The 288,358-nt window shown below is 43.4% G+C and overlaps 12 protein-coding genes across 23 annotated transcripts in view; 6 read left to right on the forward strand and 6 right to left on the reverse strand.

The window, feature by feature from the left end:
- Window positions 1–7,565, forward strand: part of calb2a (calbindin 2a) — a 28,413-nt gene extending 20,848 nt beyond the window's left edge. Inside the window, exons 8-11 of the mRNA XM_079502110.1 lie at window positions 1,134–1,173; window positions 1,603–1,656; window positions 4,683–4,754; window positions 6,547–7,565. Of these exons, the coding sequence (XP_079358236.1) occupies window positions 1,134–1,173; window positions 1,603–1,656; window positions 4,683–4,754; window positions 6,547–6,657 (277 nt within the window). The 3' untranslated portion in view covers window positions 6,658–7,565. The remainder of the gene's footprint in view (window positions 1–1,133; window positions 1,174–1,602; window positions 1,657–4,682; window positions 4,755–6,546) is intronic.
- An 8,118-nt stretch (window positions 7,566–15,683) lies between these two features.
- On the forward strand, window positions 15,684–23,832 carry LOC306923797 (C-signal). The gene is made up of 6 exons (XM_079502111.1): window positions 15,684–15,934; window positions 16,724–16,775; window positions 17,685–17,872; window positions 19,181–19,348; window positions 21,633–21,743; window positions 23,603–23,832. The coding sequence occupies exons 1-6, from the start codon at window positions 15,776–15,778 to the stop codon at window positions 23,714–23,716; spliced, it is 792 nt and encodes a 263-aa protein (XP_079358237.1). The 5' UTR covers window positions 15,684–15,775; the 3' UTR covers window positions 23,717–23,832.
- Window positions 23,833–25,819: 1,987 nt separating this feature from the next.
- Window positions 25,820–35,252, forward strand: syt19 (synaptotagmin XIX). Its single transcript, XM_079502106.1, has 9 exons — window positions 25,820–25,957; window positions 27,727–27,952; window positions 28,533–28,597; window positions 31,474–31,617; window positions 32,473–32,655; window positions 33,063–33,215; window positions 33,836–33,958; window positions 34,161–34,272; window positions 34,404–35,252. Exons 2-9 carry the CDS (start codon window positions 27,769–27,771, stop codon window positions 34,715–34,717), a joined length of 1,278 nt encoding a protein of 425 aa, XP_079358232.1. The 5' UTR covers window positions 25,820–25,957; window positions 27,727–27,768; the 3' UTR covers window positions 34,718–35,252.
- A 1,810-nt stretch (window positions 35,253–37,062) lies between these two features.
- On the forward strand, window positions 37,063–45,927 carry dnaaf4 (dynein axonemal assembly factor 4; the record flags this gene model as incomplete). The annotated part of the gene is made up of 9 exons (XM_079502109.1): window positions 37,063–37,185; window positions 40,649–40,796; window positions 41,944–42,077; window positions 42,211–42,400; window positions 43,622–43,770; window positions 44,339–44,448; window positions 44,746–44,899; window positions 45,051–45,156; window positions 45,800–45,927. 9 exons carry the CDS (start codon window positions 37,063–37,065, stop codon window positions 45,910–45,912), a joined length of 1,227 nt encoding a protein of 408 aa, XP_079358235.1. The 3' UTR covers window positions 45,913–45,927.
- Window positions 45,928–46,235: 308 nt separating this feature from the next.
- Window positions 46,236–60,342, reverse strand: utp4 (UTP4 small subunit processome component). The gene is made up of 17 exons (XM_079502091.1): window positions 60,185–60,342; window positions 58,382–58,553; window positions 58,058–58,246; window positions 57,621–57,705; window positions 57,124–57,213; window positions 55,714–55,925; window positions 54,662–54,833; window positions 53,850–53,941; window positions 53,656–53,752; window positions 52,618–52,682; window positions 52,236–52,358; window positions 51,624–51,783; window positions 50,939–51,045; window positions 50,586–50,681; window positions 48,379–48,564; window positions 48,094–48,204; window positions 46,236–47,306 (listed from the first exon to the last, which is right to left on the reverse strand). The coding sequence occupies exons 2-17, from the start codon at window positions 58,538–58,540 to the stop codon at window positions 47,190–47,192; spliced, it is 2,061 nt and encodes a 686-aa protein (XP_079358217.1). The 5' UTR covers window positions 58,541–58,553; window positions 60,185–60,342; the 3' UTR covers window positions 46,236–47,189.
- A 326-nt stretch (window positions 60,343–60,668) lies between these two features.
- chtf8 (CTF8, chromosome transmission fidelity factor 8 homolog) lies at window positions 60,669–66,687 on the forward strand. The gene is made up of 3 exons (XM_079502113.1): window positions 60,669–60,849; window positions 63,182–63,305; window positions 63,613–66,687. The coding sequence occupies exons 1-3, from the start codon at window positions 60,830–60,832 to the stop codon at window positions 63,865–63,867; spliced, it is 399 nt and encodes a 132-aa protein (XP_079358239.1). The 5' UTR covers window positions 60,669–60,829; the 3' UTR covers window positions 63,868–66,687.
- Window positions 66,688–70,231: 3,544 nt separating this feature from the next.
- Window positions 70,232–77,121, reverse strand: has3 (hyaluronan synthase 3; the record flags this gene model as incomplete). Its single annotated transcript, XM_079502092.1, has 6 exons — window positions 70,232–71,161; window positions 71,429–71,530; window positions 73,912–74,151; window positions 75,147–75,275; window positions 76,120–76,298; window positions 77,028–77,121. The coding sequence occupies 6 exons, from the start codon at window positions 77,119–77,121 to the stop codon at window positions 70,232–70,234; spliced, it is 1,674 nt and encodes a 557-aa protein (XP_079358218.1).
- A 17,213-nt stretch (window positions 77,122–94,334) lies between these two features.
- On the reverse strand, window positions 94,335–149,460 carry tango6 (transport and golgi organization 6 homolog). Its single transcript, XM_079502083.1, has 18 exons — window positions 149,329–149,460; window positions 141,738–142,402; window positions 140,687–140,806; window positions 139,965–140,115; window positions 138,598–138,704; window positions 138,028–138,190; window positions 136,395–136,456; window positions 134,748–134,863; window positions 134,328–134,504; window positions 133,642–133,768; window positions 132,790–132,990; window positions 122,399–122,542; window positions 121,268–121,966; window positions 116,208–116,265; window positions 114,535–114,693; window positions 105,914–106,065; window positions 101,176–101,289; window positions 94,335–95,257 (listed from the first exon to the last, which is right to left on the reverse strand). Exons 1-18 carry the CDS (start codon window positions 149,375–149,377, stop codon window positions 95,081–95,083), a joined length of 3,441 nt encoding a protein of 1,146 aa, XP_079358209.1. The 5' UTR covers window positions 149,378–149,460; the 3' UTR covers window positions 94,335–95,080.
- Window positions 149,461–149,726: 266 nt separating this feature from the next.
- il17c (interleukin 17c) lies at window positions 149,727–152,444 on the reverse strand. The gene is made up of 3 exons (XM_079502112.1): window positions 152,280–152,444; window positions 151,920–152,140; window positions 149,727–150,372 (listed from the first exon to the last, which is right to left on the reverse strand). The coding sequence occupies exons 1-3, from the start codon at window positions 152,358–152,360 to the stop codon at window positions 150,123–150,125; spliced, it is 552 nt and encodes a 183-aa protein (XP_079358238.1). The 5' UTR covers window positions 152,361–152,444; the 3' UTR covers window positions 149,727–150,122.
- Window positions 152,445–155,768: 3,324 nt separating this feature from the next.
- On the reverse strand, window positions 155,769–216,173 carry zc3h18 (zinc finger CCCH-type containing 18). Of its 9 annotated transcripts, none has more exons than XM_079502075.1 (22): window positions 216,091–216,173; window positions 213,143–214,461; window positions 209,723–209,807; window positions 207,459–207,610; window positions 204,646–204,741; window positions 199,243–199,385; window positions 198,345–198,392; window positions 197,632–197,761; window positions 196,106–196,392; window positions 181,149–181,352; window positions 176,747–176,872; window positions 176,116–176,208; window positions 174,866–175,201; window positions 171,639–171,761; window positions 170,225–170,233; window positions 166,607–166,839; window positions 165,971–166,066; window positions 165,136–165,410; window positions 163,820–163,919; window positions 161,679–161,735; window positions 160,425–160,527; window positions 155,769–157,205 (listed from the first exon to the last, which is right to left on the reverse strand). In XM_079502075.1, the coding sequence occupies exons 2-22, from the start codon at window positions 214,445–214,447 to the stop codon at window positions 156,983–156,985; spliced, it is 4,224 nt and encodes a 1,407-aa protein (XP_079358201.1). In that variant the 5' UTR covers window positions 214,448–214,461; window positions 216,091–216,173; the 3' UTR covers window positions 155,769–156,982. The 9 variants fall into 9 exon arrangements, with proteins under 9 accessions (XP_079358201.1, XP_079358202.1, XP_079358205.1 ...); XM_079502076.1 differs by lacking the exon at window positions 216,091–216,173 and adding an exon at window positions 215,914–216,084 and having other exon boundaries at window positions 196,106–196,389; XM_079502079.1 differs by lacking the exon at window positions 216,091–216,173 and adding an exon at window positions 215,914–216,084 and having other exon boundaries at window positions 165,136–165,386.
- A 7,983-nt stretch (window positions 216,174–224,156) lies between these two features.
- Window positions 224,157–242,980, forward strand: trhr2 (thyrotropin releasing hormone receptor 2; the record flags this gene model as incomplete). The annotated part of the gene is made up of 6 exons (XM_079502375.1): window positions 224,157–224,542; window positions 225,734–225,866; window positions 227,364–227,515; window positions 232,513–232,654; window positions 241,898–242,195; window positions 242,961–242,980. The coding sequence occupies 6 exons, from the start codon at window positions 224,157–224,159 to the stop codon at window positions 242,978–242,980; spliced, it is 1,131 nt and encodes a 376-aa protein (XP_079358501.1).
- A 40,750-nt stretch (window positions 242,981–283,730) lies between these two features.
- Window positions 283,731–288,358, reverse strand: part of LOC306923787 (E3 ubiquitin-protein ligase TRIM35-like) — a 14,733-nt gene continuing 10,105 nt past the window's right edge. The window contains exons 2-3 of one of the 4 annotated variants that reach the window (XM_079502097.1): window positions 287,882–288,036; window positions 283,731–285,942 (exon numbers count right to left, since the gene is read on the reverse strand). In XM_079502097.1, the coding sequence (XP_079358223.1) occupies window positions 284,235–285,653 (1,419 nt within the window). In that variant the 5' untranslated portion in view covers window positions 285,654–285,942; window positions 287,882–288,036 and the 3' untranslated portion in view covers window positions 283,731–284,234. Of the gene's footprint in view, window positions 286,019–287,881; window positions 288,037–288,358 lie in introns of all 4 variants that reach the window. The other 3 variants (XM_079502095.1, XM_079502098.1, XM_079502096.1) reach the window with 3 other exon arrangements.

The raw sequence follows: 288,358 nt of genomic DNA on the forward strand, positions 1-288,358 counted from the left end.
AAAGAAGAGAGACAAGGAGATCAAAGCAGGAGGAAAATAAAGTTTGGGCAAAGCTTTTACCACAAAAGTAAAAGTAAAGGGGTTCTACCTCACATCAGATATTGAAGCCTTTGCTACAAAACGTACAACTAGACTTTTACCACAAAAAGGTTTCTTACAAGGTAAAAAAACAAGTCGTGTGGTATTTAAGTCTGGAGATGGCTGTGTATGGATCTTGTTTCCCGGGGGGCGGGTTCAAACATTTTTTCTTTGACGCAATTGGTCAGAGCTACTGTCAGTCAAAGGTCTCAAGCATTGAACGTCACTGTACCAAAGCCCGCCCATATTGCATACCGTGTCCCGATTGGCCACACCAGTTCTCTGGTGTAGGAAATGGGCGTACAATTGAGCCTCTCCAGACCGTAATCCGCCGGCAGGCAATTTATTTTTGCCAACGGCTGATTCGGTCTGGCTTATTAGCCAGGCTACGTGAGCATAGCAGCCGCTGTGTACTGCAGTGCAGTGTGCACTATATACTTAATAATGGGATGCGTCAACCGCATAATCTACATATGGAAAAGACTGACACTGATATAATCAGTTTATTCAGTTAGGTCCCTGACAGAGACGAAATTGGGGGGTGTATGTAGCCTGGTAAAACCACTCCCCCTGCTGGACAACATTTGCATTCTGCCAGCAGGGAGAGTCTGGGAACTCTCAGGCAGAGATGATGTACTCCGGTCCAATTCTGGCCGGAGCGATATGCGGCTGTATGAGGCCACTAGAGGCGGGATCAACGCGAGACTTATGACATATTGAAGCGCTGCCACAGCGCAAATGTAAACACAACCTAACAAGACTACAACTCGAAATTATTATGGAGATAATCAAATGTTTGTCCCGCTGCTTCCGGGTTCATCGTTTCTGCTTGAGAGATCCCAGATGCAGGCAGGAGGAGGGAACTGGTGAACTCAATACTGCCGCAATCTGGCGGAGTCAGGTTACGGGGGATGAGTGAGAAAAAACAAAAAATATATTTGCCGTCAATGTTCGTTCAACATTTATCATTCTGCATATAACATGACAAACATGTAGACATTATAAATCTTTTTACTGTTATTGTATGTAACTGATGAAGACTTCCATTCCCACAGGCTTCTCCCCGTTCAGGAGAACTTCTTACTCAAGTTCCAGGTAAGGTAGTGTAAAATATACTAGTGCTCATTCAATCAAATGTATACTGTAAACCAAAATAACAACAGTAAATGAGGAGGAACACGTTTAAAACAAGATACTCTTGTCTCATTTATTGTAATGCAATTCTTAATTTGGAGTTTTAACCCATTTTGGGCGGGAACCCCTTTTGGTGTTAGCATTATGTTATGCTTTAGCTATTGAAAAATAGCAGATCTACAAGCTCGTAGCGCGCCACCGAGTGGCGCGCTACGAGCTTGTAGGTCTGCTATTTTTGAAAAATCGAAGAACCACTGACATAGAAACATAGCTTTTTCAGAAAACTGTCAGGATGTAGAAGACATTTTTAGAATCTGATCTCAGGTCAAATTCTGCAGTATGCACATTTCACAACCTCCGAGTGAAACTGGAACATTTTTGTTGTTATAGGGCGTCAAGCTGACCACTGAGCAGTTCAACGCCATCTTCACATTCTATGACAAGGTAATGACCCCACCACTACTACTGGCTAATATAGGATTTCCCTGAATTACTTCACTTTCCAGCCACTCTGGTGGATGCATGTTGCTTGCATCCGATTTGCCAAAGGCAATCGTGAGTAGTGCTGCGCGATTAATCGAGAAAAGATTGCGATCTAGATTCAGCCACATATGCGATCTCAATTCTAAATTTGAGCAAGAATCGTGCAGCACTAGTTGGACGTCCAATTAATTTTATAATACTTTTTAGTGTTGTCTGTTTAAAGCCACAGTAGTTGGCTCGAGGTGCCACATTTTGAATGTAGTAATGTTCAGCAACTACAGACTAAAGAAAATACAAATTTTCATGAAAAAAGAAAATCGTGTGAGAATCGTGATCTCAATTCACGTGGAGGAAAATTCACATTCAAATTTGAGCAAGAATCGTGCAGCACTAATCGTGAGCACATAAATTGCATGAGTTTGGGTCATAAGGTCACAAGTCATACTATACCTTACGTACATCCTTTCCTCTATCCTATCATTGTATTACTTTAATTACTTGCGCTGTCAGTGGAACTTTCGAGATGGCTTGGAATAAACACTTGTTTTGTGCACTGCAGTATGGAGGACATATGGTTGGAACTTGAGATTGCTGCAGGTAAACTTTGCTGGATGACTCAGCATTTGCCTTGTAGTTTTCCCTGCTCTAGTCAAAATCATGACTATGCAAAACGTCTTAATGGTCAATCCCCTGCGTTGCCTAGGTAAATGAGATGGAACGGGTGCACATGTCCCTTTAGAGTGGCAGGAACAACTGGTGCTGTCAACCACACTTTCAACTTCAGGCGATGCTTGGAATGAATGGCTTGGCTCGGTATAGACAAGCTAATGACAGCTGACTAAAGGAGAAATGCAGAGTACAATCAATGATTGTTTAATTTAGGAAGATAGTGGCTCGATTGGAGCCACTAGAGGCGACATGTTACACAAATCCTACAAATGGTCTCCTAAGTGGGCGCCGGGGTCAGACGGCAAATCTCACAAACATCCTATGGTAACTTGTGCTAGAACCCGCGAGAGTGTGTTGCTGAACTTTCTGGGACAGAGAAAGGTCGATAATAAAGTCGATTTTCTCCTGATTTGTCTCTCTGAAAAAAGCAATTTTAATATGAAAATCGTTGGAATAGTGTGTGGCTTGTGGTGGTCAGGTCCACTATTTAGTACAGTGACCTTGGAGCTGGTTCAGAAGCTGTGTTCACGTTCACTCTTCCATTGGTATATGAATAGACTTTACGCAGATAGGGGAAGTAAATCGGAGATGGCCTGTCTTGCAGCTATTTCCATCTTGGGTACAATGGAGGAGCACAGGAAGGTTTTTCTATTGATTATGTCAGCTTGATTCTGTGGACATGAAAGATTGATTTTAACTGGTTATTTTACAACGTTGAGACAGTTCTTGAGGAAAGTTACGTACATAGGACCACAATGGAAACAAGTCCCCAGGATTTTGTGGTGTTATCCTTTTAGCCTAAATATCTTACTGTACCTCCGTACTGTTGAATAAAGTATTCAATCAATCAATGAAAAAGAAAAAACGACCCAGTTGCATGTTACTTTATACCTGCACTCTTGCCAGCTCAGATATTGTTTTTCAATGCATGTATGTCGTGCTTTTATCTTTTATTTGTAAGAGAGACCATCGGTTGGACAGGACTACGTTAGTTAGTTAGTTAGTTAGTTAGTTAGTTAGTTTAATTTATTGTCCACGTCACGTGTGGAAATTTGTCTTCGGTCTCAACAGTAAAACACAAACAGTTACAACAACAGCAACAACACTTAACACAATTATTTTCTCATGGCAAAAAAGTGCAGGACAACAGTGGCAGATACATTTGATACTCGGGCATAAAACCCGAGTATTAGTAGTATTAGTTTAGTTCATTGTTCTGAATGTCGTGGACTAACTATCTTATCTCACTTGCTAAGAATGGCAGACATGTTCAATTATACAGTAGAGTTAGATGGGCCGCTATGTTTCATTCATAGCGGCGAGTGCGCCAACATTCATGAGGGTAATTAGATTCAGTGTTTTTGTTATGAGTCTAACCCCCTACAGCTGAAACACGGGCAACTGCTGTCGTTGGTACTGAGGCATTGTGGGGTAGGCTGTGGCCAGACGGAAAAGTGTGGTGGTAGGTCAACTGTACTGTAACGTCGCTCACAGTGCCAGGGCTTCAGATTGTGCGAAGCTTTGAAAGTATCCAAGTTGCCACACAATCAAGTCTGTCAAGTCTGGTATTCCACAATTCTCTAATTCTACAAAGACCTACTTTAAATCTACTTTAAAAAATCTCATTTAATTCATACAATCAAATGATGACGTACTGTAGCCAGGGCAGTCCCGTCTAGTATTCTCCAAAAAAAACACACAAATAAGACACATGCAGGACTATGATCTGTGATGTCATGAAGACACCACCTAAATAGATACATTTCTTACAGTGCCATGGTACTTTTTGTCTGGTTCAATAATCACAAAGAAATATTATTATAACTATATTATACATTATTAAATTATATACTGTATGAAGTTCTGCAAAACACTGTATACCACCGATATAAAAATAGCATGGCCTTCACTGCTTTAATTAAGTCTATGCAAGTCCTCCTTTCATCTGGTTATTTCAAGGCTAAAATTAAAGGACCACTTCACCACTTTTCAACCTCATACAGTAATTTGTCCTCACTAATGTAATTAATGTTCATGATAAAATAGCACCACCATTTATTTTTGTCTGTGTCTCATAGGATGGCTGTGGGCAGTACATTTGTATTCTATTTTATATATTTCGATGTTTATTATCGTGAGAAAGATGGCTTCCATTATTGCATTGCAACTTTTCAGGAATATTGAAATTCCCCATCGATGATGTCACTGGTAGAGAAAACAATTGTGGTATATATTAGTGAGGACCAATTCTACGAAGATCGGTTGAAAAGTGGTGGCGTCGCCCTTTAAATGTGTGATGTTTTACTGTCTCCTATCAGGATGGGAACGGCTACATTGATGAGAACGAGTTGGATGCCCTGCTACGGGACCTTTACTCAAAGAACAAGAAGGTGAGAGTCAATAGGCTAGTCAGCACATTATATAACTGATGTGTTACTTGGGTGGACGGCCTCAAGGCTGAGGCACAAAGCATGCATTTATTTTTATGTGGCACATGTCTTTTTTCGCATCGTCACCTCTCAGTCACCACCGTCGTTTGCTTTCCTTCCACTCTCAATGTAATGAAAAGCCACAATGCCTTAAAAGTAATGTTAGACGGAACAAACATAGTACACTGTAGCACAGACAGTCAATAATGCCCTGCAGTATTACAGTATGTGAAACACAATGTGACCTTGTATACTTGTATTAGCTTTTTGTTTTAGCTTTACCCATCAACCGTCTAGTCTAGCTAGTTTTTCTGGTTTCTTTTTTATTACAGCTTTCAAATCAGGCCTTAAAGATCAGGATGATGAAACTGGAAGAGTTTACAGCAGTCTACTCCATTCATAATCTGTACTGCGGGAACCCCTTTTGGTGTTAGCATTACGTTATGCTTTAGCTATTGAAAAATAGCAGATCTACAAGCTCGTAGCGCGCCACCGAGTGGCGCGCTACGAGCTTGTAGGTCTGCTATTTTTGAAAATTCGAAGAACGACTGACATAGAAACATAGCTTTTTCAGAAAACTGTCAGGATGTAGAAGACATTTTTAGAATCTGATCTCAGGTCAAAATGGGTTAATTTGGCTCACTCTGTAGCACCGTCAGCTTTCGTACAGATATAGGCACAGGTCCAGCGCCCAGGATTGTGCCGTTGTTTGCCAGCATGAATGAATGAAGCCAGAAACATAACTTCTGCTTATAACAAAGATCTACTTAGCTAAGAGCTACAGTACTAATATATTATGGTCATAACATTGATGGCTTAAGCCATTTTGACCTGAGATCAGATTCTAAAAATGTCTTACATCCTGTCGTTCTTCGATTTTTCAAAAATAGCAGACCTACAAGCTCGTAGCGCGCCACTCGGTGGCGCACTATGAGCTTGTAGATCTGCTATTTTTCAATAGCTAAAGCATAAAATGGATTAAGCCAGGGCATGGCTGATTCAAAGCCAACAATCATGAAATGTTATGTGGATGCTGGTTGATCAGTTTCTCACTGGGATATCTTTGAACACTTATATTTCAGATTACTTCATGTATCTGTTTATTGACGGGACTACAGTGCACGTTAATGAATATTCAATACATGTACAAGAAATGTATACATTTAACATGTCACGGTTCTAACCAATGGTGTAAAGTAACTATAAGTACATTACATGCACTTAGTTACTTTACAATGTACAGTACTTAAAGGTATATTCAGTGATTTGACTTAATTCAAATATCACTTATTTTCTCTTTTTTTTGGATAATCCTCCCTACTATAGAGTGTGCTGACCATATAAGGAGTTCCTCCCTGTCCCCAGTGATCCCCTGCGGTCAAAAAACCCTAGTTTCAGTTTTGGTGGCGGGTGGCAAAACCTTCATCCAATCAGTATGAGTGGGGCCTTCCTCCAATCATAATCGAGTGGGGGCGGGCCTTGGTGCACATGCTGTTGGCCTGTTGCACTTCCCCCCACTGTAGAGCGTGCATGTGCACATTTTGTTACCGGGGCGGACTGGGTGGTTTTCCAAATCACCCAAATCACTGAATGCTCCTTTAAGTACATTTTACTTCACATATTTTCAATTCTGGACATTTACTTGACAGACTAGTATTTCTACATTGCAGTATTAATACTTTTACTTTAGGTATAAAATAAACACTTTAGTACTTTTTCCACCACTGATAACTTCCTCATTTCTCTCGGTCAGGATGTGGACGTGAAGAACCTGACCGGCTACAGGCAGAGCATCATGGCGCTGTCCGACGGAGGGAAGCTGTACCGCAGCGAACTGGAGATCGTCCTCTGCAGGGACATGTGACCTGTGTGTCCCTTTCTTAATGCCAGCCATCATTCTCTCTGCCTGTCCCCCGCGCCGCCCGCCGCCCCCGTCCCCCGAGTTCACGTACGTCGTACGCCCACTTCCAGCTGCCTGGTGGCAACAATAATTACCAGGTGCATGTGCCGGACACGCCCCCCTCATGGTATGACCTCAGAATGATTGAAAAGAGCACTAACAAACAGCACAAAAGAGCTCTTCCCTCTTTAAATCCCTGCAACCTGACTAGACCGTATAAATTATAAACGCAGCCCCATGGCTCTGTTGAAATCCTCCTATAGCTTCTCACCTTTATGATGAAAGCAGTTCAGGGCACACCTCTGCACTCCATGACCGTACACCCAAAACATCACTTACTGTATAAACCCCCAGTCATGACCAGACTCTTTATCAACCTATAGCTTGGACAAATTATCCAAACCTTAACTCTCCAAAACCCCCTGCCTCTTCATCTCCCATGACCCTTACCGGAATCCCTAGCTTTCCAGACTCAGCCCGACTCCTTTCAAACTGTGACTTATTTATTCTAGCCCTCAACCCAGACGCCTTTTTAAGAAAATGACCGTACATCCTGATGATTGATATTCCCTGGTTCTGCCTTCCCAAACAGTAAACTGAGTGATCCTTAAACCTTATTCCTGCTCGCTCTTTGACTTTGCATTAAATACAATATAAATATAGTAAAACATGACTGCAAACAACTGTGATGGATTTAACTTTTGTTATTTATAACAGCTGTGATGGAGCTGGTATGATATCTCCACCTCTTCTTTTCCTGAAGTAATCTCGTCATTCCCTTGTGTACCATTATCATGTTAGGATTTTCATTTTCAATGTTGGTTTTTGACTGATTCTGTCAATTGGAAACATTAATAAAACATATATTAAGAGATTAAGATGATGCAATTTATTGAGCTCGTCACTATAATGTGCTTTAAGTACTACAGACCGTGGTGTATGTTAATACGGGCAATCAAGAACATTGCAAATAGAAATGGAGCTTCATCATGTTCACTTCTGCGTTGCGTTGGCTAGTGTTCACTCTGACAGCTCCATTTGCACTGCAGTGCTGATTTCGTCGACTAATACCATGACAAACTAAGTTTTTTCAATGTAGAAAACTAAATGGAATCTAAATGAAAACGAAGCTGATGACGAAAACTAAGACTAAATATATTGACAATTTCGTCAACAAATAAAAACTATATAAGGGGACTAGTGGACAAGATATCCAGTATAAGTCATTTTACACTTGGTTGCATGCTGAAAATAGCAGATCTACAAGCTCACAACGCGTCGCAGCTTGTAGGTCGGCTATTTTCAGCAAGTGTAAAAACAGTCATTATGACGGCAGGTGACTATTCAAGAGACTATGACTAAAACTAAAATCAAAATGTGCTGTCAACACTGGATATGGAGATCCACAGTGCAACAGAGTGGACCAAACGTTGAACGCAATTCAACATCCAAGTGGGTTGATATTCATGTGGCAAAGATTGTGCCCCCATGTTAAATAATTGCCCCTGCTGCACACTGTCCAACTTGCATTTATATACAATTTTTCGGAGTGAAACTTTTGCAACTTTTAATCCATTCATCCCGCTCCCATACGCTTGTCTCAACAAATACTGCAGATGTACAAAGTAGGCCTACTATACTCTTCTGTTCTGAAGCAAAGGGACAGAAAGGACAGGCAAAACTGAGGGTCACACACGGCCTACATGTAAACGAGTGTTTTCCCTTACAAATGAGGACGTCCGAAAATGAAAACAAAAACGACCTGGTTCAGGAAGTTGACGTCAACTTTCATTGTGGTACAGTGTATGAGCAGCTCTGTCTGTCTGTCTGTCTGTCTGTCTGTCTGTCTGTCTGTCTGTCTGTCTGTCTGTCTGTCTGTCTGTCTGTCTGTCTGTCCCTATGTTTATGTTTAGAGTACCAACAGGTGCCAAAGTGGCGCTGTTGAGCTTCACACTGTGCACAGCAGCTGCAAGTTTTTAGCAGCCATTACGTGATTTTGGGTATGACAGTACAGTACAGTACAGTACAGTACAGTAGAGGGACCCCCTGGGGACCCCCACACAGTAACTGTCATTTCTCAACCGTTTCGGACGCGGGTGGCTCGCCGGGACAGGGCCGGCAACCTGGAAATGTATAGTGGCTAATTTAGGTATGTTTTGAATAATAATAAAATCTACAATCTCTAAGGAGTAAAAGTACAATATTTGCCTCTGAGATGTAGTGGAGTACAAGTAAAAGTGTTGGAAAGTTGACTTTAATCGTGACCTTGACCTTTGAGACCTAAAAGTTAATAATCTCTTTGGGGCAACTTTGTGGTCGTTCCTGCCAAGTTTAATAAAAGCCCATGCATCTGTTCCAGTTATTTTGTTCAGACAGACTGCTGTTACTGTGATAAAAAACCCTACACATTGCTGCGGGCAGGGTAATAATAATAAAATGAACAGCGACGTGAACAGATGGACAGACAGAGTAATTATTATGGGGCTCAATATCATGCAGAGGCCATAAAAATGTCAAACAAAGTTAACTTTTATTTGTTTTGAGTCAGTAAGAAATCTATTCATCTATAAATGCACCATGTCTCTGTACGTCTGTACGTGTGTAATCCATGTAACTCGAGAACCGTTCGCCCCACCGACTTCGAATTCGACACACGCGTTCCACACCACCACATGGAGTGCAATGCCCGGTGTCGAATCGGTCGGACCCACAGTTGTCCAGAACCAGCACAAAAGGCCTCTGCCCGGGCTCTGGACAGGCCACTGCCCAGTGCCCAGGGTCCATATATGGCCTGTTCTGACATCACACCACTCCATATTTATTTGGAGCATGCCTGACACAGAACTCCATAAGCTGGCCTGTTCTGACATCACAACACTCCATATTTGGGCATGCCTGACACAGCACTCCATATATACTGTAGGAATAAAGGGACGTGGCCGGTTAAGACACATACATGGCTGGTTAAGACACACCCGTGGCTATACGACATACGTGGCTGGTTAAGACACATACATGGCCGGTTAAGACTCAACCATGGCTCCGACATAAGTGGCCGGTTAAAGGTTCATACATAGTCTGGATTTTCGGTGGTTAGGTGACCACCGAACTACAACATGACGTCACAAGCCGCGGTGAAGAGCAAACCACCGCCACCGCTCCAGCCCTTCTCTCTGTTTTTACTCACCACCGCTCAACGTTATTTCAGCTCCGGTGGTCAGCTCACCACCGGAGCGGTGGTCACCTCACCACCGAAAATCCAGACTATGAATAGGCCTTAAGACTCAGCGGTGGCTCCAACATACGTGGCCGGTTAAGACTCAGCGGTGGCTCCGACATACGTGGCCGGTTAAGACTCAGCGGTGGCTCCAACATACGTGGCCGGTTAAGACTCAACCGTGGCTCCGACATACGTGGCCGGTTAAGACTCAGCGGTGGCTCCAACATACGTGGCCGGTTAAGACTCACACGTGTGTCATTGCTTCCAGTATCCGTCGTTTCAAAATAAAAGTTCTCCAGCATTTCAGACATGGCCATTCCGCATGATTTTGATTTGACATATTAAAAAAACCTATATAATACGCTGTGACAAATGCATAGTCATTGAAATTGTTTGAGAATGGGGTAGGCTACAACACAATAAAGAAAAATACAATTTCCATTATGGTCTTATACTAAGTTACTAGCCATGTACCATACTAGCTTTTCAGCTGGTCTTGTTTTGGTTTCTCTGGTGCTAGGTTTCTCTGACTGGGATTGTTACTTGTGAGTAAGCGAGGCAGGACATGATATTTCTGGAAATCCCTTCAATTGATCTTGACATGCTTTTAAAGCCACCTGAATAATACAGCGGGTGCACCACCAACTCCCAGCTCACTGCGGCGCATAGGCACAAATCTGCATCAATTAATCAGAAGCGTTTAAATCTTTAAATCATCAGCCACAGCTCTGAACAGGGACCCCTGCAGGGGATTCAGAGGATTTTATTCACAAATAGGACGATAATAAACCCAAACATGGGTTCGAGACCCATTTGTGGGTCACGGACCAGTTTTTATGGGTTACGACTCAATTAAAAACATCCCATTTTATTTTCCTATACAATTTTAAAAAAATCTAGCGTTTTTTGGGGTTTTTTTTGTGGCTTTCGCCTTTATTTTATATATTTTATGGAGGGACAGACAGTAGGCTGACAGGAAATGGGGAGAGAGATTGGGGGAAGACATGCAGTAAAGGCCGTCGGGATCGGGAGTCGAATCCGCGGCACACTGCCAGACTGGATTACCAGCCAAGGTGCCTGGACCACTGAGCCATGGCCCAGGCCTATTCATTTATTTTTATAAAAAATAAATAAAATACATTTAAAAATAAACAAATTTAAGAAATTAGTTTGGGGTCCCTTCCGAGTCCTGAGTAAATGTCTAGTTTGGGAAACCACTGGTCTAAAATACCTCAAGGAGTTTGAGTAAGCGATACACTTACATTAAGATTCTGAAAATAACTGAAAAAATGCACCCCATTTAAATGGTAAATGGTGCATTTATATGCACCATTTACCATTTAGTATTCATAAGCTAGTATTCATTATTATTAAATACATGAATGTGTTTTAACTTAAGCAAATCCAAATTCTAGATGTATATTACACTATCATTAGTAACTTCCTCCTGGGGGGGGTCTCGAGGCGTTCAAAGGCTCCTTTCCAAGCGAAGAAGCAGCGACTCTTCAGTCTCTCTCGTGTGACTGAAGTTCTCACCCTATCAGCCACCCGTTGAAGAAAACTCATTTCGGCCACTTGTATTCGCAACCTTATTCTTTCAGTCATAACCCACACTTCATGACCATAGGTATTGAAATTCTTTATTTGGAATACCCCTTGAGATACAATATCTCGTTTTCGAGAGGGTCCACAAGTATACAGTCGCACAGTATACAGTCAGTACAAGGTAATTACAAGTAATTACAGGTAATTACTTGTAATTACTTGTGAGAGTAATTACAAGTGTGAGAGTAGGAACGAAGATTGCTCGGTAGACAGAGAGATTTTCCTTCTGGCTCAGCTCTGTTTTCGTCACAACAGTGCGGTACAGCGACTGCAATACCACCCCTGCTGCTCCAATCTCCGGCTGATCTCCTTCACCGTCCTCCCCTCACCCGTGAACAAGACCCCGAGATACTTAAACTCCTTCACTTGGGGTAATGTCTCATTCCCTACTTGGATTGCACAATCCATCAGTTTCCTGCTGAGAACCATGGCCTCAGATTTGGAGATGCTGATCCTCCCTCATCCCAGCCGTCGTACACTCGACTGCGAACCGGGCCAGTGAGGGCTGAAGGTCTTGGACCGATGGTGCCATCAGGACCACATCTTCTGCAAAAAGCAGTGAAGCAACCCTTAGCTCACGAGCCGTATACCCTTTCCTCCACGACTTCGCCTCGAGATCCTGTCCACGAAAATCACAAACAGGATAGGTGACAATGCACAGCCCTGGGTGTACAGAGATTGGATGGCCTCCAAATACTCTGCTATCACTGCCAACCCCACTGCTTCCTAATGCGGATGTTGGGCGCACTGGGCGGGCGGAGAAGATGTGCAGTCCACATAACTTGTTTCCATTTCTTTGTTATTTATTTACATAAACCCTGCTCTGTGTGAGCATTGTTAATGTTTACTATGCTGCCACTGTCATTTATTTTCTCTGCCGGCCTCTCCACTCGTAAAAAAGGTTAGCCTAATTTATATACTCTGTATCAACAAGAACAGACTATAAGCAAGCGAAACAGTTTATTTTCAGTGACACCGTTGTGCAATGGGATCGTATAAATGAATGAGGATGTTGCAGAACACATCAGATGTTCTATTATGTGTGTTGGTGGTGAATTTATATTCCATGCATGGTGATATAATTAGATTGATCGACTGTTTAACAAAATGGCTAAAAGTGTTGTTAGTTAACTAGTGGATGTTCTAGAGGCCTATGCAGTCCACGGCGCTGCAACAAGATGTAGGTCATACCATGTTCTGCACTGGTGTTCAGCAAACCAAAATTTCCCATGAGGCAATGCATTGGTATCTTCTATTTTATTCAGCATTCACATAATTGTGAAAACCACTTGCAGCCAACTGAAAGACAGCACGCTTGCTTGAGTATAGTGAATGATGGCGTGTGTATGTTAACATTCACTCACCAGAGTAAGCTACATCTGTAAAGGCTGACGACTACAGGCAGTGTAAAAAGGTAACAACCATGATTTATTCATTGATGAAGGGAAACCATGGTATTTTATTTATGTCCTCTCTAAATTTAGCCCATGCCAATTAAATGATTGCAAATGGATTCTCCAACCTAAATTCTGATATACCTCAGTTCGAACCCGGGCTCCCCCAGAGTTAGTGTCAAAGTGTCCTTGAGCAAGACTCTGAACCCCTAAGCCTAATTGCTCCCGATGAGCAGGTTGCTTCCTTGCATGGTTTCCGCCTCCATCGGTGTATGAATGTGTGCGTGAATGGGTGAATGTAATGCACAATCTATATAAAGCACCTTGGATAAAGGCGCTATATAAATGCACAATTTAATTTACCATTTACATGAATGCAGTCAGTGCACAGATGCAAACACCACAGCTAACTCCTATAGGCCTACCTGAGACATAATTCAGTCATACTGCATGAAGACCAACTGAAGCTAAATATAGCAGAATCATTCCAGTTCATTGATCAAAATAACTAAGTATGAACTCTTGTCCTCTCTGAGGCCAAAAGTGGACATTTTAAAAGTTAGATTGAGTAAGGTTGGGGCTCATGCACCTGACTCTATTCAGCTAAGTGGAAATCCAAAACACTGGAACAGTATTTTCCCTACTTAAAGCCTGCTGTGCGTAGGGGCACGGAGGCGCAGTCGGTAGCGTTGTCGCCTCACAACTAGAAGGGCCTTTCTGTGTGGAGTTTGCATGTTCTCTCTGATGTGTCCCTATAGGGTAGGGGTACCCTCACAGAAAACATGCAGTAATCCTGGTCTCTATACTGCCTCCCCCTGGTCACCCGGGGCAGCTGGTGGAGGGGAATTGGAACTGGTTGTAATAACGTGTTCCTTCCACACGCTTTGTCCTACCAGGGGGAACTCCACCCTGTCGTGTGATAAGAAGCGGCCTGCTCACTCCTCATGCATTGAAGGAGGCATGAGCTCAGTTCGGGGCTCTCCCCAGGTAGGCAGAGGGAGAGTAGCGCCCAGGATTGAAGCTTAGGCAATTGGCATCAGGTGAAAAATGGGTTACAAAATCACGGAATAAGATTTTAGAGCTGCAAGCAGCGATAAGGCGGGACCAGGCAGGAATGCAATATTCATTGACTCATAAAACCTCATTTTAAAAAAATTACTTCCGATTTTTTCTTAAGTCCAAAGTCCAAAGTTCATGTGTAGATTAGAAGTTTTTGTGCATTATGATCAAAGATCCTGGGAGGAATGGTGGGTGATCTAAAGGTCAGAGGTCAAAAGTAAGAGCGTGAAAGTTGTTCGACATGAGGAGACGCATATGTGTATCGAAGTTTCATTGCCGGCGGACAAACGGTTCATGAGCTATCCACGTTCAAAGTTTGCATTTTCAATTGAGTGCTATAGCGCCACCCTTTGGCCAATGGTTGTGGGCTTTGCATCCTCACCGTTTGGCATGGCCCTCTACCATATTTCAGAGTTTTGCGAAAACCGACTGCACGGTTCAGCCAAAACTGCTATTTTTGGGCGGAAGAAGAAGAAGGAGAAGAAAAAAGAGGTTCTTTGTCCCTTAAAAAAAGCCTGCTGTGAGTGATTTCTGTCATTTCTCGTCTCAGTCCTGCATATAGGGCTCTCGAGACCGTTTTAATGGCCTTGTGTTCTAGCCTCTCTGAAAGCCAGGGTTAGCCTGAAATTGGTTCAGGAAATGAATATGAAAGAGGATCCTTGAGGGATTCAGGGAGAGGAAGAAATAACCACAAGGTTGATCGATAGTCAAAACTCCTGGAAAGGCTTCGGACTCTTATCTTGTTTCGTTTGAAAGATACATACCCACAGATGCCGACTGTTCACTTTGAAATTACACAAGTCTATAAACTTTCTAACTTGCCTTCCACAACACTCGTCGCTTATATAAGGTCTCATATTTGAATACTGAAAGGCACACATCCAGATAAGGTGTAGGGTAGGCTACATCTTATCTACAGTATAGCAGACATCCACTTGTCAATTTAATGTACACTACTACCAAATGTCAATTTAATGTACACTACTGTAGATGAAACACTTGCCGCACTAGCCCATTTCATCAGTATTATTATTTTTTACCATATGTGGCTCTGAAAGAGGGTATATAGGCCTACATCATTAAAAAGTAAGTGTGTGTGTGTGTGTGTGTGTGTGTGTGTGTGTGTGTGTGTGTGTGTGTGTGTGTGTGTGTGTGTGTGTGTGTGTGTGTGTGTGTGTGTGTGTGTGTGTGTGTGCGCGCGTGCGTGCGTGAGATCAGTGAGCAGTGGTTCCCAAAGTGGGGTCTGGGGACCCCCAGGGGTCTTTGAGGGAGTTCCTGCAGCTAAATGATAGTTAGGAACCAAATGGACCCTTATGGGTCTGTAACTCAGAGCGTGTACACATTTGTACACTCTCAGAGTGAAATTTACATTGGGGGTCCCAGAGATAGAAATTAAATGCCATTAAATGGGGGTCCGTATACTAATGCCAAAATGGGGGTCCTTGAAATTAAACAGGTTGAAAATTACTAATAGAGCCCTAAAAAAAATCTTCCCTTATGGGGGGTCCCTGGCACATCTCTTCAAATGGGGGGGTTCGCGGGCTAATTAGTGTCAATTTAGGGTCCTTGACATGAAACAGTTTGGGAACCACTGTGGCTACAGAAGTGTTGAAATCCTGCCACCTACTGGCAATTATTGTACATTTCAGGAGGATTATGCCTAAAACCTTTTCTGTAGTGTAGATAGAAGGACACCGTCGTCACGTGATCATTCTGAATAGAAAGCTCCTTACTAGCCAAGCTCTAAAACAAATAAAGATTATAATCACCTACTACTACTACAGATACAGTGCACACACTGACAATGAGTGGCGCAGGGAATTTCAAAAACTGCCGTTCTGTCATGGTAACCGGAGCCACTCGGGGCCTCGGTCTACAGATAGTACACAGCCTTGCGACGGGAGACTTTTCACCGGGCAAGATCATTGCCACGGCGCGGAACCCGAGTGGCGCTACTGCTCAGGTAGTTCAAACGTATTGACATAGTAATAATAATATTGTCGCTGTTTAGTCAGTGTTGTAGCCTATACAGGCTGTGACTCTGTCAATACAGTCAATTATGTGCAAGACATTATTACACACTGAATGATGATACTGGCGATTGAGTGTCTCTGCACTGAATCATGACATGGCGCAACTTCACCCCGTTTTACGCACTTGCTCCATTTACAGCGTTACGTCGTCTACTACTACATAAACGTTCAGATTTCAAATATAAAGTGCTCCGTCTGCTCACCCCGGGCACGTCCGCACGAATGTTACAACTTTTTTGGCACGCGTGCCATCCGTATTGTTCATGTTCAATAAAAATCCGACCGATGGACATTCATTTTCTTCGTCCCCCCCCCCCCCACCATTATGCTTTCAACTGCGCGACCCTATCGGCTGGGAGGTGTATTGCGCTCTGATACATTGTAACCGTTTGAGAAAATCGCCACCGATCGGATTAAAATGCGTTTTATTGGAGAATACGGAAGGCACGCGTGCCAATACCGACCCGTGCAATATTGTAACATCTGTGGCCTGGGGGTGAGCACTGTATATTTGAAATGTGAATGTACACATTAACGTTATAGAGGTAGCAAAGGTGCTGAACAGAGTCCTCCATGACGCTCACAACGAGTGTCGTTGTGAACTAATGAACCATGGGTGGCTGACTGGCTGTGAATAGAAGTAGGCATAATAAAGAGACAGGGGGTCTTGATGGTGCAATATTAATTCATGTTCTGTTGCGTGTGCTGTACATACACAGGAACTCCAGAAACTGGCACAGAACCATCCCAACGTCCATATAGTCCCCCTGGGTAAGAAGACTGAAAAGAAAGAATGATGATGGGTGTTCAATGTGTGAGTCGTGGTGTTTGAATGAATAGCTACTATACATCATGAAGAGTGGGAACCAAAACAGTGTGCAAGGGAACATGGGTGGGCAGCAGTGCGAGCAAGGTAGAATGGGCACGGGGGAATCTAGGCACACAGAAAATCGTTTTGGAAATTGGACCCCAGGCGTTTAAAGGGAAGCAGGCGGCTGCAGGCTTTTATTTAAGTACCAGGCCATTATTTGGTTACACTTCCAATTAGGCTGAAGAAAGTGCAAATAATAGTCCGGGCATACCCAAATTAGGCTGAAGAAAGTGCAAATAATAGCCTGTGGCGGACATCCAAATTAGTCTGAAGAAACCCCTCGGTGGTAATTTATCTATTTGTAACTCAGAGAGAGTACAAATGAAACCAAATGGAAATGAAGTATTTGACTGTGTAGAGTTGAACAGAAGGGTGGGCAATATGGAAAAATCGAATATCACAATAATTTTTCAAGCATTGTTTTTATGGTTATTTTCAAGTTACATAACAGTACAACCACCTACAAGGTAACACAAACTAAAAGAAAAAGGAGTAACAGACCATTTAGACTAAGTACTTATTATTTTTGGCGAACGTCATTCTACAGAAGTATAAATTAAGGTATAGAACTGCAAATCATAGAATGTGCATTCACTGTATCACGATATCGTATACTATATACGATATCTCTGTCATGGAGACATTGTATCATCTTGATGATATTTATCACAATATCGGCCACCCCTAGTTGAACACCTGCCCTCCTGTCTCAGCATGGCCCTGATGTTCAATGTCCTTCTGTCTCTCCATCAGATGTGGGCCAAGAGAAGGTGTTCAACGTGCTTCTTCTGTCTGTCTCTCTCCATCAGATGTGTTGAGCCAAGAGAGCATAGAGAAGGCAGCGGAGGAGGTGGCACATCTCGTACAGGAAGAGGGATTGAACTGCTTGATCAACAACGCAGGCATCAACGTGGTGGCTGACTTCCAGACCGTCACAGCAGAGATGATGATCGAGAACTTCCACACCAACTCTGTGGCTCCTCTCATGATAACTAAGGTACTAGCCATTGTTTTAGAAACTTGACAAGCTGTTACGTATACGTTTGTGAAATTCCAGTGTTAGTTAGTGTTGGATTCATGTCTAGACACTTCCTTAAAGTCCTATAATTCAACAAAACCTTGAAAATCAAGTAAAACCAATACCAAGTAAAAGAGCAAGTTACCTGAGCAAATGTCAAGGTATTTCCTCTGCACAGTGATGCCTGATGCAATGTGAAAAGCAGACTGCACTGACTGGAATACAAATGCAGAACCCGACCTCGAGCAGTGTTGGGGAGGAATAGTTTAAAGTTATTATTTCTTGCCACAATAAAGTTATAGAGGGTATGCGGACTATGTGCGTGACATCATACCCGGAAGTTATGCGGGAACACTTTTTCTGCCGACCTCATGCCGACCGCTCGGTGCCGCGGTTCTTGTATTCTTTATTTTGTTTTACTGAGAATAAGGTTAGAAATAAGTTTAGGGTTAGGCATAGTTTTACTGGGGTTAAGTTACGGGTTTAGGCATAGTTTTACTGGGGTTAAGTTTAGGTACGGGTTTAGGCATAGTTTTACTGAGGTTACGGTTGGGAATAAGGTTAGGTTTAACCGTTTAAGCATCATTTACTTAGGTTACTTTAGGAATACCAGGCCACGCAGTTCCGCCGGCTGTACGCCCGGGGCGAGTTGGTAAAGGGGCGACTTGTCTGGTATTCCCTACTGAGTGGCAAAAAAAACCCATACATCCAAACTGTCCGATCTGATTGCATTAAACAACGTTAATCCACGTTAAACTCACTTTGCCACTCACTTTATGCATGTGCATACCCTCTATTGGTGATAACATGCTATTCTATGATACTATAATTCATTGTCATGATGAAACACAAACAACCCGGAAGCTGCAGCACCCTCTATTGGTGCAGACAGAGTATACATTTTGAGAAAAGGTAATAAAATCTAAAAAATATTGGTTGATAGAATTTGTTACAAGCATTAATGCATTGCTTGACATAGCAGCTCTAATATCACACAATTTCTAAAATTACTGTATTTATGATGCTCACATAATATTACATAATGCGCTACTTATGTAAAAACACTGTACAACACTAACCTTGATTGACACTGACCTTGACTGGGAGGTGTTGTGAACATCATGCAGTGTGTTTCCAGTAGGGTTGGGATCCTTTAGGGTAAAAAAAATGTGATGGAACAGAATCCGGTTCTTCAATGTGGGATCCGGTTCCTTCGCTTCCAGATCCCAACCCTAGTAGGTTCCAGTCTTAATCCAAAAGTCTTTGTGTGTCCCGACTCCCTGCCAGGCTTTCCTGCCGCTGCTGAAGCGAGCGGCCTCCAGGGCAGGAACAGGCCGTAGCATGGGCATCCACAGGGCAGCCATCATCAACATGACCTCTCTGCTGGGCTCTGTGGAGCTATACTGGGGGGAAAGGGCCAACAGCTTCAAATGGTACCCTTACCGGACATCCAAGGTATTATTCACATCACTGGGACCAACTTGTCACTCGGGGTGAAACGAGAACTGTAGTTGCCTACATGGATGAACAGAGCCTCTCTTGGCCCACAGCCAGCCGCACACACGTAAACTATAGTCCGGCAGCCGGGGTTGTGGGGGTGGGACATTTAGTTTATCGTTTTTTTCTATTGGCCTAAAATATTCTAGTCTATATACTGTACACACATTCATGAATCCACTTGCTGACCGGCTGTCGGTATTGAGCACATTTTTATAGGGGTTTATATGTGACCATACCAACCATTGACATCCTATATACGGCAAAAATGTCAAAATTTCATTATGCTTTAAATAGCATGTGACATGTCAAACTAGCAGGTTTGACATGATTCCATTCCAAGCATTAGTTTTGCACAAAAAACACTCCTTGGGCTAAAAACAACCATTGCAATCATCACAAATGTGATGACATTTTGGGGAATTTGGGCACATTTGGCTATGGCTGTTTTTAGCCGAAGGAGTGTTCTTTGTGCAAAAATAATGCTTGAAATGGATTCAGAATCATGAAAACCCCCAGTCACATGCTACATAAAGCATAATGAAAATGTGAAAATCTTGCCTTATATAGGATGTTAATGGTATGGTCACATATAAACCCCTATTAAAAGAATTGCTCAATACCGACAGCCGGTCAGCAAGTGGAGTCATGAATGTATGTACCGGTATAGACAATATTTTAGGCCAATAAAAAGACTATATACCAAATTTCCCACTTTAAACAAAAGAAGCCTGCCGGCTGGCGGACTACTAGCAATTATGAATTGGTCACAGTGTGACAATAACACAGTCTCTCAACACACACAGAGTACACAACAGTAGACATACAAACCTGTCTCACTGCAACAGGGCCTGTGTGACACAATTACCTGATGAGCTGCAGGTGTGGCTGTGAGTTGGCAGAGCCACCTCTGCCTCCCCCGCTGGCAGACAGTCAGCCTGGGCACACCTGAACTTCCATGTGCGGCCAAAGGAAGCTGTCTGCCGGGGTCTCTTCCGGGTTTTTAGACAGCTGGTGGATGGAAATGAAGCTCCACCCACGCGGCAGAACGCCGCTGGGGCAAGCTTTTCCGGGAATCTGGCCGACGCGGCAATCTGGCTTCATTTACATCCACCAGCTGTCTAAAAACCCAGAAGAGACCCCGGCAGACAGCTTCTTTTGGCAGCGCATGGAATCCTAGGTCTGCTTACACCCAGTGCCTCCCAGAGTCAACCATGTCACAATGACATATATCTAAATGCTCTATAAAATAAATGTTTAGGCTTGGTGATGGGTTACAAGAAGTAAATGATTAGGATTAAAAGCAGAGTGAGCCCAATGTTAATGACAAAATACCAAATTGAATTTATCTCCATGGTGTTACTCGGTCATGCATTTCTTACATTATCTTATTTACTTTTAGTTAATGCTATGCTAATATATACACACACACACACACACACACACACACACACACACACACACACACACACACACACACACACACACACACACACACACACCAGAGTGCCCAGACTGGATGCTGTGTTGGATGAAGAGTAGTTTCCTTATGTTGTAATGTGTAAATTGTTACAACGTGTTGCCTTTGTTATTTGATTGTGTTGAAGATTATGGTCCTTGCTAGCACAATGTAGTGCAATGTTCCTTAAAAATGTGCATAAGAAGTGACCAATGGCCATGCCATGTTGTGTCTTGTCTTGTCTTGTCCTGTCTTGTCTTGTCTTGTCCTGTCTTGCCTTTTGTCTTGTCGTACATTTGTCTTGTTTTTGTTTCAAAACTTGATTCAGGTTATGTGGTTTGTATCAGTGTCACTTCCCTGTTAGCATAGGACTATACAACTTATTTTTCTTTTATGCTACCACAATATTTTGCATATGGTGGTCACAACATTTATATATGTACATGTTATCTCTTTTATATGTTCCGTATGGGTGTGTCACATATATTGTCATTATTTGATTTACTGTATACCCTGAAATCTTGAATAAACAAAACTGTGAAAAAATAAATCTGCATAAGAATATGGGTTGTTAGTTGTTACAGCCTGACCCTAACCGCACGCGGAAGCCACGTAGTCGGAATGGCGGTGCGTCAGAATGCCACTCTGTCCCCACGCAGGTGCATGTGACTGATGTGAGGATGTGGTTAACTGCAAAGACATTGGTTGAGGTTTTGTTTTGTATTGTAACCATTTGTGTTTTGCATTTCTGTCATTTGTTTTGGATGTCGCCGCCACGTACAGAGTGCCCTGAACATGGTGAGTCGCTGCATGGCAGTGGACCTGGAGCCAGACAGGATTCTCTGCATGGCGTTGCACCCAGGCTGGGTCCGCACGGACATGGGTGGGCCAGAGGTAAGAGACCGCTACACTCTGGGTCCGCACCGACATGGGTGGGCCAGAGGTAAGAGACTCTACACTCTGGGTCCGCACGGACATGGGTGGGCCAGAGGTAAGAGACCGCGACACTCTGGGTCCGCACCGACATGGGTGGGCCAGAGGTAAGAGAACGCTACACTCTGGGTCCGCACCGACATGGGTGGGCCAGAGGTAAGAGACCGCTACACTCTGGGTCCGCACCGACATGGGTGGGCCAGAGGTAAGAGACCGCTACAATATGGGTCCGCACCGACATGGGTGGGCCAGAGGTAAGAGAACGCTACACTCTGGGTCCGCACCGACATGGGTGGGCCAGAGGTAAGAGAACGCTACACTCTGGGTCCGCACCGACATGGGTGGGCCAGAGGTAAGAGACAGCTACACTCTGGGTCTGCACGGACATGGGTGGGCCAGAGGTAAGAGACAGCTACACTCTGGGTCTGCACGGACATGGGTGGGCCAGAGGTAAGAGACCGCTACACTCTGGGTCCGCACTGACATGGGTGGGCCAGAGGTAAGAGAACGCTACACTCTGGGTCGGCACCGACATGGGTGGGCCAGAGGTAAGAGACCGCGACACTCTGGGTCCGCACCGATATGGGTGGGCCAGAGGTAAGAGGCCGCTACACTCTGGGTCCGCACCGACATGGGTGGGCCAGAGGTAAGAGAACGCTACACTCTGGGTCCGCACTGACATGGGTGGGCCAGAGGTAAGAGACCGCGACACTCTGGGTCCGCACCGACATGGGTGGGCCAGAGGTAAGAGGCCGCTACACTCTGGGTCCGCACGGACATGGGTGGGCCAGAGGTAAGAGAACGCTACACTCTGGGTCCGCACTGACATGGGTGGGCCAGAGGTAAGAGACCGCGACACTCTGGGTCCGCACCGACATGGGTGGGCCAGAGGTAAGAGGCCGCTACACTCTGGGTCCGCACCGACATGGGTGGGCCAGAGGTAAGAGAAAGCTACACTCTGGGTCCGCACCGACATGGGTGGGCCAGAGGTAAGAGAACGCTACACTCTGGGTCCGCACCAACATGGGTGGGCCAGAGGTAAGAGAACACGACACTCTGGATCCGCACCAACATGGGTGGGCCAGAGGTAATAGGACACTACACTCTGGGTCCGCACCGACATGGGTGGGCCAGAGGTAAGAGAACACGACACTCTGGGTCCAAACCGACATGGGTGGGCCAGAGGTAAGAGAACACGACACTCTGGGTCCAAACGGACATGGGTGGGCCAGAGGTAAGAGAACACGACACTCTGGGTCCAAACGGACATGGGTGGGCCAGAGGTAAGAGAACACTACACTCTGGGTCCGCACCGACATGGGTGGGCCAGAGGTAAGAGACTCTACACTCCTGGGAGTATTCATACGATAGAAAATCAGTGTACATTTTTTCAGCAGATTTAGATTTAGTCTTAGTCTTTTGAAATTGTCTAGTCTTAGTCGACTAAATATCAAAAACCTTAGTCTTTTAGTCTTAGTCAACAAAATTAACACTGTAGCAAATGGATCCCGTTCCAGGCTGTTCAGACTGGCAGCCCACATCCGATTTGTGGCGCGCTATGAGCTTGTAGATCTGCTATTTTTCAATAGCTAAAGCATAACATAATGCTAACACCAAAAGGGGTTCCCGCCCAGAATGGGTTAACTCTGAGAGTGTACAAATGGAATCAAATGGACTCTAAGCTGTCATCAGTCACGTTTGGCCAAATGATGCTTTATGCAAACACAAATGACCCAATGTAGTTCTAAGATTAGAATATTTAAATGCATGCATGTGTGTAAATAGTGTTTTCTATTCCTGGTTTTGCCGTTTCCATCCAGGCTCCTCTGAGTCGTGAGGAGAGTGTGGACTCTATCCTGTCTGTGATTGGTGAGCTGACTGAAAAAGACCACGGGTCATTTCTGCACTACACAGGAGAACCGTTGCCTTGGTGACCCTGGTCAGTTTGGAGATGAGGACGGAGTGTATATCAGCACCACTAAATTATATTACCAGTATTTTTGCGTCTGTTTACAGTCAACTTCTATGAAAACATGAATGTATTATAGGCTTAGAGCAGGGGTTCTCAACGAAATGCTTTGGCAATGTGTCGGGACCCCCGCCCCGCCCCCTCCCGACCCCCAATATAAATTGACTGCTACAATAACCTTAATAATAGAGACAATACACCATAAATAAATACTGAAACCAGATATAATCATTAGGGAAGGTGTATGCATGTAGCCTGGTTAATAAACCAGACCGAATCAGCCGTTGGCAAAAAAAAGTTGCCTACCAGCGGATTACGGTCTGGCGAGGCTCAGTAGCACGCCTCTTTCCTACAGCAGAGAACAGGTCGGACCAATCGGGACACGGTATGCAATATAGGCGGGCTTTGGTACAGTGACGTTCAATGCTTGAGACCTTTGACTGACAGTAGCTCTGACCAATTGCGTCAAAGAGAAAATGTTCCCCGGGAAATGAAATCCAAGTGGAGCCAGCCCAGACTGATATACCGCGACAGTGTTGTGTGATATTAGTCTGGTTTATTAGCCAGGCTAGTATGCATGTACTATATGTAAACTCTTCATTTCCACTTTCCAGCCATTCAGTTGCAAAGAAAAAAAAAACCCTGAGGGGTCGCGACCCACGGGTTGAGAACCCCTGGCTTAGAGTATGAGGTGTTAACATTTTAAATAGAGTGTCTAGCTGACTCCTGCACATAATGCATTCTGGAAAGAAAGGACATGCTGACAGAAATGTATCTCAGCACAACTTTCCTCACACCATTGATTTACAATACCTAGAAATGCACTCTGAGAGATGCTTTGCATAGGTCTAAACCTGACCTTGACCTTTGAAAGATTTCAGGAAAAAAAAGAAAGAAGCCAAATTAAATCAATAGCACAGGGCCTTGTTTGATCCAGTTCTAATTAAAACCGTCTGCAATTATTGCTGTGACAAACTCAGAGACCTTCAATTACAATATTCACTTGGTATGGATGTCAATTGTGAAAATAATCCTATACTCTTCTACAGTATACTGTATTACTCTAAACGTTGCTGCTATGAATTTAGAATACGTTTTATTTCACTGACATCACTGCTTTACCAGAGTATTATTTATTTCTACTGCTAACTTGAAACATGATTAAAAAGGTATTGAAATCTTGAACGCATATGTGTATTTCTTTTAAGTATTGTCTCCGTTTGACAGAGACAAAGTGCGAGTGCAAGCATGCGTGCGACGTGCGTGCATGATGTACACTTGTGTTGAGGCAGAGCTTTTATGTAACTTTGAGACAAAGAACCAGGAAGCTTAGGTCTAAAGGTTTTTTTCCCCCCTTCCTCATTCTTGGAATAATGTACGTTTGGTTTGTTATACAATATTTATATTATATGCTATCCTTCCATTTCATGTAAGAGTCCAACAGGCCTTATCGCCAGCACACAAGCAGCTGATTTGGGTATACTACATGCAGCTGATTTGGGTACTAATCAGTGATAACACGGCCCACACCTGGAACAGTCCTCGCAAATGTTAACTGCAGAACCACAATTAATCTTAAAGTCCACACAGACATCAATGGCCAAATGTATAATATTATTTCATAACACAAATCAATCTAATAATTCTGAATTAATAATTTGCTCTTTGAAGTTGACCTAATTTTGTTTTTACCTGTCTTGAGGTAGGTATGTGAGGCTATTCTAAGCTATGGTTCATAAGGCTGTGTACAACAGTGATGCGACAGTGATGTCATTGTTACATCAACAAAGTATGAGTATTAAGGAAGTGGGTAGTAAGGCATCCTGAAGTATTAGTTCAATCTAATCAGACCAGTTTGCCCAGAAAAGGCGTGCACGCAGGCAAGTCAGGTGCTGTATGTGCACGCACACACACACACACACACGTGTGTGTGTGTGTCACAGTGTGTGTGTGTGGGCAGATATGTATGCGGAGTATATACAAAGACTCACAGAGTGCCTTGAAGAGACAGAGTGGTATAGAGAGTGAATGAGTTACGACAGGATAAAACACTGATGAGAGCAATGGGAGACAAGTTCTGGACCTCTGCCAGTAATTGTCTCATTTTGGAATTTTACCAGCTGAGCAGCATGGATTTATAGCACTGTATAGTATGTACAGTATCTGTATTCAAACAGAAGAGTGGAATTTTCTTCACTTACTGGAGGTAAACTGTTCCTTTATTTATATTTATATATATTATTTTATACATGAGTATATATAAGTTATATATATATATATATATATTTTTTTTTTAATATATACTATAACAAAACGCTGTGGAAATGGTTCTAAGTGTCCAGACAGTGACTGTGTGATACTATGCTATATTTTACATATAATGTAGTATCACATTCAAATTATTATAGATCCAAAGCATTGAACACTGTTATGTATCATGTGTCCATGTTATTTTATGAAGCTGCACTATACTGTATATTACTAGTAGGCAGTGGATACTATGATGTTGGATGTAAGCCATCAGGTACCCTGGTACTGCCAGCTGAGCACACCTCCCAGATCCCCTAAGCGTAACCACACCAAACCCATGCTTAACGTAACCATTACTATTAAACAGCGCTTAACTTATAACTACAATGAATTAATTAAACCCACGCCAAATGAATACCTGAACTTACTATGATTGCCCCACTCAATGAGATCAAAACGGAGACATAGTTGTGGCCTGTGTGAAGTTTCTCCGTACAGTTAACTTTGCATAACATAACAGCATAATTTCTATTTGACTAGACAGTTCCCAATGGGCCATGATGAGTATATTATATGTCCTCGTGGCAGTATCATAGTAATCTCATTTTCCACCCGTTACTGTTGAGCTCAGAAGATCGTCTATTACTGTAATTGTTCAGAGATGCACACCAATCAACATTTGGTTTAATAAAAAGTCCGGAATTCAAAATGTGCTGTGTAAAAAAAAAAAAGAAAGTGACTAGTAAAGTTGAAATAGATGTAGTGGAGTAAAAGTACAATAGTTAGATCAGAGATGTAGTGTAGTAGAAGTAAAAGTGTTGGAAATTGGAAATAGTAAAAGTACTTCAAAACCTTACTTAAGTACTGTACTTGAGTAAATGCACTTACTGTAGTTACTTTCCACCAATGGATGAGTCACATCACTGTATAATATGCCTTTGTTTTCTTGGAAAAAAAACATGATGGGAACTATGCACAAAAACACATTTCACCCACTTTTTTACTTGTAAAACTGATGTGACAATAACGCTGATTCTGATTCTGACTCCTACTTGGCCTCACCTCCCGAACCCACCTCACCCCTGCCCACTTTGACAGGCTGGAATGGCTTAGGTTGACGACAGAGTACAGCATCTTGCAATGGGTCTGGTCCACAAGATTCCATACACCACCAAGATACCCATGTACCTGTCTAGATACTTCCTTAATGTTAACGAAGTCCACACCCACAACACCAGAGGGAGTGCAACGAACCATGTACAACCCAGATTCGGCACAAACAAGGGACTAAATTCTTTTCGCTCCTATGCCACCAAAATGTGGAACGCCCTACCAACAGTCATTAAGACATGCGAATCCCTTGACTCCTTCAAAACCGCTCTCAAAGGGCACCTACGGACGGCTGCAATTCGAAACTGGCCCCCGTAAAATCTGAATCCCCCTTTTTCCCCTCACTGTATATGTTTCTTTTCCCTTTTTACCTCCTTTATGATGAATTCCTGTTCTGTTCTTTGACTATATAGAAGTGTCTATTTGTACGTCTCTAAATGTTTTGATGAATTGAACAAGGTGGACCTTCTTGTAAACAAGTGTAATGCTTAATTGGGTCGTCCACTCACAGTTAACAGTCTTTGTATTGAGTTTGTGCTTGAAATGTACTGTAATTCTGCAAACTGTTAATATACATATTTCAATCAATCAATCAATCAAAATCTGATTCTGTAGGCCTACCTGTGTTGACTATCTACCTCATGGAGGTAGATAGTCATGGCAATATTGATGGACTTCCCTGTGATTCTGCTGACTTCTGGAGAGCTGAAGATGCCCTTCTCAGACCCAGTCAAGTACTGCCTCCTGGGCCTCTCTGTGCTCCTGCTTCTGGTGGCGGTGGGGATCCTGCTGTGGCAGGTCTCCATGTGCTGCGCTCAGACACAAGCTAAGCAGGATACTGGTGAGTTCTGGAGAATCAATAGAATATAACATAACACAACAGATTCTCTGATGAATTGAAAATGGAGTACCCTTATGTAGGCTAAACAACTCTTAGTGCTTTTTCTGGTTTTATCCTCTTAGCAGATTTTGTCTGGCCCATGTACTTTCGTTGAACTGTACCCAGATTCTACAAACTGTTAATAACAATCAATCAATCAATCAATCAGTAGAGCAGTGGTTCCCATATTGTTCAGGTCGAGACCCAAAAGGGAGATTAGACGTTTGTCCGGGACCCAAAATAGTGAAAATAGCAGATCTACAAGCACACAACACGTTGCTTCGCACCACGTTGTGAGCTTGTAGATTGGCTATTTTCACTAGTTTTCTTTTTTTTTAATTCATGGAATTTCTTAGATTTGTTTGTTTGTTTTAAAATGTATAAACTTGTTTTACATTAAAAAAAAATCTTTTGAAATATGTAAGAAAACAAGAAAGAAGAACCCAATGTTTGGAAACCAGTACAGTAGACAGTAGACTAGAGGATGTGCTCATAAAATAAATTAATCATAATACCTTGCCCTAAAATGTGTTCTAAACAGCTAGCAACCTGCCTGATGACATGTCCTCAACACCTGGAAGTTGGCCAGGAATACCAAATACTAAGGTAAGACCTGACATAAAGAATGGAGCTGCATGGTGACTATTTAGTGATGTAGGATTATTAGGAGCACAGTTGGGAGTGAATTTATTTTGAACATGGTCTTACATGGCCACACATTTTGTTAAGAATTAAAGCTTTGCTTAGCAGTTTTAGGTTTTAGAATTTAGACCATCTGTCGATCTATTTGCCGGCTTGAGTCTGAAATGACAACTTACATTTTAGTTGATAATCTAATTGGTTCTCAAACCTTTTAATTGCGAGGACCCCCATAACTCTGAGTGTACACACCTTGTACATTGTACAAATGGACACTCTCCGTTCACGTAGTCTACTCACTAACACTCCCAGAGTTAGGGTCCATTTAGAACCCCCCCCCCAAGGACCCTGGAGGGTCCATGGACCCCACTTTGATAAACGATATGCACACGGCTGCCATCTTGCCAGCAAGGTACTAACTAGCTGCAACTTCCCATAGACAGCCCATTCATCCAAACAGAACAGTCCTATCTAATTGTATCAAATAACATCAAACTCACCAACATTGCAGCTGTACGGAAAGCTTGAATTATCGTCTTACTATCTGCAAAGTGTTTGTTTCATAAAAATCCACCGTATGCGACTTCCTGTCAAGAAATTCCTTGCAGATGATTACTTTTCAAAGTGTCAGTTTGGAAGCACTCGTTATCAGTAAAGCAACCTCCTGCTGCCTCCTGCATTTTATGTGCAAATTCAAAACAGGTGTTATGCATGGGCTGTTGAGTGATAGTCAACGAGCACTTCCAAACTCCAGCACTTAGAAAAAAATCATATGCAAGGAATTTCTTGACAAGGAAGGAGTAGCTCATAACATGTCTACAGTGGATTTTTGAGTGGTGCAACCACTCCAAGGAACAGCAATGTCACTATGGGACTATGTGACTATGTTACTATGGGACTACCGGTATGTTACTATGTTTAGAGTACCAGTAGGGGCAAAAGTGGCGCTGTTGTGCCAGAAACAGAGAGAGAGAGATAGTGCTGCACTGTTGCCTGCTAATGAGAGAGAAGGGGGGGGCAGGGGGAGAGGGGAGTTGCAACACTCAGTTCACACGGGTGTGATTTTATTAAACAAACACATTGCAGATAGAAAGAGGATAATTCAAGCTTTCCCTACAGCTGCAATGTTAGTGAGTTTGACGTTATTTAATACAATTAGATAGGATTTTTCTGTTTGGATGAATGGGCTGTCTATGGGAAGTTACACCTAGTTAGCACCTTGCTGGCAAGATGGCAGCCGTGTGCATATCGTCAATAGAGCTGGGGTGTCAATGTGTCCTTGTCGTTGTCTGGGGCAGTGGGACAGCAAAACAGGACACATTAAATTGCAACCAAAGCGCAATACAAACATAATTGACAGAAATAAATTAACAATCAGGCTTTGCTGATTACAAAGACATTTGAATGACATCATAAAGATGGAGGAAGGTAATAATGTATGTGCAAGAGAGAGACAATTGAGGCAACAGTGGAGATGATATATACACAACAGCTAATCACATGTACTTAAATGACTGTACAAAGAACTTGCACTGCACACAAGACTTATTATTATTATTAGGGCTTAGAACATGCCTCCTGGTGGAGATGTGCACTTTACTGAACACAGTGAACAGTGAGCACATCTTTCTAGTTAACCACTTTTTTTTTTTTTAAATAGTTTTTATTAGGCTTTTTGTATTATGACATAACTTAAGAAAATAATTGACAGATAATGAGTAATTAAGTGACATACAATACATAATAAAAAAGGTACATAAATGTGATAAAGAAAAAACAAAACAGTTAAACATTGACAAATGTGAACAGACAAACAAAATAAAGACAACAGGACAGACATTCTTGCTCTCAAACTCTCCCAACCCGACATTCTTCTTTTTAAATGAGAAAATAAAATAAGAAAAAACACTCAGTTCCTTTCTCCTTTTTTTTCTTCTTTCCAATTTTTTATTTTGTTATCTATTGTGTAGGAGGGGTTAGCGTGCACCTATTGAAATAGTCAATGAAGGGTTGCCATGTCTGGTAAAATCTATCTTCACTCCCTCTCAATTCAAACTTTATCTTTTCCAATTGCAAATAGTGCATAACCTCTTTCATAAGTGTAGTGTGAGTCGGAACATGTGCTTGCTTCCAGTTCAACAGTATCAGTCTGCGAGCCAGTAGAGTCAAATATTTTACCATGTTATATTGGAAAGTAGACAATTTGACCCCGGGGCTTTTAACTCCTAGAACTGCTGTCAGTGGATCCGGGTCAAAAGGTTTTCCTAGTTAACCACTTTAAACCCATCTACACTAATACTTGATCTGGGTCAGACCTGTACTTGTTATGCTCTTTTTCTCCTCTGCACCAAATCTCTTCAAAAATAGCCGATCTACGTTACAAGCTCGCACACGTTGCGAGTCTTGCGACAGGTTGACTTTAGGCCACAGCGTAATTCTGTATGGTTATCTATCCGTGTGTACATCAGGAGGCGTGCTTGTCTTGTACATTGTGTAAACTGTTTAAACACTGAGTGTGTGTGTGTGTGTGTGTGTGTGTGTGAGTTCTAGAATAGTTTGCTCAACTAAAAGATAGATGACACCATGCAGGCAGTCATGAGTCTGAGTATAAGAAAACAGACTGTGACTGCTGTCATGTCCAGTGGTAAAAAATAGAAAATAATACTGCCTCGTAAAGCAATATGTATTAAGAGTATTTACGTATATATTTTTTATTAGTGCTGCAATTATGAACATCTGCATTTGTGGGTATATACGCAGATTATGCACTGTAAATACACACACAGTATATATATATGTGTCTATATGCATGCTTGTGTAATGTGTACTTTGTGCGTGCGTAGCCGTGCGTGCGTGCTGACCTCCCCCAGGTAGAGGATGTATGTGTAGAGTCTCTCAGGCTGAGTCGCTATCTCTCTCTGGGTTCCTCAGAGAGCGTCCTGTCAGATGGAGATGGCTCGCTGGACGAGCAGGCCAACCAAGAAACGGTAAAGAGACCACGACATTCCTGCTGCCGCTTTACAACGTTCTCTCTCCCTCCGTTTCGTGTGGAATGGAAAGCTTGCACGACAAAATGCAAACATACTGTATATTCTCCTCGAGTCCATATCAGCTCTGCCCCAGCTTGTGCTGAGTAACATTTTTTTTTTTTAAATGTTTTTTTTTTTGGCTTTCACCTTCATTTTATATATTTTTGAGTGGTGCAACCACTCCAAGGAACAGCAATGTCTGTGTTAACCTATGTGTGTGACTATAAGTACCAGTAGGGGCAAAAGTGGCGCTGTTGTGCCAGAAACAGAGACAGAGAGATAGTGCTGCACTGTTGCTTGCTAATGAGAGAGAGGGAGGGGGGGAGGGCAGGGGGAGGGGGGAGAGGGGAGTTGCACCACTCAGTTCACACGGGTGTGATTTCTTATGGAGGGATAGAAAGTAGGCTGACAGGAAATGGGGAGAGAGATGGGGGGGGGGGGGGTGACGACAGGCCGTCGGGATCGGGAGTCGAACCCGCGGCACACTCCAGACTCCACACTGGATTACCAGCCAAGGTGCCTGGACCGCTGAGCCACGTCCCAGGCCAACAAATTGCTATACAATTTACAATTACAATTTATGGAGCATTCCTACTTTTTGCTCTTCGTAGTGTTTTTTTGTCCAGTTCTATAATATTTAATATTTTGAATGTGCAGGGTTTCACACAATCAATGTTTGTAAGAGCTCCTCACAGAAACATTCCCTCGGTCCCACATCAGAACACATCTACAAACCATTTTCACCTCAGCATTGTTCCTCCTCTAAGGAAACGTCATTTTGAAGCTAAGACACTCTGCTCTCACCTCCAGCAGGAGATCCATGGATCTCTGCGGTTCTCCCTCTACTTTGACCAGCTACAGTCTCGTCTGGTGGTCACCGTGCTGCAGGCAGAGGGGCTGCATGGGAGGAACCAGACCCGTAGTCTGCATCCCTTTGTCAAGCTACGACTGATGCAGGCAGGCTCTGAGGAAGTGGAGCATCTTGTGGATGATGAGGTAATGGACCCTTTTATAGATTTGTCTTAACAGGATATGTCTGTACAATTTAATAATGAGTATGTATGATTTAGGCGCACCAATAGCAAGTATTGACAAAACTTGACTATAGAACCATAGATCCGATCCGACCGGATCATAAACCCGGAAAGGAATGCTTCCCAGGCTAATGTATCCAAAGCTGACTTCACCCTGCTATGACACACCTAAAATAATGCCTTGACTGCCTTTATTTTTAAGTTGTGGTGGGATATTTTGTGTTCACCAGTGCCACCAATTGCTTTAACTCTGTACAAATATTCCTATTCCTTGGTTTCCCTAAAATTGTTTTCTCATTCCTCATTTAAGCCTCTCTGCTAAAGGTGTGCATTATTAAGTACGTTTACTCATTATCGTTATCTTCCTAGGGCGAGGGCATAAACCGAGATGCCTTGTGGGCGGTGGTGCAAGAGTGGCAGACGCGCATTGTGAAGAACAGCTCCAACCCTCTGTTTGGAGACAGGTTCATCTGTAGCCTGGAACAGCTGCAGGAGCTGCATCGTGTCACCCTCAGGATGGAGGTAGGCCAACTACACTCAGATTTCTAACCAACAGCAACAACATTCCTCAGAATAGTAATGAAAATTAGTCGGCCTATATCTGCTTCTTTACATACAAACGACACAGTAAATATTGATCACGTACGTATGTTAATGAACTAAACGGTGCATTTGTGTAGGGTGCGACAGTTCGAAACTAATCGATAAAAGATCTGAGACGTGGTGGAGTAGAAGTAAACATACTGGAAATTGGAAATAATCAAGTAAAGTACAAATACCTTAAAATTGTACTTAAAGGGGCATTCCACTCATCATGTAAGTATGAAAATAAATCATTAACATGGTGAAACACATCTTGATGACATCATCAAGATGTGTTTCACCATGTTAATGATTTTTTTTCAGACCTCTAGTTCTAGGAAACACAGAATGGGGGGGACTTTTTTATTATTTCCACACAACAGCTCTAAGGTATATTAATGACAGTAAAATGTTGAAAATGAGTGGAATGCCCCTTTAAGTACAGTACTTAAAAGTAAATGTACTTAGTTACTTTCCACCACTGCTGATACACCCATGTGATTCACAGTACTACCAAGCCTGTGTGTGTGTTTGTTGATTGTATCCGTGTGTGGTTTCAGGTGAGGGACTTCGATAAGTACTCCCGGCATGTCATCCTGGGAGAGGTTAGGGTTCCTCTGGGGGAGTTCAAGCGTAGTTCCTATCCTCTGGAGCTCCAAGAAGACCTCCAGACACCTCAGAAAGTAAAACGCAGACGCAGAGACATACTATGATACTAACATTACATAATGGCACATACATGTTGTACACACACAGACACAGATATGCAAACATGCATGCAGTTGTGTTTGCACAAACGTACAAACAAGGACAGGTTATCTTTAGCAGCAGCATATCAAGACGTACATACTCTGACGCCACCCTTTCCTTACTCTCTACCACTAGGATCCTGTGGGGGATGTTCTCCTCTCCCTTAAGTTTCTTCCCACTTCTCAGAGGCTGGAGGTTGGATTTCTAAAGATCAGAACTCCGCCCATTGACACACACACAGATACAGGTAAATATCACACACACACACTGAGTGTGTAATACAGACAGAGTTGTCAGTTGTCACAACATCACAATCCCTGCAAGGCACGAGAACTCCAATCGTTAACCTGTCTTATCCGTGCTTGATGCATTGTACAGCCCTGAACGCCAGGATCAGCCTTCAGTGCAACCAGTGCAAGCGACGGCACCAGAAAACCTCTGCGGTTCCCCGGCGACAAGTGACCGTCTTCAACCAGGTGCTCATGTTCTCCCTGCCAGAGCTTCCTCTTCAAGAATGCCACATCTTGGTCTCTGTGTATCAGTCGCAGCTGGCAGCTAGTAGGAAGTCACCCAAGCATCTGATTGGCCAACTGAACATACGGAAAGGGAGGAGTTCCGAGGACCAGCACTGGAGCCTGATGATGCAGTCAGTCCGCCAGCCAATAGCAAAGTGGCATCAGCTTTTGATTTAGAAATTAAAATGGTGCATTTATATAGCGCTTTTGTCCAAAGCGCTTTACATAGATTGTGCATTACATTCACCCATGCATACACAGATGGCGGAGGAAACCATACAAGGCAATTAGGGGTTCGGAGTCTTGCTCAAGGACACTTCGACACTCAAGGACACTTCGACACTAACACAGGAGGAGCCCAGGATCGAACTGGGAACCTTGCGGTTCCCACCCGGACGCTCTACCAACCACTCTACCCCTGCCGCCCGTGCATAGTGGGCAGAGCATGGATCCAGCCCAGTATTGTCAGGGTTAAGGGCCAATCATCAGGACCGCGTGTTAAAGAATATAGCTGTAACTGTATGTTATTATGAGTCATACATATTTGTTGTTGGTGGCTGTTGGTATCTTGAACCAAACACAAATTGGGAATAGCCAGGAGTAGCTTAGCATGTCAGAGTTCATATTTTAAACATTTTCTATACAGAACTTGCCAATGAAACAAAGGCATTATATCATTGTTCTCTCAAACATGGAATGCCATGATATTCTTTCTTTCTGATCATTAGGTACTATGATAGATCATAGATTATACTAGGGGGAAGATTTTTCTCAGTGTACAGAAAGTGTTAAAAATATGTTTTATGTAGCCACACCCAGCAGTTCATTAAGTATGCCTTTTTTCAGGTGGGTGCAGGTGATCCACCTGAACTGAAGCCACACCCACAGCTGTTGTAGTATGATAAAGGGGGATGGGATGATATTGTGATGTCACTAAATCTGGTGTATTTCGATTGGGCCTTTTGACAAAAGCCACAATTAGAGCTTTCAGGAAGAAACCAAAAATACACAAGGAAGACATATTTCAATATTCTAACCACACCTGGGGGTCTATTAGAGTAATGTTAACTCCATAGACACAAAACAGAAAAAGTACAAAAATCACGGCACTCCATCTTTAAAGTCAAGTGAATCTCTCATCCCCTTCCAGAAACATATCTACTATCTACCAAAGAGCATCTACTTTATTGTTACAATTATTAGTCTTATGAAGCTCTCCTGTTCCATCATGGACATTTGACTTATTGTACGTTTTGGCTCTGTTGAATTAGCTCCAAGGTGGTCTACTCTTTTAGTGAAATGTCCGACTGTCCTAATCCATATTTTAGAGCCATAATGGCCATGTATTTTCCAAAATATAATACTATCTTTGTCTCAATCACTCCTTCCTTTTTATTTTAATCTTTACTCGTGACAAAACCTTGGAAAAGCTACAAACCTAAAAAAGAAAAATAATAATACAAATAAAAAAAAGAAGAAAAGTGAAATTTGTAGAGCATTTAAACAAGGCTATCCGTCCTGGATGGATCGTACTGTAGATGGTTGACAAGATCGGCTTAAAGAGGTTGTTCACCCCAAAAATGACTTTTCTTCTATCGATTAGTACTCACCCCATACCACAAAGGAGACTCTTTGTGTCTCCATAGGGAACCACTGCTGGTCATCAAATGATTATATAGGCCTATAATAATATAGGAATGCGACAAAAAACAAACAAAATTAATTAAAGTCTCCATGGGGGGAGCAATCGATAGAAAAACTAATATTTTTTGGGATGAACTATCCCCCTTTAAACTTATCTTGCATTTTTGCCATGAAAGAACCTATTGTATTTTAAAAGTTTTACTGATTCTGTTAAACAGTATAATGATTATTTAGTGTCACTAATTGTGTGAATGTATATATACTGTAGCTTAGCTTCTACCTTTTCCTTGTTGTTCTGCAGTCTATAGGCCTATGTATTATATGTTCTATACAAGTGTCTCATGTCCAAACAGCAGTTGGGCTGTTAGATATTGTAAATATTCCAGCATGCTCAATTAATAAATATTATTTTGTTGATCATAAATCGTTCTTGTGATTTTGACTCTCAATTATGACAGTATGCTCTAAACACATACATCATCATTTAAAAAAGGCCCTTACTTAGTTATTTATGCAGATACAATCTGGGTCCCAATAACCGTTGCCAAAAAAAATGGAAAAGGAAACAGCGCCCTCTGCTGATTTTATGGAGGATGCACTTAATCAGGGAAGGTTGTAAGAACAGCTAGGAAAAACATCCGCGTGCACGCCTCTATGGTGCACGCTCACTGGTTGTTGCTATGGTAACGAGACGCAACACGAGAATTAGACTTGCCTACTTCCCGACCTTGCTTCCTGGAACTAATAGGATACAATTCTTCGACAAAAGGTCAAAGAAAGTCCTCTTGAAATATATCATAGCTTTAGAAAATTTCGACAAAGATTTGGAAACATTCCTCACTTCAATTGCGGCTGTTGCTGCCTACGCGCCTTTGGAAATGCCATTGATCATTAAAGACTACTCATGGACACAGACAGAATCGACTGTTTACATAAATGTACCTGTAAAGGGTACGAAAGCTGCGAAAGTGGACGTCATCTCTACAGACGAATATCTAAAGGTAACTTAATCCCAGGGCCATCCGTGTACTACTTCGCTGCGCACGCTATAGTCCAAGTCCAACACTTACCGGAGCCAACCAGTTGTGCTGCCTGCGTGCAGTGCTGATGTTTTGTTGTCTGTTGACCACCCCAGTCGACTTGAGTCAACGTCACATCCATTTTCACATTTTTCAGGTGGGTTGCCAATTTCAGCCATAGCCTACACATTTACTAGCTTTTACACCTGCTGCTCATTTATTTGTCTCATCATCACTCCCAATTTCACTTGTTATGTGGTCCTGTATCCTGTGTGTAAGTCCTGTGTGTCTAAGATCTCTCCCAAGTTCCAAACCTGAAAAGGCATTTTCTGTTTTACTAAAGAGCTAGATAGAGACAAACATGCAGCAATGAATATCAGGATATAGAGCTAACACATTTATTTTAAGAGAATAAATATCCCTTTAGCCTACCCTGCCTTTAAGTGAGAGTTGCTCAGTCAAAATTTGCTTTTAAAACATACATATGTATTTCAAACAATATACTTTACCTTCCTATAACTATGTTGGCATTCCATTTTCAATATGTTAAAGATAATACTTTTATTATACTGCAATCATGTTATTTGTAAATTATACAAATATATATTTTTGATGATGTTATACATAGGTCAAGGCCTCGTATAAGCCCTTTGGGCTTCTTGCCTCCTTTTAGCACTTCCTTTTAATATTTGGCGTTTCTTTTGTATTGTTTTTGTATTGTGCTAAATCAAGATTCAAGATTCAAGATTCAAGATTATTTTATTGCCATGTCAACGAGGTTGATAGGAATTTGTCTTAGGCTGAGCTCACACCTTTCATGCAATTCTCTGTGCTCGTTGGGTGTTGTGTCATGGCCGCCCAGCGGCCCAATGCATTTCCAATGGAGGTCACATGGTTTGACCCAACATTGTGTTGTGTGAGGGGGAGGGGCGCAGTCGTGCGCCCCTCCCCCTCACACAACACAATGTTGTGTGAGGGGGAGGGGAATGCATTGGAAATGCATTGGGCCGCTGGGCGGCCATGACACAACACCCAACGAGCACAGAGAATTGCATGAACCGTGTGAGTGCACCCTAAGGCTGAGCTCACACCTTTCATGCAATTCTCTGCTCGTTGGATGCTCGTTGGATGCTCGTTGGGTAGTGTCATGGCCGTCCCTCCCTAGATGCATCCATTTCCCACAAGGTTTTGCGGGAAGTGGGCGGTGCGCTAGAGCGGAATGCGGAAAACAACAGACCCACGTTTATCTGCGTGTAGTTTTTGGTGACCAATACGGCGATATGTGGAGTTGTACACTGTCATAATAAAACGGATGGCTTTTTACATACAGAATGGGGCACTGGCTTGCTAAATGAATCAAACTTTCTTCGAAAGACGTCATCCTCTTCTGAACAAGCCAACACACAGAATCAGTGCCTTTAAATCTGGTACTGATTGTTGAAATGACTGGAGACAGCCGTGCGTCATTTCATCATCATCATCATGTCCACACCCAAACGCAGAAACGCATTGAACACAGGATAAAATCACTGCAGTAGCAGGTTTCAATTGTAGGCTATATTATACTTGCTTTTATATTTACACTTATGAGGTGCCAATCATATTTTGTAATGAAGGAATAAGTACCGCATTTTAAAAGCCACCTAAATTGTGAGTGGAAGTGGAACATGTTTCTTTCATTGTCTGTCAGCATGTCACACTATGTGCAAAATCCCTACTCTCGACTTTTCTCAATTTAAAAATGATAGACACTTTACCATTGCTCTGGCGACTTGGCAAGTCCTGCACATAAATTAATAGCAGAGTCAGACCTATAGAAGTAACAAGTTGTGAGCTTGTAGAGTGGCTATATTTTCGAGCTGTATAATAAATGTCACGTTATAATGTGTAGGCTGGCTAATACAAGTTCACGCGCGCACATTGTCAGCATGTAGGCACAGTGACATGCATTCAATGGTGCGCCCTTAATTACCTAAACATGAGAGAGATGTGCCATATACGCACGATGCGATTCCATTCACACCTCTCTCTCTCTCTGCACCCTCTCTCTCTCTCTCTCTCTCCTCGCATGACCATGACCATGAAATGGAGAGCAAAATACAGCACGATATAGTTTCACATGCGGCTATGCACACACCACGCATAGACTTGTTGGTGTAGGCTACTGCGCAATGGCATTTGGCCTGGGTGCTTATTGGTAGGTTAATATCCACAGTTTATCCGTAGCGGTCCGCAATGAACCTATTGTTCAAGCTTCGCACTCCAATACAAATTAAACTATTTGAATAAAGGTTGTACACATCAGTGAAATTAACCTCTGGGAAAATCCCTAATTGAGAGAGTGTATAGGCCTGCACCACAGATCATATAGGCTGCATGGCTAACAGGACTTGGGCACTACCCATCTCTCTATATCATTTGATAAAGGCATATTAAAAACATGACTTGTACACCCAATGAAAATATAAACTTCACAGAATATATACCACTTCGAATTATAACAATCGGTTGAAGATTATCTGAATATCACACAAGTAAAATCTCAACTTTTTTGCGCAACGGGCCATTGCGCTGAGGACTGGCAGTGTTTTACATATACTTGAGGACCTCTGCTTGGAACGCGCTGCATGTGGACGCAACACTTGGAGCTTGTAGATACACGGAATGACGATAAACATTTCACAGAATATATACCACTTTGAATTAAAACAATCGGTTGTGCTTAGCACTCGGCACCAATGCAAATGAAATAGTCCGCACTGGACTAGTAGGCTGATATATTTATTATTGGATGCAGCAGAGCAGAGCCTTTGCTCACTGCAGTTGATGCAACATAATACGTTTTAAAGTTGTTAACAGTGATATATAAACATGAACACTTGGATAGATATCTGTGTAGTTTCCATGCAGGCACAAGCTGCATTTCTCACCTAATTATAGTAAAAATGATATGCGCTAATAAGCGGTGACATCATCATTTCTCAAAAGCTCTGTCACTCTAGTCGGACTTTTCTGCGGGGCTCAGGAGACTACAACTAAACTCCGCCCATTGGGATACAAAACAGCCCTTCTCTCCTATTGGTTGGTGGTTAACCCCACCCTCTGTGTTGGGTGGACGTTGGGTGGATGTTGCGCCTACAAGCTGTTGTATGCATAGATATATGGTTGGCTGTGTGTTGACTGCCCCCCCTCCCCCTCATACAACACAATGTTGGGTCAAAGCACGTGACTCCCATTGGTAATACATTGGGCGGCCATGACACTACCCAACGAGCACCCAACGAGCATCCAACGAGCACAGAATTGCATGAAAGGTGTGAGCTCAGCCTTAGTGACATTCATTGCAGTAACGGGGGATGAGACAACAAATTAACTACACAGCTGCAGCCATTATTTCGGCGCTGCCAAGTAGTGGAGTCAAAAGTTAACTTTCCTCTTTGCACAGGTCCATTTCCCACCCTTCCTGTTTGAAGCGTTCCTGTTTGAACCGGTCATTGATGATAAAAGCATTGCGAAGATCGGAAATGGCGTTGCCATTATCATCCTGCAGAAGAGGACCCACAGAATGTGGGAGCATCTGATGATATGTAACTGTAAGTATTCTACCCTTTTGGTGTTTTAACTAAGCATTGTGTTATACTTTAGCTATTGAAAAATAGCAGATCTACAAGCTCATAGCGCGCCACTCGGTGGCGCGCTACGAGCTTGTAGGTCTGCTATTTTTGAAAATTTGAAAAGACATGCCAGGGACCCCCCATAAGAGAAGACTTTTACGGCTCTAGCAGTGATTTAGTCTACGGACCTCCATTTAATGGCATTTCTATCTCTGGGACCCCCAATGTATATTGTAAAATGTTAATTTAACTCTGAGAGTGTACAAATGGAATAGTTACAGACGCATAAGGGTCCATTTGGTTCCAAACTATCATTTAGCTGGGGACCCCCCGGAACTCCCTCAAGGACCCCCTAGGGGTCCCCGGACCCCACTTTGGGAACCACTGTATTAAAGCACACCATTTTACCACATTGTACTTACTTCAGTAAAAGTATCAAATACTGCAATATAGAAATACTCTGTTACAAGTAACTTGATACAAAATAAAAGCATTGGCAATTTTGCATCAAAATATACTTAAAGTATTCATTCTGCAAAATGTCCTATTTCAAGTTTTCAAATTTATAGAAATCTTTTGACGCATTGTGAGCTTGTAGATCGGCTATTTTCAAATTGCCAAAATATATATAGGGTTGAAGTGGTTAATGTATGTTTTGTAATAATAATCCAAATCTACAAACGTTAGCTAATGTTTTCAAATAAATGTAGTGGAGTAAAAAGTACAATATTTGCCCCTGAGATGTAGTGGAGTAGAAGTAAAAGTATTGGAAATTGGAAATATTCAAGTACCTCAAAATTGTACCCAAGTACAGTAGTTAAGTAAATGTACTTTCCACCACTGATTTTACTGCATTGTTCTTGTGACCAATGGACAAAGATGGCCTATGTTAACTTTTTAACAAGGCATTTGGCCAGCTGGACCATTAGTTGCCCGTTGTGCTTTTAATCCTTTTAGCAGTATACCATGAAATGTGCTTTTTTTAGTCATTTTATTTAATCATGCATTATTTTAAGATTATTTTTCTTATTCTTCTTCTTGTTGTAGCACTTTGAGATTTGTTTCAAATGTAAAGTGCGTTATAAATAAAATTTATTATTATTATTATTATGGTAACCTGTTTCAGACAATAAAGATAAAATGAAAGAAATCAGAGAGAGGGCACTCTTGAAAGCCCAGGAGAAGCTGGGAATGGAGACCAAAGCCAAAGCTGCAAAAAGGCAAGACGAAAAGAAATATGCATTGGAAACAATGATGAGGGTATGTTTCTCACAGACTAGTCAGGGCTCTCTCTCTCTCTCTCTCTCTCTCTGTGCCTCTGCACAGTGTCAGCAATCATTTACAATATGTTTGTTTTTAATACTGTCATCATCATAATTATCATTGTGTTCAGCTTGACCAGGAAGAGAGAGACAGGATCCAGAAAATGAAAAATGATGAACGTGAGAAAGCGACAGCAGAACTGGAGGCGTGGAAGGAGAAAAAGGATACAGTCAAAGAACCCCAAGTCAAAATGCCATGTTGTCCAAGAACCAAGTTGGATAAAACAAAGGCGTCTTCAGTTGGACTCGCAGTCAAATGTGGTAAGAAATGCACTGCATGGTCATTACATTTCACTGTACGGCAGAGTATTGGACTCGAGACTCGATGACTCGACTCGAGTCCGACTCGAGTCATTGATTTGACGACTTGCAACTCGACTTGGACTTGAGGGTAAAAACTTGAGACTCGACTTGACTTGGAAGACAATGACTCCAGACTCGACTTGAGACAAGCTGACTCGGACAACTTAAGTAACCGGCCTGTCCGGCAGAGTATTGGACTCGAGACTCGATGACTCGACTCGAGTCCGACTCGAGTCATTGATTTGACGACTTGCAACTCGACTTGGACTTGAGGGTAAAAACTTGAGACTCGACTTGACTTGACTTGCCCACAACAGAAAAACTTGAGACTTGCTTGAGACTTGGACCAAATGACTTGCTACTCGACTCGGACTCGGATCGGAGAGACTCGTGCAATTGTCTGCTGTACGGTTTCTTTCAATACAATCATCATAGCCAGGGCTGGGTGATTACTATTATAGACTTCAAATCAATAGCCTAGAGCAGTGGTTCCCAAACTGTGGTGCGTGCACCCCTTGTGGTGCGCGAGTGCCTTCTAGGGGGTGCGCGACATGAAAAGGCTAATGGTGGTGCTATGTTTTTATATTAAATGTATTGACATATGATGCCAATATATATGCCATATTCAGGTTCATATGGGGCGACTGTGGCTCAGGAGGTAGAGCAGGTCGTCCAATGATCCATGGGTCGGCGGTTCGAATCCCGGCTCCTCCTGTCTACATGTCGAAGTGTCCTTGGGCAAGACACTGAACCCCAAATTGCTCCTGATGTGCTGGTTGGTACCTTGCATCGCTTCCGCCGCAATCGGTGTATGAATGTGTGTGTGAATGGGTGAATGTAATGCACAATCTATGTAAAGCACCTTGGATAAAGGCGCTATATAAATGCACCATTTTTTATTTTTTAATATATGTGCATATATGTGGATAAATAGGAAATATATGTCTCTATATAGCTTATGCAATTTATATTTCCATGTGGGGGGTGCATCAGCTAGATCGGGAGGTAACGGGGTGCATGGCCAAAAAGGTTTGGGAACCGCTGGCCTAGAGCAGGGGTTCTCAACGTTTTGGGCTGGGGACTTCTCACTTCTCGATAATCCGTTATTGGTTCTAAATATCGATATATTTCTGGCTAATTGCCCTGCCCTAATTTATTCATTTATATCTCTGCATGCAGATCAAAGAAGCAGCCATGAAGCAAGCAGCAAGAAGAAAAGACAGGTGGATTTGCCTGCTCCGAGATCCTTTGGAACTATTCAACTCAAATTTACCCCAAGAGTTTTCCCCACAGCACTCAGAGAATCCAGACTGCCAGAAGAGGAAGAGGTGAGGGATTCTTTCATTACCAGTCAGCAGATCCTTGCATGGATTTTAAAGAGGATTAAGTGATAAGGTCTTGGCTGGTTTTATGCAGAGATGGGTGTTGGAAAGCGTTGCGTTATATGAAAAAGCGAATTATGGTAGCCAATAAAGATGTCTCAAACTTGAAGACGTAACGAGAGCTTATTCACAAGCTTTATATACCTTAAGTAAAATATAAAACATCTTTACATGACTTAGATGGGGTGAGGACGTTTAACATTACTTATTTTAGTGGTTAGGTCAAGGTGAAGAATCTTCCCAGTGCTCACTAATCAGTGAAACGCAGAAAAACGAATATGATGAAATGATTAAATTAATACTGGCACAGATTTAGTCGTTCTCATTATTGCCCAGAGTTAGGTCGATGCACAGATGATTTGCTATTACTCCCCCATCTACGCACATAATTGACCATGAAAGCCGAACTGATAGCTACATTTATATACGAGACGGAAGGCATCGTCTTTGTCCAGAATGAAATTAGCATGAAGTTTATCATTCCAAATGTGAACCGATCTTTTTGTTCAAACAGTGGCTCAAAAAGCAAGCGGAAGCAAGACGTGCAGTAAGTGCAGACCTTGCAGAACTGAAGGACTTGAAGGAGGAAGAGAGGAACCCAGACTGGTTGAAGGAGAAAGGAGAGTATGTGATGATGCCTCCTCTAGATCTGGATCAGATTCTAAAAATGTCTTCTACATCCTGACAGTTTTCTGAAAAAGCTATGTTTCTATGTCAGTCGTTCTTCGATTTTTCAAAAATAGCAGACCTACAAGCTCGTAGCGCGCCACTCGCGCTACGAGCTTGTAGATCTGCTATTTTTCAATAGCTAAAGCATAACATAATGCTAACACCAAAAGGGGTTCCCGCCCAAAATGGGTTTTGAATAAGTGCAAGAGTTTTTGGATACATCCGTTATTTCACTCCATTTTTCCCCCACAGCAAATATTTTTCAACCGGCAACTATCTGGGTGCAATAAATGCCTATAACCTCGCGATCAAGCTGAACAGAAAGATCCCAGCCTTGTATTCAAACCGGGCTGCCTGTCACCTGAAACTAAGAAATCTTCACAAAGCCATCGAGGATTCCTCCCAGGTCTGTATGGCAGCTATACTGTGGATCCGTCAACCTGCTCTTTATTGCCCATCACAGAACACAACTTGCATTCTTAAAACACGAAGACGTAAGTGACCCAAATTGGAAAATAAATAACGAATACATACCCCTCACCAATCCTTTTCATCAGGCACTTGATCTACTGACTCCCCCGGTTGCTGACAACGCAGCTGCCAGAGCGAGAGCGCACGTGCGGCGTGGCACAGCTTTCTGTGAGCTGGAGCTCTACGCAGAAGGTTTGTAGGGGCTTGAGCTAAGGCTCCTACTAGACAACATGCTCGCTTTCATTTACTTTCTTTATGAACCATTCTAAATGTCTGGATGTTAGGCCCCATTTACACTGGCAGACAAATCTAGCCTGAATCAGATCTGTGCCACATCGAGATTGAAATCCCATTGGTTTAAATGAGTCCAACATGTGACATGACTCATTTAAACAAATCGGATTCCAATCTGAATGCGGCTCAGATCTGATTCAGGCTGCCAGTGTAAATGGGGCCTTTGTGTCACAGACACATACTGTATCGGAAGAAATAATCTTGACATCCAAGAAGTTGGTCATTAACCACTTTGGACCCTATGATCTTTGTCATGCAACAAATGCCCAAAATAGCCGATCTACAAGCCAACAACTCGTCACGATGTGATAAGTTGTGAGCTTGTAGATCTATTTAGCTCGATAATTCTTTAACATTTCTTAAGATTTATGACATGCCCAAAATAGCGATGCCAGTGTTAAAGTGGTTATTAAAGCAGCCTTGTAGTCTACTCTACACAGTAATAACTGAAGAATAGCCGTCCTGTACTCACCTGTTCTGCTGACCTACAGTACATACATAATACTACCAACTAATATGTTTTGGGACAATGTTTTTACAGGCCTTCTGGATTACCAAGCTGCTTTGCTGATTTCTCCTCAAAATGAATCCCTACAAGCGGACGCACAAAGAATCAGACTCATTATTCAAGGAAGTGACCGTGTTGTTCTATAGTACATTTTCGTCTCATCCACCCAAACAACTTTTTTTCTTCTCTTGCCCTCACCGGAGGCGGTCGTTGCAAGAAAGATGTATTGGCGCTGCTCTGCGGCGACATTGGCATAAGGGCTACGCTTGCATGCGGGCCCTTTGTCTAAGACAAATTTCTTCCTCGGGAAACAAATAAAGAAACTTGAACTTGAACACAGTGGCCCTTCACGGAGAACATGGGACTACACTACATTACACCTAATTGATTACTGCAACAAGCAGTAAACCTTGATTTCTTCTAGGGTTTTCCATTTCATAATGTCATCTTGTAAAATCTGTAAAAAATCCAAAATAAACAAACATTGCCAGTAAATAATTTCATTTATTCCCATTATCAAACCGTGCAAGCAAGGAAGCAGTGTGATGCCAACTGACAATGGCTCAGTACGAGTTGCCTAAAAACTATCTTCCCCTGTTAACTTATTGATTTGGAAACAGAATTATAAATGTTCGTATATAATATCAATATATAATTTAGATCATTTCACTGACACTGCCCAGTGTTTGGGGGTATTTGACACTGGGCCCCACCTATACTTCAGGTGTCATAATGATGATGATGTGCTCTGGGGGATATGAAGCTCTTCAGGTAAAATGGTCCACCAAAAGAACAGTTTCTTGGGGATGTCCAGGAATGGCATTTTTTGAGACAAACTCTCAAAAGTATATTAGCACTGCAATCATCTGCTGCAGCAAAAGCTAAACAAACAGTCTTAGGCAGTGGTCCGCAGCTGTTTCTTCGGACTATAAATTATACTTGTTGAAAGGTCTACATTACAAGCTCACAACACATCGTGCTGTAAAGGGTTGTGAGCTTGCAGATCTGCCGTTTTTGTTGCGTAAATGGTAAATGGTGCATTTATATAGCGCCTTTATCCAAGGCGCTTTACAGAGATTGTGATTTACATTCACCCATTCACACACACATTCATACACCGATGGCAGCGGAAACCATGCAAGGCACCAACTAGCACATCGGGAGCATCAAGGGGTTCAGTGTCTTGCTCAAGGACACTTCGACAGTAACTCTGGAGGAGCCCGGGTTCGAACTGGCAACCTTACGGTTACCATCCAGACACTCTACCCCTGAGCCACCGCTGCCCCACCAAGTGTGTCATGCACAACCAAGTGTGACCAAGGCTTTAGTTGTTACTCTGTCCGATAATGTCCAGTTCCAACGTCTTCTGATCCACCTCTAGTCTAGAGGACGTCTTTAAGAAACCAGGCATCGTTCTTTTCCTTTAGGTGGCAAACTTCTTCTGTCGAACCGGTGCAGGCAACCGAGTAGTAATGTCTAATAGAGGACGCTCCACCACCACCAGAGACCGGTCCTCCAGTAAGCTCACACACAGTATGTGCTACAGGGGGAAAAAAGAAAAGTTGTCAAATGTTTTTTTCTTTATTTAGATTCTTTAACACCCATTTTGACCTGAGATCAGATTCTAAAAAAAGTCTTCTACATCCTGACAGTTTTCTGAAAAAGCTATGTTTCTGTCAGTCGTTCTTCGATTTTTCAAAAATAGCAGACCTACAAGCTCCTAGCGCGCCACTCGGTGGCGCGCTATGAGCTTGTAGATCTGCTATTTTTCAATAGCTAAATTATAACATAATGTATGTAACCACCAAAAGGGGTTCCCGCCCAAAATGGGTTAAATAACCGGAGACAAAATAATAGGTTAGTTTGCTCACGTCAGAAAGGATTGGTACTAGGGGCTAATGGGTTCTAGGGGGTCCCCTGGTACCCAGCAAAACGAGGCCATTTGAAAACCAATTAAAACCTCTCAACACGCCTCAATGGGTGATGCATTTACTAATTAGGTACTGTAGATCTGCTATTTTCGAAGAATGTTGACAAATCTTCTCTTAACCCATTTTGGGCGGGAACCCCTTTTGGTGTTAGCATTATGTTATGCTTTAGCTATTTTTGAAAAATCGAAGAACCACTGACATAGAAACATAGCTTTTTCAGAAAACTGTCGGGATGTAGACGACATTTTTAGAATCTGATCTCAGGTCAAAATGGGTTAAGGGGGCCCCTGGCTAAAAATGTTTGTGACCCACTGGCCTACACCACTGTCCGTGTTGGCCCCACCATTACTTGTGGAAGTTCCAGCCTGGTCCATTTAATGATGATAATATTCCTACCTGGAAGAGCCTGGTTATCTTGAAGGCATGGCTATGTCTGCTCCTCTCCTGCTCAGGCAGAGCCTTTAGAGTCATCTGATTGGACAGTATAGTGGTCTTGTCAGGGAGAGGCTGAAGGGAAGAGGAGGAGGAGACACACAAAAGGAACGTTTAAGTCATGGCTGTCGGGTGGAAAAACATTACTTTTCAGGAAATGTTCCAATGGATCCAATGTATTTATTTTGCTCTTGTAGATACTTTTACTGATAAAATGAACAAACTCAGTAAATCGGTCTAGCTACATACCAGACTCTGGTCAATGAGGCAGAACATGTAAAGGTCATGCAGGATGACGTGGCCGGGGTTCGTGGGACTGTACGCAACGTCTGTTATGGGCGTGTCCCGCTGGAACCACAGCGGATGGAGGCCTTGTTTCTGGAGTTTTCTACTCCACTCTGTGTACTCCTTTTTCACTAGGGAGTACTCGAACAACTGGATGACAGAAAAGAAAAGAGAAAATGACCATTTTGTGATGGACATGTGAGCTACTGGGGCTTTGTTTTTGTGGGCAGCAGTGGCTCAGGAGATAAGAGACTGTCTTGGAATTCCACGTTTGATTCCTGCTTGTCGAAGTGTCCTCAAACAAGACACTGAACCCTAACTGCTCCCAATGAGCCTTGCATGGTTGCCACTGATGGGTGAATGTCTTTTTTTTTTTTCATCCTTTATTTACCCAGGGAAGTAGCTGAGCACAGGTGCTCATTTTCAGCAACGCCATGCACATAGAAACACACAGACACACACATTAAAACCTGGGAGCTGACCAGTACAACCACAGTCTTATACTGTTGGCCACTAAGCAGCTCCAGGGGGAGCAGTTGGGGGTTCAGTGCCTTGCTCAAGGGCACTTCAGCGGTGTTGGGTGAGTGATGACAATCACTTCCCCACCCAGATCTTTCATGCCCGTCCGGGGAATCGAACCGGCAACCTTTCGGCAACAAGGGCGCTCCTCTAACCCTTAGGCCACCGCTGCCCAAATGTAAGACACATTGTAAAGCGCTTTGGATAAAGGTGCTTTACAAATGCACCATTTACCATTTTGCAGCCTGCAGCAAGTGTGGCATTTAGCTTTTAGCCAGTAAAACACTTAAATGGATTCCATTTGCCATGGCTTGTCGGTTTCCCATTACATCTTTCCATTACAATATGTAGATTTACCAGTGGGCTTTTGGCCAGAGTGTCCACAGGCACCTAAAGCTCAAAAGCTGTTCTGTAGAGGTCAGCATGAATCTGATAGGCTTTTCAGTTTACCGCTGCGGGCACATTTTCCGTTGAGTTGAGAAATTGTCGTCATCTTGTGTTCATTTTACCGCCGCATTTCATGTTGCCTGGAGTGAAATAACTTTTAATTTGCGTCCTTCCATTAACTTTGCATTTGCACACTGCCTCAAAATTTCTCTTCCCCGTTTGGTGCGAATGTGCAGCAAGAATGCATGTCCCATCATGAACATCGTACATTTTGCCTTATTAATGAAATCGGCTGTAGTCTATTTAGTTAAGGACATCCAACTTAATGTTTAATGTGCCATCTGCTTAACTAATATTGTTTATTAGACTGTTGTAGTTGTTATGAATGAATTGTAATACTTATAGCGTCGCAGAGTGGCTCACAGCCTCAGAATGATGGCCTAAAGTCACAGGGATATCTTTTTGGCTTAGATGTTGGCTTATCACGCGGGAGTCCCAGGTTCAAGTCCGGGTGTTAACAATAGTATAATTAATAAATCTAAAAAACATTATGATTATCTTTGATTGCACTGTTTCAGTGGATAGGAATGGCTGTTTGAAACAGTTGAAATCCAGTCTGTTCTCAACCTCATATTTCAAACAAGACATGAGGGGGAGAGCTTGTTTAATAGAAGGCTGTGCGTGACGGGGCGTCACGCTGCGTCTGCCTTTTCTTTGGGTGTCTTACCTGCACAGGTAAGATTCTATTAAACAAGCTCTCCCCCTCACGTCTTGTTTTACGGCCTGTCAAAAAATTACAAAATGGCGGCTCGGAATATCACTTGTGGAATATTTTGGACAGAAAGTAGCTCATAACATGTCTACGGGGGATTTTTATGAAAAACAAGCTCGGCAGATTTAAAGAGGATAATTCAAGCTTGGACTACAGCTGCAATGTTGGTGAGTTTAACGTTGTTTAAGACAAGCAGATCGCAAACGCAATTGGATGAGTGGGGAGTCAATGGAGGGTATTGCAAATCTAGATTCATCCCATTGTAAAAAAATTGCAATGCGGCTAGCTAAGAACCTATGTATTTGATTTATTACCATGTGTTGTTCTTGCTTTTTGTAAATCGCTTTGGATTAAGAGTGTCTGCTAAATGCCTAAATTGTAAATTATAAACGCTACAAGACACAGGATGAAAACAATAGGCGCCACACAGTTACAGCTGGTAATAATAAACCATTAATGTTTTTCAAATGGCAGATTTTTTTAATGCACTTACCTGTTGGTCAGCGTGCACCATGAACAGGTTGCCTGTTGTGGGGTGGAGAGCCATAGCAGTGGGACAGGAGCTGTATGCTGGAACTTTACAATGAAGCTGCACGCACGCACACGCACACACACACACACACACACACACACACACACACACACACACACACACACACACACACACACACACACACACACACACACACACACACACACACACACACACACACACACACACACACACACACACACACACACACACAGTGTGAAGGGTTACTACTGTTGTATAAAAAGGCATGAACTCATGCACTTGTATTATAATGAACCCAGGTAGAGCGTAAAAACGATAAAGTCTTAACTCACCTTTTGTGTGTGTAGGTTGTAGACATGGATGTGGCAGTCGGAATTAGCGGTAGCTAGCCATTTTCCATCCTCACTGGCACACATCAGGTGAATTGCCTGTTTTGAACCTGGGGACAAAAAGAGACCCACACTAGAGCTGTCAGAACTGGCCAACAATGACTTTCGAATATTAGCCTACAACACGTTGCATCAGCGATGGTTTGTGGACTTGTAGATACGATGAGATGATGAGTAGAGCCTCTCAGACTGACGCCTCTGTGATCTCAGCCAGAGTCTGGAGAGAACCCGAGAACTCGCGCAGCAGATGTTTTATTTTAATTCAAACCTTAATTCTTCTGACATTTATTTTTTATATTAACCCATTTTGACCTGAGATCAGATTCTAAAAATGTCTTCTACATCCTGACAGTTTTCTGAAAACGCTATGTTTCTATGTCAGTGGTTCTTCGATTTTTCATAAATAGCAGACCTACAAGCTCGTAGCGCGCCACTCGGTGGCACGCTATGAGCTTGTAGATCTGCTATTTTTCAATAGCTAAAGCATAACATAATGCTAACACCAAAAGGGGTTCCCGCCCAAAATGGGTTAAAAGTAATATTCAAATATGGAATATTCGTCGACAGCCTTAGAGCACACAGTCAAGTTTAAGTCAGTCAACATTGCCTTATGCATGGAGTGTCTCACCTTGCTTTGGCTTCAGGGTGTGCACATACTTGCACTCCGACTGGCCACAGAGAGCCACAACGACCACTGAAGACTGGCTGGAGGACGCAAAGAGTTTGGAGGAGTCTGGGGAGAAGCACAGCTGCTGGGCAGAGCCAAGGACCTTAGGCAGCTTGGACACCTGGAGGCAGGAACAGAGAGAGAGAGCTCACACACTGTACCGGAGAATAGTCCTTATAGTCGGAATTCAATGAGAAACTGACATAATGCACCAAATACAGTCCAAAATCAAAACACAACTTTACTACAGCCCTATTTTCAAACGCGTTTTAATTTTGACAATATGTGATCTAGAAGGTCACGATGTGTCGCACTGCTGGACATCCTGAGCTTGTAGATATTGGATATTGGCTATTTCTGAAAATATTCATCATAATGGATATGCCCAAGGTAGGGACATCAGGGTTTAAGTGGATAATCTTTCCTTGCGAGCCTTTTATGGAATGTTCATAAAACACAAAAGCTGTTTGAATATAAACACTTGGGTGTGTATGGGTAGGTATCTTGATGAAAAGGCAAATGTAGACAAGGACTTTATAGATATGCGGCTTATTGTTTGGCAGCCAGCCTTACCTTACTGATGCTGATGTTATTGTTGTCGTAGTGTATTCTGTACAGACGAACACTGGACACAGTGGAGTACGCTACCCAGGTGCCACACGGAGACACAGAACTGCAGCAGATATGGTCATCTCCCTAAGGGGGGGGGGGGGGGTCACATGATCACATCACATGATTTATTATGGGTTTCAGTATTCGCAATGTTTCAAATATGAAGATTAAACTAAGGTATCAATAGACACCCCAACAAATACAGAAAGAGTAAAAAGAAAACAATAATAAAAACATCTGGAGAAATCTTCTGGCCATTTCTAAAGTAATTTAAGTGTGTTTTTTTTGGGAATGTAAACAAGGTTAGACTACATGGGGTTTCTAAAGTGAGCAGAGTACAGACCTTTCTCTTCAGGTGAATGAGTTTCTCTGGTTGTCTCTTCACGGGTAGACTGTCCCCAGGCTTTCCTGGAAACGCATAAACCACAATATTTAAATGCCAATGTTCACAGGAAGAAATACAGACCACGGACTAAGGGCCGATTCATACTCCTATTTTAGAGCCGAATAAAAGTCGCTTTGGCTCTGTAGAGCCTACAATGTGACGTAATTTGAGGTTCGGGGGAGGTGGGTACCGTCCTAAAGTCGGCTCTTCGGTGCTACTGAACATTTCTGACGAGCCGAAATCATTTCGGCACTACAGCGGTAAAATAGGAGTATGAATCGGCCCTTATGCAGATGAATATTTTGGATTTATGATGGCCTACACACATGGATTAGAGCAAAATAAAATCTCACAACTGAAAATTGTTCGTATGGCCATGTCCTATTATGCAGTTTATGAAACAGTGTGAAAGGAGCCTCCCACACTTGATGCTAAACAATTAACACAATATGTACCATCATGATTGTTTTAGTATTGTAATATTGTTCCTGCTGTTCTACATACAGCCAAACAGGAAAGGAAATCACAGACAGTGAGGCTTAAACCTTTGCTATTATTAACCCATTTTGTGCGGGAACCCCTTTTGGTGTTAGCATTATGTTATGCTTTAGCTATTGAAAAATAGCAGATCTACAAGCTCATAGCGCGCCACCGAGTGGCGCGCTACGAGCTTGTAGGTCTGCTATTTTTGAAAAATCGAAGAACGACTGACATAGAAACATAGCTTTTTCAGAAAACTGTCAGGATGTAGAAGACATTAAAGCACCATTAGGATTTTATGGAACATGCTTCTTCTAAACATAATGCTAGTTTGACCACTTTAAATGCTCTAACCTTTTGAAAACATTTACCGAAAATAGCCTATCTATATCGGCTATTTTCGCTGTGAAACATGCTTCCATAGACGACATACTGGCTTCTATGGGATAGAAATCGTGGCCTACTGAGAACCTGAATCCATGTGCACAGCATTCACTTCATGTGTGTTTTCCTCACCATGTCCTTCACTCTCTCCCACTCTCCATAGCTCTAGATGGCCAGGGAACTGGAAGAGAAGGATTCCTGATTTCTTCCCACAGGACACCAAGCTCCTCTACAGGGGGGGAGATTGTAAGGAAAGGGTCGAGTCGTTATGGAATCATCTCAGTTTACAGGAGATGTTGACTTGTCCTACCTACGCCGATACTCACATGGGGGAAGAGGATTTTGTGCAGCGCTGCTTCTGCAGTCTTCTTCTCCACTTTGTCCAGCAGAGGTCTCACCACCAGCTGAGTGTCCATCCCTGAGTGCAGACAGTGCAGAGTGCAGACCCACAATTTATTGGAGAAATGAAAACCTCATAATAAAGTGATTTAAATGAAAATAATAACACTCTAAAATACTTTGACAAAAATGATTGATTACACCAGGGGTTCTCAACGTTTTTTGCCGGGGACCCCCGGAAATGCTTTGGCAATGTCTCGGGACCCCCGCCCCGCCCCCTCCCGACCCAATAATAGAGACAATACACCATAAATAAATACTGAAACCAGATATAATTATTAGGGAAGGTGTATATGTGTACTATATGTAAACTCTTAATTTCCATTTTCCAGCGATTTTTTTTATTTTTATAATTTGACGACCCCCCGAGGGGTCGCGACCCACGGGTTGAGAACCCATGGATTACACAATAGTATCTCCTCCTGGCATCCATTCCAAGGAAAATGTAATGACTGGTACATTATTCGTCCCATGAACAGTCACTAGCATGACTGAAGTAAAAAGGGACAGAAGTAGCATGTGCTTAAATTCATATTTAGAAAATGTTTCAGATGTAAAAAGAAATTCTGAGATGATGGTCATGGAAGGGGAACCTTCTGTAAGCTTCATGGGCAAAGATAATCAACTTCAAAATCTCAACAAACTGTCAAAATGACCTCTCAGTCATGCTAAATACAAAAAGGCAAGTAAAGTCCATTTTCATTATAACGGCAGCACGTCATTATTGTGTGATACCGACCTCCAGAGACCACTGCGGTTTCGGTGTGAGCCAGGGCCCGGACATCATGCGTGTGGTTCTTGAAGGTCCTGGTTCTGACCCACGTTTTGTCCTGCTGGTCCATGGTGGAGGAGATGAACTGGAACTGGACCACAGTGCCCTCTGACGTCCCGGCTATTAGACTGCTCTCATCCTGTTGGTCGCACGTTTACGCAAACAAGGAATTCAATGGGAAAATAAGCCTTTACTTTTACCTTTAACCACAAGAATATTTTGTTATCAAGTCACTACAATGCAAGCTGCTGAAATGTTTAATCTCCCAGGAGAGAACCAATGAACTCAAACACCTTTCACAATGCTTTGTTTTGTATATCGTTGCTGTCGGGAGGAAACCAGCTAACTCCAACTTTTTTAGGTTTTTGATTATTTTTCATAAATCAGCGCTATCGAACACCCTTTATGTCTGTGTGTTGTTTCGAAAATAAAGCGCTTTGGACAAAACCTCTCAAATCCATTGGACCCTCAAACTGTCTGCTAAAGCAGCTAACTCTCTCCCTCTCATGGAAGTAATTGACAAAGTCACAACACCAACTTTGATGAGGCAGTATTGCTTCGTTTTCAAAATATAATATACGGTTTTCTTCATTTCCTGAAATTTTTTTTTTATTTCCTGAAAAATGTACATTTTGGAGTTAGGTGGTTTATTCCCGCCAGCAGAGATATGGGGCTCCATTTTCGTCACCGCTAAACCCCTTATCCCTAAACTTCTTTGCCTTTTTTACTATTTCGAAAAACATTTTTGAATAGTTCAACTAGCCAATCTACATTGACACGTTGTGAGCTTGTAGACTGGCCATTTTAACTATTCAAAAATGTTTTGCAAAAAAAGGCAAAGAAGTTTAGGGATAAGGGGTTTAGCGGTGACGAAAATGGAGCCCATGGTCTCTGAACAAATATAGACTGTTTGAGCTCCATAAGGCGTAGCCAGGGCAGAAAGAACCTGCTGGTTAGTCAGTCAGGGACAGGGACCAATCAGAAGGCTGCCAATGGGACAAGTATCATCACATGCTCACCTGTGAGACAGCCAGAGCCAGGACGTCCCACTTGGTCACCAGGTGGGTTTTGACCAGCGTTCCAGAGAGGCCGTCCCACAACTGGACCTTTCCTGCCGAGTCCCCGCTGACGATGGTGTGGTCGGACAGGAAGACCACGCTCCAGACCACCACCTCCACGTTCTTGGATGAACCCACAGTCCTGTCCACCAGGAGACGCTGGGTGGAGCGGCCTGAAGAACACAATTTAAAAAGAGTATTTTCAGGACCATATCAGGCAAGCAGGTGCATAGGTCCAAGGTGCAGCCAGGAGGTCATTCATTTGTACACATTCAGTAAATTGACTAGCCATGGTTCACATGACGCTCGTACTTCACGAGCGGCATGGCCTAACTTCCGCCTGTTTTACGTGATCGCTACATTTACAGTCCAAACGTGTATATAAACATTCCGATTTCAAATATAAAGTACTCGCCACATGTCCCACGGGTGTTAGAAATTTGCTGGTACAGCGATTAGCATTGCTGCATCACGCGTTGTTTAATAAAAAGCATTTTTATTCGAACTGTTTTTTTGCCATTGGCTTTCAACTACGCGCCCCTATCGGTCGGGAGGAGTGTGGCACTGAGTATAGGCACGCTGACCGCACTGTCAATACAGACTAATAGGCGAGTGTGAATTTCCCAAACGAACCCTGTTTGAGAAAAGTAGCCGGGGCGCTCAGATAAAAATGATTTTTATTAAACAACGCGGGATGCAGCAATGCTAATCGCTGTACCAGCAAATTTCTAACATCCGTGGCACATGTGGCGAGTACTTTATATTTGAAATCGGAATGTTTATATACATGTTTGGACTGTAAATGTAGCGATTGCATAAAACAGGCTGCAGTTGCGCCATGACGGTCATGATAATCATGACAGTCATGTTTCAGGGCTATAAATTGACATGCACAAGACAGTTTATATGTTTCATAAGGTGTTGCTACCACTGGGCGGCAGTGGCTCAGGAGGTATAGAGCGGCCTGCTGCTTGGGAGTTCGATCCCAGGTTCCCCCTGAGTTACTGTCGAAGTGTCCTTGAGCAAGACACTAAACCAGTGCAGAATGGCTCCTGAATGATGTGCAGGTTGGTGCCTCCCTGCATGGTTTCCTCCGCCATCGGTGTATGAGTGTGTGTGTGTGTGTGTGTGTGTGTGTGTGTGTGTGTGTGTGAGTGAATGTATAAAATCCACCATTTACCATTACCAATAGTATTTCAAAGCAGTGGCATTGATTACTTGGAAGGAAGCCAAGACAGATACAATTATAAGATCTATCTAGGTCTAGGACAACATTAAAGAATGGTTACTGAAAGTGCCAAAGTGGAAGTAGTGCCCAGCCCTGCCTAAGACCCATCCTATTCCACTGCGGTGTGTTTGTTGTTGGCTCACCTGACTGAACATCAAAGACTCTGATCATGTCCATCATGCCAGCAGCCAGCAGTGTTCCAGAAGGATGCCAAGACAGAGAGATGATACGACCTACAGGACAACATCAATCAATACTAACTCAATTAAAGATGATACGACCTACAGGACAACATCAATCAATACTAACTCAATTAAAGATGATACGACCTACAGGACAACATCAATCAATACTAACTCAATTAAAGATGATACGACCTACAGGACAACATCAATCAATACTAACTCAATTAAAGATGATTATGACCTAAGACAACATCAGTACTAATTCAATTAAAGACATTTCACAAAGTCACAACAGAACACAGCTCACATATTGTGGTATACAAGAACCAAGGAAGTGCAACGTGTCCGTTTTACTTCGCAATTTTCATTTAATGTGTGTGTACGATCATGTTGTACATGTATAATAATAACGAGCATCATGCATGCAACATGAATGACTGTAAAACAATACTTACTCTTCTGTCTGTCCAAGTTTTTTTCAAACTGAACGCCATCTTCCAGTATTTGATATAACTTCACCGTCCCATCCTCACATCCAATCTGACAAAAAAATAAAATATATATATATTTATTCATTATAGTATCAAGGCAATGATGTCATATACTGAAGTCTTCAAGATGTACACAGCACATTAGCATTACACAATGTGGTTAACCCATTTTGGGGCGGGAACCCCTTTTGGTGTTAGCATTATGTTATGTTTTAGCTATTGAAAAATAGCAGATCTACAAGCTCATAGCGCGGCACTCGGTGCCGCTCTATGAACTTGTAGGTCTGCAAATTTTTTTAAATCAAAGAACGACTGACATCGAAACATAGATTTTTCAGAATGTTAAATGAAATGTCCATGTTGAGTCACGAGTGCAGTGGACTGTACATGTGATGACTGACCGCCAAGTGTGTCCCCTGGCCGTTGCTGCTGATGGTCCAGATGGGTCCTCCGTAGGCCTCCAGCGAGTACCTTGGCTTCAGGTTCTCCAGGTCGTACTCTGTGATCTGTCCGTTCAGCCCGGCGCCGAACAGACGCTCTCCCACGTAGCACAGAGCTTCAACAGTCCTGCCCTCCTTCCCTGGGATCACCTGAACCACACACAGCACATCAAGCACAATACACACACTGGGTTGTCACAATTCATCATCATCCAAATCGCAATTATTTTGTCTAAAATGTGAAATAGTGTGTCAACTTGTTTATCTCAATCTGGTTGCTCCCACCTTCTCTTGAAAGTAGCTATCTTTGAAGTTGAAGATCTCCACCGAGCCGTCAGCTCGAGCCAGCGCCAGCCTGTGTGTGCGAGCGTTGAAAGCCATGGCTCTGATGGCACTGGGCATGTAGTCAAAGAACCTCACCCGGTGCACTTTCAATTCACCCATCCTTGTCACCTATCTAGAAAAAATACACACGTATACAAGTATAATGTACAGTCAAATCCATGTAGTAACTCAGAGAGTGTACACACATGTAATGTAACTAAATGGACCCACTGACTGAGAATGAAATGTAAGCTGCAATCCGGAACTTATTTCAATGATTATAGCACTATTGTAAACAATCTGCACATCTGTAGTTAATAGTGGTTAGGGGTGGGCTCCCTACTTTTCCAATTGATCAATTTGGACCTATGATTTGAGACCCTGGTCATGTCGGGTACTGGTTGATGACCAAATAGTACAACCTCAAGCCCATAACATAAGCCTGTGGTTCTCAAAGTCAATTCCAGAGACTCTATGGCAGGGGTGCCCAAAAGGTAGATCGCGATCTACCAGTAGATCACAAAAGCTGTGCAGGTAGATCACATGGCATGGTCCAATATATTTAATTTAAATATAAAAAAATGGCATCTGACGCTTGGAATTAACTGGTGACTTACTTGATTGACAAGTTGTTATACATGTTCAGGCACACATGTCCACCGTAAGATGAACCTAAATAGGTTTGAATGGGGTTTCTAGGTGTAAGTATGTAGGACTAGTAGCACCAAAGTTTGTGCTATTGCCATTGAGAATGCATTGGGCGTTTAAGTTAACATATTTTGACAGCAGAAACTGCCTGTCATAATTTCTCCCCCCTCCCTATTCCAAAGCCCCCCCAGGTACATTATATATTGAAACTATTTTCAGCAATGGTACACTTATTTGTGGCAGCGGTGGCCGAACGGATAGCGGATCGGTCTTGATACCGGAAGGTCGCCAGTTCGAATCAGCGGTCCGACACGTTAAAATTACCACCGCTGAAGTGCCCTTGAACAAGGCATTGAACCACTACGATGAAATGTGTTCTATGAGCAGGGCCTGGCTGGAAACAAGTTCTTGAGCTTAGCCCAGATACCCTGGGTAAATATAGTAATCATCATCATCATTTCATTTCATTTTTTCAGTGGGTAGATCTTGTTGAGCTGGTCATTTGGAAAGTAGATATCACGTCATAAATGTGTGGGCACCCCTGCTCTATGGGTACCTTTTAGGGGGGGGGGGGGGGGGGGGGGGGGGAGTCCTGACTCTGAGACTTCTGACCAATACAAGTCTGTAACTCAGACAGTATACAAATGAACCAACCGGATCCATTTGGATACTGTCAGAGAGTTTGAGAAACAGTGACATAAGCACTCTCGCCTGGCCAGACTTTCTCCTGACAAACGGGATGGAGGTTTGGTCTCACACACGAGTTCCTGGGTAGGACTTGACTTGGACTTGCATTCCATTGCAGCCTTACTTTTAACACTCAGGGTTACATAGTGCTTTCTAGACTTGGGTTATAAATCTTCTTAGCAGACCTTGTATTGAACTTGTACTTTCCTGTGCTTTTTTCTACAAACTGTTAATAAAGTATGCAATAAAGTATTCACATCACATGTGGTTTGTTCCTGCTGTTACTAAGCAGTGGTCCAGGTTACTTAATGCTGCTGCTATCGCTAGCAAATACTCTTTAAAGCTAAGCACACTTAGCAGCACAGCACGACTACATATATGAGGCTATACTAGCGGTGTTTATTTCATAAGCATATATTCTATACTCACGTATAATGAAGCCCTTCGATGTGAAATGTCTTTTACTTGTTGCAAACTTCCACTGCACGTTGACAACAAGTAGAACAACCACCACGTTGGAGCACTTTGAACCGGACGTGAATCAATCTCCCCCGGCACAAACTCGGAAATACGTCACGAACGTGAGTGACCACCATAGAGTATATATATAATAGAGACTGAACTGGCGCGAAGCTCCGCCCCCCCAGCTATTCATGTCAGTGGAAGTTGCTCAGTGGCGTTTTGAAGCACCCGGAAGACTGCCGGAAGTCCCTCCCAGGACCTCAACTTTGAGGTCCTGAGTGACGTAGGGCAACCGAGCGCTCAACGTTAAAGCCCAGCTGCACGGGGTTTCCCGGTCATGAATCCACGGGTCCGCCTGTAGTCCCTCCTCCTACCACTAGGACCCAGAGCTTCAACGTTGGAAAGTCTGCCTGCCCCCTTGGTGACCACTTACAAACTCCGCCTAGCTGGCGGGAAAGTGTCACACAGACAGACAGACAGCGACGTTACGAACGTCTGATACATGAATGAATGCTGCTGTTTGGCTTTTTCTACTGTACTTTAGCAGTACGTTAGTAACCAGTCCACCTTCAAGGGTTTCCGCTTCCATCGTCATATGTCAGGAGGAGGACTATGGTTCAAATAGTTGTACGGTAAGTTAGTAAGTGGGTCAAGAAATGTCGCTTTTGTTGTCATCTGTGACTGTATTCTAAAATATCACTTGATACATCCTGCAGCCAGGACTGTAGCTCTAGTCCATAGCTCTAATGCGTTGCATCGCATTAGAGCTATGGACCAGAGCCAGGACTCCTGCATTGTCATTTCTCCTGGAGTTGGTATAAAGTCCCCAAATTCACCAGAAGAGAACGCAGGAACTTACATCAGACATCTACTACCGATATGTCTAGTCTAAAAAGTTTGCAATCTTGTATGATGAATTCCTGTTCTGTTCTTTTTGTACGCCTCTAAATGTTTTGATGAATTGAACAAGGTGGACCCTCTTGTAAACAAGTGTAATGCTTAATTGGGTCGTCCACTCACAGTTAACAGTCTTTGTATTGAGTTGTGCTTGAAATGTACTGTAATTCTGCAAACTGTTAATACATATTTCAATCAATCAATCAAACATCATACAGAGATGTTCACTTCTATATTAAATCATGTTTTTTTAATTAAAATTCACCAGAACAAATTTCATCTACTCTGTTAAAACGTTTTTGGGGGAGGGAGGACCCCCAGAACCCCTGCTTCACCTCCCAAAAACATCTGGATTCTCATCACAACAATCCAATGTTGGCAGCCCTGTATGGCTTGTTTCCATTGTGGTCATTCATCTCAATTCATCGAATATTATATAAGTGAAGGTGAAGGACCACTTCACCCATGTTGAACCTATATTCATATATAATATATTAGTCTTAGTTTTAGATCAAGACTCTTAGATGTATTTGACCGAGGTATCGTTGTACACAAATGTCAACATGGATAAAATACATAGATCTTTCTACGAGAGTCTTGATCTATTATATCTACTCACTCTGTGTGTTGTCTTCACCTGTAGTCCTGTACAGTAGGCCTTAATAAAATCAGGCCAGAAATACTGTTCTTAGAAGTACATGGATAAAAGCATCTAGGCCAGTGGTCCGGGGACCACCAGAGGTCCTTGAGGGGTTCCAGGTGGTCCCCAGTTAAATGACAGAGAGTTATTAGATCTTTAACTCTTGAGAGCATAACATGAAACCAAATGGACCCGGCTCTCAAGAGTTAAATTATTGTTAAAGGACCACTTCACCACTTTTCAACATACCTTCATATAATTGGTATTTGGTCCTCACTAATAATAATATAAATGAATATAAAAAATGCCACATTTTTTTCCTACTCGGTCTGTGTCTCATGGGAGGGCTGTGGGCAGTTCAGAAACCTGTCCACCAGTGACATCATCAATGGGGAATCCAAGCCAATAGAAACTGCAGGCTTTCTATTCTCTAAAAATCTAAATTATTGTTTAAAAAAAAATGGTGGATGGGTTTCTGAACTGCCCACAGCCCTCCTATGGATAACCAACTCACCAGCTTACCAAGTCGCCACGGCGAAAATTCTTCATCAATGTCTTCATCGTTACGCTAACATGCTGTCTTCATCAGTGTAGTATGTCAAACTCATGTTATACAGTAGTTAATTTCCAAAGTGATAAAATTATTTTGTGCAATTAAATGGTCAGCTAGATGATAAAAAGGTGTTTCGGTACTTTGGTGTTTAAACTTTTAGCATTCCTACTTTCTCTAGTGTAACCTCTAAACAACCTCTCTCTCTCTCTCTCTCTCTCTCTCTCTCTCTCTCTCTCTCTCTCTCTCTCTCTCTCTCTCTCTCTCTCTCTCTCTCTCTCTCTCTCTCTCTCTCTCTCTCTCTCTCTCTCTCTCTCTCTCTCTCTCTCTCTCTCTCTCTCTCTCTCTCTCTCTCTCTCTCTCTCTCTCTCTCTCTCTCTCTCTCTCAATTCAATGCAATTTAAATGAAGGTGAAGTAAAACTAAAATGCACTAAATCGCGGAGTTGTTAAACTGGCGAGTTCCCCTGATACCCCTCCTATGAGACACAGACTGAGTAGAAAAAAATGGTGGTATTTTATCATGAACATTAGTGAGGACCAATTATATGAAGATAAGTGGTGAAGTGGTCCTTTAAATACCTGCATTAGGCTACTTCATTTACAAGAAGTCTACACAATTAGAGCATGTAAAACAATTGTCATTTTGATGAACGTTTGCCTGTGTTATCTCTCCTATCGTACCACATCAATACAGCATGGAATTGTGGGCAAAATATTATCCAACGACAACAGAACATTCTTTAGTTTTGGATCTCATCAAACGGTGGTCCGTGGCTTAAATGCTGAATAAATAATGGGAATGGAAATGTACTGTAATTCTCCAATCTGTTAATAAATTCATCAATCAATCATTATGTCCGTCCTTCCTTCCTGTAGGAGCAGTGTGGACGGTAAGAGCCTGCCGGAGTGGCTCCTGGTGGAACTCCAGGGAGAGGTGGTGGCCAGAGAAGACTCTGGACTAGCTGGAAACGTCATGGGAGACCTGCACTATACCAAGGAGGTAATAAACACACCACCTTCCTTATTCTCTTCTTCTTGTCCCATCATGTAGTAGTGCTGCACGAGCCTTGCTCGGAAAATGGAGAACAGGGGGCATCTATGAAACAATTCAAGGCCAACATGTATGTTGGGACAGGATTATAGGCTGATTCAGGCCAGGGTACATGTGTTTTGGTGTGGATTTCTCCTTTAAACCTCTCTTAAAGTAGAGTAACTAAAATGAATTTGTGCAGCACTATCATGTAGTAGTGCCACATGACAGTGTGTATGCTAGTATGTTCTTCACTCTGCTCTCCTCCCTCCACTAGGGGGTGCCAGTACTGATCGTGGGGCATCACATTCTTTTTGGGAAGATAGTGAAACTGGAGAAACCCTTTGCCGTCCTCAGTAAACATCCCGGCCACATGGCGAAGCACAATGACGACAACAACGAACCCATGGCCACGGAACAGCAGCAAGACTCGGCCTCCACTTCTTACTCTGTCACTGCCCTCGTCAAGAGGAAGCTCATATTTAAGACGCGACCCAAACCTATCATTACTAACGTACCCAAGAAGGTGTAGCGCCACAGTGTGGAGGCAGAAACAATTAAACGGACTGTGTGCATTTAAGAGTGTTGATAGGTTGGTATTAAGGTTTGTATTTCTGGTAGGGCCTGTCTGATCTTGTTGTGGTGTGCTGCAACTAATAGCATCTTCAGTATGTGAAGCAATGGGCTGCCCTGTCCAAGCTGGAAATGTACAGTGATGTGGAGATTCCATGGGTGCGAGTGCAGGACATTGTCACTAGGTGGCAGCAGAGTACCTTCCTACAGGCCGAGGAGGGGAAATCAAGAGCATGGATATGAAGCGTTCTCTCTCTCTAAAATAATCTGGTTACTAGTCTGTTCCCATACTAATAGTGTCTTAATATTTAGTATTTTAGCCATTTAATATTCCCCAAAGCACAATTACATCCCTGCCCAAAATATTGCTAATTTGTCAGCAGAGGTGTTAAGATTATTTATAAAGTAATACTTTTCATTTTTGGAACAGCTCTGCACATATGCATAGGCCGGGGTAAGGATAATTGAATACAAAGTAGGAATAAGAATATGACATTGTCTTTATTCAGAAAGAAAACAACATACAGGCTTCCAATGACTGTAAATGTTGAAAATAATGATGCTTTAGGTACAAAACCACATTTCTTTCATTTCTTTCTAATGTGTTATATTAATTTGTTTTGATTTGCCGTATCCTGTTGCTTGTTTTATCTGTGCAGTCTGCTGTGTGAAAGGAATGTACCTATTTTGGGAATATTATAGAGCTGCACCTCATGACATTTGAACTGTCATTTCAACATTCTCTAAGAAGTAAGTATTTACATACTCTCATCTGTTTAAACTAGAACAGTGGTTTTCAACCTTTTTCATATCAAGGCCCATTATTTATTCAGCATTTAAAGGAGAATTCAGTGATTTCACTTAATTCAAATATCACTTCTTTTTTTGTTTTGTTGTGATACTCCCTACTATAGAGTGTGCTGACCATATAAGGAGTTCCCCACTTAACCCCTGGGGGTCAAAACACCTTAGGTTTCGTTTTTGGCTAGGTGGCCAAGTCTTCATCCAATCAGGATAGAGAGGGGCCTTCCACCAATCATGATTGAGCGGGGGCGAGCCTTGGTGTGCGTGCTGTTGGCCTGTCACATCCCCCCCCCCCCCCGTAGTGCGTGCATGTGCACATCTTGTTACCGGGGTGGACCGGGGGGTTTTCCAAATCACCCAAATCACTGAATACTCCTTTAAGCCACAGATGAGATTTGATTGATCAGATTTAGCCTCGCAGACCCAAAACTTAAGAATATGTTGTTGCCGTTGGATACGATTTTGCCCACAATTCCATGCTGTATTGATGTGGAACGATAGGAGAGATAACAGGCAAACGTTGATCAGAATGACAATTATTTTACATGCTCCAAGTGTGTAGACTTCTTGAAAACTAAGTAGCCTAATGCAGGTATTTAACAATAATTTAACCCTTGAGAGCATAAAATGAAACCAAATTGTCCCCTCAAGAGATAAAGATCTAGGGCGCGTTCGGAAATGCGCACCGGGAGCGCACTCGCCTATTAGTTTGCATTGCACAGTGCGCTATTTCCGAACGCGCCCCCTAATAAGGGTCCATTTTGTTACCAACTCCATTTAGCTGGGGACCACCTGGAACCCCCTCAAGGACCACTGGTGGTCCCCAGACCACCCCAGAACCCCCTCAAGGACCACTGGTGGTCTCCACTCCCAGACCACTGGTTGAAAACCACTGAACTAGAATGGTTTGAGAACTGGCATCCAAACACTCTTGAAATGAACACTGATATACACTTGTAAGCCTAATCTAACTTTAAACTACTACCATTATTTGTGTACAGATCCTCCAAGTTTGTGCTACAATTATAGGTAACCCCCAACCCCAGAATATCTTTCATATCTACAGTACACAAAATATATTACTTTTAGAATATTTCTGAAATGTAAACCTCATAGGTACAGTAAGCTACCAAAGCTGGTTGGCTTGGCTCAACAATTCTGTGACATAAACAATGTCTTGTTCACGGTGAAATAAAAACAATATCTGAAATGAAATAAAACTTAAATATCCAAACAACCGGTATCGCGAGAGCATTTCCATTTAAGTCAGAGGCAATCACGGACACCGTGATTGACAATTGATTTTGATATAAGTCAGTTTCAATGCAAACGCCCTGAAAACACGGTGAAATGCAGGTCTGCCCCCATGCAGTCTCGCATGAGATTTGGTGTTATAAGGTGCTCGTTTTAACATGGCTAATATAGATGGACATGGATAGGACTCAAGCAAGCAGCTTTGGGAAAACTCCACTTGGACTGTGAGCGCGTCAAGGAAAGTTCTCCCTTATTGAGTATTGATATGTTGCACTTCACTTATACCAGTGAACATTATGCTTGCTAACGGAAGCATTGCTTGCACACATTCATTTCATCACGAGCATATAGCATACAATGGAATTGGATAAGGCCAGACTAGAACAGGCAGCTGTATGATTCTAAATATTAACGTTTAGCTCAGTTCTTGAGAGTTCTTTACCGTTTTCTGCAGCGTATATATTTACAGTAGTATGCGAGTGTTTGATTAAGGGTGTTTCCCTCTTTCCCCCGGCCTGCACCCATTATGACCATAGAAACCCCCACCCCCACTGCTGCACTGTGCTGACTGAAGGGAGTTATTCATTCAATTGCTGTGAAATCTCCCTTTCCACAGTGCTCACTCACTGCTCAGGTATACCTCCTCAATATACATTCACAAACACCCCACACATGTGTACCAGCACACAGTCAACATGTTTTTTTTCTGTTTTTTTTTTTTTTTTAATTCATGCCTTAAACCATTTTTGGAAAAATTCAAGGCTAAGGTTTTTTTTTTCTCCTTCACATGACTTCATGCTGGTTTGAAGGAAGATACAGAAAAATCATGTGGTCTTTATTCAGGGATTAATGAGCGGAAAATAATCCCTTAATGTAGATCTACAAAAGGCCAGATTTGCGGTTGTTTTGTAGCCTACAAAATTAAAAGCTGGGATAACTAACACCCAGTCAGTGATCACCGTATAAGGCAATCACGAATATAGAAAAGAAAATGCTTTCCATTTCAGCACTACAAAGTGTATGTTCTTAGCAAAATGCGTTATATATTGTACCGTTTCATAAAGATTCACGTCAGCTTAGAAAAGTGGATAAACCTTTATGTAGGGTTGCCTCCGACTGCATCTGACAGTTTTTAAGAGTGAAATTGGCAGTTTGAGTATTTTCCGAGGATCTACAGTCAGTTGTTCACAAATGAGACTATTACAATGTCCAGTTGTCTCAATGTGTGGAATGAACAGGACAGGTACTACAGTGTTTCTGTATAATCTCCTGGGTTCTTCCTAACGCTTTGAAACAGCATGTTAGAGGGCTTGATGCCCGTGGCTAGTTACGTTTGAGGATGCAGTTTTTTTTAGCTGCTCGTGTAGCAGAATCTGATTCACTGCCAAACCAAATGCTGCAAAGCAGAACAGTTGCTGCCAGAGGCCAACACATTATCATATACCTCCAGTGAACCCACTGACACAAGGGAAAAGGAACGATATTGACGAACAGAGAAGCCTCCATCAGCCTCAACATCTGCAGCACAAGACATCATGTCTATTACAGTATATTGTAGAGTTTTGACACAGGCATTTTTCCACACTTGCTCCCAACAGTTTCTTGAGAAACGTATTTCTTTCACAATGAAGAACGCGGAATAAATTACAAATATAAACAAGTTATTATTAACCCATTTTGACCTGAAAGAATATATATTCAAAGATGTGTGCTGCATTTTTACGATTTTTCAAAAATAGCAGACCTACAAGCTCATAGCGCGCCACTCGGTGGCGCGCTATGAGCTTGTAGATCTTTTATTTTTCAATAGCTAAAGTATAACATAATGCTTAGTTAAAACACCAAAAGGGGTCCCCGCCCAGAATGGGTTAACTTGGGAAAAGGACATGTGTGGGAAGAAACAGGGAAGTCACTTGGTAATGGATAGTTCTCTATTTGGTATGAATGGGACAATTGTGTCCCCAAAAAAAAGAAAGAATTCATAATGAATAATGAAAAGCCCCATCTCTGTGTCTGGAGATGGAAATCTTCCATCACGTTTGTAACACAACGTCCACTGTTCGGTCGACTATCAGAAAGACTAACTAATTAACTCGGTAAACAAACATTTCTCTTCTTTTGTGTCTTGTTTGCATGTTCAAGTATCAACTCACGAGGGCCCTGCTTGAAATAAAATGTATTACATATATCTAGCACAACGGTGGAAACATCCACAGACAAAAATAAGTTTCAATGTAGACACTATACTATGATATGTGACCAGATTTGACTGAGAGACTGCCATCGCGCAAATACCAGCTTTTCACCAGATGAGAAAAACGAGTTTCAAAATGAGTTAATAGCCCAGGCAGACTCTTCACATACTAGAGCATGTCTGAAATAAGTGTCAGAGCTGAAATCAACATGTAAATATGAAATAAACGCTTAAACATGTAGCTAGGTGTAATGTTAGAGACCACAGAAGTGAACCTTTCAAGCCTGTTTTCTCAACTCGCTGTTTTCTGCAAGACATTACTCTATGAGCCATATCTCCAAAACTGGTGGGTCAAACTGAACATCCAATATGTCAATTTGAAGCTATGATTCCCTGCTTTTGACATGAAAAAACGAAAATTCAAAGAAATCCAATGGCAGTCCCTCAGTCAAATTTAGTCACATATGCTCAAGCTTGATAAAACAAAATGGGAGTCAAATGGAAAAGTGTTATTACATGCCGTTTGAAACAGGCCATTTAAGACCGGAGAACCGCCTGAAATGTGAATAGAATCACATTATGTTTTTAAATTATGCAAAGTTTTAATTAAAAAGTTACAATACATTGCTAAAGCCATTGCTGTGAAAGAGGCCACGTTACTAGAAAATGTAAAGGCAGGGTTTCTAAAAATGTTCTCGCTCACTTCAGAAAGTTTCTCTTTGGTCATCAGTCTTACCAGTGTAAATTAAGGAGTGAATGAACAATGTAAAAGGACACAAACATCACCGTGTCCAGCAATGGAAATTTCAGGCGTTGTAGAAACATGATTTGGCACCTTCACAATCTATATAAAAGTGCCTGTAGAAAAATACAAACCGTGATTTGTCACAGACAGGTTCCTGTGCTGTATGTTGAATTGATGAGACTGTGACCTCATTAGTTCCTCTTTTTTTTCGTCCCAGCACCAAAAATATAACTGTATGTTATACCGTTGTGTGTAGAAATGTTAGATTGTCTATATTGATAAATGATAAACTGCGTTACAAAAATACAACTGTTGGAGGTGATTGTGCCATTTGTGGCCAACAATGACAAATACGTTGGGTAAATGTCTCGGAACATGAGTCTCATCTGGAGCCTTGAGCATAATGTATGCTTCGTCGTGTGAACACGTGGCTCGCTGAAAATGACAGATTTTCAAAAGATATTGTGTATGATCCACGTCATGTTTTCTACGTTAAAAATAAGTTATTAACAGGGTCGCATGACACAGTACAGTATATATTAGGCTCATGACCATTCAAGCTATCGCAGTCTCGTCGTGACGTCGTTACATTCAACTGCTCTATAGTTTGACGGCGTAAGAGTTTCACATTCTTTTCAAAGCTGGTTTATTGGAAACTTCCCTAGAGTCCCTTTCCGTAGGCGGTTCCATTTAGTGACGTTGTTTGTCAGTTATAGTACACTCTCTCAAGCCAGTTGTATCTCCTTATCTTCGTAATTCAGAGAGGAATAATGACAGTAAAGCACTCGTATCAGCACAGGTAACCTACGGAGACACTGTAGCACTACCGCAGGTCCAATTGAGGCCGGCGTGTCCGTTAGCTCACTTTGGTGTGATGTGTGCTTTATATTTTTTACGAGAAGCCCAATACCCAACACTGCTCTGCTGTAGTCTATTTTGTCACAGTTTGCACAGCTAACCTGTACCCATACTGTACTGCACTGTCCTTCTGAGAGCACTAGCCTTCCAGCAGCACAGGTGCATGAACAGGCCAGTACTGTGTTGCCCGACGCAGTTCACTTTGGTTTTTCCCTTGTGAAGCACCAGTGTGACATAAGAAAGGAGACGTGTAGGCCTACTTCTCCGATCGTCTCAGAGTTAAGTCGGGACAAAATATTGCTTCTCATATAGGATCAGATCGCCGTACTTTTTTTCTTTTAGCACCATTGATAAAGACATGATAAAGGCATGTGGAGTGTTGCTGGATAATGGGACCAGTGGCTGTAGCTATCAGTTCACACACAGGGTCAGCAGAACCCTATTAGAATGACACCGTCTTGCTGCCGCCTACGCCTCTGCGTAGGGAAGGTGATACTGCTCCTCTCTCTTGTTGCAGCGCTTGGCTACGATGGCCAGGTAGAGCACCAGCAGGACGACCCAGTAGCAAGCGTAGAGTATCGTCCCCGCTATCAGCAGCGCCTTCTCCGTCTCGTTGAAGGGCTCCTGCGTCTCGCAGTAGATGGTGTAGGCCACGCCGCCGAGCAGCACGATCACCCACACCGTGACGGGCACGGCGCCGATGAAGTTCACCACGATCTTCCTCCGGCCCGACGTGCCCCAGCCGGCCTTGTTGATGGTGAGCAAGGCGAAGATCTTGGCGGGCAGGAGGCTGGACATGTAGAGGAGGGAGTAGAGCGACATGAAGATCATCACCAGGCTGCCGCGGAGGAAGCAGGCGTACGTGGCCTTCACCATGCCCACCAGCTGCACCGTCAGCAGGAACAGCAGGATGTTCCACAGCCTGCCGCGGTAGAACAGGTGGATGACGGTGGCCACCAGGAAGAACGGGAAGAAGCCTGTGACCACCGACTCGTAGGTCATCCAGAGGCTGTGCTTGTGGAACCACAGGGCGTTGTAGAGCCACTCGCGGAAGTACGACTTGCTCCAGCGCGTCTGCTGGTTGAGCCAGCGCAGGTAGTGCGTGGGCGTCTCCGTCTGGCACTGCGCGCGCGCCGTGAACTTGGTCTTGAAGCCGTAGCTCAGCACGCGGTTGGTGAGGTGGCGGTCGTCGCCGAAGCTGCACTTGGAGCCCAGGAAGGTCTGGTGGTACCAGGGCTCCAGGAAGCGCTGCAGCAGGGAGTTGCGGTACATCCCCAGCGGGCCGCTGATGCACTGGACGCAGCCAAAGTACGACTGGCACGCCCGCTCGATGTTGAAGGCCATCCAGTAGCGGACGCTGCTCAGGAACGAGATCCACGAGTCGTACTTGTTGAGGATCTGGAGGAGGGGAGTGGGAGAGGAGAGGAGAGGAGAGGAGAGGAGAGGAGAAGGAAGAAGAGAAGAGAAATAATAATTTTTAGCCATCTCTATAATCACAATTTAAAGCTGCTATAAGCAATAATATGTCAAATATTATTGCTTATATTATATTATGTCAAATTTTATAAAAAATAAAAAGGTCATTAAATTTTTTACATATTATTGCTTATAGCAGCTTTAAGGCATATATAGTGTGACACAATCAATGTGATATAAACACAGTACCTGAACATCTCCACCAACCCCTCCAACCATGGCATCTTCCTCTAGGATCTTCAGCATCTCTATGGTACATGCTGGGTCCAGAACCGTGTCCGAGTCACACACCTGGAAGAGAACCATGGCATGCAGTGAGTGAGGGGACACCTGACCTGCATGGGGCTTTCTTTAGCCAGGCTGCAGGTGTTTCAGTGTATCCTGTGTTTTCGTTACGTTATTACTTATTAAGTGCAGAAAAGAAATGAGAGGCTGTTGACAGCTGCACCCAGCTGGTTATAGTTTATTGAAATCACACACCACAGGGTCAGCAACTCTTGTGACCTTTGACCTGCACACACCAAGGACACAGGAGGATGCAACAGTGGGTTGGTAACTTGGTATAGGACTATAGGTGATGTGGTTGCCATAGAGATATGCACTGTGATTTCCCAGTACAGTAAATGCCAGCATTGTGTGCAAAAAGGGACACAGTCCACAACTGAATTATATACTTCGCTGACTGGGGCTTTTCCCCCTCTAAACCAAATATCGTCTCCAAAAATAGCTGATCTACATGGTGCTAGCTTGTAGATTTGGTCCGACGTACCCGACACAAAATAGTCCCCAAACCGTAACCTAACCCTAACCACTGCACGCGGAAGCCACGGGTGAGTCTTAACCGGCCGGCCATGCATGTGTCTTAACCGGCCACACATGTCTGGAGCCACGGGTGAATCTTAACCAGCCACACATGTCTGGAGCCACGGGTGAATCTTAACCAGCCACACATGTCTGGAGCCACGGGTGAATATTAACCAGCCACACATGTCTGGAGCCACGGGTGAATCTTAACCAGCCACACATGTCGGGAGCCACGGGTGAATCTTAACCAGCCACACATGTCGGGAGCCACGGGTGAATCTTAACCAGCCACACATGTCGGGAGCCACGGGTGAATCTTAACCAGCCACACATGTCAGGAGCCACGGGTGAATCTTAACCAGCCACACATGTCGGGAGCCACGGGTGAATCTTAACCAGCCACGCATGTCTGGAGCCACGGGTGAATCTTAACCAGCCACACATGTCTGGAGCCACGGGTGAATCTTAACCAGCCACACATGCGCGCGCATCCACTTCCATTATAAACCCTGTATTCAAAGCTCTGTATCTCAGAAAGGACATTGAGGGGGCCGTTTCTGGTGAATACAAGGGTTTTCAACGGGCTGTAGCAGGCGGGCTGACACTCGCAGTCAGGTTTTTCCACCACCGACCGAGACAACACCATCCGGGCATGACACCACACACAGCAGTTTGTCATTGTAACATCCGGTTACGGATATTTGGCTCTTCAAAGTAAGTGTAACGCGCGATAAAACCTTGGCAATAAGCTAGAGGGATTAATTAATGCTGCCGCGAAATGGGTTAACTGGTCATGCATGTCGGACTGTTGCATGTTGGACTGTTAGTACGTCCGACCAATGTACAGTATTTGACCTGCTAAGGCTATCCAAATGTTCTCCTGAGAGTAGGGATTATGTGGTTAATGGGCTATAGAATGGAATATAGAATAAAGTTGATCCAAAATTGCCTTTGTCCAAATAGATATCCACATATGCAGCTAAACTAGCTTCCTTCACAGGGCATATGTCCTCCTTTATGAGTCATCAGTACAAGAGTAGTGAAGATAACAACATCAGCAATGCAGTGCAGAGTAAATCCTTGTCGTGAAAAAGTCCAGCGCAAGGCCATGTGCCAAAACCTTTATAGAAGCAATTAAAGCCACCCAGAGGATAAAACAATATCATATTGTTATCTGAGAATAATTGTTATCCCACAATTTCGTAACTCATTTTTTCACCTGGTGCTGAATTGCCTAAGCTGTAAGCCTGGGCGCTACTCTCCCTCTGCCAACCTGGGGAGAGCCCTGAACTGAGCTCATGCTCCCTTCTATGCATGAGGAGTGAGCAGGCCTCTTCTTATCACCTGACAGGGGGGGGAGTTTCCCCAGTAGGTTGTAGTGTGTGGAAGGAACATGTTATTCCAACCAGTTACTTTCCCCTCCATCAGGCCCCCCGGCTGGCCAGAGGGAGGCAGTATAGAGACCAGATGAATACTGCATTGTAGGAGACATGGGGAGAACATGCAAACTCCACACAGAAATGCCCTTTTGCCAACCCCACCTACCTAGGGTGGTATGGGTGCTGATGACGCGGCATGCTTTATCATACTTAACTAGTCATAACTTAACTTAACTAGTTTTCCATTAAATACAGAGGTACTACACTGTGGGACAAATACTCAACTGGTTTACAACTTTCTTCTCTTAACTTATATAAGAACAAATTGAAGGATGTTCTGATTGACCAGAACACTTAATTTAATTTATTACATTTTTTGTATCTTCTCTTCTCTAATCATGTCTTAGATAATCAAGGATTTTAATTTATATTTTGTGTTTTCTTTTGTATTGTTGTTATTCTGTGCTAAATCAAACCAAATGCTCTCACCTGAATATAGTCCACGGTGTCTCCCAGCGCCTTGAAGGCGGTGTACATCACCTCCCTCTTGCCTCCCCACTCCTGCATGACGCAGGCGTAGCGACACGTCCTGACCAGGCGGGCCACGCGGGACGCCTCCTCCATGTGGACCGTGGCCCGTCCTCCCAGGAGACAGCCGCCCCCGCTGCCGTCGTTGTGGAAGTTCCCCTTCCACACCACGCTGCCCGCCTGCTCCGCCCCGCCCATCACCTGCACGGCGTCCATTTGATCAAAGTTTCTTTATTATTTTTTTAAGTCACATGAGTCAAAAATTGCATACACATTTTTTGAACTTTTTTACCCCTCCCTCCCCCCAGAGTTCCCGCTCTGAAAGAGCCACAACCCTGGTATCTTGTACCATTAACAATGAAATAAAAGGCACATACAAATGTACATATACATATTCAAAAATAGAAGAAATTAATCAAATATTAGACACAATATGCAAACAAATAATAATAATAACAAAAAAAAAAACAAAAAAAAAAAACAATTACAGTAGGGTCAGTGTAACGAGTTAAGGATTGTTGATGTCAGCCGCGTTCATCCTCTCAATATATGATAAAAAAGGTTGCCAAATGGTGTAAAATTTTAAAGCACCAGCTCTCTTGTGGAGTAGCACGGCGTCCATTTGGACAAGAATTTTGATTTCGTTTTAGTCGTAGTCTTTTGAATAGAGGGTATGCACGTGACATCATCATACCCGGAAGTTTTTGCCTACTGAGTGGCAAAAAAACTACTTTCTGGCCTTGACAGCCAAGTCTGATTGCATTAAACAACGTTAAACTCACTTTGCCACTTGATTTGCCACTCACTTTATGCATATGCATACCGTATACATTTTCATCTAGTCACATTGTAGACACATCTCAAATGTCGACTAATGTCATGAGATTTTAGTCAACATGTAGTGTTGATTTAGTCTGCTAAATATATATTTTGGCACTTGGTTGCATGCTGAAAATAGCAGCTGCTATTTTCAGCATGCAACCAGGCATAAAATGACTTGTCTTTTTAGTTCTACTGGATCACTTCTCCACTAGTCCCCTGTCGACAAAATTGTCAACATAATCTCAGTTCTAGTCATCGTAGCTTAGTTTTTATTATTTAGTTTTCACATCGTCGGTGAAAAAATTATAGCCGACGGAACATTTTTCGTCATAGTTTCAGACAGTCGACGAAATCAACACCAGCGCCATCATCACCTCCTGGAAGATGTCCATCATGTAGCGGTCCTCTGGCCTGTTCCCGTCCACCACCAGCACCACCTTCAGGCCAGGGAAGGAAATGCGCCGCACGCTGCGCAAGCACTTCCTCAGGTAGTCCGGGTCCTCCTGTGGAAGCAGGGTTGATTTGGACAGCAAATGTATGATTTAGTCTTAGTCCATTCCAGTCTTTTGAATAAAGTTTTAGTCTAGTTTTAGTCGACTGAATATTATACGATTTAGTCGACTAAATCTACAGTTGATTTAGTCGACAAACAAAAACATTTGGCGGGCCTCGATGGCGTCGTAATGGCTGATTTTACATTTACTTGCATGCTGATAGTAGCCGATTTAGTAGTAGTAATAGTACTAGATACTATTTTCAGAGCGTATACCAAACCTTCTAAAATGACTATGTAGGCCTATTTTAGTTCTACTGGATCTCGTCTCCACTAGTAAGCCCTGCAATTTAAGCTCGTTTTGGTTTGTTAACGAAATTGTCAATATATTCAGTCTTAGTTTTAGTCATCATCATACTGTAGCTTAGTTTCTATTTAGTTTTCATCTGCTAAAAATCTAGTCAGCAAACAGTTTTATCAGCTTGCAGAGCTGATCAATGATTTCCATGATTGGCTGGCCTCTAAGCCAATGGGAGACCAGCCCTATATGGCCAATGGGACACTAAGGGCAGATTCACCAAGGGGCCAGTGAGGCTCTCCAACGTTGAAGCACTGGGCCCTAGTGGTAAGAGGAGGGACTGCAGGCGGACCCGTGGAAGTATGACGAGGAAACCCCGTGCAGTTCAGTCTCTATCCTTCTTTATACTCTATGAGATTCACACTATGGTCCCGGTTGCGCACTAGGGACCACTTGGCACATGCTGTGGTAGTATGAATGCTGCGAACAGACACCCGGATGTGAATCTGCACATCTAATCTCAGTCGATGAAATCAACAGTACCTATACAGTATACCTGGTAGGCGGCGATGCAGAGGGCCACGGAGCGGCGCAGGTGCTGCGGCCGGCACGGGCTCCTCATGCGCCGGTGCTCCATGAAGGCAAACAGGCTCTGGAGGAAGAGGTGGAGGGAGAGGAAGGCTCCGTACAGGCCGAAGGACAGGTGGTGCTGCTCCGTGTGGATGAACTGGTAGCCTGCAGGGGAACAATGACCATGACCATGCTCATGAGCAGTGGTGGAAAAACTACTCGCATGTTTTACTTTAGTGAAAGTATCAATATACTGCAACATAAAAAATAGCCCGGAATTTAACATTTACTTGAGTAAAAGCACAAAAGTATTGGTATCAAAATGCACTTCAATTTCCAAACGTCAAAAGTACTCATTATGCAGAATGACACATTTCACAAGTTTTCAAATGTAAAAAAAAATGTATACAAATATTTTGAAATGCGATGCATTTTGAGCTTGTAAATCTGCTACTTTCAAATAGACTGAATATATAAGGGCTGAAGTGGGTAATGTATGTTTTGTAATAATAATCATAAGCTACAAAGTAACTAGTAACTAAAGTTTTCAAAAACAAATATGCGTTCAGATTCACAGTCACACTAGATGATAATTTATGCCCGAGAATCGTTTCCGATCGAGACCCCCCCCCCCCCCCCCAACTGTCAAATATGCCCTGCTAATCGGGTAGTGTCTTGCCACCCTGGTTGAAATGCCTAATGTATTCATTCTGTGGGTTAAGTTATGTATTTATTTTAACATTTTTATGAATTTACTGCCTGTCGTGTTGCTTTTATTTTTAGCCCTTTTATGTATGTTTTTCTATGGACCCAAGTCCACTAACAGAGATTGAATTGAGTACCATGTTTGTCTGCACGCATGATGTGTTATTCTAAGACACGGTTTCTATTCACCTGTCACGTAGGCCAGCAGGATGGTAAAGAGGACCACCGCCGCGAAGGTGGTGGTGATCACGATGTTCAGAGCATTCTTGCAGCGAGAGGGCATCTGGGGGGGGGGGGGGGGGGGGGGGGGGGTGGGGGGGGGGGGGGAGTGTTGATGGGTGCAGATGTGAGAAGATGAAACGTTAAATAATAAAATCACACCCGTGTGAACTGAGTGGTTCAGTGACGTCACACACTAACCATAGCAACCATGCTCGTTTTTTTGGTACGAACAAACCCGTGTACCCGGGTACACGGGTACAAAGCCAGTTGTTACTTGTTGGAGTGGTTTGCACCACTCAAAAAGTGAGAGATGGAGATGGTAGAAAGTCTAAAGAGTGCATGATTATAAGAGAGAGAGGGCTCCATTTTCGTCACCGCTAAACCCCTTCTCCCTAAACTCCTTTGCAAAACATTTTTGAATAGTTAAAATGGCCAGTCTACAAGCTCACAACGTGTCAATGTAGATTGGCTAGTTCAGGGATGTCAAACTCAAATACACAGTGGGCCAAAATAAAGAAATCGGTCGAGGTCGAGGGCCAGACTGTGTTTCAACACACGGGCACCGCGGTCATGAGGACGTCCCAGGCAAACAGCAAAAAAGTAAATGCATTTAAAACTGAAAATGCATTATTATTAAGCTCAGTTTCCTGTTCTTTGATCCTCACCAAGCACTGATTTCATAGTATGTCATATGTGCCAATGCACTCGCAGTGAATTGTCGGACTTGTAGTATTTTGGTGGTCCGTGCAATATACCAGAGGGCCAGTTCTAATACTAATTAAATATCATCCCGCGGGCCAAAGATAATTCATCCACGGGCCTGATTTGGCCCCCGGGCCTTGAGTTTGACATATATGGGCTAGTTGAACTATTCAAAAATGTTTTTCAAAATAGTAAAAAAAGACAAAGAAGTTTAGGGATAATGGGTTTAGAGGTGACGAAAATGGAGCCCATAGAGCATGTGTGTGTGTGTGTGTGTGTGTGTGTGTGTGTGTGTGTGTGTGTGTGTGTGTGTGTGTGTGTGTGTGTGTGTGTTGAAGAGAGAGAAGACATTCACAATAAATGTGACCAGTTGATGTTTTGCACAAAATGCATTTGAATACTAGTGACGGACACAGACAGACAGACACAGACACAGACACAGACACAGACACAGACACACACACACACACACACACACACACACACACACACACACACACACACACACACACACACACACACACACACACACACACACACACACACACACACACACACCCCCCCCTAGTGGTCGACACAGCTCTCCAGTAATTGGTACTTGGGGCAGGTGAGTACTCTGTACAGCAACTAACATGAGTGACATTAATGAGCCAGCAACACAACCAGGCTACACATGGCAGGTGAGAACGCATGCATGACCTCAGACGCTTGTGGAATTTCCCAAATGCCCAGCCATAGAGGACTTTTTGCTTTTTGCTTTCTCTTAAGGAAAGTGTCATTTCCTGGCTTCTCTGTAAAACCATTCATGAACAAGCACTCGGCTGAAAACATGACCATTAAACGGTTGGGTGACATCATAGTACCTGGTTGTAGACGGACGGAAAGCTGGGTCAAGAAAAGAGGACGTGAGCACTATGCAGAATACTACTGTATTGGAACTAATACACACTATGCAGAATACTACTGTATTGGAACTAATACACACTATGCAGAATACTACTGTATTGGAACTAATACACACTATGCAGAATACTACTGTATTGGAACTAATACACACTATGCAGAATACTACTGTATTGGAACTAATACACACTATGCAGAATACTACTGTATTGGAACTAATACACACTATGCAGAATACTACTGTATTGGAACTAATACACTATGCAGAATACTACTGTATTGGAACTAATACACTATGCAGAATACTACTGTATTGGAACTAATACACTATGCAGAATACTACTGTATTGGAACTAATACACTATGCAGAATACTACTGTATTGGAACTAATACACTATGCAGAATACTACTGTATTGGAACTAATACACTATGCAGAATACTACTGTATTGGAACTAATACACTATGCAGAATACTACTGTATTGGAACTAATACACTATGCAGAATACTACTGTATTGCAGTGGTTCCCAAACTTTTTCATGTCAAGGACCCCCATATTGACACTAATTATCCCCCTAATTAGACCCCCATTTGAAAATACATGCCAGGGATCTCCATAAGAGAAGATGTTTACGGCTCTAGCAGTGATTCTCAACCAGTTTAATTTCAAGGACCCCCAGTTTTACATGCATTAGTCTACGGACCCCTATTTAATAGCATTTCTATCTCTGGGACCCCCAATTTATATTGTAAAATCAATGCTAATTTAACTCTGAGAGTGTACAAATGGAACCAAATGGACCCGTTAGGGTCCATTTGGTTCCATTTGTACACTCTCAGAGTTACAGACCCACAAGGGTCCATTTGGTTCCAAATTATCATTTAGCTGGGTCCCCCCTGGAACTCCCTCAAGTACCCCTGGGGGTCCCCGGACCCCACTTTGGGAACCACTGCTGCATTTGGAACTAATACACAAATTCACCCGCGATAGGATAGGCATGGTGCTCCGATTTGACCCAGATTTATTTATATTGGACTTCCGTCTACTACAGTCTAAACACCGACATCAGCAGCTTTTCATTGTTACTATACTCTGTCCTGACCTCACCCATTCCCTCTCCTTCTCTCACCCGTCCGCCTTATATCTCCATCTCTACTCGCTCCCATCTTCCCTCGCTTGCTCCAGGTTAATAGCTCTAATTATAAAGGGCGGGCTGGGCTTGGCCAGCACTTGAGACCAGTTAGGAATGGGGGGGGGGGGGGGGGGAAACAATCATGTCCTTTCATTCATGAAATTACCTCCCGGTGCCCCCCCCCCCCCCCCCCCCCCCAAGCCCCCCCCCGCCTAGCCCGACCCGCGAGCGGGAGAGACAGACCTCATTCAGCGCTGCTGCTCATATCATCATAACATTCGGCTCTATGGCACTCTCGTCTCTGCTGGCACAGACAGAATGGATGTACAGGTTTACATCTTGGCACTGTGTCACACACACTAGACTACAGGAGCCACGCATGCATTCTCACACAAGACAAACGAGACCCAGGGTAATTGTGTAGCAGTTTGAAAGCGTCGACAGAAAAGGGGAATTTTTCTCAATCGTAGACTTGGGGAAAAAGTGTAATCTCTACAATTTTGTTCGTATCGTATTTTTCCATTCAATCAACACGATCATTTGGAGTCTATAGCTTAAAGGTCAAGCAAAACTCCTATCAAATGTTCTGCATAAACGGAACCGTGCAAATCAATCCACATTTATATTCCACCACATTGCATATTCCACCGTGAACATTATTACATTATAGAGCGTCGCAGTCCCGCCCCTTTCATGACGACGCCAGGCCCAGGAAATGATTCCCAATGCAAGAAGAAAAACAACAAAAAAAAGTGTTGTAACCTGCCGTTTTTTCCTTCTTTCTAATTATTTGTTCGGCCCAAAAATTGTGTTTGTTGTCATGAGTTGTCACGACTCGAGTTGGCTTTGTCCGCGGCGTAAACGTCTTTAAATAAATACTTTTTGAAACGTCTATGAGGAAAATGAACGGAGAATCATTTACTGGGCCCTGGTATGGGGCGGGACTGTGACGCTCTATTATGCTACATGTGCATCATTTGAATTAGTGACCAACAACATAATAAACCCCCTTTCCCTTCTGGGGGCCCGTAGAGGCGAAGCGAGCAGCCTGCTCTGTCATCTGTGGGGTTGGGATGTGTGTGTGTGTGTGTGTGTGTGTGTGGGGGGGGGGGTTCTTGCTCTGTGATCTGTGGGGTTGGGGGGGTTCTAACAGCAGGTTGAGAGAGCGTGGCCGGGACACCCCGGGGGCACCTGGGAGATAACGAGCACACAGCGGCGTGAACAGTGGTTTGATTAGAGGGTCACAGTAACCAGCGGGGGTTGTTGGCGGGCCAACGGCTATGGGGAATGGGGATGGCTTGGGGGAATGTGGGAAGAAAGACAGCAGCAATAATTATCCACAAGTGTAAACTAGGCTTTTCTGTTGGTCAAGTTAACGGGTGTTAAAAGGTGTCTGAGAAAGAGTTCAATATTTTGAATTGACTTCACCTTGAGGGAAAGTCTTCTCATGAAAGTTATTGATTGGTAAGAGTGAAATAAGAGTGTGTGGCCTTACAAGCCAATAGCCAATATCTTGCTGAGTGGGCATTTTGTCGCTCTGGACTACAGCAATATGTAGGCTGTTTTACAGCCTACATATTATACATATACTGTATAAAAGTACATGTATAAAATGTAGTGCCAGTTGCCAGAAAATTCTGGCAAAAACGTCTTGGGTTTTATAATGTTTCCAATATAACAATGGACCATCACAACTGACAGCAACATCAAAGAGCAGCAGCTTCCCCTTGAACACGAAATGAAATGCCACATTTCATCTTCAATCACCTTGGCTATCAGCCTATCACAACAAATGTTTTAGTCTTCGGTAAGACTTCCTTTCCAGTCGAAGAATGTCAACTGTCTGAAGTCACTTTGGTGGTGAGACGACACATGGTCTAAATGTCACATCGTGTTTCGGCAGAAGCATGAAGTGGTTATCAACAGAACTTATAGTTGGCTATATACATACAGCATAGCATCACCAAGGTGTCCTCTTGTGCATTTGAATAAACTACCAGTACCAACATACCATAATTTGGTAGTGCTGTGTGGCAGCTCACAATCAGTCCACACTATCGGCATCATGTGTAGTCCATCCACACGTTATCCTGATGTTGGTTTAGGATATCGGTCCGGGAGAACCAAGTCAGCATTTCACAAACAGCCTTCATGTAAGACACATCACTCCCAAGCCAGCCATGTTTCAGTTAAAAAATGTCAGTTTATAATCCAAACAGAGAGAAAAGGCAGACTCTCCCACCACGTGGCTCCAGTGCAGGACGGCGAAGCATTCATGGACACAAATTATTGCATCCCAAAACCAGAGGACGGAGTTCCCATGGGCGTATGGGCTGTAGCTGTCCTGTCCCCTAGGTGGGGTGGCTGAATTCCTCCAGATCCGCTGACTTGAAGGACTCTGAGCTCAGGTGAGGCTGCAGGGAGGTGGGTCGACGCTGCACCGCACACAGGCTGAATGAACAACTTGGCCGTGGGACAAGGGACACTTTTACGCCAGCCAGGAGAGAGAGAGAGGAGGGGAACTGGGTGGGAGGGATGGGAGACAAGATGGGGACGGTGGAAACGGTGGGAGAGAGAAAAGACTGGAGAGAGACGATTCAGATGAAAGCAAGAAAGGGGTGGAAGGGACGATGCGAAGAGAAGACAGTGATGTTAAAGGGGAGAAAGGTCCAAGGAGAATGAGAGGGCAGGAGGAATACAGGTAGAGAGTAGAGACATCTTAGAGGTTTGAAAAGGGAGGGACAGGGACAAATTAGCCATTGGGCCAGTGGGGCCGTGGCCCAGGGGCCCTTGGCTCTCAGGGGCCCTTCAGGGAAATTGGACCGTCAGGTACTAGGTTTGACACGCTGAAATGGGCTCCTGGGGCCCTTCATTGGCCATTTATGTTGTTAAATTTAGGTCAAAAAGGTGATAAAAACACTGAAAAACATAAAAATGTCGCACTCACGCACACTATGGGGGCCCTGCAAAGATTACCGGCCCAGGGGCCCTCGTGGGGGTTAATCCGTCCCTGGGGAGGGAGGGAGTATACGACAACATTTATGAGACGTAAGAGAAGTGGAGTGATGGGGAGAATGAAACCAAATGGACCCTTACAGTTCCATTTGGTTTCATTGTACGCTCTCAAGAGTTCGATGATTGTTAAACCTCTGCATTACTTAATTCAAAAGACACAATTAGATAATGCAAGAAAACATTGTTATGTTGATCAACGTTTGCCTGTTATCTCTACTAACGGTACCACATCAATACAGCATGAAGTTGCACAAAATCTCACACAACAATAACACAATATTTCTTTTGTTTTGGGTCTGAGAGGCTAAATCTCACCAAACGGTGGTCCATGGCTCAAATGCCGAATAAATAATGATATGCCTTGATATTAAAAAGGTTGAAAACCACAGAGGTAAAGAATAATGAGCAGAAGTGTACATGTAAGTGTAGGAAAATGGCAGACCAAGTGATTGATTCGCTGAAGAGAAGAGGGGCAACATCAGGTAAAAGAGTTCTTTATGAGTGACCATAGTAGGCTAATAGCCCTCCACTTCAACGCCAAACCACGACGATCGAGTCATCATTCACCTCCCAACCGGCTGCGCTAATGTGAGTCATGACATGTTCAATGAGATGACTCAGAGTCAAAGCCCAGGAGAGCTTGCAGAGATGGCAGCGTTCTCAGTCAAAGTCAATGGAGCGTAACTGCTCTCTGCTACTCTGACACTTTAAAACGAGCTGCTCTTGTTAGTACCGTTCAAGCACCACAGCCTCGATGGCACTCAAGCTGGGACACCGACACCAATCACACTGGTGTCTGGATTCATGTTAATTCCCGAAGACAATATCCTCAGAAACTCTTGTATTACACTGTATTGTTTTTGTATGATGACAGGGACTGTCAGGGACAACGTCTGACTGAAATAAGGTCAGTATAAAGAGTGTGGACACCTCATGTAGCATGAAACAGCTCCGACAGTTTGCCACAAGAGGGCTCCCTTATTGCCTCAATTCATGGATATATACCGAATGGTACAACAATATTGCAGACCTCATTATGTAGGAAGTGATGCAGCTGGGAGAATTCTAATTTAAGCACGTCTTACAGTACAAGTGGAGGGAGCGACAGCACGGGGGGTGCGTAAAGGATCCTTTACGGAAATTATAATATACAGTATATATACTGTATATTACACAGTATATAGACAGCCCCTTCTGATATAAAACATTTAGCAGCTTCTGGGACTGGAATCAGACATTGCTGAGCACCAGCATATACTGTTACAACAGCAGTATTTAACCCATTTTGGGCGGGAACCCCTTTTGGTGTTAGCATTATGTTATGCTTTAGCTATTGAAAAATAGCAGATCTACAAGCTCATAGCGCGCCACCGAGTGGCGCGCTATGAGCTTGTAGGTCTGCTATTTATGAAAAATCGAAGAACGACTGACATAGAAACAAACAGCCATGTGTGTATATATATATATATATATATATATATATATATATATATATATCCATCTACAGTATTCACACCCAGGCCTCACTGCCTCCTAGATCAGATCCAGGTATGAATGAAGACGCTCTGCCTTCCTGGAGGTGTGATGTTAAGTCTGTCAGATCACAATAAATCCTTGTATACAAAAGGCCACCAGACTAGGCCAGGCCAGCCCAGGCCGGGGGCATGCAGCTCTAGGAGCCCGATGGCTGACATGCCATTGGAAAGTCAAACAGGCTGACGTTTTCTTTGGCCGATGCCACAAGATATCATCAAAGGGAACTCGGAGGCGTGTGTGTGTCGCAGTCTGTCTGCTAACGGTCAGTGTCTGCCTGCCTTGAGGAGGGGGAAAAAAGCGACCACGTGGAGCACATGCCAGAGGGCATGCACATGCGCAACCATGCACGCACACAAGCACGCATTCGCGCACACACACACACACGCGCGCGCACACGCACACACACACAGTGACGAGAACGGATATACTGACAGATATATGTGTATGCACAAATTAATACCTTTATTTTCTTTTCATCATTACTAATACATAGTTTACACCCAAATCCCACGCTTTCATCTTAGCTATCATATATGGTAAAACAGAAAGGCTGTTGCAGACCTTAGCGACCTTAGCGCTCTGCTTTAAAGTCATTAGCAGGATAATTCTCACTCTCACACACAGGTTCAGGCAGGGACAAAAAATTTGAATAATAATTCCACACCTCACATCCTATTCACATTTGCCACATGTGCACAAACGGGCACACTAGCTCTCTGTCCCACAATTTCCAGATTTTTCTTAGCCTTGTCATTGATTTTTAAAACTTTCCATTTTTTCTCTCTCTCTCCCTCTCTGACACACACACACACACGCACACGCGCACACGCACACGCACACGCACACGCACACGCACACACACACACACACACACACACACACACACACACACACACACACACACACACACACACACACACACACACACACCTTTGTTTAAGAGCACTGTCCTTACCATCCTGATCCTGTGGAGCCCTCCGTCTCCCCCTCAGGAGTCCCCCAGATCTGCGTCTGTGGGTCCGTGGGTCCGTCCGTGCGTCCCTCTCTGTCCAGCTGTGTGTCCGTCCGTCAACCTGGCGTCCGACCCACTCCAGTCCACTCCACAGCACAGCGGCGTCCTTGTTCTGCCATCCCCCTCCCTCACCCTCTCACACTACATCTTTATTCCCGGCTTGCTTGCTTAATTCAGGAGATCCCTCTCGGTCTGCAAGATTCAGCGGCGGCGGCTGAACCAACTTACCCACCCTCCTCCTCCTCCTCCTTCTCGTCCCCCCCTACTCCTCAGATTCGACCGGCCTGCCCCCACTTCTCTCCTCCCTCCCTCTCTCCCTCCCTCCGTCTAGTCCCTCTATCTCCCGGGGCTGTCCGAGGGCATGTACCCCCCTCCCCTGCCCTCCCCTCCCCACCACTTCAACCTGTCGTCCTCAGCCAGCTACTGATGCTGTAGCGGGCCGGTGGTTATGTGGGAGAGCGGAGCAGCGGGGCAGATGTTCCGGTCCCTGCCTTGTTGGGTCGTCTGTGGTTCGGTCCACCTCGGCTGTGGAGTCCATGCCGGCTCTGGGCTCCCATAGATCCCAACGGGCTCAAACAAGCCGGGAAGCCCCGGGTAAAAAGAAAAGAAAAGAAAAGAAAAAAAGGATGAAGGTCGAAAGGCCAAATCTCTGTCTCGGCCACGCTTCAGTCTCCTCCCGCCCGCCTTTATCTAATCCTCGTCTTCTATCTGCAAGCCAATGCCGGTATACTCGGCCTCCAAGTTGCTCTTCCTCCTTCTATTCGGTCTGCTTCTCCTCCTCTCCCTCGTTCTGTGTCCTGTGCTGCTGCAGTGGCAGTGTGTCTATCTGCATCTCTTTGCAGTGCTGCCCAGGAGGTAGCACTTTCTCTCTCTCTCCTCTCTCTCTCTCTCTCTCTCTCACTCTGTCTCCCTCTGTCCTGGCTGGGTGACTTTGTGGTGTGTTGCCTGGCAGACTCACTCATGCCAGTTTGTTTCTCCTCCACTACTCCACACCAGGACCCCTTTTTCCAGCTCCTATACACCCCTCTCCTCCTTGCCTGTCCTCTACCCCCCTCCTCCTCCCTGGCTGCCCTAGCTACTGCTCGCTGTCCCGCTCCAACAAGACTCGGGACTGTTTTAGCAGAACCCCCCTTTCCCTCTCCTCCACTGCGCCTTACTCAAAGCATCCTTTATAGGCTTATTTATCCACACACCCTCCCTCTCGGTACCCCTCCTCTGCTCTGCTCCACACTGCTGACAGCTTGCAGGTTCCACAGACACGGAAAACTGCAGTAAAGCCTGTGGTTAATCAATGGCTGAAGCAAAAACACGCCACACATTTCACTTCAGTCACACAATAACATCGAAATACTACCCGGGACAATGCTTTCATGACAAAATGTAAACTGTTTGTTACACTAATCAAGACCGTTATGCCTCCCCCCCAGAGTCCCATTGCCTGTTGGCTGCTCTGTTTTGGGCTGTTGCAGGTGATTTGCAGGCAGAGTTGCAGGAGGGGCATGCAGACGGTGGCTTACACCCGATTGGCTGCTGGTAAGCTATAAACGCTAGTCTGGAAGCAGTTTCCCCCTCTTATCTTCAACCTATTTCATGTTGCTGTTGTAAACATTTGTTTGTAATTAATGCAGTACAACATTCCAATTCTCTTCACACGCAACCATGCACTCCAAACACTGTCATTTAAAATGAACAAGACCAATTTAACCACTTTTTAAGCTGGCGTCCCAGCTTGAAGAAATAGGTGGAAATAGCGAATCCACTAATCCCCCCCCCCCCCACACACACACACATGCACACACGCACACACACTCACACAAGGTAGTGCACACTCTCAACAAATAAGAATGTCCACAGTCCTCTCAACCGATATGTCAGATATAAGCCTCTCTTTTACAAACAAACTTTAGTGCCCGTTCTCTCCCTCTAAGTGGCTTTTCTCTTCATCTCTATCATTCCAGCTGTCTGGCTGTGAACCATGGCAAAGCCATAATTACAATAATAGCTTTCTCATGGCATTGGCAGAGGAACTGGAGATTTAAGTCAGTCACTAAGTAGCCTTGGGAACCAACAGTTCCAGAGCCATGTACAGTATGTGGCCCATACGTCAGTAGTCTATCTCCTGTTTCTGTAGCATGAGGCAGCTTGATGTACACATGATGGTGAATAAATGGTAAATGGTGCATTTATACGCTTATATATCCAAAGCGATTTACATAGATTGTGCATTACATTCACTCAGTCACACACCGATGGTGGCGGAAGCCATGCAAGGCACCAACCTGCACATCGGGAGCAATTAGGGTGTTCAGAGTCTTGCTCAAGGACACTTCAACACTATGGACAGTATTATGCGTGTCTTAAGTACCAGGTCTTATTACTTAACTTAAGACCTGGAGGCGAGATCAATGCCATTTGGCTATTCCGAGTGGCCAAACAGCATTGACCACGCCTCCAGGTCTTAAGTTAAGTCATAAGACCTGGTACTTAACCCATTTTGGCTTTTGGTGTTAGCATTATGTTATGCTTTAGCTATTGAAAAATAGCAGATCTACAAGCTCGTAGCACGCCACCGAGTGGCGCGCTACGAGCTTGTAGGTCTGCTATTTTTGCTACGACTGACATAGAAACATAGCTTTTTCAGAAAAGCTATGTTGTAGAAGACATTTTTAGAATCTGATCTCAGGTCAAAATGGGTTAAGACACGCATAATACTGCCCCAAGTGTCTCTGTAGAACTCTGTAAATACACGTCCTGTACATGACGCTAGTATGTCACAGCTGCAGGTACTTACCCTGATGCTGACTGCCAAGGAGGGAGGCAGTGGGTACCATTTTTAGTTGGGTATAACTTGGCCAGGGATCGGCTGACCTCCCCACTGTCAATCCGGACATGCCGTTCGATGGTTGTCAGGATGCCTATAGGTTGAAATGTCATAACAGTAATAATGGGCTGTCATCATCATCAAGCAGACAGCCTGTCTCCAGAACGTAGCATCCTTGGCCATGGCTGGTTGAAGCAGTCACGTTCATATCATTGGAGCATCACCCCATGACCTGGTGTTAACTAGGGATGGAGCTCGTTAAGGTTTTATTGATAACCATCACCTTATCGATCAGGCTTATCGAGCCGGGTCCTTATCGAGCCCACTATCGAGCATTTTCTATTATTTTGTGGAAAGACAAGAGACGATAAATTCTGAACAGAACCAGTATATCTTTTACTAGGGCCTTCAAATACAGTACTTTTCTAACAGACAGAAGGTAATGACCTTTTTACCAAAAATAATTATATTAAAGAAACTGTTAACTGGTTAATATATGTACTGCCACTTTAAAAGCGTAATTGTGTTTACCCGGACAGCGCTAGTTGGCATTTATTTCTTGATCGCCTCTTGTCTTGATTGTTTAAACATGACGGGCCACTATGCCGCTATGCTCAATAACAAGCTTGATAAGCCCAAAGCTTATTGATAACGGGTACTCAATAAGCTTCTTATTCGGGTTTTTTCGGGTATCGGTTATCGAGCTCCATCCCTAGTGTTAACTGTTAAGTCATCGTGATCTGGTGGTCAGAGATGATTTTCTGTCTCCCTGAAAGAATTGTTATGGCTCTCCTATAGTCTCTCGAGACAGACGTCGGGCGCCGTCTTTATTTTTTGACGATGGTTCTCAGATTGTGGCTCTCCTAATCAGTGGCAGTACACAAGCCTTCTGAAACATAACATTATCCACAGAGAGGAAAGAAATCTAGAGGGAAGGGGCGACTGATGGTAGGATCCATGCAACAGTACAGGAAGATACATAATTTTGGCGTATGTAAATTGTTACACATACAGACAATTATTGATCGATATAAAGCAGATTAAAAGGCTTCCATCGGAGCCTTCCAGCAGCGGTAGTGCAATCTATCCGGATACTCACTGGCTGATGGGAAGATTAGAACTAATGCTTGTGTCCGAGTCATAGTGACAGGGTTGTCTGAGTCATAGTGACAGGGTTGTCCGAGTCATAGTGACAGGGTTGTCCGAGTCATAGTGACAGGGTTGTCTGAGTCATAGTGACAGGGTTGACTCGGCAGGGTTGTCCGAGTCATAGTGACAGGGTTGTCCGAGTCATAGTGACAGGGTTGTCCGAGTCATAGTGACAGGGTTGTCCGAGTCATAGTGACAGGGTTGTCTGAGTCATAGTGACAGGGTTGACTCGGCAGGGTTGTCCGAGTCATAGTGACAGGGTTGTCCGAGTCATAGTGACAGGGTTGTCCGAGTCATAGTGACAGGGTTGTCCGAGTCATTGTGACAGGGTTGTCCGAGTCATAGTGACAGGGTTGTCCGAGTCATAGTGACAGGGTTGTCCGAGTCATAGTGACAGGGTTGTCCGGGTCATAGTGATAGGGTTGTCCGGGTCATAGTGACAGGGTTGTCCGAGTCATAGTGACAGGGTTGTCCGGGTCATAGTGACAGGGTTGTCCGAGTCATAGTGACAGGGTTGTCCGAGTCATAGTGACAGGGTTGTCCGAGTCATAGTGACAGGGTTGTCCGGGTCATAGTGACAGGGTTGTCCGGGTCATAGTGACAGGGTTGTCCGGGTCATAGTGACAGGGTTGTCCGGGTCATAGTGACAGGGTTGTCCGGGTCATAGTGACAGGGTTGTCTGGGTCATAGTGACAGGGTTGTCCGAGTCATAGTGACAGGGTTGTCTGGGTCATAGTGACAGGGTTGTCCGAGTCATAGTGACAGGGTTGTCTGAGTCATAGTGAGGCCACAGTTACAGTATGTCATAGTGACATTAAATGGTTAAATGGTGCATTTATATAGCGCCTTTATCCAAGGCGCTTTACATAGTGCATTACATTCACCCATTCACACACACATTCATACACCGATTGCGGCGGAGGTACCAACCATCACATCGGGAGCAATTTGGGGTTCAATGTCTTGCCCAAGGACACTTCGACATGTAGACAGGAGGAGCTGGGATTCGAACCGCCGACCCATGGATCATTGGACGACCTGCTCTACCTCCTGAGCCACAGTCGCCCATTGCGATGGTCCGCCCGCCACCACAACACATTAGCTAATTTTAATATAGATCGGAATTAACTTTGGGTCTTGCGAATAAAGTAACCTTTTCGAGGTAAAGTTTAAAAATGACTTGAATACAGAATCTGCTATTCAGTATTCAAGTAACGACAGAAATGTTACCAGAAAAGGTATTGGGATTCAAATTTGTAGTGTAGTTTTCTGGAGACAGCAAGAATCAGACCATATCTATACATTAAGATAGAAGATACTACTCATAACAATAAATAACAGACTGCGGCTTCTTGATTCTAGAATATTCAGATTGTGAAAACACAACAGGCCAAGGATGAACAACATGCTCATGTCAGTGTTTGTACCGACACAGGTAATTGTACACAGCCTAGAGAACACATGATAATACAGCAAGGCTTTAACTTTGTGTGTATGAACAAGAGGGGCACCTTGACAAAAATGCTGATCCCTTTATTTTCTGCTGTATTTCATTAATGTTCAGCTGTGCCTTTATGTGACACGTGTGTGTGTGCTTGCGTGTTAAAACAAGTACAGTAGAACCTAGCAACAAAGAGAACCCAATCAGGGGACAACAATTTGTTCTGAAACATCATCCTCAACTAATTTATACACATATAAAATATATCCTTGCCTGGTGGCACAAATGGCACTTTGACCTTGAAAATAATTAGCACACTGCAGGCTGACAGCGTTAAGTTTCTCCCTGGTTGTGGAGACTGTTGAAATGCTGTGCTAATAGGAACTTCAGGTCCCTAGAGGATCCAAGTTTCCTCATTATCTTACTCCAGGCTATATGTATTTAAAACATAATTATAGCCAACACCAGAGGAGACTGCATCTATATACTGTATCACATAACAGAAATACTCCTCAACATTGTATTGTAACAGCAACCCACTCTTATTTTTTCCAACTTTTGACCTGGAAATTGGTGCACACAAGACTACAGGTACAATAAGATTAAGAGTAGTAACCCCTTTTGGTGTTAGCATTATGTTATGCGTTAGCTATTGAAAAATAGCAGATCTACAAGCTCATAGCGCGCCACCGAGTGGCGCGCTACGAGCTTGTAGGTCTGCTATTTTTGAATAATCGAAGAACGACTGACATAGAAACATAGCTTTTTCAGAAAACTGTCAGGATGTAGAAGACATTTTTAGAATCTGATCTCAGGTCAACATGGGTTAATCTATTCTACAGTATAGCAAGCTATAAATACTGACAATCTGGACAGTTTCAGTTAGTATAATTTCTGAGACAAAGTAACAACACCATGGAGCCAAAATGTCGACAGTTCAATTACTTGAGACTAGCTATTGTGTTTCGCAATGTTTCCAAATAAGGCGTTTAGCCGTCGACTGCATTTAAAAAAAATGCCCGAAGAAACTGAAAGCTTTGGACAACAAACCATAAATGGAAGTTTTTGAGTTGTTCTAGTAGTGTAGATCCAATTCACTTCAAGAATGAATGAGATAATCACTTGAAAGTGCACCTCTGCTATCACTGCAATTTAGTGAAATGTCAAAATATCATGCAGGCAGAAATGCACACAGTTCAAATTACGTGCGGGTGCAACAGCGATTTAATCAATTATAAATAGATAAGCAATAATTTAATAATAACTAATTCATAATCAATCCTTATTTGGGGCACAATCATTGGGCCCATAGGCGAAGACATAAAGACCTTCAAAAATGTAGATGCTTTGTATGAAAAAAATCTATAAGGTAAAAAATAGTCCGGAAAGCTATTCTCACAATTTTAGCATGACACTGTTTTGCGACAAAGTCGCTAAGAAAACAGTTGCAGCTCTTTAATGTATCTCTATTCTCTAAAACCAGAGAGCTTGTGAAACAATGAGTGTGAAACAATCAACGATGCATAAGATCACATAAGATGTTTTCGCCTCATCAGTGAATGCTTTTATCGCAGCCGCGTGTCGCCTCGAAAACATATTTCTTTCGTGAAACCGGCCGTTCCATCCATCCATCCATCTTCAACCGCTTATCCGTAGTCGGGTCGCGGGGGCAACAGCTCCACCAGAGTGCTCCAGACTTCCCTCTCCAGAGCAACATTAGTGACTTCCTCCTGGGGGATCCCGAGACGTTCCAAGGCCAGTTGGTCAACGTATTTCCTCCAACTGCGCCTTGGTCTGCCCCGAGGGTCTCCTCCCAGTGGGACGTGCGTCGAGGACCTCCCTAGGGAGACACCCGAGAGGCATCCTAACCAGATGCCCGAACCACCTAAACTGGCTCCTTTCCAGGCGAAGGAGCAGCGGTTCTACTCCGAGTCTCTCTCGTGTGACTGAACTTCTCACCCTATCTCTAAGTGAGATGCCAGCCACCCGTCGAAGAAAACTCATTTCGGCCGCTTGTATTCACGACCTTATTCTTTCGGTCATGACCCACACTTCATGACCATAGGTGAGAGTAGGAACGAAGATTGCCTCGGAAAAATAGAGTTCATAAGTTTAATAAGTGTTAAGTGGTTAAACGCATCACTGTAATGTAACCAAATTCATAATTCGGAAGATTACTTTATTTAATAAGACTAACTCAAGAAATGCAAGCCGTCTGCGATGCCAAAGTGATCCGTGACACCGGGACAAACATTTGGATATTTCTTAACCACAGCTGGTTGGTACTGTCACGAAGATATCTGCATTTATGCGTGATGTTGTTTTGGAGAGAAAGGCTAAACCAAGCGGGTCAAACAAGGGTGCTTTTTAACAACAGAAGGAAAGTGTGGGCGACGGACAGTGCCCCCAGAGAGGTGTAAAAGTGTCATTGTGATGGAAGAGCGCGCCGTCTATGCCCTTGGGCCACGGTGACACCTTGACCCAGTGAAGAGGGAAGACATCCAGACTGCAAACACCGATGACATCCTTTACTGTTTGCCTCCTTATGTTCACACGTGGGAACAAAGGACGGAGAGGAGCTTTTTTCTTTGTGTGGGTGTGTGTAGAGAGGGTCGTGCCGCATATAGACATTTAACCCATCTAGGCCTGACGTCGAAATTTATAAAATGTCTTCAAAACCCTGAAAGTTTTCTGAAAATATGTTGTTCCAGGGACCTCCCCAGAAGCAAAGATTTGAGTTAAAATGTAATATATATATTCAAAGATTTGAGGCACATTTTCACGATTTTTCAAAAATAGCAGACCTACAAGTTCATAGCGCGGCACTCGGTGCCGCGCTATGAGCTTGTAGATCTGCTATTTTTCAATAGCTAAAGCATAACATAATGCTTTAAACACCAAAAGGGTTAACATATCACTCAATGCTACGGGGCTACTTCCGTTCTCTCAAGAGGGATGAGTTGGAAGAAAAAGGAAGATTTTTTTTGCCCTGGTGGTGTGACTGGAAGTGTCTCTTAAAACACCATAACACCATCCAGAGCTTATCTCGCAAAATAGCCGGATTGGACCAATTTCTCTCACATTTTTTATCTTTCATTCAGGCCCAGATTAACCGACAGACTTTAGGTGCTGCAGGGGCACCAACCTTGGGGGCGGGGGACCAAACGGCGGGGAGAAAATTAAAGCTGAACTGAACTACCACCGCAAGTGCCGAAACTTTGTAGCGAAGGAGCGCTAAAATGTTCAAACGTGCCAGTGAAGCATCATTTTTACACGCTGCGCTGCCACTTCTTCTTCTTTACTTTACTTCTTATAATGGAAGTAAATGGGGATGGAAGTAGATCAGGCTGAAGCCTTGACCAAATAGATAGAAACGTACAGTAACTGACAATTACAATCACAGGCTGACCACATTAAGTCTGACCTCCACATGGGAGCCACGCCATTATTAGATCCCGTTCCTAAGCAAACTAGTAAAAAAAACAAACTAATAGATGCAACAGAAAGACACTCGTTGAGATTAAAACCATTTATTGCAATGATATTGCATATTTGGCAGTGTGGCTCTGCTCCAGTGACCCTCCAGAACAATCTGTGCAAGGCATGACAGACTCTCAAATCATAACACAATCAATGGAAATTATAATAGACATATAGTGCAGATTCTAAAGATTCTCAGATTGAGAGCCCACGCAAAACTGCCCAAAAATCACTTTCACCTAGAAAATCCATTCACATTTTTTATAATTCAGCTGACTGTGGAGACACATGCTGGAACTTTTTACTTTGAAATGTTTTATAGTTTCTGAGTTATTTAATTTAAACGCCAAATGCATTCTCAATGGCGGAAACACAAACTGTGGCACCACGTATTAAAAACAAAACAAAACATTGTTTTGATTTTTTTTGATTCAAATATATATATATATATATATATATATATATATATTTTTTTTTTTTTCAAAGACGTCCACAGACGTCTTGGGCTCTGCCCGTGCGGTAATACCAAAGACGTCCACAGACAATTAATGTGTTTTAAAAGAACATGGTACAACAATACAAACCTGCATTGAATGGCAGGCTGACACAGAAGGCCTAAATGTTACTACAGGAGGAGGCTGCGGAGGTGGCAGGAGTTAGTTCACGGATGAGCAGTCCTTTGTGCATGTGTGAGAGTGCGTGACGGTCTGTTTGAATAGACCACGTAGTTCAACCTTTAGGTTGAGAGTGGAGGGAGGGTGTGTGACCAACCGGCTAAAACGTTTGTGCCTGCCTGAAGTTCTACTGCGATGCTCCGTTCGTCCCACTACGGCAGAACCACGATCTTCTTCTCCAACTTCTGCTGGGGGAAGATGAACTTCTTCATGACGTCGTCGAGCTCCTCCAACGCCAGCTGAGCGTGGAGCACCGTGACGTCGTCGCGGTCCGACCGCACCACCCACTTCAGTGCTCGGTACAGGTCCAACAGAACATCACCGAGAATCTGAAGGGAAAAGGTCTCATTAGTGCTCGGTACAGGTCCAACAGAACATCACTGAGAACCTGAGGGAAAAAGTCTCATTAGTGCTCGGTACAGGTCCAACAGAACATCACTGAGAACCTGAAGGGAAAAGGCTCATTAGATGGTTTCCCAACGGGATGCACACGCAGATTAGACGGACTGACATGCGGAAACAACCGTCGGACATGCGGTCGAAACATGCGCTGCTCCCGTGATTGCTGTTAGGGGTAGGTTAGGGTTTGAGGTAGGTTGTCGGTCTAATGGCAGTCGGACCAATAGTATGTCTAAACTAAACCCTGTACCCTTTCTAACTGATATTATTATTATTATTATTACTAGAGCGGTGCCCATTGGGCACTGGCCTACTTGGAACGATGCAAGTTGGAAATGCATGCCCTACCCAGTTATTATGTCCACCCAGTTATTATGTCTGTGTCCCTTTTATGCCCATATATGAAGTTATTTGTCAGAGACTTGGTGTATTTATAGATTATGATTATTATTGTTATTTTTCTTCTTTTTAAGATTTATTTCTTGTCCTTGCTGCTTTAATTGTTACTATATTATTAGGCGATTGGTGAGGGGGAGGTGGGGGAAAAAGGGGGAAAAAAGAACAAATTCACAGTGGTGAAAGAACAGCGTGGTTGCAGAGATGAACATTTTCAACTGAAGAATTTGACGCCATGCGACACGGTCGGGCAAGTCTAGGAATAAATTAGCACAGTGCTCTTTCACTCCTCATTACAACTTAGGCCCCAGTGAGTCAACTACACTGGTCCAAGTTCCAACTTGGTCAGGTGTGGTCTGTTCACAGTCTAGGCAAGGCGGTGCCCACACTTTTTTTTAACTTGAGAGCTACTTTCAAAATGACCAGCTCAACAAGATCTAACCGCCGAAAAAAGAATATTATACCATTGCTGAAAATAGTTTAAATATGGAATAGCGGCGCTGGCATTACAAGACAAATGCACTTGGAATTGGAAATAGAGACAAAATATTGCATTGTGGGTTTGAGCTGACAGGCCATTTTTGATGTCACTCAATCAAGTCACCTTAATTCAAGTGGCAGAAGCCAAAAATATTTTTTTTAAATATTTTTTTAGGGGCATGTCATGTGATCTACCTGCACAGCCCTTGTGATCTACTGGTAGATCGCGACCTACCTTTTGGGCACCCCTGGTCTAGGCTAAGCTAGGGGCTTGCCTCTCCAGCCTGTCTGTTCTCATATCCCAGTGAGTGTCATTAGATGTTTGCAGCTGGTGTGAGTGGTACACCTGTCCAGCTGTTAGCCTAATGACAGGCCCTGGACTGGGCTGGGAAAAGCCACCTGTCGCCAGCCACTGGTCAACTCATTATGACACCACTGGCCATGGCCGCGGGAAGATGTTTACAGTAAGAGGTGCTGGGCGCTTAGTCTAACACGCGCCGCAAAATGCACGTGCACGCGCCTCGTGCACGTGCATTTTCACGCAGAAAAGTGGCTTTTAAAGTGGCCTCTCCACACGCATGAGCAAACGGACACAGGCAATTAACCAGGATAAGGCGCCGATACTGTGATACAGCATATTTATTAGTCCATTAACAGAAATCTGTTTTGATTAAAATTATTATTATTTTCCCCCTCCTGTCCGAGGCGGGGCTGTGCCTGGAGGGAGGGGGTGTTCCAGCCCCCCCAGAACCCCTACTTCCCTCAGCCATGCCACTGGCTACGGAGGAGCCACGTCACACACACACACAAGTCTCAGTCAGGACCAGAAATGGGCCACCAAATAATGAGTGATATTCTGTTTCAATTGTAAATTAAAAAAATCACACCTGTGTGAACTGAGTGGTGCAACTCCCCTCTCCCCTCGCCTCTCTATCTCTGTAATTAGCACTAGGCAACAGTGCAACACCATCTCTCTCTCTCTGTTTCTGGCACAACAGCGCCACTTTTGCCCCTACTGGTACTCATACACACACACACACACACACACACACACACACACACACACACACACACACACACACACACACACACACACACACACACACACACACACACACACACGCACACACACACACACACACACACACACACACAGGTTAACACATAGGTTAACATGGACATTGCTGTTCCTTGGAGTGGTTGCACCACTCAATAAACAATTTTGGAAATGTTTTGACGTTTATTATCACCTTTATCATTGTCAATTTGGTCCTGGAGGAGGACCCTAGCCTATTCCTAGAATGGAGCCACTACTTTCAAGGAGTCTGATAAATGCACGCCAAAGGACTACGGTTGGTTGTCTTGGCCTCGACTCTACAGGACTATCTAAAAACAACAGTGTGAGTCCACAGATGCCAACAATGAGCACAGACTTTCCACTGCTGTAATGTAACGGTTAAAAGTGACATGAGGCGTGGGAGACGCCAAGCGAGAACATGGTTTTGTAGTCTAAAAACAGTGTTTGGAGTGACCCTCTTTCCTGTGCTTGGTGAGAAGCAGCCAGTGAAGTGTAGTCTATTATCATGCCTGATAATGACTAAAGGGAACCAGGGACTAGATTACAGGACATGTGTACGTGTGTAAGAACAGCCTCTTAACCTTAAAAACAGACCCTACTGTCCCAAATACAGACTTGTATTTACTTGGGTCAACCTGGTTTCTACATTTCAGGGAATATTATCAGAAACATTATCAGAAATGTCCAATTGAAATTCAGTTTCCCTAGGATAATTCGTGACAGCTGCTGAACGTTGGGGTACCATATTAACAAACTATATGCAGGAAAAAATTACAATTTTTAATTCTGCTTTAAGTAGCATGTGACGGGTCAAACAAGGGGTAAAAATGGCCATAGCCGTCATAACATATGGCCAAAGGAGTGATTTTCGTGTAAAACAAACACTTGCAATGGCTTCAGAATCATGAAAACCCCCTAGTTTGAGCCGTCACATGCTACTTAAATCTTCCCAGATTTTATTCATATCCCCTGACTCATTAAAAGTGTACCAGAAAGATAACAGCGTGGGGTGTGTGGTGTGAGGCCATTTCAAAATTGGAAGAAAGAGCTCTGCTAACAAACTTGTATTTGACGTTGTTTTTCCGTTTGACCTCGACATTCTGAAACCACGGTTACGACGGAATGTCCTCACACACCGGCTGAACTTTTGGCCTTGTGTGTTTTTGTTGATATAACACACACAGATATGTCTAAGCACGACAGCTACATGATTGATATGCACTTTTCTCTTAGATTGCGGTCCCAGAGATACAAAAGTTGCATCAAATGGGGTCCGTGGCCTAATGCAGGGGTTCTCAACGTTTTTGGCCGGGGACCCCCGGAAATGCTTTGGCAATGTCTCGGGACCCCCGCCCCGCCCCCTCCCGACCCCCAATATAAATTGACTGCTACAATAACCTTAAACCATTTTGGGCGGGAACCCCTTTTGGTGTTTTAAGCATTGTTATAATTTAGCTATTGAAAAATAGCAGATCTACAAGCTCATAGCGCGCCACCGAGTGGCGCGCTACGAGCTTGTAGGTCTGCTATTTTTGAAAAATCGTGAAAATATATATTTTTATTTTTTTGAAAATAATTTGGGGACCCCCTAAAATAATTTGGCGACCCCCCGAGGGGTCGCGACCCACGGGTTGAGAACCCCTGGCCTAATGCACTGTATCCCAAACAGTGAGTCGGGACCCATTTGTGGGTCACGACTTGAGTAAAGATCATTAAAAAAAAGATGTATGTATATTTCAAAAGACTATTTTTAAATTAGAAAAATAATAAAATAAATGTATACATTTTAAAACAAACACATCTAAGAAATTCCATGATATGAATAAAAATAATTATTAAGTGAAAATAGCCGATGTACAAGCTCGCGCTTGCTTTGGTACTAGGCACTTTTTTTTGACAATTAAATAATTTAAACGGTTATAGATTAGAGCTCTCTTCTGGTGGAAACAACAGTTGTTGGACTGACATGAACCAGTGACATGAACCAGTGACATGAACCAGTGACATGAACCAGTGACATGAACCAGTGACATGAACCAGTGACATGGGCAGTTATCATACTTTTGGGGGCTTCTTTATACCTTTATTGATACCTACCTATCAATTTCCTGTCTGACAGGAAATGGGGAGAGAGACGGGGGGGTGACACCAAGGCCCCAGTGAGGCTCTCCAAAGTTGAAGCACTGGGCCCTAGTGGTAAGAGGAGGGACTGCAGGCGGACCCGTGGAGGTATGACGAGGAAACCCTGTGCAGCTGGGCTTTAACGTTGAGCGGCTGAGCGCGTTTGCACTTCCGCATTTGAAAAAAAGGCGGAAGTAGACGGTATCGTGCCGGTTCAGTCTCTATCCTTCTTTATACTCTATGGGTGACATGCAGCAAAGGTCGTCGGGATCGGGACTTGAACCAGCCTACAGTTGGAGGCCATCGATATTGTCCTTTTCTTTTTGCTGAGGTTTGCGTGATCTGCGCAAAAGGACAGTTAACCCATTTTGGGCGGGAACCCCTTTTGGTGTTTTAAACATTATGTTATAATTTAGCTATTGAAAAATAGCAGATCTACAAGCTCATAGCGCGCCACCGAGTGGCGCGCTATGAGCTTGTAGGTCTGCTATTTTTTTTAAATCGTGAAAATATTTATTTCAGAAAACTGGAGGATTTAGAAGGATTTTTTTTTAATTTTGAGGTCAGGCCTAAATGGGTCAAATAAGGGACAATACCAAAATAAGGGACAATATCGTTGGCACCCAACTGTAGGTGCTCAGACGGCTACGCCAGCCGTCTGCATGGGCCACATGGGCAGTTATTCAGTGTTATATCCACGTTTTTCCCCTCCAAGGTACTGGGGCTCCTTGTGCGTGTGCTTTGCTTCCTTCAGGCCGTGTTGCCATGTCTGCTTATTATAAGCAACCTTTGACTTGTTTTATCTGTAAAGTCACTTGCAAATAAATTATTGGTAGTTGCTGGTTGATGTTTTTTTTTGGGCTTGATTCTAAAGTGTACAGTAGTTGCTTATTTGGGCTTGCTTCCTAATGTTGTTTAAACCAGTGGTTTCCACAGTTCTTCACATCAAGGAACCCCAGATGAATATGAATTGTCCACAGACATCCATCTGAACATATTTTGTGCCTTTAAATTATTTTTTTTTTAAATGTTTAAAAAAAAAAAACGGATGTACAACCTTACAACGTGTCGCTGTGAGCTTGTAGATGAGCTATTTTCATTTGTGCTTGTTTTCATAGACCTGGCCACTTGTTTCTCTTGCAAAACTGGCAACACAGCGAGAGAAAGAGGAACTTTTGCACACACAAACACAATGCACTATGGGCTGTAAGAAAAAGGTGAATAGGCGCGTACAGTAGGTCAGAGCTTTGTAATGTTGGGGAAAAGCAGACAAACGTCTTCAGAATGGTGAGGTTGTGAAACCCACTGAACCTAACCCTCTACCCCTGGCACAGTCAAAGGGAAAATCCCCAGCAAGATATAAACCATTACATTTAAAAAAGAAAGTTACATAATATTTATATATACTGTGTGTGTGTGTGTGAGTGTGTGTGTGTGTTTGTGTGCGCGCGCGTGTACGAACACATACGCATGTACGAACACATACACATGTACGAACACGTGCATATGCACGTGCATATTCTATGTGCGTGAGCTTGTAGATCGGCTATTTTCAGAGTGCACTAGTCCCTCCCTAACATTTTAGTCTAGTTTTTCTTTTGTTGACCAAAATGTCAGTACATTTAGTCATAGTGTTGGTCATCATAGCTCTTAGTTTTTTGGTAGTTTTTTCATTCCGTTTTTGTCATTGAAAAAAGGTAGACGGTGAACATTTTTCGACATTTAGTTGACGAAATCATCAACTGGTGTGTGTGTGTGTGTGTGTGTACCTACCTGCGTGGTTTTGTCACTCAGGCCACGGAGGAGCATGGTGATGACGTGGACGGCAGCTCTCCTCACCTCGGCTTCCTTCTCGGTCTTGATCAGCGCCGTCAGACAGCAGCTCAGCTGAGGAGAGGACGACACACATGTTCTTCTTCAAAATCAGAGCAACTCAACCCGATTAACCGCATGACGTCTATAGCCTCACTATACAGAGTATGCACATGCATCACTTTTCCACCGGTACACGCCATCTGCTCATCTAGACCAGGGGTGGGCAACTGGCGGCCCGGGGGCCACATGCAGCCCCCACCTTCACTTAATGCGGCCCTCAGGTTAATGTCAGAATACTGATATAATATTGGTTTCAGCTTCAGTTACAATTCCAGAACACATTGCAAACATGACCCGCTGTAATTACTTCAGTCTAAATAGTCTCATTGCTCAACACAAGTATAATAAAAGGCATTTGAAATGACATAAACATGTTAATTTTCAGGATTCCAATTAAAAAAATAGCAAAAATTCAAGATTTCAATTCGAACATAGCAAAAATAGCCGATCTACAAGCTCAAAACGCGTCGCAATGCGACGCGTTTTGAGCTTGGAGATCGGCTATTTTGCTACGACAGCAATATATGGCCCTATAGGGAGTGAGTCCTCCGCGTCATCGGTGCCCATACCCGAGGCAGGGTTGGCGAAAGGGCCTTTCTGTGTGGAGTTTGCATGTTCTCCCCGTGTCCCCTAGGGTAGGTACCCTCACAAAAAACATGCAGTAATCCTGGTCTCTAAACTGCCTCCCCCTGGCCAGCCGGGGCACCTGATGGAGGGGAAAGGAACTGGTTGGAATAACGTGTTCCTTCCACGCGCTACGTCCAACCAGGGAAACTCCCCCCTGTCAGGTGTAAAGGAGCAACTTGGACACTCAGGCATGAAGGAAGCATGAGTTCAAGTCTGTTGCTCTCCCCATGTCCCCCATATATGGGGACTAGGTTGGCGGAGGGTGTGTAGAGCCCAGGATCACATTAGATAATTGACACAGGGGTGAAAAATGGGTTACAAAATCATGGGATAAAAAATATATATTAAAAAAAGAAAGTAGCTCATAACATGTCTATAGTGTTTTTTTTATGAAACAAAAACTTTGGAGATAGAAAGAAGATAATTCAAGCTTTCCATACAGCTGCAATGTTGGTGAGTTTAACGTTGTTTAATACAATCAGACAGGACTTTTCTGTTTGGATGTATGGGCCACTCAGTAGGCGTTCCCGCATAACTTCCGGGTACGATGATGTCACGCGCATAGCCTCTTCATCCAGAGGAATATGGAGATGCACACAGAATAACTCTTACTACTTCCGGGACCCTTCCCTACTTCCTTCAGGTGTTACTGATGAAGGAAGTAGGGAGGAAGAGTCATTCTGTGCATAAGTCTCATTTAAATATTTAACATTTTTGTAAACCATTTCTTTTCACCCAGTGTCAATTGTCTAGTGTAATCCTGGGTGCTACACTCCCTCTGCCAACCTGGGGAGAGCAACGGACTGACCTCATGCACGAGGTGCTTTCTGTTCACCCGCTATGAAAATACTGATATAATATTGGTTGGCCAGGGGGAGGCAGTATGCGTAGCGACCAGGATTACTGCATGATTTCACTTCTGTGTGCATATGTGACGTCCAAGGTCAGGTGCAGGGGCCACTCAGCCTGGTCATCATTATCATCAGTGACCATTTATCTTTTATCTGAAAAACTGAGCTGGATATCAAACCTACCACTAAACAGGAGACAACATTTCTTTCTCCCACAAGTAAGACGCGCGAACGCGGGAAGCGAACGCAGCTCGTAAATTTCAATAACAACAATTAGAATAAATTACGTACTTTAAGGTTTTTTTTAAGTTCTATTTTTTTTTAAGTTAAGTTGTGTGTGTGTGTGTATGTGTGTGTGTGTGTGTGTCTGTGTGTGTGTGTGTGTGTGCGTGCATGTGTGTGTTTTTGTGTGTGATACAGCTGTGCCCTCTGGTGGTGGGCGGGTGGTGTTACAGCGTGACACACACACACACAGACAGACAGACACACATACATGATCTGCTGGGTCTCATAGTAAATGCTAACTGCGTTCGCAATCACTGTGTTCGCAACTATTGAGCACTTTGAGCACTTTGAGTTTCTGGTAATGCCCCTTGTCTAGCAGTAGGTGTCCTCTACCCGCTGGAAGACCGCCTCCGACGACTGCACTCCTAGTTGTATTGCATTAACCTATTCTACCATACATATGAGTCTAAATAAAGTTTTATTCAAAACTGACTGGCGACACAATCAAACTATGTCAAGGGAATATGGGATAACAGGGTTCTACAGTACAATTAGTGTTAAGTGTTGATCAATAACCTGGAGGCAAAGCACAGCTTGCACATGCACAGACATGCAACAAGGGGGAGAGAGAGAAAAAAAGTGAGTGACAGTATGCTGAGGTCAGTCTCTACCACTGTACTGGATCGATTGGTGTATTGGCAAGAATAAGCCATGTTCCCTTGACCGCTCGCTTTCTCACACATACACATGCACGCACGCACGCACGCACGCACACGGTGAGTGGCTGTTACACAGGGCAGCTTCATGAATAAGCATTCTGTTCAACAGACTGACAGTGCTGCTTATTCATGATACCAAGCTTCAGCCAGCAAGCGTGCCACACACACACACACACACACACCATCTTTATTTAAGCCTCTGACCACTGCAGCAGCCCGAATATCTGCTCTCACACAAATACATGCACATTAATCTCTTGCGCTCCCTCTCCCGCGCACGCACGCACGCACACGCACGCGCACACGCGCACACGCGCACGCGCACGCACGCACGCACACGCACACGCACACGCACACGCACACGCACACGCACACACACACACACACACACACACACACACACACACACACACACACACACACACACACACACACACACACACACACGTTGGGAGGACATATAAGAAATATAGCCCGTCCCTCTCTGTACCATTCCTATACACTAAAGTATATAGAGCAATTGCCCAGGGAGCCAAGTCCCTAGGAGTGCCGTGCCACCACAGGTGAAATTGATTTTATTTCCTGGTATTATTGCACTCACTGCGATGCCAAGCAGCTACCCAACAGACAGGAGTTAGGAAATAAGACGACAAAACCACCACGTCAGAATGTGTGTGTGGGTTTAAACATTAAACCGGCCTAAACTATACTGTCACAATGTGACAGAAATATCATGCGACATGGCTCAGAGAAACATACATCTTAACAAGAAATAAGAAACAAGAAAGTGCATGAATTAATGTGGAAAGTGCATTTACGCTTAAAGGACCACTTCACCACTTTTCAACTTCTCTTCCTATAATCCTAACTAATGTTCATGATAAAATACCACCATTTATTTCTACTCAGTCTGTGTCTCATAGGAAGGCTGTGGGCAGTTCGGAAACCCGTCCACCAGTGACATCATCGATGGTGAATCCAAGCTAATAGAAACGGCAGGCTTTCTTTTCCTGAAAAGTTGCAATGCAAAAGTTGAAGCCATCGTTCTCACGATAATACAAATCTAAATATATTTTAAAACAAATCTTGTTTAAAAAAAACTGCCTAATGATGATGTCACTGGTGGACGGGTGTCCGAACTGCCCAAAGCCCTCCTATGAGACACAGACTGAGTAGGAAAAAATGTGGTGTTTTATCATGAACATTAGTGAGGACCAATTATATGAAGAGATGTTGAAAAGTGGTGAAGTGGTCCTTTAATGTTGATGTAATGTAATGGTCAGTTAAGGGCAGTCGGAACTAAAGTGCTTAGATATACATGATGTATATACTGTATTGAAATGGCACTCACTTGCAGTTGGTGGAAAATTTGCAAACGTAACAATATTCACCATCACAAAATACAGTTTTAGATTACGGAGACACTATTCATAGAATTGCTGCTCCATCCGTTTTAAAAACTCCTCGACGACACTGTGTACCATTCTGCCCTAAGACTGGGTCACTGGTGACAGCTATGGTAGCCATCATTGTGCGCTTTATGGGAACGCAGGCTTTATCCTCTCTGTCTGAGAGAGGTGTGATAAGCACTGGTATCGGTTTATTTTTAAAGCCATCTCAGGAATGCTCGCCCCTTACATTTGTTCTACGTTCAATCAGATACCTAGTACCCACCTACCAGACCCGCTCGAATGGCTTCCTGATGCTCAGGGTTCCTTTTGCTCAGGCAGAACTAGGCAAGGCAGTATTCTCTGTCAGTGCTCCATCTGCTTGGAATGAGCTCCAGAAGTCCTTAGAACTCTGATCACTTCCATCTTTGGGTCAATTCAGGGCAATGCTTTCCAACACTTTTGTTCAGGATTGGAACTGCTTTATTGTTTATTTAATTGTTTCATTTTTGGTCTGATTTGGTGTAGTTTAGTTTTGTATTTTTGAGTGTTTTCTGATTAATTTCTGTTGATTATGGTGTTCTGTATCTCGGCTACATTGAAAATAAGGGTCTGCACCTCAACTGTACTTCGAGCTGAAATAGCAAGCTTATAATGATGATGATGATGAGTAGTATGTCTCCACTCAATATTCAACGATGAATTGATACCGAGGTAAAGGGTCCATGACTGAAATGCAATGAAACCGGTGCCAACAACCGGCCTCCTCGCTCTCTCTGTGTCCTGCCATTAAATGGGTGAGTAGGCGGTTCCCCCCCCCCCTCACCTCCTGAGCTAGAGGTCCCAAGGCATAGTCCAGCCTCTGACACACTTCTCCCAGGTTCGACAGACAGCTGGCTCGAACCGTCTGGTCCCGGTCCCTGGTCCCCTGCAGGAACACCCCGATCAGTGGACGTCCCAGATGGGGCGTCAGCTCACCTGGAAGAGGAGAGAAGAACCCACGGAAAGCGTGAGAGAGGAGGTAGAGGTTTGTGTGGCACTCAAGCTCAAGCACGGTGAAATCAACCTCACAAATAAAAGTGTCACAGCGCGACACGTGTGCTTTTTGAGGGGCGCTAGCCCCTCCTATATACAGCTATTAGTGTAGATTTTCGTCTTACACAAACATATAATTACCATTGACAATGAATGGAGAATTTTACGTCAGTGTCTGGGCAAATCAGCAATTTTTGTTTTACACAAACATTAAATTCCCATTGACAACGGAGACTTTTACGTCATGGTGTCCGAGCAAATCAGCATCGTGTCTATTTTTGTCCTACACAAACATTAAATTCCCATTGACAATGAATGGAGAAGTTTTCGTCATAGTGTCTGAGCAAATAGGCATAGTGTCTATGTTACGCCATGATGATGTACGACGATAAGAGCGCCCCTCACTTCACACGGGTGTGATTTTTTATTAGATTATGTTGAAGTATAAATTGGGTTTATCATTCCAGCATATATATTTTTAGCACAGCGATCAGCTTAAGAGTATACATATATTACATACATATATTAAGCTGTATACCTCAATAACTGCACATTTTGTGGAAAAATAAATAGTTGGTGATTGATTTCAACCACAGTTACTGACAATCAACGACGTGTTCCTATGCAATGAACACATGATTTACATTTAATACTATATAGAAGAGGAAAGTCAGAAGAAGGGCACTGTGGTGGTTTTTTTCCCAGGTGTGTGAGCGCGTGTGAGCGCGTGTGAGCGCGTGTGAGCGTGTGTGAGCGTACACGTGTGCAAGAGCCTGTCCTCAGGTGGACCTCGTACGGGTGTGACCTGCCTAGCCAAGCATTCAGCCCTATTTTTTTTTACAGTATGATTCAGCCGAGCAGTTCTGTTCCGTGAAATGCTGAGTCAGGGCAGGTTTTTACTAAAACAGAACCAACACCCCCCCCATCTCCATGTAGGTTTAAAGAGAGAGTCTTCATGTCTCTCACACAGAGAGAGAGAGAGGGGGAGGGGGGTCGTGAGAAAGACTAATAAGATAGACTAAACAAAGACTGACAGAACGCACCGCTGCTGTGCCAACATCTACCCCGAGCAAAGCAAGCAAGCACCAGGGGGAATGGAGCCAATAGCATCCATGGAGAGTGCCTGGCAGCTGACCGCCTCACGCTGTAATAGTAGAAGTGGCAGTGGGTGGCAGAGCTATTGGCCCCATGAGGCCATGGGCTCTGCCTACTGTAAGGTCCTTAATACATACAGCTGGTTATTTTGGCCGGTCCCGAAAACACAGCCCACACAATCACAACAAATAGGGCAGACAGAAAGACGACACACACACAGACACGCACAGAGGAGAAACACATACAGGACTAAATTCAATGTGTCCTAGATCCAAGCTTTCTGGGTGCCAGCGTTCTCTAAGATGCTGACACAAGCACGCAGCGAACAAACACACAGTCAGACACAGGCACAAAGGCAAAGACATTCATTTCAGCTGCCCCCCCCCCCCCCCCCCCCCCCCCCCAAATGCATACGTATGCACTCCATAGGACCTCAGACGGGGCTCTAAAGGAGAGCCTATTCTCTGTTCATGACCCAAACATTTGGAATGCCCTTCCCCAAGAGTATCCGTCACGTCAAGCGGATATCATCGCATCATTTAAATCTCATCTTAAAACATATTTGCTCCTGTTGCGTTGCATTTTTGTATACAATTTCTCAGTTGAATGTTATATCAACAGTTTCTGTTTTTAACGTGCATCCTTTTTAATTGTGCTTTGTTTCACCATTAGATATCTTGCTGTATGTTGTTGAAAGAAAAAGCAATGCTCCCAAAATATGGATTTTATTTGGCCAACAACAATGAATGCCAACATTGCATTTGATCCTCATTTGTGACCAGATTTGACTGAGAGACTGCCATCGCGCAAATTATTGTTTTCCCAAAATGAGTTAATAGCACAGGCAGACTCTTCACATACTAGAGCATGTCTGAAATAAGTATCAGAGCTGAAATCGACATGTAAATATGAAATAAATGCTTAAACATGTAGCTAGGTGTAATGTTAGAGACCACAGAAGTTATCCTTTCAAGCCTCTTTTCTCAACTGTTTTCTGCAAGACATTACTCTATAAGCCATATCTCCAAAACTGGTGGGTGAAACTGAACAACCAATATGTCAATTTGATGCTATGATTCCCTGCTTTCATGACATGAAAAAACAAAAAAAATAAAAATATCCAATGGCAGTCCCTCAGTCAAATTTAGTCACATTCGATGCCTACTCAGACCCTGTAGTTTTCTGTGCATCTCGACAAGTAGAATCAGCTACTGGGAGAAAATCAACTGGGCGGGCCAATCTTCAATTCAACATTGATTGAACCATCAAAGTCAATTAAAAAGGGTACGTTCCCAGTAACAAATGGCAGCCTGGAAAGAAACCAACTTGGCCACTTTTGGGGTGAGGCCTGGCGGGGTGGAGGGAGAGGGGACCAGTGACGGGGTGGTGGGGGCAAACACAGCCTCACTGCTCTGCTTCTCTGGCTGACTGGCTGGCTGGCTGAAGGCCTTTCCAACGTCTCAACAAACAGGGTTATAAACCCCTTGATTGTCTGAGGGAAGTGGTACGATGGCAATCTGGCAGATTGTACAAGCGGGGTGGAGGGAGGAGAGAAAAGCCAAAACAGGGAGATGTATCAGGGATCGGTTTCAATACACTGAGTCTCTTCGAAACGGAGCGCTAAAGCAGGAAAACAAGCACACGCATTGTCGCTTTTGTGGCATGGTGGGTAACCGACCGATTGCCACCAACACAGAGCTAACTAACACACACACAAACATGCATGTAAACCATGATATAACCCATTTAGGCCTGACGTCGAAATAAAAAAAACGTTCGCTCTGAAAGAATATATATTCAAAGATTTGTGCCGAATTTTTACGATTTTTCAAAAAATAGCAGACCTGGCGCGCTATGAGCTTGTAGATCTGCTATTTTTCAATAGCTAAAGTATAACATAATGCTTAGTTAAAACACCAAAAGGGGTTCCCGCCCAAAATGGGATAATGGACATATACATGAACAGGCACATGTATTCACTTTTTTTACATGATGTGCCACTAACAAACAGCCCCATTCAGAGGAAGTCCATTCATTCGAAAAATATCCCCGTCTACGTTCTTGTTGACTGCGTGGGTTGTGGCTGCTACAGATGCGGACGTACTTTTTCTGTATGATAATAACCATAAAGAAGAAGAGCCTGTGTTGCTCGCAAAGTTCACGGATAAAAGTCCAGTTAATTCATGGGAGCTATCTGGTGCGTAGAATGGATCCTGCTGCTTTAACCCCTTTTGGGCGGGAAGCGGGAACCCCTTTTGGTGTTTTAAACATTATGTTATAATTTAGCTATTCAAAAATAGCAGATCTACAAGCTCATGAGCTTGTAGGTCTGCTATTTTTGAAAAATCGTGGATTTAGATTTTTTATTTTTAATTTTGAGGTCAGGCCTAAATGGGCAAATCTACATGTTTGTTTGTATTTATATTGATACAGCTCACATTCTTTTTGAGTGGTGCAACCACTCCTATAGACAGCTGTGTGTGTGTGTGTGTGTGTGTGTGTGTGTGTGTGTGTGTGTGTGTGTGTGTGTGTGTGTCCGAGCACGAAAATGTGTCCGAGCACAAAAATAGCGTTATAGCGTTTGTTCACCACCAAGAGTCACTGTTGGACAGCCTAACACACAGTCACAGACACACACAGGCCAGGGAGGAGGGCCTGTACAGTACAGTACAGTACAGTACAGTACAGTACAGTACAGTACAGTACAGTACAGTACAGTACAGTACAGTACAGTACAGTACAGTACAGTACAGTACAGTACAGTACAGTCAGGCATGCGCCCATTATGTGGTATGCTGCCTGGACCGCTAGGCCAGCGGGCGGCCCGTACAGCTCACATTCTAATGGACATTGGAATGTCCACATCTGTCTTTTTATCATCCACAGTCGCACATTGTTCTGCATACACAAATGCTCCATCAACGATTAAACGTAGCCAGCTGGCGGGCTCTGTCCGCACAGCGAATTCATCATGTGCCCAATTAGATGGTGGCAGGGAAGGGACTATGACAGTCATATTAATTAATGATCATGGCCTAGGAGGGGGGTGTCGATGGCTGAGTGGTTAAGGCACCGTACCACAAAGGTTCTGATGCCTGACAGCAAGTCACGGGTTCGAGTCCCGGGGCCCGGCAAATAAAAAAATATGATCATGGTTGATTATGTTGATGTTTAGGATATCTGTGGTGAGGTGTTGATGGTGTTGACAAAGAGAGTAGTTAATTTGCAATGACCGCCGCATGTATTTTTGTGTATTTTATCCTGACAGATGTTTAATTTTGGGAGAGCTTGCCAACGAATCTACCAGTGAGGGAATAACGACGTTTATTAACCATTAAACCAATCAATCTCCATTTTCTGCTGGAGTAAAGCTTCCTGTCAAAACATAACCGCTTCATTGGGTGGTTAGAGTATCACACCCGGCATTACAAGTATGACTTTTAAACTGGAGTTGTGGCTTCTGGAGTGTACGGCTCCATTTGAATCAGCTGGATGCCCCCTAAAATCACATTAGTTAAAGTGCAGTGTGTGAGAGAGGAGATTCTTCGCTGGCTATAACCCATTTTGGGCGGGAACCCCTTTTGGTGTTTTAAGCATTATGTCATACTTTAGCTATTGAAAAATAGCAGATCTACAAGTTCATAGCGCGGCACCGAGTGCCGCGCTATGAACTTGTAGGTCTGCTATTTTTGAAAAATGGTGAAAATGTGCCGCAAATCTTTGAATATATATTATTTCAGAGCGAACGTTTTTAAATCACATCTGTGCTTCTGGGGGGTCCCTGGAACAACATCTTTTCAGATGGGGGGTTGGTGGCCAATTACATATATTTTTGTGTTAATGTTTGAGAACGACTGACACAGAAACATGAGGTTTTTCAGAAAACTGTCTTAGAAGACATTTTTAGAATCGTTTTCAGGTCTAAATGGGATAAATAAGAAATGTAGAGCAACGCATAATATCCCCGCTCTGGCAAATCAGGTGCAGCAGGACAAACAGAATATCAGCATAAAAAATAATAATAGAATCCGCACGCTGTTGTTTATTGCAGCGATCAACGTTTGAATTGCCACCAAGGATGAATCAGGAAGTGGGCGGTACGCTCATATACTGTATACGAGCAGAGATAATAAGAGGTCAGGTGTAATGACTTAGCCAATAACAATCAGAAAGTATAAAGGTCCTGAGACAACGCAAGCGGCAAGACGTGCGTGTTTTTATTAACCCATTTTGGGGCGGGAACCCCCATTTGGTGTTTTAAACATTATGTCATAATTTAGCTATTGAAAAATATCAGATCTACAAGCTCATAGCGCGCCACCGAGTGGCGCGCTATGAACTTGTAGGTCTGCTATTTTTTTGAAAAATCGTGAAAATGTGCCTCAAATCTTTGGATATATATTATTACATTTTTTTTTTTCCGACGTCAGGTCAAAATGGGTTAAACACATTGTTTACAATGGCTGCAGTCACACAGTGAGCATCAATCGGACGCTTCAAACCTCTTCACACGTCGTCTCCCAGAGTTCGGCTATATATTTTGGAGCGTCAACGCATGGCACAGACGATCCGAAATTAGCTGGAGCAAAGCAGAAATATAAATGACTGCACTTTTTTCTTTTTTTTTGGGGCTTTTTCTGCCTTTATTGATAGGATGAAAGTAGTCCGACAGGAAATGGGGAGAGAGATGGGGGGGAAAAGACACGCGGCAAAGGCTGTCGGGATCAGGAGTCGAACCCGCGGCCCGCCGTCAGGCTGGCTCAGCAGCCTAGGTGCCCAGACGGTTGAGCTAACCGCCCGGGCAACTGCACTCTCTCTAATGCTGCATTCACATGGGATCAGGCAAGCGGTATAGACGGCACACCGGAAGTGATTTTAGTGGACGGGAGCAGGACGGTTAACGGAACAGGACGGCAGGACGGCAGCCAGAACCGGCAGACGGCATCAATGTTAAACAATTTAAACTTTTTACCGTTCCGTGCCGTCCAGCAGGTTTTGCTGTTTGCCGTCTACCGTCTTTGCCTGGTTCCATGTGAACGCAGCATAACTCAGTGGTTTTTAACCCATTTTGGGCAGGAACCCCTTTTGGTGTTAGCATTATGTTATGCTTTAGCTATTGAAAAATAGCAGATCTACAAGCTCATAGCGCGCCACCGAGTGGCGCGCTACGAGCTTGTAGGTCTGCTATTTTTGAAAAATCGAAGGACGACTGACATAGAAACATAGCTTTTTCAGAAAACTGTCAGGATGTAGAAGACATTTTTAGAATCTGATCTCAGGTCAAAATGGGTCAATGCAGAAAGGTAACGGACAGTGGTTTTCATAATGTCTGTGCCCACCCAGGCACACCAGAGGGCAACGCATCTCGAGGGACAACTCATAGTTAAAATAGCCAATCTACAAGGTCAAAATGTAACGCATTGTGATGTTGTGAGGCATGGATGCGAACGGTAGGCGAAATCTTCACTTCCTAGTTCATTTCCAGTTGTATCCGTTGCTTAGCAACATAGAACCATTCATACGTTGGCGAAGAGCGCGATCTATCATGAACCACTGAAAAGACCACATGACCACTGTCACGGGGCAGCCCGTGCCCTATAGACTAAAGAGGAACAAACCAGCATACACTACTACACAGCTGCTTCTATTTAACAGCAAGCCGGCTTGGAGGACTGTGTGACTGGACATTAGTGTTGCATGTTGTTCTTATTTTATTATTTGTACAAACATGAATTATAAAAGGACACATGGTGCATGGGTTTTAACAGCATTTCTGTTGATTGGCTCTCCTGCAGTACTGGTGATCCTCTTGATTGAGTGGGGGAAGGTACCAAGTGCTATAGAGCAGGAGGGGTGTCTGTCTTATGTGTCAAGAGCTCTTGTGTTATATGTCCTCTTGTGACTAATGTGGCGCCTGAAATGTCTTCGTGTATTTGGAATAAGTTTAGTAAAACTATATATAATTGTGTAAACCAACTCATGGGCCATGGTTTGCCTTAGTTGAGTTAAGTGGTTACCAATTAATTCTGTGTTCTTGGTATGGTCTCACCCAGTATAAAAGGGAGGCTGCAGGATGCCGAGGTTCAGTAGTGGCTTGGGCAACAAGCAGGTAACACCCAGGGAGAGCTGCCAGGGGTCCCTTTTTGGAAGGGTTTATAGCCTAATACAGTTTCTCACGTTCTGGGTTCTTGTTTCCTAATTTGCTTTCAAGCTAAATTCCATCTGTCTTTTTTGTGAGTTTAGTCTTCAGTGTTTTTTTGTCTGTTAGGCCTTCCACTGTAAATACGGCTGCATCGGGGAAGAATAAAACACTCTAAATGGTATTGCTGGATTCTGTCACTTTTTGGAGCCTTGGCCACTCGGCCAACTTTACAACCACAAGCGTTGGATTAGACTTGACGGAGATCTCCGTCAACGGCAGGGAATGTGTTTTAAATGTACTGTACATACATGTAAATGTCCCTGAAACGTTCTCACAATAACAAAAGAGAGTTGTCTACTGTACTGTACTGTATGTAGAGCGGCTATTTTCGGCAAAGACATGTAGTGTCGACTGGAGGGACAAAAGGGCCTACTAGAGAGCCCTGTGGGACTCCGGTCAGGGAAGTATACAGTGTAAAGGCTAATGTGTGATTAAGTCGCTAAAAACACAATAACACAAAGTGTGTGTGCGTGTGTGTCATTGTAGTCTTGCGTAGCCAGACAACTATTCCACAATCTCCGAATGCTATATAGAGTCTGGAACTACACCTCCTGAATGCTATATAGAGTCTGGAACTACACCTCCTGAATGCTATATAGAGTCTGGAACTACACCTCCTGAATGCTATATAGTAGTCTGGAACTACACCTCCTGAATGCTATATAGAGTCTGGAACTACACCTCCTGAATGCTATATAGTCTGGAACTACACCTCCTGAATGTTATATAGTCTGGAACTACACCTCCTGAATGTTATATAGAGTCTGGAACTACACCTCCTGAATGCTATATAGAGTCTGGAACTACACCTCCCGAAATACCAGTAAGGAAGCTGCCATTTCAGTTTACGAAAATATATTTTAAAATATCTTTACATTTTATTTCTTTATTTCCATTTCCCTTGCTCCAGACTGTTCCATGACGGAAGCGTTTGAAAATTGCAACACCTCTCCTACTGTGTGTGTGTGTGTGTGTGTGTGTGTGTATGTGTGTGTGTGGGGTACGTGAATGCTAACCCATGGCCCTGCTAGCCCTCATGAGGACCTCTCCTACTGTGTGTGTGTGCACGCGCGTGTGTGTGTGTGTGCATGTGTGTGGGGTACGTAAATGCTCACCCATGGCCCTGCTAGCCCTCATGAGGACCTCTCCTACTTTGAGCCGTGTCTCCAGAGAGCGCTCCTTGTCGGAGGAAGGGAGGGACGGGCCGCGCTGGAAGTCCTCCAGAAGCTTCTGCAGGATCTTCTCGGGAAAGGAGTCGGACAGCACAGCCAGACCTGAAGGACGACACCAGACCTGGTATTCTCTCTGCTCTGCCTTCAAGCGTTGCGTTGCATTCAGACTTGAATAGTTAGAGCGGCGCGATTACATACAAAGTCAATGCAAAGATTAGTAGGTCGGACTGGCGTAGCGTGAACGGCCACCTGGTATCTTCGCCCCCGGCTGGAAAAATCCAACTGAAGCAACCTTCGCGCGGAAATGTTTTGCCTTTTTGGTTATATTCATCCAGTTCCAATTGAACTGACTCAGCAACGGTGGAAAGAAATAATATACAAGCCCTTTGCAAAGACATAGGAACTAGTTTTGCTGCTCATCATTGTCTCCACCAGGCCGAAGGCATGGTGAGAGAGTATGTTTTGCACTCCGTCCGTGTGTGTGTGTGCGTGTGTGCGTCCTTCCTTCCGTCCGTCTGTTACCAGCTAATCTCCGGCACCGTTAACCCGGTCGATGCCAAACTTTGCACACACACTCCCTGGATGCCAACGATGAACCTCTGCCCCGCATTTCCCAGAACGGCCTGTTATAGCGCCACCATGAGGCAGCTTTTCACATTGTTTACCTAAAACTGCACCGATCTGCGTGAAACGTTGCATGCACACTCCCTAGAGGCCAAGGACAAACCTTTGACCTGCATTTTCCACATCTGCCTTTTACAGCGCCACCAGGAGGCCGCATTTTGTAAAACACATTTTTGGATATTACTCCTCCAGCTTCTGTCCAAAAATCTCACAAATCGTTACACAGTATCTCTATGGTCATGTGCTCAAGTCGGATCTGTCCCATATTTCATATTCCATCCTAATTGCCTATAATTGGCTTTCACAGTTTGCAAGATTGCCCCGTTTTGAACAAAAGCCTCAAATCATGAACGCAGCATGCAATTTACGTCAAATCTTTCACACATTTTCTTACTAGGCTGAGGAATATATCCCACCCTTTTCACATTGGCCTGTTATAGCGCCACCAACAGGTTGATTTTTGCAAAACACATTTTTGGAACAAAACGCCTCAAATCATCCAATTGCCATCAAAGGCAAACATATTACTTATTTATATTACTCCTAAACATTTTGCCAAACATCTCACACAGTCCTATCCTCCTGGTGGAGACCTGTGCCCAGAAGGGCACTTTTTCTAGTTTATTATGATATCGTAGCAGGAATTATGTTAAATATATCGAACCGAGCCGTCTTGGGTGAACGAGCGGGTTCATTTGGTTACTCTCCAAATGTTAAATTACTGTGTGTACGGCCAATCGGCACGTGCCACGAGCGAAGGAACTTTTTTTTATCAACGCTGACCTGCGTGACCAAAGTAATGCGATCGAAGCGACTGGAAACAAATATATCTTCAGGTCTGAACGCACCTTTGCGTTGAAGAAATATTATACAGTATGAAAAATACGAAAATCTATCTCTAATGACCATTCAATTTTAGTTAAGTTATTAGTATCTAAATTAACTGACAAAGATTAATCAGGGTATCTTCTATCTTGTAATTAGACCAATACCTTGAATGGCTGACAGGTACACAAACGAGTCTTCATGCTCCAGGTTTTCCAAGAAGAGCTGGAGGAGACAGAAATCACCACATGAATCACAGAATCATCCCTTAGACCTGAGGCCGCCTCATAAATCCTCACCTAAGTTTTCTGGAAAAACTAAAGATTTTGAATGAACCCATTTTGGGCGGGAAGTGGGAACCCCTTTTGGTGTTAGCATTATGTTATGCTTTAGCTATTGAAAAATAGCAGATCTACAAGCTCATAGCGCGCCACCGAGTGGCGCGCTACGAGCTTGTAGGTCTGCTATTTTTGAAAAATCTACTCCACATTTTTAGAATCTGATCTCTGATCACAAAAAAAATCTTTGTTGCTATATACACTATGGCAACAGCTACTAATGTTAGAAAAAGGGGTTCCCTGGGGTTTGAAAGGTATGACAACGAAAAGGGGTTCCTGGGCTAAATGGGTTGGGGATACGTAAGCCTGTTGCTTCTATTGCATTAGGAATTTACTACTGCATATGAAAATGAACACAACATAATGGAGCATAACCATAGCTGGGGCAGAATGAATTAACCCATTTTGACCTGAGATCAGATTCTACAAATGTCTTCTACATCCTGACAGTTTTCTGAAAAAGCTATGTTTTTTATGTCAGTCGTTCAAAAATAGCAGACCTACAAGCTCGTAGCGCGCCACTCGGTGGCGCGCTATGAGCTTGTAGATCTGCTATTTTTCAATAGCTAAAGCATAACATAATGCTAACATTAAGGCACACCAAAAGGCACCAAACACCAAAATAGCAGGTGGAAGGTGCTGTTGAGTGGGAGTATTACAGCAACAGATGCAGTGAGTAGAATGGGAATACATCAGATAAAATCTAAAAAAAAGTGAGCATTGTGCAGCATTGGAACAGTGGCAGTCCCACGGCTATGGTGGTATATTATAAAGATACATGAGAGGGTACAAGTCCATTTTCCGGCAGTTGTTGAAACGCCTCTATAATGCTTATTAGAGTATATAGCTTAGAAACACAGAGCAAATAAATGAATGCTGCTTAGTCTGTGCTCAATCCGGCAACGGAGAACGGCACAGCTTTTTGATTGCACCGAATCACATGTAATACCAATATCAAAGGGAATAAACCACTCTACCCCCCCAGGTAGGTAGGGTGGACATGCAGGGTTAACCCATTCTGGGCGGGAACCCCTTTTGGTGTTTTAAACATTATGTTATAATTTAGCTATTAAAAAATAGCAGATCTACAAGCTCATAGCGCGCCACCGAGTGGCGCGCTACGAGCTTGTAGGTCTGCTATTTTTGAAAAATCGTGAAAATATTTATTTCAGAAAACTGGAGGATTTAGAAGATTTTTTTTGTATTTTGAGGTCAGGCCTGAATGGGTTAAAGAGAAGAGGCAGGGTGAGGCAGAGGATTAAATGAGATGGGTGGGAGGGGGTGACACAGATAAGCATGGATATGAAATAGTGGCTTGGATGAAAGAGCTGTGCCAAAGAGGCCAAGCGACAGAGGTAATAATAAGATGATGCATAATATAGGACGCATGCTGAGCAGCTAGCTTCCCCCTCGAGGGAGGCGAACGAGGAGATGAGGAGCCTCCGGGAACAGCATGGATAAGGAGATGGCCCGCCGGACATTTAAGCGGCGTTTCTCCATCGGTTTTCCGAAAAACGTGTTCAACCACCATTAGTGTTGGATTTCATCGACTGAAACTGACGAAAAATGTTTGTCGCACTCGCACAAAATAAAAACAAAATATAAACTAAGCTATGATGACTAAGACTAAAATTGACATTTGTCAACAAATGTACAAAAATGGACTAGTAAAGTAGTCAAATAGAACTAAATAGAAAAGTAATTTAATCTTTGGTTGCGCTCTGAAAATAGCAGATCTACAAGCTCACAGCGCGGCACGCTGCGGGGCCATCATGGCCCGCCAAAATACATTTTAGTCGACAAAATCAACTGTGGATTTAGTCGAAAGTATGATACGACTAAAACTAAATGACACTTTATTCAAAAGAATATGACTGAAACCAAATAAAACATTTGCTGTCAAAATCAACACTGCTGACATGGGTTCTACATGGGTGGAAAGGGTGCTTCAAACAGGACGGTAGAAGTAAGGAAGGATGGGAAGAAGCACAGAGATTCATGTTGGCACAAGACGGCACATTCATATGAATGGGGGAAGTTACTTGTAGGTGGAGGAGACATGGGGATCATGCTGGGGAAGAGTGAGATAGAAAGGGCATGTAGGGAGACATATGAAAGGATGGATTACCACCCATAAAACAAAGGATGGTCGGGAAAAGGGAGGGATCAGTAAGGGATCTGGAGTTGTGACGGGAAGGCTTGTGGGGTTATATCTAAGACAGGTTCCCAAACCTTTTAGCTCAAGACAGTGGCGTTTCCAGGAATTACATTTTGGGCAGGCAAGATGTGTTAATTGTCGTCTCCCCGCGCACAATCGTAGCACTAAAGGTTTTCAAAGAGATATACCTGCCAGACGAGTAGGATACAAAGGCTGAAAGGCATGCATTTACATTCCAATGGGTGATTGAGGGTCGCACTCTACCGCAACGGCCAATCAGCCGTCCACTAATAGTTCTCAGGTCTTGTTTTTGCCCTCTCTTTTTTTTCCTCATTGTATGAATTTTGGCCAGGCAGAAAATGGATTTGGACAGGCGGACGCCTGCCCTCGCCTTATTGTAGATACGCCTCTGGCTCAAGAACCGGAGGAGAGATTAGACGTTTGCCCGTGGGCCCAAACTAGTGACTACTACAGCAGATCTACAAGCTCACAACGCGGCGCAAAGCGGCGTGTTGCGAGCTTGTAGATCTGTTGATTTCACTAGTTTGGGTCCCAGGCAAACGTCTAATTTCTTGTAGATAGATAGATCTGCTATTTTCAAACCATCATTTTCTAATTTGTGGAATTTCTTACTCTCTTCTTTGATTTCTTCTTGAAATTACTGGGGAAAATAATCATTGAATTTTGTTATTAATTCATGAACGTTTTTGCTTTTTGGGGGAATGTTTTTTTGAAAATGCTTTCAAATAATAATTAAATATTGGAAACAAAAAATAACAAAAATCAATGGTCCCATAAAAATGTGTACATGACCCACAAATGGGTCCTGAGACCCGACCCATGCAGTGTTTGGGAACCAGTGCTCTAAAGGTACCCTCATTACAGTGAATACTAAATGAGTTTATATCTTAATCCCTCCCTCACTGCCCACATCATGCCACCTTAACAAGACTGTCCCCTCCTCCTCCCCCCCTGGGGGCACAGGTTCAACATGCTCATTAATTAATCATACTCTAGTCACGCAAACACACACATGCAGAGTCCCAGGAGACGGAGACAATGGAGAGAAAAAAAAACTACCTGAATGCATTTCTCTCTGTGTCTCTCTCTCTCGGAGGTAAAGACAAAGAACTAGGTATAACCTCTATTGTTTTTATACACACACTTGACCCACAGCTCCACTGCCCTGTTGTTACTATAAAGGGATTTGTGCAAGGCAGCGAGGACAGGTAGCATCCATCAAGGCTAACCTATAGATTGAGGTTATTTTCAACAAGACTGAGTCAAAACGCAGTGTGTGGAATTGTATGGGGCACGGTATAGCGATGTCGCGTCACAGCTAGAAGGTCCCGAGTTCGATTCCCACCGGGGGCTCTGTGGGGCCTAGATGGGGTTGGCAAAAGGGTATTTCTGTGTGGAGTTTGCATGTTCTCCCTCCTGTGTCCTCTAGGGTAGGTACCCTCACAAAAAAACGTGCAGTAATACCGCCTCCCCCTGGTTAGCCGGGGTGTCTGATGGGAGGGTACAGGAACTGGTTGGAATAACGTGTTCCTTCCACGCGCTACATCCTACAGGGAAACCTCCCCCCTGTCAGGTGATGTCAGAAGCTCACTCCTCATGCATTGAAGGAAGCATGAGCTCAGTTCGGGGCTCTCCCCAGGTTGGCAGAGGGAGAGTATAGCGCCCAGGAGTACAGCTTAGCACAATTCAGCACAGTTGAAGTGTTTATAATGTGAATTCCTGGATATGAGATATTAATCTGCAATTTTCCGAAGTGGTGCCAGCAATAGTTTTTGTTAAAGTGGTCGAACGAAGCATAGCTTCTTATTCACTCTATGTCTATGATTCATTGCACCATCGCCCGGATCAATAACATTAAAGCGCTACAGAGGTTCAGTCCAACGCTAAACTAAACGCTTTCTTTACGCTCCGCAGGCTGTGAAGGCTACTAGATGGCGAGCCCTTAGATCGCATCAACGCTGATATTGTTTACATGCATTATATTACATTAAATACTGATATTACATTAAATACTGATATTGCAACACACACACACACACACACACACACACACACACACACACACACACACACACACACACACACACACACACACACACACACACACACACACACACACACACACACACACACACACACACACACACACACACACACACACACACACACACACACACTTTTTGTTTTAAGCATGTTTTCATTGATGCGTTTCATAAGACGGAAAATGAAGGAAAATATTTTATAAACTAAATTCTATTTTAACTAAATACAGCCATCGTTCCATAGGAATGAATTCAGTTTCCAAATAACTCTAAAGCTATAAGGAAGGACTGTACACAACCTCTGTAGGACAGTCTAGCACTGATATCGGACCATCTTGGTTAGTTTTCATTTTACTTTCGAATTGTCATAAAATATAAAAATTATTAACAATGTCCTTAACCCATTTTGGGTGCGGGAACCCCTTTTGGTGTTAGCATTATGTTATGCTTTAGCTATTGAAAAATAGCAGATCTACAAGCTCATAGCGCGCCACCGAGTGGCGCGCTACGAGCTTGTAGGTCTGCTATTTTAGAAAAATCGAAGAACGACTAACAGAAACATAGCTTTTTCAGAAAACTGTCAGGATGTAGAAGACATTTTTAGAATCTGATCTCAGGTCAAAATGGGTTAACAATAGTAAGGACAAGAACGCCCCTCAACAACCCACCACGAGGACTTTCTCCTGGGCCTGGACAGCCGCCGGGTCCCCCTCTTGCACCATCCGTGTCAGTGTCCTGAGGGCCACTGCTCTGGTGGGCACGTCGGGGTCACACGCCTCCAGCAACAGATCCCAAAAGGGCCCGGTGGAAGCAGCGGGGTCACTCGTCGTTGCGCCCGGGTTCCTCTCGCCTCCTCCTCCCGTCCGGCCTCTTTCTGGTGCAAGGCGCCCTCCACGGGTATCGGTGTGTCTGCTCTGCCCAGGATCGAGTGGATCTGTCCGGGGCGGAGTAGTACCGTCTCGGGCCTGGGTTTCACCGGCCACGGAACCGGCTTGAGTTCGGACGGGTTTTGAGGTGTGTGTAGGCTGTGCGGGCGCTCCATTGTCGCGAGTCACGTGCGGACTAGGTCTAGACTGCACGGTGGCTGAACGGGAGCTGCTTTGTGACAGCTGGGAATCTCTTGCTCGAGGAGGCTGCGTCTTTAGCTCGGTCTCGGAAGGCACCCTGCTGTCGTTTCGCATCGTTGCGGTGTCTGGGGAGGACCGCGCGGCTTGTGGGAAGTCCTCCAACTTGCAGGCGCCGTGCGTGGCGATGACGGCCCGTAGGCCAGACGCCAGCTCCTGGATGACCACGTCGGGGTGTTTCTGGGACAGGTCCTCCAGCGGTGGGAGGAGCCTCTTCATACACGCATAGTCCTCCGCGCCGACCTTTAAGATTAAAACCAAAAAGGGAAATGGAAATGCACACCACATCAGCACCGGGAGACGTGTGTAAACATTTTGAATCTACTTGACCAGTGGTGGAAAGTGACAAAGTATATTTACTTAACGCATTTTGGGCGGAAACCCCTTTTGGTGTTAGCATGTTATGCTTTAGCTATTGAAAAATAGCAGATCTACAAGCTCATAGCGCGCCACCGAGTGGCGCGCTACGAGCTTGTAGGTCTGCTATTTTTGAAAAATCGAAGAACGACTGACATAGAAACATAGCTTTTTCAGAAAACTGTCAGGATGTGGAAGACGTTTTTAGAATCTGATCTCAGGTCAAAATGGGTCAAGTAATGTACAATTTCGAGGTATTTGTACTGTACTAGTACTAGTACTTTGAGTACCGTTTCCCACCGCTGTCTCCTTCCGTACCTGAGGAGCAGAGAGCATGGTGGCCACCAGCCCCATGCCCATGCTCAGAGTCTGGCTCTCTACCGGGCTCTCCGTGGCAGCAGCGGGGGATCGCTCCAGACCAGCACAGGCCCTCTGGAGCAGGGAGACCATGAAGTCCACCACCTTGGGACAAGAGGATGGGACACTTTTAACGTGGAAGATAGGGTTATATTATCACAGGGTTTTTATCTGTGTGTGATTAACACCATGGAGGCCCAGGGCGGAGATCTCCGTGAAGTTCAAGTTCATGGTCAAGTGCCCAAGGCGGAGATTGATAAATAGGACGGCGATTAATGATATCAAAACCGATCGCATCGCTCCACAGCCTAGGAGCGCTTGTTGCCCAATCCTCGATGACGAGATGACGAGAGTGACACGTCATCGAAAATGTTCCCTGCCTGTTTAGCTGACGAAAACGAAAATCTTAAAACGTTCATAACTCGCGATCTAAATCATCTCGTCTAATTATGAAAAAAGATCCTGTGTTAGACGGTGCTCCGCGGTCCAGTCGCGATAGATTTATTCTTACCTCCCGTTGTTGTCGATCGACTCTAGAGTGGTGTGGCTATTGTTTAACCTGACTCCGCCAGATGGGGCAGCAGAGAGTACACTGGGTTCCCCCCTCCTGCTCCCATCTGGGAACTCTCAGGCAGACTTGATGCCCGGCCACAAAACGGCCTGGCCAATCAGCGGCAGCTAGAGGCGGGATCAAGGCAGCACTGTGTATGCCTTGATCCCGCCTCTAGCTGGGAACCCAGTGTACTCTCTGCTGCCCCATCTGGCGGAGTCAGGTTAGCTATTGTTAGCTGCTACACAGACATTCACAACAACTTCCGGTGTGCCGGTAAAAGTGGTCCGGGCGCTATAAATGATGGGCACATTTTAGTAATGGATTAAATAGGTCCGGGCAAGCAAGGTGTTAAAGGTGTAGGGAAACGGAAATAGTGGGCATTTTATTTTGAAGTTTCAGACGGTTTCAACTTGAAACACTGCTCTGAAGTTTCTGAACCAATCTGAGCGTCGCATCCCTTCAGGCGATGCGACGGTAGCTAGGGACGGTAGCTATGCTATACGCAGGACATGGTGTGAAAGTCAGATAGTCGGCCAGCTGTACCAGTTTACTGTTATGTGGCTTATTTCTACCCTATAATGTTTTCAGATACATATTTTAGCGTGATGATTAAGTTGAAACGGAGTAATACACTGTCTGGATGTCATCTTGAATGGGAATAAAAACGGAGGATTTCTGCAATCAGTAGCAGCTGTGTTGGACAGTGTTGGACGGATGCGCAGATATGGGGAATTAAACGGGTGAGCTTCATTTTTATTGGCTTTTATCGATGTGTATCTCTACACGTCATCACGCAGCACGTTTTCAGGAAGTAATTAAAAAATGATTTTTATGGACTTTTGATATAAAATCACACAGAAATGAGAATTTGCCCATTTTTTTGGCATCCATTGTTAGGTATGCCCATATGATGACCACAGATGTGGTCTAAAAGTGTGAAAAACGTATTTTTTATTTCACTACGCCTGATTTATACATAATGAGGATAAGAATGCCAAAATAGCAGATGATCTATAAACTCGCACAACGCATCGCAGTTGTGTTAGATCAGCTATTTTCGGTGCATGTCACTGAGACAGAAATAGCTAATCAATGGTATGCCTCAATTTGAGGGAATAATGTATAAAGATAATGGACTAAGTAGCTTCCAAGACGACCGTATCTACTGTAAGCCCCTTGAGATGCAGCATCTCATTCCTCATCGGAGAGGAGGCGTCAGTCTCCTCTTTCGAATAATTGACAATTTTTTCAAAGGATTTTCCCCTCCCCACATTTAAAAATAAAATAAGCAAATAAACAAACAAATCTAAGAGACATAAATTAAAGAAATAATAATAATTAAGACGTAGTGAAAATAGCAGATCTACAAGCTCACAATGCGGTGCAAAGCGACACATTGTGAGCTTGTAGATCTGCGGGGTTTTTTTTTTTTTTTTTAAAACAATATGTTTATTGTTTTTTTCACAACATGGTGATGCTGAAATATAGGAGCGGAGAGGGTCAATACAGCAGACCAAGAGACAAAAACAAAGGACAGAACAAAACAAAATGACAACAACAAAAGCAAAACATTTAGCAGAAGTCAGTATATAAACAGATAAATGAGAGTATAGTATAAGATTACTACAGTATTATGAGGCATTATCATTACGAAGCATATTCAACACATCAACATTCGTTAAGAGTTGGGTGAAGGGTCCCCAGACTTCATCATACATTACACTTTTTTTCTTCAAAATATAAGTTATCCTTTCCATAGCACAACAGCTGCTCATTTCCCTGAGCCATTGGCTCGCTCGTGGTCTCAGAGTGTGTTTCCATGTTAGAGCAATTGTGCGCTTTGCTTGGAGTAGTGACATATCTATGAGAATTTGTTTATTCCTTGGTATGACCAGGGTTACCGGGTACAATCCCAATATGCAGAGTTTTGGATCCAATGGTATCCTTACATCTAGCATTCTATTAAGTATTTGTAAGATCTCGCTCCAAAATGCCACAATCTCTCTGCATTCCCACATACAGTGGAAAAGTGTGCCCTTTGACTGCTCACATTTTACACAAGTGTCTGGAATATTGTCATTGAACTGGTGTAATTTAGCTGGTGTTATATAAGTGCGCATCAACCAGTTATATTGTAGCGATCTTAATCTAGTATTTGCAGTTTGTCTGTGTACTTTTGCACATATGGCACCCCAGTCAACCAAGGATATATCCTCTTGTACATCTTCCTTCCAAGCCCTTAATCTATCATTAGAGCTTTCAGATGAATTGGAAACCAGCATGTCATATATCACAGAGATACGCCCTTTACTATAACAGTGATATAAGTTTCTCCATTCCCGAAAGGAATGGAGTAATCAATGCTTGGTTACCAGATGCTACCAGATACCAGATCTGCGGTTTTCACTACTTTGGGTCCCGGGGAAATGTGTAATGTTCTCTATTGGGTCACGGACTAAAAGGTTTGGAAATCACTGCTATACAATACAGTACACAAGCTCCATATTAAACACTTTTTGGCCGGGCTCACAGCCAAAACCTTCTACAAACCTATTAGGGACACCCACAGATAAGATGGCTAAAAATAATAACTTATATTATGCTGAGCTCAGCAAAGTTTATCAGACGCTTCCTCGTCCGTGAGGGGAATGTCTTTTCTCAGGCAAAAAGGACCATATTGCCACTGTTTCAGAAACCTTGTATGTCCAAAATCATTACTTTTCGTTAACTGGAACATGTAGTTAACGCGTCACTTGTTAACCCATTTTGGGCGGGAACCCCTTTTGGTGTTAGCATTATGTTATGCTTTAGCTCAGGGGTGGGCAACTGGTGGGCCGTGGGCCACATGCGGCCCTCACCTTCACTTAATGTGGCCCTCAAGTTAATATTGGAATACTGCTATATTATTGATTTCAGCTGTTACAATTTCAATCATGCAAACATGACCCGCTTTAATTACTAAATTAGTAGCTTAGTATCTTAATGACTAGTATTAAAATGTTATTGTCTTTTTGTGTGTTTGGATTTAGTTCGTAAAGTTAACATAACTATAACTAAATCCATTTGAAATTAAATAAAAAGGTTACATTTCAGAATTCCAATCCAAATATAGCAAAAACAGTCGATCTACAAGCTTGTAGATCGGCTATTTTCGCAACGACAGTAATATACAATGTGGCCCTGTGGAGTGAGTGTGGAAATACAGTGGCCCTCTCCATTGTCAAAGTTGCCCATCCCTGCTTTAGCTATTGAAAAATAGCAGATCTACAAGCTCATAGCGACTGACATAGAAACACAGCTTTTTCAGAAAACTGTCAGGATGTAGAAGACATTTTTATAATCTGATCTCAGGTCAAAATGGTTCAATATTTATAAAACCAAAAGACAGAAATAACCACTTTCAAAATCTTTAAGAAAATAGCAGGTCTACAAGTTCAGTGGACAGATTTGGCCGACAGCCAGCCGGGCAGCCAATAGCAGCTCTACAAGTCGGCAGTGGCTAGCTTACAAATCTCTGTGCTATATGTTCTTTCACTCTCATCGGTGTAACCCCCAGAGGAAGATGAAATGGGCTATTTCTGTGTGGAAGCATGACTCAACATGGCCTGCTTAGAACATCCAGAGGAACACAGGCAGGTTTTAAAAATGTGCTGCCTCGGAACAATAGTAGGCAGAGGCCTGAGTTCAAATGCAGAAAGCGCAGGTTAAGAAACAAATATATTAACAAATACAGTATATTCTGCCAAACAAAGTGCCGTTCACCCTGCAAATATGGTCTCCTGAAGAAAAACAAACTTTAGTACAGAGAGCCATAAACGAGGTGGAATGCATGTTGCCCTACAGGAGTAAGTACTGACTCCGACCAACTAATGTAATTTATAGTGCCGTTGAAGTGAAAGTTACCAACATTGAACCACTTAAACTTCTCTGCTTTTTCTCACAAGCTCACAACTCAGTCGGATATGCTATTTTCAGAGAATTAATGTTACTCCCCAGAATAATTAGGGATACTAGGGTTCAAGTAGTCAACAGTCAAAATGTTTGGAAAACATGTCGACCCCTCTCTACTTCTCCACAGTCAACACACCTCTGTAGATGTAGAATGGGAGCTCTGCGTCCGTCTTAGCCTTAGAGTATATATGAATAGAGACGGCACCCGGAGGAAACCCTGAGGCGCAATGGACATAGTGGCCGAATTTGGTATTGCAGCGTGGGCCAAACACATGAACGCGCTGGTCCGTTGACTATCATTGCGCACGTTCATGATGACACGTGAACGCGGTTTCAGTGCAATGGCAGCGCGTTCATGTGTTTGGCCCAATCAATCCCAGAATGCACTCTGTTCCTACAAGGAAGGAGGAGTGAAATCGCCTCATGCGCTTTTGAGCAACTTAATGCAAGTGGATGGGAGGAGAACTCGGGTGACGTCTCTATTCATATATACTCTAAGGTCTTAGCCCACATACTCCCCACCTTCTGAATATTATGCTCCCATGTTTCACACTCTCAGCTCTATCCAAACATCATGTCTTCTTCTTTTCACCCTTTGTGAAACCCTAATCTCTCAAGACAGATTCAACAACAGAATCCGTCAGCAGTAAGCCCTAAAACATGTAGTGTTGTTGTTAGTAGGAATAAACACAGAATCACCCAGGATGAAGTGGACTAAGAAAGCGGAGGAGCCAATCTGAGTTCCTGTTACACAATAAAGTAATTTTACCAAATGGGTTTCCAAATTGGTGAAACCGTTGCTCAACGTTTGTTCCTAGAACACCCACGTCGTCATTGCTGTTTGGTGCACAACATGAATCAACATGTCTCTTTGACTGGTTCACAAATTATTTTTGCTTTGAAAACATGGAGATTAAAATAAACTTGGGCCAAGCCCCCAGTTTTAGAATGCTTAGAAAGACCTTTCTATGATCGCTACCGATTAAGCATGATCGGTACCCTTAGTGATACCTTTCTAAAGAAAAGTAAGTTCACTGGAACTTTAACTTTGACTGTATGGCAAACTGTCATACTTCACTTGTGTCACCCTGTAGTGTATATGCTGGTGTTTGGTCATGCCAAGTGCACACTTAGTACTTAGTTTAGACAGTTTTTGGTTTAGACTAGTCATTGGTTAGACCAGTCATTAGTCCTACAACTACAACCTATCTCAAACCCTCACCCTAAACCTAACCTCCCACGGGGCAGCACACCTAAACCTAACCTTAACCCATGTCTAACCAATGACTAGTCTAAACGACCCCCACTTAGAGCACCTCGGAGTGAATCACGGCATTTGAGATTAAGTCAGGCTCTGATCAGTACATTTCTGCTGTACACTGATGTGCTTTGTGGCTACAGGCCTTAGTGGTTACATGTGCATGTTTGTGCTAAAGGCATGAATGTGGTGTGTTGAACTCAAGCATTTAATGGATACTTCTATGATGTCGGAGCGAAGCCAAATACAAACATCACGACCACAGTGCAGTATTTTGAGTCGTTTAGCATAGGAATGAACAACACTTACAATCTGTCCATTAACAACGACTCCTGCGTTGTGGTTAAGTGTCATATTTGAGTAACGTTGACCTCCTTCATGTATAGCTCAGCGTTACTAGCGTATCTTATCTGAAATGTTGAGCACCTTCAACATACCGTCTTACCTGTGAAAGCCCAAGTTATACTTCGGCACACCACTGTGTCACGACACAATTGTGTATCAAGGTATAAATTAGGCTTAAGATTGTGCTTGTACTACTCACACATTTAGATCTGGTTTTCACACTGGGTCTGAACATCAATGCGTTATGTATAGATGAGTTTTTTGCTTCTGACCATAAATACATCACTTTTAACTTAGGCTTTATCCCCGATACCCTACCCACTACACGGCCAATCCGTTCCCGATCACTAAATAGCAGCTCTGCAGATAGATTTTCTTCTGTCTTTGCAGAACTCAGTAAGGATGGGCCCACTCTTATTCCAACTGATACCAACTCCTTGGTCAGCTATTTTAACCACCTCTGTCTGTCCGCCCTTGATTCAGTTGCCCCCCTCAAAATGAAAAAGATAACTGCTATTTCATCCCCCTGGATCAATGATGACATCCGCTCCCTGAAGAGGGAGTGCAGAAAAGTTGAGCGCAGCTGGAAAAAGTCCAAATTATCAGTGCACTTCAATCATATGAAGATACTCCTCTCCTCTTTCAACAAAAAAGTTGAAGATGCAAGAAATGCATATTTCGCCAACCTGATTGATAAAAACAAAAATAAGCCAAAAGTTATTTTCTCTGTAATTAACACCCTGGTTAATCCAGCTGCCTCTCCTATTCCCATTTACTCTGACGACGACTGTGAGCTATTTTTATAATTTTTTCTCGATAAAGTAAATAACATTCGGTCCAACATAACATCTTCCTCCATAGCTGTTCAGCCTCCACTAATCTCCCCCCCTGTCCCCACACTGTCTCAACTAAGTACAATCTCCCTAGAAGAGCTCATACCAATTGTTTCTCACGTGCATTCATCCTCTAGCCGAGTTGACATTATCCCCACTTCACTCTTAAAAACAGTTTTTAACAGTCTAAGCCCCTTCATTTTGTCCATCATTAACAGTTCTATTTCCTCTGGCTGCGTTCCTGATTACTTCAAACATGCAACTATTCAACCGCTTTTAAAAAAACCCAGCCTTGACCCACTAGTCCACAGTAATTACCGACCAATCTCGAAACTCCCGTTCATCTCCAAGGTGTTAGAAAAGGTTGTCTGTAACCAATAGCACTTTCTCAACCAAAATAATATATTTGACAAATTTCTGTCTGGCTTCCGCCAAAAACATAGTACAGAAACTGCACTCCTTAGAGTCTCAAGTGATATCTTGATGAAAGCTGAGGAGAATGTTCAGTGCTGCTACTGCTCGATCTAAGTGCAGCGTTCAACACTATCGATCATGCTATACTCCTCAACAGGCTCCAACAGTGGGTGGGGCTAGGTGGACTGGCCCTGAAGTGGTTCTCCTCCTATTTGTCGGGGAGAAGCGTTGCTGTAGCTGTCGACAGCTTTGTCTCCAGCTCTGCTCCTTTGACATGTGGGGTCCCCCAGGGGTCCATCTTAGGTCCAGTCCTATTTTCCCTGTACATGCTACCCCTCGGTGCTCTTATAAATATGTTTGATGGTGTCTCCTACCACTGTTACGCCGATGACACTCAGTTATATTTTTCCTTTAAACACACAGATATCAATAAACTCACTGTATTACGCGACTGTTTAACATCTATTAACAACTGGATGGCTCAAAACTTTCTGCAGCTTAACCCCAGTAAAACAGAGATTCTCATCATTGGCCCTGATAGTATTGCTAATTCCATTCGTCTAGCCCTGGGCCCTTTGGCTCCTAATATCAAAGATTCTGCTAGAAACCTGGGTGTCTTCTTTGATAGCCGTATGGTATGAACTTTGAGTTTCATGTAAAGAAGGTCACCCGGTCTTGTTTTTACCACCTACGCAATATCTCCAAATTAAAACCACTCCTCTCCACTCAAGACCTAGAAAAAATTATTCATGCTTTCATATCTTCCCGACTCGACTACTGTAATGGACTCTATACTTCCCTCACCGCGTCATCTATTCACCAATTACAGTTAATACAGAACACAGCCGCCAGGATCCTTACAAACACTAACCAGTTAATACAGAACACAGCCGCCAGGATCCTTACAAACACTAACCAGTTAATACAGAACACAGCCGCCAGGATCCTTACAAACACTAACCAGTTAATACAGAACACAGCCGCCAGGATCCTTACAAACACTAACCAGTTAATACAGAACACAGCCGCCAGGATCCTTACAAACACTAACCAGTTAATACAGAACACAGCCGCCAGGATCCTTACAAACACTAACCAGTTAATACAGAACACAGCCTGCCAGGATCCTTACAAACACGAACCAGTTAATACAGAACACAGCCGCCAGGATCCTTACAAACACTAACCAGTTAATACAGAACACAGTCGCCAGGATCCTTACAAACACTAACCAGTTAATACAGAACACAGCCGCCAGGATCCTTACAAACACTAACCAGTTAATACAGAACACAGCCGCCAGGATCCTTACAAACACTAACCAGTTAATACAGAACACAGTCGCCAGGATCCTTACAAACACTAACCAGTTAATACAGAACACAGCCGCCAGGATCCTTACAAACACTAACCAGTTAATACAGAACACAGCCGCCAGGATCCTTACAAACACTAACCAGTTAATACAGAACACAGCCGCCAGGATCCTTACAAACACTAACCAGTTAATACAGAACACATTCGCCAGGATCCTTACAAACACTAACCAGTTAATACAGAACACAGCCGCCAGGATCCTTACAAACACTAACCAGTTAATACAGAACACAGCCGCCAGGATCCTTACAAACACTAACCAGTTAATACAGAACACAGCCGCCAGGATCCTTACAAACACTAACCAGTTAATACAGAACACAGCCGCCAGGATCCTTACAAACACTAACCAGTTAATACAGAACACAGCCGCCAGGATCCTTACAAACACTAACCAGTTAATACAGAACACAGCCGCCAGGATCCTTACAAGCACTAACCAGTTAATACAGAACACAGCCGCCAGGATCCTTACGAACACTAACCGCAGATCACACCGGTACTCGCTGCACTTCATTGGTTACCCGTCAAATCCAGAATAAACTTCAAAGTTATTTTAACCACATATAAGGCATTACACGGGCTGCCCCCTCTCTACATCTCAGACCTTCTGCTTTCAAAAACTAATTCAAGATCACTCCGGTCTTCAGATAAGGGCCTTTTGAAAATTCCGGTGACTAAACTGGTAACCAAGGGAGACCGGGCATTTGTAGTGGTCGCTCCCACACTGTGGAATGACCTCCCCCTTTTTATAAAGAAGGCAGAGTCTGTCGACATTTTCAAGAAATTGCTAAAAACGTATTTATTTCGATTGCACTTTGATCTGTGAAATGTCTACCTGACCTATTTGCTGTTTTGTTTTTGTTACTCTTCTTGTCGTGTTATTAATCGTGTGTTTTAATTTGATTGTTTTTATTGCCTTGTTGACCACTGTACAGCACTTTGTAACTTTTGTTTGGAAAAGTGCTTTATAAATAAAATGTACTTACTTACATTTAAGCATCTAGCAGATGCTCTTACCGTACGATAAGCAAGAACAAGGTAATAGATGCATAGAATCTCCCTCTCTCCCCATTAACTTACTGTAAACTATCAAATAAAGAGAGAAAAAGCTCCCAAAATATCTAAAATAATAATAATAAAAAATAAATAATAGTTATCTAGGATAAGTAAGTAAACTAAGAACCTATCATCCATCTAACAGTATAATTGAAACTATAAACACTATAGAATGGCAGATCAATAATGACCAGGCATCTGTCTGCATAACATGCATAACATCTGAATGACATATTTTAGCCTTTACATAAGCCTGCAAGGTCGTCGAGGCTAGGGACAGGTGCTACGGCCGGTGCTACGGGCTAAGGGCCGATTCATACTCCTATTTTACCGCTGTTTCGGCGCTGTAGTGCCGAAATGATTTCGGCTCGTCAGAAATTTTCAGTAGCACCGAAGAGCCGACTTTAGGACGGTACCCGCCCCCCCGAACCTCAAATGACGTCACGTTGTAGGCTCTACAGAGCCGAACCGACTTTTATTCGGCTCTAAAATAGGAGTATGAATCGGCCCTTAGGTGGAGTCTGAAGAAGAGGCGAGTTTTCAGGCTACTCCACTAACTCACCTGTGTGGTTTTCCTCAGTAGCAGGGTATAGGGCAGCACGTCACAGACCACAGCCAGCACCTGTAGCAGGGCCAGCCTCTCGCCGCTCCCCGCCGCACGCCCCGACAGGTGCTGCTCCACCTCTAGGAGAGTCATGGACGACGTGTCCGCTTCCACTTCCTGGTCCTCCTCATCCTCTTCTGATGTCCAGCTGGTCAGTTTCTGCAGTTGAAGATGGGAACAGCAGAGATAAAAACCCAGAGGTTTTGTCAAACTAGCCCTCACATGATGTAGGGCATTCACTTCTATTCATTTTTACTAGTTGACTAGTTGCCTAGTTTACTAGTCGACTAGTTGTTTAACTACATATTATGTAAAAATCACACCCGTGTGAACTGAGTGGTGTAAGGTCTTATATAGCCTGTCTGACGTAATGAAATCATGTCTGACGTAATGAAATCACACAGCAACCATGCTCATTTTTTCTGCACTAACAAAGCCAGTTGTAGGAGTGGTTTACACCACTCAAAAATAAATAAAAATAAATGGAAATAAATATTTGTATTTAAAAACTGTGTACATTGGTGACTATAACTATAATCTACCTGATCTTGAGGCCTGAAAAAAAAATCTTATCAACTAGTCAACTAGTACCAACAAGGTCGACTAGTGGATTTACTAGTTGACTAGTTGAATAGTCGACTAGTTGCTTAAAGCCCTATGATGTACTACACGTACTACTATGACAGTTCCTGTGTGTGTGTGTGTGAGTGAGTGTGAGTGTGAGTGTGAGTGTGAGTGTGAGTGTGAGTGTGTGTGTGTGTGTGTGTGTGTGTGTGTTAGTGCATGGCTGTGTGCATGCGTTTTCTGCACCTGCAGCAGCTCCAGGAAGAAATCCCCAGGCAGATCGCTGTCCTTGAGCTCGGCCAATATCTGCATCAGACAATCCAGCCTCCACTGTTCCTCCGACAGGCGCTCATACAACACGTCATCCTCATCACTGGGAGGCAGCAGAGGGAGAAACACAGTTGAAAGAGGTTCTACCACCCCAGCCTCCCACACACATTATTTGCTAATAAATTAGCAGATTTTCACATCAGTCAACCAGCATATTAACACTATTTTTGCCGGGGAATTCTTCAAAAAATAATGGCGCTAGAGTGTCAGCAGATGATGCAGATTTTAATCTGAAAAGCTACATTTTTTAAATATCAATAAAATAAAAGTGGTGCAACTCCCCCCTCTCTCTCTCCCCCCCCCCCCCCCTCTCTCTCATTAGCAGGCAACAGTGCAGCACTATCTCTCTCTCTCTCCGTTTCTGGCACAACAGCACCACTTTTGCCCCTACTGGTACTCATAGTAGTCACATACATAGTCACATAGGTTAACACGGACATTGCTGTTCCTTGGAGTGGTTGCACCACTCAAAAAAGACCTAAGGACACCTATACAAGTCCAAGGCACCCCATGGTTTTGATTCCCAGGACGTATATACACGTCCTCAGCATAATTAGTCTAATAGTGTTAATATGGACTGTGTTGTCCAGTGCCGTCGTCACCTGGAAGTCTCTTTGGGGGTCAGCCTGGCCCCTCCCTCGCTCCCGGGAGTGAAGTGAAAGTGTGGTGGCACCCCGTGCGTCTGCCCCCTCAGGCCAGAGAGCTGATTCAGGGCTGACAGCGCTTCAAAGGGCTCAGCGTGACCCAAGTACCACAGCAGGATCTCCTGACAGGGGGCGCTGTGGAGCACACACACAGAGAGCACAGACAATAAACTCTCACGCCTTAGTGGATTCATGTAACCACTTCATTTCAACGTTAAGTTCCAATGCGGCATGCAGTGTACAGCACTTCTCTGATCCAGGGAGTGTGTTCTCATGGTCATCCCTGCCAGCCGTTTGGCTTGCAAAGTGAAAAAGATGATGACCGCATGCAATACAGAACCAAACCATCATAGAGCGATAATAATGAACGGCAGGTACCGTAGGTGAGAGACGTTCCGCTTGGTGAAACACAGCAACGTGAAGAGAATGGGAAGCACTTCCTCCAGAGCCTTCAACATAGGAACTGAAGGACTGTTCCCTGCTAGCACCCAGACCTACAAAGAAAATGATCACAGTCATACCCCAATCCATTATACTTGGGGACTGAAGGACTGTTCCCTGCTAGAACCCAGACCTACAAAGGCAATCATCATACCTCAATCAATATACTTGGGGACTGAAGGACTGTCCCCTGCTAGCACCCAGACCTACAAAGACAATCATCATACCTCAATCAATATACATAGGAGGAACTGAAGGACTGTTCCCTAATAGCACCCAGACCTACAAAGACAATCATCATACCTCAATCAATATACATAGGAGGAACTGGAGGACTGTTTCCTAGCACCCAGACCTACAAAGAAAATGATCATACCCGAGTCAATATGCAGGGCATCTTTTACAGTGTTGGCATCTACAAATGAGTCTGTCTGCGTTTGTCCACCAGGGCTAATGTTGCAAACGGATCAGCAGATAATGTCTTGGGCACACTGCCAGGCCAAGAAAGTCGCTTTTTTTGTCTTTGCCAAGTCAACAGAGGAAGACAATTTTACCTAAAGGTCACGGACAAAGTCAGAGACAGAAGGATGAGGCTGGCAGGGCACTGCGTCAGGCAGCCAGAACTTGAGGCAAGCAAATTGACCCTATGGGAGCCAACCCAGGGTAAAGCCAGGAGGGGAAAGAAGCGTACCACCTATATAGACGTGCTGCGGCATGACAGCTTGGCTGACAACACTGCAGAACTCAAGAACCTGATGTTGGATAGGAAATTGTGGAGGGCAGCGAATCCAGGAATCCCGAGTCGGTGTTGGCTATAGACCTCACTCTCGCAGCAACTAACTATAACTATAATAATCTCGGTCACTGCTGGACTGATCGGCTTCAAATTTATTGCACCCGCCACCCTCCCAGTAGAATGTAGATAAAGGAAGATCCCCAAGCCTTTGTAATGATACAACACCCAATGTAGGCAGGCGCGCCTGAGCCATTGAGCAAACGGAGCAGCTGCTCCAGCAGATTAAAATGAACTGCACCCCCACAAATATCCCCCCCCCCGGCCGCCGCCGCCACGCTCGAAGCGCACGGTGCGCACCGACAGCCTGTTGGACAGCGAGAGAGAGAGAGAGAGAGAGAGAGAGGTCGTCGGTCCATGCGTGACTAATTATTTGAAATAAAACCTTTTTTGTCCACACACAGTCCTACATGACATGAGTCATGACAGCATACCTTTTCACTTCACTCTTGTGACGAGTCGTTTTGTTTGTGAGCGGGAGCGGTTGTGCACTCAACTAGCCTGGCTACATGTGTTCAACTTGTTTTTGTTTCGTTTCCATTGTGTGTATAATTCGACTGCGTTGCGCGGTGGCGCGGCCGATCTACAAGCTCACAACGCGCATGAGTCCAAATCTGTGCTCCCCCACCTGGAAACAAAGTTAGGCGCCCCTGAATGTAGGTCATGCACATTTCCGCCCCAACTAGTTTTGTTTATTTTAAAATAGTAGAACATAATGACAACGCTTGACAACATCACGATAAAACACACTAGACTGTATTGTACGTGGTTCCATGATTCTTCCATCTCACCTTGTACACATCCTCCACACAGCGTGTTATCTCCAACTCCTCAACAGCAACCTGAGAATCGCCTGGAAAACAGACGCAGACAACCTTTCAATAGGTTTACTAATTATATGCCTTCTACAAGTCCACATTTACACCCACATCTGGACCCAGTGAGCAGTTATCATCTTATCTTCTGGATTTCAACGTGGCCCTTGAGGGGGTTCAATGATTAATAAGTGAGGAAGCAAATGGAACTTAACACTGGTTTTTAGTTTTTTACAGTGGCTATTGGGGTTCCAAAAATATCATATCAAATGAGGATCCATGGTCTAATAATGCATTACAACAGAATGGACAACAAAACAGAGAGCAACTGCAATTGGCAATGGGCTGTTGGACAGAAGACAGTGAGGAAGATGTATAGGCAATTACAACTACTGTGTGAAGGGCTAATCAAGCCATTATAATACCTACCACACACACACACACACACACACACACACACACACACACACACACACACACACACACACACACACACACACACACACACACACACACACACACACACACACACACACACACACACACACACACACACACACACACACACACACACACACACACACACACACACACACACACACACACACACACACGTAAATATCACTGAACATTCCATCCAAAGTAATGGCAGCAGAAGAAGCTGTCAGTGTGCAGAACTGCAGTAATTAACTGCTATACTAAACTCACTTCTCTGGACATTGTTCCAGGAACACAGCACAGTACCCTCAACACATGGTTCACCACTGTGAACCATGTGGTCTAATACTTGCTTTGATCTCATTTCAATCCATTTTATTTTTGTTAACAAAAAGTAGAAATATAGAAAAGGAGATGTCACGATCACAAATTTAAGTTGACGATTAATTGTCACACAAATAATTGCAATTAACGATTTAATTGTGTTTGTGGCATTAAACGTTGGAACGTATGAATAAAGAACACATTTTTCTGTTTGCCTGGTAATCAAAATTGACACAGGGCAGATATGACAAATACCTGAAATATACATTATTTTATACATAAAAAAAAAAGGTAAAAGAAATAGCCGATCTACATTTATATTTGATCTATTTGTGATTGTTTACAATGGGAGCGATGCATTCTTTTTAACATGACGCTTGACTAGGGATGTGCCGATGAGACATTTTGGGGCGATATCGATATCAGATATAATTAATTGCCGTTATGGCCGATAACCGATATTACTGATGTCGATATGATCTCATTCTGTATTGAAAAATGATAATACTTTTGTCCATTCTGAAAAATACATATAACAGGGTCAGATTTAACTTAAATACCTTTACATTTAATATTGTGAGCTTGTAGATCTGTTCAAGCTGTTACTTTGGGCTTGTTTATCTGTAAAGACAGACCGATTAATCGGACCGATTAATCAATCGGTCTGATTGATTAATCGAACAGATGCCCTTTAATCTAAAAACAACTAAAATCGGCCGATACCGATGTGTTTGCCGATTAATCTCCCATCACTACGCTCGACAAAAGAACCCAAAGGTCCTGGCTAGGGATGATGAACAATCTTGTCATTTGACATAGTAAAGTAAAACATAAGTGTGGTTCTGACCGGTGGGGGTGGCACAGCGCCGGAGAGGTCCCAGGAGAGGAGTTAGGAGATGCTGCTGGGCAAACTGGGGCTTGTCCTCCACAATGATGACCAGCACTCTAGTGGCCACCCGCTGGAACTGCAGGGCGGTGAGCTTATCCTTCAGGTGCAGCAGGTCTAGAATCTGACCATAATATTTGCTGGAATTACTAGTCGAAAAGAAGTGGAAATTCAGAAGTCTAAACAGACCCGTCTCCTGTCTTCCAGCAATATTATATGCGTTTCCCTGTGTGTTTACCCATGAATGCACGTGCATATTCATTTCTGTGTGCGTGTGTGTGTCTTAAGGCTTCGTACACACATAAAGAACAACTGTGCTGTGCTCTGCCTGTGTTTCATGGCCGCCCCAATGCTTTTCCAATGGAAGTCACGTGGTTTGACCAAACACTTGTGTTTGATTGCCCCCCCTCCCCCCATCAACTGTTTGATCAAACCACGTGACTTCCATTGGAAAAGCATTGAGGCGGCCATGAAACACGGACAGCACAGAGCATGTTCGTCTGATATGTGCGTACGAAGCCTCAGTCTTACCTGAGGGCACACCTGCCTGTAGTAGTCGTCTGATGACACAGACTGCTGAGGGCAAGCTGCTAAGATTCTGGCCACACTATCACATTTCCTCCAGTCTGGGTCGCCACCTGGAGGACATAAAGGTTACTACTAGCATTAAGAAACACTAGCTGCTAAATGGAATGGAAAACCTGGCAAGTACACAGAGTAAGATAGTAAGATAGGAAGTTAGGAACACATTTTAAAAGGGTAGTATGCTTAAATCTACCATTATGATCTTATATTAGAGCCTCGTTTCCAAAACAAGAGCAAAAACAGATGGGCAAAGTCAACTTCACATCCTTCCTTCTCCCTTTAATTTTCCTTGTCTGGTCTTCCTTCCCTTTGTCATAATCATCATAATTGTTTCCATGAGGAAATATGTTCATACATTAAAAAAAAGCAGAAATAGCAGATGTAAGCTTGTAAAGTATAACATTTGTCATTTCTTGGTATATTTCAGTTATTTCTCATATCTGCCCTAAGCACTTTTCTTTTATTACGAAGCATAAAAGCCAAACAGAAATGTAATTTCTATTCATAATTTTCCAATTGCCAATGCCCAAAACATAATTAAATCGTTAATTACAATTATTTGTGTGACAATTAATCGTCATCTTAAATGTGAAATGGTAACAGCCCTACTTCCTGATCTTCTGTCATGACCATGTTCTCTGCTGTGGTCTCTCCCATAGATATACAAAAAAATAGATGCGTCATTGGACGCTGCAGTTAATAGGCCTATCTCACAGCCCGCTTTCCACGCCCACTTCCGGTAAATAGTGGTGTCTTTAACATGAGCATTTACACGTTTTTTTCTCTGGAGAATCTAAGTACATTTTCTAATGTAAAAATGTGACAGACCAATATTATTATGAAGCAAACAAGATGGTAAATCAGGTCGAACAGATAGAACAAACCTTACCTTGAGAAAACAAAAGTTGTAGACTTCTTAAATTACCTCTGTTAACATGAAGCGTCTATGGAGTGACGTCACGCTATCACCACTAACCCCGAAAGGGGGCGTATTTAGGGGGGCGGGGAAATTCTGTGAGAGCTTATTGGAGCGACTTGTATCGACGTGAGGGCGGAAGTGCGGAAAGACACGCTACGCCACGCTGCCACTCAAGTGACTACTGGCCAATCACAGCGCGTCTTTTCCGGGACTTGTCAGACCCGAACGTCCGCTCTGTGTCTCGCGTTGCCAGACTGTTGTCTCTCGCAATAGTTGTCTGGCTACCCGAGACTAGTGAAGCACCAACGCAGAAGCTTGCCCTCACTTGAGTACAGACACCCCAGAGCCGAAGGAGGCGTCTACCATTCTATGGTCTCTCCATCATTGTTCTCACCTGGCCCCCCATCCAGGATGGCTCTCACAACAGCTTGGACTCCGTTGGGCTGCATCAGCCGCTCAGACAACAGCTGACCACACAGGCGCCTGAGCCAAGGGGGAGCTGCTCCCAGACCAGCCCTACTGGAACCCGCTGCTGGGGGGACAGGCTGGGAGAGAGACACAGAGGTGCACGTGAGCCTAGGCCTGTCACAAATCGCCTAATCGCGCAATTATTTGAGATACCGTAATCGCAATTATTTTTGTGAAATTGTCAATTGTTTCCATATTGAAAAATGTCCATACATTTAAAAAATAAAAATAATAAATAGCAGAAATAGCAGATCTACAAGCTCCACAACACATCACTTATCAACTATTTCTGCTATTTTGTACAATTATTGGGAAGAAAAAAAATATTAAAAAAATGAAATGTGTCAGTGATTTATTTGTATATTTAAGTTATTTGTCATATCTTCCCTGTGCAATTTGTGATTAAGAAGCCTAAAAGGCAGACAGAAATACAAATTGTAATGTAATGGTAATGTCCCAATTATGTTCAATGCAAAAACAATTCAAATTGTTAATCGCATTCATTCGTGTGACAGTTACAAATTTAAGTTAACGATTTAGAGACTGTCCACATGAGCTTTCTGTTCCCCAAGAACACGTGTACTCTTAAATATGTACATTTCAGTAGTCATAATAGCCATACAGCAGCAGCGCACACACACCACGCACCTGTTTTGTTGGCCTGCCTTGAAGGATCAGTAGCTCCTTGACAACAATTGGCTGGTAGACTTTACCCAGAATGCTTTGGAGGGCCTCCCTGCACGTCTTGCGCTCTTCAATACTAAGTGCCTACAAGAAAAAGAAACAAAGCATATCACTCAGAAGTGAGAACAGACTATTTCTATGTCAGCTGCAAAACACTAGGTCGCAATCTCACGTCTACTTCGGTGGACTCGATGCAAATGGGTGGAGAAGTTGCATCATTCTTGCATTTTTTATTTGCTGCGTTTGCGTTCACACTGGGCTGTATAACCGCAGCAAGGAACCTCAGCAGGGAACTTTATCAATGTGTTCAATTCATAAACTACACAGTGAAATCCATTGGTGTTAAAATTATACTTCTAGTAAAAGTTAGGACGTAAAGTGAGGGTACATGGATGCAGTGTGTTCTCAGGGAGACAGGGAGTGGACGTTGTGTGTGTGTGTCACGTGTGTGCAGACTTCGAATGAGCCTTCACACCTGCCAAACACTTTCCGACAATACACAGCAGGATTCGTTTTAATCGCAGTAAAGCATTCTGGTGTGAATGCAACCTTACTCTGGGCTGTTTGGTGTCTAGCATATTAGCATGAATTTCAGCATCTGACTTTGGATAACTCCATCTCTAGGAAGGGAATGCAAAGTAGTTTTTTAAAGATATATATGTTTTGGCTTTCGCCTTTTGTTTTCTTTTTTTTTAATAGAGAGATAGATGAAAGTAGGCTGACAGGAAATGGGGAGAGAGATGGGGGGGGTGACACGCAGTAAAGGCCGTCGGGATCGGGAGTCGAACCTGCGGCACACTGCCAGACTGGATTGCTAGCCACGGTGCCCAGAAAGCTACGCCAGCCGCCCGGGCCAATGCAAAGTAGTTTTAGACCGTAAGTCTGATGGCCAACAACAGCACACTTCCAATAAATAACCAAGATTTAATTCTCATTTCCTTTGACTCTGTCACATCCTAATTTGCAGTTTGTACAGACATTCAATCAACATAAAATTGAGGTATGAATTTATTACCATCTCTTTTTTACTACTGCCTCCGTCTGACCGATGCGGCCGGTGACCCAGCTGACATAGAGCCGCCATGACATCGCCGAGGTGCCGCGTGAAAACCAGCGTTGCGAGGGACGACAGTTCTGCCAACTGTATCAGGACACTGGACGTCGTGAAGAGACGGCGTTCCATTGCAGGCACCACATCACCACGGAGGACCAGCTTTCCCACCATCACCCCGAAAGCAGACCTGTGGCCTAACGGCACACCCACCCCTGGTGCCAAGTAGGGGCTGAGCCCCAGTGAGACCACAAACTGGAGCGCTGCACCGAGAGTCTTTTGTTGCGTTACACTGAGAACGTCCGGGGGTAAGGGTGGGGCCATCTCTGGGGTGCGCAGCCTTGCTGCCGAGACAGCAGGGTTTTGGTTGAAGAGTGCCAGCTGGACCGAGAGGTGTCTGGCTAAAGCGAGGAGCAGGAGGAGACACTCTTGAACAAAGTTCCATATAGCATCCTCTGTGTCACTAGAGAACCAGGTTGCCTCCGCCATCACCTCCTCCCTCAGCTTCCGCACTTCTTCAAGGCCCGTCTCACATTGCAGCTGCTCCAACAGCAGAGCTCGGTTGGCCTGCAGCGCTGCCATGAATGCCTCCTGCTGCGAGGACTGGGCGTCACCCACAGCAGAGGCCTCTGGGGATGTTAATAAAGGCAACATTATTCCAAGGGTCGTCCGCGGTTGTGCATACATAATTACATAAGAAAGACAGGTTATTACAATGTGTTAAAAGCTACAATCCATAATGTCTTTCCTAGTGGAGATTGCAATGATATCTTAACTTAGCTGCAAGCAACTATGTGCATCAAAGTTGCAACACCCTCCATTGACAGCTCACTCATGAAAGAGAAAGGTCCTATCGGTTTGTATTAAATGGCGATTAACTCACCAATATTGAGAGTTGAGACACATCTTGGTCTCTGTCAACACTGATGTTATCAACATCAACTCAATTAAGTGTTCGAGTTAGGAAGTGCTCATTGTAAATCACTCAACATCCTGTGTGCCACCTTGTTAGTGATTGATTTAGAACAAGTGCTTCCAAATTCTAATACAATATAGAAAATGTTTTCTACTTTCTGATCTTGACATCCAAACAGAAAAGTCCTATATAGTCCGGCAGCCGACAGGCTTTGATTGATTGATTGATTGAAGAATTTATTAACAGTTTGCAGAATTACAGTACATTTCAAGCACAAACTCAATACAAAGGCTGTTAACTGTGAGTGGACGACCCAATTAAGCATTACACTTGTTTCCAACAGGGTCCACCATGTTCAAATCATCAAAACATTTAGAGACGTACAACTAGACACTTCTATAGACAGAACAGGAATTCATCAAAAAAGAATTCATCAAAAAGGAGGTAAAAAGGGAAAAGAAATATATACAGTGAGGGGAAAAAAGGGGGGGGCGGGGGGGGGGATTCAGATTTTACGGGGGCCAGTTTCGAATTGCAGCCATCCGTAGGTGCCCTTTGAGAGCGGTTTTGAAGGAGTCAAGGGATTCGCATGTCTTAATGACAGTTGGTAGGGCGTTCCACATTTTGGTGGCATAGGAGCGAAAAGAATTTAGTCCCTTGTTTGTGCCGAATCTGGGTTGTACATGGTTCGTTGCACTCCCTCTGGTGTTGTGGGTGTGGACTTCGTTAACATTAAGGAAGTATCTAGACAGGTACATGGGTATCTTGGTGGTGTATCGAATCTTGTGGACCAGACCCATTGCAAGATGCTGTACTCTGTCGTCGACCCTAAGCCATTCCAGCCTGTCGAAGTGGGCAGGGGTGAGGTGGGTTCGGGGGGCTAGATCAAGTAGGAGCCTGACCAGTTTGTTTTGGGAAGTCTGGAGCCTGGTTTTAAGGGCCTTTGAGGTGCTGTGGTACCAGGAGGTGCATGCATAGTCAAAGAAACCCTGTACAAGGGCTCCTGTTAAGGTCTTCAAGGTGTTTTTGTTGACCAGTGAGGAGATCCTGTAGAGGAATCTTGTTCTATGGTTGACTTTTTTGATTACGTTGGTGGCCATTTTATCACCGGAAAGATTAGCCTCCAGGATGGAACCTAGGTAGGTAATTTCATCTTTACGTGTGATAACATTGTCACCCACTCTAACCAAGAAGCCATTTGCCTTGCTGAGATTACTAATAGAGCCAAAGAGAATGGATTCAGTTTTTCCCAGGTGTAAAGATAGTTTGTTATCAGCGAGCCAGGTGCAGATTCTACCGAGTTCAGAGCTGAGGGCATTTTCAACCTGCAGTTTGTCCCTGTCCGAGACCAGCAGTGCTGAGTCATCTGCGAACAGGAACATGTTGCAGTCACAGGCTGAAGTCATGTCGTTTACATATATTAGGAACAGTAGAGGCCCTAGTATGCTTCCTTGTGGAACGCCACAGCTCACTGGGAGGGGGGGGGACAGTGTTCCGTTCACTTCCACCATCTGTTCTCTCCCCTCCAGGTAGGATTGCATCCAGCTCACTGATGTGCTATCGAAACCAATTGCTTTTAGCTTGTTAACCAGTATGGAGTGGTTCACGGTGTCAAAAGCCTTTTGGAGGTCCAGCATGACCATGCCGCAGTATTTGCCAGCGTCCACCTCTTGTTTGATGTGGTCGCTCAAATAGAGGAGGCATGTGTCAGTGGAGTGGGATGTTCTGAAGCCAGATTGGAACTCGTACAATAATTTATTAGTGGCAAGATACTTTTCAACCTGTTCATAGACTATTTTTTCCATCACTTTCGAGATGGAACTAAGAATAGAAATAGGGCGGTAGTTGCCGGGGTCTAATTTACTCCCTTTCTTGTGCAAGGGGGTTACTTTGGCCAGTTTGAAATCTTGGGGGACCTGTCCCTGTTTGATGGAGAGGTTTACTATGTGGGTGATGATTGGAGCTATAGAGATGGCTGAGTCTCTGAGAAATTTGGAGGGAATGTTGTCATGGCCTGTGGCCTTGTGGGGTTGGAGGGCACTCAGTTTCTTAATTACCTCATCAGTTGTTACCATAACTAGTTTAAAATCGTCTTTACAAACACCTAGGTTTTTGTAGAAGGTTGTAATGTGCTCTACACCAAAGAGCCCAGAGTGGGAGGGCAGTTTGTTAACCAGAGTTGTTGATATGTTTGTAAAGAAGATATTCAAGTAGTTGGCCACATCAAGGTTGTCAGTGATGAGAGTGTTGTCAGATTTGATGTTTATGTTCGAGAATCTGGTTTTTAGTTTCTGACCATAGCTTAGTTGATTGTTTAGTAGCTTCCAGAGCTCATGAGGATTGTTTTTGTTTTCCTGAGCTTTATCATTAATGAAGTTACTTTTAGCTGATTTGGTCATGGCAGTTACACTGTTTCGTAGTTTGATTCGTTGTGTATTTAGGTTGTTCAAACGAGCTTGGCGAACACTGTCGAAGCGCTTGGCTAGCTTTGACTTGCATTTTAGAACTTCAGAGCATTTTTTGTCTCTGGCTTTCATTGCAGCCAGTATGTCCGAATTCATCCATGGTTCCGAGCGGGTTTTGCCCCTGGTGGTTCTCAAAGGAGCCATGTTGTTCAGTACTGATGTAAATTTGGTTTTGAAGCCAAGCCAAGCTTCTTCGACATGTGTGCTTTTAAGCTCATCGGACCAATCCAGACTCTCCAATACTTGGTTAAAGACCTCACTAGAGTAGGTTTTGAGGTCCCTTGATATGACTGTTTTGTGGCAGCCGGTCTTAAGTTTTTGTATTTTGCGGGTACAGAATATCATAAAATGATCACTAAGCCCACATACAATAACCCCTTTCTTGGAGATTCTGGATTTGTCCGAGGACAGAATGAGATCAATGACAGTTTGAGTAGAATCACACACTCTAGTGGGTTGGGTAATTAGCTGACTGACACTATGTAGATCACAGAACTTACTGAATGACTTAAACACAGGTGCTTCCTTTCGTTGCATGTCTGTATTGTAGTCGCCAATCAGGATTTTCTCTACACATTCCTCCTCAGCTAAGCACCCCTCAAGTATATCATAGAACCCATGTTGGTCAGGCGGTCTGTAGACGGTGCCCACTAATACTGATTTAGCTTTTTTGAAAATTAATTCAACCCACACAGTTTCAATTTCATCATGCTGTAAGTCAGTACGAGTAACATATTCAGTGTCTTTGTGAATATACATACACACGCCACCACCATGCCTGTTTCTGTCGTTTCTGATCAAAGAATAGTTCTCTATTTCAACTTCTGGGTCTTTGGTTGACTCATCAAGTTTGGTTTCAGAGAAGCTAATGATGTTCGCCTTACCGCATTGAAACATATGCCTGATTTCAGCCATTTTGGGTCCAAGGCTGTTGACATTCAGGTGAAAGATATGAAGTCCGTTGGCTCTGACTATGGTGCTTATCTCCTCCATGGCGAAGTAGGGGAGCGGAGGGCCATTGTTGATGTCTGTAGAAGCCGCGGGTTGCCGTGGGGGGAGGGTGGGGGGTGCGTGGGGGTCGTCGTGGGGTGGCGGGAGTGGGGGATGGGGTCCCTCGTCCAGGTTTGTTGAGGGCTCTGGTGGGGCCGATTGAGCCATGGTGTCGACCGGAGAAACAGCAGAAATAGCAGGTAAAGTATCACGGTGTCCGTCTCCAGCCTCGTTGTCCCCCTTGGTTGGATGTGGAGACTCTTCACGCCTGTAGATGGTGGTGTTGTCCGTGTCTTTTGCCTCGACTGCCGCCGATGTAAGATCTGCGTTGGGTCCCCAAGACGGCTCCGTGCCCGTACCTTGAGTTGGCTGTGTGGCCGTGACCGTCTCATGCGTTGTCCTTGCGATGGATCCCCAAGGCGGCTCCGTGCCCGTATCTTGAGTTGGCTGTGTGGCCGTGACCGTCTCATGCGTTGTCCTTGCGATGGATCCCCAAGGCGGCTCCGTGCCCGTATCTTGAGTTGGCTGTGTGGCCGCGACCGTCTCCTTTGTTGTCCTTGCGTCCGTGATCATCAGGCAAGTTTGTTTCTTCGCCTGAAGTCTAGTGATTACAGGACCAGGATTGGGTTGGATGTCTCCTGCCATTAACAAGAATATACAACAGAACAGGCGTCTGTCGATCTTGCCAAGTAGGGGTTTGTTTCTTTTGGCCGGATTGCAGGTTAACAGTGCGTGGATTCCAGCCGCGCCGTGTCCGAGATGTTTACCGGTCGATCCATTGTTGTTGTTGCCGAGGAGATAGAACGTGCTGTGTTCTTCGTTGTTTACGCTGGTGTTGTTCTCGTAATCAATTTTCCTCATATCCACGTGATGGTAGAACCAGGGTGAATTGGAGTAGAAATCCATAATCCACAGGAGTATGAAAAGAAAATGAGCGAGAAAATGCGCTTTTTTGTCAACATTCTGTGACTTGGCGCAGGAGCGAGACGAAACACGTCTGTCCATCTCAACGACCGGATCTTCTTTTGTTTAAAGCGGGAAATTTGGTATATAGTCTTTTTTATTGGCCTAAAATGTTGTCTATCTACTGTACATACATTCATGAATCCACTTGCTTCAGCTACCGGCTGTTAGTATTGGGCAATTTTTTTAATAGGGGTTTCTTGTGACCCGTCACCCTACCATTAACATCCTATGGCTGGAAAAATGTCACATTTTCCTTTTGCTTTAAGTAGCATGTGACATGTCAAACTAGGGGTTTTTCATGATTCTGAATCCATTCCAAGTATTAGTTTTGCACAAAATACACTCCTTGGGCTAAAAGCAGCCATAGCAACTTGCCCAAATGTGCCCAAAATGTGCTGACCTCATCACATTTGTCATGATGTCTATGGCCGTTTTTCGCCCAAGGAGTGTGTTTTGTGCAAAACTAATGCTTGGAATGGATTCAGAATGTTGTTGTAGTTTGACATGTCACATGCCCTATTAAAAATCACACCCGTGTGAACTGAATGGTGCAAGGTCTGATGCACTGATCAGCTGTGGTCTGACGTAATGTCAGTGACCATAGTAACCATGCTCATTCTTTTGAGGGACAGCCTAGGTAGTAGGTACACAAACACACACACACGGGTACTAACAAAGCCAGTTGTTGGAGTGGTTTGCACCACTCAAAAAAATTGCCCAATACTTTCAGCCGGTCAGCAAGTGGATTCATGAATGTATGTATATAGACAATATTTTAGGCCAATAAAAAAGACTATATACCAAATTTCCCACCCGTCCACCTCGGCTGCCGGACTAATATGATTGCATTCAACGTTAAACGACGTTAAACTCACTTTGCCACTCGATTTGCCACTCACTTTATGCATGCACATACCCTCTACAATCAGATAGGACTTTTCTGTTTCATGAATGGGCTGTCAGTATCAATGGAGTGTTTCAACTCAGATGCCGTCAGATAGCATCCATCTTGCTTTCAGCTAAAATACAGATCTTGAGATATTTCTGTGTCCACCTCCTACCACATGCTAGGGTCTACTTTTAAAATGGTAAATGGTCCATTTATATAGCACCTTGCTTTATCCAAGGCGCTTTACATAGATTGTGCATTATGTGCATTATATTCACCCATTCACACACACATTCATACACCGATGGCGGCGGAAACCATGCAAAGCACCAATCAGAGCAATTAGGGGTTCAGTGTCTTGCTCAAGGACACTTAGGTATAGTATTGTATAACACTCTACCATATTAGCTCTGGTCCATAGCGTTAGAACTCCTTATAACGCTATGGACCAGAGCCAACTCTACCATTACAGATAGAAAGATACACATGAATTCGTATCTATGCAACACAAGTAAGTCCCAGATTGTAGCTCTGAATCGTCATACAAAATTCATTCAACAAATAATGCACAGGATTCTAGGAAAGTTCAACATATTGCTTGCTCTGGGTGGATCTTTGTTGGTTGTAAAGTGTCTTGAGACAACTTGTTGTGATTTGACACTTTAATAAAATTGAATTGAATTGAAACAACTTCCAAGTTGAATGGCGAGACGCGAGAGTGACAGGGGCCTTTATTTGATTGATTGAACATTTTATTTACAGTATGTAGAATGGGTAATTGGGTACATTTCAAACGAAAGCACAAGTCAATACAAAAACTGCTACGAGGATAAAACCAGGAAAAGCACTAAGACTTGTATACATCAGGGTCCTCCATTTACCATTTTCAATTCACCGTACAATTCGTACGGTATAGGTGGCAAGTGTAAAGTGTACCCTCTAGTTATAAAACACTTCAGAATGATACTGACACTTAGCTATAGTCTTAAATTATGTCAGATTCTAGCCCTGAATCTGACATAACATGGCGCAACTGCAGCCTGTTTTACGCAATCGCTACAGTCCAAACGTGTATATAAACATTCCGATTTCAAATATAAAGTCCTCGCCACATGTGCCACGGGTTTTAGAAATTTGCTGGTACAGCGATTAGCATTGCTGCATCCCGCGTTGTGAGCGTCATGTGAAGTGAACCATGGCTAGTCAGATTCATTCAAATACTTATGACTTTTTGATCCAGCTGTAGCCTGCCCTGTATAGCTGTTAGCTGTGCTCTCCTGTTTCACAATCATACAATGTCTGTCTTGATTTAACATTCTATGCACTTACCGAGAGGTTTCGTCAAGACATTTAATGCAGAGAGAATAGCAGAAGTCATCTCGCCTACATTAAGTTGTGAACACCAGAGAACGAACTACATTCCTGGACAATCGGAAGAACACATGTAATCGTCATTCGTCAACAACACTTGCACGTGTCGCCGGTATTATACGTCATATAGCGCATGAACCTGAGATTGGCCAACTGATCGTATGACGTAGACTGCTTTGCATAGAGAAGGACCAAAGGAAAAAAAGAAAAAGGAAGAAAAGCGTGGGACGTCCCAAGTAGTCTGACAAATCATTGATGACGAAGGTGAAGACACAAATTGTGATCGGCCGGAATGAGACGATGTATAATGACGCAAGAGCGACCATATTTACAAAAAGAGATTGATTACATTTTGCAAGTTGTATTAACTTTATTATTAACCAAGTTCCAAAATATTAGACATACATAAATATCCTCTATAAATACATATTATTGCAGATAAAATAAATAACTTTATAGCTTAAAAGATGGCAGATTTATCACCAAAAAAAGAGGGAAAAAGAAATCTACCATCAATCCATGTAGTTAGTACCAGGTTACCAGGCCATAAACAGTAGATAGCTAGCCTAATATAGGCCAAAATAACAAATCACTGATTTGTTATTTTGAAATCAGATAGGCATATGCCTAAACCCTAAAATAACAGCCTTGGATGACTCGACTCTCAGGCTGTAAAGTGTTTTAAAACAAACACAACATCACGTGAAACATGTCACTACTATTTTTTTCTATAAAAACGTGTCATCTGTTTTTTAGACAACAACATTGCTTGCATTGACGCACGTGCAGCCAACTGCCACACGCTCGCTCGTCGGTCTGAGGAGATATCCTCGTCCTCCTGCGCATTTCTCCTTCATAAGAACCATCCTGCTTTGGAGCAGGACTCTGGAGTTGTAGCCCTTGTGTTCGTGCACGCCCTCATCGTTGATCATGATGCATCCACTGCACAGGCACTCGGCTTCAGCGATCGTCCGTGGGAATCTGGCATCGTTAGTGTTGGCTCTGTAATGATACAACCAGGCAACTCAGTCAGCACTTTATTGGCCAATTCATCATCAATATATTACACTATGATATGATACAGCTATAGCCTGGCCTGCCTATACATGAAAGGATTGAACTTGATTAGTCTAAGTTATAGCCTAAGTCAGCAAACCTTTTGACATGAAGTGCCATGTTTTAAGTTTCGTAGTCTGTGCCATATCAACATAACGTTTAACCCATTCAGGCCTGACGTCGAAATTTAAAAAAAAAAGTTTTCTAAATCATGACAATTTTCGGAAAGATTTGAGGCACATTTTAACGATTTTTCAAAAATAGCAGACCTACAAGTTCATAGCGCGCCACTCGGTGGCGCGCTATGAGCTTGTAGATCTGCTATTTTTCAATAGCTAAATTATAACAATGTTTAAAACACCAAAAGGGGTTCCCGCCCCAAAATGGGTTAATGGTTAATGTGGTTAAACGCTAACGTGACATGGATGCGTTCCAGGTCTCAATGGATTAATTATGACACCACATCAAAATTAAATGTGTCCAACTTATTTTGATTGTCTATACATAACCTTTATTCTTTCTTTAGAAATGTGTTCTTTCACATCAGGATGTAATGATCATTATTTACTCTAGCATCTATGATCTATTCTAACCCAATGAACTCTCTCAGACTCCCTCCCCATGTGAGAGTTTAGGAGTTTGCAATGAATGTAATGTGCAGAATGTAATTTGTATATGTGAGGAGACTTCATTGAACTGACTAAATCAGTCAGTGTGCCAGTGATCACCCTCCCCTGTGCCAATTTTGGCACCTGTACCTAAGGTTGCCTATATCCCTGAAGTTATAATGTAGGCTAGCAGGCTATTATTCCTATTAATCAAGTTCATCCCTTTCATATGCTTACAAACATAGGAATAAGTCAAATTTTACAGTCTCACAACAAAATAGCTATTAAACTAGAAAGGTGCAATTCTGGGAATTCTGGGAATATTTGGTGTGGTTGCAAGTTAACCACACCAAATATTTAGCCTATAATAATATGTTTTTTTATTTTATTTTTGTTTGTTTATTTATTTATTTATTTTGTCAAAAGGTTAACCTATATATTCCGATAGGAGCCTTTAATTCATAGTGTTCGGGTCTCCTCCAGGTGCCAGGAGTCTGGCTGGTGCGGACCTCTGCATCTCCAGCTCTTTTTAAAAGTCAGAATTTGAAATAGGCTACATTTTCAGCATTCGGGATAGATCATAGAGTATATAAAAGGGATAGATAGCCCACCAAATGTATCCAATCAAATAATGGGGGGGGCGACATCACTTATAGGCTACCGGTATATCTCTCCTGAATCCTGATTGGATACATTGGTGAGGCGGGGAGATCCGAGACGCCTGTTCAGTGTTCAGACCAGACCGCATCAGTCACGAGAGGCTAGAGCTAAACACTTATTTTAACAAATAGGCAGCCTACATAATATCACGGTTAATAAACCACCTTTAGCTAAAAAAAAAAGAAAAAAGGAGGCTAGTCTAAAGCTAAAGAGACGTTAACTTACATGTACCGCCAGGGAGAAATAGAGCGGTTGGCGATGTCATCGGACTGTCTGTAGTAGAGCTTGAGATCGCAGACTTTAGGGCCGGTGGTGAACCGCGGCTCAAACGGCTGTGGGTAGTGGCGTTGGAGCTTCTTCTGAGCTTCGCCGTCCAGCTCGCTTTCATCATAGCACGGTAGTTTGGATGTCCACGCCGGGACGGAAAATACTCCCACGAGTAGGACCTGCAATGCAAAGAATTAGAATACAATTTACTATCTACAACAAAACTGGTTTATAAGTGTTTCACAAAACTTAAACGTTATCTTAAAAAAAAAAAAAATCCAAGAAGCCAATGTCCCCCTGACCCTCTCTCACACTAACCTGTAGTTTGTATAGTCCAAACATGTTGCTGTATAATCTCTGTGCACTGCTGAGTGATAAGCATGCGGTTGCAGACACCATGCCTTAATATTTATAGGCCTGCCTACTACCTGGGAAATACCGCAAGCATGAGGAAATGGAAATGGCCTAGGTATACCTAGGCTCCCTGACTTCCTCTTTCCATAAGAAGAGCAACCTACTCAGCTGTTTGACTAATAAGCTGTCATCACATTGCATCACCAATCTGAATTTGTCATTCCACAATAACATGCAGCACCTTGTGCGTGCGCAAATAATGCACACGTGAATGATTTGAACTGATATGGAGGACATGCTTTCAGACTTTAACAATCTTCCCTAACATTATTTTTCTTATTATTACACATACATATTGATTGATTGATTGATTGAAGAATTTATTAACAGTTTGCAGAATTACAGTACATTTCAAGCACAAACTCAATACAAAGGCTGTTAACTGTGAGTGGACGACCCAATTAAGCATTACACTTGTTTCCAATAGGGTCCACCATGTTCAAATCATCAAAACATTTAGAGACGTACAAATAGACACTTCTATAGACATAATAATATAATATAATTCAGAATTCATTCATTGATGAATTAATTAAATTGGGGGACAGTATTGCAGTTATAGCCTACATGATTTCTGTTTGCCACGGATTTTACATCATATAAAATAAAAACCTTTATGCTCTGATGTCCCTGAAAACAATTCTATAACACTACCTGTCTACCTGAGTCAGTGGAATATAATTTCTCCATGAAATATGTTCCTGATTCTCTTTCAAAATCTTTTTATTTTGGTTTTATAACAGTATGGGTGTCAAGTCACAGGTTCATAGAAAAAATAAAATATCAGATTTTAGTATCAGTGACTGAGGTAAACAAACGTACTGTATAAATCACAGAGATCGTGGGCAGATATAATGAAAAGACTGTTATTGTGCAAAACATGCCCCTTCAAGATAAAATTAAAAAAAAATCAAGTCCAAATTTAGTAAAGCCAAGGAGCTTGGTATAGTTGGTAGTATGTGCATGGTGAAATACAAAGTGGCATTTCTTTTCTATACTGTATTGTTCCACTATTTAGTAAAATAGCAGTAGGCCTACAGTAGGTCAGGTGGCACTGGCACAGTATAACAAGAGGCACAGCAAACAGATGGTAATATCATTCTTTTCCAACACCAATGCAAAAATGACAATGTTATTTTGTTATTAAATGAGTAAGTAAGTAAGTAAGTAAGCCTTTCCGAGTCATGAGGGTAGGATCCTATCTCCTGTTTCTGTGAGACAAGTACATCCTCTGGACATGATGTACAAATACACCCCCTGGACACACATGATGCTAGTATGTCGCAGGGACTTGCTCCCAATCGAACCCTTGATGCTGAGTGCCAAGTATAGGGAGGGGTTCTCAGGGCGGGGTCCCATTTTTCAGTCTTTGGTATGACGGGGATCGAACCCGATCTCCCAGTCTCAGGGCGGACACTCAAACCACACACACACACACACACACACACACACACACCCTGTTTCTGTTCCTGTTTCTGTTTCTGTAGCGTGAGGCAGCTTGATGTACAAGTACACATATACAACTACACCCCTGCGACATATAGCATCATGATGATGCTATATGTCGCAGGGACTTACCCCCAATCCAACCCTTGATGCTGAGTGCCAAGCAGGGAGGCATTGGGTCCCATTTTTCAGAGTCTTTGGTACGACCCGTCCGGGAATCAAATCCCGACATCCCAGTGCTGCCACACTATCTAAAGAGCCGCGCACGTTCTCGGCTGTGCGCAGCTTATTTTCCGAGTTTTTAGACAGCTGGTGGATGGAAATTAAGCTCCACCTCCGCGGAAGACTTGCGCGACGGCCAGATTCCCGGAAACGCTCTCCTCCGCGCAAGTCGTCCGCGGAGGTGGAGCTTAATTTCCATCCACCAGCTGTCTAAAAACTCGGAAAATAAGCTGCGCACAGCTTAAGACGTGCACGGCTGTCGACCGTTTTGCGCTTAGGTGTGGAAACAGTGTCAGGGCGGACACTCTTAATCACAAGGCCACTGAGCTGGTTGACTCATACTGACTGGTGACTCATATACTTTTTTTTAAATTATATTTTGTGGATCTGATGTTTTTATTTTTTTTCTCCATTTTCCAAAGAATGTTTATAAAATTAATGAAAAATGTAATTGAAAAAACATGGCCTCCTCACGTATTAGGAGAGCAGTAGTCACCAGAACCAAGGACAGGTGTTTTCAGGGAAGCTATCATGGTTAAAATGGAGTTTGACGTTACAATGGGTACAAACCCAGGCCATTGTAACCAAGAAGACTAAAGTCTTAAAATGAATATCAAATGTCTAAATAGTAAATACTGAATCGAGCAACTGAATCTAACACCTGCTAGAATCTTGGGCGCACACACACACACACACACACACACACACACACACACACACACACACACGCATGAGCGCCTCACATAGCCAGAAGAAACGTGTAAACATTCAGTGTTTACACTGAATTCGAGAACTAAATTGAACCTTGGAGCACTGGGATCGTATTTCTTTAATCTTGCTGCTCTTGCATTGGCAATACATATCGGCGATACACATTTTTCACCATCTTTTAACACCAACGCCTAGTCTACTGGCTTTCACACAAAGCTCATAAAGGATATAGCAAGCTGATGTTAAAGTATTCTATGGTGTGAAAGCTCCTTGAAGGACCACTTCACCACTTTTCAACCTATGTTCATATAATAGGTCCTCACTAATAATCTTGAAAAAAATGGCGCAATTTTTTTCCACTCGGTCTGTGTCTCATAGGAGGGCTGTGGGCAGTTCAGAAACCGTCTTCCAGTGACATCATCAATGGGAAATACAAGCTAATAAAAACTGCAGGCTTTCTAGTTCTGAAAAGTTGCAATGCGAAAATGGAAGCCATCGTTCTCGCGATAATAAAAAACTAAACTAAATTTTTGTTTCAAAAATAATCTGCCTAATGATGTCACTGGAAGACGGTTTCTAAACTGCCCACATCCCTCCTATGAGACAGACTGAGTACAAAAAAATCGTGCCATTTTATCATGATTATTAGTGAGGACCTATTATATTAAGATAGATTGAAAAGTGGTGAAGTGGTCCTTTAAGTATCCAACTGTTGGGAGTGAAATGTAATAGTAATACAATGTAGAATCACTTCAAAGTTTCTGACATCTACCACAGGCTACCCTGTTACAACCCTGCTACCCACTACAATGCAGGTGATTTCCCAAGTATTGGTCAAAGTTTGTGCTGTTAGTTGGGAAAAGCCCAACTTTGACCTTGTGACAAAATATAAACAAGGATTTAGACAATGATACAGTAAGCACCAATGAGCCAAAATGGTCTCTTCTTGACCCGTTAACGTTTGTCTCACTGTTGAACTGGGCGCCTTGGCAGAGAAAAGAATGTCATCAGACGTTCTCGTTATCAAAATAGTTTATTTAGAAGTTTTCTTCCTCAAAAGCAAGACAGATACTTCTCGTCTCCAAGTGTCCCCAACAACATCTCTCGTACTCTGTGACAACTAAAAATTGCGAGACAAATAAAAACATTGGTTCATCACTTAGAGAAGGGCTAAGAAGGAAAACAAAATGCTGCAGATTTCTTTTTTTAAAAAGCACTACTTTACATCACTGCCAAATAGTTTTTCTATAATCATATAGTTGCGAAAATCTGATGACGGCGGAACATTGTATTGTACATGGTATGAAAAGTCATCTCAGCCACAGAACACAGAGCTTAGAGTAAGAGCACTAAGTTATGGGTTATGGTGGTGGGGGACCGTCGTGGATCAAGTGGTCGGTTGAATACAAATGCTTAGATATTCATGTCTTTGTACAAACAACCTTTTATTTTTGACTTAATTGATATCCTGTGTATACAGAACGGATCCAACAGTCAAACCACTCCACGCAAATCAAAAGGAAGAAGGAGGAAAAGAATAATAAAAAGAAACAAAAAATCAGGACACTGAGAATAAGACGTGAAATTGGAGACGCTAAAGGGGGTGGGGGTGGTTGGGGGGGTTGGCGTCGGGGGAGACAGACATACAAGAGAATAGATTTGGTGTATATAAATTCACCGTATTCATCAAACACAACATGAGGAAGATTCTTCCTTTTCACTTAAAGGACCAGAGTGAGTAGCGAATGTCAAAGTTCACCGTTGCTACCATTCTGTTTCAGGACTTTTTTTTTTCTTTTTTGTCCCACAATGAACAATGTCATTGCCAGAACCATCCTTCTTCTCCCAAGATGCCCTTGTACATTCCCCCTTCTAAATAGTGCGGTAAACTGCGCCACCACGTTCAAAATCCCCTACAAGGACAACAGAACTAGGGCAGAAGGGGGCGAACAATGATCTAAAATGGAACACAACCCCATCCTCTCGCCGAGGATGAGAGGAGAAAATGTTTTTGTGTGGCCGCCACTTTTGTTCATGATCCACTTATACAAACAGCCTCTATACACTTGTGGGACAGAGCACATTTTTACACAAGTCCAGTGAGACGGTACATCTCATCACTGAAGGGTCGGGGTGGGGGATTTGTTGGTACGGCTCAACCCCATGACCCTCACTGTTGCCTGGGCAACTGGGATACACAGGCAGGCAGACTGACAAGCCGTGGCTCTTTACTTCGCAGGGATCTTTGCCCTCTTGCGAGCGATGGCGTCTTCGACAGCTTTCAGCTGTTTCAGCAGCTCCTCGCGACGCGACAGTGTGTTGCTGGGTTTGGTTGAGCCAGATGCCGGTCCAGTGGTTGAACCAGAGGGTGGTGCAGGTGGTTTGCCTGATGATGGCACCGCTGGGCCTTTCCCAGGCGCCTTGGGGGATGATGGGGGCATAGGCCGTTTCCTATGGGGGGCAAAATGTATACAGTGTCAGTGTCATGTGTCCATAATGCTTGTCTATAGAGGGTATGTGCATGCATAAAGTGAGTGGCAAATCGAATGGCAAAGTGAGTTTAATGTCATTTAACGTTGTTTAATGCAATCAGATACTTTTCTGTTTGGATGTATGAGCTGTCAAGAAAGTCGTTTTTTTTTGCCACTAACTTCCGGGTATGATGATGCCACGCACATACCCTCTATGTTTCATTATTGATTTGACAATACAAGTCTTTTGTACAAACAAAAGACTCGATACAGAACAAAGTAAAAAAGAAAAGAAAAAAAAAAAAAGAGGAAATTACTAAGATCACATTACTAAGAGCTATGACAATGATGACCCAGCTGAGTGGTTGTGGCTAGAGTGTCCGCCCTGACAATGGAAGGTCGGGGTTCAATCCCTGGGCGAAGACTATAAATACCAAGGACCATAGACATATATACGTAGACGCCCTTTCCGGCTCTGAGGCGCGTGTCACCATTGAAGGCACAATTTTCCCGACATTCCTTGCAAAGCATTAACGGAAGCTTGTCAAGCTTCCGCGTGCGTAACATAAGTCCCGGAAAAGACGCGCTGTGATTGGCCAGTAGTCACTTGAGTGACAGCGAGAGACATGGAGGAGTCGCATGAGTGACGTCACTTGGGCAGCGACGCAGTCGCCTTCAGCAAATGCCTTCAGCACTTCTAAATAAGAAAGCTGCGGAGAACTGTTGCTTTGTGTTCACTCTTTAATGTTTTCTGTTAGTAATCTAATCCCCCCTGGCTCTGATGTTGTATTGTTAATAACTTTGTTGTTTGTGTTTGTTTGTCTTGTATTGTAATATATATTGTCATGACTGTTTAAAAAATGCCTTCAGCACTGCACTTCCGCCTTCATTGGGATACACGTCGCTCCAATGAACTGCACCGGCCAGTGAGGCATCTATTTTTTATAATATCTATGCCAAGGACTATAAAAATGGGAGCCAATGCCTCCCTAATCTGCATCAAGGCTTGGATTGAGGTTAAGTCTCTGTGACAGCTCGAGAGACTGAGTGGGCCACTCCAGGACTTTCACTGTTTTCCTGAAGCCAACCCTTGTGTCTTCACGGCATTATGCTTCAGGTCATTGAGATCCTGAGCACTATGGTAAAAAATATTTAAGGCCTGTGTGTGTCTATCCAGGCCTTAAATGACGATAGGAGGTGGTGGTAACTTTTTCGCCGTTATGAATTTCCTTTGCTACACTGAAACCTTGAACTGCTGTTTTTATTTCCTTTTTTTATAATATTTATTTTATTTGGAAAAAGCAGTACAATAACAGCATTTCTATGTATATATAGGACACAAGTGCAGTTCCCAGGATTTTTCTACCCCTCTTCCCTCCCTCCCCCCTCCAAGTGACTCCATCTCCAGTGTCTCTGTAACATCCTTGCTTTCTTCAGGACTACATATGGCATCAAGTCAACACTTAACAGGGGCAAAGGGCAATATCGCTTCAGAGTGTACATTTCAGAAGGAGAAAAAGAAGAAAGAGTGGGCAGACAAAAGAAAAAGACAAAGACAAAAAAACAACAACCACCAAGAAACGAAAGTATTTACAATATTGCTGAGGGGAACAAAAACAAAACAGCTTTGGACTTCGACCATGAGAAGAGGAAGGGTGTCTTAAACACTTTCTACAAAGATCATAAAGCAGGCTATTAGGACCAGTGAGATCACACAAAGTCAGCTCTCAGAGGGGCAATGTGTACTATCCAGCTGTTTTTATTTCCTATGTGTACCATGTTCTTTTTACTGTGTTGTATGTGATTCGTGTGTCTGCCTGTTATGCTTTGCTGTACACCAAATCGCCCTTCGGGGACAAACAAATAAAACCTGAACCTGAAAATGTTTTGACTCAGGATTGCTCTATATTTTCCTGCATGTCGTCCCCTCTATCCTTACTAGTCTGGTCCCTATAGCAGAAAAACATTATCAGGGCATCATGCTGCCACCACTGTGTTCGACTACAATATATGGATTGAATTAACCCATTTTGGACTGAGGTCGATTAAAAAAAAATCTAAAAAAAACATGTTTCTATGTCAGTGGTGCTCAACCTTTTTCATGTCAAGGACCCCCAGAATTATCTCTATTGGGCCACGGACCCCCATCTCAAAATATGTAGTTCCAGGGACCCCCCAGAAGCCAATATTTTAGTTAAAAATGTTCGCTCTGAAATATATATTCAAAGTTTTGCGGCCCCTTTTTCACGACTTTTCAAAAATAGCAGACCTACAAGCTCGTAGCGCGCCACTCGGTGGCGCGCTATGAGCTTGTAGATCTGCTATTTTTCAATAACTAAAGTATAACAGAATGCTTAAAACACCAACAGGGGTTCCCGCCCAAAATGGGTTAACGAGGTGATGCTCAGTATCTTGGGATCTGTGCAGAACCCCGTCTTGCAGAAATCGTTGGACCTAATGGCTTGATCATTATGTACGTACAGCATCAACTGTGAGTACCTACCTTATACAAATATACAGACACATTGTGCCATTTCTAATTATTATTATTCAATTAGGCACACGAGGACTCAATTATGAGTGTCATAAAAAAAACAATCGTAGATTAACTTTGATAAATTTCAGTATTTGTAAAACACATTATAAATACTGTATTAATATTACTATAATAGTAGCAAGAACGGAGCAGGCAGAACAGGCATCCGTTAATTCTATTTGATTTAACCGAATTGAATTTAAGAAGTCAAAAAGGATGAATTCAACTAAAATTAACCAACTAATAAACTAAAAAGGCAATAATTGAAGAGTGTGTGTAGCACAGAACTAAACATTATTCATGGAAGGTTTGGCTTAACGTTTTGGCTGATAAACCAACCAGTGAGGACCAATTAGGGTTTTTTGTAAGGGAAGACTTCTACCATGAAACATGCATAAACAGACAGAGGGGCTTGTCCGACAGTATCCTCAGTGCTTCCACCTATGTGGTGAGTTCCTCATTTAGGCCAAAGGCCAGTGGTCTAGTAAACTTCCCATTATGACACCCTTGATGTGCTGGCCTGTCTATTGTCCAAACACCTACTTTTACTTCCCCTTTGCGGTGACATTGAAAGATAAACAAACACTCTGGCTTGCCTGACCGCTGAATTTTAAATTAAAAATTAAAAGTACAGTGGCTTAGTCAGAAGGAGCTTATACCAACCTTTCTCCCTGCGGGGGCATAGGCCGTGGACCTTGACCTCCTCTGGGACGATCCATTCGAGGAGAGAGCGGGGGTCTGCCTGGCATCCTCCTATTATCGCGGCCTGAAAAACAACAACTGGTTATGGAACAAGCTGCATGGATGGGTAGGAAGTGTAGCGAGTGGAAACTATAGAAGTGAATAATAAAGGTTTAAGTTTAGATAGATAGATAGATAGATAGATAGATAGATAGATAGATCTGGCAATGTGTGTGAAGTAAATCCAATCCAATCCACTTTATCTATATAGCACATTTCACAACTCAAGGTTTACAAAGTTCACAGATCTCAGAGATACTGATGTGACTGAAGACCGTTCAGTGATTTAGGCCCTCATTTAATAAACTCGGCGTACGCCCATTTTTTGGCCGCAAATTTCTTCATTCATCATTCCAGCGTGACTTTGAACTCGGCCGTACGCCAGGCCAAAATTCACGTCAGGACGTCGGGAGCTGTCGTTGATTTTGTCTGCACCTGTTTTTCTGTCGTAGACAAGCGGAGGAATATTGTCTGAACTGCTGACAGGCATCTACATTTATATATTCACTCCTAATCGCTATACAACTAATAAATAAAGTGTGAAAAATATAGGCCTACAAATATTTTGTAAAGGCACACATAGACGATATGAAATTGGTGGGATATTTCTGTACAAGCAATTAAAAACAATACTATAACATGTTAAATTATATGCTTAATCAAATTCTGATGCTTTACTTGCTCTGTAAAAACATGCAAGCACATATGTGCGAGATGATTTTGACCGCCGACAGCAGCGGGAGATGACACGCCTATAAATAATCCCTAGGCTGTGACTGTGATAAAATAACATTTTGACATTAATGGACACGCATGCCTATTTCATTTCCAAGTAACAAAGACATGCATATAGCCTGCCTATTTGCAACGATATTATAGGCTAAGTTAGGTGCTTATTAATCGTTCACCTAATTAAATAAGTGCTTTAACAGTCATTCAGATAAATTGCAGGTCCAGATCATCAAGACCTACTACTCTCAGGCCTGCCAAAGAAATCAACGGACAGACTCCAACTTGTTCAAAATGCAGCTGCTAGAGTGTTAACTAGAACTAAAATGAGAGAACACATTACTCCAGTTCTATCATCACTGCATTGGCTCCCAGTGGTTTTTAGAATTGATATTAAAATTATTTTACTTCCCTAAATGGCACCTTCGTACCTCCGTGACTGCCTACCTAGATATGTCCCTAACCGCCCCCTCAGGTCCTCCACTGCTGGCCTGCTTGAAGTGCCTAAAAAAATGTGCACAAAAAAATATGGTGAGGCAGCTTTTTGCTTCTACGGCCCAACAGCCTGGAATAAATTACCATTCGAGCTCAGACACACCCTCTGTAGACATTTTTAAATCTCAACTCAAGACTCACCTCTTCACTCTAGCTTTTAGTTGAGTTTTAATATCTGCGTTCCTACTCTGTCCTGACTGATTTGCTGCATGTTGTGTTTTTATTTATTTTTTCTCTATGTTCTTATACTTTTATTTTGTTCTTTGCCATTGTTCTATAATTTGAACTACTTGGCTGTGTTTTATTGTATTCTATTTTTGTGTCCTGCCCTGTGAAGCACGTTGAGCTGCATTTATGTATGAAAGGTGCTATATAAACATTTTCGGGAGTCGGGACCGGCAGGCGGCGGTGCCGCTGTTTAATCAGCTCTTACAGTTCTCACACGACAGACAGACAGACAGACACACACTGTGTAACGGCTGTGATTGAAAGTAATCACTTTTTTTCAGTAGGCTATGCTACGTTTGAAATGGGTTTCAATCATTATTGTACCACACTGTCTGACTGCTCGGACTCCTCGGAGACGTCCGCACGCGTCTCGTTTTCACTCCTCTGCCTACCCACTTCAGTTATGGTGAACCCCAGTTTCTGCGTCACATTAACTGGTAGGGTTTTACCATTTGAACGGCACCAATTTGTGCTGGGACCATGTACAACACCGGCATGGGTGTCTTTTCAACTGCGGTAACGCCACTGCTCCTGGAGCAACAGTGAATAGATCATTCAGGATGAAAGTCTCATTCCTCACCGATCTAGCGTTTAGCAACGCACAGCTAGTTGTCACGGGGGGGATCCGCCGCACGAGCCGCCCGGCTCAGCAGCTGCAGGTTGCCATGGTTTGCTCCACCAAGACGCCCCGGGCGAGGTGGGAGAGGGGGGCGCAAGCCGTGGAGCTCTCCATACGGATCGACAACCGGTAACAGCCAGGTACGGACCAGGACGGGGGCGCGCCGAGGCCAAAAGTCAAAGCCGTACGATTTGTCTCACACACACTTTACCGCAGTGAAATTTGTTCTCAGCATTTGACCCATCTCTTGGAACAGTGAGCCGCAGCCAAGGAGCGGTGAGCTGCAGCCGTGCCGCGCTTGGGAATCATTTTGATTAGTTGATTTGACCCCCCAATCCAACCCTTTGATTGATGCAGAGTGTCAAGCAGGGAGGCATTGGGTCCCATTTTTACAGTCTTTGGTAAGACCCAGCCGGGGATCGAACCCCGACCTCCCAGTTTCAGGGCGGACACTCTAACCACAAGGCCACTGAGCTGGTGGCCTTGTGCTGTCAAGGCCTGCAATAGAGATCTCATCTGGCGGTTCTCAAGGTGGCGGAGGCACACTCCATGTTCCGGTGGAACGCTGCGGGAAAACAGGGCCGATTCGAGGGGAAAGTGCAAGCCAAGCTTTGACCTGGACTAGGCGGCCAGCCCGCCTAGTCCCTCTGCGGAGGATCCTTAGCGCGCCACAGGTATTTGGGGATGTCCGCTAAAAGCGGGGGAACATCCTGCCTAAATTCCACCATTCCAGAATCCTTGATTTCCAATAACTCCAGACGGTCGTAGACCATAAGAGAGAGTGGATAATCTTTGTGACAGACGATAACAGGAGAACAAACAACAATAGAACACACAGCCTCAGACGGCCAGCCAGCCATACCGCCGCCATCTCTCACCATAAATTGTGAATGGTGTGTGACGCATTGTTGACTTGAGTTTGACAGCACATTGTTTTATTTTTATTTAATTGAGTGGCTTTCGCCACAAGAATATTTTTTTTATAGGAGGGACAGACAGTAAAGGCACCCGCGGCACACTGCCAGACTTGGACTACCGGCCAAGGTGCCTGGACCGCTGAGTCACGGCCCAGGCCTTGAAAGCACATTTTGATTTAGTTTTTGTCTCTCCAGTGAGTCAGTGGCTAGAGTGTCCGCCCTGAGAATGGTTCATTCAATGAATGAATGAACCATTGAAAAGCGATTTGAGCACTTGGAAAAGCACTATAAAAATGCAATTCATTATTATTATTATATCTCTTACTAACCTCGGTCCGGAGACATCGCCATTCTCTTGCTGAGGGGGGAGCCAGGTCTGTCTTTGTCCGAGGGCATGTACCTCTTCCTGTTACCCCGGTCTGCCTGCTGCTACAATGACACACAGAGACAATGTGTTACCCCTGTATGTCTCCCTGCTGCTACAATGACACACACTCAATCTAAGAAAGATCGCAATCTAGATTCAGACGCCTATGAGATCGCATCTCTAAATTTGAGTAAGGATGGTGCAGCACTAGTTGGCTGTCCAATTCATTTGAGTTACTCTTATGTTTTTGCTACAAGAGAGAGACTTTAAAGCCACAGTAGTTGGCTCCAGGTGCTACATTTTGAATGTAGTAATTAATGTTCAGCAACTACAGACTAAACACAAATATTTTCATGAAAAAAAATAAGAATTGTGTGAGAATAGTCATCTCATCTCTCTTGTGTAGGAAAATGATGAGTCACATTTGAGCTCCTTGCTGCTACAATGACAGACAAACACAATCAGTGCAAGTCAAATTAGTCTTTATTAGACAATTGACACTGGGTGAATGTTAATAGAAATTCTCCCAGAAGGAATATTCGATCAGCAGCAGCATCTAAAATACACACAGTTAGGGTTACTAACCTCTCATCTGACTGGGCAGTAAACTGGTACACACCAAACACTGTGTACGTGTGATGCGCGCGCGCGCGTGCGTGCGTGCGTGCGTGCGTGCGTGTGTGTGTGTGTATGTAGGCAATATTCAGCTGACAATGTGCTTTTGTATGTGTACGTTGGCAATATTCAGCTGACGATGCGCACACATGCAATACTTCCCATGACCGTGATTTTTCACATTTTTCTACAAACAAGATGTTGGATGGAAAACAAACATGCAACCAGATCTGAAATCTTGATTGGCAGACAAAGTTTTGGAGGTGGCGTGAAAACGTGATTGGCCGTCACAGCGTCGTATTTATTAACATGCGCCAATTTAGGACAAAGCTGTGCTTTATACTTAGTTAGCACTGTCTCGCATATAAAATAGCAGATCTACAAGCTCAAAGGACACTGTGGTGCGTTGTGAGCATTAGATTTAGCTTTGTGAACTAAATTGTGTTTAGTTCACCAGTGCCAAGAAGAAGAGAACTGCACCGCACACTTCATAGGCATTTTATTGTGCCTGTTCAATGCTTACAGTATGTGTGAATAAATACTGTGAATTATAGTAAAGTTGCAATGAGTTTCATCTACCCCTTTACAGATTTCCAGATTCACATTTTATGGATACAATTACCTACAGTCACAAATTACAAACGGTGTCCTAGCTATAGTTACCTTGTTGAGGAGGGTGAGTTTGATGTCTTTGTGTGAACCCGAACCTCCATAGGCCCCTGGGGGCCCCATGCTGCCCGGTGGTGGGTGCATGTGGTGGCCTTGGCCTTGGTGGCCTTGGCCTCCCCCCCTGTTGGGCGGCGGCCCTGACCGGGGCATGGGGTTGTGGCCCCCTCTGGGGGGCATGCCGCCGGAGGGGTCCATCTTCCTACGCTCCTCTCTGAAGGGTTCCTCTTTCTTTGGTGGCCTGGTTCCTGTGAGGACAGCAGTCTGATGAACTACAAAGGCAAAGCTATTAAACACTTTGAAAAATACTTTCAAAATTCTTCAGCGTTTACCCTGGTAGATATATATTGTTCGAATGAAATGCCCAAAATAGGGACGCCAGGTGGTTAAACTTGTACTGTACATACAGTACACATTCTAGACTGACAGATACGTTCTGGACTGTGTGCCAAGTACATGTTACGCGTCAGGTAAAATCTCATAATTAGGAAATAATTAAATTACATTGTATTATAGTGCCGAATCACAGCAAGTTGTCTCATTGAGCACAGAGCACTTTATTATGAGCATTTAAAAAATAAAATAAATGATATTTTCTTTAAGTCTAAGGAGTCTTCCTTCATTTTTCATGCAGCAAAGCGAGCCTTTTTCTGCCAGTTTTCTCTCTAACACAGGGGTTCTCAATGTTTTTGGCTGGGGACCCCCGCCCCCCTCCCCACCCCCAATACAAATTGACCGCTACAATAACCTTAATAATAGAGAAAATACATCATAAATAGATACTGAATCCAGATATAATCATTAAGGAAATGTATGGATGTACTATGTGTACCTGCGTGATTTCTTTCTCCGTCCGATTTTAGACAGAGACCCGCCCTTGGTGACGCCCCGTGCGGCCCGCCTGCCTCTGATTGGCCGCGAACCCTCGCTAATCAACACAAACACTGTATTTATTAGAACACCCAACATTGTGATCAAATCACAATTCAATCAAAGCAAACGGCGTAAACAATATTAGTAAATACGGACACACGCTAATCACCACAAACACTTTATTTATTAGAACACCCAGATCGAATCACAATTCATTCAATCAAAGCAAACCGCATAAACAATATTCGTTTGCCTTTAATTCTGGAGCGTCATCTGTGCCTTTCGAATACTACGACATTCTGTCCCATTCTGTTCATTTTACAAATTTATACTGAAAGTTAGAAAGTAACGCTGCGCAACAACGAGGGCGGGTCTCTGTCTAAAATCGGACGTAAAAAGAAATCACGCTGTGTACCTATGTAAACTCTTAATTTCCATTTTCCAGCCTTTCAGTCGCAAAAACAAAACAAAAAACGTTTTTTATTTTTTTATCATCTGGGGATCCCCCAAAATAATCTGGCGACCCCCTGAGGGGTCACGACCCCCAGGTTGAGAACCCCTGCTCTAACACACATATATACACTCAAGCACTGACCTCTCCCCTTGTCCCTGGACGGGGGCAGCCTATCCCTGGGCGGGCCCGGGCCTCGTTCCTTGCGAGGGTGGCCAGGGTGGCCTGCAGGGTGGCCAGGTGTCGGTGAGCGGGAGCTCGCCGAGGACACGGGACTGGCCAGGTCAGCGTACATATCGTCCGAGTCAGCACTCCGCACTGAGCTGCTGCTGGACGAGGCCGAAGACACCGAAGACACGCTGCTGACACTCAGAGACCTGCAGCCAACCAGAGGACAGTTCATTTAGGATTATATCCGGAGCCAATGGGCTCTATGCACACATAACTCTTCCTGCTTCCGGGCAAGGACTATTAAAAGAGGACGGGAAGCAAAGACCATACGGCGGACTCCATGTTGCTCCCTGGAAGGAAAGAAACATGCGCAATAGGCTATATGCAGCCAACACTTCCTCGTTCAGCTTCCTTGGTCTCAATTGCGCACGTTTCTTTCCTTCCAGGGAGCAACATGGAGTCCACCGTACGGTCTTTGCTTCCCGTCCTCTTTTAATAGTCCTTGCTTCCGGGCCCCTTCCCTACTTCAGGTGTTAATGGTGATACTAATTAAAGGGCCACTTCAACCCTTTGGCAACCAGAGCTTATTTTAATGATGTTTAGGACACAGTTTTGTGTGTGTAATATGTTTTTTTTGTTGATATTTTAGTCATGACACCATGTCACACCTCCATGCAGCCTCCCCCCTCTCTACAAGGAGGGGAAGTGCACTAAAGCATTACGGGCATTGTAGTTGCCAGTTTGGGCAACTCGAAAGCAAGCTCCACATGCCCCAACATTTTATTATTACCATTGCCATAGTGTTAACCCCTTACCCCTGTGTCGGATCGGTGGTTAGACTGGCATATTCGCCGATATCGATATGACCCGCTATGACCAAATAAGGGCAGATCCGATACTTTTCCGATACCGATACAGTATCGGGACATCTCTAGTCCCAATACTTGATTCCGATTGGCTGGTTTACATATTAGCTAAATCTGTATTAAAAATTATGAATTTCTATCCAATATGTTAGTTACCATGAGATGACCTAAGACTTAAGTGTTGTTTCTCTATCTATTTGTTTGGCAAGAACTATGATTTTCATGTTGTCATATTTGTAACCGGTTTAGAAAAGCAATAAGCCACGCGAGGTCCCAGCTTTACCTTGTATTTTAGAATGTCTGAGAGGGTTGGAGGCACTCTGCTACACGTCGTGCCTATCCCAGCCATGATAAAATACAAGGTAACCTGCCACCTCTTGTGGCTTATTGCTTTATTTTAATTTCAAGGACCCCCATATATCTGAGAGGGCGCAAATAGAACCAAATGTAAGGGCCCGTACGAGTTACACATCCGTACATGCCAATTGGAACCCACTCAAGGACAATTTGAGACCCAATGGTGTAGCAGATGTTTCCAATGAGCCAACATGCACAATAGCAACACCCTGAATCAGTTTGACCAGAATGGAACAGAGCCTTCATTAGTATCATCATTAACACCTGTGAAGTTATTTCTAAAATGGCTGCTGTGCATAGAGCCAATTACAAAGAGAGAGATTAGAGTTAATGGCATGATCTCTAGTCAACAAACAAGCGGAATAATAAATAGAGTGCCAAGAAAACAATTATCTACTACAAACTACCGGTAACTAGAACAGGGGTTTTCAACTGGTGGTCCGAGAAGGTACTGCACGTGGTCCCTGACCACGCATTTGCAGTAGTAATGTAGGAAAGTGAAGATTTTAAGTGAAGAAGGTATTTTATTCCTGGGCCATGGCTCAGTGGTCCAGGCACCTTGGATGGTAATCCAGTCTGGCAGTGTGCCGCGGGTTCGACTCCCGATCCCGACGGCCTTTACTGCATGTCTTCCCCCATCTCTCAACCCATTTCCTGTCAGCCTACTGTCTGTCCCTCCATAAAAAAATATAAAATAAAGGCGAAAGTCACAAAAAAAAATAAGGTATTTTATTGGATTTTCTTTTTTTCATCAACCACTAGTTGAGAAACGTATGATGCTGCGTAAATCGGACGTCAAGAACTTCCACAGAAAATGGAGTTGTAATCTTGTAATAATAATGTGTCTGGCCTGGCGGCCCATGGACTTCTGTATCACTCAATAGCATCTGGTCTGGCCCAGACGCGCCACGGAGCTTCTCAGAAGTGATAAACCTTTGCAACCCTGCGTGATGCCGACATCTGGTCTGGGAGTGTAGCGCGCAGGATTACATTCGAAAATTGACAAAAAAATCATGGGATAAAAATGAAGAAAAAAAATCACACCCGTGTGAACTGAGTGGTGTAAGGTTTTATATAGCCTGATCAGCTGTGATCTGACGTAATGCCTGACGTAATGAAATCACACCCGGGTGAACTGGGCAACCATAGCAACCATGCTCATTTTTTGGTACGAACAGACACGTAAACTAACAAAGCCAGTTGTAGGAGTGGTTTACACCACTCAAAAAAGCCAGTTGTAGGAGTGGTTTACACCACTCAAAAATAGTTCAATATAGTAGGTTAACCCATTTTGACCTGAGTTTGATTCTACAAATGCCTTCTAAATGTTGACAGTTTTCTGAAAAACTGTTTCTACAGTATGTCAGTCGTTCTCAAACATTTTCATGTCCCGTCTTAAAATATGTTGTTCCAGGGACCCCCCGGAAGCAAAGATTTGACTTAAAAATGTTCGCTCTGAAAGAATATATTCAAACATTTGGGCCACATTTTCACGATTTTTCAAAAATAGCAGACCTACAAGCTGGTAGCGCGCCACTCGGTGGCGCGCTATGAGCTTGTAGATCTGCTATTTTTCAATAGCTAAAGCATAACATAATGCTAACACCAAAAGGGGTTCCCGCCCAAAATGGGTTAAGAGAACAGAATAAGGGCAACATGGGATAGGCATGGTGATCAGTGGTGTTCTCAATCTTTTTTTTGAGCTCTGGACCACTAGCATATCTCAGTTAAATAAGGACTTGGTCAGGGCGGACTGGGCAGTTGAAAACCACTGAACTAGAATATCAAGTAGATACATTAGGCATGTAAAGGTACACAAAAACCACGGTTCAGTAAGTAACTTCAGTAAGTCAGGTTTCGGTTACATTTCGGTAGAGTAATTTATTAGGGACTTTTGTCAGCACAATAACCTTAAAGGTATATTCAGTGATTTTACTTAATTCAAATATCACTTATTTTTTTTCTGGATAATCCTCCCTACTATAAAGTGTGCTGACCATATAAGGAGTTCCTCCCTGTCCCCAGTGAGCCCCTGGGGTCAAAAAACCCTAGTTTTAGTTTTGGTGGGGGGTGGCAAAGCCTTCATCCAATCAGGATGAGAGGGGCCTTCCTCCAATCATGATCGACTGGGGGCGGGCCTTGGTGCACATGCTGTTGGCCTGTTGCACTCCCCCCCACTGTAGAGTGTGCATGTGCACATTTTGTTACCGGGGCGGAATGGGTGGTTTTCCAAATCACCCAAATCACTGAATGCTCCTTTAACGCTGAGAAAACCTGATAAGGCACAAAGTGAGACGTTTTCTGCCCATATATACATATATCGGCCATGCATATACGTAATCACATTCGTGGCTGATGCCTGGCTTACCTGGATTTCCTAGGGTGTTCATCAGCGGAGAAACGGCACAACAGCAACAACATGGAAGAATGCAAGAGAAGGGAGAAGGGTGTTCAAATCACATCTCACAAATGTTAAGAAAAATATAGAAGGTTAAGTTCAGTGTTTTCTTTGACTGTATGCATTCAGGGGATGTGCACTTGTGATCTATTAGTCCATCATGCATGTCACGTGTCTGGGAATCCATGAGTCTGGGTGAGTCCACACTGGGAGAAAAACAGCACCTGAAAGTTTGATGGGGCATTTTTTACACGTGAGTGCAGTTAGAACTTTTCCATTGCATCTTACGAGAGGTGTGTTCTTCTGCTGCCTTTATGCGCGCGCATGCTGTTTCTTATCAGTGTGACGTCGTCTGATAAGGCGTCTATATGAATCAGGGTGAGTCTTTTCCCAGATTTCCCAATACCATGTTTCCCTTCCCGATCAGATTCTAAGGACGTCATACACTGACTGTAAGTTCATATGTTTCATCATCTGTTGAAATGTATAAGCACTCATGTGTTTCAGATTGTGACAATGCCCAAGCCAAGAGCTAGGGCCTTGGCAAAATTCCGTTCAGTGTCTGTTGGCAGTCTGCATATATATGGAGGAGGCGATGCTTCCTGTACCCGTGATCTGTATCCTGAAACCCTTATTTGCAAGTTTGTGCATCTACTATTGTTTGTGTTCAAGAAGACGTGATGTCTACGAGGGGCACGGTGGCACAGTCGGTAGTGCTGTCGCCTCACAGCTAGAAGGTCCTGGGTTCGATTCCCGCTGGGGGACGCTGTAGGCGTGTAACTCCTCTGCATCATCAGTGCCCATACCCGAGGCGGGGTTGGCGAAAGGGCATTTCTGTGTGGAGTTTGCATGTTCTCCCCTAGGAGAACATGCAACATGTTCCAACCCTAGGGTAGGTACCCTCACAAAAAACATGCAATAAACCTGGTGTCTAAACTACCTCCCCCTGGCCAGCTGGGGCGCCTGATGGAGGGGAAAAGAACTGGTCGGAATAACGTGTTCCTTCCACGCGCTACGTCCGGCCAGGGAAAATCTACCCTGTCAAGTGAAAAGAAGCAGCTTGGACTCCTCATGCATAGAAGGTAGCATGAGGTCAGTCCACTGCCCCCCCCCCCCCCCCCCCCCCCCCCCCACAGGTTGGCAGAGGAAGTGTAGCGTCCAGGATTACATTAGATAATTGACACTGGGTGAAAAATTGGGATAAAAAAATAAAAAATAAGACATGATGTCTTGTTAAATGTTAAGTGTTAACACAAAACAAGATGTTAAATGTGTGTGACTGTGTGTGTGTGAGAGAGGGCGAGAGAGAGAGTGGGGGACATGGTATTGGGACAACTCTAGCGAGTCAATCGGCAGAACTCCGTTCAAATCTGTGCATGTTTACCTGGATTTCCTGGAGCCGGTGCGTGAGCGGGAAAGTGAGTTGGACGAGGAACGTGACCTGGATCTGGAACTGGAGCCAGTGAAGCTGCTGCCACTGCCACTCACACTGCCACTCACTGTCCGCCTGGGAGAGAGAGAGATGATAATAATAATAAGCTTTATTTATATAGCACCTTTCATGTAGGGTCGCAGTTCAAACTGCTTCACAGGCAGGACATGCATCAAGTGCTTTACAGTTAGGTCCCTAGGTTAACAGATAGATAGATAGATAGATAGATAGATAGATAGATAGATAGATAGATAGATAGATAGATAGATAGATAGATAGAGAGACAGACAGAGAGATCACGATTTGAGGACATGCATCAAGTGCTTTACAGTTAGGTCCCTAGGTTAACAGATAGATAGATAGATAGATAGATAGATAGATAGATAGATAGATAGATAGATAGATAGATAGATAGATAGATAGATAGATAGACAGACAGATCACGATTTGTGGGAATTCCAGTATAAAAGCATTAATTCTGTCTTATACAATATCACTGTAGTGAGAAGGGAAGGCACACGCCTCACTGAGACCAGCACATACGTTGTTACCGTTTCCTGCTTTTGGCAATCACTGCCATAGACATATATAAAGGCTAGACGGCTAGATCCTGCAGATTTCCTTAACCCATTTTGACCTGAGATCAGATTCTACAAAATGTCTTCTACATCCTGACAGTTTTCTGAAAAAGCTATGTTTCTATGTCAGTCGTTCTTCGATTTTTCGAAAATAGCAGACCTACAAGCTCGTAGCGCGCCACTCGGTGGCGCGCTATGAGCTTGTAGATCTGCTATTTTTCAATAGCTAAAGCATAACATAATGCTAACACCAAAAGGGGTTCCCGCCCAAAACCTGAAATGAGACGATTGGAAAATCTAGCCAAATCTGAACAGAGGCCTCCGTGTAATACTAGTCCTGTGTGAATGTAATTTATAGCATTATTATTATTCACATGGGACTGGCGCCAACTCACTGGGGATCTCTGGTATGGCCACGTTAAGACGACAGACAGACGAATCCTGTTCCACCCACACACACATTGTTAAGAAAATATTTTCCCTTCCATTCCTTTCTTTGTTTGAACAGACAAAATAGAAGATTTAATATCAGCTATGAGATATATGACCTCAGATAAGCAAGGGACGACCTCTTGCAAACTAAAGGTGTTGTTATGTGGAAAATATGTTCAGCAGTAGAGGGAAGTAAAAGTGGAAACACAATGGCTGGCTGCCAAAATTCATAGCATACTATACCTAGTTATTTTCAGTGCCTGCTATTGTAGGCACAATATCCTTAATGGGGAAAATGTGCTGTTTTCTTTTGCCTGTTACAGTGAGTCCAAACAGAGGCAGACGATTTAAAGAAAATGCCCAATTAGCTAGAGTAGCAATTACTCTCATATGCTTTGCCATTCATAATTATGCTAATCCTCCCTTATGATCATTTCCTTAGATGTTAAACACATTCTTGTGATTGGCACAGTTTATGATCTATATACTAGGCCTGTCAGTTGATTAAAATATTTAATCGCGATTCATCGCATGATTGCCCATAGTTAATCGCCGATTAATCGCATATTTTATCCGTTCTAAATATACCTTTAATCAGTGGTTTTCAAGATTTTTCATATCAAGGTCCATTATTTATTGTGCATTTGAGCCACGGACCACCATTTGATGACATTTAGCCTTCCAGACCCAAACTAAAGAACTGTATTGATGTTGGTACCATTAGGAGAGATAACAGGCCAATGTTGATCAAAATAACATGTTTTCTAAGTTCTCTAATTGTGTAGACTTCTTGTAAATTAACTTTAAGTAATGCATTTGTCTAACAATTATTAATTAAATGAACGCCGTTAAAAGGACTTTGAGTTAACGCACGATTAACGCGTTAACTTTGACAGCCTTACTATATACCAATTACTGAAAAATAAAACATTATGGAAAATAATGTCTGTCTTAAAATGGTATTGATGATGTCCTCGTGTAATACAGTAGTACAGTAGATACTGTAGTCAGTATCTTTGAACTATAGAAAAGAATAAAAGTGGAGTTCACAGGTTTTGCATGAGGTTTCCCAGGGACTCGCGCTGCCCACTCACGCTACCCACTCACGCTGCCCACTCAAGTACATACCTGGGATACTCCAACCAAACAGAGGCATGCACGCAGACGCAGGTACAAACTCACAAAACGGCTTTCATTCATGGGATTTCCACCCACCCACACAAATACAAACTTTGTGGTGGACATCCCCAAATATTAATCAACAGCACCACACCACACCACACGAACCAGGAAATACAATTGTGCTTCATCACAATGTCTCCACTTCATTCATTAACCATGGGGTTACCTTCCGTGCAACACAAACATGGAAGCAAGGGCTCATTTATGCTCATGCAAACTCGCATACAAACAAACACGCCTACAGAAATATACTCCCGTAACAGCCTGATTCCACTTGTAAAGATTAGTTGGATAAACTAATATAAATATATTTGGAAATAATGTATGTAAAGAAATTCTAATAAAGCAGCATGTCTGTATTATATAATGTATAGTCTAGCTAAGAATGCTCACAATTTAACCCATTTTGGGCGGGAACCCAAATGATGTTGTAATTTAGCTATTGAAAAATTGTATGTAGGTCTGCTATTTTTGAAAAATCGTGAAAATATTTATTTCAGAAAACTGGAGGATTTAGAAGATTTCTTTTAATTTTGAGGTCAGGCCTAAATGGGTTAAAAAAAAAAGAGTGGATGAGCTTTGTTGAAAGTAATCTTCAGGTTCAGCCAACCTACAGTAAATACATGGTACAGTACAATGGCCACTGTGTATAGCAGGGTTCCCCAATTAATTTTCCTCAAGGGCCATATTTTGACTAGGGAACCAGGCTGGGGGCCGAGACCGCACGCGCGGAAAATTGGGTTTTTTATTTTTTCATTAATTCATTAAAAATTGTTCTCAACCAGTGGTCCGGGGACCACCAGTGGTCCTTGAGGGGGTGCCCAGTTTGACATGCATAGGCTACTGACCCCCATTTAATGTCATTTATATCTGTCCACCCCCCCAAAACAAAACAAAAACCTTTTTTTTTTTTTTAATTCTTCCAGGGGCCGCAAATGGCCTGCGGGCCGCCTATTGGGGAACCCTGGTGTATAGGATGTGTCCTACCTCCGAGTAGGATGCTGCTGTCGTTCTTTACGCCGGCCTTCCCTTGGGTTGGGGGGCTTCCCACCAGGCTCTCTTGGGGCCGGGGGCCTGCCCCCTCCTCCTCCTCCTCCTGCTGCTGCTCCTCCTCCTCCTCCTGCTGCTGCTGCTGCTGCTCCCACAGGTGCTCCTCCTCCTCCTCCGACGCCAGCAACAGCACCTCCTTCCCGGATGCCGCCAGCGGGAGGCTTGCCCCCCTCCGGTGTCGGTTTGGGAGGCGGCGGCTGGGGGCTGGTGGCCTTCTTCGTGGGGGGTTTGTCCCTGCGAGCGGGGGGCACGGCACCGGGCTTCAGCGGCGGGCTTAGGGAGGGGAAGGAGAAGGGCATTCCGTTTTTTGTCGGGCATGCAAGCATAGCATCACATAGCATCACAGGCAAGCCCATGCCATGGGTGGCACTGTGCAATGTTTGACTGTGTGTAGTGCTTCGGATGACTGCTTTATCTATCCACACTCACACGTTCTCGACCCAAAAGTCTAAACCTGAAAAGTGTCATCAAAAGGAACAATCTTCAGTTCCGCACTCGTGTTTCAGAGCTTTTCATGAGCCGTAGCAACAGTCATTGATAACAGACATGTTTCGGCCCTTTTGGCCTTCGTCGGCGCGCGAAGGCCAGAAAACCGTTGCACACTGACGAAGGTCATAAGGGCCGAAAAGCGCTGTTGTTGGCACATTAAAAGCTTTGATGACACTTTCAGGTTTAGAGTCTGCTACCGTCTTTGATCTAAGTACTATGGGTCGAGTCTTTGAACTACTTGCTTTATCTACCCGTCACGCCATGCATGACTGAAGCACACGTTAACATATATGTGAGAACGTGTAGAACAGGGGTGCCCAAAAGGTAGATTGCGATCTACCAGTAGATCACAAAGGCTGTGCAGGTAGATCACATGACATACCCCTAAAGAGTATTTCATTTAAATATATTAAAGAAAAAAAACGATTACAAAAAAATACAACATTTCTCCCCCTCTATTTCCCATTCCAAGTGCATTTGTCTTATACTGTACAGAATGTAACACGAACTCTACTATTCCGAAGCCCCCTCAGGTATTTAAACTATTTTCAGCAATGGTATAATAATTGATTTGGTGGCCGAGCTGGTCATTTTGAAAGTAGCTCTCAAGTCAAAAAGTGTGGGCACCCCTGGTGTAGAAGGATATAATCCAGATCATGGATGAGTATAGATGAGTACAGGAAGGCATAGATAGTTACCCTTTAGCCGCTGGAGGAGGCTGGTCTGTTTTATTCTTGGCGACTCTCGGCACTGCAGGACTCGGTGACGGAGAGGTGGAGAATGATCGTGATCTACCAAACAACAAAACAAAATGATTTCAAAATTGGTTGCACGCGATTTTGCAATCTATTCATTATTATTACATTTTACTGACATGAATTTGGGTACATTTCAGGCAGTGTTGTTTTCGTCGACTAAAAATGTTCGTCGACTTACCATTTTTTCACTGATGAAAACTAAATGGAAACTAAATGAAAACTAAGCTATGATGATTAAAACTGAGACTAAATGTATTGACAATTTCGTCAACAGATAGCGCTGCGACATGTTGTGAGCTTGTAGATCGGCTATTTTCAGCAAGTGTAAAAACATTATTTTACACTTCATTACGACGGCATCAAGGCCCGCCAAAATACATTTTAGTCGACTAAATCAACCGTAGATTTAGTCGACTAAAATCTTATGACATTTAGTAAAACTAGACTAACACTAAAAAATTCCAGGTGACTAAAACTAAATTAAAACTATTCAAAAGACTACGACTAAAACTAAAATCAAAATTTGCTGCCAAAAACACTGATTTCAGGATACAGACACATCAAAGTGTACCTGGAGCGGCTGCCGCTGAAGGAGCTCCGCTGAGAGGAGTGGCTGGAGTAAGAGCTGAACGAGGAGGAACGTGAACGAGAGCGAGAAGAACCGGAACCGGTGTACGATGTTGACCGAGACGAAGACCTGCAAAGCACACAGAAATCATTAAATTACATATTTCCCCAACTGCCTGAGTGTCGATCAACAACCAAGTCCCATTGAAGTGTCCGTGACATCATATCTGCTCAATATAGCGAGTTGCACAACTGTAACAAAATATGAGAAGCTAGCCATTTAAGTCCTATTTTATACTTGCAATGCCGTTATGAGCATCTAGATAATTTAACCCATTTTGACCTGAGATCAGATTCTAAAAATGTCTTCTACATACAGGCAGTTTTCTGAAAAAGCTATGTTTCTATGTCAGTCGTTCTTCGATTTTTCAAAAATAGCAGACCTACAAGCTTGTGGCGCGCCATGTGCCCATCATTTATAGCGCACGGACCACTTTTACCGGCGCACCGGAAGCTGGTGTGCATGTCTGTGTAGCAGCTAACAATAGCCACACCACTCTAGAGTCGATCGACAACAACGGGAGGTAATAATAAATCTATCGCGACTAGCGACTGGACCGCGGAAAGCCGTCAAACACAGGATCTTTTTTCAGAATTAGACGGGATGATTTAGATCGGGAGTTATGATTCATTTCGTCAGCTAAACAGGCAGGGGACCCCTGCCCCAAATTTTCCTGAACCGCCTGTTTTAGCGCCACCTTGAGGCAGATTTTCACATTTTTATCTATAACTGCACCGATCTGCACCGACATGCACACTCCATAGAGGCCAAGGAAAAACATTTTGACCTGCATTTTTCACATCTGCCGGCCAACTTTTGTAAAACACATTTTTTATTATTACTCCTCCAGATTCTGTCCAAAAACCCTGCAAATCGTTAAACAGTATCTCTATAGTCATGTGTTCAAGACAGATATGTCCGATATTTCCTATCCTAATTGGCTAACATTGGCTTTCAAAGTTTTGCAGGATTGGCCCGTTTTTAACAAATAGCCTAAAATCATGAACGCAGCGTGCAATTTACATGAAATCTTCCACACACTTTCCTACTAGGCTGAGGAATACATCCCACTCTTTTCACATTGGCCTGTTATAGCGCCACCAACAGGTGGATTTGCAAAAAACTTTTTTGGAACAAAATGCCTCAAATCATCAAATTGCCATCAAAGGCGTAAGAAGAAATGGCACCCTTTCCTCATTGGCCTATTATAGCGCCACCAGGAGGCCACAACCTGACCTGGCATGGTGGAGACCTGTGCCCTGAGGGGCACTTTTTCTAGTTTTCTCTATCCAGCAATTCCAGCTGACAGATTTGTCGCACTGGGAGGCAAACTGCAGCCGGAAGTTGGATGGAATGCATTGTAGTAAATGAGAGTCAGGCGGACCAGCTTATGAACAAATACTATACTATAAAAAGATATGTTTCTATGTCAGTCGTTCTTCGATTTTTCAAAAATAGCAGACCTACAAGCTCGTAGCGCGCCACTCGGTGGCGCGCTATGAGCTTGTAGATCTGCTATTTTTCAATAGCTAAAGTATAACATAATGCTAAGAAACATAGCTTTTTCAGAAAACTGTCAGGATGTAGAAGACATTTTTAGAATCTGATCTCAGGTCAAAATGGGTTAAGGTATCTAAAGAGCTCTCTCCAATGCGCTGAGACGGTCAATCACTGACATCACTAGTGTCTGTCACATAATTGTACCACAATGGAAACAAGTCCCCAGGACTTTTTTAGCTTTTTGTTTAGCATAAATGTCTCACGGTACAGTCTTTATTTTTCTGAGTAAAAAAAGTAATCAATCACCAAATATTGCGATACTGCAGAGCCAGAAACGATAGCTCGCACTGTTTATACCACAAATAAAATTGCATAGTGTGCACATCAAAAAACAAGCGATCGGAAAAAAACACTTTTTTATTCCCAAGCTTTTACCCCAGAGTGAGTTATTTTTTATTTATTTTTTATTTTATTTTATTTTATTTTTATCTTTTGTTTTATTGTTTGTTTTGTTTTTCTCCACCCTGTTGTATATTTGTATCTCTATAATATGTTTTTGACGATTTTGTGCACTTTTATTTGTGTTTTTTGTTATGTTATGTAAAGCACTTTGGTCAACATATCAAACATTGTGTGATATGTCTTCTTGTATATTTCTCAACCGATTGACTGACAAAAGGAGGCAATCGTGAAAAGAGTGTTTGTTCACACACCCGTCCACCCGGCTCTCATTGACTGCAATTGCCTCCCATTTAAGTGTCAATGGCACAAGCCTAGCTTGTATATTATATTATACCTTGGTTTATTTGTCCCCAGAATCATAAATACACCCAACAAGTGCTGTATAAGATACGTTTATTACGAGCACCTATAAATCCTTTAGCTTCCATCTGTTTAACAAGAACAAACATTTATAAATATATTTATAAGTTGAGTTCATGACCTTTCCATAAGAGCACACGTTCCATGTCCATGCTCACCACCATAGGCAATTACATTTGTTTTGGTCTATTTAAATAATCCATGTCATGGTGTGTCTAACTACAACTATTTTCATAAATATGGACTATCTTTGTCCCACTCCAATACTCCCCCAAGATATATTATCCTTCTGACAATATGTCTATTCATATGCATTTTCCATCCAGCCATCTCCACAAGAGTATCGAATAAGAGTATCCAGCTAAACGTCAAAGCAGCTAGCCAAGGATGTTTTTCCAATGGATCCTCAACTGCAGGGGTCTACTCAACATATGTGACCAGATTTGACTGAGAGACTGCCATCGCGCACATTACAGCTTTTCACCAGAGGAGAAAAACCTTTTTTTTTTTTTTTCAAAATGAGTTAATAGCACAGGCAGACTCTTCACATACTAGAGCATGTCTGAAATAAGTGTCAGAGCTGAAATCGGCATGTAAATATGAAATAAATGCCCAAACATGTAGCTAGGTGTAATGTTAGAGACCACAAAAGTGAACCTTTCAAGCCTGTTTTCTCAACTTGTTGTTTTCTGCAAGACATTACTCTATAAGCCATATCTCCAAAACTGGTGGGTCGAACTGAACAATCAATGTCCATTTGAAGCTATGACTCCCGAAAATTCGAAAAAATCCGGGGCTGACGGACAGATCGGTGAACCAATCCAGGGTGTGCGCAAATCTGAGCCGCGGCCCTCCCATCTAGGCCAGAAATGTCTAGCGTTAGCTCAGGCTACTGCATGCCTGGCTGACATCTCACAGTGGATGTCCTCCAACCACCTCAAGCTGAACCCAGACAAGACTGAGCTCCTCTTCTTCCCAGCTAAGTCGTGCCCCATGCGGGAGCTAACTATTTCCATAGACAACGCCCTGGTAACGTCTGTCCCAACAGCCAGGAACCTTGGTGTTGTCCTGGACAGTCAGCTCTCGTTTAAAACCCACATCACAGCTGTCACTCGATCATGTAGGTTCACACTCTATAACATAGGACGAATTAAGACCGTTCCTCACCCAGGAATCAGCCCAGCTCCTAATCCATACAACAGTCTTGTCAAAACTTGACTATTGTAACTCCCTCTTTACTGGCCTACCGGCATGTGCACTTAAGCCTCTCCAACTGATCCAAAATGCCGCAGCTCGCTTGGTCTTCAACGAGCCAAAATTCTCACATGTCTCCTCCCTGCTCCGCTCCCTGCACTGGCTCCCGGTCGCTGCCCGCACAGAATACAAAACTCTGATGCTGGCATTCAAAGCAACCAAAGGTATGGCTCCCCCATATCTTGCAAGAATGATTGAACCCTACAAACCCTCCCGCGCACTCAGATCAGCCAACGCAGGAAAGCTGGAAGTACCCTCACTAAAAGGGGGTAGTGAGGGTATAGCTGCTGCGGGATAGCTGCTGCTGATTGGCCAGGCCGTTTTGTGGCCGGGCATCAAGTATGCCTGAGAGTTCCCAGATGGGAGCAGGAGGGGGGAACCCAGTGTACTCTCTGCTGCCCCATCTGGCGGAGTCAGGTTACGCTAAACTGGCTTCCAGACAAATTCTAAGAAAAGTCCTCAGTAGATAATGACATTGACGGGGGATGCCAGGGTCAAAGTGTGTATGGTGTTTGCCATGAAAGAGTCTGTAAGAAGCATCCTACCGGCCTGGGCCATGGCTCAGCGGTCCAGGCACCTTGGCTGGTAATCCAGTCTGGCAGTGTGCCGCGGGTTCGACTCCCGATCCCGACGGCCTTTACTGCATGTCATCCCCCCCCATCTCTCTCCCCATTTCCTGTCAGCCTACTGTCTGTCCCTCCATAAAAAATATAAAATAAAGGCGAAAGCCACAAAAAAAACATTAAAAAAGAAAAAGAAGCATCCTAACCTGGAGGAGTTGGACAGGGACACGGAGGAGCCCGAGGGCCGGTGTCGCCTCCGGCCTCGCTGGGGGGAACCCACGCCCGGACGTCTCCTCGGGGACTTTGACCTCCGCCACGGGTCCTTCCATTCGTCTGGTCGCCTCATTAGAGGAGCCGCTCCGCCGGGGTCCTTCTTCGGCGGGGGTTCCATTGGCCTGCCGGGCCCGGCGCTGAGGATCAAAGGAGGAGGAGGATGATGAAGTGGACGATGGGAAATGCAGCAGTAAATTGTAAAAGGGAGGGGGGAGTAATGATGAAGATTAAATGTACCTTTCACCTTTTTGCATTGTGCTTCTGGTCTGTTGTGGTGCATATATATATATATGAAAGGTAAGCCATGGCTTAGAGCAAGGGCTTACGATGATAAACCACTGTGCGATAGCATGACTAGAGTCAAAGACGTAGATAGAACTAGTCTCCTTAGCCCAAAAGCTTCCTCTAGTGGACAATAAACCCATTTTTGGGCGGGAACCCCTTTTGGTGTTAGCATTATGTTATGCTTTAAGCTATTGAAAAATAGCAGATCTACAAGCTCATAGCGCGCCACCGAGTGGCGCGCTACGAGCTTGTAGGTCTGCTATTTTTGAAAAATCGAAGAACCACTGACATAGAAACATAGCTTTTTCAGAAAACTGTCAGGATGTAGAAGACATTTTTAGAATCTGATCTCAGGTCAAAATGAGTTCAGCTGATCCTGTGGCGGTAAAAGCTTTTTCCACTCCTCCTATACATAGCATGTCATGGATACCTTTACAACTTTCCCTGTGATAACAAAGGTGATCATTTCATACACCCTCATACAGGTAAAGAGATAAAGGTAAAGTGGGAAGGATTATGTTTAACCCATTTTGACCTGAGATCAGATTCTAAAAATGTCTGTTTGAAAATGGCAGTTTTCTGAAAAAGCTATGTTTCTATGTCAGTGGTTCTTTGATTTTTCAAAAATAGCAGACCTACAAAGCTCGTAGCGCGCCACTCGGTGGCGCGCTACGAGCTTGTAGATCTGCTATTTTTCAATAGCTAAAGCATAACATAATGCCAACACCAAAAGGGGTTCCCGCCCAAAATGGGTTAAGATCAAGTATGATTTTTATCTTTTATGAAGATCAGTCACTGAACAGAAAAGCAACATTACAATCTCTTGTGGCAAGGCATTACAATGCCATAGGACGTGTAAGCGGAGGTTTCAGGTGTAGTGATGCATGCATTCAAAGCAACCAAAGGTATGCCGCCGCCGCTGCCGCCAGCCCACTTCCCATTACAATCAGAACTGCAGCCTCACCGCCGTAGTCTGAAAACCCACCTTTTCAGACTCCATCATGGCCCGTAGCACTTTATGTAGACTTAGATAGCTTTTTATACAGCCTTATAGCATGTTATGTAGACAGCACTAGAATTGCATTTTATGTAGTCATAGCACCTTATAGTATATATGTATAGCATCGTATAGTGTATATGTATAGTTTATATGTATAGTTTAATTATATAGAGATTCCACTGTTACGTTCTTAGCTTACACATGTTTCATGATAACTACTTTTTATGTATGCGATGTCTTGCCATACTTAATGTAAGTCGCTCTGGATTAAGAGCGTCTGCTAAATGCCTAAATTGTAAATTGGTTGTGCTAGTGAGAGCTAATGAAGCTAGTGAAAATAGCCGATCTACAAGCTCACAACGCTTTGCGCCGCGTTGTGAGCTTGTAGATCGGCTATTTTCACTACTTCTTAAACATTTGTTTTTTAATTTCTTTGATTTTTCTTTTATCTCTTCATGAAATTACTTTGCATGGTAGTCATGCCTCAAAACACAGGAGTTGACTGGCAGTCAAATGCATGGCTGCTATTTAGACATTATGTTAACCCATTCTGGGCGGGAACCCCTTCTGGTGTTAGCATTATGTTATGCTTTAGCTATTGAAAAATAGCAGATCTACAAGCTCATAGCGCGCCACCGAGTGGCGCGCTACGAGCTTGTAGGTCTGCTATTTTTTTTAAATCGAAGAACGACTGACATAGAAACATAGCTTTTTCAGAAAACTGTCAGGATGTAGAAGACATTTATAGAATCTGATCTCAGGTCAAAATGGGTTAAATCACTACATATTTTGATATCATTGACCTAAATGGCATTATATCAACAAGGATAGGGTGATTTCAAAAGGTTACGCCAACTCGAGTTCTGACTTCCGTACCGTCTGTCATCACATTGACATGCTTTCAGGTTTGTTGTGGTCTGAATAGATCCCATGGTGTGTGTGTGTGAGTTGGGGGGGGGGGGGTCGTATCCATAACAACACTGAAAGCACTAACTCATTGGTCGTGTCATGAGTAAATGAGCCAATGAGCTGCTGCCGAGTGCATTTTCAGCACTTTCATCCTAAGAATTTTACATAGATTGTGCATTACATTCATTGACCCATTCACACACACACAGTCATATACATTCTGGAGGAAACCATGCAAGGCACCAACCTGCACATCAGGAGCAACTAGGGGTTCAAAGTCATGCACAAGGACACCTCGACACTAACTCTGGGGGAGCCCGGGATCAAACTGGGAACCTGGCGGTCGCCATCCAGCTGCTCTACCCCTGAGGCCTGAGCCACTGTCGCCCAGACACAAACACAGCTCACATGCAGAGCCCCTGAGCCACTGTCGCCCAGACACAAACACAGCTCATATGCAGTAAGAGAGCGGAGAGGAGCAGGAGGAGGAACAGCAGATTTCTCAAATAAATCGCCCCGTCATTCATATTCATTCCTCGACCTTAAAATACGGAACAGTGCGTCCCGTATCCGATACGGGACGCACTGTTCCGTATTAAGCTGTGTCATGGTCCACTGATTGACAAACACAATATTGGCGACGAGGATGGGATAGAGATGCCACCTCTCACAGGCCCAGATGCAGGCCAACGCCTCTCGCTCGCCCACGGAGCACCGCTGCTCATTCGGGTTGAGGGCCTCGGGAGGCGAAGGCGATGGGTTTCTCGACCCCGTTCTGGATCTGCGACAGCACAGCTCCTATAGCTATAGACCAGGGGTTCTCAACGTTTTTGGCCGGGGACCCCCGGAAATGCTTTGGCAATGTCTCGGGACCCCCGCCCCGCCCCCTCCCGACCCCCAATATAAATTGACTGCTACAATAACCTTAACCCATTTTGGGCGGGAACCCCTTTTGGTGTTTTAAGCATTGTTATAATTTAGCTATTGAAAAATAGCAGATCTACAAGCTCATAGCGCGCCACCGAGTGGCGCGCTACGAGCTTGTAGGTCTGCTATTTCGTGAAAATAAAATTTAAAAAAAAATCATTTTTTTTGAAAATATTTTGGGGACCCCCCAAAATAATTTGGCGACCCCCCGAGGGGTCGCGACCCACGGGTTGAGAACCCCTGCTATAGACGATGCGTCACAGGTCACGAGGGTGGGGCTGGCTATGTCAAAGTGGGCCAACACTGGGAAAGAAGTAAGCTGCGTCTTGAGGAGCAACTACAACAAGAGCCCTGTGGTAAGACGTGACCCGTAATGAACTGATACGGCGTATCAGTTCATTACGGGTCACGTCTTTTAGTATCCAAATACGGGAGGATTCAGTATTGTGGAATGGTGGTTTGGGAAAATCCTGGTGACGCAATGTTATTGATTCACGGCCGGTGAAAATGTGGAATTCCCAGCCGCCGTCTCACGTACAGGTGGGTACAGGTCTTAGAATCTAAAAATCACACCCGTGTGAAGTGAGGGGCGCTAATATATTAAAGTCTAACTCATGTTGCTATAGAGCACCGAAGTCCTGACGTCACTGTCAGTAGAGGGTGTCAGTCCCCAGGTTCGTGTACTTTTTATTTGCATTGTAATCTCCATAGGGGGATTTTAGATCGCCTCATATAAGAACTGTGTTTGAAAAATAAACCGATCACCCCGGCCTTTTCACTCATATGGATATGAAGCATCGACTGAAGGTGGAAATGTACAAATATACCCAAAGAGTAACAAAATAAGCGTTAGAAAAGATTCAAACAACCCAGAGACTACATTTCCGGGTAGGCGGGTGGCTGCATCTACAGAAACCGAATGTTAATTACATTTATTTTTATTTTATTGATATTTAATGTTTCGTGATTAGTACGAGTCGAGTCACCACCAGCTGAGCTTACGTCAACGAGGAATCTCAGGAACGCAATGTGTTGACAGCTGGGCATGACTTATATTAGCAGCGACATTGCCTTCATATGTAGTTTCAAGGCTTTTGCGGCCACATTAATTCCATTTTCTCCAGAAACTGGCTGTATCAAATATGAATGGACATCATTAACGACGCACAGCCACTCCCCTGACAGAAAGGCTGGGGTGGTCGGTTTATTTTTCAAACACAGTTCTTATATGAAGCGACATAAAATCGCCCTATGGAGATTTCACTGCAAATAAAAAAATACATGAACCTGTGTATAGGCTACTGAAAGTGACGTCAGACTTCGGTGCTCTATGATTAGGTGATGTAATACAAACGGTGACAAAACGAACATTAAATTCTCTTTATTGTTAATGGCATTTAATGTTTGTGTTAGGGACAAGATAACGCACATTTTCCCTTCATCGTCAATGGCGTTTTTAAAACAAACATTGAACTAAAAACAAACATTAAACCTGTATATATAACCTTTATATAGGAAAAACAAACTACTGTATGTAAACTTTAGATGAGGGAAAATAGTGATGGCATCGGGCCAAATGACCTACTTGAGCTCTGTGTCTGTACGTACACTTCTGAAAGAGATGAGAAGAGAGATACGTAGATACTGCACATCTACAGTTACTATCTGGCTGAAAAATGATTGCATCACTCGACAACATATAGACAACTTAACCCATTTAGGCCTGACCTCGAAAATTTAAAAGAATTCTTCTAAATCCTCCAGTTTTCTGAAATAAATGTTTTCACGATTTTTCAAAAATAGCAGACCTACAAGCTCATAGCGCGCCACTCGGTGGCGCGCTATGAGCTTGTAGATCTGCTATTTTTCAATAGCTAAATTATAACATAATGTTTAAAACATCAAAAGGGGTTCCCGCCCAAAATGGGTTAAGGCTGATTGATGTAAAATTCCATGAGGGTAGTTCATGTTTTGATGGTTGAGAACAGCTTAAAAGTTCACACTCTGTGTACACTTACTGAGCACACTTCCCAGACACTGCTTTGACATATATGTAGCAAATGTTGTTGCTCTAGTTTTTGAGGGGCGCTAGCCCCTCCTATGCACAGCTCTGTGTGTATGTGTGTCTGTCTGTCCGTTTGAGCACGGAATGTGCTCGCTGATTGGCTGAGCACGGCCACGGAATGTGATGTATGATGATGAGTGCCCCTCACATCACACGAGTGTGATTTTTCTCATTAGTTCATTAGCAAATGTCGTTGCTTGTTTTTTCTTTAAAAGACAATCTTTCGCAGTGGCAGCTCCCAAGCTTTGGAATGAGCTGCCTCTGCACATAAGAAAAGCCCACGACCCTTCAAGTTCTTTGGCATTTCCAAGCATTGTATGAGTTATTTTTTGTTGAAAGTGACACCGTGTATGTTGTATGTTTTTAAATGAAGTCGGGAGCAATTAGGGGTTCAGAGTCTTGCTCAAGGACACTTCGACAGTAACTCTGGGGGAGCCCGGGATCGAACTGGGAACCTTTGGTTGCCATGCGGCCACTCTATCCCTGAGCCACTGCCGTCCTAGACTGGAACCCACTTATGCTTTCTATGGCATAGGCAGATCCCAGAAGGATCCGCCGGGAGAATCTAGACGCAGCTGCGCGACATGAGACTAATTCATTAGAGCGACAGAGAGAGAGAGAGAGAGAGGAGTGTGTGTGTGTGTGTGTGTGTGTACGTGTGTGAGTCAATTTAACAAAGGTGCAGCCGATCAGAAATCAGCAGAGAGTGATCGACGTTTGCGCTACTGTATGCCGAATTCTTTTTTCCCTCCCTGGAAATAAAAACGTCTGGGTTTCCAAGGCTACTGCCGTCCCACCACGAGCTAGTAACTACATTGGAAGTGAAAAGTAAGGGTTATGGATATACAGGGTGCCAGACGGCGCCTATATGTAAAACAGAAGGGAATCGTGAAACAAATGCAAGCACCTGGACATTACGTGGGAGCTGTATCCTGGACAAGATGTTTATACCGAGTGGGCAGTGACTGGTTAATAAGCTCCGTTATTAAACCTGCCATTGGGAGTTTCCGTAGCATGAGGGACCAATAATATTTATGAATAGAGAGCATAAATTCGAGGCTTAGGCAAGCAAAGTTTGTCGATAACATCTGTCCAAATATTTGTTGTAGGAAATGTGCAAAGGTGTGACGCTTGCAGCCTACCAAGAGTGCACAGAGTGCACATTTTGTTCCACTCCATGTTAACCCATTTTGGGCGGGAAGGGAACCCCTTTTGGTGTTAGCATTATGTTATGCTTTAGCTATTGAAAAATAGCAGATCTACAAGCTCATAGCGCGCCACCGAGTGGCGCGCTACGAGCTTGTAGGTCTGCAATTTTTGAAAAATCGAAGAACGACTGACATAGAGACATAGCTTTTTCAGAAAACTGTCAGGATGTAGAAGACATTTTTAGAATCTGATCTCAGGTCAGAATGGGTTAATGAATGCAGCCGTTGCTCACTAGCCACGCACGGACCCCTCCGCTCGCACAGGTGACGTTTCCCCCCCCCCCCCCCCCCCGTCTCTGGGCAGAAAACAAAAGTGGGTGTGTGCCCATTCTCATTCAAATGCATTGTATGATGACCAGACGTCCCGCTACGGCAAGGTTTGGCGAGAACAATTAAGCGTGTGAGCCGTGCTTTTGTTGTAGGGTTCCCTGCGTAACTGGATATTCCCTACTTGTAAGAAGAAATGCTTTAGAAAACCGTCACTTCCAAATAATGCACGAGTGATTTCCACTTCCTGCTTGGCTATACAGCCATAGGACAGAGGAAAAAAAGTGAAATTTGTTGTTAAATATTTTCATGCGATAGGTAATGGTGGATAAGAACGAACACACGTCAATGTGTGCAAGGACACAACAGCGTTGCACAATCTCTCTCTCTGACACACAGGTAAAGCTCTTCCCCTCCCGCCGAGTGAGAAAATTCCAGAGGTGGTGATGCAAGCGCAAACACGCAATCGTGTCACAGTTCATCTCATCCGTCTAAAAATAGAACCACAACACACACACAAGGGCTATGAATAGCTCTTGTGCTATTAATGGCTCTGAAATACGATGCCTATTCAACGCGGCACCTCCTGTTCAAAGCCAAGCAGTAAATCAATACAGGAAATGTTTCATAAAGCCTTAAGCCAACAGGGGACATCCTATTAGAGCAAAAGATACCAGGCTATTTATAGAACTAGTGTAGGTCAGTGTATTCATTCACACCAGACCAAACAGGTGATTTTTTTTTTTACTACACAACTACACAATAAAAACAATAAAACGCTGCCCCCTTCCAAAGACTTCCTTCCTTGTTGTGCGAGTGCCGGACCACACTAGCACATGGGCAAACACATGATATCAGAGACAACGTTTCCAGGCAGTCTGATGGCTTGGGAATTTTGAAAGTGAACTCTCTCTTTGCAGAACACATGTTGGTGGATATTCTGGATTTGACATGATACTGTATCTCTCTACTTTAATCCATTCTGACCTGAGATCACATTCTAAAAATGTCTTCTACATCCTGACAGTTTTCTGAAAAAGCTATGTTTCTATGTCAGTCGTTCTTCGATTTTTCAACAATAGCAGACCTACAAGCTTGTAGCGCGCCACTCGGTGGCGCGCTATGAGCTTGTAGATCTGCTATTTTTCAATAGCTAAAGCATAGCATGATGCTAACACCAAAAGGGGTCAAGCTGTTCTCAACCATCAAAACATGAACTTGTGACTCATGAAATCAGCCTTGTCCTCTATATGTCGAGTGATGCACTCATTTGTCAGCCAGATAGTAACTGTAGATGTGCAGTATATCTATCTCTCTTCTCATCTCTTTCAGAAGTGTACGTACAGTACACAGAGCTCAAGTGGGTAATTTGGCCCGATACCATCACTATTTTCCCTCATCTAAAGTTTACATAGTTTGTTTTTCCTATATACAGGTTATATACAGGTTTAATGTTTGTTTTTACTTCAATGTTTGTAGGCCTGACGTCGAAATTTAAAAAAAATCTTCTAAATCCTCCAGTTTTCTGAAATAAATATTTTCACGATTTAAAAAAAATAGCAGACCTAGAAGCTCGTAGCGCGCCACTCGGTGGCGCGCTATGAGCTTGTAGATCTGCTATTTTTCAATAGCTAAATTACAACATAATGTTTAAAACACCAAAAGGGGTTCCCGCCCAAAATGGGTTAAAATGCCATTGACGATGAAGAGAAATGAATGTTTGTTTTTTAGTTCAATGTTTGTTTTAAAAACGCCATTGACAATGAAGGGAAAATGTACGTCATCTTGTCCCTAAACACAAACATTAAATGCCATTAACAATAAAGAGAATTTAATGTTCGTTTTGTCACCGTTTGTTTTACATCACCATTACATCACCCAATCATAGCAACATGAGTTGGACTTTAATATATTAGCGCCCCTCACTTCACACGGGTGTGATTTTTAGATTCTAAGACCTGTACCACCTGTACGCGAGACGGCGGCAGTTGTTATTTTGATCAACGTCTGCCTGTTATCAATGGCACCACATCAATACAGCATGTGTTCTTATCCAACGTATCCAAGAATCTTTGGGTCTGAGAGGCTAAATCTCATCAAACGGTGGTCCGTTGGCCCGAATGCCGAATAAATAATGGACCTTGATATGAAAAGGGTTGAAAACCACTGATTATACAGGGATTCATTCCTAGACAAAAATCACACCCGTGTGAACTGAGTGGTGCAACTCCCCCCCCCCCCCCCCCCCTCTCTCTCGCTCTCATTAGCAGGCAACAGTGCAGCACTATTTCTCTCTCTCTGTTTCTGGCACGACAGTGCCCCTACTGGTACTCATGAGTCACACACAAACATAGGTTAACACGAGTCACATAGGTGTCACACGGACACGGACATTGCTGTTCCTTGGAGTGGTTGCACCACTCAAAAATAAACTAGAGTAGAGAACACACACCTGATCTGGTAAACTGGTGCAGGATAGACAGAGAATCAAATAAAAAGGTCCACACATAACCACTTCAACCCTGGTGCCCCAATTTTGGCTATTTCATCATAGTTGAAAATAAAAATAAGAAAGGTCACACAAGCCCACAACACGCCACTGTTGTTGAACTTGTGACCTTGTACATTGGCTATTTTGGAAAATATTTTAGAACATTTTTGTGGTTAACCCATTTTGGGGCGGGAACCCCTTTTAGTGTTTTAAACATTATGTTATAATTTAGCTATTGAAAAATTGCAGATCTACAAGCTTGTAGATCTGCTATTTTTCAATAGCTAAAGCATAACATAATGCTAACACCAAAAGGGGTTCCCACCCGGAATGGGTTAAATTCACCATAGATACATACTATTTAGTATTCACTGTTCGGTTTTACTCGATACAGAAATCCCTGTATTCAGCCCAGACTATTCTTCCAGGCAGTGAAAGCAGCGATAGTTTGGAACGTTGGCCATCTATTTTACCATTTTTTTGTGTTAAAAAAAGGTGCATTAATTTACTGATAATTAAAACTGTGCAGACACTGGACAGTGCACTGCTGCTATGACTGGTGCATTCACTGGCTAACTTCATACTCTTTCACCACCACACATTTTCTCTCTTTCTACTATACAACCATTTAGCAAAAGTTGCTAAATGCATGAAATCGTCTCGATTATTTTCAATGTTTTTTCGACTCATGCAAATTCTAAACATATGGGTGCAGCTGCAGAAGTTGTGCTGCTTAAAGGAATGCATAGTGGCGTTCTCCTCAACTGCTGCGCAGCCAAAAAAGCAAAAAAAAAGAGGAATAAATCAATCGACACGTCGATTTCCGGCCTCGATTTATCGATTTTCCAGACTCTTTAGGGCACTGTTATTAAAGTCAAAGTGTGCCTTGTCTTTAATAGCAGTTGGCCGAGGGCCAGAGAGACACAATACGCACTTGACTTTTATGGCCTCAAGTGACAACATATTCCATTCTTATTAACCTAGCTATGACGGATAGTTTTGCACCCCGAGGAGAATGTCTAAACACCGGCTGGGTGAACAGGAAGAAATTCCACATTGCCTGTGGTAGGTACGTAGGGTTGCATAAGCGTTCAACGTCACTCATGCCAACAACATGAGTGACGTCGAACGCTTATGCAACCCTACGTACCTTCCACAGGTGCAGCAGTTAGCTGCACACGTTAATTAACCCATTTTGACCTGAGATCAGATTCTAAAAATGTCTTCTACATCCTGACAGTTTTCTGAAAAAGCTATGTTTCTATGTCAGTCGTTCTTCGATTTTTCAAAAATAGCAGACCTACAAGCTCATAGCGCGCCACCGAGTGGCGCGCTATGAGCTTGTAGATCTGCTATTTTTCAATAGCTAAAGCTTAACATAATGCTAACACCAAAAGGGGTTCCCGCCCAAAATGGGTTAAAGGCAGCTGCAAACAGCGTTTTAACCACCTGCAGTTTATATAATATAAATATAATAATTATTGTGTATGTTCTGTTGTAGCAAACAACATTCCTGCCAAACAGTCTGTGACTCGTGGGACTACGAGCCAATGGGAACAGACTAGTAATGGCTGCACCCGGGCACGGTGGCACAGTCGGTAGTGCTGTCGCCTCACAGCTAGAAGGTCATGGGTTCGTTTCCCGCTGGGGACGCTGTGGGCGCTGGGGGTGTGTTGTGTTCCCTCCTCCGCGTCATCAGTGCCCATACCCGAGGTGGGGTTGGCGAAAGGGCCTTTCTGTGTGGAGTTTGCATGTTCTTCCCGTGTCCCCTAGGATAGGAACCCTCACAAAAACATGCAGTAATCCTGGTCTCTAAAACTACCTCCCCCTGGCCCAGCCGGGGCGCCTGATGGAGGGGAAAGGAACTGGTCGGAATAAGGTGTTCCTTCCACACGCTACATCCGGCCAGGGAAATTCCCCCCGTCAGGTGAAAAGAAGCAGCTTGGACTCCTCATGCATAGAAGGAGGCATGAGGTCAGTCCGCTGCCGCCCCAGGTTGGCAGAGAAAGTGTAGCGCCCAGTATTACATTAGATAATTGGCACTGGGTTGCAAAATCGTGGGATTAAAAAAAAAAAAAAAAAAAGTAATGGCTGCACCCAGGGCACCCCCCTCTGAGGATTTGTCTATAGAAACATAGAAACAGTATTTCGTGTTTCTACTCTCTGAGCTACCTACTTACAGCTCCCATGATGCATTTTGCAGACATGCATTGCATCCTATGCATTACATCACCTAATTCAAAATGTTAAGTTCGCCGTTTTGCCATTTACAGAGCAAACAAGGACAATATCTTAGTGGCCGAGGCTAGTAGCTATACTAGCTAAAAACTACAAGAAAAGGTTATAGGTTTCAAATTCACACAATTTACTCCAGCCAAATCCTCAAACCGTAGTAGGCGCATTTATTTACTGACAAATAAACCAAACTGTGTAGATACTAGACAGTGCACTGCTGCTATGACTGGCTAACTTCATACTCTTTCACCAACACCACCATTTAGGTCCTTACTTATCATCACATTGAACTGCTGCACACTGAAGACAAGGCTATATTTAGAATGTCAAGACTCTTCAGAGCACTGTTGTGGTACCGTCTTCAATAGCAGTTGGCACAGGGCCATCTACCACAATATGCATTTGACTTATGGTTGGCCTCAGAGAAACATGATACATTCAATTCTTATAATCCTAGCTATGACAGATGGTTTTGCACCCACTCTAAACATCAGCTGGGTGAACAGGAAGACATTCCACATCAGAGATTAAAATAGGGTGCATTTTCCATCACAAAACGCAGTTTATAGTTTAGGGACGCAATAAAACAACAACCTCTGCATCCACGGGATGCAATACTACAGTACTGTTTTTAATTCTAGTTTATTTTGCTAGCTTTAGTTATACTAATCATTGCTTCTTCCGTTTTCTACATGAATATAACCACATCATAATGATATGAAATAAAATGGGAGTTAAATGCTGCAAATTGTAAAAATGGCAAAATATGTCTCCTAACATCGTTGAAGTGGGAGTTGGGACTCATCAAATGTCCCTGGGACTCATCTAAAAGACCATCCCTGCATCCCTGGACTCATTACATTGAAAACCTATTTACATCACTGCACATGGCCTGTGGTTTTGGTATGACGCGCGACGGACGACGACAATTAATTGTGCAGCACTAGTGAATAGCTGGTTCAAGCTTAGGTGTAGTAATCTACTTTTGCCATGTTGCTTGCTATTTAACATATTTCCCGAGTTAAAATATCGCTTTGGATATTTAATGGATTTGTCTTTTAAAATAAATGTGACATAGACTATAATATTGTACATGTATATGACACATACAGTAACTACTCTCATTGCCATGTGTACACGTGTCCCTCCCCACACACAAGTCTGCTCAGCGTAATGGCTGGAAATGTCATGTTATCCCGACAATCTTAGAAATACCAGTTAAAATTAACTTTCGCTGTTTATGGGAGTGGCTTTTAAAATAAATGTGACGTGCACTGTAACGTCATTGAACTGTTCCAACAGTAAGACTGTTTGTGATGAGTGTGCACAATTCCTTTCCACTTATAATGCCACAACCAACCACAGATAACTGCCCACAATTCCCAACTGGAGACATTTACAAAAGAACGAAAGCCCATTACCTCCCTAGTCCCTACACAGAAATATGCATACTACTACACACAGTGTGTAATGGCTGCAAACAGAATAATCTGTAATAATTTTACATAGTTTTTTATCGTTGATTGGTCTCCTTTACAACTTGTAAGGATCATGCAATCGTGGGATAAGTAAGGCTTCACTCACACCTTTCGATCTAGCATACAACATTGATGCATGCTAGATGTAAACAAAGGGTGAGTGTCATGGCCGCCCCAATGCATTTCCAATGGAAGTCACATGGTTTGACACAACATTTGTGTTGTACGGCTTTCGGCTGTGTTTCGACTGTCCCCCTCCCCCTCATACAACAAAAATGTTGTGTCAAACCATGTGACTCCCATTGGAAATGAATTGAGAGCTTGCATCAGTAAACAAGTCTCATGCAGCAGATATACATCAATCTGTTGTGAAGGTGTGAGGCAGGCCTAACACAGCTGAACTTGTGGGTGCATCACCCAATATGCTTCTGTTGGTTTTCACTCTAGTTTTGAGCGACCTGCCAGCCCCCACACACACACACACACACACACACACACACACACACACACACACACACACACACACACACACACACACACACACACACACACACACACACACACACACACACACACACACACACACACACACACACACACACACACACACACACACACACACACACACACACACACACACACACACACACACACACACACACACACACACACACACACACACACCTGCTGGTCACACATACCTCCTGCCAGCGGGTAGCACGAACATCCTGCCAGGTGCCAGCAGGTGCGTGCTACCTGCACGTGTGTGCCAGTCACACACACACCTGTGACTGACATTATCTGAGAGAATCAGTTCTAAAAATAATTTTGGAGCAACGCAGAAAGGAAAATGCCACAATAACGTCATTGAAGGGAGCTACAGTGTGTGAACCCTTCTATTCCTTTGAAGTATGGAGTTTGTAAACCTTCTAATTTGATCTCATATCAGGGAGAAATATGCACATTTCATATTAACTATTTTTTTCCCCAGGTACGTATATACGCTAGGTGGCGTCATATGCAACGTAGACTCCGTCTATATAATGGTTGATGCCTACGGAAGCCTTTAACATTGGTCCGGTTCCCATAGCAACACCCCACTGTTCCAACTATGGGGTTGGAAATATATTCAGTGCAAAGCCGTGGAAGGGAGGATTTTCAAACAGTCAGATTCTAGGATCGCTGGCCTTGGTGGATTTTCTGCCATCCACATTTCGGATTGAATTTGTGCCTTTGTACTGCGACGCTGGCGCCATGTAAACGCTTCTGACGAGAGGTAAGGAGTGTGACTGACATTATCTCAGAGAATCAGTTCTAAAAATAATTTTGGAGCAACGCAGAAAGGTCACTTAGACTCTAAAAACACTTTCAGTCTGTCACAGCATTAACCCATTTTGGGCGGGAACCCCTTTTGGTGTTAGCATTATGCTATGCTTTAGCTATTGAGAAATAGCAGATCTACAAGCTCATAGCGCGCCACCGAGTGGCGCGCTACGCGCTTGTAGGTCTGCTATTTTTGAAAAATCGAAGAACGACTGACATAGAAACATAGCTTTTTCAGAAAACGGTCAGGATGTAGAAGACATTTTTAGAATCTGATCTCAGGTCAAAATGGGTTAACTATATATAACTCAAGTGCACTGCAGGCTTGAATATAATTGATGGATCTCACTTTCTAACCATTGTACTTGATCATTGTACCTGTCACTGTGATTCTACGAAAGACACGCACAGATGGGAAATATGCTAGGTTTGTAACAACTGCAGACACCAGTCTGCAGTCGTTGACAGTGACGTGCACCCCAGACAGTTTTTTAAAAGGAGCGGATGTGTTGTTGGGCCTGAGCAAGCATGCAGCTCCTCTGCCCAGGAGTACAGTATAGGTGGGGAAAGAAAAGTACACACACTCGTTGCTCGTCTCTCACGGCTTGTTTGTGAAGAACCTATTAATTTTAGCCGTACTAGCGTCCGTTGCTGCTTGTGCACATCGGGGCATAAAGTATAGTGACGGGTATTAAGACTTACTTGGGTGGCAGGCCGATGGGGGAGCGTGGTTTAGCTTTATCCTCCCCCTCCTTCTTCTCCCCCCCTCCTCTCGGCTCTCGAGGAGGACGCATCCTCGGCCTCTCCTTCTCGTCCCGCTTCATGCGGTCCTTCTCCCACTCCTCTTTTCGGCGCATCCTTTCCTTCTCGCGCTCCCTCTCTCTCTCCCGCTCGCGTTCCCTTTGCCGCCGTTCCCTCTCGCGGTGGTCCCTCTCTCGCTCGCGGTCCCTGTGGCGGTCTCGAGGATCGCGCTCTCGTTCGCGCTCCTGCTGGGACAGAGCGGTGAAGAAACACTTTGCTTTTGGTGGATGGTTTGAATCAAATCACCTTAGTAGCATGAGTACTAGGAGTGACTGCTAGAGGGAAGGTATGGGGTTTAGTGTGTGCTCGAAATGTCACTTTCAGGTGGATGCCACAATAACGTCATTGAAGGGAGCTACAGTGTGTGAACCCTTCTATTCCTTTGAAGTATGGAGTTTGTAAACCTTCTAATTTGATCTCATATCAGGGAGAAATATGCACATTTAACTATTTTCTTCCCCAGGTACGTATATATACGTACGTCGACGCTAGGTGGCGTCATATCCAACGTAGACTCCGTCTATATAATGGTTGATGCCTACGGAAGCCTTTAACATTGGTCCGGTTCCCATAGCAACACCCCACTGTTCCAACTATGGGGTTGGAAATATATTCAGTGCAAAGCAGTGGAAGGGAGGATTTTCAAACCGTCAGATTCTAGGATCGCTGGCCTTGGTGGATTTTCTGCCATCCACATTTCGGATTGAATTTGTGCCTTTGTACTGCGACGCTGGCGCCATGTAAACGCTTCTGACGAGAGGTAAGGAGTGTGTGCTTGTTCCAATGCTGCGGTGGTGTGTGTAACAAGAGTGTGTGGGGGGCGGAGGGGCGGGCAAACACCGCCATCTTAAGTGAACTCCAAACCCTGGAGCTGGGGTTTATGCTAACAGCTAGCGGTAGAGATAGAGTTAAATAGAGCAAATCCTTTCATTTATTTTCAAACATGAGTCAAGACTAGCCACATGACATCCGAGATCCACATGCCGTAGACCAGCGGTTCCCAAAGTGGGGTCCGCGGACCCCTAGGGGTACGCAACGCAAAGCCAGGGGGTACCCGAAATAATTCCCAAATTAATTAACATTAAAATTATGTTCATCTACGTGGTCATTTCTGCCAAGTTGCGCAATAAACGTATTTGTTGTGTTCATTGTGTTTCTCCCATGTTTGCTTTGGGCCAATAGCTGACATGATTACTAAAACTACAACATCAGTCAACCTGTCGTGACCGCATGCTGCATGCTGCAGAAACAACAAAAAGACTCAGGACACTTGAAAGGTTTCTGCAGCCGCTTCAGATGAGGGGGTACCTGGAAAAATGTCTACCCCAAAAGGGGTACCTGGTCCAAAAAAGGTTGGGAACCCCTGCCGTAGACACCTTCTTGTTTATTCTAGAAGAGTAGTTGAGTTTAGCACAGAGCACACTTACATTATAGGGGTACGGCAGAGGAGCTTCTGTATACTGCACCCGGAAGTTTTCATACTGCCCCCCTCGCCACAGGGCTTCCATTTCATAATCATAATATGGGTCAGGGTATGGGTCACCGCCAGGCGCACCACTGCAAAGAGAAACATACAAACTCACACATACTGTAGGCTATATTTTGTTATATATAATTATGACGAGACTATTTACTTTGAGCCATTCCGCCGTGCACATTTTGAAATATGGAAAGGAAAATGGGAGTAAAAAAAACAAGTGATGTCGATATATGCAAACACAGCTGTGTGGACCATCATGTAACGATGAGCTGCAGTGAGCACTATGTCACTTTATGTTTGACATGTCTTCTTGAAAAAAGGTCCTTCTCACTGAACTGACATGACATTTTTCAATAAATCGTTGCAGAATGTATTATTATGCTGCATGGTTTTATGCTAAATATTTGTATGTTGAAAAGACCGGTACAAATTAAAACAAGACCTCTTTTCAGTGAGAAACTTGAAATGACAGAAAAAACTGTAAACTGATTTGCAAGCTCCCTAACGAAATAAATAAATAAATAAATATAATATTAAAAAAAAAAAAAAAAAAAAGAATTAACAATGTCATTTGTCCACCCACTAAAAAGGTACAGAAATGAACTAAAAGCTGTGTGAGGGGTGTGGAAATGCATAACTCTAGGTTATGTTGACACTCACCCCGGTCCCGGCGGGCCTCCATACATAGGATCTCTGAATTCCATTTCACTGAAAAGGGAGAACAGATTATGTGCTAATTATAACCCCTGTAGAGGTGAGGCAGATTCTACAAATTCACACACACCACACACACACACACACACACACACTAGGGCATTAACGACGTTTTCCAAGTCGACTTGTCAGACAGTAAAGTTGAGTCGATTTATCGTTTTATGGCGGGGGGGGGGGGGGGGGGTGGGTGGGTGGCTTAACAGGGACGGGTGGAGGTGCGCGCGCTCAAATACGGATCCTGTCAAACAAAGCACTGCGCGCACAGTGGCCTCTCCAATATGGCACAGTGTATGTATCATCTATATGGCAAAGCGCTGATTATCAAAACATAAAACTATAATAGTACACACACACACACACACACACACACACACACACACACACACACACACACACACACACACACACACACACACACACACACACACACACACACACACACACACACACACACACACACACACACACACACACACACACACACACACACACACACACACACACACACACACACACACACACACACACACACACACACAATAATAATCTGGGAAAAAAACACATGTTGCTGTGTATATATATATATACCTAGAAAAATGCACACAAAGTGCATCAGGCATTCAGAATGCCTGAAGAAGGACTTTGACCTAAACAAAATAAAGTTTTTTAGTTAAATAAAGTTCGGTGTGCGGGTCTTTGTGCACTGTGTGTGTACATGATGGAGCCCTGCCTACGCACCCGTCTCAGAGCATATAGGTGTGCATAATACTTTGTTGCCTGTGTACCGGTATATATACCTAAAATGACAGATGTTTTTTGATTGTTGTAGAATGAATGGTCTTACTCTCTGATGATGCGGTAGCTACGTTCTCTGAAGAACTCATTCTCCTTGTCGAACTCTCTCTCCTCCTCTCCGATTGTCACGTTGAAACGCTTCTCCTCAAAGTCAGGCTCTTGCTCCTTCCGCATGGTGGCCTTCTTCAGCACCTGCACGGACCGTCGGGGACACAACAGTGTTGATTTCGTTGACTAAAACTAAGACGAAAAACTGTTCGTCAACTATCCTTTTTTTCACTGACGACAACTAAATAAAAAACAAAACTATGATGACCAAGACGAAATATACTGACAATTCCGTCCATAAAAACTAGACTAAAATGTCAGGGAGGGACTAGTGGAGACAAGATCCAGTAGAACTAAAAAGACCCCCCACTGGGGCCGTATTATTATTTGTGCTGTATGTCCTTGGCCATTTACCTGTTTTTTTTGGCCCCCAAAGCAGTCTATCCCCAAACTAGGTTTGGTCTTCTGCCTTAATTTTGGTTTTAATCTTATATATATATATATCTTAATTTATGTACTGCAAATATGAACTTGCCAGTTGTCTCTTTTTTTTTTTTTTTTTTTTTTTTTAAAGATTTTTTTTTTGCGGCTTACGCCTTTTTATTGGTTTTTTGAAGGGACAGACAGGCTGACAGGAAACGGGAGAGAGATGGGGGAAGACATGCAGTAAAGGCCGTGTCGGGCTCGGGAGTCGAACCCGCGGCACACTGCGACTGGATTACCAGTCGGGTGCCCAGACGGTTACGCCACCGCCTGGGCGCCAGTTGTCTCTTAATCTAAAAATGTTCTATTTTTGTATTTGACACCTTACTTAATTATGAACTTGACAGCTTTATCTTAATCTAAAAATGTTGTTCTATTTTTGTATTTGACACCTTACTTAATTATGAACTTGACAGCTTTATCTTAATCTAAAAATGTTGTTCTATTTTTGTACTTGACACTTTACTTAAATATGAACTTGATAGTTGTCTCTAAAACCAAATATGTTCTATTTTTGTACTATCCTTCCTACACCTGTGTATTTATAGTCTGTATAATTATAGTCTCAATGCACTTTAACTTTCATCTGGATAATTCCTCACCTGCAGGTTCCACGTGAAAAATATGTATGAACTAATGATTGCTGGCTGTGTGACATTGGTTAATTAAGGCGCCTACACATGTGTGTACTTAAGCCTTACTGTGTTGCCCTCGGGCTATGACCTGACGAAGATGTAACTTACACATCGAAACGTTGTCACTTTTTACCTGCACCCTGTTATAATAAACTAAGGGGCTAAATCGTCTGAGCTGCTCCAGTGCCTTCTTGTTCGCATGTTATCCGTCCTGCTCCTGAGATGCACCAGACTGGCCTGCTATAGGCTAGAGGCCTCTGAGATGCACCAGACTGGCCTGCTATAGGCTAGAGGCCTCTGAGATGCACCAGACTGGCCTGCTATAGGCTAGAGGCCTCTGAGATGCACCAGACTGGCCTGCTATAGGCTAGAGGCGCGGCTGGAACTCCCTTCTACAGGTCATTGTTTGGTTGCCTGCTGAAAATAGCTGATCTGCTGTTTTTTGCAATTTTTCAACAGATTGAATTATAGATGCACGATTTTATAAGTGCTTTTATCTCAAATATCTCAAAACCTATTTACATCACTGCACAGAAAGCTGATAACTGCCCACATTCCCAACCCTTCACCATGCACCAGTCTTTAGGTCTGACGCATTATGTTCCATCCAGTGCCGCAATTCTACTAAAGCTGCTACAAGATCTATGATTTACGACAAAACCAGAAAGGTGCCTTTGTGTTCTATATATAAAGTAGAACAACCTCTCCTCTCCTGTGTTTCACTCTTAGCTGTTGCTGCAATGACACCTGCATTTCCCCATGGTTATCAATCAATAAAGGTTTATCTTATTAAACCCCAATGTGACATGCACTGTAATGTTATCTAGTATGTATATTACACAGATAACTGCCCGCATTCCCAAGTGTACGTGTTTACAAAAAGATTATGCAAACGTAATGTTATCCTAACTAATCTTATAAACATCGGTTAAAATTAACTTTGGAACTGGCTAATCTTATAAACACCGGTTAAAATTAACTTTTTGGTATTTGAGGAACTGGCTTTAAAAAATAAAAAACGTGACGTGCACTGTAACGTTATCTGCGTACGCATTACGTATTACACAATGCTACGGTCGCCTGCCAAACGTGGCGTCTTGCTGCCGTGACGTGAGCAGACCTGATTGAATTGGAGACACATTCAGTGTGACAAACTGAAAATCTTGTGAGCAGCCAGTTAAGGACTCTTTGATGTTGATGTTGATGTTTAAGGACTCTTTGATGTTTGATGTTTACTAATTGTTCTCTCTGATGTTTAACTAGTTGGGTCACTATGAGCAATGTTTTTGTTGTATGTTGTTCATATGAGACTTTAATTGAGCTGTGCATAAATGCACCACACTGTATTTAGCTCACTGAGTGCACCACAAAGTATTTAATTTACTTGTTTATTTTGGTGCCATTTCATTTACTTTATATACCGTTCTGTTTACATATACTTTGCACTGTTGTTTGCATAATACTTTGCATAAATATTAAGTTGTCAGATTTGGAATTGTGTTTATTTCTTTCAGATACATTTTCTACATGTAATAAGGGAAAATTACCTTAAGTTGTGGCAAATCTGGAAAAAAAATGCTTACCACTAGCTTTCTTCACAGATGTGTTCATAAAGGTGTCTACTATCACAGAACAATTTGTTCCAACCCAACTCCCTTGGGAAACTTTGTGACAGCTGCTGAAAGTTGGGGTACCATTATCAACCAATATAAGGCAAAATGTTGTGACGTGTCAAACTAGAGGTTTTTCATCATTCTGAATCCATTCCAAGCATTAGTTTTGCACGAAAAACACTCCTTGAGCTAAAAATGTCCATAGCCGTCATCACAAATGTGATGAAATCAGCACATTTGGGCATATTTGGGCAAGTGGCTATGGCCAAACTAGGGGGTCTATGGCCAAACTAGGGGTCAAACTAGGGGGTTTTCATGATTCTGAACCCGTTCCAACACTCGTTTAGGCTAAATTCAGCCATAGAACTTGCCCAAATGTGCCCTAATGTCCCCAAATGTGATGACGGCTATGGCCTTTTTAAGCCCAAGGAGTGTTTTTCGTACATAACTAATGCTTGGAATGGATTCAGAATCATGAAAACCCCCTAGTTTGGCCATAGACTCCCTAGTTTGGCCATAGCCACTTGCCCAAATATGCCCAAATGTGTTGACTTCATCACATTTGTGATGACGGCTATGGCCATTTTTAGCCCAAGGAGTGTTTTTCGTGCAAAACTAATGCTTGGAATGGATTCAAAATCATGTAAACACCCTAGTTTGACACGTCACATGGTACTTAAAGCATAATGAAATTTATTAACATTTTGCCTTATAATGTATTGTATGGTACCCCAACTTTCAGCAGCTGTCACAACGTTTCCCAAGGGAGAAAGTTGGGTTGGAACAAATTGTTCTGTGATAGTAGACACCTTTATGAACACATCTGTGAAGAAAGCTAGTGGTAAGCATTTTTTTCCCAGATTTGCCACAACTTAAGGTAACTTTACCTAACTAATGAATATAACCATATAAGATTAAATGGGAGTAAAATGCTGCAATTTGTAAAAAAAAATGACAAAATATGACTCCTAATGTCGTTGAAGTGGGACTCATAAAATGTCCCTGGGACCCATCTCAAAGACGGCCCATTACATTGAAAACCTATTTACATCACTGCACAGAAAGCTGATAACTGCACACATTCCCAAGTGTACATGTTTACAAAAAGATAATATAACGTTGTGTATGGATGTGAATGTAATGTTATCCAAACAATCTTATAAACACCAGTTAAAATTAACTTCTGGAATTTAAAGAACTGGCTTTTAAAAATAAACATGACGTGCACGATAATGTTATCTGTATTCGCATGAAATATTCCGCAATGTTACGGTGTGTTGAATTGTCTTTGAACCGTGCACCCAGTAAACTGAGTGTGCAGAAATTTCTGACTGCCTTTTGACAAATAACTAGTGATTTGCCTTTTGTAAAATGACTTAACCCATTTTGGGCGGGAACCCCTTTTGGTGTTTTAAACATTATGTTGTAATCTAGCTATTGAAAAATAGCAGATCTACAAGCTCATAGCGCGCCACTCGGTGGCGCGCTATGAGCTTGTAGATCTGCTATTTTGGAAAAAACGTTAAAATGTGCCTCAAATCTTTCCGAAAATTGTCATGATTTAGAAACACTTTTTTAAATCACTTTTTAGAACACTGTTCATGGGTTTGCAATGAGACTTGTCTCACCAGGGGCCACATGTGGGGCCAAGTTAGGAGCACTGCATTTTTTCAATTCAGTGTAGGCTGCTGTAATCCATGCAGATGCACGCTAACAAAAGTCAATTTTAAGTTTTTTTTTGGTTCCTACCCCACCTGCTGCTACATTGAGGTGGAACAATTTTTTGGTGCACCGTGTTTCGGGCTGGACTTTTTTTTATTTTTTGGCAGACTCAGGCTTAACAAAAACATATCTCCGAAAGAAAATAAATATGACTCAAATTGGGCCCTATTATGCATGTCTTAAGTACCAGGTCTTATTACTTAACTTAAGACCTGGAGGCGTGATCAATGCCATTTGGCTATTCTGAGTGGCCAAACAGCATTGACCACGCCTCCAGGTCTTAAGTTAAGTCATAAGACCTGGTACTTAAGACACGCATAATAGGGCCCAAAGAGCCAAATGTAAAGTGAACAATTAAAAGTAAGACGAGACAAAGAACACATTTTGACATGTGGTGTGCCAGACCATAACTACAATGGAAAAAGGACAGCGATAACGGGGCCCGATAGCATCAGGGAAGTCTTAGCGTACGGTAAGCCAAATGTGTATATTTAGAAGATGCAGAGAGACATTTCAATAGGCATGTCGGAGATCAGGGCAAACGGGGCAGTCCCGGAAATCTGTCCTGCCAAAACATTGCTCATAGTGACCCAACTAGTTAAACATCAAAGAGAACAATTAGTACACATCAAAGAGTCCTTAAACATCAACATCAACATCAAAGAGTCCTTAAACGTCAACATCAAAGAGTCCTTAAACGTCAACATCAGAGTCCTTCATTACAATCGTTACGACATGTGCTTTGTTCTAGGATGTGCACCCATAAATTAGACTGAGCCACATTCCTTCCACATTCCATATATTATATTGTTTAACTTTAACGACTGACATAGAAACATAGCTTTTTCAGAAAACTGTCAGGATGTAGAAGACATTTTGTAGAATCTGATCTCAGGTCAAAATGGGTTAAATGTGTACTCAGCCACTGCAGCGTTCTGTATAGTACAGTACCTCTTTTGCATGCCTCAGGCCTCTCTCCCAGGCACTCTCCACGGGGGGCTCCACCGGAGGGGGCGGTGGCGGGAGCTCTTCAACGGCTGGTCCACCCTGGAATGTAGAGAGCAGAGAATGAGCTGCATAATAACATCATAGTAGCCAACGTTGTGAGTTATTATAGCAGTGGTATGTTTACAGACGCCAAATGTAGTGCCGAGTTTGGGGAACGAACCATTTCATGCATCTCCAATTCTCCACGCACCATGGAGATACAGGGAGGGATAGATTGGGCCAATTTATCAACTAGAGGTTCGGGGCAGACCACCTACGACGTCACGCCGCCAAGCTTTGTCAGAGAACGGCTTGTACCCATCTGTCCATCTGTCCCTTTGGTGCCCATGAATTTCATGCAAAGGTTTTTCTTTTCTTTCGTAATATAATTCCAAAATAATCTCGATTCATTGTGCATAAAGTGAATTATTTAAAACATTGTTTTAATCTTGATGATTATACCATAAAGCTCATGACAATCTTTTTTTTAAATAAATATCTTAGCGTAAGCCAAATGTGTACAAATAGAAGATGTATATATATATATATATATATATATATATAGACATTTCAATAGGCATGTCGGAGATCAGGGCAAACGGGGCAGTCCCGAAAATGCAACGTCTGTACTGCCAAAAAAAACATGCATTCGTTGCATCTGCATTCAACGATCATGTGCTTTGTTCTGCGATGTTCAGCCATGTAAATTAGACTGAGCCACATTCCTTCCACATTCCATATATTATATTGTTTAACTTTTACAAGCTCAGAAAGCAGCTTGTCCGCAATTGACCTTTCTCTTGGAGCGGTGAGCTGCAGCCGTGCTGCGCTCGGGAATCATTTGTGGTTGCTCTAACCCGCCAATCCAACCTGTGATGCTGAGTGCCAAGCAGAGAGGCATTGGGTCCCATTTCTTTGGTATGACCCGGCTGGGGATCGAACCTGGACCTCCCCGTTTCAGGGCGGACACCCTAACCACAAGGCTACTGAGCTGGTTAAAGATCTGTAGATCTGCTATTTTATAGGTTGACGGTATGTGAATACACAAATCTGATTTGAAAGTCAGTGGTCCTAAAGATATTAAGAAATACATTGGATTTGCCTGCAGTCTTAACCCTCTTATGGCCACCCTAATTAACAGTAGATTGTGCCTTCTACCTGCACTATTCATATGTTTAATTCGTTATTTTAATGCCAATAGAAAAATCTGTGACATACACACTATATCTCATTCACGGTATTCCTATAGTATTATACCCAGTCCTGATGGTGGCGGTAACTTCACCATTATGCCGATTTTGACCAAATAGAGCGAATCTGGCGATGTCATTTCCTGTCCACGTGATCACAACATCCGCTAGTTTTCTCCACTGTGCTACACAGTCAGATGTCCGGGATGCTAAGCTATCATCGTTTATTTTAACAACTAAGTCAAATTAAGCTCTAATCAAGCCCCAAATATCGCATTTTACGCAACGATGCACATAAAGACGAGCGAGTGCGTGCACGCGAGGATGATGGATGATGGAAAAGTTGTCCAATACTTGGACATAACTGCGTCACTTCATAAGGAAACTAAAGGGAGCTGCTACTTCAGAGATGTTTACTCACTCCTGGAATCCATTAGAACTGGTGGAAATGGAACATTAACAGCCAATGTGAGATATATAAATCCTTTATATTGGCGATAAGTCCGTTCTCTCCATCTAGTGGCGTTTTCCTTTTTTTTTTTTTTTTTGTCTTTTTGGGGTTTTCGACCCTAACATTATAGTAAGTGTTAGGGTCGGACCGAGCCTCGGGCTGGCCCAGTTCGGGTGGGGTAGGGTAGGACATTCATTTCCGGGCCTGTTGAGAACTCTAACACCAATTACTAGTAGTTTTGGCACTGTGCGCAGGTGACAAAATCCAGCTAGAAAGTAAAATCAGAATCTCCATAAAGCTGGTCAACAAACTGAAGCATACTGTTGACTCTGGACTTGATAAAACACAGTGGACCAACACCAGCAGATGACATCTGCTGAACTTCACACTGGAGTCAACACAGCCATCTAAGACTAAATATACTGACAATTTCAACTAATAACACCTAGACTAAAATGTTAGGGAGGGACTAGTGGAGAAGAGAATTGTATGTTTGGTTGCGCTCAGGTGTTGCGCTCTGAAAATAGCAGATCCACAAGCTCACACGTTGCGCTGTGAGCTTATTAGATCGGCTATTTTCAGCATACGACCAAGTGTAAAATCAGACATTACTGCGCCATCGAGGCCCGCCAAAATGCGTTTTTGTCGACAAAGATCGACTGTAGATTTAGTCAACTAAAATCGTAGGATATTTAATCACCAAAACTAGACTAACACTAAAACATTTCAGGTGACTCAAATATGACAAACTAAATTTTATTTCATTCAAAATACTACTATGGCTCAAACCAAATCAAAACTTGCTGTCAAAATCAACAGCGGTGTGTAATCTACTGCAGCGGTTCCCAAAGTACGCGATGCATAGCCAGTCCAGGGGGTACCCGAAATAATTCCCATAAATAAAATAAATAAACTTTTTTTAACATTAAAATTATGTTTATCTACGTGGTCATTTCTGCCAAGTTGCGCAATAAACTTATTTTTTGTGTTGTTCATTGTGTTTCTCCCATGTTTGCTTTGGGCCAATAGCTGACACACATGATTACTAAAACTACAACATTAGTCAAAACCCGATGACCCCGAAAAGGGGTACCTGGTCCAAAAAAGTTTGGGAACCCCTGATCTACTGCACTTACCCATGGGTTATTGGGTATGAGTGGGTGTGGTGCACCTGGAGGAGCACCCCCGTTAGGCGAGAAGAGGTCTGGCTTAGCGATGAGGGAGTAGTTGCCCTTATCGTTGACTCCTGGGTGGATGAACCGACAGTTCATACCCCAGGTACAGTTGCCTGTGGGGAAGCAACAAGCAAAAACAGAGAAGAAATCCTGTTAACAACATGCAAAAGCCATCAAAAAAAAAAGAATAAGAGTTCAAATGTCTGTACATTTATACAGATCATTTTCAGCACAGAGGATATAAAGTGAGTACCTCCCAAACCAAAGCAAATTCACTGATTCAAGTGAACACATTCATCATCAGTTTTAAGTACTAGAGCTCCCCCTAGTGTAGAATTCACACAAACAATGACTGAACAATTCAGATCATGGAACCATAATAAAAAGCTAGATCCCTCATTGGCCGCTGCAATTCATTGGTGCGACCTGTATCGCATGGAAGCACAGGCAAGGCGGAACTGGGAGTGCGGAAGGCCACTCAAGTAACTAAGACCAGCCCCCACCTGCCTCCGATTGGCCTACCGAATGTCTGCTCTGTCACGCATGCGGTAGCTTTTGTGGCTTTCTTCCCTGTAAGATGGCGCCAGAAATACCAGACACCCCAGAGCCAAAAGGAGGCATCAAAGTTTCTATGCATGGAATGATGGAACAACATACCACAGAAAACAATTAACAGGTAGTCAGTCTGTGATCAGATTATAACCTCACAGTACTAAAGCTAAAGCAGGTTCTCCAAAGATGCACCACCCATGCACCGGTGGACGATTCAACCACATTATCAACAGAGTGTTAAATGCAATGTCCTGTCCTCAAATTTATATCTCAATATGTATATCTCAATATCACTATCTGGGTGCACAGAACATGTTTGCGCCCAACAATGACCGTTGGTAATACTAATACAAAGATGTGTCTGTTTGGCTTGGAACTTGTGGAAGCTTGAATGATACATTAAAGCTAGATTGGAATACTTAAATTGTAACTTATCAAAAATAGCCAGAGGAAAAGGGGGCATGAAATGCAATTTCTTGAACACTTTCAAGGTCAAGGTAAACTTTATTGTCCACGAGGGAAATTTGTCTTGGGCTTTCACCCCAGCTACAGCCACACATGAAACATCAATGACAAACAAAAATACATTACATAGGAAGACACAACATTACACAATTGCACACATGATGTGGATAATCTAGCCTCACACAGTTACTGCCGTTTCAGAGCCTCGTTCAACATCTTAGTTGATGCTGGTACAAACCATTTTTTAAATCTGATGTACTTCCACTTTGGTTCTTTGTATCTTCTCCCAGAGGGCAGAAGTACAAACATTTTTTTGAGCTTGTTTTAATGTAGCCAGCACTTTCAATCCAATCACTGAATGTAGATACGAGGATGTATTAGTGAATGCATAAAATCCAGACAGAATTCAGATACAAGTTGCATATTAAAACAGTGGCATTTGTTCAATGAAGGGATAAATAAAACTTACTGACCCTTCCTATACGACAGCTGAATAGATCTGAATTGGAAATTCTGCAAAACGCCCAATTACGGAACACAAGACACAGGCACAGTTTGTTGGTAGGAAAGGATGTGTGCAGTTTCGACTAAACAGCTTAACAGTGTTGCCCCTACTAATAGTTTACCATTTAAATTATTAGTTATCAAAATACTTCCAAAACACAATTTAATTCTGTGACCCCCCCAAAAAACATAATTTCGAGTTAACCCATTTTGGGCGGGAACCCCTTTTGGTGTTAGCATTATGTTATGCTTTAGCTATTGAAAAATAGCAGATCTACAAGCTTGTAGGTCTGCTATTTTTTGAAAAATCGAAGAACGACTGACATAGAAACATAGCTTTTTCAGAAAACTGTCAGGATTTAGAAGACATTTTTAGAATCTGTCAAGGCAGAGTTACTTTAAAGGCCAGACCGCACCAGACCTGCAACTAGTTGCCAACTCCTTCAATGCAACGAAACCGTTTCAAGGCCAGTCCACACCAACGCAACTCCTTGCAACTGCCATTGGGAATAATGGCCTTTGCAATTGGTGTGGAGTCTAGGGTTGAGTAAAAGGACCAAAATGAATGTCGATTACTATATTTTCTAATTTCTATTATTAACGATTATTCTGACCCGTCCCAATGTGGGGACTGGCCTTTTAGTGTGTGACAATCGCTGCACAACCAACGGGCTTTAAACTGCGGCTTGTGAGTGACGACATACCTTTCATGAAAAACCTGCAGATGGGACGTGGTCTGATCTTCCTGTCCATAGGATCCTTGACCTCCCCTTCCTCCAGATCATCATCCTGTGCCGCACACATACATACATTATGGACAACGTTATGCGGCCGGCCAGTCACTCATATTCTAATGTCTAAATGTTTGGTTTGTTAAGAACACAATTTGCTCACATTACACTTCAAACGCCTCTATGCAGGCACCTTCGATTTATTTCCCCCAGTTTGCCTCTAAACAGAGTGCAGTTTGCCTCTGACAGTGCAGTTTGCCTCTAACAAAGTGCAGTTTGCCTCTGACAGAGTGCAGTTTGCCTCTAACAAAGTACAGTTTGCCTCTGACAGAGTACAGTTTGCCTCTAACAAAGTGCAGTTTGCCTCTGACAGAGTGCAGTTTGCCTCTAAACAAAGTGCAGTTTGCCTCTAAACAGTGCAGTTTGCCTCTAAACAGAGTGCAGTTTGCCTCTAAACAGAGTGCAGTTTGCCTCTAAACAGAGTGCAGTTTGCCTCTAAACAGAGTGCAGTTTGCCTCTAACAAAGTGCAGTTTGCCTCTAAACAGAGTGCAGTTTGCCTCTAACAAAGTGCAGTTTGCCTCTAACAAAGTGCAGTTTGCCTCTAAACAGAGTGCAGTTTGCCTCTAACAAAGTGCAGTTTGCCTCTAAACAGAGTGCAGTTTGCCTCTAACAAAGTGCAGTTTGCCTCTAACAAAGTGCAGTTTGCCTCTGACAGAGTGCAGTTTGCAGAGTGCAGTTTTGGCAACTGTGATAATTACACAGGGGGCTCAATCACCTCAATGTTAATATGTATTACTCATGCATGTTTGGCTTTCATGATTTTTATTTTCACTAATAATCAAACATATTTCATTGTAGTACTTAAGGGACATTTTACCCAGACAATCTTTAAGTTTCTTGATTCAATATTTAGATATTACTATGTAAGCCCATTCAATTTCAAACTCCATTTCAGACTAATTGAAAACACACGTTTAGTCCATCAGTCCAAACTTTCGATAACTGATATTGACTTTTAAGGACAGGCAGACCACCAGATAAGACCTGTATTGATCCCACGGGGAATCAATCGCATCCATGTTGAAAAAGTTTTTTAAAAAAAACAGAAATGGCAGATCAACAAGCTTACAACGCGTCACTTCCTTGTGATGCATTGTAAGCTTGTAGATCATAATTTATTTTAAATAACTTCTTGGTACATTTCAGTTATTTGTCATATCTGCCCTGTGCAATTTATTATTACGACGAAGCCTAAAAGGCAAATAGAATTGTAATTTTCGATTCATAATGTTCCAATTTCCAACACCTAAAACACAATTAAATCAATCACAATTATTTGTGTGACAATTAATCATCAACTTAAATGTGTAGCCCTGTGACAGCCCTAATATCAAATACCAAAATACTGAATCAAGCAATTTAAAAAGTGTCTGGGGTCAGGCCAGGGTCAGACTCAGTCAGACGTGTTTCAAAGTGAGTTAGAAAACAGCCAAATACAATGATTTTGATTCCATCACAAGTCAACACATTGGAGACGGGAACAAAATAAAGTTTTCAATTTAGTCTAAACCACTTCAACCCTAGTCTAAACTAGAACAGAGTTTGTGCTGTACTTGGACCGCCTTTTCCCTCTACACCAAATCTCGGCAAAAATAGCCGATCTACAAACTCACAATGTGTCGCAAATTCTCGCAGCGTTCTTGGAGCTTCTAGGTCTGCTATTTTTTGGCTAATGTTCTCCCCAGAATAATAGATACTGGGGTTCAAGTGGTTAAATGTGGAGGCCAAAAGGAAGCTCGCTGCTGCTTCAAAAAGGTGTCCAGCTTTGACAGAACCAATTCTTACAGCAGGCCAAAAACTGAAAATATATAATCAAATCACGTTTAATTGCATAGATTTCCCAGGTCTCCTGACATGACCATGGGAACGCTGACTAACCGGGGATCTATTCCAGACTATCAAAAGTAAATAATAATGTTCTAAAAAGAAATGTTTGAGAGATCAAAACAAAATCCAACCACAGATCCTGCACAATACCAGATATATAAAAATTGAATTAAAAAACGGTGTGAAGCAACTGTGTGGAATTCTACACAGTATATGCAAAATAGCATTTGGGATGAAATGGAACTTTTTATATATATTTGTCTGACAATATTGCGTCTTTGGGTGAGTGACAATGAGAAAAGGACAGGACATTAGCATAACTCAAATGATTTGGCATGTACAGTTACAGTATACAATGCATGTACTGTATATAATGGAACCATCCCATCTGTCACTGCAGCATTATTATTCACTACCAAACCCGAATCACCCATTTTGGGCAGGAACCCCTTTTGGTGTTGGCATTATGTTATGCTTTAGCTATTGAAAATAGCAGATCTACAAGCTCATAGCTACGAGCTTGTAGGTCTGCTATTTTTGAAAAACGACTGACAGAAACATAGCTTTTTCAGACATTTTTAGAATCTGATCTCAGGTCAGAATGGGTTAACTACACCAAAGAAGCAAGTTGACATCCCATACAGTGATACATGCAGTCCTGATATGTCAATGTTATTACATGTGACAGCTGTAATAAAAAAAAGTGGCCGATCAAGCACCACATAGGTCAAACTACTGCCCAGGCCAGGTGGTGTGTGACGATGACAATTAACCATGGCCAGCACCCAGTGGTCATCAGCGGCATGCTGGCTTGTGGTGGACATATTTGTCGAAATTACATTTTTGTCACAGACATACAAAATGAGATAATATATATAGAGGGTATGCACATACATAAAGTGAAGTGAGTGGAAAAGTGAGTTTAATGTTGTTTATGCAATCAGATGGGATTTTTCTGTTTGGATGTATAGGACGTCGTCAACGCCAGAAAGTAGTTTTTGCCACTCAGTAGGCGTTCCGCATAACTTCCGGGTATGATGATGAAATCATGTCACGCACATGCCCTCCATTACCAGAAACACATCAAGAGCTAGTCATGAATGACCATAAAAGGTCTGTAACTCTGCAGGTGTTTTAATGGAACCAAATGGACCCATATGGACCCTACGTGTCTATTTGGTTCCATTTGTACAGAACGTAAACTCTCAGAGTGAAGGCGGTCCTTGCAAATAAAACATTTGAGAACAACTAGTAGTATTTGGACTCCCTAATGTGTCATAGTGTCGTATACATACTCTGAAGAAAACCTGGAGACTGACATTCAGTAACAAGAACATTATAATGATCATGATGTGCAACAAAGATAATTTAAAATGTGTTAGATTGTTGTTAGAATACGGCCAATCACATATTGATGACGGTCCCCTACCAACACCTCATCTTATCCATGCTGAGAATAGGCTGCACTTTCAAGGCCAGCGGTGATCATCATCACAAACACTTACTTCTATCTCGCCTTCATCGATCTCTCCGTCATCCTCGACGTCCTTCTTCTTGTCTCGGAAGGAGTCTCTCCGACTCCTCTCCGCTCCCCTGGAGTCCTCGTTCTTCTTGGACTGGCTGTCGCTGGGGGGAGACGGAGGGAGGATGGGCTTCAGCGCCTTCCTCCGCTTGGCGCGGGCCGCCGCGTCCTTGTCCTCCTCTGTCTCCTGCTCTTTGTCTCCTCCCTCTGCCTTGACGACGTGCTGCTGCTCCTCGTCCTCCTCGTCGTCCTCCTCGTCGTCCTCCTCGTGCGTGGGGACGCTGGGCTCCTCGGGCACCTCCTCGTCGTAGTCCAGCTCGTGTTCGTCGAGCTCGCGGGAGACGGACGCGGAGTCGTCCTTTATCTCCCGGACGATGGCCGCCGCCGCCTGCCGTCGTCGCCTCTCTTCGTTTGCGTTCTCCTCCTCCTCCTCCTCCGCAGAGTCGTCCTTTATCTCCCGGACTATGACCGCCGCCTGCCGTCGTCTCCTCTCTTCGTTTGCGTTCTCCTCCTCCTCCTCCGCAGAGTCGTCCTTTATCTCCTGGACTATGACCGCCGCATGCCGTCCCCTCCTCCTCCTCCTCTCTTCGTTTTCATCATCCTCCTCCTCCTCAGCCCTCTTCCTCCTACTGTTTTCCTCCACCTCATCATCTTCATTATCATCATACAGCTCTGCTGTCCCAGTGGGTGGCTGCTGTGTCATAGGTTGCTCCTCCTCCTTCCTACCAGTCCCATAGCCCTCTTGTCGTGGCTCTTCCTCGGCCTCCCCTTCCTCTATCTCCTGGGGGGAGAAGGAGCTCCGATGCTGGTCTGGTACTGAATCAGGAGACTGTGGGGTATCCAAGACCCTATCCTCCTCTCCCTCCACCTCCTCGTTTTGTCCTCGTCTCTCCCCCTCCCCCTCCTCCACCTCCCCTTCTTCTGCAGAGTTCTGCTCGCCTCCCTCCACCAAAACAATGGCCTCTTCATCCTCTTCTTGACCCATCACTCCTCTTCCGTCTCCGACAGCAGGCTCCTCGTCTTCCGGGTCGGAGATGAAGTCCGGGACCACCTCGTCCAAGTCGGAATCCCTTTTTCTTCCTCCACCCCTCGTCCTCTCGTCCTCCTCCTCCTCCTCCGCCAGCCTTCCATTCTCCTCGCCGCGGACGAGCTCGCTGTCCGAGAGGAGCCGGTCGTCATCGTCGTCTTCTTCGCCTGCAGAATCACGTAGAAGCTCGCTGTCGGATATGCCCTTCTCGTCCTCCTCCGGAGACTGAGGTGACTGGGTAGGGCTTTCAGGGGTATCCATCAGAGAACGGTCCGCTGAAAACATACAATAATTAGTCAAAACAATGACATACGGCAGTGTTTCTACAACTTTTAAATTGCAAGGTCTCTCCCCTAAACCCCGACAGTATACAAATGGAACCAAATGGACCCGTTAGGGCTCATTTGGTTCCATTCACCCACTTTGAATACTATTAACCTATAATCACCAGTAGGTTACTACATCAAGACCATGCAATGGAGCAAGCAGGCACTACTGGAGCAGTGGAGCCTACTGGCTGCGACTATGAAACACGGAAGTGAAATTACTGCCGCCAAAGCAAAAACATTGTGAGACTGACTGCGCTATACAACAACTTGGATTTATGTTTACTTACGTAGCCGTTTAAGACTGAGGTTAGGGTCAGATTTAGGGTTAGTAATAGTCAGACAACGCAACTAACACCACGTCGGACAATGGCTGACAACAACGTCTCTGCTCCAGTAGAGCTAGAGCCTACTGGCTCCATCATGGTCTTGATAAGTATTAAGTAACCTACTGGTTGATATGGGGAGTATTCCATATCACCATTTGTTTACCGTCAGGGTTACGAACTTGTATGGCGGTGATGCAAATAGCCTGCACCCTGCTTCGTAAGACTCACTAAATTGAGAAAGGACGCACTAATGTCACCCTCTGGGGGTCCTAGGATGCAATACTGTACTCAGTACTGTACTCAAATGTCGTTGAAGTAGGACTCATAAAATGTCCCCGAAAACACCATTGAAAACCTATTTACATCACTGTGTATGGGTCAATTCAGAGAGACCCCCCTTTAGAGGTACCCACAGACTCCCTGGAATCGACTGAGAACCACTGACATACAGCTCACTTTAGCTGGGTCTGTCAGACTGACAGCGCAGAACTTTAATACAAGTGTAACGACATGTTAGCAGCAGCAGCACACAACAGGGTTAAGACAAGTTAGCTGTAAGTAAACTGTTTACTTGGCCACTGGTTTCGCCTATTCCTTGAGATTTGTTATTTAGCTAGCTAGCAAGCAACCACATTGTCTATCTGAGATGAAGGCCCAAAACTATCTTGCATAATCTCAAGCAGCGATCGATCACACCTTGCGCAATGTTTGTTTGCACACATGACTAAAACAACACACAAACCTGCAGCTTTTCAGTTTCCTGCCAACAGTGTAGCAGTAGCTAACAGCTGAGTCGCGCTATGTAGCATACAACCAGGCCCGAAACCCGTCCTCAGCGCAAAAATCTAAATTAAATCAATCGAATCTTTATTACCTAAAGAAACATCTTTAGCTAAAGCGATCGTGCTGTGCAAGTGCATGGGACTTTGACGAGCGACACAGCGTCTCTTTGTGACCGACATTAAAGCATGCTCGCTTGCCTTTTCATTTAACAATGCAGCCTCCCTCCTCACGTAAAGAAGCCTTTTAGCTAAGTCAGCTAGCTAACATCAAAACATGATCATTCATTCACCTTGGCAACCTGCTGCACCTCTTTGAAGACACGGCTGCCGTGTTAGGCGCTACCCAGTCTATTCGGGATGGTCTTTTTTTACACTTTAACAATAAATATGATGTGGTTATTTTCTTATCCGCTGCTGTGGTGGAGAAAATAAAAAGCCCTACACGACACGGCGAGAGCGGCCATTACCTTGAACGTCATCAAACGCCGACGGTCTGCCGCGCTGAAAGCAACGCTAATGCAATGCTGGCTGATCTGGAATCAGATCTGGCAAGTTCTGCTACTATTACAGTTTTTTCCCCCTTTTTTTTTTACTATTACTACTATTGAATTCAATTCAAAGGGCTTTATTGGCATGAGAAAACATACGTTTACATTGCGAAAGCAGAAAGCACAATACAACAATACAATCAAAACAAAAAATATGTACATTTGAACCAAGATCATTCGGTGCAGGAATATACACAATGATTAGTCTTTAGGGTGGTTGTGTTCCATTTGATATCCTTCTCCTATCCTATGTGAATTCAAATGAGCTTTATTGTCATGAGAAAACATACTTACATTGCCAAAGCAATTAAAGTGTCAAGATATAATAAAACAGTTGAAATAATCAGGAAAGCATAGGCCTACAGTTGGTAGTGGTACAGGCAGCATTGTGTAATGTCACATTGCATGGGTAGGGTCCACCATTTTCAATTCATCATAACATTTAATCCAAATTTCCAATACCCAAAATCTCGGCCACTCGCTCACTTACACTCGGTCACTCCAGCATGGTCGTGTTACAGTGAGATTGGTGACCTGCCGAAATATGTGACCATCTTGTGGACTACACATAACTTACAATGAAGGACCAGGTCTTTAAATACGTTGCCTAAATGCCGATAGATTGAACTCCGCTAATAAACAAAGTAACAAACCACATTGATTTACGTTCGGGCGCTGACATTATGTGATTGTCTACATGATTGTCACATATTTCAGCAGGTCACCAATTTCACCGTAACACCACCATGCTGCCTGGAGTGAGCGAGTGTGAGTGGAAGATTTGGGGTATTGGAAATTGGCTTTAGAGATATATACACTTCACCATAAAGGTAAAAAAAAAAAGGTGGGGGGGAAACATATGCAGTGAGGGGGAAAAGGGGTGGGTGGTAGCCTCGGTCCCAGGCTTACTTATCTGCGATTTGCGAAAGGGTAGGGGGATTCAGATTTTACGGCAGCCGTACAGGTGCCCTTTGAGAGCGGTTTTGAAGGAGTCAAGGGATTTGCATGTCTTAATGACTGTTGGTAGGGCGTTCCACATTTTGGTGGCATAGGAGCGAAATTAATTTAATCCCTTGTTTGTGCCGAATCTGAGTTGCACATGGTTTGTTGTGTTGTGGGTGTGGACTTCGTTGACATTAAGGAAGTATTTAGATAGAGGTACATGGGTATCTTGGTGGTGTATCGAATCTTGTGGACCAGACCCATTGCAAGATGCTGTACTCATGTCATCAACCCTAAGCCATTTCAGCCTGTCAAAGTGGGCAGCCTGACCAGTTTGTTTTGGGAAGTCTGGAGCCTTGTTTTAAGGGCCTTTGAGGTGCTGTGGTACCAAGAGGTGCATGCATAGTCGAAGAAACCTTGTACGATCGAGGGCTCCTGTTAAGGCTCATTCATAGTCTGAATTTTCGGTGGTGAGGTGACCACCGGAGCTGAAATAACGTTGAGCGGTGGAGAGTAAAAACAGAGAGAAGGGCTGGGGCGGTGGCAGTGGTTTGCTCTTCACCGCGGCTCGTGACGTCATGTTGTAGTTCGGTGGTCACCTCACCACCGAAAATCCAGACTATGTATGAGCCTTTAGGCTTTAGGGTCTTCAAGGTGTTTTCGTCGATCAGTGAGGAGATCCTGTAAGCTACAGTATAGGTCTAGATGCCTCGATACAGGTTACTCATAGCATAGACATAGTTATAAAGGCAGTAGTCCTTTAGGGTACGTGGACTAATATTGAATCTGACCAGTGGTGGAAAGTATTCACTTTTCTTGAGTGGTGCACACCGCTCCTTCAAATGGCTATGGGTGTCCCTGTGTCAGTGTGTCAGTAATGGGGGGAATGTCCAGAACGACAGCTATCTATAAATAAAATAAATAAATAAATGGTGCATTTATATAGCGCCTTTATCCAAGGCGCTTTACAAAATAGATTGTGCATTACATTCACCCATTCACACACACATTCATACACCGATTGCGGCGGAAGCCATGCAAGGTACCAGCCAGCACATCGGGAGCAATTTGGGGTTCAGTGTCTTTCCCAGGATTCGAACCGCCGACCCATGGATCATTGGACGACCTGCTCTACCTCTTGAGCCACAGTCTATGGAAATTGTATACAACAATGCTCAGTGCAATGGCTAAACTGTATTATGGTGCATGTTCTAAAATATGGTCAAATAAATGGGGCGAGATATCCACGCTTCGGGGCGAGTTATCCACGGCTTGGGGGCGAGTTATCTTCACTTTCTGAAATTCCGGGGCGCCCGTTCTGCACTTTTTTACGGGGCGAGTTGGTATTCGTCTGTCCATGCCTATGCCTTACGACCTATTGACCCCTGCAGATACCGTGCCATTCACACTAAGCACTCACCCATTGACCACTGCAGCACACATACACACACACGCACGCACGCACGCACGCACGCACACACACACACACACACACACACACACACACACACACACACACACAGGAGAAGGAGGGGTAAATACAACACATGTGCTTGACAGTCATTAAGACATGCAAATCCCTTAAAATCACTCTCAAAGGGCACCTACGGACGGCTGCAATTCGAAACTGGCCACCGTAAAATCGGAATCCCCACCCCCTCCACCCCTTTTTCCCCTCACTGTATATGTTTCTTTTCTCTTTTTATCTCCTTTATGATGAATTCCTGTTCTGTTCTCTGGCTATATAGAAGTGTCTATTTGTACGTCTCTAAATGTTTAGATGAATTGAACAAGGTGGACCCTCTTGTAAACAAGTGTAATGCTTTATTGGGTCGTCCACTCACAGTTAACAGTCTTTGTATTGAGTTGTGCTTGAAATGTACTGTAATTCTACAAACTGTTAATACATATTTCAATCAATCAATCAATCAATCAAGACTCCAAAGGCACCGCTCACTTCACATTATGGTGGGATTTTTTTATTGAAATTTGAAAGTATCCATAATGCAATATATAGAAATACTCTGACTGTTAGGCTTACAAGTAAAAGTCTGGAATTCAAAATGTAGGCTACTTGAGTAAAAGTACAAAAGTATTGGCATCAAAATGTACTTCAAGTACCAAAAGTAAAAGTAGGCTACTCATTTAGCACAATGTCCCATTTCAACTTTTTTCAAATGTCTTTTGATTGTATGATTGTATTTCCAATTTTCATTACAGTCTTACACTTCAACTCTACAACTCGGAGGCAACTAGGCTTATTATATTAATACATTTCAGTTTGTTTTTTTACTTTCATGCTTTTTAAATCGTATGCGTAGGGTAGGCTGCGCATTGACCAAAAGCCATTTGATGAATTGAACAAGGTGGACCCTCTTGTAAACAAGTGTAATGCTTTATTGGGTCGTCCACTCACAGTTAACAGTCTTTGTATTGAGTTGTGCTTGAAATGTACTGTAATTCTGCAAACTGTTAATACATATTTCAATCAATCAATCAATCAATCAATCAATCAATCAATCAATCAATCAATCAATCAATCAATCAAAAGCCATAGCTAATACCTATTGCTAAAGCCTTATTGACCACATGGGGGCGACAAAGGCCCGGCAAAGAAAGCAACAACCCAGCCCTTGGTTTGTGGAAGGAAAGCGCAGGGCGCACTAAAGGCACCGTGACCCTGCGCGCAGTGCGCGGCATAAGGCGCTCTGTAGACAACTGCCATAACATGTATAACCTCTGCAGCTACAATTTGACGGAAACCTGACACAAGGGGGGGAAATACTTACTTAACTATTAAATGCGAAAAATGAGACAAGCTTGAAATTGAAAACACTCATTAAAGCGAAAAAAGTGAGATATTCAAGCTTGAAGAAAGACGTTTTTTGAAGAGATGGTCTGCATGCTCTCCAGTCTGCGTCGCACCTGTCAAGAAAGTGGATAAGTAGGTAGGTAAATATTCTACTTGCAATAATGGTGGATTGGAGGATGACTTTAAATTTATATGCATGTTTAATATTATCTTATAGCCTACTTTATACAGTCGCCGAGTTGCCTATACCACTGTATAGCCTAGCCTTGGGTCAATATAGTCACAGAGTTCTTTGATCGATTCTGACATGTGTAGGCATATGCACATCGATTAAAATGACTTGATCCAAGGCTATAGCCTATAGCTAAAGCAGATTTACAAGGAAGATATCAATTGATATTGATATCATTGATATTGCCATTGTGCATATCCCCATGTGCAAAACAAAAGCAAATCAAAATAAAGAATTGATAAAGACAATAAGAAAGAAAGAAAGAAAGAAATAAATTGTTTAAAATAGAAAGAATGAAATGTTAGTGGCAGTTGTCCCTCTCCAGCTGGACTGCCCCAGTGCACCAAACATTCTTTGTTTTCAAATTGAACAGCAGCAGAAGACACACTGACACACGCCATGTGTGCTTGTTTCCATTTTAGTGTCTGTGAGTGTTATATGGTTCTCTGGCTGGCTATGATGTCTGTAGTCTGTTCATCCTTCTGGTTTCTGGTCTGTGTCCGTCGTTTTCCCTCTCTGCTTCTCACGCTGTCTGTCTCTCACACGCATGCGTGCGCGCACGCACGCGTACGCACACACACACACACACACACACACACACACACACACACACACAATGCTCACTGCAGTGCTCAGATCACTTTCTGGATGTTTAAGGCTATCACATATACTCACATCACATAGTGACATCTGCTGAAGTTATTCAAACGTGAAAGGAGAGAGAAGCGCTTATTAAAGTACTTGTCAGTCAAGCTTGAGTTGTTGCCTGCCCTACATTATATAGAGTATAGACGTTTGATGTTGCAGAGCAAAATAGGCCTTTCAGTATATTGATGTAGCATTAGGGGGCTGGCAGTTGAAAAGCTTTTACAGAGAGATTGCCAACACAACAAAGCCCTGCATGAATTGAAGGTATCCCTAGTGTAGCGGATATACCAAAGGATGCTGTGCAGCGTGATGTGGTAAAAAGAGATGATACATTTGAGTCTCTCTCTCTCTCTCTCTCTCTCTCTCTCTCTCTCTCTGTATAAAGAAAATAACTAACATTACAAATTGCATCAACCAAAGAAACAAAACATACAATTTCTTGACAGATGTTTTCCTTTTTTTGTTCTGAGGGGTGCTAGCTCCTCCTACAGTATATGCCCAGCTTTGTGTGTCTATCAGCCTGCATGGGCACACTTGAACTTCCAATGCGCGGCCAAAGGAAGCTGTCTGTCGGGGTCTCTTCCGGGTTTTTAGACAGCTGGTGGATGGAAATGAAGCTCCACCCACACGGCCGAATGCCGCTGGGGCAAGCTTTTCCGGGAATCTGGCCCGACGCGGTAATCTGCCGCGTGGGTGGAGCTTCATTTCCATCCACCAGCTGTCTAAAAACCCGGAAATGACGCTGGCAGACAGCTTCTTCTGTCCGCGCATGGAATCTTATAGGTGTGCCCCAGACCCTGTGACTATGTGTAGTGTACCCGCGGAATGTGATGATTTGATTGGCTGAGCACGGAATGTGATGATGTATGAGGACCATGTATGATGATAAGAGCGCCCCTCACTTCACACAAGTGTGATTTTTGTAAAAACTGTTACCCCAGCAACACACTTGTAACACAGTGTAATTGAAGTGTGCATGAGATCTGCCCCATACCAACTATAGCCTAAATTGTAGATTGTGTGTGGAATGGAAGGGGTATAGTTGATGCAGTCTGACTGATTGTGGAGATAAATTACTTTTACTTATTTGCCCACCTTCATTTATTAGAGGCAGTGTTCAGGAGGGGAGATCCAATATCGCTCAACTCCTAGCCTATACAAGTGAAAGATCAACAGAAGTCAGCAACAGTTTCATTTGACAGAGTCAACATGCGGTTAATTGCTTTTCAGCACAACCTGAAATAGTCATTCCGCACCATGCATACACAGTAGGCTAGCACAAGTACCAATAGGATACTGCAAAATTAGATAGAATATTGTCCATTCCACTGTAAAGTAGTATAGTATATACTTAAACATCACATTTTCAGCAGTTTTCTTAATGCTAAAAGTTTGTCATCGTATGACACACACTAGGGATGCTCCGATCAGGTTTTTTGGGACCGATCATCGATTACGATACCGATACTGATCTTGTGAAATGTTGCAAATTTTAATATTTCCAAAATGATTATATGTATGTCAAAACCCACGTCAAAACTGTTCCTGTGTGTGTGGGGAGTAAGGGGAGAATGTTTAGGCCTGTCACAAAAATGCTAAATGATTTTATAGGCTACTATATATCTGATTTAAATGGTGTAAAAGATCAGTTTCTCCAGATATCGGCCGATATGGCCGATCACCGATCGCTGGCCGATTATCGGAGCATCTCTAACACACACATTTCTTTGTTTTTAACACTTTTTTATTTACCTTGTGTGACACAGACAGTACATTGTAGATTGGCTATTTTCAGAGCGTAACACCCTATATAGCCTAGCGCAACTAAACATAAAATGACTTGTCCTTTAGTTCTACTGGATCTCTTCTCCACTGGTCCCTCCCTGACATTTTAGTCTATAGTTTGTATTTGCTGACAAAATTGTCAATATATTTAGTCTTAGTCATCATAGCTTAGTGTTTATTTAGTTTTTATTTAGTTTGTCAGTGAAAAAGGGTAGTTGACGAACATTTTTCGTCATAGTTTTTGTCGACGGAATCAACAGTGCAGGCTTTGGCCTCCCTCACCTTGAATGGTGAATCCATCCTTGCACGGACCCACCCTGCATCAGTTTGGTCACAGGCCTCCTCGAATGGCTTGAATGAGGCTCATCATGACATTCTGTAGAGCGGGAGACTGTAAATCTGGGTTTAAACACTTACAGCTCAAAACACAATGCGTTAAGTGATATGTGCAAGCACACATCACTTAACGCATGAGCTATTTTCACTCTGTGTTCACCTCAGAACAACAGCGGGGACACTAGTGGATTCATGTGGTTTATAAGGTCAGGAAGAATAGTGTATGGTGGGGAGGTGTATTGGAGAGAAGATTGTGTATGCTGATGAAACCAGTTTTGGACCAGAGCAAATTGATGGAACGATTCATGCCCCCAAATAATGCATCTTATCTATATTTGCTTGGCAATGGCATCCATCGGGGTCTTCTGCTGTGGCAATGATGTGTAGTTTGTGATTTGTGTTCATGTCCTTTGGGCAAGGCATTCTTTGACTGTTTAGATGGACGTTAACATTTCGTGCACGTGCGTGCATGCGTGCTTGCGCACATGTGTGCGAGCGTGCGAGTGTATCGTCACATTACTGTAAAATCCTGCTACCAAAGCTATACCAAATAGTATTTATGTTTTCAACTTTGCAATTTATTTAACCTATTCTCTTTCTTATTCTTATTCTTATTCTTGTCTCTTTCTAGGTGTATAAATGGATAAAATTTTGGAATAAACAACACAAAAAGAAGCATGAAGGAGGAATGTAGCAATCGAGAAGACACATTCTTTAAATCCTTCACATTGTGATTGCACTTGTAATGTTGTAATGTGTAATGTGTTAGTTTCGATGGATTCAAGCTGCCGTTGAATTGCCACACGTTGGTGTGAACCCAAACGATTCAGGTGGGATTCGACAGATGGGACATTTCAGCTTTGTGAGCCTCATCACGTCATTTTAATCAAATTAATGTAGTCTTCAACGTTTTTTTTATTTTTTATCCCACAATTTTTGTAACCCATTTTTTCACCCGATGCCAATTGCCTAAACTGTAATCCTGGGGGCTACTCTCCCTCTGCCAACCTGGGGAGAGCCCCGAACTGAGCTCATGCTTCTTTCAATGCATGAGGAGTGAGCAGGCCGATTCTTATCACCTGACACCTGACGTAGCGCGTGGAAGGAACACGTTATTCCATCTATAGTTCCTTTCCCCTCCATCAGGCGCCCCGGCTGACCAGGCGGAGGCAGTATTGCCTTCGACAGATTTTTGACAAGAAACAAACAAAAAAAAACGTTCTTGCGGACATGGCGGACAACGAGAGCTCCAGGATGGACACCCCGACGAACATCTCGCTGATTCCCGGCGGCGACGCGGTCCCCGAATCCCTGGAGTACAAGAGCGTGTCCGTGTTCCTGGTCCTGCTGGTGTGCGGATCGGGCATCGTGGGGAACGTCATGGTCGTGCTCGTGGTGCTCACGTCGCGACACATGAGGACGCCCACCAACTGCTACCTGGTCAGCCTGGCCATCGCGGACCTCACGGTGCTCGTGGCGGCCGGGCTGCCCAACATCTCCGACAGCCTGAACGGCACGTGGGTGTTTGGACACGCCGGCTGCCTCGGAATCACGTACCTCCAGTACCTGGGCATCAACGTGTCGTCGTGCTCCATCACCGCCTTCACCGTGGAGAGGTGACGTATACTGTACTGTAGGGCTAGTGGTGTAAAGTAACCCAGTACATTTAGTCAAGTACAAGTTTTACATTATTTTACTTTACTGGAGTATTTCCAATTGGCAGTACTTTTACTTCAATCCATTACATCTCAGAGGCAAATACCTGGTTTCCAGCCTGATTCGCTTAGGGCACCGGGGCCAGTATTTTGTTGGGGGCCCAATTTAAAAAAAACAGCCAATGAAAGCCCCCAGGAGCACTTCTCAGGGCCTGAAACCCAGTATCACGCAGTCCAGTTTCCCTGAAGAGCCCCCACTGGCCCAATGGCTAATTTGGCCAATCATGGCGTTCTGTGATTTGTTTTGTCACGAATCACGGAATGCAGCGAATCAAAACATACATTTAACCACTTCAGCCCTTCAGCAGCCATTTGAAAATAGCCGATCTACAAGCTACAGTACAGTACCAAACGTAATAGTTATCATGCAGAATAGACCATTTCACAGTCATAGCATAATGATAGGGCTTTTTTTTTATTATCCTCGCCAGGCCCGGAATGGCCGAATGCAAAAGATTATGTTATGCCAAGGAAGAACTGCCGACCCAGTTATTTCAATTGGCTTCACTTCTGCCCATAGGGGCCGCCACAAATGCGAACAGTTGCACCGTCTGTCATACAAACTGTATTTCCCCTACTGCTTCCTCATGTCCAGATGGCTGCTGCACCCCATACAACTGACACAGCCCTGGGTATGCAACCCGGCCTGGCGGGGATCTGCGCTCAGAGGAGCGCACTTTTCTAGTTACTCCATGTGCTTGTAGCATGCTTGTGCATGTAGCTTAACGGTTAAATAATTATATACCAGTCAATATATACAGTATCAGTCAATGTATGTTTTGTATATTATCTAAAGCTGTATCAAATAATTGTAGGGATGTAAAAAGTGCAATATTTGCCTCTGAGATGGAAAGGAGACTACATAAATGTAGGTGCTTTTCAGTTTTGATAGTTTGATAGGTATACTTTCCACCGTTATATCGTAAAGTTGTACAAAATAGATTAAAATACACTACCGTAACACATTGTTTACAGCACAACATTTGCTACACATCGGTGAACTTCACCTTTCAGTTGAAGTGCTAGCGCATGACATGAACCTAATTGGCTCTCATTGTATTGCAACAAAGCCTTTGCTGTGTCCCTCTGCAGGTACATAGCTATCTGCCATCCAATCAGGGCCCAGACGGTGTGCACAGTCTCCCGGGCCAAGCGGATCATCACCGCTGTTTGGATCATCACCTGCGTCTACTGCATGCTCTGGTTTTTCCTGGTTGATATTCAGGTCAGAGTTTGTATATTTATTTGATTATTTGTTTATGTATTTATTTATTCCTACCTACCTGTTGGCATTTCCAAAAATAAACCACAGTAAATGCCTGCGAGGGATTTGGATGGTTGGTGTGATTACAGCATAAAGATTGATTAGGGTATTTCTAGGCATGTGCCGATGAGACATTTTGGCCGATATCAATATCCGATATAATTAATTGCCGTTATGGCCGATAACCGATATTACCGATGTCGATATGATCTCATTCTGTATTGAATGTTTTTTTCTATTCTGAAAAAACATGTAACAGGGTGTCTGCACTGCAGGCTTAGGCAAGTCAGATTTAACTTAAATACCTTTATATTTAATATTGTGAGCTTGTAGATCTGTTCAAGCTGTTACTTTGGGCTTGTTTATCTGTAAAGACAGACCGATTAATCGGTCTGATTGATTAATCGAACCAATGCCAATTAATCTAAAAACAACTCAAATCGGCCGATACCGATGTGTTTGCCGATTAATCTCCCATCTCTAGGTATTTCGTATTTGTCTTAGCTCCTGCCCCCATGCCATGAACAACAAGAATGCCCCGTATTTACCTCCTTTAATCATTTGTATTGCAGTGTTTCAATAGCCGTTTTATTGGTGCCTTCTTTTCTAATCTTTAAGCAACCCTGAGCTCAGGAAAGTCACTACACACAAACAATAAAACAAAATGTAACATATGTCAATGTGATTGTGACAAGTGACCTGTCTGTGTTACATTTAGGTATATTGGACACTGACTTAAGTACTGTTACTTTTACTTTACTGGAGTATTTAAACATTTCAGTACTTTTACTTCTACTCCACTACATTTCAAATATTATACTTTTACTCCACTGCAATTATTTGAAAACTGTAGTTACTAGTTACTTTGTAGAGTTTGATTATTATTACAAAACATACATTAACCAAGTCAGCCCTATATACATTTCGGCCATTTGAAAAACTATTTTATACATTTTATACATTTGAAGACTTGTGAAACTGGACATTCTGCATAGTTAATACTTTCTACTTTTTGTACCTTAATTACATTTTGATGCTTTGTACTTTTTACTCATGAAGTACATTTTGAATTCCAGACTTTTACTTGTAAAGGGCGACTCACACGGTCGCAACAGATTGATGTAAGCTTGTTGTATGAGATGTATGCTTGTTGTAAGCTCTTAATGCATTTCCAATGGGAGTCACATGGTTTGACACAACATTTGTGTTGTATGAGGGGGAGGGGGGCAGTCGAAACACAGCCGAAAGCCATACAACAGCTTGTTGTGTTGTATCAAACCATGTGACTTCCATTGGAAATGCATTTGGGCGGCCATGACACTTACAACATTCATACAACAAGCATGCATCAATGTTTTAAAGGTGTGAGTGAGGCCTAACAAAGCATCTCTATTGCAGTATTGATACTTTAACTTAAGTATAAGCAAAACAATTGAGTACTTTTTCCATTGCATTCAGGTGAGCCAGGATGGACACGTGCAGTGTGGCTACAAGGTGAAGCGAGAGCTCTATCTGCCCATCTACCTCATCGACTTCACCATCTTCTATGTCATCCCACTGCTGCTGGCCATCGTGCTGTATGGCCTCATAGCGCGAGTCCTCTACCTCAGGTATACCTACTGTAGTCTGTTCTGGCTGCAGAATGAACGAGAATAGAGATACCTTTAGGAAAGTCATTGTTATCATCATCATCATCATCATCATCATACTATAATTAACCAAATGTCTGAATGTGTGTCTGAATGTGTGTCAGAAACACTGCCGTATCTCCTCACTGCCTGCACCAATCACTCCCACTTTTCACACAGGCATTGACCATAATAATATGGAGGTCTTAACAAAGCCCTTTTTTCAATTTAACAAATTATAGATTAATAATGAATGTATTAGTGAATTAAAACGCACCCAGGGTACCCCCCACGGCCACAAGGGGGGGTGCAATATCTCACAACGGGTAATTTATGTACGTCCACCCTGATTTTTGAGTGGCGCCAGCCCCTCCTATACATGTTTAATGTTTGTCTTTAGTTCAATGTTTGTTTTGTAAACGCCATTGACAATGAAGGGACAATTTACGTCATAATGTGCCTCATTACGTCATAGTGTCTCTTTTTTTTTAAACGTATAATTTTCATCCCACGATTTTGTAACCCATTTTTCACCCCTGTGTCAATTATCTAATGTGATCCTGGGCTCTACACACCCTCCGCCAACCTGGGGAGAGCAACGAGCTTCCTTCATGCATGAGTGTCCAAGTCGCTCCCCCATATTGTCTCTTTATTGTTATTGGCGTTTAATGTTTGTGTTGGCACTGTTTGTTTTACATCACCATTACATCACCTAATCAACATGAGTCAGACTTTAATATATTAGCGCCCCTCACTTCACACGTGTGATTTTTGAGTGGTGCAAACCACTCCAATAACCAGCTTTGTCTGTACCCGTGTACCCGTGTGTGTACCTGTGTACCTGTGTACCTGTACGTGGCCCCACGTACAGGTGAGCATGGTTGCTATGGTTAGTGTGTGACGTCACTGCACCACTCAGTTCACACGGGTGTGATTTTTTTTAAACAATGGGCTTGATGGATCAAATAAGCCAAGTGCAGTCTTTCTCTAATGTAATGAATGGTCTTTGACAGCAACTCAATTTTGATTTAGTTTTAGTCGTAGTTTAGTCCTCGGGGGAAAAAAAGTATTTTGGCGGGCCTCTGTGGCGTCGTAATGGCTGATTTTACATTTAGTTGCATGCTGAAAATTGATGATCTACAAGCTCAAAAAAACATGTGACGCGTTGTGAGCTTGTAGATCTGCTATTTTCAGAGCGCAACCAAACACATTAAAATTACTTGTATTTTCTACTGATCTCTCCCTCCCTCAGCTCTGACATTTTAGTCTAGTTTTTATTTGTTGACGAAATTGTCAATATATTCAGTCTTAGTTTTAGTCATCGTAGCGTAGTTTTCATTTAGTTTTTGTCAGTGAAAAAAGGTAGTCGACGAACATTTTCCGTCATAGTTTTAGTAGACGAAATCAACACTCTTGTCCTAATGGCAAAACAGAAGGAGACCCAAGGCACTCTGTTGCAGTCCAGTATAAAACAGAAGGAGACCCAAGGCTCTCTGGTGCAGTCCAGTATAAAACAGAAGGAGACCCAAGGCACTCTGTTGCAGTCCAGTATAAAACAGAAGGAGACCCAAGGCTCTCTGGTGCAGTCCAGTATAAAACAGAAGGAGACCCAAGGCACTCTGTTGCAGTCCAGTATAAAACAGAAGGAGACCCAAGGCACTCTGTTGCAGTCCAGTATAAAACAGAAGGAGACCCAAGGCTCTCTGGTGCAGTCCAGTATAAAACAGAAGGAGACCCAAGGCTCTCTGGTGCAGTCCAGTATAAAACAGAAGGAGACCCAAGGCACTCTGTTGCAGTCCAGTATAAAACAGAAGGAGACCCAAGGCACTCTGTTGCAGTCCAGTATAAAACAGAAGGAGACCCAAGGCTCTCTGGTGCAGTCCAGTATAAAACAGAAGGAGACCCAAGGCTCTCTGGTGCAGTCCAGTATAAAACAGAAGGAGACCCAAGGCTCTCTGGTGCAGTCCAGTATAAAACAGAAGGAGACCCAAGGCTCTCTGGTGCAGTCCAGTATAAAACAGAAGGAGACCCAAGGCTCTCTGGTGCAGTCCAGTATAAAACAGAAGGAGACCCAAGGCTCTCTGGTGCAGTCCAGTATAAAACAGAAGGAGACCCAAGGCACTCTGTTGCAGTCCAGTATAAAACAGAAGGAGACCCAAGGCTCTCTGGTGCAGTCCAGTATAAAACAGAAGGAGACCCAAGGCTCTCTGGTGCAGTCCAGTATAAAACAGAAGGAGACCCAAGGCTCTCTGGTGCAGTCCAGTATAAAACAGAAGGAGACCCAAGGCTCTCTGGTGCAGTCCAGTATAAAACAGAAGGAGACCCAAGGCACTCTGGTGCAGTCCAGTATAAAACAGAAGGAGACCCAAGGCTCTCTGGTGCAGTCCAGTATAAAACAGAAGGAGACCCAAGGCTCTCTGGTGCAGTCCAGTATAAAACAGAAGGAGACCCAAGGCTCTCTGGTGCAGTCCAGTATAAAACAGAAGGAGACCCAAGGCTCTCTGGTGCAGTCCAGTATAAAACAGAAGGAGACCCAAGGCTCTCTGGTGCAGTCCAGTATAAAACAGAAGGAGACCCAAGGCTCTCTGGTGCAGTCCAGTATAAAACAGAAGGAGACCCAAGGCTCTCTGGTGCAGTCCAGTATAAAACAGAAGGAGACCCAAGGCTCTCTGGTGCAGTCCAGTATAAAACAGAAGGAGACCCAAGGCTCTCTGGTGCAGTCCAGTATAAAACAGAAGGAGACCCAAGGCTCTCTGGTGCAGTCCAGTATAAAACAGAAGGAGACCCAAGGCTCTCTGGTGCAGTCCAGTATAAAACAGAAGGAGACCCAAGGCTCTCTGGTGCAGTCCAGTATAAAACAGAAGGAGACCCAAGGCTCTCTGGTGCAGTCCAGTATAAAACAGAAGGAGACCCAAGGCTCTCTGGTGCAGTCCAGTATAAAACAGAAGGAGACCCAAGGCTCTCTGGTGCAGTCCAGTATAAAACAGAAGGAGACCCAAGGCTCTCTGGTGCAGTCCAGTATAAAACAGAAGGAGACCCAAGGCTCTCTGGTGCAGTCCAGTATAAAACAGAAGGAGACCCAAGGCACTCTGGTGCAGTCCAGTATAAAACAGAAGGAGACCCAAGGCTCTCTGGTGCAGTCCAGTATAAAACAGAAGGAGACCCAAGGCTCTCTGGTGCAGTCCAGTATAAAACAGAAGGAGACCCAAGGCTCTCTGGTGCAGTCCAGTATAAAACAGAAGGAGACCCAAGGCTCTCTGGTGCAGTCCAGTATAAAACAGAAGGAGACCCAAGGCTCTCTGGTGCAGTCCAGTATAAAACAGAAGGAGACCCAAGGCTCTCTGGTGCAGTCCAGTATAAAACAGAAGGAGACCCAAGGCTCTCTGGTGCAGTCCAGTATAAAACAGAAGGAGACCCAAGGCTCTCTGGTGCAGTCCAGTATAAAACAGAAGGAGACCCAAGGCTCTCTGGTGCAGTCCAGTATAAAACAGAAGGAGACCCAAGGCTCTCTGGTGCAGTCCAGTATAAAACAGAAGGAGACCCAAGGCTCTCTGGTGCAGTCCAGTATAAAACAGAAGGAGACCCAAGGCTCTCTGGTGCAGTCCAGTATAAAACAGAAGGAGACCCAAGGCTCTCTGGTGCAGTCCAGTATAAAACAGAAGGAGACCCAAGGCTCTCTGGTGCAGTCCAGTATAAAACAGAAGGAGACCCAAGGCTCTCTGGTGCAGTCCAGTATAAAACAGAAGGAGACCCAAGGCTCTCTGGTGCAGTCCAGTATAAAACAGAAGGAGACCCAAGGCTCTCTGGTGCAGTCCAGTATAAAACAGAAGGAGACCCAAGGCTCTCTGGTGCAGTCCAGTATAAAACAGAAGGAGACCCAAGGCTCTCTGGTGCAGTCCAGTATAAAACAGAAGGAGACCCAAGGCTCTCTGGTGCAGTCCAGTATAAAACAGAAGGAGACCCAAGGCTCTCTGGTGCAGTCCAGTATAAAACAGAAGGAGACCCAAGGCTCTCTGGTGCAGTCCAGTATAAAACAGAAGGAGACCCAAGGCTCTCTGGTGCAGTCCAGTATAAAACAGAAGGAGACCCAAGGCTCTCTGGTGCAGTCCAGTATAAAACAGAAGGAGACCCAAGGCTCTCTGGTGCAGTCCAGTATAAAACAGAAGGAGACCCAAGGCTCTCTGGTGCAGTCCAGTATAAAACAGAAGGAGACCCAAGGCTCTCTGGTGCAGTCCAGTATAAAACAGAAGGAGACCCAAGGCTCTCTGGTGCAGTCCAGTATAAAACAGAAGGAGATTCCAAGGCACTCTGGTGCAGTCCAGTATAAAAGGCCTTTATTTAAATGGCATCAGCTAAGCAAAGAGCATTAAAAGAAACGACGTCGTTCTATTAATGCTCTTTGCCTGGCAGCTGCTGCCATTTAAATAAAGGCCTTTTATACTGGACTGCAACAGAGTGCCTTGGAATCTCCTTCTGTTTTGCCATTATTGAACCCTCGCCAACGAGCACCTGTTTACAGTTTTTGAGTGGTGTAAACCACTCCTACAACTGGCTTTGTTAGTTTACGTGTCTGTCCGTACCAAAAAAAATCACACCCGTGTGAACTGAGTGGTGTAAGGTCTGTATGACGTAATGAAATCATGTCTGACGTAATGAAATCACACCCGGGTGAACAGGGTGAACATAGCAACCATGCTCATTTTTTATGCACAAAAAAGCCAGTTGTAGGAGTGGTTTACACCACTCAAAAAATGAGCATGGTTGCTATGGTCACCCAGTTCACACGGGTGTGATTTCATTACGTCAGACATTACGTCAGACCACAGCTGATCAGTCTATATAAGACCTTACACCACTCAGTACACACGGGTGTGATTTTTTTTATAACAACACAGACCGCGGCAGCGCTTCCTCTTCTCTGTATTCAACTCATATCCTAATGCTTGGATACTGCCCCCCCCCCCCCTCCCGCCTAACAGTCCTCTGCCGAGCCACCCAGACGGCGGCACCATCACCGCTGGTACGACCACACTTCATCGCAGCTGCCGAGAACGGGCCGAGTCAGGGAAGGGGCCGGGTCAGCAGAGCCGTCCGAAGAGTGCTCTGTCATCAAGGAAACAGGTAGCCTACATTGGGAATTCTGTATTAGGAATAACTCCTTGAGATGTATACCCAGTGGTGGAAAAAGCACTCGCATGTTTTACTGAAGTAAAAGTAGCAACACTGCAGTGCAATATAGAAATGCTCTGTTACCAGTAAATTCAAAATGTACTTGAGTAAAAGTACGAAAGTATTGGCATCAAAATGTGGTTTGATTGATTGATTGATTAATTTATTAACAGATTGGAGAATTACAGTACATTTCAAGCACAACTCAATACAATACTGTTAGTGTTAACTGTGGACGTAACACCATAAAGTATTACACTTGTTTACAATAGGGCCCACCATGTTCAATTCATCATAACAATTAGAGACGTACAAATATACTCTATATAGCCAAAAACAGGAAATCATCATAGAGGATGTAAAAAAGGGAAAAAAACAAACAAATACAGTTAGGGGGGAAAAAGTGGTGGGTGGGGGATTCATGTTTTACGGGGGCCAGTTTCAAATTGCAGCTGTCCATAGGTGCCCTTTGAGCGGTTTTGAAGGAGTCAAGGGATTCGCATGTCTTAATGACAGTTGGTAGGGCATTCCACATTTTGGTGGCATAGGTACGAAATTAATTTAGTCCCTTGTTTGTGCCAAATCTGGGTTGCACATGGTTTGTTGAGCTTGCAGGCTAACTTAAAGTACCAAAAGTAAAAGTACTCATGATGCAGAATCTCTCATTTCGCAAGTTTTCAAATGTATACAAATCTTTTGAAAATAGCAGCTCTACAAGCTGACACAATGAGTCACGTTGCGACGCATTGTGAGCTTGTAGCTATTTTCAAATTACCGAAATGTCTAAAGGGCTGAAATGGTTAATGTATATGTTTTGTAATAATAATACAAATCTACAAAGTAACTAAGTAACTAAAGTTTTCAAATAAATGTAGTGGAATAGAAGTAAACATATTGGAAATAACATGCATTTTAAAACTGCTTTTAATATTTAATATCATATTATCCATGTCCCTCAAAGTTATTTCTAATGGTTTGAGCCTCAATCACCACTCGGATATATAGCTCTTGTCATTTCTTTCTGGACTTTGAAAGCAGTTTTAGCTGCAGTACCACAATGTCCTGAGGTGGTGGGGGTGCTGATATGCAATTATTTAATATTTGAGTCATTATAATACTGATATGGGAGCCCCAAAAACACAAAGGAAATTGAAAAAGTTGAATTTTATGTTATAGGTCCTTTAAGTAAAGCACAAATACCTAAAGGTTTTACTTATGTAAATGTACTTAGTTACTTTACTTTACACTGGATGTACCGCCAGGCTGTGAGGTACATTACGTCATCACTGGATGTACCGCCAGGCTGTGAGGTACATTACGTCATCACTGGATGTACCGCCAGGCTGTGAGGTACATTACGTCATCACTGGATGTACCGCCAGGCTGTGAGGTACATTACGTCATCACTGGATGTACCGCCAGGCTGTGAGGTACATTACGTCATCACAATCTCACCCCTTAATTCTTCCTCTTCTCTGTTACCGTTCCATCTCTCTCTTCTTTTTGAGGGGCGCTATATTCAGCTATTAGTGTATATTTTCGTCTTAGGCCTCACTCAGACCTTTACTACATTGCTTTATGCTTGTTGAATGAATGTTGTGTAGTGTCATGGCCGCCCCAATGCATTTCCAATGGGAGTCACATGGTTTGACACAACATTTGTGTTGTATGAGGGGGAGGGGCGCAGTCGAAACACAGCCGAAAGCCATGCATACAACAGCTTGTAGTCCAAAATGTGGACTACAAACCATGTGACTTCCATTGGAAATGCATTGGGGCGGCCATGACACTACACAACATTCCTCCAACAAGCATACAGAAATGCAGTAAAGGTCTGAGTGAGGCCTAACACAAACATTAAATTCCCATTGGCAATGAATGGAGAATTGACGACATGTGTGTCTGAGAAAATCGATCATGATGATGTACGATGATAAGAGCGCCCCTCACTTCACACGGGTGTGATTTATTTTTTATTTTTTTTATATATCTGTCCAGTAATTGTCGTAGAATAGCGTTTGGTCACACTTGACCCATGGCTGGCCTTTGCCTGTGCGCCGTCTGTTGGGGATTGGGAGCCATGATTCCCTCTGTGGCAGAGGGATAGCAGTGGCAATACTCCTGCTATCTATTACCTCAGATAAGTGCCCTTGGGTGACTGTGTGCGAAGCACTCGTGGCCTGGGTGTTATGTGGCTATTAGGGCCTATGTGTGACACCAAAAACATTGCTAACATTGACACACTGCACTACAATATTAGCTTGAGAATCGGTTACTGAAGTTAAGTGGCAGGCAGTAATGGCTTCTTTTCCTTAAACCATTTTGGGCAGGAACCCCTTTTGGTGTTTTGTTATAATTTAGCTATTGAAAAATAGCAGATCTACAAGCTCATAGCGCGCCACTCGGTCTGCTATTTTTGAAAAATCGTTAAAATGTGATCATTGAATATATATTTCAGAGCGAACATTTTTAACTAAAATATTTGCTTCTGGGGGGTCCCTGGAACAACATATTTTGAGATGGTGGTCCGTGGCCCAATAGAGCTAATTCTGGGGGTCCTTGACATGAAAAAGGTTGAGCACAACTGACATACAGTAGAAACATGTTCTTTTCAGAAAACTATTACGATTTAGAAGCCTTTTTTTTAATCACCATCAGTCCAAAATGGGTTAAGGCAACATGGGACGGAAGAGATTTACCTCTGAGAACCCTTCCATCCCAGATTGCAGGCTTTGTCCGTCTCCCTTCAGACGAATTGGGTTCTCTCAGGATAAGCTACCTCTGTATCACTTCACTTCATCAACTGGTCTTGGGGGGATTGGACACGGTATTGGACAAGACGGGAGTAGCTTTGCGAGTGATTATACTGTGGCATTTCATTATAGCATTTTTGACTGAGAAAGGAGAGAGGCCGCACAGCTCGTAGTCACGATGCCATCAAAATCTTTATTTTTCCAACGTTTCGGCAACAAGTTGCCTTCTTCAGGGAAATGACACTGGTGTGCGCTCCTACCTTCCCGTTTGTTCGATTATAGCATTTTTGAAAAGTTGGATTGCTTGTTTCTCAAATTGGACATATTAGCATTATTTGCGGTCGTCATGCAAGGAACTGTAATATCGAAGCATTTGTTTCTCATTTATGGTTTGCCAATGTTCACATTACCGCCACTAGAATAAATGGTGCGACGACCTGAAAGATAAATCCAGTCTGACACTCATTCAAAGGTGCCTCCACTTTCCAGAGAAGAGTCATTGAAATCCTGCACCAGGATTGTGCACCTTACATCTACAATCAATTCAACTTTCTGCAATCTATTTGAAGAGGGTCAGGTTGTTTGTGAATATAAGTGTGCTGTGCGCGCGCGTGTCTGGAGCTAATCTCTCAAACTGTTGGAACGATCATTGACAGATTTATTGCGCCAGTAGGCTAAAGAAGGATTTATTTTAACTAGGGCTGTCAAAGATTAAAATGTTTTAATCTGATTAATCACAGCTTAAAAAATTATTCATCATGACTAATGTAAAAAGAATAAGCCATGTTATTCTGTATATTGTTGGGAATGGAATGATAAATGTCAGAAGGGCAGGCCGCAGGCGTATAGGCTACATACGCACGTATGTATTATTCTTTATAACAAATCCAGTGTGGTAGGATGGTATTATAACAATGTTTTATACATCTAAATATTGTACATTCATTTTATAATCAGATCGGGTTGAAACCTTGCTCAGATTTGGAGTCATATGTCATAGATACTGTATATTACAAACGAGAATGATTAATTAATTAAGCGTTAGTTGTAAATTAAACAATTTTTACAACTGTAGATCGATATATATTCAGTTAAGGTGAATGTAGATCAGAATAAGTCTTCCATAAAACACTGTAGTCACCCACGCGCGCATGCACACACACACACCCACGCGTGCACCCACGCGTGCACGCACGCGTGCACGCACGCACGCACGCACGCACACACGCACACACGCACACACACACACACACACACACACCGATCGATTTGCTGGATAAGCGCATAAGGTATGCCTCCTACAGCTTTGAAACCACTGAAGTATATAACCATATAATTTTATTCTTCCACCCTTAAATCTGTCCTGTGTTTGTTTCAGAGACAACATCTATAATGAAAAGAGCGAATAGCATCTGGTGGTGCAATTCCGTCCACTGACACACCCACGCATGCACACAGTCTGATCTAGGTTTAGTGTTAGCCCCTCTCGGCACCCCCGTAAACATCCAAATGTCATAAACTTTACGGGGGTGCCGAGAGGGGCTAGTTTAGTGTATGATATACCAACACGGTGACGTCCCAGGGACCATATAGCCTTTTGTCTCCTGGCATTAGGAGGTCTCCGAGATTGAATGAATAGGCCTGACGGATGATCATATCATCCCACTATACCTTTTTCATATCATGGCCCATGGCATATATTTTCTAATAGGCTAATGAGTGACATTTTGGGGGTCCTTGACATGAAAACGTTTGGGAACCACATATACAAAAAGGAGCCATGACGGTTTGAGGTGGACACAGTATGAAGCTATAGTTATACTTGGTTATGGGGCGCTCAGGTGCACAGCGCAGGGGTAAGTACCTGTCCACCACCACAGAGTCATGGGATCTGCTATTTTCAAAAGCTTTTTATACATTTGAAAACTTGAATTGGGACATTCTGCATAATGGGTACTTTTACTTTAGGTACTTTAAGTACATTTTGAATTCCAGACTTTTACTTGTAACAGAGTATTTCTTTTTTATATTGCAGTATTGATACTTTTAAATGTTTTTTTTGTGGCTTTCGCCTTTATTTTATATATTTTATGGAGGGACAGACAGTAGGCTGACAGGAAATGGGGAGAGAGATGGGGGGAAGACATGCAGTAAAGGCCGTCGGGATCGGGAGTCGAACCCGCGGCACACTGCCAGACTGGATTACCAGCCAAGGTGCCTGGACCACTGAGCCATGGCCCAGGCCAGTATTGATACTTTTAAGTAAAACATTTGAGTACTTTTTCCACCATGGCCTACAAACAGTATGATTGCTTATACCTCTAATTAGTGTTGTAAGCAGATCACATTGCATTTACACTTGACCTCACAAGTCATTATAGAATGCTTTATAATGTGTCATGATTATTGTTATAAAGCATTATGTGTACTTGAGTACAGTTCTTTGTTGTATAAGCAAATTATAAGGCATTATAAGTATAGTATTATCTTACAGTAATTCATTCATATACACGTCCCTTAAAGACATTGCATTGGGGTCTGGGTCTGGGTCTATGTTGGTCTGTGAGTGTGGGCGGTTATGTGTAAGGAAATGCATGCTTGCATGTGTAGCATTGCACGGAAGTGGGGATTGAACCCGGGCCTCCCACTCGCCAGACCAACACGCAACCTACTATGCCAATAGGGCTGAGCCCGATTGGCAGGGCTGTTGCGGGCTGGGTCTTGGCTGAGGGGCTACAATCACCCCCCCCAAGTCTTTGAAGCGCGTCCTTGTGCTTCTCACTTCACACCGCGGACCGCCGCACACGATGTCCCTCATGTCCCTCACGCGAGGATGTCACGCTCCACGTCCTGCCGACTACGCCAGATTGTAGCATTGCGCGGAAGCGGGGATGGAAACCCGGGCCTCCCACTCGCCAGACCATGGCAAAACCTACCGTGCCAATAGGGCTGAGCCCGATTGGCAGGGCTGTTGCGGACTGGGTCTTGGCCGGGGGCTACAATGGCGAGTGGGAGCCCCGGGTTCAATCCCCGCTTCCGCGTAATGTTACAATCTGGCGTAGTCGGCAGGACGTGGACCGTAATATCCTCGTGTGAGGGACATGAGGGACATCGTGTGCGGCGGTCCGCGGTGTGAAGTGAGAAGTGCGAGGACGCGCTTCAAAGACTGGGGGGGTGATTGTAGCCCCCAGCCAAGACCCAGCCCGCAACAGCCCTGCCAATCGGGCTCAGCCCTATTGGCACGGTAGGTTGCGCGTGAGTGGGAGCCCCGGGTTCATTCCCGCTTCCGCGTAATGCTACCATCGCATGTACGCGTGCATGAGCCTCAACGCTCATACGAGAGAGAGAGAGAGCGGGAGAGAGAGAGAGAGAGAAAGAGAGAAGATTCTAATCAATGGGTGTTCAAGGGCTCCATCCAAGAGCCAAAGATTTGCATAATGTGATTTGGGATTTACATTGAAGTGTACTTAACGCTGCAGATGGTTTTTCCACTCTGTTCTTCAATATGCAGCCCACACTGTTTCCATTCGTCTGCCCTCGGGCTGTTTGATAGGCTGATTCAATCTGATATAGTTCGATAAACTTCTGTGTACCAAAGAATGGCGGTTTTACGGTTCGGAGATGAATACAGTGTGCTGTGAGATTAATATACACTTTTAATCTTCAAGACTTTTTTCCTGTCTGTGATCTCCTGAAGTGCACATTCAAGAAGACGGATGGTTATGTTTGGTGTGTGGTGCTGTAGCATTAACCCATTTTGAGCGGGAACCCCTTTTGGTGGTTACATACATTATGTTATAATTTAGCTATTGAAAAATAGCAGATCTACAAGCTCATAGCGCGGCACCGAGTGCCGCGCTATGAACTTGTAGGTCTGCTATTTTTGATTTTTTTTTAAAATGTGCCTCAAATCTTTCAGAAAATTGTCATGATTTAGAAAACATTTTTTTTTAATTTCGACGTCAGGCCTGAATTAGCCTCGGAAACCCAGACGTTTTTATTTCCTGCAGGGAGAAAGGCCTGAATGGGTTAACTAAGGGGTTCAACTTGATATCATTTGCATCTGAACTGAAAAGCAGATCCTTTGGTGAAAACAAACGGATACCGGGACCCTTCCGTTTAATTTCCTCGACGGAGTCCTGTCCTCTTTGTTTGTCGTATCAGAGCCCAGTAAAGCCACTGGTGCATGCACGGTGGTGGCAGTAATAATATGCATATTCAAAATGCCACTCAGATTCTTTCTGTCTCATTATCTCGGCATTGTGATAATTAGAAAACCGCCCTCTCCGCCTCCTCCCTGTTCAATTAACCCATTTTGACCTGAGCTCAGATTCTAAACATCCTGACAGTTTTCTGAAAATGCTATGTTTCTATGTCAGTCGTTCTTCGATTTTTCAAAAATAGCAGACCTACAAGCTCGTAGCGCGCCACTCGGTGGCGCGCTATGAGCTTGTAGATCTGCTATTTTTCAATAGCTAACACCAAAAGGGGTTCCCGCACAAAATGGGTTAAATGCTTTGTTGTGTAGCGATTTTCCCCGTTTTAATCTACTTGCTGAGGTGGCTGTCACCGACTTGCTGCTTGAGGCAGGGGACAGAGAGACCCTTATCTCAAATAGCATTTAGCCGAGGAGAGAGAGAGAGACGTGTGCACGATATGCCGCTATCAACCTGCCTGACTTTTCTTTTTCTGCTGTGATCACAAAACATAGGCAGCAGCTGAGTGAAAGGCAACCATGCTTCAACAACATTATTATGGCACGACGGGGTTGGGGTTTGGTGGGGGAAGCTCTAAAATGTCTGCAGGTGTGAGGGGCGAGGCTGGGTGCGGAGGGGAGAGGAGGAGTGGCGGATAAGGAAGAGAGGTGTGTGGTACTGTTGGGGACTGATAAGGCTAATCACTGAAGACGGGCTTCTATTTCTTCTGTCAGGAATGCCTGAGCTGTCGTCATGGTCACAAAACCAATGGGGGGGGGGGGTTTGGGGGGTGGGCGGGGTAAGGGATGTTGCATTGTTTGTACGAGCACACGCACGCACGCACGCACGCACGCACGCACGCACGCACGCACGCGCACACACACGCACACACACACACACACACACACACACACACACACACACACACACACACACACACACACACACACGTGTACATATGTATGGCACGCACAGCTCATAAGTGTGGGGTACACATTATATCGCCGCATGTAACTGAATTTCCTTCCTTACCGTTTGGTTCCGTTTGATGATGCCAGGGTAGGACATCATCAAACACACCCCCTTGTTTCAGAATCATAACTTTATTGTCACACAATAAAGCATAAAAGGGATAATGACACATACATTGATCTCCATATATGGGAATATACTGATGACCATATTACGTAGTATAGCATACTACTAGGCTAAAAGAGATGTAGGCCTTTGACCAAACACAGCCATTGACTCATTGTGGGAAGGGGCTGTGCACAAACATTGATATACTGTATCTGAGTATCACATTTCACAATAATACCCCACTGGGATCCATGTCTAAACATTTTCCAATATTTTGTATAGGAGTTGAGGTATGACAAGACATTGTTTGACTCTATTGTGCAGATAAATATTATAGTAGCCACTATGCAGTTGTGTAGTCTACCGTTATACGCTATATACGTAGTAATATGCCGTGCTGAATTTTTTGGGGGGAAAAAAGCGTATACCGCCTGCTAATAATTTCATCCATTGACAACGTGCGAGCGTATATAGCCTAAATGTGCACATGTCGCGCAGGGATTCATTATGGTATAGCCTACTATCTGAAAGAACTTAGGCTACAGCACTGCTGCTATGTGTTATACAAGCTGTGAATAGACACATTTATTGACTATTAACTCAGAAGAAACCATCTGGCACAGTTCCACAAGTTCACTTGCGCAGTCACTTATTCACACAGACACCAACTTCAGGGGCTGCTATAATGTCTCATTTGAGATGTCCCGTTGCCTCAAACAATCACGAAGCAAACACAGATAATCAGAGAAATTGCAAAAATGTATCAGACAATATTACACTGGGCTTTGGATGTCACAAATGCTTGCCCCCATATCCAATGCCTGTTAGGGCCATGGATATTGTAATATTGTCATACATATCGCCTTCATAAACTAGCACATTTTGGGCGGGAACCCCTTTTGGTGTTAGCATTATGTTATGCTTTAGCTATTGAAAAATAGCAGATCTACAAGCTCATAGCGCGCCACCGAGTGGCGCGCTACGAGCTTGTAGGTCTGCTATTTTTGAAAAATCGAAGAACGACTGACATAGAAACATAGCTTTTTCAGAAAACTGTCTGCATGTAGAAGACATTTTTAGAATCTGATCTCAGGTCAGAATGGTTTAGATTACATCTGTCTGTGGTTCTCACTGCTGTTCCCCGCTTGCTCTTGTCTCCCCTCCAGGTAACTAAGATGCTAGCCGTGGTGGTGATCCTATTCGCGTTGTTATGGATGCCCTACCGGACTCTGGTTCTGATCAACTCCTTCGTGTCCACGCCCTACCTGGACTCCTGGTTCATCCTGTTTTGTCGGACCTGCATCTACGCGAACAGCGCCATCAACCCGGTGATATACAACGCCATGTCCCAGAAGTTCCGCTCGGCGTTCCGCGGCCTTTACCGCTGCCAGAGACCAGAGGGACACCAGAGGACGCTGTCGTTGATCCGATCCGGCTACAGCACGGTGCGTGACCCGCGTACCGGTACGCCCCCGCCTAACAGAAACGGAACGGACCCAAGGGCCCGTAGAGCGATCCTTAATACCACCACTGGCACAACCTCAGAATGGACGGCCTCTAACGTGGTCGGTGGCGATGAAAAGACCGGGCCGTTTCCTCAAGCAACCGCAGCCAACGGGAGCCAAGACCAAGATCCCGTAGAAACCTCTGCGGATAAGATTTGTACGGATACAAATCCTCCAGCCGATGTTAGGAATCATGTGCTTATAACTGATACCACCACAAACGATGTTAATGGTGTTGTTGCTATTGACCCCTTCAAAACAGGCGATGGGAAATGTGTGGCGTCCACAGAATCAGAATGTATCTCAACCCATCTTAACATATCCTCCTCCTTAAATGACGACGAAGCTAACATGGAACCCATGGAATCTTCATGCACAGAATCATTTATAGTTAATGATAAAGGAGAGAACCAACCCATAGACAACTTCTCATACAATGTCCAGAAAGCTGTCGACTCTGTGGAATCATCCGTAGCCAACGATGGCGGATGTAAAGATCCCATCGACTCCTCTGGTAAAGAGGAGAAGAGAGATACAGAACCCTACCTTGAAGACAACAGAGATCAGACCATGTTAATCACTGGCCCAACACAGAGAAATGAGGAGGGTATGATTCATACTGTGATATAGAAACAAACAGCAGTAGTAGAAATGGCATTTGTCATCGTATAATCATCAATCTTCACTAGTACTCCCCTGTTTTTTTCTCCCTTGATTTTCTCAGGCACACAGTTTATCGTATGATCCCCTGTAGGCTGCAAGGCACATGCAGAGAGGATAACATCTTTCATGTTCAGAGAGCGAGTTAACCACCTAGTCAGCTTTAATGACGTTAATAGATATGATAGGTTAATAATTAATAGATGATGATGATAGAGTAATAATAATTATTTTCTCTCTCCTGTCCGCCTGAATCAAACGAGGTGGCCTCCCAGGTGCAAAACATAGCTTTTTCTAAATGTGTGTGTGTGTGTGTGTGTGTGTGTGTGTGTGTGTGTGTGTGTGTGTGTGTGTGTGTGTGTGTGTGTGTGTGTGTGTGTGTTTTCATCACACACGTGCACACACACACACACACACACAAAAAACATTTAGAAAAAGCTAACACACACACGCACGCACTCGCTCGCACACACACACACACACACACACACACACACACACACACACACACACACACACACACACACACACACACACACACACAGTTCTGATGATTCAGCCCCTCACTCGGCACAGTAAAAACTTAAGTCAGACCTCTATGGATTGGATTGTACTCCTATCACCTTGTTAAAGCCATGTTTCCAATCAATAATTAATTTCATTTACATTGCATTTGTTTGTGCCATACTGTGTGGGCTATAACGGTTTTCAGAATGAAGAGGAGAATTTAACCAAAGTACAAACCTTTCCCATTGATTTATGATAGCTGCCATGAATTATCCATTAAGCGCAACATGTGGCAAAAGCTGCAGGGTGATGGAATGCCAGGCTCTCAGATTCTAAATGGTTTTCCTGATGACACAAAACAGAAGATAAGAGTTTAAATGACAGAAAAGGTAATAGGGGCACGGCCACATAGCACTTTTATTCTACCTATGATGGCCGATTCTGCCAACTTAAGGCATTTCAATGGGAATGGAGCGGTTTGATTTCTGCAAAACAACGCCCCATTCCCATTGAAATGCATTGGCAGAATCCACCCTCATAGGTCAATAACACACAAACCAGCTTTGTGTGTAACCACAGTCAGACTCCATTCGCATGTATGGAAATGCGATTTAAGGCTGAAAAGTGGATTGAGCAAATCATAACAATTTCTAAAAGTATCTATTTAAATTATCTAAAAGTCAAATATCTTTTGACAAATGAGTGTGAGCTTCAGTTTTTCGTGAGAAACGATAGCATCGAACTGCCAAAACTGCTAAAATGGTGGAATTTTCACGGAAACAAAAAAATATAAGAATCTTAAAATCGATTCTCTGTTTAATGAGGAGCCAATGGAGTGAGATTAAAACTGTTGTGATGTGGTCATACTTTTTGGTACCGGTGAGGAGGCGGGCAGCAGCATTTTGAACTAATTGGAGTCGTCTGAGAGAGGATTGGGCGATACCATAGTATAGAGCATTACAGTAGTCTAGCCTTGAGGAGAAGAATGAATGGATGACTGTTTCGAATTGTTTGGGGGGTAGGTATAGGTTTGATCTTGGCAAGTAGGCGTAGGTGGTAGAAACTAGTTTTAACAACCGAGCTGATCTGTTTGTCGAAGTTGAAGTGGTTGTCGAAAATAACGCCAAGATTTCTTTGCACTGGTATGGATGTAAGGGGGCCGAGGTTGTTGACAGAAGGGATGGTTGTCCAAAGATGATGATTTCGGTTTTGTTGTCATTGAGATGTAAGAATTGTGCGTCCATCCAGGTTTTAATGTCATCTGTGCAGTTAGTTAAGGGGTCAAGTGAATTATTGCTGGCGGATGTGAGTGGCATGTAGATTTGGACGTCGTCAGCGTAACAGGGGAAGGAGATGGCATGTTTGGAGAGGATGGGTCCGAGGGGCAGCATATACAGTATAATAAAAATCACACCCGTGTGAACTGAGTGGTGTAAGGTCTTATATAGACTGATCAACTGTGGTCTGACGTAATGTCTGACGTAATGAAATCACACCCGTGTGAACTGGGTGACCATAGCAACCATGCTCATTTTTTGGTACGAACAGACACGTAAACTAACAAAGCCAGTTGTAGGAGTGGTTTACACCACTCAACAAAGCCAGTTGTAGGAGTGGTTTACACCACTCAAAAACAGTAGTGCGGCCAAAATCGAGCCCTGGGGGACCCCACAGGTGAGGGGGCAGCGGGTGAGGAAAATTCACCCAGCTGGACAGAGAAAGTCCTATCTGTCAGGTAAGACCTGAACCAGGCTAAGGCCGTCCCGGAGATGCCGACCTGCTGTTCCAGCCGTGTAAGCAGGATGCGGTGGTCGACCGTATCGAAGGCAGCGGAGAGGTCCAGCAAAACTAAAATGCTAGGGCTACCGGAGTCCACTGTTAAAATGAGGTCGTTAAAAACTTTTAGGAGGGCTGTTTCCGTGCTGTGACCGGGTCTGAAACCAGATTGAAATTTCTCGTATAGGTCATGAGTAGTTAAAAAGGATTGTAGTTGTGTGTACTAGACTATTTTCTCCAGGACTTTGGAAAGGAATGGTAGTTGGGAGATGGGCCTGAAGTTTGAGAGGGTAGATGGCTCAAGGTTTTTCTTTTTAATTAGGGGGTGAACTACAGCATGTTTAAAGGGGGCTGTCCTGAGAGAAGGGATGTATATTTAATAGTGAAACTAGGGTTGGGCCGACAGCGTAGAGAACTTATTTGAGAAGGGGGGGGGGGGGGGGGGGGGGGGGGGGGGATACTATCAGTGGGGCAGTTTGTAGGCCGGAGATGGGAAACTATGTCAAGGAGTGAGGGGAGAGATGTCAGAGTAAAGTGGTCAAACATAGCGGGGCAGGGTGAGATTGCAGGGGGAGGGGGGGGGGGGGGGGTATAGGTGTGCAGTGCCCTGAGGTCTGATATTTTTTCTATAAAGAATCGTTGGAAATTCTCACAGAGAGGAAGTGATGGGATGAGAGGGGCGGCATCACAGGGATTTATAAGGGAATTGAAAATGTTGAACAGTACCTGGGGTTTATGGCTATTTTTAGATACGGTGTTGGAAATGAAGGACGATTTAGCAGCTTTTACAGCTCGTCAGCAGCTAGAGGCGGGATCAAGGCAGCACTGTGTATGCCTTGATCCCGCCTCTAGCTGCCGCTGATTGGCCAGGCCGTTTTGTGGCCGGGCATCAAGTCTGCCTGAGAGTTCCCAGATGGGAGCAGGAAGGGGGAACCCAGTGTACTCTCTGCTGCCCCATCTGGCGGAGTCAGGTTAATGTAACCAGGCAGCCATTTAAAATCTCGCGGTTGTCATGGAGCTTATCCTTTTTCCAGGATCTCTCAGCGCGCCTGAGGGATCTGGTGGTGTCGTTTGGCCAAAGGCTCGGAAAGTGCAGTAGTGCGTTTTTGCCTGAGGGGGGCGATGGAATCTAGAATTAAAGTGCATGTTGTGCTGAAGTCAAAGAGGAGCGCTTCCGCGGTGGGAGCTGTGTTCGTGGTAGTGGGCGCAGAAGTATTGAACATAGTGGAAAATTGTGACGCAGTTGACTGGTTAATGGCGTGCGTGCGGCGCACAGGATGGTTTGGGAGGTAAGCAGGGGATTGTTCGGGAAATGATCAGAGGGACATGGAGGGGCACATATGTCAGATATGGTGATGGTTAGCCCTTTTGATAGGATGAGGTCCAAAATGTGTCCTTTTTCATGGGTAGGATTTGTAACGGATTGAGTGAGGTTGAAGGATTCAATAAGAGTAAGGAAGTCTTTGACAAGGGGCTTTGATGGACAGTCGACGTGAATGACGTGACTGAATCACCCCAGAGTGAACAGTGGTCATATTTAATCATCGTCCGTGACAGGAAATCAGAGAATTAATTTATGAAATCTTTGCTTTTGGGAGGGTGCAAAGCCCGGGGGGGGGGGGGGGGGGACATCTTTAGCTCAAAGCATTGCAGTTCAAAGCTAGAGTAGGTAGCTACGGGCTGAATCAGGGTGCAATTAATTTTATTTTTAAAAATTGACGCTACGGCTAGACGGAGTTCAGAGAAAGAGGTTGAGTCACCCATCGGGACCCATGGTTTCTGTTAAAAGCATAAAAGCCAAGTCGTGGGTGGTGATGAAGTCTTGCAATGAAAATGTTTTTTCCTTCATGGATCGTGTGTTAAATAGGGCCATATATAGTTTAACATCTGGGTTGGGTGATGGTGTAGACGAGACGTGTTTTAGCGGCCGGAGATGTGCGTGCACAATGTTGCGCCTAAGGTGGGCGCCAGGAGCTGATAGTGATATCATAATTTTTTGTCTGGGTCTGATTAATGGGTCTATCTGGTTATTAATAAATGAGTTTTTTGGGAAAGGAGCATGATTAATTAGGCCGGTATCAGCCAGGGGATTATGTCACTCCACTGCCGCTCCATGTCGGTCTGTTCCGCACTGCCGGTAAACTGCCGGTAACTGCCGGTTCACCGGGAGAAGGGGCGGCATCTGCCGGGGGAACACATTATGACACTCGACTGCCGCTCGCTTCCACTCGCAGTGCGTTGGTCCGACATGCGTTGCGTCGTGCTTGCCGCCGAGAAACACTGTCGCCTGCCGCGAAACGCGGCTGATGTCGTTGCCGGAAAATGCAGTCTCATAAAAAAACCATCACACTCGTGTGAAGTGAGGGGTGCTAAACAAACATTTAAAAAATCCATATACGTGGGTGCCATAGTGATAAAGCCAAACGTTGGAGGGGATAGCGTCCCTCAAAAATATAGTCAATTACCTATACTAATACATTTAATCATTTGATATTTTACTGATTTATAGCTTTCTAAACATGGAATATCGTTTAAATATTCTGTTAGCACCTACTCAAGATCGTAACAGCATTCAGAACTGCACTATACTTTAGTGTACCTCTGCAGCCAATGATTGATTGATTGAAATTTGTATTTCACAGTTTGCAGAATACATTACAGTACATTTCAAACGAAAGTACAGGTCAATACAAAAACTGTTACTTGAGGATGAAACCAGAAAAGGAACAAAAACGTGTTTACATAAGGGTCCTCCATTTTCAATTCATCAGAACATTTAATGACAAATATACACTTCTATGAAAAAAATAAAATCATCATATATGCAGTTAAAAAGGGAAATGAATATGCAAATATCAGTGAATAAAATATGAATATATAACTGCAAGTGGCAATTAACAGGGTTCAAACCAACATGGACTGTCTTTGAATATCTTTGAAGTTTTATTCTCTTTCAATTAAATGAAAAATTGTTGAGGAATCAACACCCCCTTATTGTTCAATTTCAAAAATATTTTGGGGACATATGTTTCAACAGCTTGATTAAAATACAGGAAGTTTGATGATGACAGGCTCTTGATGACAGGCTCTTGCACATGTCGCCCATGCTTGCACGTGTTTGGAACTTATATATTATAATATTATAATATTTTTGCACAGTGTTATGAGACGTCCTTTGACTTTAATGACTGGACCAACACAAATGTTATTTATAGACAGATTAAGACGTCCCATTTTTTGCATTTATATCACCCCCTAGTGGTAAAGTTGATAAATACTTTCAGGGTGTTTCAGGTATTGAGAGATATCCTGCAAATCAATAGTCACAGACAGACAGTCACAGACTATTATGTCACTCACTGCTTAGCTCCAAATCATACTCTCTCTCTCTCTCTCTCTCTCTCTCTCTCTCTCTCTCTCTCTCTCTCTCTCTCTCTCTCTCTCTCTCTCTCTCTCTCTCTCTCTCTCTCTCTCTCTCTCTCTCTCTCTCTCTCTCTCATGATGTGTACTGTAGAGACCATCACGGTGAAATGTCTGTTTCATTAGTTTCATTAACTTGTTTGTTTTCCCTTGCCTGTCATTTAACATGGTCTACAAAATGTCAGCATAGTATGGGCTCTCTCAGAGACACCACAGCATGCAGTCTGATGTTACAGTACAGTATGTGCTCTCTGGGAGAGATGCCAATGCCACAGCATGTAGTCTGATGGGCTCATGAATGTGTCCAACTGTCCATACACGTGGCAACTGGCAAGACACATTTTAGATGTTTTTTGTTTTTGAGGGCCCCTCCTATATCCATCTTTTAGTGTCTGTTTAAAAAGCTTGTCCTACACAAACATTAAATTCCCATTGACAATGAATGGAACATATTACGTCATATAGTGTCTGAGCAAATATGATAGTGTCTATTTGATGTCATAATGATGTACGATGATAAGAGCGCCCCTCGCTTCACACGGGTGTGATTTTTAGATAACATTAAAATGTTCTTATTTTGATCATAAGAAATCTCCAGTCTCCAGGTTTTCCTCAGAATATGTATGACACTGATTTACTGACACTATGTATGACACAGTCCACCATAGGACACAGGGGTTCTCTTCTCAAACCTATTATTTTCAAGGACCCCATTACTCTGAGAGTGCGCAAATGGAACCAAATGGACCCGCACGGGTCCATTTGGTAAAAATATAATGTTGCCACATCATGCGGTCTTATGTTGTGTTATCTCTGAGAGCAAAGCACAGCATGCAATTTGATGTTATGTGCTCTGAGAGAGAGAGAGAGAGAGAGAGAGAGAGAGAGAGAGAGAGAGATAATGACATCATTCAGAGATAATTGCCATTGTATTATTGTAGAATCCATAATAAAATTGAGTTGTAAATGTTGCCCCAATATTTTGCAGTTTCAAGAAGGGAGTTGTAAGGGTAAAGATTCACGAATAGCAAAAGAAACGAGGGAAATACAAAAGTCAATTAACAAGAAGGAACAATGTCAAATAAAAAATGTAAAACTATAAAAAACTACAAAACTATAAAATGTAATATATACATGTCAATGTACATAAGGTGCATGGTCAAAATAGAAATATGCTTCTTGTGCAACTGAAAACAATCAGCCCGAAAAAAATACATTTATTTATTGAGTCAGATTTATGACAAATGTCTTTTAAGCAGTATTATGTTTGCTATTCTCATACGCAACAAGTTCCCAATGCTGATGCAAGGCTTTGAAATAAAGGAACAGTGATATTTCTTTATTGTACGTACATCAGCTTCCAGTTGAATGTGGAAAAAACTCTCCGAAATGCCTTGGCAAAACAACAAAGAGATAATTGATGTATTGCTATTCAAAAGATCTTGTTTGTGCAGTGGTCCCTGCTAGCTGTCCTTTTCTTTTCTTGACACATTACTGGCTTTGTTGATTGATTCAGTGCACCAAATACTATATATTGTTTCACATTGAAATGGAATACACATTACATTTTCAGTATGTTTCAGATAAATGTATCTTTTACTTTTACATTTTAACTTAAATTGATTGTTTTTCAACTGTCTATAGTAAAATGCTATAATGTTTTTTATGAATGGTCAGGGAAGACTCCAAAAATGTAAATACACCCTAGATTTATTGTAAATTCTGAATTGTATTGTAGACCAGTTAAATTATTATTACTAATTATTAGTATGAGGCTATACATAATGTTTGGTGTCTGTTTGGTGTCTGTGTAAAAAAAAAAGAAAAAAAAAGAAAGAGAAAATGGCATGTTTACTTTCTTGGACAATGTGTATGAAATGATTCTGTGCGTGCCATATTTCCTTCACACCTGAGACCACACACACTTGGGGCTCCATTTTCGTCACCGCTAAATCCCTTATTCCTAAACTTCTTTGCCTTTTTTACTATTTTGCTAAACATTTTTGAATAGTTAAAATGGCCAGTCGACAAGCTCACAACGTGTCAATGTAGAACTATTCAAAAATGTTTTGCAAAATAGTAAAAAAAAAAGGCAAAAAAGTTTAGGGATAAGGGGTTATAGTGCTGACGAAAATGGAGCCCTTGGTGTATTAAACTTGCCCCTTCCCATGGAGAACTGTTACGCCAATGACTTTGCGTCTGTGTTTATCTACAGTCAACATGGTCTGTGGAGGGGACTGGCTCCTAACAGTGGGCTATAGACTGCAGAGGGTATGCGCGTGACATCATCGTACCTGGAAGTTATGCGGGAACGCCCACTGAGTGGCAAAAAAACTACTTTCTGGCCTTGCCAGCCCATTCATCCAAACAGAAAAGTCCTGTCTGATTGCATTAAACAATGTTAAACTCACCAACATTGCAGCTGTACGAAAAGCTTGAATTATCCTCTTTCTATCTCTATTTTGTTTCATAAAATTCCACCATAGAAACGTTATGAGCTACTTTCTGTCAAGAAATGCCCTGCATTTGATTATTTTTGTCAGAGTTTGGAAGTGCTTGTTTTCAATAACACAACATTTTGCTGCCTCCTGCATTATGTGACATTTAGAAACAGGTGGTACGCAGGACGGTTGAGTGATTTCCTAAGAGGGCTTCCAAACTCCAACACTCCATGCTGCTCAATGTTTTGCCACTCAGTCTAGATGAGGGGGGCGTGTCCTAATGGAGAAATCATGCATGTGCAAAGTGAAAATCATTATGGGATTACAAAACCCAACAGTATATGGAACAGAATGATACGTATTACTTCTACAATGCCAGATTGATGGTCGCGTCAGTCACTAAATTTTTTCCCTAGTCGCCTAATAGTATGTTTGTTTTGGATGACAGAGTAATTATGGAATTCCCTTGCTCTTGGTATGCAAGAGTGTGTGACACTGACCGTGACTGTGACTGTGTGTGTGTGTGTGTGTGTGTGTGTGTGTGTGTGTGTGTGTGTGTGTGTGTGTGTGTGTGTGTGTGTGTGTGTGTGTGTAAATGACATGTTTCCTATATGCATGCTTGCATGCGTGAAACTGATCTTGACGATACAATTGGCCCTGGAGAGCTGCTTATTACTTGTCACTGTAGTTGTTGTATTCAGAGTTTCAAACTGTACACGTATTTCTATCTACAGTATACTACTACCCTTGTGTTTGGTTGTCACTGTGATATACTACTGTATAGTGGTGCGTTTTCATAGTATTAGTATACTATACAGTACATGTGCAGTACATTTTAATATGTTGTTAATAGCACTGTTTCCCTAACTGTTTTATTATGGGTCACGACTCAAGTAAAAATTCCATTTTCTTTTCCTACATTTAAACAAATATTTATATTTGAAAAGATAGTTTTTTCAAAAAAGAAAAGTTCATTATTTTATACATTTTACAACAGAAATGTAATAAAAAATGTGACACAAAGCGATGTTTTGTGCGCTTGTAGATCTGATATTTTCAGTACTTCTCAATGAATGAATTTGTTTTAAACAACACACACACACACACACACACACACACACACACACACACACACACACACACACACACACACACACACACACACACACACACACACACACACACACACACACACACACACACACACACACACACACACACACACACACACACACACACACACACACACTTTGTCCCAGTCCGGCAAGTGTCGAATCTCTCTTTTGAATCTGAACCACTGTCAGGCTCATCTTTGCCATAGGGCATGTACAATATGTTAATGATTTAACCCAATGTTATGTTTTGCATGATTATTGATTTATCTTCAACCGGTGCCCACTCGGTGTGCTGCTTCCCTACCAGGATCAATAAAGCATCTAAACTCTAATCTAATCTCTTCTGATTTATTCCCTTTATTATGACCACTAAAATCACCGCACACGCACACACACACACACACACACACACACACACACACACACACACACACACACACACACACACACACACACACACACACACACGTAGCCTATACACAAACATGCATGCACGCATGAAGATGTCCGATTTTCCCTGTGGTCAATTTAGAGAATTGAACATATAGTATCAGACGTTTTCCCTCCTGCTTTGGGAAGGTCTCGAAGGAGCGCTGCTGTGACTACTGGGCTGAGAACAAACTTTGCAATGTTTGACACGGCAACTCGCTCGCTTTGTCTCGCTCGGTGCATGGTGTCTCTCGTGGCTTAAGTTTGCTTGTGACAGCGCCCCTCTGTCGTGCTCTAAAAATATAGGCCAAAAGTCCCTCCCATTGCGGGGCAGAAAAATGCATTTGTCTGTGAAACCCTTATGTTGAAGGTCCACCAGAACCCGAAACGTGAACCGGATGTAGAAAAAAAATCACACCCGTGTGAACTGAGTGGTGTAAGGTCTTATATAGACTGATCAGCTGTGGTCTGACGTAATGTCTGACGTAATGAAATCACACCCGTGTGAACTGGGTGACCATAGCAACCATGCTCATTTTTTTGGTACGGACAGACAGACAGACAGACACGTAAACTAACAAAGCCAGTTGTAGGAGTGGTTTACACCACTCAAAAACATTATGTGTTGTGACAGACTATATCGTCTTTTATTTCACCCAGAAAATATATGTTGTAACCGCGACGATCGGTTCTTTAGTTGTGGGCCGTTGAATAAAGCTTTCACACATTTTCACTTCAGGTTAAGTTCTGGTTGTTATCAGCTGCTTGGCAACCTAGAACCACAATGGAGAAGATCACAATCTATCATAAACCACTGAAAAGACCACATGACGAAGATCTCCGTCAACGCAGGGAATGGGTTAAGTGAAGATGTACAGGAAAGAGGGAGAGAGAAACGGAGAGGGGGGGGGGGGGGGGGGGCACGCAGCAAAGGTCATGGGGAAATGGGACTCGAACTCACCAGGCCACCACGTGCTGTCAGGCTACATTAGAGCCTAAGTGCCTAGCGGGCCCGGGCCATTAATCTAATGTTATCGCAATAGCCCTTCAAAAAAGGAGAGAGTGAAGACAAATAAGGTTAGGACGTGCAGGGATAAAGGCAGCAGATCCCCATCTGAGAAGATGTTGTGCCAGGGACCAACATACAACATTTGTGTTGTTAAAATGTTTCCCCCCCAAAAAATCTAAATAGTCAATGTATAGCCTATACATAAGGGTTAAAGTGGTTACATTGATCTTTATGCTACAGTATATTAACACATTTTGCATATACACCATGCAGGGGTCCCTGCCGGACCCCAATTTGAGAACCACTAGTAAAAGTGAGTAATAGTAATAGGCTCTCGCATCTCCAGGAGTATACCCTATAAGAAAGACCCAATGATGACACCTCTTCTTTTTACGGCATAGAACAAACGTCTGTCAGTGGGTTGTATGATGGATGGCAGCATTTATCTTTAGCTGATGGTTGAAATTAAGCTAAATGACAGCTACCGAAGAGCTTTACCTGCATGGGCACATTTTCTTATGCTAATTTGTCCTATCATTGTAAATAGACAAAATCTGAATTGCTAATCCTGTACCATGCATGCTCACTGTTTTGTTTATTTTGTTTGTTTTTAAAAAGAAATCTTAAATTGGCTGTGAGTGAAGTGGGAATGATGCAATAGAACTATTCACAAGCCCGCACTTGATGTGGATAGATACAAAAGGCCCCCTCAAGAGGGATTTCAATAATAATGAATCTTCATTATACATTTTTCAGTTAATTAGCCACTTAAACCCTATTAAAACATTGTCAAAATAGTGTGGCGTATTGTGAGCTGGTAGGTCTGCTGTTTTTGAAAATTGTATAATAATTTATGCCAGGATGAACAAGGTTATAGGTTATTTTCTCTTTCTTTGGCTTTTATTCTTCCTTCGAGTTCATGGAGCTCATTTACTGTAAGGTATTATTGTTGTATAACTCATTGTTGCAAGCTGTGGCGTTCGCTTCCAAAAGGACCAGAGGTCAGACGAGTGTCGACCTCTGCAAGCCAGGGGTAGGACAGTGCCGAGGGCAAAGCTAGCTGTCACACTAGGTATTCGTTTCCATAAAGCCTTTGCGAATACAATCCTGAATGGAAACACGGTCACCGTTTTTATTCGCAAATAAAACCCTTATGTTTTATTTATTCGCTTTTTGAGGTGTTTCAAACACCTCAAAATGCGAAGTCTTCATTTTTCACAAAAACACTTTTGCACTGGAAAGGGGTGGATTTTGGTCTATATCGAGAGGGAAAAAAAGGAAATACGCAAACGGGGTATGGAAACACTTGCGGAAAAGGTTTTTAATTGGAAAGCATTGAACTTGCATTATATCGCTTTGGAAAAGTTGGAAAAGAAAAGAAAAGAAACGATGGGGAGGCAGTGGAGTTAACTGTGGGTGGGTGGCTAGGGAGGGAGGGATGTGGTCCCAATTCACTACCTGATAAATAATAGTCTAGTGTGAGTGTTCAAAGATCCAACTCGCTCAGAGGTGTCAACGGTCTGTTACACCAGGGGTTCTCAACCTTTTTGGCCGGGGACCCCCGGAAATGCTTTGGCAATGTCTCGGGACCCCCGCCCTGCCCCCTCCCGACCCCCAATATAAATTGACTGCTACAATAACCTTAAACCATTTTGGGCGGGAACCCCTTTTGGTGTTTTAAGCATTATGTTATAATTTAGCTATTGAAAAATAGCAGATCTACAAGCTCGTAGCGCGCCACCGAGTGGCGCGCTACGAGCTTGTAGGTCTGCTATTTTTTTTAAATCGTGAAAAAAAAATGTAAAAAGTTTTTTTTTTTTTTTTTTTTTTTTTAAATAATTTGGGGACCCCCTAAAATAATTTGGCGACCCCCCGAGGGGTCGCGACCCACGGGTTGAGAACCCCTGTGTTACACAACACAAGCATAAAGACTCCAGGAGTCCAGGTGGTAAATATAACCCCACAGGCAGTGTGCAGAAGAAAGAGGTGTATGTTCTCCTGGTGAACCTGTCACACAAGACAAGACACAAATACATTCCTGCTTCTTCTATATGTTCTGTTCTCTCACGTACAGCGCAGTGGTTCCCAGACGTTTATCTCATGACCCAAAAGAGAAATTACTTTAGACATTTGCCCGGCATCCAATCTAGTGAAAATATCAGATCTACAATCTCAAAACGCGTCGCTTCGTGCCGTGTTGTGCAGCTTGTAGAGCTTGTAGTCTACTTATAAATTATTGTTATTTTTTATTTATGGAATTTCTTTGATTAGTTCGTTTTAAAATATATGACATTTTTATTTTTTAAATACAAATTTGCTAGAAGGTCCTGGGTTCGATTCCCGCTGAGGATACACAGCCTTGTTCTCTCCTATGCGACACCAGCGCCTTTTTGTTTGGAGGTTGCATGTTCTCCCCGTGTCCCCTAGGGTAGGTAGTATAGGTACCCTCACAAAAAACATGCAGTAATCCTGCTCTCTATAGAGCGTCGCAGTCCCGCCCCTTACCATGGACCAGGAAATGAATCCCAATGCATTTTTCCCATAGACATTTCGTAAAGTATTTATTTAAAGACCTTTTAAGCGTCGTACGAAGCCAACTCGAGTCGTGACAAATCATGACAACACACACAATATTTTGGACCAAACAAATAATTACAAAAAAAGTGTTGTAACCTGCCGGTTTTTTCTTCTTTCTAATATTTTTTCCGGCCCCAAAAATTGTGTTTGTTGTCATGATTTGTCACGACTCGAGTTGGCTTTGTCCGCGGCGTAAACGTCTTTAAATAAATACTTTCTGAAATGTCTATGAGGAATCATTTCCTGGTCCATGGTAGAGGGCGGGACTGCGACGCTCTATACTGCCTCCCCGTGGCCAGCCATGTGCTTGGTCCGGCGTACTAAAGGCCTATTCATAGTCTGTATTGTCGGTGGTGAGGTGACCACCGCTCCGGTGGTGAGGTGACCACCGGAGCTGTAATAACGTGGAGCGGTGGTGAGTAAAAACAGAGAGAAGGGCTGGGGAGAGCGGTGGTTTGCCGGCTCAGTGACGTCATGCAGTGCCGTCTCTACAGGGCGGCATTGGGGGGCATTGCCCCATTAGTACCCTACCAATATTTTCATGTTTTACAAATGTTAACTCTATAACTTCTCCATGATTATTGTAAATATATACGTTCAAATTAATTGATTAGTTAATAGAAATACAAGGTAATATACGCATGCAGAAGACATTATAATGCTTAACATATTTGTATTTCTTTGTTTGTTGTTGGTACTGCTGCATAATTGTAGCCTTTTTCAAGCATCACTTTGTTAATAGGCGACTATTTGTTATACATGGGGGGGGGTTGACAAATTAAGTGCCCCCTTTGGAAAAAGGTATGCCCCCCTGCTGATTTGTGCCTGGAGACGGCACTGACGTCATGTTGTAGTTCGGTGGTCACCTCACCACTGAAAATTTTAGACTATGGAGTAATCTAGGGAGACTATAGTATAGTGGGAGTGTATAGTGCCCAGGTGCCCAGGATTACCTTAGACAATTTACACTAAAAAAGGGTTACAAAAATCGTGGTAAAAATAAATAAAAGAAAATCGACCCATAAAAATGTGTCCGTGCCGGTCCCGGCCCACTGTTTGGGAAACAGTGCAGTAGAGGCCGAGGCCAGTGACAGGCGGTGGCCATGCCTCCAGTCCTTTAAGTCCAAGGCCAGTGACAGGCGGTGGATGCCTCCAGTCCTTTCTGCAACATACACACGTCTAAATAAATATACCAGACAAGGGAATGAGGGCATGTGAGGGCAGAGTGTCTGGGGCAGAGTGTCTGTCCCAGTGGGAGGAGATATAGGGAGGGTGGGGGGGGGTTGATAAAAGGATATATCATATGCACCTCAAAATCCTGAATGTCAATTGTTAACTGTCTGTATTAGTATACTAGTATTCGTATACTTTTAATTATTATTATTACAAAACATACATTAAACACAATACCGTATATATACATTTTGGCCATTTGAAAATAGCCTATATTATATACAAGCTCACAGTGCGTTGCAATGCTTGTAGATTTGTTGCGACCAAAGGTCGCAGTTAACTATGAAACCTTGCGTTTTTGTCACGTCATGTCACACTCACTTTTGTCACTAAATTTGTCCAATACCTGTCCACTCTAGACGGGCCTGCCCCAAAGTTATTTGTGCAGCCACGCCCGGCAGCCGGCGAAAACTAGAGTTCTTAACAGGCCCGAAAATTAAGGCCCGACCCTACCTGTGCCCTCATCAACACACAACACTACACTCACTGCTACCGCTGCCACCCTTATAGATCTCCATATATGGAGCTGACCTGTGCTGACATATTCCATATGTTGATCTGACCTCATCAAACTGCCTTTAGGGCGAGGCCGCTTCTCGCCCCCCAGGCGTCTTACTGGTATTTTCAACGGATTTTTAAGATTTATTTACTTTATTGCCATGTCAACAGAGTTGATTGGAATTTGTTTCAGTGCACTAAAAACAGACATACAAAAAGACACATATTCACATCACATATTCAGACAGTAGAACAAGATACAAAAGTACAAACATCATATGAGGGGGACCAATAAATAAGAAGAATGCAAAACGTTACAATTCATGTTGAATAAATAAATAGCAATTCATCGCAGTTCGTCGTATTACAAAGCAGCTTCACGCTGTAAAGTGCGAGTGAAAAGAGGGTCAGCATTCAGGAGGCAAACAGCCTCGGGATAAGTGCTGTTCTTAAAGCGGGAGTTATTGCACTTTAGAGACCGCAGTCTCTTACCTGAGGGCAGGGGTGCGAAAAGAGAGCAGGCAGGGTGGGAGGGGTCTGCAACCACCTTCTGCATCCTGCGCTTAGTGCGTATGGTGTAGATAGAGGAGACGGATGGGAGGTCGAGGAGGTCAATGATTTTTGACGCTGTGCGTACCACCCTTTCCAGCTCTAAGACGGTGGTGTTTCCATACCACACTGAGACTGAGAAGACGAGGACACTCTCCACACTCTCCGAGGACACTCTCCACATTGCTAAAAACAATAACAGTCTTAGATGGGATACAGAGAGACTCAGAGAACTTTATGTAGGAGGTAACTGTGTCAGTATACTCATCCAGGTCAACGCATGCATCTTGAAAAACAGACCAGTCAGTTAAATCAAGGCAGGCACTCAGGCTATCAACAGCCTACAGTTACTTTATACATTTATACATTTGAAAACTTGTGAAATGGGACATTCTGCATATTGAGTACTTTTTACTTTTGTTCCTTACAAGTAGGCCTACATTTTGACCCCAGTATTTTTGTACTTTTATTCAAGTGAATTGTGAATTCCAAACTTTTCACTTGTAACTTCTACATTGCAGTATTGATACTTTTACTTAAGTAACAAACTGCATTTGGGACCGCTAAGAGAACGCAATGAGAGTATAGGATTAGCGGGGGATGAGACAAGGAGGGAGGGGGAGAGAGAGAACTAGATAAAGTGGGGCACATGTCTCCACCAGGGCAGGTCAGGTTGTGGCCTCCTAATAGGCCAATGTGAAAAGGGTGCCATTTCTTCTTACGCCTTGGATGGCTATAGAGGGTATGCGCGTGACATCATCATCAAACCAGGAAGTTATGCAGGAATGCCTAATGAGTGGCAAAAAACTACTTTCTGGCCTTGACAGCCCCCATTCATCCAAACAGAAAAGTCCTATCTGATTGCATTAACCAACGTTAAACAATGTTTAACTCACTTTGCCTATTGATTTGCCACTCGATGTGCCATTCACTTTAAGCATGCGCATACCCTCTATAGGATGATTTGAGGCATTTTGTTCCAAAATGTGTTTTGCAAAAATCCACCTGTTGGTGGCGCTATAACAGGCCAATGTGAAAAGGGTGTGATATATTCCTATGCCTAGTAGGAAAGTCTGTGAAAGATTTCACGTAAATTGCACGCTGCGTTCATGATTTGAGGCTTTTTGTTCAAAATGGGCCAATCCTGCAAACTTTGAAAGCCAATGTTAGCCAATTAGGATGGAATATGAAATATCGGACAGATCCGTCTTGAACACATGACTATAGAGATACTGTGTAACGATTTGGAGGACATTTGGACAGAATCTGGAGGAGTAATATCAAAAAAGGTGTTTTACAAAAGTTGTCCTCCTGGTGGCGCTATAACATGCCGTTCTGGAACATTTGGGGCAGAGGTTCATCGTTGGCATCCAGGGAGTGTGTGTGCGAAATTTGGCATTGGCCGGGTTAACAGTGCCGGAGATTAGCTGGTAACAGACGGACGGACGCACAGACACACACGCAACGGACGGACGGACGGATGGACGGACTCACACACACGGACAGAGTGCAAAACATACTCTCTCCCCATGCCTTCGGCCTGGTGGAGACAATGAGAGAGAGAGAGAGATAGGGCCGTCTCCATGTGGCTCACAGTAATGCATGTTGTTATTGGTGTACCCTTCTGCTCCGTGAGGCATGCTCCAACAGCAGGGCATTATACCCAGTCATTGTCACCACCTGTCACTCAATCCCCTATAGGGAACACTTGGCCCTGTGAGAGACATTTCAATGGGCCGCGAGTGATTTTCTACGAATTTCAGTGGGCTAATAAAATAAAATTCCATCAATTAAAAAAAAGAAAAAGAAAAAAACTTTTTAAGCATTTTTAATAAATAGTGAAAATATACGTTCATTATATGTTCCGCTTTGAGGGTTGACCAAGCCATGTTGTGTGCTGCTTATCCGTGCGTTTGTCTGGTCTGTTTTTGCTGCGCTGAAATCCTGAATAAAACTAAACAAAACTGAGGGAGAAAAAAATAAATTGTGAAAATATCAGATCTAACAAGCTCACAAAGTGTCTTTATCTTTAATGCAACGAGCTTGTAGCCTGGAAACCAGGGCAGATTGGTCTGGCACGCCTCGGTTTGAGGTGCGTGGGGTAGAGGATGACAATCATCCCACAGGATTCCTTCCATAGAGCTTGCTGAGGGACTACGTTGTACGTCTGCATTTGATGCATCAATTTCATCGCATTCACATGCTGGGAAAACACTGCTACATTCTATAAAGTGCATCACAAGTCAGCAGAGAGAGAGAGATAGAGAAACACAATGCACATAAGCATGTTTAAAGGACAACTTTGTTTTTGTTTTTTTCAACCAAGGTTAATGTTTTAGGTTGTTGTTGACACTCACTAACATTTTGCACCTTAATCCCATGTACAACGCTGGCGCCTTAACTAACGTCCATGATGCACAGTAGGCTATACATCTGCTGATATATGCTCACGCACCTTTAGCGGCTATATCGTTTGTGTAAATAATATAGATATTTTTGTTACTTCTACTTCCCTTTCTGTTTTTCTATGGAAATAACGATACGATGGGAACTATGCACAAAACCGAATTTCACCCACTAATTTACCTTGTAAATCTGTGATCTGATCATCTGACAATAAAGCTGATTCTGATTCTAAAAAGGTGAATAAGAACTCTAGCTGCAGCAAGGGAGAGAAGGACAACTTGAACTAAAATGTAGTCTAGTCACTAGACTACATTTTAGTTCAAGTTGTCCTTCTCTGCCACACTAGACACTGCCGCACTAGACTCTAGTGCGGCAGTGTCTAGTGTGGCACTAGACACTAGTGCCACACTGTCCTTCTTGACCATTGTGTTTCTCACAAAAAAAAAAAGTGTTGTCATTGCTTTGTCCCCAGTATTTACACCAGCACTTTTCCATGTCAATTGGACAAACAAAGTGCACAAAACACCAGCATCAATTTGGTTAAAAGGATGGTGTGATCATGATGCTGTATTGTGACATTTGTGAATCAAACAAATGCACCTACAAAGCCATAAGCTTCTGTCTATTCCTTTTCGATCATGCTTAAAAAAGGATTTTTTTTTAAATTGTCTAACTGAATAGATCGAAATAAACCATTCATTCATTCATTCATTCATTCATTCATTCATTCATTCATTCATTCATTCATTCATGCACCTGGGACTGCAATCCCTGCCCTGCACCAATAACAATTGCTCTTCATTGTGCCCATGACTTTTTCCAACTCAAAATAACGTTTCGGTTTGAGGTACAGTCAGCGCTATGTCATACTGACATACTGTAGCATGGTAATGGGCTTTTGGTATTCTCCAGACTGGAGAAGGGTGCGTGGCATCATGCCCACAGTGGAGAGATGGGTTGGATTTGGCTCATTGTTGTCAATAGGTGTGTTGGAGGTGGATTCAATGGCCAATCAATGACCACGTTGTCATCGTGACCTTTAAGAGCAGGGCCCTCTGCCACAGTGACATCAGGCACGGATACAAAAAATGTTAAATGGTGCATCTTTATAGCACCTTCATCCAAGGTGCATTACATTCACCCATTCACGCGGAAACCATAAGGCACCAACCTGCACATCAGGTTCAGAGTCTTGCTCAAGGACACTTCGACACCAACTCTGGGGGAGCCGGGTTCGAACTGGTAACCTTGCGGTTCCCATCCGGTCACTCTACCCGAGCCACTGCCGCCCCATTATTTATGGCTTGTGCCAGCAAAGTGTGCACGTCCACAGTGGCCCTGGGGTTGGGTTGGGTTGGGTTCAGACCCCCCCCCCCCCCCCCCCCCCATCCAACAAGCTTTGAACTGAGCAGATTGGGCTGTTGACCATTGTTGCCCGTTTTTTGAGGGGCACTAGCCTCACGATGATTGATTTGATTGGCTGAGCACGGAATGTGAGGATAAGAATCACACCTGTGTGAAGTGAGGGGCGCTCTTATCATCGTACATCCTCCATTCATTGTCAATGGGGATTTGTCCTTTGTGTGGGACAAAAATAGCCGATTTGCTCGTCTACATATGGCATGAATTCTCCATTCATTCTCAATGGGTGTAGGACGAAAATAGCCGATTTGCTCGTACACATATGACGTAAATTCTCCATTCATTGCCAATGGGAATTTAATGTTTTTGACGAAAATCTACACTAATAGCTGAAGGGCCTAGCGCCCCTCAAAAAGTGAGGACAGAAAAGTGAGGACACCAAAAGTGATTGGCCGGTATGTGATGATGTATGATGATAAGAGCGCCGCTCACTTCACTCAAGTGTGATTTTCTTTAATAAGCTGCATCCAACACATCCACTTCAATTTCCATCTGCCTTACCGTCATGGGTGAAAGTGAGCCTTATTTTCACTTTTGTGCACAGGGCCTATTTTCACTTTAATCTGTCCATGAGAGGCATACTGGTCATTTCCACCGTGCCATAGGAAGAGCCTTTGGTAATGCCATATTTTATTCATTTCGCTCCTATATGCCACAAAAATATGGAACAGCCTACCAACAGTCATAAAGGAATGTGAATCCCTTCAAAACCGCTCTCAAAGAGCACTTAACAGGTGGCCGCGATTCGAAATCTGGTCCTCCCTCCCCCTTACACTATTCGTTACTGGGTAAAGTAATAATATTACAGTAATGTATTAGTAACGTGTTACTTCCCAACATATAGTCTCTCTCACTCCCTTTCTCTCTCACACACCGTCTGAAGAAGTGATAGTTCTGATAGTCCGAGGTCGCCCTTCAGAAAAGTCTCCGCTTCCAAAGATTACACAAATCTCCTGACAAAGCGCCCCCTGGAAGTGGGAGTCGTGATCCCCTTCTATAGATTACTGTAACAAGCGCCCGGCCAACCAACTACTGAGCAGATGAGAGTAGTCCAATCTCATGAACATCAGGAAGAGAGCAGGGGAAAAGACGGGAGAAAAGAAACTAGGAGAGGGAAGTGGGGGATTTGAAAAGCGTCCCTCATTTCTCCCCTCCATGTGATATCAGACGGTTGGCAGAAAGGGCTTAGAGAATGAAACTGTATAGAGGCCCAGAGAGATCAATATCTATAGTATGGTGTTAATATGCAATGTTGTATTTAGATGGCTCCCATGGAGAGGATGAATGGAAATTCAGGAGCTGCAATTCAAGGGGCGGAAAGTAATAATAATAATAATAATAAAACTTTATTTGTATAGCACCTTTCATGACATGAAATGCAGCTCAAAGTGCTTTACAGAGCAATGGAGAAAGAAAGACACGAAAAGCAAGGCATAAAACATTAAAACTAATAGCAGTAATGCAATACAGTGAGGACATGAATAACAACAAAATGTAAATGATCAATTAAAAGCAAGAGTGTAGAAGTGGGTCTTGAGCTGTGCTTTTAACATGTCTACAGAGGCTGCCTGGCGAAGGTACAAAAAGCTGCTTCACCGTATTAGTCAATATCGCCTGACAATATCATTTGGTATTATATAAACGTTTGTTTGGTATAAACGTTTGTTATACTCTATTTTAGGCAATTTTGTGAAATTAAATTAACTAGCCCTTACCCGTTGTGAGATATTGCCCCCCCCCCCCCCCCTTGTGGCCGCTGGGGGTACTGCGCCCTGGGCGTTTTCGCATTTTTAATTCACTAATAAATTCATTATTAATTTATAATTTGTTAAATTGGAAAAAGGGCTTCGTTAAGACCTCCATATTATTATGGTCAATGCCTGTGTGAAAAGTGGGAGTGATTGGTGCAGGCAGTGAGGAGCTACGGCAGTCACAGTGACACACACTCATTCATTCATTCATTCAGACAGAGGCTTAATTATAGTATGATGATGATGATGATATATGATGATGATGATGATTGTAATTTTCTATGCTCTGCACAGTACAAAATAAATGTGACCATAGTAATCATGTACTGTAGTTACTGTATATATGCTGCAGCGATCACAGTGTGCACAAAGGCAACACTGACAATAAGTTAACTCAATTCATGTTGTGAAAGAACTCAATTCTTAACCATGTAACCATGACAACAAGCGTTCCATCTAGTTAACTAAGAGAAATGAAGTTAAGTACAGTAATTATATTATGCAATATATCAGTGGTTGTCAAGGTGTGGTCTGGGGTCCTCGAGGGGTAAATATATCCTCAAAATCATTTTAACCACTTCAACCCCATACATTGGCCACTAGAACATTACCGATCTACAAGCTCACAGCATGTCACGATGCAACGCATTGTAGATCTGCTATTTAAAAAACATTTTTTTAATATTTTGTGTTGGGGGGGGCGGGCACAACATATTTTCCGAAGGGGGTCCACGGCCAAATACATATTAACGTGGGGGTCCTTTATAAAGTTTGAGAAACACTGCCATATGATTTTCTCTGTCCATATTAAAATACATAATATAAATCATACTTCATAATATGAAGTATGATGAAACATGAAATGATGAAACATATTATGTTTCATAAGCAATAGTCAGGCCCACTGAGATTACAGTAGGTGTCCTGTTAAGTGACATTCATTGATGATCTCTCCTGCCTGTGAGTTTAGTGAGGTTCTGTGTGGCCAGCTGTTCCGCCCCTAGCTCTGCCTCCAATCAAACCCCTATGACAACTCCAGTCATAACAATGTCTTCATCTCAGGCCACTCATTAATCATCAGGAACAATACATCTCATTCACAGTGTTTTCACAGTCAGGCATTGAATGACAACTAAGATCACATCACTCGCATACTGTGATGCAATGAAAGGCCTGCTGCGCTGGGTTCATTCTGTCCTCACAGTGTGGTATTGAAACTATTCTTAACATGAAATAAGGTGATTGATTAACAGGATCTATACCGCTGTGAGGGTTGTGTCAAGCCAACTTCCTTCAACTAAACAAAAAGAAAACTGAAGTAATCATCTTTGGCCCCACAACCTTAAAGGGGAATTTCAACAGCCCAGGAAAGAACCTGGGAGTCGACACAGCACAACATTTCAATAAACAAATAGAGGGTATGCACATGACATCATCGTACCTGGAAGTTATGCGGGAACGCCCACTGAGTGGCAAAAAACTACTTTCTGGCCTTGACAGCCCATTCATCCAAACAGAAAAGTCCTGTCTGATTGCATTAAACAATGTTAAACTCACCAACATTGCAGCTGTACGAAAAGCTTGAATTATCCTCTTTCTATCTGCAAAGTTTTTGTTTCATAAAAATCCACCATAGAAACGTTATGAGCTACTTTCTGTCAAGAAATGCCCTGCATTTGATTATTTTTCTGAGTGTCAGAGTTTGGAAGTGCTTGTTTTCAATAACACAACATTTTGCTGCCTCCTGCCTTATGTGACATTTAGAAACAGGTGGTACGCAGGACGGTTGAGTGATTTCCAACGAGCGCTTCCAAACTCCAACACTCCATGCTGCTCAATGTTTTGCCACTCAGTCTAGATGAGGGGGGCGTGTCCTGATGGGAAAATCATGCATGTGCATACTCTCTATTAGCAACGTTGTAAGAGGCAGTTTTTACCAGCTCAGAACCATAGCCAAATTAAAACCTATTTGAACTCACACAGACCTAGTCACAGTAACCCATGCATTCAATTAGACCAGGGGTGGGCAACTTTGACGATGGCAAGGGCCACTATATCTCCCTAGGGCCATATATTACTGTCGTAGCAAAAATAGCCAATCTACAAGCTCAAAACGCGTCGCGCTGCGACGCGTTTTGAGCTTGTAGATCGGCTATTTTTGCTATTTTCAAATTGAAATCTTGAATAATTTTTTTGCTATTTTTGAATTGGAATCCTGAAAATTAACATTTTTATGTAATTTCAAATGCCTTTTAATTATACTTGTGTTGCGCAATGAGCTACTAATTTAGACTGAAGTAATTAAAGCGGGTCGTGTTTGACATGTTGTGGAATTGTAAACAGCTGAAACCAATATTATATCAGTATATTCTGACATTAACCTGAGGGCCACATTAAGTGAAGGTGGGGGCCGCATGTGGCCCCCGGGCCGCCAGTTGCCCACCCCTGAATTAGACTATTGCAATTCTTTATATTTGGGGCTGCCTCAGACCACCATACTCACGCCTACAGAGGGTTCAAAATGCCGCCGCTAGACTTATTACTGGAACAAAAAAAACCTGCACTGGCACAACTGCACTGGTTACCCGTTAAATATCGTATTCAATTTAAAACCCTGCTCTTTGTGTTCAAACTAAAGCCCTAAATGGTATATAATGGTATATTTCTGACCTCATAACTGTACCCCGTCACTAGGATACTTAGATCCTCCACTCTCAAACTCCTTGCAGTTCCCCCTTTCAAACCTGCAAACTAAAGGTGATCGGGCTTTCTCTGTAGCCGCACCTACACTGTGGAATGATCTTCCATTCCACATCAAGGCTATAGCCCCACCCTGGAGGTTTTTAAATCCAACCTGAAAACCTACCTTTTTAAGTCTGGCGTTTAACACAGTTTGAAGTTATTGTTTGTTATAATTGTTTTGCTATTTTTGTGGATTATTTAGCCTTGCTTGTTTATTATTGCGTTATATGCTTATATTACTGCACTGTAGATGCCTGTGCCTGTACGGGTGAGCATGGTTGCTATGGTTAGTGACATTACGTCAGACCACAGCTGATCAGGCTATATAAGACCTGGCACCACTCAGTTCACACAGGTGTGAGGTTTTTTTTAAATGACTGAGAATAGGAAAGATGGATGCACACAGGTAAATAGAGAAAGAGCTCTATAGAGAGAGAAAAAAATCACACCTGTGTGAACTGAGTGGTGTAAGGTCTTATATAGACTGATCAGCTGTGGTCTGACGTAATGTCTGACGTAATGAAATCACACCCGTGTGAACTGGGTGACCATAGCAACCATGCTCATTTTTTGGTACGAACAGACAGACAGGCAGACACGTAAACTAACAAAGCCAGTTGTAGGAGTGGTTTACACCACTCAAAAAAACGAGAGTTAAATGAATTGGCTGATTGACAGGGATCTAAACGCCACAGGAGTGAGAGGGACGGCCCGTGGACCGCACAGCCACCAATAAGAGTGGTCTCAATGGAATCAGATCTGTGCCACATCCAGATTGGTTAGTTTAACCCATTTTGACTTTTCTGAAAAAGCTATGTTTCTATGTCAGTCGTTCTTCGATTTTTCAAAAATAGCAGACCTACAAGCTCGTAGCGCGCCACTCGGTGGCGCGCTATGAGCTTGTAGATCTGCTATTTTTCAATAGCTAAAGCATAACATAATGCTAACACCAAAAGGGGTTCCCGCCCCAAAATGGGTTAAATAAGTCTACACAAACAAGTTACATGGAATCCGATTTTTACAAATGTGACTTGAGCCACATTTCAGAGGTGGTTCCAAATCTGATTTCAGGATATCTGTCTCAGTCTGTTCCAATCTGCATGTTTCAACACACAGATCTGTGACCTGATGACGATCTGATCTGGTCACTTGCAAATGCAGTGTGAACGGTAGGGCCAAAAGATCACATTTGAGAAATAAATCACATTTGAATCGGATTTGTCTGGATGTGAAAGCAGTCTAAATGGGGTCTATATCATGGCAGGAGTCATGTGATCATTTGTCACGTTCTTTTCCGGCAGAGTGCTGGCTCTTTGTCAGCTAGAGCAGGGGTTCTCAACGTTTTTGGCCGGGGACCCCCAGAAATGCTTTGGCAATGTCTCGGGACCCCCGCCCCGCCCCCTCCCGACCCCCAATATAAATTGACTGCTACAATAACCTTAAACCATTTTGGGCGGGAACCCCTTTCGGTGTTTTAAGCATTGTTATAATTTAGCTATTGAAAAATAGCAGATCTACAAGCTCATAGCGCGCCACCGAGTGGCGCGCTACGAGCTTGTAGGTCTGCTTGTAGGTCTGCTATTTTTTTTTTTTTCTTTTTTTTTTGAAAATAATTTGGGGACCCCCTAAAATAATTTGGCGACCCCCCGAGGGGTCGCGACCCACGGGTTGAGAACCCCTGAGCTAGAGAGCAAAGCAGGAGAGACTGACTGAGATTGTAGAGGCAGTGTATGTGTGATGGTTTGATTGCATGGCTGGTAGCAGGCTAGCAGCCCTTGATGTGTGTGGCATTGCAGGAGGTGCCTCGGAGTGACAGCATTATTGAGTTAGCTCACCTGACCCAATCAATAGGCACTGTGCAGGATTGTCGTAGAGTTATATATACCGTAAACTAAAGGGCGGATAGCCCCGACCCCAGCTATTCAGTTCAATAGAAGTTGCTCACTCACCCGGGCGTTGTGCGACCGACCGATCTCAACCCAAGCAACCAACCACCCCCACACACCCACACCTTAACAATTTATTTATGTCCACACAGAGGACGTTGCATACACGGACGACGAACGTAAATAGTTCAGGTACAGCAAAGTTACATCCACAAAATCAAGGAATATGTCCTCATAAGTCACGATACAACAAGAATGTCACCCAGCATTCAATGGGCATGCATCCTAAGTTCGAAACCCCCTCCCTCTGTGAGTACAGTTGGAGGCCATCGATATTGTCCTTTTCTTTTTGCTGAGGTTTGCGTGATCTGCGCAAAAGGACAGTTAACCCATTTTGGGCGGGAACCCCTTTTGGTGTTTTAAACATTATGTTATAATTTAGCTATTGAAAAATAGCAGATCTACAAGCTCATAGCGCGCCACCGAGTGGCGCGCTACGAGCTTGTAGGTCTGCTATTTTTGAAAAATCGTGAAAATATTTATTTCAGAAAACTGGAGGATTTAGAAGGATTTTTTAAAATTTTGAGGTCAGGCCTAAATGGGTCAAATAATAAGGGACAATATCGGTGGCACCCAACTGTATGTCTCAGGCTGGACCACAAGAGGAAACCATTTCCCAGTCCACTCCTGCATTGCCACCCAGTGTAATATCATTCTCTGTATAGCGTGGCTGATCCCATGGGCCCAACATCCACCCACTGTTGTTCCGACAGCGGACGGACACACCGCTAGAAGGCCGGGTCCAACGCCTCTCTTCCCGGCGGTAGCTGCTCATGGGCACCAGTGTTGTTTTCGTCGACTAAAACTAAGACGAAAAATGTTCGTCGACTGCCTTTTTCCACTGACAAAAAACGAAATGGAAACTAAATGAAAACTAAGCTATGATGACTAAAACTAAGACTAAATATACTGACAATTTCGTCAACAAATAAAAACTAGACTAAAATGTTAGGAAGGGACTAGTGGACAAGAGATCCAAGTCCTTTTACAATTAGTTGCATGCTGAAAATAGCAGGTCTACAAGCTCACAACGTGTCGCGCTGCGACGCGTTGTGGGCTTGTAGATCTGCTATTTTCAGCAAGAGTAAAAACAGTCATTATGACGGCATCAAGGCCCGCCAAAACACATTTTAGTCTACTAAATCTACAGTTGATTTAGTCGACTAAAATCTTATGATATTTAGTCGACTAAAACTAGACTAACACTAAAACATTCCGGGTGACTAAAATGTGACTAAAACTAAATGAAAACTATTCAAGAGACTATGACTAAAACTAAAATCAAAATCTGCTGCCAAAAACAACACTGATGGGCACCAGGCAGGACCGGCTGTTGGTAAACTCCATCGGTGAAGCAGTGCCTTGTTGTATGCCAGCTTGTGATGGTGTTGAAGCACACACAGTCCACAGAGGTTGCAAAAGAACACACACACACACACACACACACACACACACACACACACACACACACACACACACACACACACACACACACACACACACACACACACACACACACACACACACACACACACACACACACACACACACACACACACACACACACACACACACTCTCTCTCTCTCTCTCTCTCTCTCTCTCTCTCTCTCTCTCTCTCTCTCTCTCTCTCTCTCTCTCTCTCTCTCTCTCTCTCTCTCTCTCTCTCTCTCTCTCTCTCTCTCTCTCTCTCTCTCTCTCACGCACACACGCACACTCTGTCAACACTTCTGAATGGCAGAATTGGTGCGTCTGTCCTGCAAATGAGAAACATGACTCACAAGTCACAGAGAGTTGTGTCAGAAAAAAACACGTAGGTCTATCTCAAGCCTCAAGAGTGGGCTAATGAGCTGACCTGGGAAAAGGTCTGTATTCTGCTCACTGACTCACGGACTAGACGGAGGCCCCAGAGAGAAGGATCGCTCTGCTGTCTATAATCAAGCTTATAGGCCTGACGTCGAAATTCTCCAGTTTTCTGAAATAAATATTTTCACGATTTTTCAAAAATAGCAGACCTACAAGCTCATAGCGTGCCACTCGGTGGCGCGCTATGAGCTTGTAGATCTGCTATTTTTCAATAGCTAAATTACAACATATATGTTTAAAACACCAAAAGGGGTTCCGGGTTAACATTAAGCTGTACTTAAAGGACCACTTCACCATTTTCAACATCTCTTCATATAATTGGTCCTCACTAATGTTCATGATAAAACACCACCATTTTTTCCTACTCAGTCTGTGTCTCATAGGAGGGCTTTGGGCAGTTCGGACACCCGTCCACCAGTGACATCATCATTAGGCAGATTTCTTTTTAAACAAGATTTGTTTTAAAATATATTTAGATTGTTATTATCGTGAGAACGATGGCTTCAACTTTTGCATTGCAACTTTTCAGGAAAAGAAAGCCTGCCGTTTCTATTAGCTTGGATTCACCATCGATGATGTCACTGGTGGACGGGTTTCTGAACTGCCCACAGCCCTCCTATGAGACACAGACTGAGTAGGAAGAAATGGTGGTATTTTATCATGAACATTAGTTAGGACCAATTATAGGAAGAGAAGTTGAAAAGTGGTGAAGTGGTCCTTTAATGGGAATTCCTATTGGAGCAAAAGTCATAAGCACCAAGTCAGCTGCCTAAAGATATGCCATATATAGGCTAATTACCTTTTTTATTTCTCATTATTTATTGTTGGCATTTGATGCTTTATTTCAGACAGGGACAGGCTGAAAGGCGGGTGGGAGAGGGGGGAGAGGGAGGGAGGAGAGCCTTAAGTCAGACATGGAGACAGGCTGAAAGGCGGGTGGGAGAGGGGGGAGGGGGGAGAGGGAGGGAGGAGAGCCTTAAGTCGGAGCCTTACTTGGTGATCCTGCACTGGAGCGTCATATCATTAACCCATTTAGGCCTGACGTAGAAATAAAAAAAAACGTTCGCTCTGAAAGAATATATACCTATTCAAAGATTTGAGCCGCATTTTTACGATTTTTCAAAAATAGCAGACCTACAAGTTCATAGCGTTCATAGCTACTGGTTATCTACTACAAATACTATTAACATTGAGTGACTGCAGTTTCTTCCAGTGGTGAAATGTCCCTTTAACTAACTCGACAAGGACTGTTTATGTGAACCCTGGCTATATATCTTCATACTGATGAAACCTTAAAGGCCTATAATACTGTAACTGTACAACTGTGCAATGTCCACACTGACATGACCCATTGCACATTTATAAGAGTTCAGTCAGACAACTCACGAATAGATTTACCAATATTTATTACAGAATGAGTAACAAGTGTGCATATGATATTTGACTTGGCGTTCGGCTCTGCTGGATTTTCCCTGCTCGGCAAGATTAAGCAACAACATGAAACATTAAGAGCAGGGAGATAGATATACAATAACCCCCCATGGGGAACATAAATAGCAGAGCCCACCGGTGGTGCTGGGGTGGTGGTGGGAAAAAACATCACATACAACCAGGGACCATATGCAGAGGAAGGCAGGAAGAGCATGCAGACTGGTGAGCTTAAGTAGCCCGCCCAATTGGTCAGCTGACTGCCGCATCGGCGAATGACGTGAGGGACTGCACACACTTGTACACCCACATAGTAATGCAGCATGTTAACCCCTTGAGTATAGTATGCGCCTTTGAGCATGGCATGAACCCCCTCGAGTATGTCTGACTGAACTAACTCTGCAAGCTACGTCTCATTTATAGGTAGTGCTCACCCAGAGGGACGGCAAGGAACTGCCGTGACTTTTTCTTTGTCATGACTTATTCATTGTATTGTTGGTATCAGGGCAAGTTCCTGCCTATATTTATTGAGCAGTTTACGGATCCCATCCCTTTACTCCGTAGAGGGTTTCATAATGTCGTCACAATCCAATGTAGATTTACCACTAGGCTCCGTCCTGGTTGTAAAAGGATGCTATATGCTCCTGTGGAAGCCACACGTCTGTCTTTTGTGCAATCAATCATCTTTAAGAAAAACATTGTTTAATTTGCAATGTCTCAGAGAAATACTTCACAACACAATATCAATGAGAATCGATTTTTGCCGTTATAGGGGTTATATTTGGTGTGCAATAAAATACTTGACTCCCAGTGCTGTCCTTCTCATTTGAATGCATATTCCCCAAGTGAGACAGTTTATATGTCATAAGCTATAGACAGACAGCTATAGATTCTCGGTACACCTTTCATATTCCCATCCTTCTGGTACATTTTAATGGCCAATTTGTTGCAGAAAACCAAGCACCAGCTTGCTATTTGAATGACGATCTGACCACACAAACGGCTATAGGTAATTCTCACAAAGACTCCCCCATGCCATCATAAACAGAATGTGTCCATTTACACATCATAGACGGGTATCAGAGGATATGAGCATTGTTTGATTTGAACTAAGCATACCATATGGGACCTTTAGTACACCCCATAAAATGACCTATTCACCCCATGAAGCCTCGCATTCATGGAGATATTTTTTTTGTCGCATTCCTAACATTTTATTATTGAAATGTATTCTATAGGCCTGTAGTGTATGACATTCAACTTTGTTGCAAGAGTTGGACGCCGATCAAATTAGCATAATTAGCCAATTAATGGCAAATAAACGGTAACCTCTAGTTCTGGAAATAAATGCTCGAAGGACACCAGTTGGAAATGTGTTGTATGTAATGACCAAAAAACCACCTCTAGAAAAACTCGACACCCAAAGCATTCCCCTCTCTGTGACTTTTTATTGGCCAATAATTGGCTAATTATGTGAATTATGCTAATTGATTAACACTCAACTTTCAACACCACATATATATTTCATACACTAGGCCCATACAGTAGATGACATTTCATAATAACATTTAATAGAAAACAACCTTTCTGCAGAGGCAGAGAAAATACCAGTAGTCTTTTCTTTTTGTAATAGAGAGGTATGGTAAAACATTTCTTTGGGTGAAATCATTTGCCCAAAGCTGCTGACAGCTGGTCAGCAGGTGGCTTTGTGAATGTATGTACAAATGGACAATATGTTGGACCAATAAAAAAGGTTTATAGGCCTCGACCATTTCCCACCCCCGCCCAGGGGCTGTCAGACTAAATTACTTGTTATATAAAGCTTACAATTGTAGTCAAATAGGCAGTGCTCAAGGGAAATAAGAGTGCAAAAGCAAAAATGCTATCGCTTCCTCAGAGAAATGTAATGCACAGAAAAAAGCACATTCATTAAAATTAATTAAATTTTAACTCCAGATTGAAGTAGTGCAGTGAAAAACACTCAATGTTAAAATGTGTTTACCTACCAAGTACCATATATATCTCCAGCCATCAAACACAAAATTCAATTTAATTAAAAATAAATTATCCCATGTGTCAATTATCGAATGTATAATCCTGGGCGCTACACTTCCTCTGTCAACCTGGGGAGCGCAACGGACTGACCTCATGCTTCCTTGGCACAAACAAGGGACTAAACTATTTTCGCTCCTATGCCACCAAAATGTGGAACGCCCTACCAACAGTCATTAAGACATGCGAATCCCTTGACTCCTTCAAAACCGCTCTCAAAGGGCACCTACGGACGGCTGCAATTCGAAACTGGTCCCCGTAAAAATCTGAATCCCCACACCCCCCCCCTTTTTTCCCCTCACTGTATATGTTTCTTTTCCCTTTTTACCTCTATGATGAATTCCTGTTCTGTTCTTTGACTATATAGAAGTGTCTATTTGTACGTCTCTAAATGTTTTTGATGAATTGAACATGGTGGACCCTCTTGTAAACAAGTGTAATGCTTAATAATTGGGTCGTCCACTCACAGTTAACAGTCTTGGTATTGAGTTTGTGCTTGAAATGTACTGTAAGTCTGCAAACTGTTAATAAATATTTCAATATTTCAATCAATCAAATTACTTAGATGCACACAAACGGATGCCACCTAGCTGCCCCCACAATGAAAAGTGAAATAAAAGTATTCCACCGAAGAAGAACACTGGAGGTGTTACGGTGATTGAATGGAGGAGCATCCTTCTCGAGCAATGAGCAGATAACACAGACCGCCGTTATGTGCAACAATAGCAATAGGCGCTGCGGGGCATCCCACACACCCTCATATGAATTATGCATGAAAGTGGTATCTATAGTATACAAAGGTAGCTTCATCCCCGCTGAGGATAGGATGCTTGCTGCTGACAGGGGGGGCTGAGGGAGGAAAAAGGAGAGCTTTAGAGCAGGGGCTTTCAACTGGTGGTCCATTAAGTTGTTGCCAGGTATTGCATATGGTACCAAACTTGACTGTCGGTATGAGAATAGCTACAATATCTCTTGAGTGTTCTTTTATTTTTTTTCCCACACTGACATATACCTGAAGAATTAAGTTCAGGGCAAGGTTACCAAGCCTGGCGTTGCGATACTAATACCACTGCGTGGGCAATATGCATGGCAAAGGCAGATGAAGGCTGGCTGCACCACTGCCAGGCTAAAGGTTACCTGTCCACCACCACTGAATATGTCTTTGTTTTAATACAGCTGAAATTGCTGTATTAAAAATGTTCATTTTAATAAAGCAATTTATTGACATTAAACAAAAATATACTTTGAAATTTGTACTTTTTAATACATATTTACAGGTGTGTAGTATTGTACTATTGAGTGATCACGAAATAAACATGTTACAATAACATAGCCTACATCTGACCCACCATAATCAAAAGGATAATGCAAAAATAGCTTACAGCTTGTTTCCATGGCGATCCTTAATATGAGGTGTGTATGAAGTCATGTAGTGTGACAAGTGCACAATGATTAATGTGTATGCACATTGCAACCGTCTTGAAATGAAGTGCCATGTTTTTATTTTCTAGATAGTCAGTGTGCCATGTAAACATTCATTTTAATGACACATCAAAATTTCCAACATATTTTGATTGTCCACAAAAATAACCTTTTCCCATCCTTTTAAATATTTTCTTTCACATTGTTATAATGAGCATTAGACTAACCTATCTCCCTCCCAGACTCACTCCCCAGTCAGACTTCAGAGTTTTAATGAATGTAGAATTGTGTGCAGGATGTAATTGACATACAACTGTTACGCCCCAATGTGTCTAGGTGCAATGGGTACGCATAACACAGGGGTAGGCAACCTGCTGCTCTAGGGCTGCATGTGGCTCTTAGGCCCTCTCCCGTGGCTCCCAGTTGCTTGAGCAAAGAAGTATTTTCAGAGGTTTTATTTTTCCTTTTTTTTTTTTTACATTTTAATCACAATTTATTATTGTAGTATAGGCATCTTTCATTTTGATAAGTACCACAGACGAATAACAGTCTAAGTCCACACTATTGATCCATAATATATAAATGATAGATGACAACGAGGCCTTTTCGTGGAGGGGTCAGTCTGAAATTTGGACTTAGACTGTTTTTCGTCTGTGGTACTTTAAGGAAAATAAAGAATGTATTAATGCTATATCTTTGTTTGTTTTCACCACCAAATGCTGCTTGTTCTGCCTCCCAGGCAGTTAATTTTGTGTTTAGCACCACCTGTGCTTCTAGTGTGGTATTGCAACAGAAGTAGGACCGGGGGATGGGTCATTTGAGTGTTCAACTCTTGTGAGTCGTTGATTGCAAGAGTAGCACCTGTTTTGTATTGGAGGTAATCAGGGCAAAAGCCAGAGCTCAGGCACTAGTGGAAAATACTGATAGAGAGCAGAGCTCAGTCACTTAAGCAACACTGCTAGACAGCAGGCAGAGATTTTTGAGTTTGTTACAGCACATGTTGCAGAGTTATGTGTTCTCCTTCGTAAGCATTGTCTGTAAGTGGATATATTTATAGTTTGCATTTACATCATTCAAAATGTTACTTCTTGTGTTATTTATTGTTTGCTGATGGAATATTTGTGTTTCTGTTTTGTTTAAATTGCAGTTTACTATATACTTTACACACATCAAGAAAATTAAAACTGGAGCTACAGTAGAACGCTACAACCTGACTCTGTGTGGTGTTTAAGGGAGTTTGGCTGGCTGTCAATTAATGGAGACACTGTTAGGAGGACAGCACAGTAAAAGACAAGCGACCAGTTGGTGCAACATCAACCTCTGCAACATACTGCTTCAACACAGCGTAAAGCGCTGCACAATGGAAGTCAAAGAGGAGACAGGCTCTCAAGTCACCTCACGCAGCAGCCGCACATCTACATCCTCAGGCAATGCCGCAGCAAAGGCCCGTGCTAGGGCAGAGGCAGCACGCGTGCGAGCATTATATGCACAGAAGGAAGCTAAGCTCAGATTGGAGCAGGCTGAGAGAGAGGCACGCAATGTTCTGGAGAAGGCAAGAGTGGACGTTGAATTGCAAACATTGGCTGCCGAGAAAGAAGCAGCGGCTGCCAGTGTACAGGCAGAGGTGCTGGAGGCAGCTGAAGAGGACGAAAGATCACATCACAGCAAACACAGTAAGAGATCTTCAAAGAAAGAGCTTTATGATCGCACAAGCGCATATGTAGAACAGCAGAATGAGTTAAAGAGCGAGTTAATTACATGGGGAACCGCATACGAGGGTTCCGAAGATGAACCTAGCCCCAATACCACTAAGCCTATCAAAATGCCTGAAGAACACACCCCAGTAGCTGAATTCACACCCTCCAACACACATCCTCATGTCAACAAGGCCTATCAGGAAGACATTAAGCCACATGCTAAAACACAAGAAGCAAGCACAAGCACGTTTTTGAACCCTTCCGCTCAATCCTATACTCCTCCTCACTATGCCACACCGTCTGACCTAGTCAAGACCCCTGGGATGGCAGACTTCGCTAAGTTTATAGCAAGCCGGGAGCTGGTGACTACAGGGCTTACCCAGTTTGACGACCAACCTGAGACCTTCAGGGCATGGCAGTCCTCCTTCCTTAACGCTATCAGAGGTCTTGACCTTTCACACAGCGAAGAATTGGACCTCTTAACCAAGTGGTTGGGCAAGGAATCGTCCAATCACGTCAGGAGGATGCGTCAGGTGCATGTCAATAATCCTGAGGCCGCATTGAGGAAAGCATGGGATAGACTGAGTGAGTGTTATGCCTCACCGGAGGTAATCGAAAATGCTCTTTTCAAGAAACTGGACATGTTTCCTAGGATCTCCAGTGCCTTATATAGGTTATTTTTTTTGCCTTATATAGGTTATCAATGGTGGCCATATGGATTGGACATCTGGATTCGCCACTGTGGCGACCCCGAAGGTCGCTGGCTCGGGTGCCCTATAGCTAAAACAATAGAGCATGCACTGGGCTACATCTGTGCAAAAGTTGGCGCTTTTAGACAAATTAGCACGAAATCGCCATTCTCTCTCCCTATGCTCGTCTACTACAGGTCAATACAAAAACTGCTAAGAGCATAAAACCAGAAAAAGCACTGAGACTTGTTTACACAGGGTCCTCCATTTTGTATTCATCAAAACATTTAAAGACAAATATAAGAATTATACACATCTATGCAAACACAGTCAAGTGATGTCCAACATCTCAGATTTGTTTCCATGTTGTGAGAGGTGTCAACTGCATGTTAAGTACTGTGTGTGGTGTGTGTGCATGTGCGTGTGCGTGTGCGTGTGCGTGGTGCGTGGTGTGTGGTGTGTGGTCTGGAACGGGAAATGGCTAAATGACAATTATCCACAGGGGCCGATTGATTGGGTCAGGCGAGCTAAGCTAACCCACTGCCTGTCACTCCCACCTCCTCCAATGGCACACACATCAAGGGTTGCTGCCTGCTACCATGCAATCAAACCATCATACTGTACAGTACACTGCCTACAATGCAGTCTCTCTCTCCTGCTTCGCTCTCTAGCTGACAAAGAGCCTGCACTCTGCCTGAAAGGAACGTGGCAAATGGTAAATGGTGCATTTATATATAGTGCTTTTATCCAAAGCGCTTTACATATAGGTTTGTGCATTACATTCACTCATTCACACACGCATTCATACACCGACGATGGCGGGGGAAACCATGCAAGGCACCTTGGGAGCAATTAGGGGTTCAGAGTCTTGCTCAAGGACACTTCGACACCAACTCTGGGGGAGCCCGGGTGCCTCGCGGTTGCCATCATGGTCACTCTACCGGTCGGCGGCCACTCTAGTCTCTATGCATACTTATAACATGACTCCTGTCTATGAGCGCCTGGGAGCTCCTTGGTGGCTGTGCGGTCGACGGACCGTCACTCTCACAAGGACAATCGCCCAAGCAAAACTATAGAGGACCTGGCTCTCTGGAAATCATCGATTAAATCATCAAAAGTACGAGCGAGGAGTCCTCCTGCCAGGCGCGAAGATATAGGGGAAGCAGGGGAAGCAGTCGCATCAGGGCCCGCGGGAGGAGGGGGCCCGGTGGCCACTCCTACCGTAGTAATGGTAAACTGTAAACTCCATCTCTCTCTCTCCCACAAACACACGCTGTTAAGTTACGGCGACTAAGACTATATATCCTGTCAATATTAACCAGTGTAAAATATAGTTCATTGGGAGGCAAAAGGAGAAGCTTTGTTGTGAAGGGCCCTTCACGGCACCCACCCGAAAGAGAGTGTTTAAACTGGGCTATATATATGGAGATCTAAGGCAGGGGTTCTCAACCCGTGGGTCGCGACCCCTCGGGGGGTCGCCAAATTATTTTAGGGGGTCCCCAAAAAAAAGATTTATTTTTAAATTTTATTTTCACGATTTTTCAAAAATAGCAGACCTACAAGCTCGTAGCGCGCCACTCGGTGGCGCGCTATGAGCTTGTAGATCTGCTATTTTTCAATAGCTAAATTATAACAATGCTTAAAACACCAAAAGGGGTTCCCGCCCAAAATGGTTTAAGGTTATTGTAGCAGTCAATTTATATTGGGGGTCGGGAGGGGGCGGGGCGGGGGTCCCGAGACATTGCCAAAGCATTTCCGGGGGTCCCCGGCCAAAAACGTTGAGAACCCCTGATCTAAGGGGTTGAGGTTTGAGGTGAGATGTAGAGTTGCTGGCCAATACTGATGACATCAGGGATCTCCATATATGGGCTTAATATTGATGACATCATGTGATGTCACAACAAGGCATGACCATATATAGGGTGTGACTGACTGGCTGACGGGAAATGCACAATTTCATAGTTAACTGCGACCTACAGTCGCAACAATAGTCATTAATTTTGTTCACTCATTGAACTTATGGAAAATTATTTGATGATACACCATCCAAACATGCCAAGGTGTGCATGTAGATTGGACAGCTTAATAAGAAGGTTGTCATGCCCTTGGCTGACAGTAATTGCCAATTTGCATGCGTGTGTTTGTCAGTGTTACCACGACAACGGACAGTGCGGATAGTGATGCCACACGGACGTCGCCAGGGCGACGGTCAGCGCGGCAGTGACATCAGGTCACATGTATATAAGGGCTTGGGTGGGGCAGCAGAGCTCTTTGTGGAATTATCGATTAATGCATTAATAGTTAACTGATATGTTTTGATAAGCTTACCGATCGATTAACCGTTTTTTTCTTTATCTGATTATCTTAATTTCGCTCAATGTCCAACATAAAAATCTAAGAATACAAAAGTCATATTATATTCCTCAATCACATTTATTATACCATTTGTGATACAGTGCCAGGCAATGGCAATATGGCATGTTTGTATGAGGAATAAAATTCTATGAAAATTGCTTTGTCACATCACAAGCAAAACTATCAGCATTTATCCCTCTTGAACTGGGAAAAGTGACAGTGAAATGAGTAGGCTTAGCCTATGACAGTCAAGTCAACATATATGAATATGGGAAAAATGTTAACTAAAGTAACTGACAGTAAAATTAGTAGGCCTAGGCCTAGCCTATGACAGTCAACTTGAAATATGGGAAAAGTAGTGTAGTGTAATGTAATGTAAGCTCACTGGCTCCTCAGTGTAGGCTGACTTAAACAACTTCAGTTGAACATGGAAATCCCTGAAAAATGCTGACAGGCAGCAAAACAAATAGCAGTAATTACCCTAGAACAGGGGTTCTCAACCCATGGGTCACGACCCCTCGGGGGGTCGCCAAATTATTTTGGGGGTCCCCCCCCAAAAAATTAAAAATAAATAAAAATTGGAATATAAGTTAGCTGACCCAGGAGAGGACCGCAGCCCTGAAACGTACGGAGCCAGAAGCCTCAAGTCAGATATAACCCCTCACCCTTTGAGAGATACTGAGCCCTGGTGTATTTCTAGCCCTTCCCGCAAGTTCAAGAGTTCAAGAGGTAAAAAAATTGGAATATAAGTTAGCTGACCCAGGAGAGGACCAGGCCCGCGGGAAGTACTTTACACTCGCAGGGGCTGAACGTGTACCTCAAAAATGCGCGTGCACGCGCATCATGCACGCGCATTTTCGCGCATTTTCACACGCAAACGTGGCCTTTACTTTCCCTCTCCACACGCAAGTTATATATGAACGAACTGACACAGGCAATTAACCAGGATAAGGTGCCAATACTGTGATACAGCATATTTAAATCTCTTTTTTTTTCTTTCTCTCCTGTTCGAGGGGGGGCTGTGCCTGGGGGGAGGGGGTGCTACAGCCCCCCCAGCACCCCTACTTCCCTCAGCCATGGAGAGGACCGCAGCCCTGAAACGTACGGAGCCAGAAGCCTCAAGTCAGATCTAACCCCTCACCCTTTGAGAGATATACACGTTGAGCCCTGGTGTATTTCTAGCCCTTCCCGCAGGAGAATTCAGTCCTCCCAGAGAAGCTTAGAAGGTGCTCTAGTGACAGCTGAGCTCAATCAGAGAGCCCGCCGTTACAGTCAGGATGGCATAATGTTTCGTCAATCCTTAAATATACTCTGAAGCCAGGCATCTTACCGAAGAGTTACGCACAACGTTTTAAACGTCAGAACCTTTTTTAATGAGTATGACCACATATCAGCCTGATCAGTGCTCCATTGAATTCCATGAAAGTTAAGTAAGACTACCGGTATTTTGAAAAATGTGAAACAAAATAGGAAGGCCTACCTCTAGCCTTAATTGGTCTATCGGTTTGTGAATATTTGTACCATTATAAGAATTTAAATTATGTACATAGCTACAGGTGCTTAATTGGCTACGCCAGCCGCCTGGGCTCCACTTGTCACACACACACACACACACACACACACACACACACACACACACACACACACACACACACACACACACACACACACACACACACACACACACACACACACACACACACACACAATGCAGACAACAAAAGATTTTCAAAAATATCAGTGTTTCATAATTAGAATTCAGGTATCAATAGACTATACTTGTCTTGTATTATAATATAACCGTGTCTGTGTGCGTGTGCATGTGTGTGTGTGTGACTGTACGTGGGTATGGGCGGGTGGAGTTCGGACTTTCTGTCTGTCAGTCAGTGGTCCTTCCTTACCCCCACTAATCAGACATCAGTGTGTTATTTCCCACATAACCCCCTTCTGTGGCACAGCTATACTTCACCAACAGCAAGCATAAGTGTACAGCATGCGGTAAGGAAGAAATAGGTCAGCTCCAATAGGCCGGCCGACTGCTGATGTTTGTATTGATTACAGTGCTGTCATCTGTCCTGTCCATCTCCATTTGAGTAGCATTTATCTAGTAAAGCTATAGCGCCATTCAGATTTAATAACCAAAACAATGTCAGCTCCAATTTATCTCAGTTCTGCTTCATTTTCAGCCGTTACAACTACAAGGCACAGGGGGGAGATGCAATGTCATCATAGCTGCAGAACCGAAATGATTACATAGACCAGCCAAATTGATGGTTATGATGAGGATGGATGATGTTACAAAGAAAAAAGTGAACAATGTGAGTTCTGCCTGCATCCAGGCTACAATGTAGTAGACTATACACAAAGCGATGCTAAAAAAAGAAATGGTAAATGGGTTCAGTCTCAATCTCTTTTTTTATCCCTCTTCATCCCTCTCTCACTGATGATTGGTCGTTATGCCCATCCCCTAAAAAATATGAATACAATAAAATAAAATAAAACAAATGGAAAAAGTTATTGAAAAAGCATGGTGGTGCCCTTGCACATATATTAGGAGGGCAGTATGAGTCACCAGAACCAATTGGACGTTGGGTGTTTTCAAAGAATCCATCATGGTTAAAATGGAGTTGGCGGTTACAATGGGTAGGATAAAATGAATATTCTAAAACGGGTAGTCCCAATACTTGATTCTGATTGGCTGGTTACCATCACGTGACCGGTGTAAATTTCACCGATAACCCACACCCAGAGTAGTATAAAAGAGAGTAATGACACTCCCGTTGACTCTCATTGTAAAAATGGAATGCGGAAGTGCTCATTCTATCTCAATGGAATAGTTCCAGCCATAGGAGCAATGTTTGGAACTATCGCCCATAGGCACCCGCTTTGCGTGTCACCACTCTCTTTTTAGATTACTCTGCCCACACCTTCAATCACTTTATATAATTCGCAGCTGATTCCGCATCTCTGTAGCTGTACTGGGGAAGGGGAGCGCTTGATTGCCTTGCAAACCCATGCCGTGCGAGCATCTAAGTGCCGCCCTGCTCATATGACTGTGAATGTGTGGCTCCAGGCGGCCCCGTAAAGACATCAAGCGCTATTCTCCCGTCACATAGCCTACTTGCAGCAAAACAAGGACGTGATGTGGCTTGCTCTGGTGGCGCAAAGCGTAGCTACTTTTGTGAATGTAATAGTTTTATTAGGTTAATATTGCTATATGTGTGTAACCGTTTTAGAAAAGCAATAAGCCACTCGAGGCCCCAGCTTACTGGTAACCTGAGACCTCTCGTGGCTTATTGCTTTATCAAATATCATACTGAATCGAGCCACTTAAAACTGTCTGGGGTGTTCACACTTCACAAAAGCTTGCATGAGTAGATGATAAAAATTACCCATAACGTTTTTGACAGTGAAATATCCCTTTAACTAACTTTTAATTACTTAAACGAGGGACCAATATAATTATGTGATCATGTAACTCAACACCAACGTTGTGTGGTATAGATGTTTATTAGATTTTAAAATAAGACAGATAGATTTATAGATCTTTCAGATAAAACAGAAATCAAAGGTAAATATGCATCAACACACAGTTTACACACTAAATAAAACAATAATTACACAAGGAAATTGGTGATCCTATTCTATATTGTATGATAAATATGTACAACAGTAAAAGTATCATAAATGTCTTTCTAGTTTTCATTTATAGTAAAAATCACACTTGTGTGAAGTGAGGGGCACAGCGAGGACAGTATTTATATCAGCCATATGTCTTACAGTACATCATCAGTTACTGCCCCAAACAAACATCAAAGTCCATAGACTTGGCCGGTCTATGACATAATTTTGGAAAGCCACGCATTGGACGGGCTAGCGCCCCTCTGTAGCCATCAATGAATAATATTACCAGTGTTGATAGTTTATCGTCGTCGTCATCATTATAATCAACAACAACATCATCATGTTTATCATCATCATCATCATCATCATCATCATCTGTAACTACGTTATTCCACAGTTACACTGATCTTTCCCGGTAACATCCTAAGAGGGGTGTTGAGCTGACCAGTCCAAATGAATGGAAACAGTGTTTCAGTGAAAGTGTGTGTGAAGGTGTGTATGTGTGTGTTGGTATCAGGATCAGAGAATGACAGCGTTCCTCTGTTCCAGTCCAGCTGGACTCTGATCCTCTGAGGTTTCTGCTTCAGTGTGAGATAAGGGCCTGTGGTTTCTGTGTGCCCTAGTGGTCTGGAGCCTGCTGCGTATTTACCTTCATAAAACAGTATGAACATGCATTGACCCTGTGCGTCTCCCTTCCTCTGGTAAGACTCTGCTAACACACCCAGTCTCCATTCTGTATTGACTCCAACCTCGACATCCCAGCTGTGAGTCCCTGAGCTAAAGCCCTCAGAACCCACGACAAAGACACAGTGGTCAAACCTCTCTGTGTTGTCAGGGAGCAGCTGTCTCTCTCCACGTCTCACACTGGTCAGATCATCAGACACGAATAACACCGGATGGACCGTGTTGGGGTCCAGAATGACCGAATTGTAGGTGATGATGTCCTTCATCTTGTTCCAGACTCTGAAGGGCAGGTTGCCCAGGTGTTTGGTCACGTCTATCAGTGGTCCCGAGACCGGCTGTGGGTCCGGCAGTGTCAGCTGGACTCTCTCCATCGTGGTCTTGTAGTTCTTCAGGAATGAGACGTGTTCTGCTTTCAGCTGCTCCTCTGTGGCTCTGATGTTGTTTGAAACGGTTGATATGTCTCTGTTCAGACCCTCCATCTTCTCCTTCATCCTCTGGCTCTTCTGCTGCTCTTCCTCCCTCAGTTCAGCGATCCTGTTCTTCTCTTCCTCTTCTAGGAACTGATGCATCTTCTTAAACTGGTCCTTCATCTGCGTCTCTGTGTGCTGGGCCTGGACCTTAAGGTGTTCTGCTGTTTGGTCACACTTTGTTTTCACTTCATTGAAGACCTCTAGCTTCTCCCGTAAAGTCTTCAGTGATTTCTGGACTTTCTCCTTGTGATCCAGAGCGGCTTCATCGATGGGACTGAAACGGTGGTTGGCGTGTTTTTTAGAATCTCGACACACAACGCACACTGCCTCGTGACATTCCAGACAGAACAGTTTGAGTTTCTCAGTGTGCAGACCACAGAGATCCTCGACCTCAGACCCTGTTGACGCTCTCTGCTGTCTCTCCTGTACGAAGGTCTCACACAGGTTCTTCAGAGCAAGGTTTATGGGTCTATCTATTGAATGTCTCTTCTTACAAATGGGACACTCCTTTATTTCCTTCTCTCGCCACCATTCCTGCAGGCAGTCTTTGCAGAAGTTGTGGCTACACGACAGGATGACAGGATCTTTAAAGATGTCGTGACACACGGGACAGGAAAAATCCTCTTCCGAGAAAGACACCTTGGAAGCCATTTTGTCTTTTGAGTTAAGCTACGAATACTCAAGCCAGGAAATCAGCCAGTCCCTACAGTATATACAATGTTCCCTGAAGTTCAATTTCACTGTGAATCGTGGCTGTAGTTAAAGTCCAGTCAGCTGTAGTTAAAGTCCATCAGCTGTTGTTAAAGTCGATTCAGCAGCAGGTTGTTCCAGTGGGCTGGGTCAGTATTCAGCAGGTTGTGGTTTGGGTCAGTATTCAGCAGGTTGTGGTTTGGGTCAGCATTCAGCAGGTTGTGGTTTGGGTCAGTATTCCCTCCTGTAGCTGTGAATGGAAAGACAGTCTAGTCTGTCCGCTCGCACTGGAAGTGTGTGTTTCATCTGAAGTTGAATCTTATCGTCTGAGACAACACACACACACACACACACACACACACACACACACACACACACACACACACACACACACACACACACACACACACACACACACACACACACACACACACACACACACACACACACACACACACACACACACACACACACACACACACACACACACAGTGTATCAGAGTGGAAAATGATGCTGATCATTAATGCCTAATCTAATGTATATGGGGCCTTGAAAGATCTACAAGCTCACAACGTGTCAGTGTTTTGAGCTTGTAGATCTGCTATTTTGCACCACACAGTAGAAATCAGGCATTTCAATGCCAAATACATTTTAGTCGACTAAATCAACTCTAGATTTAGTTGCTTAAAATCTTATGATATTTAGGCGACTAAAACTACACTAAAGCTACAACTTTTCAACTTTTTTTTCAGGCGAAAAAAAAGACAATCTATGAAATGTTATTCAAAAGGCTATGCCTAAAACGAAATCAAAATTTGATGTCAAAGTTGACACTATACACAAAGTGGTTAGTTTTCATTCTAATTAATTTAGACATGGGAACTGATTCTACAAATTTCTTCTCAATCATGACGGTTTTCGGGAAAAAACAAAACAAAAAACCCCATGTTTCTATGTCAGTGGTGCTCAACCTTTTTCATGTCAACGACCCCCAGAATTATCTGTATTTGGCCGCGGACCCCCATCTCAAAACATGTTGTTCCAGGGACCCCCCAGAAGCAAATATTTGTGTTAAAAATGTTCACTGTGAAAGAATATATATTCAAAGATTTGCACACATTTTCACGATTTCACGATCTGCAAGCTCGTAGCACGGGATGTGATGAGCTTGTAGATCTGCTAAGTTTCAAAGGAAAGGGGGATTAAAACAAAGAGAATACCTATACTCTCACGGATCAATTATCGAGGTTTTCATTAAATAGAAGATTTGAATCCATGACTGTGGGCATGTCTTTTGATACATCCGACAAACCTATTACCTCCAGAGTAGTCTGTGGGTTGCACTAAAGGGCTTGGCACTGATCATTATTTGATATATTTGATCATTATCTTATCTGATATAGTCGTGTTATTGCCCACTGTGTGTGTGTGTGTGTGTGTGTGTGTGTGTGTGTGTGTGTGTGTGTGTGTGTGTGTGCGCGCATCATGCTCTATGGCTGACTAAAGACATACTTTGTTGCACAACGGAGAATGAATAAGGCATAAGAGTGTTGGATTGGCCAAACTCACATTTCAGGCTTTAATTGGTACACTTAAGGACTGTTCTTCATTAGAGAACCAGGCAGTGCTATTACTATAAAAACTGCAATTTAGGGCCAATTTAGAATCTAAAACGTTTTAAAATTGCCGGGTGGGTGGGCTAACCGTGGACATCACAAAGGTAACCTCCTGACTTGCAGTGGTGGAAAAAGTACTCAATTGTTGTTGTTGTTGTTATTAGTGCAGCCGCACCTGGCAGCCGCCGAAAACTACCTATACCAGTGTAACCGGTGTAGTCTGTCTCTCTCTGCGTTGTGTTGAAGGGACTAGACGGACCCAGAACTCTAGAGACAACCTCCGTTTATTCTGACAAAGAATAACAACAGGCTGGGTCTGACCCACGTTAGTTCTTAGTAGTGCAAGGACTCCTCTCTCGTTCCAAGACGGAAGTACAGAAGCAAGAGCAACAGTAACACAACAAATAATAAAACGTAACATATACCTGACAAAGAATAACAACAGACACGTCTCCCCGTTAGTTCTTAGTAGTGCAAGGACTCCTCTCTAAACAGAGTTAAACAAACACTGTATAAATCAATTTGCAAGTACAATTCTTATGTTATACAGAGAAGTCAACAAAGACACCCACCTCGTTCCAAGCTAGGACAAATAAAGAGGAAGCTGCACGGAGGTGCGGCCCACTCTCCTGCGGGAGGTTTGTACATGCTCAGTGTAAACAGGAACTGCGATGATGGAGTGTTCCAGCAGAGGTGCTAGAGGTGCATGAGAGTTGCTGACCCTGAACTGAAATAATAAAAAGGATATCACAAAAAGAGAATAGTACAAAGTTGATTTTGTTTTTATTTTAAAAAGTAAGTCAATTTCATAACTGTGGAAAGAAATGTTGTGTATAACAGACTGAAAGATAAAGGACAAGTACATTTACTAAATGTTAATGCTTTTGTATATTTTCTTTTGTGGATTTTCCATGTTCTTTAATTAGTACATGTGTCAAACTTTTATTTTTGTGAAATGACAAAGAAACATGGATACTGTTCATTCAAGTGCTGTGGATGATATAAAACATTTGAAAAGGGAAGGGTGACTGCTGTTTAATTCTCAACTG

This window comes from Electrona antarctica, assembly GCF_951216825.1.
Source record: "Electrona antarctica genome assembly, chromosome: 5".
NCBI classification, from domain to species: Eukaryota; Metazoa; Chordata; class Actinopteri; order Myctophiformes; family Myctophidae; genus Electrona; species Electrona antarctica.

Coding starts and splice junctions, on each gene's coding strand:
- syt19 (XM_079502106.1), top strand. CDS start 27,769: ATGGCAATATTGATGGACTTCCCTGTGATTCTGCTGACTTCTGGAGAG. Junction 31,618..32,472: donor AGCAGGCCAACCAAGAAACG/GTAAAGAGACCA, acceptor CACCTCCAGCAG/GAGATCCATGGATCTCTGCG. Junction 33,216..33,835: donor GTGTCACCCTCAGGATGGAG/GTAGGCCAACTA, acceptor GTGTGGTTTCAG/GTGAGGGACTTCGATAAGTA.
- il17c (XM_079502112.1), bottom strand. CDS start 152,360: ATGGTGTCTGCAACCGCATGCTTATCACTCAGCAGTGCACAGAGATTA. Junction 152,141..152,279: donor TTGGACTATACAAACTACAG/GTTAGTGTGAGA, acceptor TTTGCATTGCAG/GTCCTACTCGTGGGAGTATT. Junction 150,373..151,919: donor ATTTCTCCCTGGCGGTACAT/GTAAGTTAACGT, acceptor GTATCATTACAG/AGCCAACACTAACGATGCCA.
- utp4 (XM_079502091.1), bottom strand. CDS start 58,540: ATGGGTGAATTGAAAGTGCACCGGGTGAGGTTCTTTGACTACATGCCC. Junction 52,359..52,617: donor TCATTCACCTGAAGAGAAAG/GTCTGTACTCTG, acceptor CCCCCCCCTTAG/GGAGATGACCATATCTGCTG. Junction 50,682..50,938: donor ACAACCTACACACACAAAAG/GTGAGTTAAGAC, acceptor GCGTGCGTGCAG/CTTCATTGTAAAGTTCCAGC.
- zc3h18 (XM_079502075.1), bottom strand. CDS start 214,447: ATGGATACCCCTGAAAGCCCTACCCAGTCACCTCAGTCTCCGGAGGAG. Junction 176,873..181,148: donor TCCCTGTCCAACTCCTCCAG/GTTAGGATGCTT, acceptor TGTGCTTTGCAG/GTCTTCGTCTCGGTCAACAT. Junction 171,762..174,865: donor CAGCAGCATCCTACTCGGAG/GTAGGACACATC, acceptor TCTCTCTCCCAG/GCGGACAGTGAGTGGCAGTG.
- tango6 (XM_079502083.1), bottom strand. CDS start 149,377: ATGACTTCTGCTATTCTCTCTGCATTAAATGTCTTGACGAAACCTCTC. Junction 134,864..136,394: donor GTGTGGAGGATGTGTACAAG/GTGAGATGGAAG, acceptor TTTTCTTTGTAG/GTCTGGGTGCTAGCAGGGAA. Junction 114,694..116,207: donor GTACCTGTCAGCCATTCAAG/GTATTGGTCTAA, acceptor GTCGTCCTTCAG/GTCTGGCTGTGCTGTCCGAC.
- chtf8 (XM_079502113.1), top strand. CDS start 60,830: ATGGTTCAAATAGTTGTACG. Junction 60,850..63,181: donor ATGGTTCAAATAGTTGTACG/GTAAGTTAGTAA, acceptor TCCTTCCTGTAG/GAGCAGTGTGGACGGTAAGA. Junction 63,306..63,612: donor ACCTGCACTATACCAAGGAG/GTAATAAACACA, acceptor TCCCTCCACTAG/GGGGTGCCAGTACTGATCGT.
- LOC306923797 (XM_079502111.1), top strand. CDS start 15,776: ATGAGTGGCGCAGGGAATTTCAAAAACTGCCGTTCTGTCATGGTAACC. Junction 16,776..17,684: donor CGTCCATATAGTCCCCCTGG/GTAAGAAGACTG, acceptor TCTCTCCATCAG/ATGTGTTGAGCCAAGAGAGC. Junction 21,744..23,602: donor CGGACATGGGTGGGCCAGAG/GTAAGAGACCGC, acceptor GTTTCCATCCAG/GCTCCTCTGAGTCGTGAGGA.